General features: G+C 50.4%; 78 protein-coding genes and 2 non-coding genes across 80 annotated transcripts; 32 read left to right on the top strand and 48 right to left on the bottom strand.

The window, feature by feature from the left end:
* Positions 1-2,234: 2,234 nt before the first annotated feature.
* BCR38DRAFT_334322 (uncharacterized protein) lies at positions 2,235-3,352 on the top strand (the record flags this gene model as incomplete). Its single annotated transcript, XM_040855303.1, has 5 exons — positions 2,235-2,403; positions 2,465-2,514; positions 2,571-2,614; positions 2,668-3,045; positions 3,115-3,352. The coding sequence occupies 5 exons, from the start codon at positions 2,235-2,237 to the stop codon at positions 3,350-3,352; spliced, it is 879 nt and encodes a 292-aa protein (XP_040720469.1).
* A 144-nt stretch (positions 3,353-3,496) lies between these two features.
* BCR38DRAFT_333710 (peptidase S8/S53 domain-containing protein) lies at positions 3,497-5,254 on the bottom strand (the record flags this gene model as incomplete). Its single annotated transcript, XM_040855249.1, has 1 exon — positions 3,497-5,254. One exon carries the CDS (start codon positions 5,252-5,254, stop codon positions 3,497-3,499), a length of 1,758 nt encoding a protein of 585 aa, XP_040720468.1.
* A 638-nt stretch (positions 5,255-5,892) lies between these two features.
* On the bottom strand, positions 5,893-7,653 carry BCR38DRAFT_362395 (uncharacterized protein). Its single transcript, XM_040857185.1, has 4 exons — positions 7,130-7,653; positions 6,407-7,075; positions 6,185-6,319; positions 5,893-6,134 (listed from the first exon to the last, which is right to left on the bottom strand). Exons 1-4 carry the CDS (start codon positions 7,212-7,214, stop codon positions 6,004-6,006), a joined length of 1,020 nt encoding a protein of 339 aa, XP_040720467.1. The 5' UTR covers positions 7,215-7,653; the 3' UTR covers positions 5,893-6,003.
* Positions 7,654-7,726: 73 nt separating this feature from the next.
* On the top strand, positions 7,727-9,584 carry BCR38DRAFT_385530 (putative MAK1-like monooxygenase). Its single transcript, XM_040857473.1, has 4 exons — positions 7,727-7,995; positions 8,081-8,505; positions 8,553-8,665; positions 8,750-9,584. The coding sequence occupies exons 1-4, from the start codon at positions 7,920-7,922 to the stop codon at positions 9,432-9,434; spliced, it is 1,299 nt and encodes a 432-aa protein (XP_040720466.1). The 5' UTR covers positions 7,727-7,919; the 3' UTR covers positions 9,435-9,584.
* Positions 9,585-9,593: 9 nt separating this feature from the next.
* Positions 9,594-11,755, bottom strand: BCR38DRAFT_463761 (putative maltose permease). Its single transcript, XM_040862646.1, has 8 exons — positions 11,617-11,755; positions 11,394-11,540; positions 11,046-11,336; positions 10,924-10,987; positions 10,487-10,867; positions 10,061-10,434; positions 9,840-10,004; positions 9,594-9,781 (listed from the first exon to the last, which is right to left on the bottom strand). The coding sequence occupies exons 2-8, from the start codon at positions 11,538-11,540 to the stop codon at positions 9,617-9,619; spliced, it is 1,587 nt and encodes a 528-aa protein (XP_040720465.1). The 5' UTR covers positions 11,617-11,755; the 3' UTR covers positions 9,594-9,616.
* A 2,343-nt stretch (positions 11,756-14,098) lies between these two features.
* Positions 14,099-15,647, top strand: BCR38DRAFT_107872 (short chain dehydrogenase). Its single transcript, XM_040853348.1, has 3 exons — positions 14,099-14,617; positions 14,676-14,863; positions 14,919-15,647. The coding sequence occupies exons 1-3, from the start codon at positions 14,293-14,295 to the stop codon at positions 15,339-15,341; spliced, it is 936 nt and encodes a 311-aa protein (XP_040720464.1). The 5' UTR covers positions 14,099-14,292; the 3' UTR covers positions 15,342-15,647.
* Positions 15,648-15,928: 281 nt separating this feature from the next.
* On the top strand, positions 15,929-18,189 carry BCR38DRAFT_422309 (heterokaryon incompatibility protein; the record flags this gene model as incomplete). Its single annotated transcript, XM_040859508.1, has 1 exon — positions 15,929-18,189. A coding segment is annotated over exon 1 (1,712 nt), but the record flags the coding sequence as incomplete, so codon positions are not given.
* Positions 18,190-19,855: 1,666 nt separating this feature from the next.
* On the top strand, positions 19,856-19,958 carry BCR38DRAFT_t59. Its single transcript has one exon. It is a non-coding gene; the product is annotated as a tRNA-Thr (tRNA).
* Positions 19,959-20,709: 751 nt separating this feature from the next.
* Positions 20,710-21,945, bottom strand: BCR38DRAFT_332484 (taurine dioxygenase family protein; the record flags this gene model as incomplete). Its single annotated transcript, XM_040855151.1, has 3 exons — positions 20,710-20,864; positions 20,928-21,644; positions 21,702-21,945. 3 exons carry the CDS (start codon positions 21,943-21,945, stop codon positions 20,710-20,712), a joined length of 1,116 nt encoding a protein of 371 aa, XP_040720462.1.
* Positions 21,946-23,233: 1,288 nt separating this feature from the next.
* BCR38DRAFT_422298 (glycoside hydrolase) lies at positions 23,234-26,393 on the bottom strand. Its single transcript, XM_040859507.1, has 6 exons — positions 25,918-26,393; positions 25,404-25,856; positions 25,227-25,339; positions 25,129-25,171; positions 23,732-25,082; positions 23,234-23,693 (listed from the first exon to the last, which is right to left on the bottom strand). The coding sequence occupies exons 1-6, from the start codon at positions 26,219-26,221 to the stop codon at positions 23,405-23,407; spliced, it is 2,553 nt and encodes an 850-aa protein (XP_040720461.1). The 5' UTR covers positions 26,222-26,393; the 3' UTR covers positions 23,234-23,404.
* Positions 26,394-31,097: 4,704 nt separating this feature from the next.
* Positions 31,098-32,166, top strand: BCR38DRAFT_406109 (uncharacterized protein; the record flags this gene model as incomplete). The annotated part of the gene is made up of 2 exons (XM_040858015.1): positions 31,098-31,524; positions 31,589-32,166. 2 exons carry the CDS (start codon positions 31,098-31,100, stop codon positions 32,164-32,166), a joined length of 1,005 nt encoding a protein of 334 aa, XP_040720460.1.
* Positions 32,167-32,639: 473 nt separating this feature from the next.
* On the bottom strand, positions 32,640-33,841 carry BCR38DRAFT_333987 (S-adenosyl-L-methionine-dependent methyltransferase; the record flags this gene model as incomplete). Its single annotated transcript, XM_040855275.1, has 3 exons — positions 32,640-33,024; positions 33,175-33,202; positions 33,469-33,841. Coding segments are annotated over 3 exons (786 nt in total), but the record flags the coding sequence as incomplete, so codon positions are not given.
* A 1,068-nt stretch (positions 33,842-34,909) lies between these two features.
* BCR38DRAFT_334417 (caspase domain-containing protein) lies at positions 34,910-36,364 on the bottom strand (the record flags this gene model as incomplete). The annotated part of the gene is made up of 2 exons (XM_040855315.1): positions 34,910-34,935; positions 35,002-36,364. The coding sequence occupies 2 exons, from the start codon at positions 36,362-36,364 to the stop codon at positions 34,910-34,912; spliced, it is 1,389 nt and encodes a 462-aa protein (XP_040720458.1).
* Positions 36,365-37,067: 703 nt separating this feature from the next.
* BCR38DRAFT_107788 (uncharacterized protein) lies at positions 37,068-38,567 on the top strand. The gene is made up of 3 exons (XM_040853347.1): positions 37,068-37,350; positions 37,404-38,105; positions 38,161-38,567. The coding sequence occupies exons 1-3, from the start codon at positions 37,260-37,262 to the stop codon at positions 38,439-38,441; spliced, it is 1,074 nt and encodes a 357-aa protein (XP_040720457.1). The 5' UTR covers positions 37,068-37,259; the 3' UTR covers positions 38,442-38,567.
* Positions 38,568-38,626: 59 nt separating this feature from the next.
* On the top strand, positions 38,627-39,188 carry BCR38DRAFT_422285 (uncharacterized protein). The gene has a single exon (XM_040859506.1). It carries the CDS (start codon positions 38,693-38,695, stop codon positions 39,134-39,136), a length of 444 nt encoding a protein of 147 aa, XP_040720456.1. The 5' UTR covers positions 38,627-38,692; the 3' UTR covers positions 39,137-39,188.
* A 343-nt stretch (positions 39,189-39,531) lies between these two features.
* On the top strand, positions 39,532-39,881 carry BCR38DRAFT_422284 (uncharacterized protein). Its single transcript, XM_040859505.1, has one exon. The coding sequence runs from the start codon at positions 39,660-39,662 to the stop codon at positions 39,873-39,875; it is 216 nt and encodes a 71-aa protein (XP_040720455.1). The 5' UTR covers positions 39,532-39,659; the 3' UTR covers positions 39,876-39,881.
* A 1,502-nt stretch (positions 39,882-41,383) lies between these two features.
* Positions 41,384-41,665, bottom strand: BCR38DRAFT_422282 (uncharacterized protein; the record flags this gene model as incomplete). The annotated part of the gene is made up of 1 exon (XM_040859504.1): positions 41,384-41,665. A coding segment is annotated over one exon (282 nt), but the record flags the coding sequence as incomplete, so codon positions are not given.
* Positions 41,666-47,511: 5,846 nt separating this feature from the next.
* Positions 47,512-48,525, top strand: BCR38DRAFT_333337 (uncharacterized protein; the record flags this gene model as incomplete). The annotated part of the gene is made up of 1 exon (XM_040855218.1): positions 47,512-48,525. The coding sequence occupies one exon, from the start codon at positions 47,512-47,514 to the stop codon at positions 48,523-48,525; it is 1,014 nt and encodes a 337-aa protein (XP_040720453.1).
* Positions 48,526-51,090: 2,565 nt separating this feature from the next.
* On the bottom strand, positions 51,091-52,768 carry BCR38DRAFT_504115 (uncharacterized protein; the record flags this gene model as incomplete). Its single annotated transcript, XM_040864893.1, has 4 exons — positions 52,270-52,768; positions 51,494-52,204; positions 51,339-51,368; positions 51,091-51,309 (listed from the first exon to the last, which is right to left on the bottom strand). The coding sequence occupies exons 1-4, from the start codon at positions 52,615-52,617 to the stop codon at positions 51,091-51,093; spliced, it is 1,308 nt and encodes a 435-aa protein (XP_040720452.1). The 5' UTR covers positions 52,618-52,768.
* Positions 52,769-53,596: 828 nt separating this feature from the next.
* On the bottom strand, positions 53,597-54,590 carry BCR38DRAFT_455239 (uncharacterized protein; the record flags this gene model as incomplete). Its single annotated transcript, XM_040861773.1, has 2 exons — positions 53,597-53,930; positions 53,983-54,590. The coding sequence occupies 2 exons, from the start codon at positions 54,588-54,590 to the stop codon at positions 53,597-53,599; spliced, it is 942 nt and encodes a 313-aa protein (XP_040720451.1).
* Positions 54,591-59,990: 5,400 nt separating this feature from the next.
* Positions 59,991-62,400, bottom strand: BCR38DRAFT_481631 (6-phosphofructokinase; the record flags this gene model as incomplete). Its single annotated transcript, XM_040863398.1, has 2 exons — positions 59,991-61,169; positions 61,219-62,400. The coding sequence occupies 2 exons, from the start codon at positions 62,398-62,400 to the stop codon at positions 59,991-59,993; spliced, it is 2,361 nt and encodes a 786-aa protein (XP_040720450.1).
* Positions 62,401-63,984: 1,584 nt separating this feature from the next.
* BCR38DRAFT_422246 (3-ketoacyl-CoA thiolase) lies at positions 63,985-65,897 on the bottom strand. The gene is made up of 3 exons (XM_040859503.1): positions 65,680-65,897; positions 65,404-65,584; positions 63,985-65,324 (listed from the first exon to the last, which is right to left on the bottom strand). The coding sequence occupies exons 1-3, from the start codon at positions 65,742-65,744 to the stop codon at positions 64,323-64,325; spliced, it is 1,248 nt and encodes a 415-aa protein (XP_040720449.1). The 5' UTR covers positions 65,745-65,897; the 3' UTR covers positions 63,985-64,322.
* A 552-nt stretch (positions 65,898-66,449) lies between these two features.
* Positions 66,450-68,212, bottom strand: BCR38DRAFT_422244 (S-adenosyl-L-methionine-dependent methyltransferase). Its single transcript, XM_040859502.1, has 3 exons — positions 67,752-68,212; positions 67,079-67,657; positions 66,450-67,015 (listed from the first exon to the last, which is right to left on the bottom strand). Exons 1-3 carry the CDS (start codon positions 68,047-68,049, stop codon positions 66,702-66,704), a joined length of 1,191 nt encoding a protein of 396 aa, XP_040720448.1. The 5' UTR covers positions 68,050-68,212; the 3' UTR covers positions 66,450-66,701.
* Positions 68,213-69,976: 1,764 nt separating this feature from the next.
* BCR38DRAFT_422242 (uncharacterized protein) lies at positions 69,977-71,651 on the bottom strand. The gene is made up of 2 exons (XM_040859501.1): positions 70,763-71,651; positions 69,977-70,704 (listed from the first exon to the last, which is right to left on the bottom strand). The coding sequence occupies exons 1-2, from the start codon at positions 71,561-71,563 to the stop codon at positions 70,018-70,020; spliced, it is 1,488 nt and encodes a 495-aa protein (XP_040720447.1). The 5' UTR covers positions 71,564-71,651; the 3' UTR covers positions 69,977-70,017.
* Positions 71,652-71,961: 310 nt separating this feature from the next.
* On the top strand, positions 71,962-74,126 carry BCR38DRAFT_521263 (amidase signature domain-containing protein; the record flags this gene model as incomplete). Its single annotated transcript, XM_040865185.1, has 2 exons — positions 71,962-72,201; positions 72,314-74,126. Coding segments are annotated over 2 exons (1,961 nt in total), but the record flags the coding sequence as incomplete, so codon positions are not given.
* Positions 74,127-74,908: 782 nt separating this feature from the next.
* Positions 74,909-76,278, top strand: BCR38DRAFT_481626 (uncharacterized protein; the record flags this gene model as incomplete). Its single annotated transcript, XM_040863397.1, has 3 exons — positions 74,909-75,171; positions 75,522-75,776; positions 75,852-76,278. 3 exons carry the CDS (start codon positions 74,909-74,911, stop codon positions 76,276-76,278), a joined length of 945 nt encoding a protein of 314 aa, XP_040720445.1.
* Positions 76,279-76,461: 183 nt separating this feature from the next.
* On the bottom strand, positions 76,462-78,205 carry BCR38DRAFT_481625 (uncharacterized protein; the record flags this gene model as incomplete). Its single annotated transcript, XM_040863396.1, has 2 exons — positions 76,462-77,504; positions 77,569-78,205. The coding sequence occupies 2 exons, from the start codon at positions 78,203-78,205 to the stop codon at positions 76,462-76,464; spliced, it is 1,680 nt and encodes a 559-aa protein (XP_040720444.1).
* Positions 78,206-78,814: 609 nt separating this feature from the next.
* Positions 78,815-81,736, bottom strand: BCR38DRAFT_320480 (uncharacterized protein; the record flags this gene model as incomplete). Its single annotated transcript, XM_040854767.1, has 1 exon — positions 78,815-81,736. A coding segment is annotated over one exon (2,922 nt), but the record flags the coding sequence as incomplete, so codon positions are not given.
* Positions 81,737-82,373: 637 nt separating this feature from the next.
* BCR38DRAFT_107520 (uncharacterized protein) lies at positions 82,374-86,873 on the bottom strand. Its single transcript, XM_040853346.1, has 2 exons — positions 82,857-86,873; positions 82,374-82,805 (listed from the first exon to the last, which is right to left on the bottom strand). Exons 1-2 carry the CDS (start codon positions 86,623-86,625, stop codon positions 82,498-82,500), a joined length of 4,077 nt encoding a protein of 1,358 aa, XP_040720442.1. The 5' UTR covers positions 86,626-86,873; the 3' UTR covers positions 82,374-82,497.
* A 2,715-nt stretch (positions 86,874-89,588) lies between these two features.
* On the bottom strand, positions 89,589-90,449 carry BCR38DRAFT_406093 (uncharacterized protein; the record flags this gene model as incomplete). The annotated part of the gene is made up of 1 exon (XM_040858014.1): positions 89,589-90,449. One exon carries the CDS (start codon positions 90,447-90,449, stop codon positions 89,589-89,591), a length of 861 nt encoding a protein of 286 aa, XP_040720441.1.
* A 2,813-nt stretch (positions 90,450-93,262) lies between these two features.
* BCR38DRAFT_406092 (uncharacterized protein) lies at positions 93,263-93,986 on the bottom strand (the record flags this gene model as incomplete). The annotated part of the gene is made up of 2 exons (XM_040858013.1): positions 93,263-93,691; positions 93,870-93,986. 2 exons carry the CDS (start codon positions 93,984-93,986, stop codon positions 93,263-93,265), a joined length of 546 nt encoding a protein of 181 aa, XP_040720440.1.
* Positions 93,987-97,766: 3,780 nt separating this feature from the next.
* BCR38DRAFT_332287 (Alpha/Beta hydrolase protein) lies at positions 97,767-98,783 on the top strand (the record flags this gene model as incomplete). The annotated part of the gene is made up of 1 exon (XM_040855135.1): positions 97,767-98,783. The coding sequence occupies one exon, from the start codon at positions 97,767-97,769 to the stop codon at positions 98,781-98,783; it is 1,017 nt and encodes a 338-aa protein (XP_040720439.1).
* Positions 98,784-102,508: 3,725 nt separating this feature from the next.
* On the top strand, positions 102,509-103,055 carry BCR38DRAFT_406090 (uncharacterized protein; the record flags this gene model as incomplete). Its single annotated transcript, XM_040858012.1, has 2 exons — positions 102,509-102,553; positions 102,756-103,055. 2 exons carry the CDS (start codon positions 102,509-102,511, stop codon positions 103,053-103,055), a joined length of 345 nt encoding a protein of 114 aa, XP_040720438.1.
* A 10,056-nt stretch (positions 103,056-113,111) lies between these two features.
* On the top strand, positions 113,112-115,636 carry BCR38DRAFT_504073 (uncharacterized protein; the record flags this gene model as incomplete). Its single annotated transcript, XM_040864892.1, has 4 exons — positions 113,112-113,247; positions 113,339-113,522; positions 113,620-115,061; positions 115,181-115,636. The coding sequence occupies exons 1-4, from the start codon at positions 113,203-113,205 to the stop codon at positions 115,634-115,636; spliced, it is 2,127 nt and encodes a 708-aa protein (XP_040720437.1). The 5' UTR covers positions 113,112-113,202.
* A 953-nt stretch (positions 115,637-116,589) lies between these two features.
* On the top strand, positions 116,590-117,573 carry BCR38DRAFT_422219 (uncharacterized protein). The gene has a single exon (XM_040859500.1). It carries the CDS (start codon positions 116,971-116,973, stop codon positions 117,544-117,546), a length of 576 nt encoding a protein of 191 aa, XP_040720436.1. The 5' UTR covers positions 116,590-116,970; the 3' UTR covers positions 117,547-117,573.
* Positions 117,574-122,848: 5,275 nt separating this feature from the next.
* On the bottom strand, positions 122,849-123,319 carry BCR38DRAFT_333230 (kinase-like domain-containing protein; the record flags this gene model as incomplete). Its single annotated transcript, XM_040855203.1, has 1 exon — positions 122,849-123,319. A coding segment is annotated over one exon (471 nt), but the record flags the coding sequence as incomplete, so codon positions are not given.
* Positions 123,320-127,259: 3,940 nt separating this feature from the next.
* BCR38DRAFT_362343 (putative siroheme synthase Met8) lies at positions 127,260-128,649 on the bottom strand. The gene is made up of 2 exons (XM_040857184.1): positions 128,344-128,649; positions 127,260-128,271 (listed from the first exon to the last, which is right to left on the bottom strand). The coding sequence occupies exons 1-2, from the start codon at positions 128,437-128,439 to the stop codon at positions 127,558-127,560; spliced, it is 810 nt and encodes a 269-aa protein (XP_040720434.1). The 5' UTR covers positions 128,440-128,649; the 3' UTR covers positions 127,260-127,557.
* A 238-nt stretch (positions 128,650-128,887) lies between these two features.
* Positions 128,888-131,518, top strand: BCR38DRAFT_422216 (FYVE zinc finger-domain-containing protein). Its single transcript, XM_040859499.1, has 2 exons — positions 128,888-129,428; positions 129,513-131,518. The coding sequence occupies exons 1-2, from the start codon at positions 129,120-129,122 to the stop codon at positions 131,250-131,252; spliced, it is 2,049 nt and encodes a 682-aa protein (XP_040720433.1). The 5' UTR covers positions 128,888-129,119; the 3' UTR covers positions 131,253-131,518.
* A 54-nt stretch (positions 131,519-131,572) lies between these two features.
* BCR38DRAFT_422215 (uncharacterized protein) lies at positions 131,573-133,258 on the bottom strand. Its single transcript, XM_040859498.1, has 2 exons — positions 132,853-133,258; positions 131,573-132,766 (listed from the first exon to the last, which is right to left on the bottom strand). Exons 1-2 carry the CDS (start codon positions 132,954-132,956, stop codon positions 131,752-131,754), a joined length of 1,119 nt encoding a protein of 372 aa, XP_040720432.1. The 5' UTR covers positions 132,957-133,258; the 3' UTR covers positions 131,573-131,751.
* A 138-nt stretch (positions 133,259-133,396) lies between these two features.
* On the top strand, positions 133,397-135,291 carry BCR38DRAFT_422212 (kinetochore complex Sim4 subunit Fta1-domain-containing protein). The gene has a single exon (XM_040859497.1). The coding sequence runs from the start codon at positions 133,631-133,633 to the stop codon at positions 134,933-134,935; it is 1,305 nt and encodes a 434-aa protein (XP_040720431.1). The 5' UTR covers positions 133,397-133,630; the 3' UTR covers positions 134,936-135,291.
* Positions 135,292-135,584: 293 nt separating this feature from the next.
* On the bottom strand, positions 135,585-138,111 carry BCR38DRAFT_332229 (uncharacterized protein; the record flags this gene model as incomplete). Its single annotated transcript, XM_040855129.1, has 3 exons — positions 135,585-136,168; positions 136,219-137,899; positions 137,968-138,111. The coding sequence occupies 3 exons, from the start codon at positions 138,109-138,111 to the stop codon at positions 135,585-135,587; spliced, it is 2,409 nt and encodes an 802-aa protein (XP_040720430.1).
* Positions 138,112-139,139: 1,028 nt separating this feature from the next.
* BCR38DRAFT_328267 (uncharacterized protein) lies at positions 139,140-140,273 on the top strand (the record flags this gene model as incomplete). Its single annotated transcript, XM_040854837.1, has 2 exons — positions 139,140-139,548; positions 139,597-140,273. Coding segments are annotated over 2 exons (1,086 nt in total), but the record flags the coding sequence as incomplete, so codon positions are not given.
* A 323-nt stretch (positions 140,274-140,596) lies between these two features.
* BCR38DRAFT_107388 (acetyltransferase) lies at positions 140,597-141,614 on the top strand. Its single transcript, XM_040853345.1, has 2 exons — positions 140,597-140,923; positions 140,982-141,614. Exons 1-2 carry the CDS (start codon positions 140,881-140,883, stop codon positions 141,488-141,490), a joined length of 552 nt encoding a protein of 183 aa, XP_040720428.1. The 5' UTR covers positions 140,597-140,880; the 3' UTR covers positions 141,491-141,614.
* A 124-nt stretch (positions 141,615-141,738) lies between these two features.
* On the bottom strand, positions 141,739-142,681 carry BCR38DRAFT_333712 (uncharacterized protein; the record flags this gene model as incomplete). The annotated part of the gene is made up of 2 exons (XM_040855250.1): positions 141,739-142,508; positions 142,585-142,681. Coding segments are annotated over 2 exons (867 nt in total), but the record flags the coding sequence as incomplete, so codon positions are not given.
* A 3,033-nt stretch (positions 142,682-145,714) lies between these two features.
* On the bottom strand, positions 145,715-147,098 carry BCR38DRAFT_422207 (Alpha/Beta hydrolase protein). Its single transcript, XM_040859496.1, has 3 exons — positions 147,052-147,098; positions 146,772-146,976; positions 145,715-146,718 (listed from the first exon to the last, which is right to left on the bottom strand). Exon 3 carries the CDS (start codon positions 146,702-146,704, stop codon positions 145,919-145,921), a length of 786 nt encoding a protein of 261 aa, XP_040720426.1. The 5' UTR covers positions 146,705-146,718; positions 146,772-146,976; positions 147,052-147,098; the 3' UTR covers positions 145,715-145,918.
* A 492-nt stretch (positions 147,099-147,590) lies between these two features.
* Positions 147,591-148,644, bottom strand: BCR38DRAFT_406078 (uncharacterized protein; the record flags this gene model as incomplete). Its single annotated transcript, XM_040858011.1, has 5 exons — positions 147,591-147,845; positions 147,995-148,038; positions 148,136-148,231; positions 148,284-148,414; positions 148,481-148,644. 5 exons carry the CDS (start codon positions 148,642-148,644, stop codon positions 147,591-147,593), a joined length of 690 nt encoding a protein of 229 aa, XP_040720425.1.
* A 5,109-nt stretch (positions 148,645-153,753) lies between these two features.
* Positions 153,754-155,298, top strand: BCR38DRAFT_422200 (uncharacterized protein). The gene is made up of 2 exons (XM_040859495.1): positions 153,754-154,996; positions 155,055-155,298. The coding sequence occupies exons 1-2, from the start codon at positions 153,833-153,835 to the stop codon at positions 155,079-155,081; spliced, it is 1,191 nt and encodes a 396-aa protein (XP_040720424.1). The 5' UTR covers positions 153,754-153,832; the 3' UTR covers positions 155,082-155,298.
* Positions 155,299-156,558: 1,260 nt separating this feature from the next.
* Positions 156,559-158,735, bottom strand: BCR38DRAFT_422197 (ent-kaurene oxidase). The gene is made up of 7 exons (XM_040859494.1): positions 158,336-158,735; positions 158,189-158,277; positions 158,041-158,134; positions 157,476-157,980; positions 157,234-157,400; positions 157,033-157,160; positions 156,559-156,944 (listed from the first exon to the last, which is right to left on the bottom strand). Exons 1-7 carry the CDS (start codon positions 158,580-158,582, stop codon positions 156,630-156,632), a joined length of 1,545 nt encoding a protein of 514 aa, XP_040720423.1. The 5' UTR covers positions 158,583-158,735; the 3' UTR covers positions 156,559-156,629.
* Positions 158,736-159,127: 392 nt separating this feature from the next.
* BCR38DRAFT_362324 (uncharacterized protein) lies at positions 159,128-161,900 on the bottom strand. The gene is made up of 3 exons (XM_040857183.1): positions 161,542-161,900; positions 160,877-161,478; positions 159,128-160,816 (listed from the first exon to the last, which is right to left on the bottom strand). Exons 2-3 carry the CDS (start codon positions 161,410-161,412, stop codon positions 159,463-159,465), a joined length of 1,890 nt encoding a protein of 629 aa, XP_040720422.1. The 5' UTR covers positions 161,413-161,478; positions 161,542-161,900; the 3' UTR covers positions 159,128-159,462.
* A 2,473-nt stretch (positions 161,901-164,373) lies between these two features.
* On the bottom strand, positions 164,374-165,533 carry BCR38DRAFT_481605 (uncharacterized protein; the record flags this gene model as incomplete). Its single annotated transcript, XM_040863395.1, has 2 exons — positions 164,374-165,172; positions 165,232-165,533. 2 exons carry the CDS (start codon positions 165,531-165,533, stop codon positions 164,374-164,376), a joined length of 1,101 nt encoding a protein of 366 aa, XP_040720421.1.
* A 2,101-nt stretch (positions 165,534-167,634) lies between these two features.
* Positions 167,635-167,945, top strand: BCR38DRAFT_326979 (uncharacterized protein; the record flags this gene model as incomplete). Its single annotated transcript, XM_040854818.1, has 2 exons — positions 167,635-167,765; positions 167,810-167,945. Coding segments are annotated over 2 exons (267 nt in total), but the record flags the coding sequence as incomplete, so codon positions are not given.
* An 816-nt stretch (positions 167,946-168,761) lies between these two features.
* Positions 168,762-169,397, bottom strand: BCR38DRAFT_332448 (uncharacterized protein; the record flags this gene model as incomplete). The annotated part of the gene is made up of 3 exons (XM_040855145.1): positions 168,762-169,001; positions 169,049-169,254; positions 169,316-169,397. Coding segments are annotated over 3 exons (528 nt in total), but the record flags the coding sequence as incomplete, so codon positions are not given.
* A 1,498-nt stretch (positions 169,398-170,895) lies between these two features.
* BCR38DRAFT_107309 (uncharacterized protein) lies at positions 170,896-172,761 on the top strand. The gene is made up of 2 exons (XM_040853344.1): positions 170,896-171,920; positions 172,184-172,761. The coding sequence occupies exons 1-2, from the start codon at positions 171,368-171,370 to the stop codon at positions 172,675-172,677; spliced, it is 1,047 nt and encodes a 348-aa protein (XP_040720418.1). The 5' UTR covers positions 170,896-171,367; the 3' UTR covers positions 172,678-172,761.
* On the bottom strand, positions 170,941-171,043 carry BCR38DRAFT_t58. The gene has a single exon. It is a non-coding gene; the product is annotated as a tRNA-Thr (tRNA).
* On the bottom strand, positions 172,762-173,887 carry BCR38DRAFT_504051 (uncharacterized protein; the record flags this gene model as incomplete). The annotated part of the gene is made up of 3 exons (XM_040864891.1): positions 172,762-173,439; positions 173,503-173,659; positions 173,704-173,887. 3 exons carry the CDS (start codon positions 173,885-173,887, stop codon positions 172,860-172,862), a joined length of 921 nt encoding a protein of 306 aa, XP_040720417.1. The 3' UTR covers positions 172,762-172,859.
* An 868-nt stretch (positions 173,888-174,755) lies between these two features.
* On the top strand, positions 174,756-175,870 carry BCR38DRAFT_385455 (class II aldolase/adducin domain protein). The gene is made up of 2 exons (XM_040857472.1): positions 174,756-175,108; positions 175,157-175,870. Exons 1-2 carry the CDS (start codon positions 174,862-174,864, stop codon positions 175,759-175,761), a joined length of 852 nt encoding a protein of 283 aa, XP_040720416.1. The 5' UTR covers positions 174,756-174,861; the 3' UTR covers positions 175,762-175,870.
* Positions 175,871-176,764: 894 nt separating this feature from the next.
* BCR38DRAFT_422186 (glycoside hydrolase superfamily) lies at positions 176,765-179,341 on the bottom strand. The gene has a single exon (XM_040859493.1). The coding sequence runs from the start codon at positions 179,311-179,313 to the stop codon at positions 176,830-176,832; it is 2,484 nt and encodes an 827-aa protein (XP_040720415.1). The 5' UTR covers positions 179,314-179,341; the 3' UTR covers positions 176,765-176,829.
* A 7,425-nt stretch (positions 179,342-186,766) lies between these two features.
* BCR38DRAFT_504044 (uncharacterized protein) lies at positions 186,767-188,671 on the top strand (the record flags this gene model as incomplete). Its single annotated transcript, XM_040864890.1, has 4 exons — positions 186,767-186,972; positions 187,009-187,721; positions 187,793-188,453; positions 188,642-188,671. The coding sequence occupies exons 1-4, from the start codon at positions 186,820-186,822 to the stop codon at positions 188,669-188,671; spliced, it is 1,557 nt and encodes a 518-aa protein (XP_040720414.1). The 5' UTR covers positions 186,767-186,819.
* Positions 188,672-189,428: 757 nt separating this feature from the next.
* BCR38DRAFT_334235 (GH26 endo-beta-1,4-mannanase) lies at positions 189,429-191,080 on the bottom strand (the record flags this gene model as incomplete). Its single annotated transcript, XM_040855298.1, has 5 exons — positions 189,429-189,488; positions 189,543-189,734; positions 189,806-190,553; positions 190,614-190,872; positions 190,936-191,080. The coding sequence occupies 5 exons, from the start codon at positions 191,078-191,080 to the stop codon at positions 189,429-189,431; spliced, it is 1,404 nt and encodes a 467-aa protein (XP_040720413.1).
* Positions 191,081-192,868: 1,788 nt separating this feature from the next.
* BCR38DRAFT_481598 (uncharacterized protein) lies at positions 192,869-193,954 on the bottom strand (the record flags this gene model as incomplete). Its single annotated transcript, XM_040863394.1, has 2 exons — positions 192,869-193,023; positions 193,087-193,954. 2 exons carry the CDS (start codon positions 193,952-193,954, stop codon positions 192,869-192,871), a joined length of 1,023 nt encoding a protein of 340 aa, XP_040720412.1.
* A 4,577-nt stretch (positions 193,955-198,531) lies between these two features.
* On the bottom strand, positions 198,532-199,600 carry BCR38DRAFT_362308 (carbohydrate esterase family 1 protein; the record flags this gene model as incomplete). Its single annotated transcript, XM_040857182.1, has 2 exons — positions 198,532-199,036; positions 199,142-199,600. 2 exons carry the CDS (start codon positions 199,598-199,600, stop codon positions 198,587-198,589), a joined length of 909 nt encoding a protein of 302 aa, XP_040720411.1. The 3' UTR covers positions 198,532-198,586.
* A 3,007-nt stretch (positions 199,601-202,607) lies between these two features.
* BCR38DRAFT_107247 (uncharacterized protein) lies at positions 202,608-207,901 on the bottom strand. Its single transcript, XM_040853343.1, has 3 exons — positions 207,212-207,901; positions 203,132-207,133; positions 202,608-203,064 (listed from the first exon to the last, which is right to left on the bottom strand). Exons 1-3 carry the CDS (start codon positions 207,653-207,655, stop codon positions 202,909-202,911), a joined length of 4,602 nt encoding a protein of 1,533 aa, XP_040720410.1. The 5' UTR covers positions 207,656-207,901; the 3' UTR covers positions 202,608-202,908.
* Positions 207,902-209,187: 1,286 nt separating this feature from the next.
* BCR38DRAFT_332861 (uncharacterized protein) lies at positions 209,188-210,071 on the bottom strand (the record flags this gene model as incomplete). Its single annotated transcript, XM_040855185.1, has 2 exons — positions 209,188-209,572; positions 209,632-210,071. The coding sequence occupies 2 exons, from the start codon at positions 210,069-210,071 to the stop codon at positions 209,188-209,190; spliced, it is 825 nt and encodes a 274-aa protein (XP_040720409.1).
* A 1,667-nt stretch (positions 210,072-211,738) lies between these two features.
* Positions 211,739-212,647, top strand: BCR38DRAFT_422170 (uncharacterized protein). Its single transcript, XM_040859492.1, has one exon. The coding sequence runs from the start codon at positions 211,882-211,884 to the stop codon at positions 212,266-212,268; it is 387 nt and encodes a 128-aa protein (XP_040720408.1). The 5' UTR covers positions 211,739-211,881; the 3' UTR covers positions 212,269-212,647.
* Positions 212,648-215,408: 2,761 nt separating this feature from the next.
* On the top strand, positions 215,409-216,355 carry BCR38DRAFT_333580 (uncharacterized protein; the record flags this gene model as incomplete). The annotated part of the gene is made up of 2 exons (XM_040855239.1): positions 215,409-215,567; positions 215,657-216,355. The coding sequence occupies 2 exons, from the start codon at positions 215,409-215,411 to the stop codon at positions 216,353-216,355; spliced, it is 858 nt and encodes a 285-aa protein (XP_040720407.1).
* Positions 216,356-216,879: 524 nt separating this feature from the next.
* Positions 216,880-219,151, bottom strand: BCR38DRAFT_107187 (succinyl-CoA:3-ketoacid-coenzyme A transferase 1). The gene is made up of 4 exons (XM_040853342.1): positions 218,744-219,151; positions 218,341-218,613; positions 218,087-218,270; positions 216,880-218,006 (listed from the first exon to the last, which is right to left on the bottom strand). Exons 1-4 carry the CDS (start codon positions 219,012-219,014, stop codon positions 217,121-217,123), a joined length of 1,614 nt encoding a protein of 537 aa, XP_040720406.1. The 5' UTR covers positions 219,015-219,151; the 3' UTR covers positions 216,880-217,120.
* Positions 219,152-221,327: 2,176 nt separating this feature from the next.
* BCR38DRAFT_334125 (putative MFS transporter) lies at positions 221,328-223,461 on the bottom strand (the record flags this gene model as incomplete). Its single annotated transcript, XM_040855288.1, has 10 exons — positions 221,328-221,445; positions 221,534-221,979; positions 222,039-222,165; positions 222,217-222,353; positions 222,422-222,507; positions 222,560-222,653; positions 222,727-222,901; positions 222,981-223,064; positions 223,140-223,211; positions 223,316-223,461. 10 exons carry the CDS (start codon positions 223,459-223,461, stop codon positions 221,328-221,330), a joined length of 1,485 nt encoding a protein of 494 aa, XP_040720405.1.
* An 836-nt stretch (positions 223,462-224,297) lies between these two features.
* BCR38DRAFT_107084 (uncharacterized protein) lies at positions 224,298-227,442 on the bottom strand. The gene is made up of 7 exons (XM_040853341.1): positions 226,886-227,442; positions 226,244-226,831; positions 225,653-226,177; positions 225,463-225,601; positions 225,331-225,410; positions 225,207-225,280; positions 224,298-225,150 (listed from the first exon to the last, which is right to left on the bottom strand). The coding sequence occupies exons 1-7, from the start codon at positions 227,116-227,118 to the stop codon at positions 224,411-224,413; spliced, it is 2,379 nt and encodes a 792-aa protein (XP_040720404.1). The 5' UTR covers positions 227,119-227,442; the 3' UTR covers positions 224,298-224,410.
* Positions 227,443-230,237: 2,795 nt separating this feature from the next.
* BCR38DRAFT_422155 (uncharacterized protein) lies at positions 230,238-230,999 on the top strand. The gene has a single exon (XM_040859491.1). It carries the CDS (start codon positions 230,250-230,252, stop codon positions 230,955-230,957), a length of 708 nt encoding a protein of 235 aa, XP_040720403.1. The 5' UTR covers positions 230,238-230,249; the 3' UTR covers positions 230,958-230,999.
* A 733-nt stretch (positions 231,000-231,732) lies between these two features.
* BCR38DRAFT_333092 (SGNH hydrolase-type esterase domain-containing protein) lies at positions 231,733-232,720 on the top strand (the record flags this gene model as incomplete). The annotated part of the gene is made up of 3 exons (XM_040855193.1): positions 231,733-232,041; positions 232,198-232,302; positions 232,364-232,720. The coding sequence occupies 3 exons, from the start codon at positions 231,733-231,735 to the stop codon at positions 232,718-232,720; spliced, it is 771 nt and encodes a 256-aa protein (XP_040720402.1).
* Positions 232,721-232,779: 59 nt separating this feature from the next.
* BCR38DRAFT_362288 (major facilitator superfamily domain-containing protein) lies at positions 232,780-234,855 on the bottom strand. Its single transcript, XM_040857181.1, has 7 exons — positions 234,578-234,855; positions 234,474-234,518; positions 234,354-234,412; positions 234,023-234,301; positions 233,904-233,963; positions 233,592-233,846; positions 232,780-233,524 (listed from the first exon to the last, which is right to left on the bottom strand). The coding sequence occupies exons 1-7, from the start codon at positions 234,771-234,773 to the stop codon at positions 232,937-232,939; spliced, it is 1,482 nt and encodes a 493-aa protein (XP_040720401.1). The 5' UTR covers positions 234,774-234,855; the 3' UTR covers positions 232,780-232,936.
* A 681-nt stretch (positions 234,856-235,536) lies between these two features.
* Positions 235,537-237,718, bottom strand: BCR38DRAFT_385426 (Cupredoxin). Its single transcript, XM_040857471.1, has 3 exons — positions 236,693-237,718; positions 235,991-236,610; positions 235,537-235,930 (listed from the first exon to the last, which is right to left on the bottom strand). Exons 1-3 carry the CDS (start codon positions 237,582-237,584, stop codon positions 235,751-235,753), a joined length of 1,692 nt encoding a protein of 563 aa, XP_040720400.1. The 5' UTR covers positions 237,585-237,718; the 3' UTR covers positions 235,537-235,750.
* A 1,386-nt stretch (positions 237,719-239,104) lies between these two features.
* On the top strand, positions 239,105-239,793 carry BCR38DRAFT_481584 (uncharacterized protein; the record flags this gene model as incomplete). Its single annotated transcript, XM_040863393.1, has 3 exons — positions 239,105-239,246; positions 239,311-239,370; positions 239,423-239,793. The coding sequence occupies 3 exons, from the start codon at positions 239,105-239,107 to the stop codon at positions 239,791-239,793; spliced, it is 573 nt and encodes a 190-aa protein (XP_040720399.1).
* A 4,460-nt stretch (positions 239,794-244,253) lies between these two features.
* BCR38DRAFT_463724 (putative nucleoside-diphosphate-sugar epimerase) lies at positions 244,254-245,444 on the bottom strand. Its single transcript, XM_040862645.1, has 2 exons — positions 245,012-245,444; positions 244,254-244,953 (listed from the first exon to the last, which is right to left on the bottom strand). The coding sequence occupies exons 1-2, from the start codon at positions 245,269-245,271 to the stop codon at positions 244,446-244,448; spliced, it is 768 nt and encodes a 255-aa protein (XP_040720398.1). The 5' UTR covers positions 245,272-245,444; the 3' UTR covers positions 244,254-244,445.
* Positions 245,445-246,039: 595 nt separating this feature from the next.
* On the top strand, positions 246,040-247,471 carry BCR38DRAFT_422147 (uncharacterized protein). Its single transcript, XM_040859490.1, has one exon. The coding sequence runs from the start codon at positions 246,496-246,498 to the stop codon at positions 247,396-247,398; it is 903 nt and encodes a 300-aa protein (XP_040720397.1). The 5' UTR covers positions 246,040-246,495; the 3' UTR covers positions 247,399-247,471.
* BCR38DRAFT_471739 (uncharacterized protein) lies at positions 247,472-249,681 on the bottom strand. The gene is made up of 4 exons (XM_040862879.1): positions 249,269-249,681; positions 248,073-249,208; positions 247,805-248,016; positions 247,472-247,750 (listed from the first exon to the last, which is right to left on the bottom strand). Exons 1-4 carry the CDS (start codon positions 249,460-249,462, stop codon positions 247,628-247,630), a joined length of 1,665 nt encoding a protein of 554 aa, XP_040720396.1. The 5' UTR covers positions 249,463-249,681; the 3' UTR covers positions 247,472-247,627.
* A 1,020-nt stretch (positions 249,682-250,701) lies between these two features.
* On the bottom strand, positions 250,702-256,047 carry BCR38DRAFT_332065 (surfactin synthetase subunit 3; the record flags this gene model as incomplete). The annotated part of the gene is made up of 1 exon (XM_040855114.1): positions 250,702-256,047. The coding sequence occupies one exon, from the start codon at positions 256,045-256,047 to the stop codon at positions 250,702-250,704; it is 5,346 nt and encodes a 1,781-aa protein (XP_040720395.1).
* A 1,130-nt stretch (positions 256,048-257,177) lies between these two features.
* BCR38DRAFT_422142 (uncharacterized protein) lies at positions 257,178-257,992 on the top strand. Its single transcript, XM_040859489.1, has one exon. The coding sequence runs from the start codon at positions 257,541-257,543 to the stop codon at positions 257,754-257,756; it is 216 nt and encodes a 71-aa protein (XP_040720394.1). The 5' UTR covers positions 257,178-257,540; the 3' UTR covers positions 257,757-257,992.
* Positions 257,993-261,245: 3,253 nt separating this feature from the next.
* On the bottom strand, positions 261,246-262,615 carry BCR38DRAFT_334303 (aspergillopepsin-F; the record flags this gene model as incomplete). Its single annotated transcript, XM_040855302.1, has 2 exons — positions 261,246-261,370; positions 261,436-262,615. 2 exons carry the CDS (start codon positions 262,613-262,615, stop codon positions 261,246-261,248), a joined length of 1,305 nt encoding a protein of 434 aa, XP_040720393.1.
* Positions 262,616-263,278: 663 nt separating this feature from the next.
* Positions 263,279-264,133, bottom strand: BCR38DRAFT_422137 (uncharacterized protein). The gene has a single exon (XM_040859488.1). The coding sequence runs from the start codon at positions 264,103-264,105 to the stop codon at positions 263,878-263,880; it is 228 nt and encodes a 75-aa protein (XP_040720392.1). The 5' UTR covers positions 264,106-264,133; the 3' UTR covers positions 263,279-263,877.
* Positions 264,134-265,424: the final 1,291 nt, after the last annotated feature.

Below are 265,424 nucleotides of genomic sequence, written 5' to 3'. Positions count from 1 at the left end.
TTGAGTTGGGACTACATTGCGCTGGACCTAAGCTTCCCGCCTGAAGACGATACTGGATTAGAAGGTGGGGGTTCTCCCCATACAGCAGCATCTGAAATCCAGTCCAGCCGAAATATCAGGACGGAGAGCAAGGTTCGATTGCCGCTCAGCTTGGCAAAACAGGGATTGAGCCCGTAAGGGACCAGCATGGGTCCGATGATTCCTCAGCCTGTCGACACTGGGATTGAGCCAGTGATGGAAATGAGACCCGAGAGCATGAACCGTATGACAGATCAGCTGGACGATAGGAGGAGACCACCCAGGAAAGCCCCGTTGAATACAAACCGCGCGTGCGCAACTCGTGTTAGACCTGATAGATAAGTAGGTGGGTATTGCACCGATGAATAGGGACTGGGAAGAAAGTAGACAAGAAAAAAACAATCAAATACACTAGTGTGAACTGAATTGCTATGTACAACCTAAGTGACAGGTTCGTACACGTACAGGACATGTAGAGAAATATCCAATTGAAGATTTCGGCATCTCATCTTCATCGTGTGCCAGGAATCGCGGTATGAAGACTTTGTGATAAAGTAGAACACGATAGCGTAACCAATCCAGTACTATGCCTGTCAACTAGAAGTATGTACACATGATGACATCGAGCACCTGGGAACGGATCTTACTTGCATTGGATTAGTACTTACTCTCGTTACCCCTAGAACGGCACTCTATCAGTGGGCCTAGAACCTCCAGAGAAGTACTGAATGGAACTCCTCCTTCCTCATCAGCTGGAAACAAAAACATGGGACGAGTCAACTCCGACCGGATGCTCCTGCAAAGAAACCTTTTAACCGAAGCAGTATATGAAGCCAAGGATTCTGGAGGAAACCTTATTGGTCGATCAATCACTACTACTTTCCATGAACTTTCCAAATCTTCTATATGCAACCAGCTTCGTTGCCCCAATTTATCTAGCCCCTGCCAAGCCCGTACCTGATTTAAGCAGCTCGGTTGAACGCATCAGGAAATCATGGGGCTATTTGAGTTTGATCCCCGACAAGAAACTCCACACAACTAGACGAACTCGGTTGCAAAGACCAGAGGGGACAGTCAGCAGGGGTAACCAATCCACTTATTCCTCACCCCTGTCCCCTGTCAGCTGGGACCTCGCAAAGACCAGGATTGGACTGGGACAAGGGCTTCTGCGTGATAGAACGAAACAAGCAGGTTACAGTTGGCCAGGGTCAGAAAGAGTTGACCAGGGGGTAGAAATTTTGTGGCGCAACAAAGTTGATCAGGGTCAAATGTTCTAACCCTGGCCAAGTTTTTGCCAAGGATAGCTTACCAAATTAGGTATAAAGCACAGTACTAGACTTTTATAGTATTTCATATGCAAAGCATATGTATAGTTACATATGTTTTGCATATACGGTACTATACTATTACGGTTATATATACTATATATAGGATTAATATACTAAATATATCTTAGATAATTAAGATTTAAGTAAGTAAGAATATTAATAGAAGTAGTCGCTATAATATAATATCGTTCAAGTTTCTATAAGTACTGAGCATATGTGCAGCATATGTGTAGCCTATGACTCACCTATGTGACGCGTATACCACGTAGTCTAATCGGAAGCTAACTTAAGCTTAGCATATGCTATAAAATGTAATAGTATCTGGATCTATAGATATACGTAACCGAAGATTACTTTATAGATATTTCCTAAAGCTAAGCTACATATATACGGTACATATGCAAATTATATAGTTTAGCCCTATATATATACTCCTACGCTATATATACGTTATATTTACTCCGTGTATAAGCTTTTCTCTGATACTGTGGTGATGATTTATTTGGTCAGACTATCGTTAGCGTTAGCTTGGCAAGACTTGGCCAGGGTGAGAAAATTTCTGACCCTGATCAACTTTGTTGCGCCACAAAATTTCTACCCCCTGGTCAACTCTTTCTGACCCTGGCCAACTGTAACCTGCCTGAATGTGTGATGATCATATCCTTGAAACTTATCGCGAAAGTCTAATGGTCCCGAATGTCCCGCTCATGACTCTTGCGATGGAGAAGCATCACGGCCGAGTCCGCGTATTTAGGAACAGAACAATGCATATAATCCAGTGTCTGTCCAGCTTCATTTCTGTTGATCCATTCTTTCATCTGGTATTCATTCGGTCATCCGGTATATATCCTTCTTTTGTATCATTGTTTACGTTCTTTTTCTTTCAAGATGGCTTCTCATCGATCGTTCATTCCCTCGTTCCTGTCGCTCGTTACCCTGGTGGTTGCGCAGCAGTGCACGCTTCAGTTCGATGGCCGGGTGCCATCGGACTTTGTAGCAGCCACCTTCGACACCGCTGCCAATACCATGTTCAATCCCGATTTTACTTTCGGAGCCAGTAAGCCCACCGAACCCGCCACCGGATTGGTAGATTCGGGATATACTAAACAAGGTTCCAGACTTGTCCATCAGCGACGTCGTGGAAGTCCCTTGCGTGACGAGCTCACTTGTAAGCAGAACCCGTATTCTGCATGCTATAGGAACATTCAACTGACTATACTTTAGTTTGATGCCAAGAATGCCACAAAGGCAGTTGAGGTCACTATTGAGTTCGTTCTCACCTACCACCAGGCTGTACCACAATAAACTAACCAGCACACAGTGACAAATCCATCTTCACCCCCAGCGCCGACAACGTCCAACTCGGCTTCCGCCGCGCCGAGCTCATGATCACGAGCAACGACGGCACTGACGACTCGACCCTCGGAGTGAAGACAACCCACTTCAGTATCATGAAGGATGCGGCCAGGCCGCTTAACATGTCGCACGAGTATCAGCTCTTCTTCCTTGAGAGCGCCGACTTCAGCACGAACCAGGTTGTTCTCAAGACCGGGTCCATCATCGGTGCCGACACTCCGAATCCCGACACTCTGCAGCTGTTCGGCAACGTCAACTCCAGCCCGCTCCAGACTCTGTTCTCTACCAATTTCACTGAAGGTGTTTTCCACAACTTTGCTGTGACATTGGACTTTGACAAGAAGTAAGTTATTTCTCTCCCTGCTTGTCTCATCTCACAATGAGTACCATTTTGCTGACACCATAATTTTAGCACCACCCAAGTCTTCTACTCCCAAGACAGCAGTGCCTTGGAAGCTCAGACGGAGCCGCTGGCCAACGACGTCAGCGGACAGGGCCAGTACCACTTCGGTGTTCTCAAGAAGGGCATTGGCGGCGATGTCGACATTACCCGTCTCGCTTTCCAGCCCGCTGGCATTGATGAGGGTATCATTTACGGTGGCATCTTCCAAGAAGACAGCGCGGATGGCTGCATCAGTCTGTCGGCTTAATTGTGTACATGTGGGATGGATTTTGTTAGACAACACGGCGAGCACCGGTCGTCTGCTTCATAGTCTCAGCCCTGAAAAGGTGCAATAAACTCATGACACAACTCATATGATTCCATGCCGGTACCACGTCTTCCATCGGCGCAATCAACCCAAGAGCGCCAATAAGCTGTCAAAGTCTCCTATAGTTCCAACCCCAGTCACACAGTCATACCCAGCAAGCGCCTCAAACCCCGTCTCAATCTCAGTCCCAAACATACACCCCTGACTCGTTCCGCCCACCACATCCTCCCACACCTGCCTTACAGGCGACAAATAAATCGCCGGATTCAGCCACCCAGTACTGTTCCTTCCCGCCCTCAACCTTGCTTCATTAATCCTCGCCATCACGGCCGCCACAACCGGCGTACTCGCACTCGTCCCCAAGACCCCCGTCTCTTCTCCCCTCCACTCGATCACAAACCCCGTGCCCACCGCACTTAGATCCGGCACTGCCCGCCCACTATTATTATACAACCCAACATGGTTCCCCGTGAGCGCCTGTATATACCCTTCTATAGCCGTCTTCTGCCACCCGGGCGCCTCAAAGTAATTGCTGAAGCCGCCCGCGCTGAAGCTCATTCCTTGGAACGGCCTCTGTTCCCCTGTGGCCCCCACGGCCGTGACGTAAGGACACGACGCCGGGAACGTAGGTATGAACTCCTCGGTCTTGAGCCCGTCATTGCTATAACATCCATTCTGCCCCGTCCCCATTACCCCGCCGTCCCCCGAGGCAACGAGGACCGTGGTCCCCCGTGCAGTAAGCTGCGCGAAGAGATCACATACCCTGACTGCGTAGGGATAAGGCACCGATTGCTCGTCGTCGGCGTACGAAATACTCAACACCTGCGGTCGTTCCGTATCCGGGAGCGCAAGCAGGTATTCCAAAAATTCAAGATAAGGCTCGTTATCGCTTCTCGCCGCATCAATGGGTTTCCCTTCAGCATCGAGTTTCGCCCCTCGTCCGCCGACAGAGTAGTACGTCACGTGAGAGGGGTACCCGAGCGCCATGGCGTACTGCATGTCGAGGCTGGCTTCGAGGCCGGCTGTGCTGAGGGGGGTTTGCGGATTCGTGCCATTATTCACGAGGATGACGGAGAAGGAGTAGTTTGCGGCGTGGAGGTCAGGGGCGTGTTTGCTGAGGAAAGTAGAGACGTCTTCGGCGTTGATGTATTGGTCTAGGAAGCCGGTTATGCCTAGGTGGACGGGGGAGGGGGAGAAAAGGGGTGGTGGAGGGGGAGTGGTGAGGTTGTAGAGCGTTTTGAGGCAGGAAGGGGTGACGAGGCCCGAGGGGCAGGGTTGAGGGCTTTGGCGGGAGTGGACGGCTGATGGGTCGGGTGGAATGGGGACGTCAATGGGATTGTCCGGCGGAGGCGGAGGCGGCGGGAGAGGAGGAAGAGGATGAGGTTCGAGCCGTAAATATGTTGGTGGCATGAAGTGCGTTAAGGGGTGGATGAAGTCGATGTAGCCAGACAGCGATTCGGGGATGGAGTACGACTCCGCTCGAAGCCGTGTTGCTGAATTGTCAAAGGAGTAGTGGCCCACAGTGGTGTTAAACAGGTCTTCGACGTAAAAAACAGTATCCGTGAAGCTGATAGACGAGTTTGATACTGTCATGTTCTCGAATCCGCTTTTCTCTAGCCATGCATACACGGACTGAACAGCGTCGAGATCTGCTGCTCGGTATGCTTCCAATTGTTCCCTGGAGAAGTGATGTCCATATTCGGGATGAGCCGGGTCGCTGATTTCCTCCAGTCTAGATTTTAAATCGTCCATTCGGGGCTGCTTCAGCAGAATCGTTAAAGATATCGGCTCGCTCAGGGCTGCCTGTTTCTCTAACTTCCATCCCCTTGGCAGTTTGACCATTCGTTGCTGCGCTGGAATTTGACCCACTGCATGGCTCGTAGTTGCCCCAAAGAGAGCGATGTATACTATGAGATTGAACAACCTCATCGTTCAAGTCAGCTTGTAGAAGTAGAACGAGTAGTCTAAAGTCAGTGGAGGATTCTGCCCGCTCTCATGATTACGGAAGCTGGGGTACAGATGACGGAAGATAAGCGGCCATAGTTCCTGCAGAGACCAGGTCTACCTCTCTTCAAACGACGCCTGGGATTAATCGAGCCCCCGGAGCGTCATAGCCGCGACCCAGCTCAGAGGCCATGTGCCGACAGGTTCGCCCCTTTTAGCCGGACCGGTCACTTTTCAGCGCCAATAAGCATGCGATGATACTAAATTCGCGACTATAATTCACATTTTTAGTTACGGCAAAATTACCACACATTAGAGATTGTTCACCTGAGTAATTCACTTCATCACTAGCGGTAGATAGAACTAAAGGAATGTATAATTCGTCGTGGCATTCGAGATCGGCCACGATAAGCAAGTCGACGGAGTGGGAAGAGGAAAAGGGAATGTATATCGCTGGTTTATGAATAATATAATTTCATGTTCTAGTGTGAAGCTTACTAAACATGACCGTTGAATCTCTGCAGTAGTTAAAGTAAACAGCACTTTATTTTGATTGGTTTAATTGTAGTGGTTTCAAGAATAGAACCCACAGACTACAGCAAGAGGACCTTACCTACGACCCCCACAATCCTCCGCAGAAAATTCCTCTAGTCTATCTCGAAGTCATCCCCGATGAGATCCTCACTCAACCTCCATAGCTTCTCAGCTGCAACCGGATCCGTCGCCCAAGGAGCGGCCTCTGCAAATTGACAGTCCAACAAGTAGACACCATCGGCGTCTGAAATATGGTATTAGCAGTGATATCCAAACAAATAATCCATGACTTACCATTGAGAGCTGGATCCAATGCAGCAACCAGTGTGGCCGAAGCACCTTCGTCGATATTCTTCCAATAATTCGATGTCTTCAAAATCTCCTGGTTATACTCGTCCTGCTGCTCTCGTCCCAAATTCGTAGTGACGCCTGAAAATGCTTAGCATCAATATTTCAACCTGTTTCTCCCATATTTTCTGCTGTAGTCTTGCGTCAAGAGCAAATAGATCCACTCACCACCAGGATGCACCGCAAACGCCTCAATCCCCCTCCCCTGCAAATACTTCTGCAAATACACACTAAACAGCACATTGGCTGTCTTGCTCTGCGCATACGCCACCGTCGGCATATACCCATCGTCCAACACCTCGGCAAACACGCGCGGCATGGGCGCGGCCGGCTTTTCCTCGTCGGGAACTTCCTTATTCTCGATATTGTAATCGTGGAACCGAAACGGCGACAGCCAATGTGCCTGGCTCGACAAATTGACAATGCGCGTACTCCCCTTCGGATTCCCCTCCGTCGACGCTGCAGCCTCGAGGAGCGGTAGCAAGAGTTTGGTGAGGAGAAAGTGCCCCACGTGGTTAGCGCCGAATTGGAGCTCGATTCCCTCTTCCGTCTTCTTGCGGACGGCGGGCGCGACGCCGGCGTTGTTGATGAGGAGGTGGAGCTTAGAGACTAGGTTGGCGACTTCGGAGGCGGCTTTGCGGATGGAAGACTGTGAGGCTAAGTCCAGGAGAACTATTTGCACGTTCACGTCGGGATAGTGGGAGTGGATTTCCGAGACGACTTGGTCCATCTTCGATTTGGTTCGGGAGGCGAGGATTAGAGTTGAGGGGTTCTGTGAGGCAAATGCGAGGGCGGTGCCGCTGCCCACCCCGTCAGGGGATACACCGGTAATGAGGACTGCGAGGAAGAGTATGAGTTATCTCTGTTCAAAACGAGGTTATGGTTTCTCACCATTTCGACCCTTGACCTGGTCTGCGAAGACTTTCGCAACTTCCAACCCGGATGTTGTCTCGCCCCAATTTGGATTTGAAGTCATCGTCAATGGTTATCCGCTATGCTTGATTAGCCTCTTGGGCGTTGTAGGATCAGAAAGACTTGCGCAAACGCCTCCGGCTAAGCTGTGTTAATTATCCAATCCAGTTTATTCCCGAGGTGAATGTCGGAAGTGCATCTAAAGCCGTACCAAACTCTAGACTTCAGGTGGTATCTTCCCCGGGCTCCTTCAGGCGAATAGCAGAACTGCCGGTTATATACTTCGAAGTACATGCTCCCATATTGTTTAATCAGACTCCTAACGCAGGGTGCGCAGCCTATAGAAGCTTAGCCTATGTCTAGTTCCGCCAACCAGATGTCATCATCTCGGCATAATAACCCAAGCCTATTGGAATTGACAACCAGAATCCGAGTCCTGGGGTAATGTCAGCCTGTTTCCCAACACGTTGTGCCGAATATAGTGTGATTATGACCCCGCCCCCGCATTCGACATTTTGAGAGAATGTGGCATGATTATTGTGAATGTGGAGTCGTGGGGATATGCTTAGGGTACGTGGCATACCGAGGTACAGGTCAACAGACACGGAATGGAACTGTACTGTGTAATTGTACGTCGCTTGAGGACTGAAACTCGAGGATACCATGTTGAGATTATAGGTAGTGGCACAAATTTTGATTTCAAAGACACCCACATGATACAGGAGTTTTGCTGTGTCTCGTTGCAGTATCCATCGCACATCGACGCCCGATGGCGGCCAACGGCGCCACGAACGGCTCCTCAGAGCGCCCACAGACTGGTATCACAGTCATCGTAGTTGGAGCAGGTAAGCCACGCCAAAGATACCGCCCTTCTATACGCACCACATCTAGGGAACAATTGATTACTTACATTCATCCCCCAAACCACAGGCTTCGGCGGCCTAGGCGCTGCCATCGAATGCCACCGCCACGGCCACAAGGTCTCCATCTACGAAGCGTTCCCGGAGCTCAAAGCGCTAGGGGACATCATCTCGTTCGGCCCAAACGCAGGGCGCATCTTCCACCGGTGGTCCAACGGGTCCGTAGCGCAACGCATGCGCGACTTTAGCATCGACCTGCAGAAGTATGGTTTTAACATCCACAAGTATGACACGGGAGAAGTCGTGTTAAACCAACGGGCGCCCGCAGGGGATCCCGCGGCGCCGAATTTCAATGGACATCGCGGAGAGCTGCACCAGGTCGTGTATGATTACGCGACGCAGGAGTTGGGTATCCCGATTCATTTGGGGAATAATATTAAGACGTATTTCGAGGATGATGAGGGGGCCGGGATTGAGTTGGAGAGCGGGGAGAAGGTAAGGAGTTACCTCTTTTGCATACAGATGGACTTACTGTGAGAAAGGTTGAGGCCGATGTTGTCATTGCCGCAGATGGGGTGAGATCCAAAGCCAGGAAATCCGTCCTGGGATACGAGGACAAACCCAAGAGCAGTGGGTATGCCGTGTGGCGCGCCTGGTGAGTGACGAGTTCAACCATGCCCCCTTCTTCTTTACCCCTATTCACCAACGTACACAGCAGCTAACCAAACCGGGGCACCAGGTTCTCCAACAAAGACATGCTAGCCGACCCCCTGACCGCCCAATTCTGCAACAACGGCGACACTTTCAACGGCTGGATCGGGCCGGACATGCACTTCCTTTTCAGCACCATCAAAAACGGGTCAGACTGCAGCTGGGTGCTCACCCACCCCGACGAGCACAACATCGACGAATCATGGAGCTTCCCGGGCAAGTTATCCGAAGTCCTCGCTTCCATCAAAGACTGGGACCCCATGTGCTCGCGCATCATCAGCAAAACCCCCGAAGACAAGCTCGTCGACTGGAAACTGGTGTACCGCGACCCTTTGCCGACGTGGGCTAGCCCCAAAGGCAGGATTTTGTTGTTGGGCGACTCGGCGCACCCGTTTTTACCTACAAGTGCGCAGGGGGCGGCGCAGGCGATTGAGGATGCGGTGACGATCGCGACGTGTTTGAGACGTGGGGGAAAGGGCAGTGTACCGACAGCGGTTAGAGCGCACGAGAGGATTAGGTATGAGAGGGTGAAGGCGGCGCAGAAGACGGGGGAGAGTACGAGAGATATGTGGCATAAGACGGATTGGGCTAAGGTGAAGGAGAACCCGGAGATTATCAGTTTTCCGAGACTGGATTGGATATTTGGACATGATGCTGAGAAGCATGCGGAGGAGCAGTATGATGTGGTTGTGAAGGAACTTGCGGGTAAATAGATAGATGGTTCGAACGGACATGGAAGGTGAGAGTGGGGGTATCAGATATTGTGTTCTAGCTGTTGCGTATTTCATCATACGTAATTGCATCCTGGCTCTGCGATCGCATCTAATCTTCAATTCTGCTGTTGGTCCCAAACACAAATGAGCTTTCATTACGCCAACCTCTTCCGCATAGCGAGTTATTCTACAGCGTGGTCTTGGTCCACCTTCTCGGTGATCGCAGGAACAGTCGCCTTGCCCTCATCGTGGGAGGCTTCGGGTTTCTCATGCGACTTCTCTAGGACTGTGTGCGTTCCCGTGCAGCGATACCCGCGGAACTTCCTTGCCGGAAGTCGGGCCTCGAACTGTTATACAGTATTAGCAATTGATACTTGCGAAACCCGCAACAAGACTGAAGCTTACCATCTCGTCAATTTCTTCCAATGACCGGTCCTTGACCTCCGGAAGGTAGAAGTAAACCCAGGTCATAGCAATCCAACAAGACGGTGCCCAGATGTACCCGTATCTCGGTCCCCAATTGAGCGAGTCTGGATTGATGAAGTACGGCGCAGTGAAAGTGGTGAGCCACTGTGGAGGATTAGCTGGTGGGTATTCGTCCAGGGGTTGGTTGGCTAAGTACATACCGCTCCAAAGAAGCCAATAGCAGTAGCCATCCCAAACGTGTACGATCTGAGCCTCTGCGAAGACAGCTCTCCTCCTGATACCCAGGCGTAAGATGAAATCATGCCATTGTAGGCGACGATGTATATGACCGAGATCCCAACGACCACTTTACCAGTAGTCGCTGTCCCTGGTTGCACCGTGTACACAATTGCGATAATAAGCTGTGACAAACCGCAAAGCCCTAGGCCATTCATCATCATGACGCGGCGGTAACCAATCCGCGTTACGAGAAAACTGTTGAGAAGCAAGGCGAAGACACCGACGGCGTTGAGGATGACCGAGTTCTGGAACGCGTCGCCGACATTGGCCATTTGGAAGAAGTACGTTCCGTATGCTGTGAAACTTGTCAGCAAACATGTTGAAATGGTTCAGTCAGGGATACCAACAGATGATAAACATGGCACCAGAAGCGGCCTGCGTGGTCAATACGAGAACAGAAACGACTGTCCTCCGACGATCAATGGGGTTCTTGAACAAGTCGAGAAACCCGACGCTCGATTGAATGAGTGCTTCAGCCGCCAGAGCTGTCTCCATCTCAGCCAGTTCCTCGGAAACGGACCACGTCTTGGGACGCAGCCAGAGTAGGGACTTCTCTGCCTCATCCATCTTGCCCAGACTGGCAAGCCAGCGGGGTGACTCGGGAATGAAGAACAAGCCGATGAAGAGGATGCCAGGGACTACATGCACAATTCCGAGCGGGACGATGTAAGCATTACGGCTGGGAATAGAGGCCGTGTAATTGTCGACGATGGTGCCAACAAATGATCCTATGTCTGGAGTTAGAGCACAGAAGTAGAGATGTCGTTTATGTGACGATACCCACCGACCGTGACCCACCAAGAGAAGGCCGAAATCCCTAGACCTCTGTACTTCCCAGGAAGAATCTCCTTTAATCATGTATGAGTATATAGCAGCATGACCGCGGATTAATTAATGAAAGCTCACCTGAATGTACAATTGCGCATGCGTCATCAACATTCCATTCGCCAGTCCGATGATCAGTCTCCCCGCGTAGAGCGCGCCGATGCTCGTAGTTGCTTGCATGATCACCGTCGAAACAAACACTCCAAAACACGCAATCCACAGTGACATCTTTCGTCCAACATATCGAGAGGTGAACCCAGCCGCCATGGAAGCAACGAAGGCTCCCAGGATCATGAGCGAGGCAATGAGTTGTTGTCGGTCATGGGGAATGTTGTACCCGATGGCCGTCGAGGGGTCCTTGACTCCAAACACCTGGCGAATATGGGTCAGACAATGCTGACAATAATTTAGTATTGTATGATGACTTGCCTGTAAGAAAGGAATCATGGCTTGCAAGCCACCGATGATGCCAAAATCGACGCCATACTGGAACGAGGCTAGCGATGCCAAGCTCATCGCGAATAACCCCTTTCGATGGGCCTTCAGCCCCAGCTCCTGTTGGTTGTTGGTCGCCATCTTTGCAATTCGAATTTTAGTAACAGAACACACTGCGAGGAAGCTGTGAAGTCAACATGTAATAGTGGGCTCTGACCGAGAGTTGAGCGAGAAGGGCAGTCCACCTGCAGCACACGACATGGCGAGGACAAGCACTGGGTCCCTTAGCTACATATATTTGTACAAACTTGTACCGAAATATTCTAGTTCCGCGGCAACTGCAAAACTCGTGTGGTAAAGGACGCGGCAATCATATTCGACCTGTTTGAACCTGTCCTGGGCCGAGTCAACTCGTGGCATTTCCCCGCACCCTACCATGGTCGGGACGTGGGAATGACGGGTCAGCAACGGCACTTGCATCTATGTTGTTGCGTGTCATCATTTAAACTCAATTGAAGTGAACCATATGGTCATTCAACATAGATCACTGTCCCATGAGATGCAACACTTACGAAGACGCGCGGATATCCTGCGAAACTCCATTGTGTCATCTGGCATTGTTGCTTCTGCAGAATGTTGACAGAGAAGAATGTGGAGAAATATTAATTAGTTTCAATCAGCCTAACAGGACTTCAGATGCTGTATGAGTAACATAGGGGGGTTATGCAATGGGACTAGCTCGTTTCAGTCATCCTCCTGATACCTCGTAAATGGTAGCTTAGCCTGCTCCCCCAGTGCCTAAAATATGGTCCTTTGGCCCGAAAACTTCAATTCTACCTTGGCGTGACCAGCCGCTCTCCAAGATTGAGATGTCTTGTCACAAATCCATTGAGATTGATAGTAATGGTTCCTACTCGTTCGTACAGAATAGACCATAATCTGCCACGTAGAAGCCCATACGAAGTAGGAGCTCCAGGTACCTGCAGACGTACCCTTTGAGCCATTCGAGCCTCATTGACTTGCTGCACTGCATTTGAAGACGGACCAGCCCTCCAGGATAAAATATGCGAGAACGCCACCAGACATGACTATTTCCAGCTCGGGCAGCTCGTCCAAGTTGGCTGTGGGCACATGATTGGGCACAAGATAATTGACTGACATGGCGATCCACCAACTCAAAAATTGCATATTCAGCTGAGGAGAGCCGGTTGACAAGGCAGCTTTTGGGAATGTTCAGCGATACAGTCTTGCCCATTGGCCCTGCTTTCGGGACACGCTCGAGAAGGATATAGAATGACCATATGACCGATGGAGGACCCTCATTACAAGGCTCCAGATGCTCAGTCAACAAATTTTGAATATTACAGACCTGAGATCAGCCTAATGATGAGAAGCTCACTTCTGTGACATTGGATTATCTAGCACCGCGCCGTGGCCGCTCACCACGCGCATTGCAACCTCAAAAGTTTTGATTGTGCTTGAAAATGAAAAAATAAGTGTCCAAGCCAGTCAATTTTCTTTCTCACGAAAAAGCATGGCATCATTGGAGCGAAGTTCTCGATCTCAGAGGCGCTGCCAGGCAGCGTTGGTAGCAGAGTTAAATTTACAGTTAACCAATAGAATTACGGTTAATACTAGCATTGTGGGATTGAGCGCCATATGTGTGCCTGAGGTGGTGCCTGAGATGCTACCATGAGGGATTCAACCCTCAGATGATGACTCTGTACAGATCCTGTATTGGTTACATAGCACTCCGAGCAGTCAATACACACATCACACTGCGCATCGAGCATGTAACCAATACAGGATCTGTACAGAGTCATCATCTGAGGGTTGAATCCCTCAAGCATTACCTTCTTGAAATCATATATTACTCCGGCAGATGGAATCCAAAACTTGTGTTGCGTCCTCTGCCAGCGCACGAAAAGCCATTGACGGCCGAGGCGCGCTTGGAGACAAGAACGAGTTTGATGATGGCATCAAGAATTCCGGGGTGCATGTCCTGTAGCATTGGCGTTTTTGCTGTTCGTACTGGGCTCATAGCGTTCCGGAACATAATGTTCATGCCAACCTGGTAAATGGACGGAGGGTACAAAGCAAATCGAAGTGCTTGTCGAATTAGCTGAGCATATGTAGCATTACTTTTACGGTATATATGATCGGGGACCGGTAGACCCCGAAGCATATGGAAATACCTGGACTTATATATTTTAATCCCGCGTCCGAGTAGGTCTGCTTGTTTGAATGAATATAGAACTGATTACTTAATCGTACGATGGGCGGGGCCGATGGTCAAATAGACTGCAAAATATAACCTTCAGGGCCCAAATGTGATGGCGAGACCATGTCCCCTACCTAACAGGCCATTCAACGAACGCTAATAACGGCTGATGCCTTCGAGGATGCCTTCAAACCGATTGCGAAGGTTTGGCCACATAACCATAACCTTGACACTACTAGTACCCAGACGGGGGAATAACTATCTAGTGGACCGCGAAACACACATCGCTATGACCATGAGAAGTGATGGAAAATATTCGAGGAAGTTGCGATATCGTATGAAAATAAGATGGAGAGAGGTGATCGTCTTTTCGTATACTCCTACAAATTCCAAGGTCCAATGTGGGGAAGAGTAAGGCTATTAAGCGGATCAAGCACTCCACCCACTGTCTCCGAAATAAGGTTCTGGAGAATGAACATCACGTTATCCGATAATTACGCCTGTAGAGTCGCTATTTGTTGCCAGCTTTCGGGGGGAATCCATACTACCCATTTCGGTGATACATGCTCCGGGGGCGCTCGGGCTTTAGGTGCTTACTACAGCAGGTCTCAACGCACCTCGGCAACTTGAAGCCAAGTGTGCTGTCGACCACTGGCTAGGAAAAAACACAAGATGGCAGTCCTCGACTCTCTGTATCTGGCAGGTGGCATTGTCGCCGCCACAGCCATACCAATTTACATCTTTGCACGCCTAGGAAGAAAGCTACGCGTTCTGAATTCATCAGAGGAACGCGTCCTCATCCTTGGCGCCTCGAGCGGCGTGGGACGCGCCATCGCACAACAGTACGCCCGTCGCGGTGCCCGTGTGTGCATCGTTGCGAGACGTGCGGAGAAGATCTCTGCGCTCGCTGCGGAATGCGGAAAAGGGTGCATTTGGGAGGTTGCGGACTTCACGGCGGCGGAGGATATGGTGCGGGTTAGGGATACGATTTTACGCAGTAAGTTGACACCAGTCAACGAAGACGGGTTTGCGCTTGGTACTGACCACTTGGGCAGAATGGGATGGGTTGGACACCCTGCATGTCTGCGCAGGAGTGTCAGCACTGCAGCCTGTCATGGCTCTCACTGGAGTCCAGTCTGCAGAGCAAGACGCAGGTAATTCGGGTATCGAGAATGCTGCCGATATAGCCAGGCGCGCAAGCCAAGGCAACTTTATTGGTCCATTCGTTGCGGCAGTAACCTTCGTAAGGTGCCATCCCTTCCAAAGCACCGCAGTGAAACTAACTAGTCTCGAAATAGATCCCAATGCTAACCCGCACCTCCACCACGCCATCTATCCTCCTCGTCTCCTCCGTCGCAGCCGTCGTACCCGCACCCACCCGCGCCCTCTACGCAGCCACCAAAGCATCCTCGCTGCTCCTCTTCCAATCTCTCGCTATAGAGCATCCAGGAATCGCTTTTACCTTTGTTCTCCCGGCTACCATCGAAGGAAACTTCCGTGCGTCGGCTGTGGATGCTGGCCCGGTCCTCGAGGCAGATCCGAACAAGTATGGCCTAAAGACCGAGTATGTTGCGAAACGGTGTATTGAGGCCGTGGACGGAAGGGTTACAGGCAATGTGGTGCTTCCTTGGTTCCCGTATGCCCTGGCGCATCATCTTTATTACTTGATTCCATCGTTTATTGAGCGAAGGGCGGCTAAGAAGTACAATTTCCCGTCATAGGGGAAGTTCGATCTGCATAGGCAACCCGAATGATGAACATACCTCGTCATCTTGGGAATGAGATGTTGTTTGGCAATGGGTGTCAGTTGATTGCATTTGAGAATGTCCTGCGTGTTTGACCCTGGCCAATGGGACTGGGAGTGCTTCATATTAAAGCCCCTGATAGCCTTGTGCAAGTGAGGCGATGCAGTGCAACATATCAAGGGGCGAATGTTGTCTTTTGTGCAATTAGATGTCTTACATCCTTCCTAATCAAATTGTTGCCAGCGCTTGTCTCTATACAAGCAGAATCATGGGACTACGCCATATAGGAACTGCGCTAACCGTAATCATCTCGTATTGAGCACGTCAAGTATACATGACGAGTGTGCTTTGTACAAAGCATACCATAGACCATGCCAAGGAATTGGTTTAATTTAGGATTCAACAATGCTACATGACCAGGCTGCCAAGCAACTCCATAACGCAAAAGATCGTGATCGTATACCTTTCGGTCACGGTTGCAGTAACCGGAAGCACGGGCCATCTATGGCCGGTTACTGCGGCTGAGGACCAGGGGAGGTGAAGCTGAGGGATATCTCTCGCCGAGCTGCTGCTGCTGCCTCGAGGTTTTCTCAGTCAGTCATCGCAGCTCCCTATGTCGCTCTAAGGGTTTTCATGCATCATTATCTATAGTATTTGCTATGTTCATATCAGCAAAGCCAACCAGATCAAGAGACCAGTCATCCGACTAGTCAGTCGCCGCCCCCTCTTATGTGCCTTTGCGACGGTCCAATAGCGCCAAGTCAACGCAAATGCGATGGAATTAGCCCACAGATACACGTACTCGCCTCTGCCACCAGGCTGCATCCGAGTCCTCGAACTCCACCCCTGGGCGTCAACTAACGCAGCCCTGAGATGTCGTGTCATCGTACAGCAGATAGACGAAGCTCCCTATGAGGCGCTCTCATACGTATGGGGCGATAAGACACCCTATGCTGACGTCCATTGCCATGATGGTGGTATCGACGATGAGAAGGGAGAGAACGATGGAGTTGCCAGTATCGGCGCCAACTTGGCTAAAGCCCTGATGGCATTCCGTCTCCCTGACGAGTCGCGACGGCTGTGGGTAGATGCCGTGTGTATCAACCAAGAAGACCTATCCGAACGACAATCCCAAGTCCGTCTCATGGGGCAAGTATTCCGCGACGCCTCGCACGTCCTCTGCTGGCTGGGTGGGTTCGAGGACCCAGAGCTGGGTCAGAAGAAAGCTGGTGTCGCTATTGACTTCCTGCGACGGTTCAATGCCGCGCCGCGAGAAGTCCTGAGGGAGGCACAGGATTATTTACACGCGACCAATGCCCACACCCCAACGCACAAGCCAACACTAGAGTCCTGGCTCCTAATCAAGGATTTGTTCGATGTCGAGTACTTCCACCGCGCCTGGATAATCCAAGAAGTCGGGCTCGCGCGCAAAGCGCGACTCTACTGGGGAAATACCGAGACTTGGGTCGACTGGGACGAAGTCGCCGCGTTTGCGCGGTTCATGGACGACAACGGGGCGAGTGTGATAAACTATTTCGAATTGAAATCGTGGGTGTGCAACCACATCAACCTCGTCTGGGAGATGAAGCCCGACGACGGGCTGCCGAAGTTCAATTTCGTCGAGGTGCTACATTGGGCGAGGATCCATCGCTCTACCGATCCGAGAGATTACGTGTATGCCCTTTTGGGACACCCCAGTGCGACGGAGAGTGGGACGAGGGGTTTGATTGTAGAGCCGGATTATAAGATTGGTACACCGGAGGCATATACAAATTTGGCGGTGAGTGATATTAGGAGGAGTGAAGGGTTGCATGTCCTGGCTTTTGTGGACCATGGGGAGAAGCCTGAGTCGAGGCGTAAGGGGTTGCCGACTTGGGTTCCAGATTGGCATGCGTTGAATTTGGTGGCGCCGTTGAGGTCGCCTACGCAGGCTGCACCGAAGACGGATGGGGGGATTGAGGTTCTCACAGCGGACGAAGAAGTCAAGCTGTGTTGCCGTGGGTTTGTTCTTGGTACGGTCATTGGCATGACGGAGATGATTGACCCGAAAGAACTTGTTGTTACGAGTCTTGAGGCAGAGATGAAGAAGGGGGTTCCCTTTCTGGTCGACCATATCTGGGACAGGATCGTCAAACAACCCGAGTCCCCTCTCGAGTCTTCCGAGCAGTTCATTGACGCGCTCAGCTTTGTCCTCACAGGTGGTCATCTTGGCACGGACAAGGCAGATTCGGGGGAGCGCCGATACCAACAGAGAGCAGATTACGCAGCGTTTATCCTCAAGTTCGAACAAATACGACCAAACAACTCAAGTCCTGGCTTCCTTCACAGTCTGATGCCAGAAGACCGGAAAGCGGTCGAAAAGCTGGCATCAAAAGGTTCCGCAGCCCAGTTCGTCCAGGACATGACGTGGACTTCGATGTGCCGGAAGGTGTTTCGCACAAAAAAAGGGCACATTGGCCTTGGTCCACGGATCATGGAAGCGGATGATGTATGTGCAGTGTTTTTAGGAGCGATATACCCTATAATCTTACGGAAGCGTGGTGATGATTTTGAACTTATTGGCCCGGCTTTGATTTATGGGTTTATGAACAGGGAGGCTGTGGGGGCTTGGAGAAGGGGCGAGCTTGGTGAGAGACAATTTCGCCTCGTATGAATTGCGGTGTGTAGAGGAGGGAATCCATGATCGAGAGGCCTGAGAGGGCGATGGATTAAGGCCATATGGTAGCATTTTGAACATGGCAATTAATGTACTATAAGGTATGGTCTGGACTGAACATAGAGACTCATATATATTAGCAAAACCTTCGATCTTGGGCATATGAAGGACTAGGTACATAATCACGTACTATTGGAATATTGGATGTGACAGGCTGTGCCTGAAATGGGATCCGGAGCTGCAAGAACCTTGCGTCCGGATCCAACAAAGGAACCATCGAGGGCATATAAAAACATAGTTTGTGTTCTCGGAAAACTCGCTTATTTTACTTTCCTCCTCAGTTAGATAATTAACAGTATTTGGCCATGTTGAGCTGTATAGTTTCGCAGTGAGCCCGTCACATTGGATTTGCACTAAAGATAAGATCAAGAAGTGTAGTTCCCAATGACCATTCTTCTCGAATAGGCGGATTATATACAATACTGAACAAGTTTTCCAGAAAAAGGCCTGTGCAGCCGTGGCGGATAATCAGTATAGATACGACAGCATCTCATATACAGAGAATAGCATTACTACACTACACGACAATAAGATGCGAACTGCTATATGATTCTAGCGCTCTGCTAGTGCCTATAAGGCCAAGGAAGCTTCTGTCAGGGTACGGCTAGGCCGAAGGCAATAGTACAGAGTGATGGGGAGTAACGGGCGTCCCTCCTACGTAATACCGGGTGGTCACTGGCGGTCTCAGGTAGGGGTGCCCACGGTGATGCATTGATCTCTGCCCTCTCTATCTTCCTCCGTCTCGACTCCTTACTTATAGCCAGCCGAGGTTCTCTCTTGGATTCTGGATGTTTGCTTCCGTATGTCTGTGTTCCTCCGACTTCGGCCAATATCTTGGACAGCGGCTCCTTATCTGCAACCAAGCGATTCCCTATCCGTTGCAAACGGCTTCAACGGCTCTCATTCGCCACAAGCGGCTCTCTAGCCGCCACAAACGGCTTCCTACCTGGTGGAAGCCGGCCCGCCTCGGATGACACTTGTGGCTCTGACAACTCCTTCCCTATCCTACTTCGAGATGGCCCTTATATAGATAGCTAGGCCGCCGCTTGGACCCGGCATAACAGCAGGGTCGGCGATGCCAAGGATCTTGACTCTCGTCATCCCAAAGCTTCACATAGATTGTAATCATGACTCGGGAGTCTTTTGTCCGAAACACCCCTCCGGCGGCCCACCGGTGTCCTGCGTTCAGTGTCCTGACACCCACTGGTGCCTATGGCATTCTGTTCTCTGACAGCTTCTTAAATAGAAGATAAGGCCTAGCGTCTCATTAGTCTCCTCTTTTGTAGGATCATTAGCGAGACGGTGGCGTAGAGTGCTATGCGGCATATAGTTAGTTCTGGATGACTAGCGTCATAACCTGCTATCAAGTACGTTAACTATAGCGTTACATATGGATATTTTAGCTAAGATATACATAGTGGGAGGTAGGGCTAAAGCAGAATAATAATTCATTAAGTTTTCTTATCAATTGGACCCGTACATGTGACGTTATATAGGAAATAGTAGTGGGAATGCATAGGTTCGCGTCGCCTCGTAGAGTCGGCCCTTGAGTGGGGTGGCCGCAGATGAGTACGTTGACTTATGAATAAGGCTCGGGTATAACAATTTGTGTATTCTTCATGATGGAACAGTACTTGTAACTACTATATAGCCGGCGGTCATCGCAATGACTTTATGTGGTGCGCGGTAAACTCAAAAGGTGGTCGATCGTACGGTGAACATATAATCAATGTGGATCACTTTACGCCCGCACCGAGTGCCAATAATATGTCAAGTCGGCTGGTGTAGTTGGTCACTTCGCTGGTAGATAAGTCCCGATTTGAGCCTCGCCCACTTGGGTCGGTGACGAGTCGCGGGTTCGAATCCCGCAGCTGACACACAAGGGGGTTTAGTCAACCCTTACGGCGCGCTGCCCACCTTGTTGACTTCGCCTACCTAGCGATAATAGGGAGATTGGTGCAGTTTAGGATTACGAGCATCCTAGCCAGTCGACCGTCAAGCACTACGTCGGCGGAATATAACTCGACAGCCGGTCCAGAATTCGAATCGTTAATCCGACCCCTTATCGGACCTCGCCTATCCGATAACGCTCGTCGGCGAACCCGTCCCCTCACGATAGAAGGCGCGCAGCACGCCCTCCCGCCGCGATTCATGCGAGCGTCTAGACTACATTACGGTCTATCCACTTGAGCGTATGGTTGCGATGTATACGCTCGACGAGAACCCCAATTAGCAGATACTACGACTTGTCGCGACAAAAAATAGTCGAGCATCTTCTGCACATCAGCAGCATCCCACCCCTGAGGACGAATTTAAGTGCCACATTACCACACTTATCGGTAGTTCAGGCAGGGGTTGTAGCACAGACTTAGGGAGGGACAGGAGGTTTAGTAGTCGTTTGGCTACAAGTTTACCTGTATAACCGCCCGACGCGGCTTAAGGGCCCGCTATATCATCTATAGCCCCTTAAGGGAGTACTTGTAGAGGTACCGAGGGTTAACACCTACGGCGTATTTAATATTTTTTTATAATCAATGCCATCTTACACTGTACATCGCGAGGCTGCCCCTGTACCGTTAACACTGGGATTTCCAGTGCCACAGCCAAGCCTACGATATACACACATTCTTATGCACCCTCTGCTAGTGCTTCGGTCCGCGACTTGCTTGCTGGATCCAAGTATGGCACCTCCCCAATACCAACCGCCCTGTTTCCAAAGCGCTCACCAAGACCCTCATAGTCAAAAGTGGCAGTGTGGAACGCACTTCTGTTATCCCAAATCGCTGTATCCATCCTCGTCAGCTATTCACGTCCAGAATCCCCACCACTTCAAGGGGTTAACTTACCAATATCATTCTCATTGCTCCACTTAAACCTAACCGTCAAATCATGACTCTTGTAAATGACATCCAAAAATTTCTCCAAGAGCTCCTCCGACTCATCGGGCTCCAGCTCATTAATATACTGCGGGAACGGCCCGATGGCAAAAATGCTCTTCCATCCCGTAACCGGATTCGTCCTGACGACGGGGTGCACCGCGCTCAGATCCCTACCGACATTCTTCGGACTCCCACGCGCCTTCTCGTAAATCTTCACCTCCTCCGGATTCGCGGCCGCGGCTTTCATGAACCCCTCCCCCACGAACGTCGCTGTGAGCCCCTCGAAGAATTTCTGGTACGGCTTCGAAAAGCGGTCGTAGATCTCGTACCCGGAAGCCCACAGGGTATCACCCCCAGTTTTGGGAAGCTTCGTCAAGCGCAAGGAAGTGTAGTCTGCGGGCACGGGCTCAAACTGGATATCCGAGTGCCACTGTGCCGAGTCGTAGTGGCGCTTGTTGCGTTGCTGCTCGTGCGAGAAGAGCTTCTTGCGCGCTACCGAGCTGATGGTGCTGATTTCGGCGTCGTCGACGCCGAACTCGGATGTGTTGTTTAAGATCGGGTGGACATGTAGGGTTGAGGTGGAGGGTTTGCCGCTCAAGAGGCCGAGGCGGTGGTTGAGTTGCTTTTGCAGGGCGTTGGTGAGGTTGTCTTGGGCGCGGAAGAAGACCACACCTCGTTGGGAGACTATGCGAAGGTGTTAGTGCTGGATATTATATAGTGAAGGCGGAGAGAATGATTTACTAATGATAGCGAGGTCGCGCAGCAAGGCGTCTGAATCCTCAGCGTTAAGGAGGTCGTCGACGATGTTGACGTTGAGAAACTCGCGGCCGATGACGGGTGTTGTTTCCTCAAATTCGAACTTGTCCATTGCGCCACTCAGCTTCAATGGTTCTCTTACATAAGATGCCCTTTTCTTTGTGCCATCATTGTCATTTTCGGATGGCAGTGAATGGATTGGGACATCTGAGGTGAGTCCAGGTGCCATAACGTCGAATTTTGGTCAGAATTGGATGGACTTCTGATGATTTCCCTGTTAATTAAGAGTGAACCTATGCAATCCGAAATAGTAAAAAGCAATATTTCAGAGTGGGAGACGTCGGTGTATTAATAGCCGCATAGTCGCTGCACTTCGACCCCGCGATAGTCGCTGGGTGAGGGGCTGGCATATCACGCAATCCCGTCGCAGAGACACGCAACCGGATGTCGTCAATGATGTAGCCGAACTAGCAAATCAGCAGTCACATCGACCGACAAGCTGGCGATTGCGTCTTACCTCACTTATGCACGAGGACTTCAAACTACTTGGCGTCTGCTCCCACGGTGCTAGGAAGATTCCGCTTCCAGGGATCTGAGTGTGGCCGTAATCACCAGTATCTCGTGCCAGTGTAACCAATAGGGAAGTCTTCAGTAAACGGTTACATATACTTGTTTGAGCGACTTTAAACCAAAGAGACTTAGTGAGTCCCATGCCCTCAAGTCTCGAAAGTACTAAGTTTATGGACAAAATTGATGGCAACTAAATCGGATGTGCACCTCATCTCAGGTTGACTTGAATTTTGCCACATTTACTTGGAATTATGTGCTCGTTCTGATCGTGCAATACTCGCAACCAATACTCGCATCCTCGTCTCGGCGATTCGGGGGAACAACTGATATTCCCGAAGCCCTACGCCCCGCGTCGCGTCTAGAAGTGTATGTCGTCGCAAGCGGATTTGCTATTCCAGCATACCACAATGCTCTGCATGAACTTACATGCGGCAGGTATCGCACAGGGAAAATATGATTTAAATCAGTAAAGCTACTGTTGTGACAAGGTAGTTTCACATATAAATCTATTTCATTTATTTCTAATCAAGCAACCACATCTGTCAGGCTATATTCGGTTGACGTCTCTTTTTAGTCTTCAACACGAACTTAAAAGGCCGTCACTCCATCAACTCCAAACCTTATTTACAAAATAGGTGTGTAAGTATCGAAGCCATGAATAAAAGTATCGATGTCCTCCTGATCATACACACAATCCAGGTTGGCAGTGCTATCCCAGGCGTCGGCGATCTTGTTTTATGCGGTCTTCACGTCATCGAGGCCGAAACACAGGAATCCATATCAATAACCGTGTATTCTTTCGCCAAAGAAATAATCTTGAAGATATAACCATTCTTGAAAATATATCTGGCAGGGCCAAGCTTTTCTCGCCTTGTCATGGCGAGGGCCGACCATGTTGTGCGGCTCTTTCGCTCGCCTCTACCTCAGCTATAGCCACGTGTCAGACCTTATAACAACCAAAAATACCTCATTCTAGAGCGAGTGGGTCCCTCGTCTTTTGACGGTCAATTTGGTCCAACACCACGTGTGGATCAAAAGACTCGGATTTTGATATTTTGCCGGATTAGCCTAACTTTCGCGACTTATACAGTCACCAAAGATGGATTTGGCGGTTTGGGTTATTCTAATTCATCCAAGTTGATGATTTCTTGGTATGCCGGTTTCCTAGAGTCGAGTCGTTTCTTCAGAACAATACCCGGCACGTGGTTCAGGAAGCTCATCGCTCTTCTCCTAAAATAAATAACCAGACCCAAGATGATGACGGCGACCACTACAAGTAGAGCCGTCCGCGAGCTGCGTAGATATTCACTGTTTTCTGTTGAACCAGTCTCCAGACTCATCAGAAGCAAGAGGCAAGAAGTCCAACCGGTGAATGCCCTGCTCCTCCTCCCTTGTCCACTATGATCACTGTACTGCTCCCAAAAAAAAGCCGGTCTGTTTCCAACTGTTGTGCACAATCTCTATCACGCGATTTCGTAGACTGGATGCAAGGTGTGAGAGCCCTCGCCTGCTCGGGACCAGCTTGTGTGCCTAGCTTCGATAGCTGCAATGTCGCTAATACGTTCAGGTTGATCCAGACCGCACCTCGCCAGTAGTCTTCGTCTTTGCCGTAGTTGGCGTCAGAGGCACTGAGGCTACGGATGCCGAACGGAGACCAGAGCTTGTCGGGATTCGACAGCAAGTCTAACATAGACGGCAGGTGAGAGTGGTTCCCGTCAACAAGGCCAAGCAATAATGGCATCAGTGAAATGTATCCAAGTCGGCAAACTCGTTCGTACTTGCCGTTTTGATCGATCGTAGCATCGCAGTACGCCTTCTCAGCCGGGTCCCAGTGCAAAACATCGAGATTGTGCAGCGTTTCATCGACCTGTTTTCCATACATGATAGCATCCCCTTCCTCTCCAAGGTGCAGCGCCATTTCTTGAAGTGCCTTAGCAGAGGCGGCTACCCATGCGAGTGCATCGATGTGAAGCTCGCCTGGATGAGGTGGGTTGGCTCGCGGGTAGTCATCAAGGCCGCTGGTCAACGTGTGCGTAGGTGTTCGGCCACGCCAGCGGTATCCTTCACCCGTGATGACTCCTTCAGGGCGGGTATACGCACTAAAGTTGCCAGCTTGCGTACGGCGGAACCATGCGTAGTGTCGATGGAGTAAAGGATAAAGACCTGTCAAAAGCTTCGAAGCCTCGTCGGGTGAGGACTGGTACCTAGATGGCTTCCCGGTATAAGGCGACGATCCTGTGATCTTTGAGAGGATAATAGGGAACAGAAGAGAAATGGTTGGCGGATTGGCGTAGTGGGGGTACTGGACTTGAAACTGATCTGGGACCTTGCTCCGGGCTTCGGGGCCCAGGATTTGTTCACGTCCAATCCAGCCATCATCGTCCATCAAGCTAAGCCAGCTTTGAACAGCGGCGATGGCAAGGTCTAAATCCCACTCAATGATAGGAAGGAGGTGGAAACCCTCGTCCCAAAGGAACCCTCTAGGAAAGAACGGCCTGGAGGGGGTGAACGAAAGGAGAGACGAAGGCTTCGTGGTCGCGATGGTGGCTCGCGACATGGCACCCGCAACTCTGTCCCAAAAGTCGAGACTCGTCTCTTCATATTCCTGCGCATACGACGCATCCAACTTGCTGTCGCCATAGAAAAAGCCCAAACCACCTAGTAGATTCGAGAGTAAACTCTCGGTGAATTCTGCATACTGGTGGCTGTCCCATGGTGCAGTCCTTGGAAAGACTACATCTACTCTCCCCGCAAATGCGAGTGGGTCTTCCTTGATTCTCGTGTCCAGGTAATCCGCTTGAATGAGTTAGCAACGTCACACACTGACAGGTATAAGACGCACGTTTGAGAGGCTGGGTAGCGGACAGAGAATACGAGAACTCAATCTGGAGGATGAGGTTAGAATTCTGCGGTAGGAGAAGGGTGAGTCGGAGAAAATACCGTGAAGGCACCCTCGAAGATCGCCTGTAAAAAATGCATGTTCTCTTCACCAGGATTGTCTTGGAACTGAGTCCCGTCGCCCTTGGTGGCCTTAACCTTGCCCAGGAAGACAGCTGCCCAGGATCTCAGCATCAGCAACAACCCATCATCATTGCGGCGATCAGCATCTTCACTCACACTTGGCTTGCCATATATGATCTTCAGCAACCCGGACACTGTTAACAGCCAACCCCTTAACAATCTTATTCTGGTTGTAGTCCAAGGCTTGCAGACGGAAAGCACCCAGCGCAGGGTCGCTACCATTACAGACAGCCACCACTCGATGGCCAGTCCCCAGAACTTGATCGCCATGCTGGCAAGTGAGTGTCTTGGCCCTTTCATCTTCTGTGCCCTCCAAAGCCAGGTGGAAGATGATGGCTGTGTGCAGAGTGCTTGAAGCAACCGCTTTCGGAACCCCGGCGACGCGAACGGCCCAACTGTCACCGTCTTGCAATGACTTGACGAAGTCAGTGGTGATATCGATGCCATTCCCTTCATCATGCAGTATCTGGCGACCCCCTGAACGGGCATCATACTGGGTCCAACCATACCCGCCCATGCCATCATCCTGCTCGCAGGTATCGCGGAGGGCTGCCGGAGGTAACTCGCGTCAGCCAATTCACCAAAAACACAACTCGGGAAGATGGCATACTATGAGTTATGGTGTTCTGATCCTTGGCATTTGCCCACATCAGTCCCATGAGCAGCGTCCTGGGGACTTGCGGCCGGACTCCGAAATACAAGTTCGGCCTGTACGGCCCCCATTTCAAGAAAGACGCCTCGGAAGTCGTGAAGTTAGAGGGTTGCGCGAGGGTCCAGAGGCATGCGAATATGGCCACGCCCGATAGGGGCGGATGGATGTACATTTTGCTGGTGTGGTCAAGGTGTAGACGCGCTTCCTTCGCCGCTGCGCCACGTATTTTGGTCGCAGATCTGAGGCGGGTTGTATGTCTCATCCAAATTCACATGCAGCGCATCGAGTGGACCAATAAGACATTGGATTCAAAATCTCACTACATGCGTGCTCCCAACCGCAGGACACAAGCGTGTTTGAGATTCAAATTGTGACGATCCATGGATATCAGTGGGACATGACTTGAGATCAAGCAAGAGATGTTTGAAATTGCCTGCGACAGCTAGCACCCCGGTGATGAGATTGCAACTGCAGGCGGTAGCTAACGTCCTTGGCGCCTGCTTCATTCAATTGCTCTGTGGGTAGGGCTTGGTTTAATGCAATATTCGTCTAGAAGCATACTATATGCAATATGACAAGAGAGTAGACATAATCCAGTTTTGTATCCTGTTTTAAGCTGTAGCTTTATAAATTGACGACAATGGATATATTCTCGGCCAACGTCGAGGTGAAGTTCCCAACAAGAGCATCAAGTCGCTATGGCTGTCTTGTAAGAAATGCTCCACTTTCCAACTGACGAGAAAGTCGTGGCTACCGCCCAGGCCATCCGCCGCGAGTATCCCGACCTCGGCCGGGCGAAACTCGAGGAGGTTGACCGGGTGGAGTGAGATCCGAGCAGCAAGAAAACAGGGCAATACATTCGGCGATGGGTTTGAGTAGATCGAGATCATCTCCTGGTCTTAACCTATATGGTAGGCTGAAATTTATCCGTAGGGTGGTGTGATGCCTAACGCCGACACGCTGCATCAGAGTACGGGGACAGCGCAATTTCAGTACCTCGTCCCAGGAAGTTCATCTTCCCTTGTGGCAGGAGCATAAGGAGATGCTCTTGGTTGAGATCAAGAAATGATATCGAAGCTCCGCCATTGGCGAAATGGATGAGGTTCAAGAAATGGTGAACCAGGCTTTATACGGGATGCAGACTCGCGCCACCCCGAGTGCTCAAGGCCATGCCACCGAATCAAAATTCGGATCAATCTCGAGGAAGATGAAAGTTGTGCCGAGGCCGTCATGTGTATCCAAGGACAGCGCGATCAACTACAAAGTCAAATGGGATTCCAAGGACCGGGAAGGCAGGTTTGGTCCATAATGAGGATAATAAGCCACTATTGATAAAGTCGATTCGGGCTATCTTCAATTGAAATTCGACGGAAATGTACCAACTTGTCCACTATTACTTCTGGAAATGGGTATGAACTTGCGGCAAGGTCCATCCCCTCTCCCAAATGGTTATTAACGGGTTGCCACATTACGTATCAGAGGAAATGGATGGTAGCGGCACCCCTAAGGTTGGTTTAGCACTGCATGTGTATCGCATTCTTCTCCAAAACACGAAGTCTGGGACGCAATACATGGCAACGACATTGAAGCAATGAGATACATGCTCAGCTACAAGATATTCTGCGCTTCCGATCAAAGTGAATTGAGTTGGACTTTGCTGCACGTACGTTATATTCCCTCTACTATTTTATATGCCAATGTTGAATTATACTTCGCTGGAATAAGATTTGTACATGACTCCACAGCAGGGTGCGCTAACATCGAAACTAACTAGACGGCATGTTACTGCCGCCTCATAGAGATATGCAAGGCCTTGCCACAAAGTAGCGCTGAGATTGATGCAGAAGATTGGTAAGGAATTAGGCCCCGCCTTTTCAGTAAATGACTCTGGATCTCATTCCGTTAGGCTTGGTAACACTCCTGTTAGCATGATGGCGAACCCTACGAAACATCTACGGCCTCCAACCCCAGTTCAACTTCAATTGACTGGACAACAAGCAACGGTTATTGCAAGTTTGATGTACACACAAGTATATTTAATGCGTTATTTTGGAGGACAGATGTTTCCTTTCTTATTTCTTCTTCAAGTTTGACATATTCGTCAGTAGGATACTTAACTGAAACGTATATTAACCACGCCTCTCACAGGTTAGGCTATAGCTCGGGAACCATGATATCAGGGTTATTTTGCAATGTTTATTCGTTTAGGGGGTAAAGACTACTCCAGCGCTAGCTGAACTCAATACTTTAATTGGTAACGCGAAGTTAGCGGCGGGTACAACGCAGGTATACTTCCCCTGTTTCTAGGCGCGCTAGCTACTAGATCGGTATACTCCCGTAACTAGTATCGATACCGCGACTTTAGGGCCGAAAAACAGCCAATGTCAAGCAGCTACAGAGAATCAGTAACTTAGGTAGTAGATATACTAGGGCCACTTGTCCTCAAACCACTGCGGTTTCACCGATTTTCCTTTGAAAATGAAGGCTGGGGTGGCATGGCCGCCGGCAAGGGGAATACACTCAAAGAATCGCAACCAAGCTGGTAGCTATTGGCTTGGCTATCCGTACCTTGCGTGTCTGCAAGTGACTAATGACAGGGCCTCCTTCTTATTCGGCCCCATAAACTCCAGTCTCTTTCATATTATTCTCGTGATTAAGTTAGATACAGTACCGGCGGCGTACGCGGTCGATAAGGGCGGTTGTTAACAGCGTGTAGTCTATCGTGAGCCCATGAGGCACTTCGCACCCAACGTTGGTGCATATAGCCTCGTAGTGCCGGATGAAGCCGCAAACCCTGTGTACGGTCAAGATCCATCCGACCCCCGGCGGACACTAAGTATCTCTTGGGTGAAGGCGGTTTGTGAGCGCTTCGAGAGTGCCCTCCCGCAGGCTTCTTCATATGGTCGTCTCCACGATTAAATCCTCTTGATATTCAGATAATCGTTGATTAACACGCTGGGCCTCTGGCTTCGAAATGCAGACATGGTCGCGTCTCGAGAGCGTTGATAGCGAGATGCCGAATCGTCTCGCCGCTGTTTTGGCATTCAATGTGTTCGCTTTATTAGGGGGTAAATGTGGTTAATCACCTCTTTCACTAATGATCTATTTATATTCTCGCTCATTTTTTATCCTTATTTTCAACGCCCTCTGTACGCCCCGCTACGTGGGCTGTGAAAAGGTAACTGCAAACCTAAAAACTCCCGCTACAAGCGCCCAACACTGAAGACGGTCTACTCTTACTTCATCAACATCCATCGTTCGACTTCGGACCAACGTCCCGCATCACTTCAGCAACAAATGCAGCAGCTTGATTTTTAATTTCGACTTCGAAAGCAGTTCTTCTCGCGTCCCCTGAAAGACCAGCGGCACCGTACAAACCTTTGACCTTCAACAGCTGTCTTTTCCAGGTTTCCGCTACTACATCCAGTTGAGTAATTATGGATGAATCCTGTGCACCAAACCCTTGGCAACAGCCAAGTATTAGAACTTCAGGAGCGAAACCGAAACCTCTGGTATATCAGCAACTGACTTAAGTACGTAGTCAAAAGGCATAATTTTCTGTACCCAAGGCCCTTATGGCTACATTCACTCCTTTGGACTTGGGAAGATCAGAGATTCGCTTAATCCTTTGCTTTGTCATAACTTGCAATAAGTCCGATATGAACCTCTGCTGCAGCGGACTGGTGAACCCCAACAGCATCGTCATTTTCCGTCCATCGGGGCTGAACTTGACGGCACGCCTATTGCTCTCCCACAGCTGGAGCAGGCTCTCCGCTTTCACCTGTCCCCGCCGGATTTCGGCCGTGGTGCTGAGGTGCTGCATAGTATCATCGCTCTTTTATACCAGATCACTTTCTTGTCGAGCCACTTGACCACTTTTTCTGTGTATTTCAGGTGTTGGACCAAATTGACCGTCAAAAGACGAGGGACCCACTCGCTGTAGAATGAGGTATTTTTTGGTAGTTATAAGGTCTGACATCAGGTCGTCCTGTTCTCGGTTCAATCTCGTCTTGGCCAGCTTTTCCTGCAGGTACGCGTCGGTCTCCAACTGCAGCTTGGATGAGTGTTTCTTCAGCTGTTGTATCCCCCTCGAATCCCGTACTATCTTGTCGCTGATGTCGGTTTCCTGCCAGGGCAACCATTCTGTTACAGTTCTTGGGCAGAACATGAATGTCGCTTGGCAGCTGATCCATCCTGGTAGGACAGGGGTGTACGCATTACTATCAGTACCTAGGGATGAAAACGAGTATCAAATTATGGTGCAGTCGTCGAACTGTATTAACTGGTAAGGACGGACCTACTCTTTGCTACTCCTGCATCTCCGCCACCCAGCCGTATCCAGCTTGAAGCAGGGCTAAGCGCACCTTGCAGTCTGATCTTGTTATAACAATATCACCAGGCGGCTGAGCCCTATCAGGCACTTGTTTTGCCATTGGCTGAGACACAGCAAGCTGTTAGATTGCTGCAATTCAATAAATCAGCCAACGTCGGTGGGATTACTTGAGTGTGAATACTACTTATCCCAAACATACGAGGGAAATAGCGTGTCTTTTAGTTAGTGTGAGTGGTATAAGTGGAGCCAATGGAGTCATTAAGTCGACCGAGTCGAAAGGCCATTCAAATTGCTGGGTTTGAAGATCTTTTCCTAATTCTCATCGCCTCGACTAGTGTACTGTAGTGCTTACTGTAGTGCTTACTGACTAGTTGCCAACACTATATTTGGTCGTATGCAAGGGCTAATCAAGTACCTGGTTACTGAATCCTTCGCAAGGGGATCCGGTCGCGAGGCTTAGTGCGATCAGCATCTCGTCGCAGAACCTGCCGCTATCTCCTACCCCTGGTACAATACAAGGCTTGGAGCCAATGATTGGAAGGCATGGGCCGCCGCTACGCCCCCAACAAGCCGCCCAGAACAGCATAATGCGAAAATCACATCACGAAAAACATGAAGGTCCACTTAGAGCATTGTTGTACTAAGTTGCGGCACATGGGATGAGGTCCACGTAACAAATTATTACGTGCCTCGTTCCCGAATTCCGCAAGTTCTCGTCCCCATTTCTCTCTGCCGTTACTTCATCTCTTTGCTGAGTTGTATTTACGCTATAAGGTTGCGAGAAAGCGCAAGACTGCTAGCCACCATGGCGACGTCGTCAAACATGGGCGCGTTGACAACAACGTTTGCCCCACCCAGCAACTGCAATCAACTCTACTACGCCGAAAATGTGGGCGGGTGGTACCAATACGAAGACACGACGACGTGCTTTCCATCGAGCTTCAACCGTAATTACACAGCCTACTACTCACCAGGCGTGTGTTTCTCAGGCTACACCATCGCCGGCATCACAACTGACGCGTCCACCACCGGCGTGTCGGTCGCCACCTGCTGTCCGAGCGGGTATACCACTATCGCCAACCGGCGGGCAAAAGACATCGACGCGTGCCGATCCAAGTTTGCTTCGTCGACGGTCACGGTTGTCGATGTGAGGAGTTACAGCGGGGATTTACTGGCGTCGTCGGGGAACACGGCGACGACTATTCTTGCGGGCGACTGGGTGAATGCTTATGGTAAGTACCTTGGATGAAATTCGACCTTGATTGAGAAATGATTCTCAAGACTAAACCCGCAAAGGACCCATTCTACGGCGAGAGTCAACCGATCCTGAATGGGACACCGCCGTTGTCGATACCTTAACAACCAGTGCTACCAGTACCACCAGTACCGGGACCTCAGTATCGCCCGGGAGCACGGCAGGGACTTCGGGGATCCCGAGTGTCACAGCGGGCTCGAACACATCCTCGTCTTCGGCTTCGGCTTCGACTTTGGGTTTGAGCCCCGGCGCCAAAGCCGGCATCGGAGTCGGCGTCTCAATCGGTGCACTCGTGGTCATCGGCGCCGTAGCCGCGGCTTATTTCCTAGGCAGACGGAGTCGGCGCCAGAAAAGCTTAGCTCCTGAGACTACCGAGCCGCAAGACCACAATCGTCCGCCTCCTACAGAGAACCATCCGCAGGACCCGCAGGATAACACGGCTTACGCACCTGCCTACGAACCTGCCCCGTATGTGCCGTATACGGATGCGCACACGCACACGTACATGCCCACACACGCACAGAATACCTGGCCGCAGGAAGTATCGGCGATGTCACCAGCTGCACACGAGGTGGATTCGGGGCCAATGAAGTTCGAGTTGGCTACTGAGCGCCAATGAGTTTGAGTTTTTAGAGCGTGCGTTGTTTGTTGGTGCATTTGAACTTCCGGTGTACGAATGCATGTGGAGAAATGGCAGCACTTGGATGATCGTACAAGTAATGGTGTAGACTTGATCCTTTCATCGTGGAGATATAAAATTTGTAATGCTGACAACTGCGGAGGAAGGATGCCGGCTGGAAGGATATACCCAATGTACAGAGTCAATTTCCATTTCTTCCAGATGCAGCTTTGCGAGGAGTGACCATGCCGTCCTTTACGACTGTTCTTGTGCTTAAATCAAATCGTTCTCATCCAGATCTGTTCTGTCCCGGGACTCCCAAACACGGGTTATCTATGTCGGCTTGTCCGTTACCAGGTTTCCGGCCGTAGACGATGTAACTGCAAGCCTGTCAGAAAATCTGTAAGCACATTGCAGTTCACTAACTTACTATGTCCAATAAGCATGGATCTCACGATTCGCCAAGTCCATCTTTACCTGAACCACAGGTCCCTCACGGTATCCAGGTCCATGTGCAATCCCTGTTGGAGGACCTTCAGAGAAACCGCCTCCACCAAATGATTTGGACTCGTATGAGTGAATTGGCCAATCCGCTTCTGCTTCCTGTCGACAGGCCAAGGGTTGATTGGGCAACAGAACTGCTTCTCCACGACGTCCACAAAGCCAGCCTCGATCAACCAGTTCTTGCACTTCCTCGCGACACCCCAGTCCCGTCCCACGCCGGTCGCCGCGTCATTGAGAAGCTTACACCACTTCTCTAGCGCGATCCCTCGAGATGAACCATCAATAGACTCGATCTCGAAGACGGTATCATGATACTCGACCCAGCCCCCCGGTCGCAAGTTGTCGAACAGCTTTCTCATCACGGCCTGGTGATCGTTAAATAGTTAGTTCTATTGGGACCCATTGCGGGAGGAGCCACACCCTCGGGCCGTTATTACCCCGAGACGAATTCCCGATCATCTGGGCTCGTCACCCGCGACTTCCCATAACAATATCGTCGACAACGTTGTCGCCTCCAGAGGTACGGAAAAGGCTCCTCCCGCAACAGCTTCCCCTCCCACCACAACCCCGATTATGTATATACTTCTGTAATAGCTTCCCTCTTAATAAAAAGAGTGCCAAGGGACCCATCTGTGGCCCCTACGGCGGTATAGGCCTCTAGGACGCGAACAGAACGCTCCTACTAGCGTAATTGCTAGTCGAGGCCTGCACCGCCCATTAAGCCACAGGTGCCCCGTGCGGGCCAAGCTTTCATCAATTGTGCCTTCCTATTCGAGTATAGCAAAGGGGGAATAGAACACGTGAATACCAGCCGCAAGTGGATGAAATCAAATAATTCATCCAACGTCCACTCATCCTCGACATCCTCTCGTACAAAATGGCAATTCGCAGGGGCAGCTTCTAACGGCTGAATAATCGACAGATCCGTGCCAATTACCTTGGCATGCGGATACTGTTTCGCGAACTCGATGGCCCAGATCCCCGTTCCCGTGCCTACATCCAGGACGGTGAAAGGCTGATCGCGACGGAAGGGCGCGAAGGACAGTTTGCGGTCACACAGTAAATTGAAAGACTCGTGCTGGAGGTCGAGTCGCTCCTGCTCTACGGCGTCGTTGGGAAGGAAGTATTTGTCTTCCCTGTAAGCCTGCCAGGTGCATCCGTTCCGCTGGACGGAGGTGGTATCCGCGATGGTGGCGCCAGTGGGAATGCGGCCTTCAAACTCCGGGGAGTATTCGTCGTCGGGCGCTGCGGGAGCGATTAGGTGGCGTAGGTCGAACTCGTTGTCGAGCTGGAGGACATAATCAAGATCAGAGTCTGCTGCCCATGGCCGATGAACTGAGGGGGGGTTGTTGTCATCGACCGGGTCTTGTACGCCGTGGTGGGGCTGCTCTTTCGTCAGCGGTTATACTTAAGATACGAGAGAAGCGACTGACGTGTGGAATTTGTGACTGGACCCCATTTGGATCTTGCTTGTGAGACAAGTCACTATAGTTGCCCTGGGATCCGTCCATAACTACATATCATGTGAAGCACAAGGTATTAGGATTGGTAAGGAATTTGGGAACACAAATTTGACCCATGCAATCGGTGGTAGGTACCACTGTCTTGTATGCAGGCGCAGGTCGTCTAGTTAGGCATAGGTTGACCCGAAATGGTATTGTCCGTACTTGACTGCATCCTGCTCGCAGCATTTAGATCGAACTAGGTTAGAACATAACAAAATATCTACCAATCCACACAAGAATATATCACAATACTGTAGAAACACTGCTTACCTTGCAAACGATGTTAGGCGATAAGTCTGTTACGAATGGACTAATCCAACGTGAAGCACACGGAAGATAATATTCCAGTAACTTTGCTCCGTTTGGGAGGCATGTACAGAGCCGTTAAACCTGCAGCACTAGACTTCATTCTGATGGCCAGCGTTAGACCATTGATGCAGTAGCATAAATCCACCAAGATGATTCGCAGCAAGTCGGTTAGTCGTATAGTACATGCCCAAGCCGGAAGCCACCCCTACAACGGAAGGCTTTGTTTGATTCATCGGTCCCTATTGGCGTCGCTCCGCATCTTCCGGTGTTAACTTGCGGCCAGGCAGCAAGCCCCTGTGGATCCCAATCAATAGAGGCATTCCCAGCTTGTGGTGAATTACCCATTCATTTTCATTATCCTACTCTTTCCCATTTTCCAATTTTTTTTATTTTACTTATCCCAGCCAAATTACCAACTCCCCAGTTCACATCACGAAAAGCAGGTTCGTGTCTATATAACAGTCAGTATCGAGTTCTCACATCGAAGGGATAACAGTGCATGTTAGGTCAAACTTACCAAGAGGATGGCTACACGATAGTTGTGGTTTCTGCGAGTACTTCGTCTCCAGCACATCTCTTATGCTATTCAACAGCTCAACATAGCTCTGCTTCGGATTCTGCTTGATCGCGGTGATAAAAGCAAAGGACATGGCCCCGGTAGCCTGCTGAGCGATCGTGGCATCGGCACTCGTTTGGTCGTCCTTGCTGCCAGACCACATGATGACATCAGCAGGCGAAGTCTTGGTCTGCTTGGTCTTCTTGTACGCATCATCCCCGCGGTACGCCGTCTTGGCGAAGCCAAAGATGGTGCTCGCGACACCGGCCATATCGCCCTTGGTGTAGGCTGAAAAAGCGGCCAACAGACCTTGACCCGCCTCGGCGGCTAGGTTGGGCTCTTTCAGTACGCCCTTGGTGGAGTACATGTAAGGCAGATCCATGACGGAACCGGAGTGGCATGAATCGAAGATGGCGGTCAGTCTGACACCCGGCCCCAGCGGCTTAACCACAGTGAAGTGGATCTCATCGTCGACGATGTGGCCCGCCCGCTGGTAGTCAACAGGATAGATGACCTCGTCTGTTCCATCCTCCTCGTCGCCATCTAGGTCCTTAGTCTGCCCACCATGACCCGAGTAGTGGAGGAAGAGTGCATCGTCTGCTTGCGCATTGCTAACCAGCCATTTCATCGCCTGTATAATGTTGACCTTTGTCGGATACATCTTCCCATTCGGATCCTGGTCATCCGTCAAGATGACCATGTCCTCGCGCTTGTAATTGTATCGCTCGATGAGGAAGGCGGAGAGGTTCTTGACGTCATTGATGCAGCCGCGCAGCTCGCCCTTTTGGCCAAAATAGTTGATGCCGATCAGCAAGGCCTTGCGCTTTCCAGTACAGTTGGAATACTGGAATGTGTAGCCGGCCGGTGCGCCATGTCCAAACTGCTGTGCGGCGTGTGGGGGAGCTTGCGCGGTGCGGTGATCGCCTCCGTATCCTCCCTGTCCTCCTTGGCCACCCTGTCTGTAGCCGTAAGGATCGAGGCCCGGCGGAGGCGGGCCGGGTGGAGGTTGATAACCGTGCTGGGAATGCTGGGGATACTGGGGCTGCTGGTGATGCTGAGGAGGTCCGCCATATCCTCCTGGATAACTGTTTTGGGGCGGCGGCTGGTGATGCGAAGGCGGGCCGTATTGATTATGGCCATACTGTTGTTGAGGGGGTCCGTGAGGAGGAGGACCGCCGTATTGATTGTACCCTGGCTGCTGCTGCTGCGGCGGCGGCGGCTGCTGCCATTGACCCGGCGGTGGTTGAGGAGGACCGTATCCTCCTCCTCCTCCGCCGCCGTAGCCTCCGTAGCCTTGATTCGGTGGTGGGCCTCCCCAAGACATAGTGAGTTGCTGTTTGCAACGGCAGGTGGAATGAGCGTAGCCGAGAGATTCAAGAGCGAAAGGTGCACGGTCAATCAATGAAGGAGAACCAAAAGAATTTGGAGGTCAGAATCCTCTGAGGATGTAGAAGCCAGGTGTTGTAAGTGCACGAAGATGAAGGTAAGTTGAAGGAAGGGAGTTCGAGACAGGACGAGGCGCAGCATACGCGTCGCAGATGACGGCGGGGGGCGGGGCAGCTGAAGTAACGGCCCATCAAGGCTTAATCTTAGTGGAGACCAGAACGACAAAGTCGCCGGAAACGATGATGCCTGCAGCTCCCAGCAGCCCATTTTAGGGAGTTCAAACGACGGGATGAGCCTATTGGAGTTTCATCTGACCCTTTACTCGGCATCACGGCTGGGGATAGGCACACATCCAACATGCGCACCAAGCGCTACATCGAACAGATCGCAGGCTGGGATGGGAGCAGTGGGAGGACTCCAACGAGGTATTAACACCAACATCGGATGATCCAGGATTGGTGTGATTCTTCCACTGGCGGACTTATTAGAAACGAGGCATTATTGCTCAACTCGTACTGACAATCGATCGACTGCGTCTGTGCTGAGATGTTTGTACTTGTGAGGTTCTCGTCAGAGGGCTCCAATGCTTGGCCAAGCAACCCCCCCTCAATTGTATGCAAGTTGCGGCTTCGCAATTTCTGCACGCAGGTGGGATGCGGGCCATCGGTGGCCACGCCGCAAACATTATATCTAATGCCCTGGGTTGACAGTCGTGACCATGCTGTTTAACACAACAAGAACCAACTCCTAGCCAATTTGAGCCAACTCGCCTCTGAGATTTCCAAACAGCGTTCCATCCCGCCATTCATCTCTGACACCACCTCAAATTCAAAATGTCATCCTTCCTTAAAGGCCTCGCCGAGAAGTTCGACGACCTCAACGTCGGATCCGATCGCCGCAAGGATGACGAGTCCGGCTATTCAGGCACGTTTTCACATCCGTCGTATCCGTCACAGCCAATGCTAACTTGATCGCAGGCCAGCGGGGCTATGATGACCACGCCGGCTACCCGGGCGGCGCTGGGCCTTCGCACTCGGGTCAGTACTCATCACCTCCGCCACCGCCCCAACAATACGGTGGAGGTCAATACCCGCCCCCACAGCAAGGTTATGGTCAATATTCGACTCCACCACCGGGACAGTACTCGTCTCCTCCACCGCCTGGGCAGTACTCGTCTCCGCCGCCACCTGGACCGCGACCAGAGTATGGCAGCAATCAGAGTCTCGGCCCGCCTGCTGTGCCAGCTTACTCACCACCGCCAGGAAAACCACCAATTCCTGCAGGTTGGATCCCACAGTACGACCACCAGTACCAGCGATGGTACTACGTAGAGGAAGCTACGCGCCGCTCGCAGTGGGAAGCCCCAGTGTACGATGCCCATATCGGTGCGCCTGGTGGTGAGAACCGTGGTCATGAATCTGAGACTGGGTATGCATCGCATGGAGGTGGCGAGTATGGCCACGGCAATGGAGGTTATGGTGGCCACAGTGATGGCGGCTACGGAAGCCACGGCGGCGGCGACCATGGTGGCCACTACCAGGGAAACCCGTATGGAGGGGGTCATGGGGAATCCGAACATACAGAGAAGAAAAAGAATAGTAGCAGTGGCATGCTCCTCGGTGCGGCTGGTGGTATCGCTCTCGGCGCCGTCGGGGGTGCACTAATTGCCGATGCGCTAGGTATAAACCCCTTTCTATCCCCCATTACAATATGGGCTTTGCTAATTGAACAAAGATGATTCCGACGATGAGCACCATCCCGCCGCAGTGCCTCTCTATGCAGCTGCACCGTCTGACGTCGCCCCTGTCTATGATACTGGCGTTCCCCAATACGACGTGGAGGGCGACCGGGTGTCCGAAAGCGACCGCGAGTCCGTCGCTTCCGCGCGCGAGGACTACGAGAAAGCTGCGGCCGAGGCCGCGGACTCGGATGCAAGCAGTAGCGACCAGGAGGAGCTTGAAGAAGCTAGAGAGGAATATGAAGAAGAGTACGAGGAGGCCTATTACGACGACTAGGACTGGATTGCCCGCATGCACAACACGGCAAGTCAGCGGAGAAGGTTAGACGTATGAGACAAGTACACAAGATATAACCCGGATCTAGGTTAAGTACAGGAATACTTAGGACAGATGCTGAGGAAAGTTACGAACACGGCGAGATGAAATTCAATTCTCTTGATTGCTTCATAAAATTTTCCATGCCCACTTTACTGCCCCTGAAACATGCCTGCGCAGTATTTCTCTGTCTGCTGGCCAAGCACTGATCCATGTCGCCACCGGGTATCACACCCAGTAACAGGCACGCCCATAGTAAAGCCAGAATTATGTGCTGCCATGCTGCTAACTTACCAATACTGGAAGTTCTCACCGGCCCCATAGTACTCCTCATGGTCCCTCTTAAGTTGCGTCTTGTGAAGTCGTTGCTCCTCTGTCAGATCTTTATCGTCATCACTGTTGCCGCCATTCCCATTATCATTCCCTTCGTCCTCCATATCAACGTCGTCCTCGTCCTCCGAGAACATGACTTCACTCAACTCCAATTCCCACTCTTCAAGATCCACAACCGTCGACTCATCGTACGGATACTCGAGGATTGCATCCGAGGGAAAATTCCCACGAACCAGGTCGCTAGGCTCGCTCGAAACGAACAGCATGCACATGCTCCCCTCTCTGCAGAGTCCCACCAGACCCCGGATCAGCTTTTGGTATAACTCCCGATCCTCGTCGGTGCCAGTAGTGCACGTCATCGAGAGCATGTACAGCACCAGCCATCTTGGCTTCTGCGTTTCTCGACTCCACCGCTGCACCGCTTCGACGAAGGCGTCGACGTCAGGCACAAACCTATGCGGCTCGTTCCATGGCATGCGCGGGGCTTCCGCTTCGCCTAGATAGGGCACATCGAGCTGCATCCCGGCACTGAGCCACCAGATGGCGTGAGCGATGGTTCCGTGGCCCGACATCAGATCCGTCATGTTGCTTTGTGTTGGGGGGATGCAGAGGGCGTTGTAGTGGAGGGACTTGAATCCGGCACCCATGGCGAGTCTCAAGGTGCAGGTGCACAGATGTTGGATAGTCCGATCGTGCTCGTGCGGCTGCTGGACATTGGGGGGATCCAGGGGCTTCACGATCATGCACAGGATGGGGTTGGCGGTGCCTGCTGAAGTGAGCCAGGCGTGTAGTCGGCCGGCGACGGACCGGGCTATATTGTAATGGCGGTCGACACCAGGGAAAATCATGTTCAAACCGGGGTGGACTTCGCCCACCTGCGTCGTGTCCGAAGTATCATTTACAACCATGGTGATGGCTCTGGATATATCGGGGGTTGTTGCTGCTGCTTGGGTATCGATCGAAGAAACGGACAATTTGTCCATGCGGCTGGTCAAGTCCAGCACCGCCGTTTTCATCACTTGTATCTCGCCCACCGTATCAGAGAAGAACATAATCTGGTGATTGGACACTTGCTGCAGCTTCTCCATCATTTCTTTGTTGTATTCAATGTGCGAGTTCCTGCAACCAACGAGTCCGTCAGTATTATTGGTTACAGGACACGATTGGGCTCTTTATCCAGAAGGGAATGGCTGACTTGGCAATCAAATTCATGTATAGACTCATATGCGCCGATAACGTCTGAATTGCCGTGTCTATCTGCTGCAGCTCCTGCTGGCTGAAGCGCTCCTTGATCTTGCTCATCCAGATCCGAAACTTGCCTCTATCTTGAGAGACGCCGAATTCGTCGAGATTCTTCCGCAGCCGGCTCAGCTGGGAGTAACATGCCTCCAAAACGTCGTTGATCTTTGCGGATGGAACATGGTATTGCATTTGCTTCGTTTTGAACGCCTCGATTTCCTCGATGAAGACACCGAGGTTTTCCACCCAGAGGGACGAGTCTTGGACGCGTAAGTGATTGTTTTCCTTCTTCAGGAACGTTTCGCGAAAGGCCCCGCCCACTTGGATGAGCATTTGACCTCCTTGCAATATGGCGATTATGGTCGCCACTGATGAGACGACGTCCATGGTGATGGAGCACACTTGCCTGACTCAATCATTCAAATTGAACCGGGATGAGAGTGTTAGGTTTCCTGAACTTGTAGCCAAACTAGCGTCTTGAAATTATAAAAATCGCGGCTCAATACACTCGGCTACAGCTTGTCTGCAGTGTAAGGCTTTCCAGTCTGCCTCGCTTCCGAATGTGGTGACATGCATGAAGTGGTGGAGTTTTGGCGCTCAATAATAGTAGGGGACATAAAGGATGGAACTCACAAAATTCTTTCAATTGGGCAAGAAAACTATATGGCATATGGGCTTCCTCAGAATGGGACGGTTTACCTACTTACTCCCGCAACAGATTGCAAGTCATCTATGTAGTAGCCTAGGATTATAAGAGTAACTATCATTAATTCCCAGCCACGCCCTAAACAATCCATTGAATTTTAATCACTTGGTGACATGTTATCTGCAATATGATCCGGATAACTGATGCTTTTTCGTGAACTGTAGCTTTACCGTGCTGACGAATATGATTGACATAGATGTTCGTATTTGTATTCAATATCCCTTATGTGCCTCAAGACAAAGTTCTGTTCGTTTTACTGATATTTTCTATTTCTTCAAACAATCAGCTTGAATCCGGATATGTTAATCTACGTTTGTTTCGTTAGTGATTATTGTGGACGTAGGTTGGGTGAAACTGAATATGTTCATATCATCTTGCTGTTAGATGTGGCTCATATCCAGATCCAATACTGAGTTTTCTGACGGATTTTTATACCATTATTTGGAATAACTAATGTAATTAGAAGTACTGTCATTATCTGCCACCATTTTGGCTGCAGCAAGTCTGCAGTGCAGGATCACCAACAAGCCTGGACGAGATACTATCTCAAGGGTACCTAGGCACCGCTACCCCTAAGATGATTAATGTGTTTACGTATCATGGTACGTGGTCCAAGCATATCATGCTAGCAGCTAATAAAAACACCAGCACATAAAACTCTAGATATCAGGGGACTTAGCCCTTCAAATAGCTCCAGCACTAAGGAGAGACTGTGCCGACTCACAGGATATGCCAGTGGCGTGTAATAAATATATGGTCTGATTAAGGTGATGTGGTCACCATCTAAACCGAGCCGGTGTTGAATCTCAACGCCCGAGAAAATGCACGATAAATGTAGGCTATAAGGAAAATTCAAGACCAACAAGTTGAGTAATAACGGGTTAACCAGAACATAAGTAAAGAAAGTCTAACAGCTCATAATTATAGAGCAAAAGGGCATGTATTCTAGATGCTCCAATCTTCTATGATGCTTGAGTCGACAGAGTATTTAGATGCTCTGGCCCTAGGACTCGTTGCTAAGCCTGCACACAGCCCTGCATTAACACTACCATCCCCCACCACCCCACCGGTAACCAAATTAGCAGCACCTACACTATAATTACTTCAACTTCAATTATACGGATCTTAATGGAAATTGAAGCTATTTACAAGCCGATTGCACGAATAAATAGCGAATTGAATAGAGTTTTCAATCTAGCATTTTTAGAAAGGTTACACGATACTCCACATCGGTACTACGGAGTTCCGGCAGCCGTAAAATTCTTGGGATATGCCCCTACGCACAATCACGTACGCGCTTGCGTTTCTACACTTCTGGCTCAACAGGGGGATACCAACGAATTAGGGAAGAATTGTCTCAACCGATTTGTCTGTAGACATCCAGAAATTCGTACCAAGATGGGTAGAAAGCAGGAGACAGCTCGATTTAACTCGTTTACACCAAAAGCCGTACATTGGTACTTTGATATCCGTGAGAGAGAATACGGCTGGATTAAGCCATAAAATACAGTTAATTTCGATTAGGGAGGCATAATGGCTGGCTTTGTTAACTATCTCTTAGTCTCTTAGGCAATTATCTATGCTAATTACTATACTATAGGCCTTGGCGGGCTCGTATTGGGGAGTTCTGACGCCCAACAGAAGGCTATAATTAAGAGCTCACAGGGTCGTAGTTGGACTACCTTTATTGAAGCCACTACAGCCGATGGCCGCCTTCTAGAGCCAGGTATAGTGCTTAAGGGCACAGAGCTCCAAAAACAGTGGTTCATTGACCAATTCCGAGAGATCTGTCCCCACTGGCGCTATATAACGTCACCAAATGGCTGGACAGACAACCATATAGGCCATCAGTGGCTTATTGACGTATACTTGCCTCAGACGCAGCCAGAAGACCCCTCTGATGCTAGGCTAATTATACTAGATGGCCATGGATCCCACGCCTCTGTAAGTCTTCTAGTTATTGCAGTATAACTGTACTAACTGGGCTATATAGGATGAGTGGATGACTACGTGCTTCATGCACAATGTATACTGTTGTTACTTACCGGCACACACTTACCATGGCTTACAGCCAAATGAAAATGGCCCCATTAACGTATTGAAGTCGGCCTATAGGGCAGAAGTTAGTAAATTGGATAGAATGACGGATGCGGTGCCAGTTGATAAAGTCAACTTTATCCGGTGTTATAGTACTGCACGCAAGGCTATAACCGATAAGGTCATTAAATCTGGCTGGAGAACTACTGGAAATTGGCCAATTTAAAGGGCCAAGGCACTACGGCATCCAGAAATGCAGGTATATGTTGATAAAAGGGGCACTCCACCGCCGCCACAAGCCCCTGGACTTGACAGTGATTCTACACCCCGTACGAGCCGTCAAATCCGCAACTTTGCGAACAAATCAAGCCCACATAGCCGCTATAGGCTACAGAAGGTTACCAAGGGGGTTGAAGCCTTAGAGGCAGAGTTGGTAGCCGAACGCACTAAGGCTACGGCATTACAGGAGGAACTAGACCGCTTGAAAAGGGGTAAAAAGCGCAAGTCATTGCCAAATCCGAATCGCCGTTTTATAACAGTATCAGAAGCACTAGCTGCAGGGGAGCCTATAACCCCTAATAACCGTCAAGAACCAGCCAATAATGGGAAAGTTGTGGAAGTTGAGGATGAAGGGGTTGATTCATCAGAATCAGAGGCTACGGCCGATGATTTGCCGGCCGCTGTAGTCACACAAAGTGATCGTAAGGTCGAAAGGTGGCGATATTCTTAAACTCCATAACAATAGCTACATAATGGTATAACTACGGTATAAATAGCTTCCATATGTACGGAATTATGTGTAAGTAAAAATGTAGTGTTTTTGCAGTATTGTGCTCAATTAACGTTACCGGTGGGGTGGTGTTACTGGTGGGGTGGTGGGGGATGGTACAGCATCTGCCTGTCGACCTTGAGCTTTCCAAGTTAAAGCGAGGTTGGCCATGCTCGTAAGTGTAGATGGATGGCCCGCCCCGAGCTTCGTCTTGCGAGTCTCCATCACCTGCAAAAACAGCTCCTCGGCCTCCTCCCACCGGCCCTGGTTCCTGTACGTCGACGCTAGGTTGGCCATGCTCGTAAGTGTAGAGGGATGGTCCGCCCCGAGCTTCGTCTTGCGAGTCTCCATGGCCTGCACCTCCAGCTCCTCGGCCTCCTCCCATCGGCCCTGGTTCCAAAACGTCGACGCTAGGTTGGCCATGCTCGTAAGTATAGAGGGATGGTCCGCCCCGAGATTTGTCTTGCTCGTCTCCATGACCTGCACCTCCAGCTCCTCGGCCTCCTCCCACCGGCCCTGGTTCCTGTACGTCGACGCTAGGTTGGCCATGCTCGTAAGTGTATCGGGATGGTCCGCCCCGAGCTTCGTCTTGCGAGTCTCCATGACCTGCACCTCCAGCTCCTCGGCCTCCTCCCATCGGCCCTGGTTCCTGTACGTCGACGCTAGGTTGGCCATGCTCGTAAGTGTAGAGGGATGGTCCGCCCCGAGCTTCGTCTTGCGAGTCTCCATCACCTGCACCTCCAGCTCCTCGGCCTCCTCCCACCGGCCCTGGTTCCTGTACGTCGACGCTAGGTTGGTCATGCTCGTAAGTGTATCGGGATGGTCCGCCCCGAGCTTCGTCTTGCGAGTCTCCATCACCTGCACCTCCAGCTCCTCGGCCTCCTCCCACCGGCCCTGGTTCCTGTACGTCGACGCTAGGTTGGTCATGCTCGTAAGTGTATCGGGATGGTCCACCCCGAGCTTCGTCTTGCTCGTCTCCATCACCTGCACCTCCAGCTCCTCGGCCTCCTCCCACCGGCCTTCACTATAAAAAACCCTACTCAACGTGCTCCGTATAAAATCATGTTGCCTCTCCGAATCTACACCATAATTACCGCGAATTTCGGAAATATGTGGGAGATGCACTATCAAATGTCGACGGAATTCGGGCTGGCGTTCGTCCTCGCTAAGTTGTTGGCACGCTGCCAGTATAAACACTATATACCACCAACCCCATCTTCGACTTTGTTCGCTTTGTAATGCCCGCCACTGAACCAGCCTGTGCATCATGACGCCACGCCATTCACCGTCCACAAGCTGCAGCAGGCTATAGCGGAGCAGTACGTTGCAGCTCTGCCGGTATAGGAAACTGTCCCATTCACCGCTTTTAGATAAGAAAAGTTTTCGAAGCTCTGTAGGTATTCCTTCGACGAGCTCATCATCGACGAAAGCGCAGCCAAGAGCTGCTAGTCGAAACATCTCCTCCTGAACAATAGTGCCCTTGAAGTGTGCAAGAAATGTTAAAAGCAAATTAGGCTGTAGTATTGGGTTCTCTCTCGTAATTCTTTGGAGTGTCGTGTCCCATACCGTCCACACTGTCTTCTCCGTTGGCAAAAGTCCCCGAAAACTATCCATTTGCAAGAGCTCGTCGCAATGCGTGTCGTAGTCTGCTAGATACTGCGTCAGAGCACCCTCACGATCAGGGTCGTTGCCAATATAGGCGCCTGCAAGGTCAATAGCAAGTGCTAGGTATCCAAGCTTTTGCGCCATCTTATCGCAGCTGTTTTGGATTTCTCCGGGTGCTGAGACTACATCCAGCTTGAGATGTTGGAGAAGAAGTCTCCTTCCTTCTAGCGGCGACATGATATCGACTTTAAGCTGCTCGCACCCCCCGGAAACTAGCTTTTGGCTCAAGGTGTTCTGACTAGTAATAATAATTTTTCCTCTTCCCCCTTTTGGCATTATCTTCTGAATTCCCCAGCGGAGGTCATCGGCATTATCAACGATACACAGCCATTCATCATCCGGCTCCACTCTGTCGCGGAGCCATCGGAGCACCGCCTGGACAGCCTCCGCATCAGCGAGAGCAGAGCCTTGCCTCTTATTCTGCTCTTCCGGGAGACCCAGCTCTGCAGCACATCTTTTGAAGCTCGATCGGACCGCCTCCTCATCTGTCGCATCAATCCACAAAATTGGGTTATAACGATCTCGATAATGTTCCGCGTACTTTAGCGCCAGCTGGGATTTACCAGCACCACCTAGTCCGTGAATGGTAACCCCATACGGAACACTTGCTTTCTCATGTCGTATCTGCAGCTTTTCCTCAAGTTGTTTCCATAACTCGTCTCGCTGGGTAAACGTTGATACGGTCTCGAGCGGGACGGCGTAGTGGTGCTTTACCGACCGAGCTGAAGATGCCGTGATGTTGCGAAGCTTCGATAGGATCATCTTATAGCTTTCGTTTCTCGAACCAAACTTGTTAAGCCCAGAGTGGTCCACGGACAGGCCGATGTTTTCAACATGTGGTCCATCATACGTTGCAGATGACTCACGAACACACTAGATCTCCTGTTAGAATGCTTTCTTCAGCTTAGTAACCTACTTACGAATTGTTGCCATTGGATGAACCATAGTCGAAGAAGTTGCGTCGATCGTTGCTCAAAAAAGTTGAACACCCATAAATCATGTCGAACGATACTGACAAATGTCCTGTGCAAGTCTAGCAATAAAGTCGAATCGTACTCTATTTCGGCTAGGATTGAAGGGTTGGAACCGCGCGGCTGGAGAGCTCGCGCCGCCAGCCGTCCCCATACACTGAAGCTAGACCCACGATGCGGCGTACCTAAGAAGAGGATCGCTTTGATATGTTCGGTAACGTGGCTTGGGCCTCGACGTGCATAGCTTTGAACAAGTGCCTACCATGGTCAGATTTCGCGACTAGAGAAGAGCATTTGCCACTTACCTGCTTGATCACTAGACCCCCATAACTGTATTCCACAAAAATCAGGTCCCGGCTTCGCTCCTGGAGGCCGGGCCGTCAGCAGCAATCCAAAGTCGTATACATTGTCATTACTCACCTGCTCGGACTCCCGGATCTGCTTGATGTGCTGAAGGAGAACATTGGCAAGATGCGAGAGCCGTGTGTGTATTGCATCCCTCTTCCAGTATGAATCATAGTTATAGAAGAACATGCGGATATCTCGGGTCGCTGTATGCAAATCGTTGGGAAGGAAGTCGCTAACCCAGGTCAAATACCGCTCACTATCCGGCAGGGCTTCTTCGGGTACATCAGACCTCGCTCGCCACGTCGTGTCGGGGTTAGATCCAAGGCCATGGACGAAAACGATACTAGGCGTGTCAGAAATGTTCCAATTAACTAGCGAGGAATCACGCCTACTCTATCCCTCCGGCACGGACAGGTGAACTATGCGGCCCTGCCGGGACAAGCCCAAATCTCGATTTTGGGGCTTGACGGGGGTCGACCCGGGTCGGAATCTTCTTCGTGAGTTGGTCATAGAGGAACGCGATCATAAGGAGAAAGACGACAAGGTACGTGATCATGTCATAGAATAATGCCATTGAGAGAAAGAGGATGGAGAAAATCGCAATTGTTTCTTTAGATCCGTCAGCCCCACTTCACTAGAGGGGTCGGTCCGGTCAATTGTTGTAAAGGACCAGGTGGGAACAGAGGAGCAGATACGCATAAAATGTACAGAAACAGTTTGTCGATAATCGTGCGATGCAGTTGCAGTACATTAAAGCAAAGTGTAGTACTGTCACTCATTGTTCTCGATGTCGAGGCTGTACCGGCTGCAGCTGACCTGTTGTAGCCTAAGGCAGCCACATACCCGGCGCCGTCCGAGGTGTTGCCGCTTCGTGCCTTGTCGAACACCAATGGGCTCGAAATACAAGGCACCTGCTGCTCACACCCTTACGTTCGCCAACCTCGCTGTCGTGCCTGACACACGATGGCTATTTCTACAGGCTCTCAGACTCCGTTCCCGCAGTCATGTGCTCCGAACAAAGAACTTTTGAAGCCTTCTGATATCAGCATACCAACCCCTACACATCTACATGAGAACGATGCACATTATATAACACATATACCTGGAGATCCCGCAGTTAATCTTCTACTCGACGAAGTCCGCGACTATTTGTCCAATCAACTGGAAACTCCACTCCTGAACGAACTTTACGATCAACTTTGGCTAGTTGCCAGGAAATCCGGCCAAAACATTGACGCGCTCCATAGGCAAAGAGTCAAGGGCCGAAGCCTTGTCCCTGCGGAAGACCCTAGACTTCATCTCGTCTGGGGCGGCGACAAAATCTACATAAAGCCCATTCCAGTTTTCCTCCTCAACCATGATTTTTGGACTATGTATCTACACCCTAGGATGGGGGAAACTTCTGCGCCGTATTCCCAAGGACTTTCCCAAGCTGCTACTTCAGCCTTCGACCGCTCGGTTGCACTAGGGTTTTTGCGGTCATATGCGTTGCTCGTACCGCATCGCCTCGACTTCATGTTGGTAAAGGAGTCTTATCTGATCCCTGAGGATGTCGACTGGCTCCTGTGGTCAAGTTTCATTCGCCACTTTCGCGACCTCGGAGACGAGAGCGTTGCAAAGCGGTACCACTACGGACAGCTACGTCTCTCGCGACTGGACTGGGCCGTCCGAATATTTCGTCCCCAGCACACCAGCACGATCTGGTTCTACGAAATTCCTCAGTGGTCTCACACCGATTTCGTGGCGAGAGCGACCCTGCCTTTGCTTTTCGTGATTGCCAGTGTTTCCCTCGCTGTTTCGTCGATGCAAGTTGCTCTCTCTGTGCCAGGAGATGAGCTATGGCCTCAAGGACTCAGCGAATCTGGAAAACGAGATATGCAACGGGCGTTTTGGATGTTCTCCGTTGTCGTGGTACTATTGTGGGTAGGCTCGATTTATGGGACAGTGAGAGGTCTGGAAGTCGATGGCTCTGAGTAACCATGTAGCTAGCTATTCGGCGACGGATTAGGAGTATTAGCGTTAAGCTATAACTTGGATTTTATGTTCCCGTTGAAGGAGCAAAAGGAGGGCACATATGCCTAACCTGTATGTATTGTAGCTAACTCTGGTCCTCTCTTCGAGGGTCTATGTATGGAAACAAAAGGGTTCTTATATAGTCAATGAATGGTAGACTTGCTGATTAATTCAGACAAGTTGTAGAAGCATATAGATAAGTAGGGAATGTTCTATCCTTGCCACATTTCTCGTAATAGAGGTATGTGGGGATGGTCGCCGTTCTAGGTGGCGATAGTGGCAAGTATAGGACCCACATGGCCCACAGGGCCCATATTGTCCAACTCTATATTAAAGGTTGAAAATCCCCTTCGTTAGTAATTACTAGAATAGCCTACGTATTTGTAGGTATTGCTTGTTCGTTTAGTCTTCGGCTAAGAGCATCTACTCTTCTGTTTTCGCTACCTTTATAATAACGTGAATGTACACCGAGCTGGCCACTTTCATGCGCCAACGCGACCGGCCAACTTAATCTTTGATTTTCTTAACAAACAATTATGGCAAAGTCATACAACGAAGCAGACTTGATACTGGCCCTTCAAGCTCTCAAAAATGACCAAAAACTTAGTCTCCGATAAGCGGTAAAAACGTACTAAGTCCCCCGAAGTACCCTCCAAATGCGTAAAAACGGCGTACCTTTCCGACGCGATATTTTGCCCAATTCACAAACTATGACAGAATTAGAAGAGGAGGTTATTATTAAGTATATACTGGACTTAGATACACGAGCGTTTCCGCCCCGGATTGCTGATGTGGAAGTAATAGCAAATTCTATCCGCGCGACACGTAACGCAGGGCCGATTGGAACGCGCTGGGCCTCGAGGTTCGTCGCACGCAAATATTTTCTCAGCTGTCGACCAGTTTGCGAAGGGAGCAAAAATGATAATGCACGAGCTCGCCCTCGTACGGGCCGAGTGCGCTGAGCTTCGAGAGGCAAATAAGATGCTAAGCCGGCGCCGGAGGACTAAAAAAATGCAATTACGGGAAGGAGAATCACTTATTTTCCAAGAAGGACAGGACCTACGGGACTCTAGGGAGTTGGCGACGCAGATACAGCAAGAAGAGCGCCGAAATGGTGGTCGCGCAAAGCGTGTTGAAACGCGTCCGAGGCGCTGTGGTATTTGCAACGGGACTGGGCATAATGCGCGAGCTTGTAAGATCGCATTGCCATCTTCTGGAGAGGAAGATTCAGAGTAGTTTCAATTGATTTACGGCGTTGTGGTTTTACTATCGTAAAATTTCTATACGAGGTTATGTAAGGGTAGCCAGCTCGGTGTACATTCACGTTAATTCGCGATTTCAGAACTCATTAGTACTTGGGCAGCCTCCGGCCTTTGTAGAACTAAACGAACACTCACTGCTTGCTTTATCGATTGAATCTGCTTAGAGAACTTGTCGACACAGTAGTCTCAAGACTTCCGGATGCGAAATAAAGAATCGAGATGCAGCTATATTCAATTTTACAAAACAACCTAGATGACTGGTCGTGGTCGTAGTTGAGCAACTGCAAAGATATTGGTGCCACCGGCTTTTGCCAGATGTATCAGTTCAATTTCGTTGTCTATTCCTTTCCATGAACAGCCTGTGCACACATTGCGAATTGCGACTTTTGCAAAGTAACTCAAATTCATGAACTGTATTCTTAGACTGTACTGGCGGGGCTGTTTCCTGCTTGCTAGACACAGGAGTTACATGTCCTCTAGAGTGCCGTGTCTATTTTTTAGTTCCATAATTTCGAAGTCCAGATGAAAATCTGCAAAATAGGTACGCCTGACTATGTGCTGGATGCGATGCGAAGTCTGAGACGTGCTTTCAAAGATGGGCTTTACAAAGAGCCGCAACGTTAATTCCAAAGTCTTGCTCCCATGCCGAGTTTTGAACCTTGCGTTTACAGTCTTCCGGTTTCTTTGATTATGCAGAGTGCATCGATCCAAACATAATGTCTCGGCTGCGGCAAACGGTAACGGATCCTTGCATAATAGGAGCACGGTGGTGGAAGATATTCTCATCACCAGGGAGCCGATATTCCGAATGGTTATTTTAAGCTGTCTTGTAGCTTGGTATGGCGGTCCCCCGGCAATAACTGAGGGCAGCATACATAGCGCTCAGCGCAACCCCCCAAACTCCTTTTCAGGACAAAACGCAGTTTTTATCGGTTGGGCTCTGGAAGTTAAATCAATCGTGTTGGTACACAATCAGGGGAGTCTTAAGTCGACAGATCCTAGCGCAATAATCCAACTGGGATCGTATCAGGTCAATATTTCCCTGGCACCAGACGGCGTCTCTTGGAGAGAAGTATAATTTGAGCCAGGACGCCACTGAAGCTGTTACCGTGCGCTCAAGTACACGACTCGGCGAATTTGACTCTACATTGAGGGGCAAGTTCCATTTACTTCCATCCTCATGCTATACCACTTTCAGGAGACTCAAAGGGGCTAAGGAGTTAACCTTCAGTCGTAATCTACATGTAAGCTACTTCTTTCGAGACGGTCATCTGGAGCTCTTGGACCAGTATCTCATGAAGCCACAACAAGCACATTCACAGTCTTCGGATTGTTTGAGCCATGACTGTTCTGGAATATTGTCTTGAATCTCATATCCACTTGGTATGAATCCACCAAGTCCAAGTCCAAGCCCAGGAAGCACTACTTCCGGAAACCCATTCTTGTTGACCACCCAAGTCCCCCCTACTAAAGTCGAGGCTAATTTCTAATCGTCGAATTGTACGCAACACTTACATGTACTTCGGGACTGTAGAAGAGCCAGGACTTGAGCAGTTTCTTTGCAACGTCGGAAGAAACAATAATTAATACAAGTCGCCGCATAGAAGGTAAATAAATGAGCATTTCTACTGAAACCAAAATCAACTCTCCTCCCTTTCCCGAACTCATACCCGCATCTCGACACTATTTACTCTGCTGCCCTGAGTAAGCTCAACCTCTTCCTCCTCTTGCCGCCCCTCAGCCCCTTGATACTTAGTCCCCTCCCTCATCCCGCTCAATTCGAACCTCAACACAGCCCGACACGCAATACTACTCACCATATACCTCGCCACAATCGTGACCGAGTCCACGACACTAAAGAACAACATGCTCGACAATACCAGCGTCCCAAGAACCATGTGCGTCACGGTTCCCACGCCCAACAACCACGTAATCATCTCAAACAACGCATTCTCTCCCTCCCGCCACTGCAGCTTCTTGGGCGACTGAAACGCCGATGGCACCACCTCCTCTGGCACCCACTCCCCGAACCCCGTGCCGCGCCTCTCGACATATTTCTTGTGCCCCCCCTGCACCCTCACAACACGCACACGCAAATGCAGAGACAAAACGCCGGCGAGATGGATCAGCACAGCAAAGAACGTCCACAGAGGCAGCAAAAACACCGTCTCGGGCGCAAACACCACAATAGCATGCACGCCGAGCTGGTACGCCAGCATGACTACGTTCGCCACGGCGCCTCCGGCGACTAGATATTCTAGCACACTAATCACAGGCCTCCACGCCGGCGGCACAGCTCCGAGACTCCACCTCGGCAGAACAAGATGAATCGTCTCGGCCCCCTCCACAAACCTAGCCACCGTCTCCGTGAACTCGCTCCCCTTCATCATGTCCACTGCAGGACTTCCCGCCGCGAGCAAAAAAGCCAGGCCGGGTCTTCTCAAACCCAGTAACTGGTCTCAGCGGCGGTGCTGCCGAGCCCCATGAGGATGGAAGGGAGTAGACCTAGGATCACGGCGCTGGCGGTTAGTTCGGCCTTGCGGAATTCGGGGAATTGCGAGAGGATGCACTCGATGACGGGGGTGACGAGGGAGGACGATCCGGCGTTGAAGTCGACGTTGCCTGTTCGGTAGGGGGCGTAGGGGGCGGAGCAGTTTTCGCGGAGGAGCTCTTGCAGCATGCTGTCCCAGCCGGGGAAGAATTGGTCAAATTGGTGGGTTGGGGCTGCGACGACCGGGGGCGCAGCTGTGCTGAGAAGCGCGAGGGCCGCAAGGGTGGTGAGGTTGAATTTCATCTTGGGCGTTCAGGATGCGGAAAGGACATTTCTCTGGGTTGAGGAAGTAGGCATGTCACGGTGAAATCCAAACACGCCTATGTTGAAAAAAGAAATAAGTCTATCAGAAACTGCAAGCTCGACGAGAGAAAGACGTAAACAACGAACTTGCGACCCACTGCGGCACGACTCTGGTATTTAAAGCTGCCAACCCGGTTATTCACTATGCCTACTGGCGAGCCTTGACATGCCGTGTTTTGGAACAGTCTGCCCTGCTAACCCATCAGCCGCACTTGTCTTGTAGAAGAAGGAAACATTACCCAAATAGGACGCGCAAGTCGCGAATAGCTGCCGCGAAAAGCGGAAGGATTGGGGTTTCCTGCACGGGATGGGTTGGTAAGTCAAAGACAAAATTTACCGTGGTTGACAGATGACCTGATTGATTTGAATGATCGTCGTCTCGGCCGGGACTCTAACATGTGGTTAGGGCTGACAATATCGTGCTGGTCTGTGATCGAAGTGAGAGGGAACTATCCGCAAAGCTCTAGGAATAGACACGCGCTTGACTCGGAAAATGACGACCATGTCATCGCAGCTATCTACGGAGTTCTCATCATGAGTTCAAGCTCAACTTTCAATCAGTAAGACATCCTGACATATACGACAACATGTATATATAATAGATATCCAAATATAGTTTATGTCGTTCCAGATATACATGATCCTCTGTGCCCGGCTTCAATATCTGCATGCGTCCCAAGTTCCCCTGAACGCCTTTATTCACACTACAATGAGCATGTCTAAGTCTAAAAAAATATCGTGTAAAGCTTAGAATATGTGTTGATACCACAGCATCATTGAGAGGCATCGGGTGCCGAGAGAGCAGTCTCCAGCTCGAATTGAAATCACCGAAGGGATATTTTCGGACTTCGTTGGTCAGTGCCCGCGCAGAGACCTTGTATATGACAGTGACTGGATTGGCCTAGAACCAAGTCGTCGGTTAGATACCCAACAGGATGACAGCAGCTAGAGCGGGAACCACCAGTCCGATGGGTAACTGGATCCGGCCCGCCGCTGACGTGGGCTCGACACCAGTCGCTTTGCCGCCGAGATACCAGGAGCCAATATCGGTCAACTCTCCCGCATTGTTCAGCATGACGGCATTGGGGCCGACGTTGCTAACTTTCGACCGGAAGGAACCGAACAAGCTGTACCGCTCAACGGCATCAACCCGGTCAAAGTACTCTGAGGACATGTTGTAGAAATCCTGCGTGGTACCGAGATCCTGGTTGTCCAAGTTGTACTCGGTGATCCACTGCGTCACATTTGGGAATCTAACGTACATATCAGTATGCCGATGGGATCGTAAGCAGTGGAGCAACTTACGCAGCGGAGTATGACCCCATGTGGCTAGCCAGGCCCTCGAAGTTGCCGTACCAGTGAATATTCACAAAGTCATATGTGCAGTTCTTCTTCTCGTCGCCAGTGCTGATGATTTTCGAGCAATTGCCCAAGAACTGCTGCAACCACGGGATTCCTCCCCATCCACCAGTGCAGGCCGGCAATCCAAGTTTGACTCCTCGGTCTGCTAATGGAGCGATGTTCTTCACCCAAACGTCTGCTGCCACTGAGGGCGCGATATTACTTCCTCCATACTGGCTCGGTCCGTCCGGTTCGTTAAAACCTAGCACATGTGTGATTTCCAAGCCGTCGTCTATTTGTTTTTCAATCGATTCACGAAACGACGTGTCGTCGATTGCACCCCAAAGCATCGGCACGAACTCGAATTGGTCCTGTGAAACATCGTCGAAGGCAACTGATGGCAAGTCCTGGTAGTTGTAGTACCACGTCAGATCGGATCCTGATTGTACCCAAACCTTGTTATCTTGTGGCCATTTCGGGTCCGGTACGAAGACTAAGCCGCGCTTCGAGGACGGGTTTTGCGCCCATGATACCGACGAGAGGGTAAGAACGAGGGTATACGAATGCCGCATGTTGGCGATGAAACGAATGACTGCAAATGAATGTACTTTTGCGGGGTTCTCCTACTATCCTACCCCTGTTACCTGGCTCTGGCGAGAATACAAGCGGTTGTCCAGGGCGGCAGGTCGACCAGCATGGACGTCGTTGGTTCTTAGGGGGCAGAGGCGGGGGACTGTAGTCGCCGCGATAGGTGACTGATCAGGATGCAAACATTTAGGACAATGCCAAACAGAGGGGGGGACTAGAAGAATAAATGAGAATGGGCCAGCCATTTTCATATTGGTGATGGAAGCCATCGCGCATGATATTTTGCGCCATAAGCTGGGCAGCTGAAGAGCCAGTCTGCTTTGGAAGGTGCCTGGCGAACACGATATTTGTTGCAGGACGAGCTAGAGCGATTGCTGCCCAGAATCCCACGCCCACGACGCCACGAATTTCCACTTTCTGGCCCCTGCGCGAGATAAGGTGCTGGGCTAGGCCCATATCCACCTTCCCGAGATCCAGAAGGTTGCATGGCGTTGCTGGGCAGTCGCTGCCTGTCATTGGGCTTCGACTTTTTGGAAATCTTGTTGAGCGAACATTGATAAGCCGGACAATCCGCCGTCGTTTGTATTAGTGTTGGAGTCTTGGGACCAAATTCCCCCTTCTCGGGTACTGCACTTGTATCATTGTGTTATAAATCGGTACCAGCGCCGTCATCGCCGACATTATGTTGGAGGCGCGCAATCGATGGCGTTGTGTCTTAGGTCGTCGCAGCGATTTTGTCGTTTGTTGTCAATTCGTCAATGACAGGGCCGTTACAGGGCAGTTAGCGCTGGCCTGAGGGACTCCGGTCCTTGCCATGATATCGTCATTGGAGTCCAATTGTTCTTCAAGAATTGATCTCATTACGTCCCAATGTTAGGCAACTTCACGAGAGAGCGAGGGACTCCAAAAATAGAAGATCCAATGTCCTGTTGAGACTTTGGTAATCAGTTGCGCAGGCGGGATGTGCTCAAAATTGGAGTTTTGGAGCTGAGTCCCGACTGGTGGGGAAGCGCCAACACTAGCAGCATAAGACTCGGCAGGGCGTGGCTGCCACTTTGCCGCACTATCGATTGCCACGAGCGGTACCTCGCCGCTTTGGCTCCTTTGCAATTGCTGACCGTTCAGTGTCAAGTTGAAAAAACATCTATCATAACGCTTTGTGCATATGCCTTGCGTAGTAAATGATATTTCCAGGATGAGGCACATAAATGAACACTAGCCTATCTACAGCAGAGGAATGATAAAAAGGGGACTGCCATTTACAGATGTTTCTCTGGATGCAAGCATTAAAATGCGAAATCGAGGATCGCAGATGATTCAGTTGAACAGGTGTCCTCACTAGTGGCTGGTTAAAAGGTTCAATGACAATTACTTTATTTGTCGAGCCCATCCAAGTTCGAACCTAGGGTAGATATATCATCTATACAGTCGGCTGGAGATACTTGTCGGGTCTAGTCGAAACCCGTGCTTGCATTCGTCTACAGCTCTCGACGAAGAAGGGTTTCAGTACTCTACCAGCCACAAGCAAGCAGAGCAGCTTCAGAGGTCCGGTCTATCTGTTCATGTAAGTATATATGCCCGCAGACATGATATTCTTAATAAGCTCAGAATCGTTAATAAACGTTGTGTGAATAACCTGAATATACACCGAGCTGGCCACCCTTACATAACCTCGCATAGAAATTTTACGATAGTAAAACCACAACGCCGTAAATCAATTAAAACTACTCTGAATCTTCCTCTCCAGAAGATGGCAATGCGATCTTACAAGTTCGCGCATTATGCCCAGTCCCTTGCAAATACCACAGCGCCTCGGGCGCGTTTCAACACGCTTTGCGCGACCACCATTTCGGCGCTCTTCTTGCTGTATCTGCGTCGCCAACTCCCTAGAGTCCCGTAGGTCCTGTCCTTCTTGGAAAATAAGTGATTCACCTTCCCGTAATTGCATTTTTTTATCCTCCGGCGCCGGCTTAGCATCTTATTTGCCTCTCGAAGCTCAGCGCACTCGGCCCATACGAGGGCGAGCTCGTGCATTATCATTTTTGCTCCCTTCGCAAACTGGTCGACAACTGAGAAAATATTCGTCGGAGAGCTATTCTAATGCTCGGAGATACGCTTTTCCAAAAAAGTAGACTGTGCATGAGCCTCTATCGGGTTCTGTGGCGTCTTTGATACCCACGGTCGGGTTGCGATTTCTGGGGAGCCAACAGGCGTCGGGGTCCGTAATTGTACGTCCAGCTTTGAAATCACACTTTCTGGATTAAATAGAACAAGTCCTGCCCTTCTAAAGCCAGCTTGAACGTTTTTTTCGCCGAAAACTGCAAAGAAGGCGTCTTTGAAGATAGGAAAGAAGTCCTCCTTCGCGATATATATTAGTGACCGGCGTATCAATTTCTCTACCATCTGGCAGTACACCCGCTTTAATGGACCGAAACAGGCCACGTCAAGTGGCTAGAGGATGTGAGATGAGTACGGAGGCATACACAAAGTTACAATTTTATGTTCTTTACAATATAGCTCGAAATCGCCGGAAACGTAGCTCTCGTGACCGTCTAACACTAACAATCGATATATCCCGGACTTTCGATCTTTCGTATAATTATCGAAGTGTTTAATGAATTCCATACAGATCTCGTTAGTCGTCCATCCTTTTGGACTAGGTCTAGTTCTCTAATCTTTCGGAATATTGTCGTCTTCGTACCAAGAAGAGAGGTGGTATCGGCCCGCAACAACGATAAACGGCGGCAGCGCCCAACCGGTAGACTGGACCGCTTGGATTACGGTAACCCATTCCCGGTTACCTTGCTGTATTGATTTCGGCCTGGCACGTCGTTCGGAGCTCGTAACTACTATATTGGTTGAGATCTTGCCCATCATAAACCCAGTCTCGTCGAGGTTGTAGATATCCGACTCTTGGATACCGTATTTCGCGATAACATTCGCAACAAGCCGAAACTAATCTGCAATAAGCTTTGGATCTTCGCATTGGGCCCTCTAGTAATCGTAAGGACGGTTCTAACGAGTTTTCAACTCTTTACGACGTGCGACGAACCTCGAGGCCCAGCGCGTTCCAATCGGCCCTGCGTTACGTGTCGCGCGGATAGAATTTGCTATTACTTCCACATCAGCAATCCGGGGCGGAAACGCTCGTGTATCTAAGTCCAGTATATACTTAATAATAACCTCCTCTTCTAATTCTGTCATAGTTCGTGAATTGGGCAAAATATCGCGTCGGAAAGGTACGCCGTTTTTACGCGTTTGGAGTGTACTTCGGGGGACTTAGTACGTTTTTACCGCTTATCGGAGACTAAGCTTTTGGTCATTTTTGAGAGCTTGAAGGGCTAGTATTAAGTCTGCTTCGTTGTATGACTTTGCCATAATTGTTTGTTAAGAAAATCAAAGATTAAGTTGGCCGGTCGCGTTGGCGCATGAAAGTGGCCAGCTCGGTGTCATGGCCAGCTCGGTGTACATTCACGTTCTATCATTTGATCTTTTACAGTGCCATATATGTATGTCCGAGCTGAACATGTATATAAATTAGTCTACAACATACAGTGATTATCTGAGAAAGATCTAAGATATACTCGAAAGTTCTAGCATCTATAGAAAAGTCCGCACAACAACACCTGGTGAACCTTCCCACAAAGCTCTAAAGTACAGTAGATGAACTTTGGAGATCAGATCTAATCGCACACGGGCCAGCTAGGGTCGAGCTGAGCTATAGCCCTTAGGTAAGGTTTCCGCCAACCACATTATGGGCAACTACCCAAGCTTTAACAGAATCAACTTTGGAGCTCCAACCTATTTAGTCTTTGTCACCACCCTCCAGATAAATAACACATGTCATGTATTATACAATCTCGGGCAATATACCATATTCTCCTAGCCATTGCGAAGCCTGTTATCGGGCTCGACCGTTGATTTCACTGGGGCACTCAGCATGCACCCAACCACCCACTGTGGAACAAAAGCTTCAACTTGCGGACGATAGTCCGGTAATGGAATTCGTTGAGGCCAATGTAAGAGATTGATATCCATTTACGGAAACGAAGAGCGATGATATGGACAAAGACAAATTCAGCGTCGACTGATTGGCAAGATTCTCATATTGCTGCGAACAATACTCACTGCTTTACGCAGAGCAATAAAGAGCCTGAAATACCGCTAACTCTCACGGGCCAATGGAAAACTGTCGAGAACTTCCTGGCTGAAGGCTATACATACTATGGCGGCTCTTCCCATTGGCATAAAGCCAGATATATTCCAGAGGGAATCGGACCCCACCGCTACCACTGAAATAATCATGGTTCTCGACTAAATCAACCACCTGTCACGACTTCATCGGTTCACAAACGAGAGCAATTGCTAGCTTTGTGGAGTCGAGTAGACACTGTAGATATGTGGCATACAGCTTTTTACCAGGGACTAAACCATTCTGGGCTTCTCTCACGGTGAGATATCCTGACTATATATAATCTACTATCGCCAAACCGCGAGTTCAACCAGACGGGCGATCTGACGTTTTCTCCGTCGACCAAACCACAAGTATGGTGTCAGACCTTATAACTACCAAGAATACCTCATTCTACAACGAGTGGGTCCCTCGTCTTTTGATGGTCAATTTGGTCCAATATATGGTCACTCACAGCGGCGTGAACCAGTATCGCACCCTATCGAAGATGCTGGCCATTTTTACCGGCGGACAGGAAGACATTCCGGTCGATACGTTAGAATACACATAGCTGGTTGAGTCCTGTTTTTCGTATGCTTCATGACCCCGACGGAATTCTTACTATGTTCCGCAGTTCACCTAGGCTTACGAGAAGTGAGAGCATAAATACATGTCAAGTCAGGAGGATCGTGGAGTTCTATAGCATGGAATGGAGACCAGTATAGTTCTATCGTAAAAGCGGTTTCATAAATTCCTGCATTTGTCCTGGTTAACAGATATTCTATTCAGAATACGACCTCCCCAGTAAAATTACGTATATATCTATTTCTCAGCCCACTGTGAAATACTGTGTTGATGTCAAGCTTATGGTCATCTCTAAGAGCGCAGTAGAATAAATGATTACCGAAGGCCTGTGTGACAAACCCGTAACGTCGCTATTTGAGAACCGTTGAGTTATGTGCAGACCAATGGTCGCATAATGAGATTTTGTACCTGTGCAAAAATAAACCTAGAGCTACCTAGGGACTGAACCGACGCCTGTGCTGTTATTGGTGACGCTGCTTATTCAGATGTAAGCTAAAACCAAAGCTACTTGCGCCAAATTATACCTCCGCACCCATACCACTGCTTACCCCAAAGCATAAGCCGTTATACCATTTTGTGCCTTCATTATGACATTGCCCTCTCTTTTACCTGACCATCGTTCCATCGTCTATTCTACGATCAGGCCACGCTTCGCGTCCTTAGCCATGATACCAACGAGACTCTTCTCGGGAACGGGATATGAAGGTCTCCCACCAAGCATATCGACAATGTCCTTCATATACATCCAATGGGCCGACTTGGGTCGGCGGTTCTTCCAGTCCGTTTGGATTTCCAAGTCTGTGATAGCCGAGAACACGACCGCGGCTCCCTGAATACCGATGACTGATGCAGTCAGAGGATCTTTCTTGATCTTCTGTATGTCGTGTTGGGCCTTGGGCCCAAACTGCTCGAGGTGCTTGACGCACTTGATAGCAAGACGGACAGCTCGGCATCGATCGATAGGGGAGGGGATATCTCCTTGCTGAGTGTGACCGGGATTACTTTCACGGGCCTGGAATCGACCGTGTCCTTCGTCGTGGATGTAGTCAGCGATAGCTTTGGCGGTGTGGACTTTGCTGGCTGTCTCGTTGATGAGGATTAATCTGCCTGCTCTGGCCTTGCCCTTATCCTGTTGGAAAACATCGCGAAGATGCCTTATGTCGGCGACAATCATATCCATTGACAGGCCCTCTTCAGGAGTATAGACAGCTGTGGCACCACTGGTAAGGCCACCAATCATCGCAAGCCAACCGGATCTGCCACCCTGGGTTTCGCACACAAAGACTCGTCTGCGGGACGCGCTGGCCGACAACTTCAACTTATCGGCAAAAGCGATGAGCTCGTTCAACGAAGTGTCAGAGCCGAGAGAGTATTCCGAGCCGGGAACGTTGTTGGAAATGGTGGCCGGCAAAAGCGTGATGGGGATGCACAAGGAGGGGTACTTGTCTCTCGCCTTCTCGAGTTGCAAAACGGAGTGGAAAGCCTCAAAGCCACCAATGAGGAAGATAGCATCAAACTTGTACTTCGCAATGAGATTGGCGATCAACTCCATGCCAGATTCTTCCGGAAGCTCGCGGTTTGTTCCTATCTCAGAACCACCCCAGGTCGCCCACGTGTCGACTTCCAGCCAGTCGAATGGTCGCACAGAGGAATCTTCATCGGCGTGGTGTCTTGCGAATCCGGCAAATCCGTTATGAATAGCCACAGGTTCGTGCCCACGCGACAGGCAGTAAGCCACAGCTGCACGGAGTGCGGCGTTCACACCGCCCGCCGGAGCTCCAATGGTGATGAAACCAATCTTCATTCTCTGCAAAGTGTCAGTGGGAGTGGATGATGGGGCATGGGGAAGAACGAACCTTTTCAGCCGACAGAGTCATATCCTCGCCGGTGTTCATGTTGCTGGTAATCATGAAGGAGTTGTACATGTCTGCAAATTCGGTATCTCGCAGTTTCACTGCCTTCTCGAAGTCTTGTGCTTTAATAACTTCGGCAACTTCCTTGGTCGCTTGTACTGCAGCCATCAGGGGCTTCCGGACAATCTTGTTTTCGTTGATGGCGATGAAACAGGTCTCGGTCTCGGGGGTTGCCTCCAAGACGGCATGGACGGCCTCGACACCCTGCAGCGTTGCCAACATGCGATCGTGTGCCACAGGCTTGCCACCGCGTTGAGGGTGGCCCACGATGGTAACTCGTGTGTCGAGGTCAAGACCGTGTGGGTCGGATAGGAGATCCTTCACCATATCCGTGGTGATCTTCTTGCCGTAACGATCCTGTGCACCTTCGGCCATGACGACAATGGTCTGGTGCTTGCCCTCGTCTCTGTGCTTCTTCACGATGCTGCACATTTCCTCCTTCCAGTTGTCCTCTCGGGGTTGCTCCGGGATGAAGATGAAGTCTGCCCCCGATGCTACACCAGCCATCAGAGCGAGCCAGCCGCAATGCCTACCCATTACCTCAATGACGAAGGCGCGGGAGTGGGAGTCTGCAGTATCCTGGACCCAGGAAATCACTGTGGAGATGCGGTCAAGGGCGGAATAGCAGCCGATGGTGGCGTCTGTGCCCGAAAGATCGTTGTCGATGGAGCCAACGAGTCCTACGATGTTCAGGTGCTTGTGGGGTACGATCTGCTGCGCCGTGAGCTCGCCCTTGGAAACAAGCTCCTCGAGCAGAGATGGCCATTCGGCTCGGAACCTGTCTGCACCTGTCAAAGACCCGTCGCCTCCGCAGATGATGATGGCGTCAATGCCATTGATCACCATGTTCTTGGCCGCCGTCAATCTTCCGGGACGCTCGTAGAAGGCCTTGCATCGTGCGGTTCGGATCGGAGTGCCACCTCTCGGGAGGTAGCCTCGCACATCGGCCCATTCGGTCTTGCGGATGTACTCTCCACCTTCGATGAGGCCGTTGTAGCCTTGCTGCACGCAGAAGACGTCACAGTTCATGTTGATACCGGTGCGAACGACGGCTCGAATGACTGCTGCCATGCCCTGGGAGTCACCACCCGAGGTCATGACCGCGATCTTCTTTCGAGGCGCCATGATGGAGGTAAAGCTAGGGTGTACGTCGATTTACGAGGTCATGTATAGGGGGAAGTAATTGTTGAAGTTCTTTGGGGATGGGGGTGGTTGAGTCTCCAAGATTCGTTTGGTCGTGGGGCGGAGACTGCTTTTATGTTCACGGTGGGAAAGGACGTCCCTGAGGTTCGCTCAATGGACTTAATCAGGAAGGAACAATCAGTCAGAGAGATGGGAGATGGGAAGAACTTTTCAGCAAAAGGCACAGCAAGAAGAAAGTACAAACGAGGCTAGGTCTTATGACTTCTATGGACGACCCGTAGACTGCACAAACAAATGTGCGTGATTTCCCAAAGGTGAGCTTTCGGCCAGAAGCAGGTGCTGGTGGGCTGATTTGCAATGTGACGCAAAATGCATCGCCTTTCTACTTGGCAGTGTGGTAACCGGACAGACCAGACAGACAATGATGCGCATCCCCCACCAGCCCACCTTGATCTTGACCAAAAACCATCAAAAAAGCTCCTGAGCTGCTCTAGAGCTCCGTCGTTATCCTTATCAGGGAGGGGCGTCGTACTTGCAAGGATTTTCCAACCCCTCACCAGTTCGTTGGGATGCTCGACTTTGAGGCATCCAATAGTACATCTCGGCGCAATTGTGTAGGTGCGGACAGGGCGAGGATTGCGTCGTCCGACATCTCCTGATGCCGTGTTGGTCTAGTTCTCCGGCGGCACGATTTTGGGGGTCACTGCAGTTAATCGCCTCATTTATCCCGCGGCGTGATTTTTTTTCGTCGACTTGGTTCTCTCTCGCTCTCTCGGAACTGAGTCCCCGAGGCCTCGGTTGCAAGCGGACTGCATCCATCAAGCAGGTTAAGGTACGTTCGGCGTCAGCAGCATCGGCACTGGGCCCAGAGACTGGTTTAGAGCCCAGCCCTACGCCAGTAGTTCGATGCAAGTCGGTTGAACAGCGAAACCTTGCGGTTCAACAGTCTACATCGCAGCAGGCGTCCCTGGAATTCAACCTCAATTGTGTCACTTGCCAAATACCAAGCGCTTTGAAATAGAAGAAAACGTAGAGTATCACGCATTGGCCGTCGACGATTCGCGTGCGAGCTCGAATTCTGCTTATTTGTCTGACGATCCAACCATCGGGCCGTCACTGCTTTTCCGCCGTTTCTAGGAGAGGGGCAGTCGCGAAATCCATCACCAAAAGATCTCGATGAGTATTTGCCAAAGGAAGGGAGATTGCTCGGAAGTCGGCATCCTGCTGTAAAGTGGCAGGCTTGGAGGGATATGATCAACATCCGCAAACCAGTAACATCGACTTAGCCACCGAGTAAGGCATATTTACATGTCATTTCGGGGTAAAAATGCGATGCCACTCGTTTTGTTTTAGTACAGATAAGTAACCACGTACCGACGACTACATCCCAAAAACCCGACATTGATGCGGAGCCGAGTCAATTCGCGGAGACCGCCGTGCTATCCTGCGCCATCCTGCGCCGGGACGGGCGGATCTCGAACGTCGTCAGGATCTACATGGCGTAAAATGAAGAGTTGGCAACCCGCCGCTCCATGAACATATTTTTGATTCGAGCAGGAGTGACAAGTAATTTCAGTGTCAAGTGATTAACGATGCTGAAAGCGGTGGTCCCCCTCAGTAGCGCCACCCAGCAAACTTGTGCCGATCATGCCCAGGCACGAGGAGATGCGGCATATTGGCCTGGCGCATAGGAGGCATCGAATTGATGATTGTCGTCCTGGCATTGGGTGTGGTACAGTAGTTCATTGGACCAGCGCTAGTGCCAAAGCACATGTTTCCGAGGCTAGTCATCAAGAATTGACTGGCATGCATGGCCATGTCGGAAGCAGTAAGAACCTGGCATAATGCATCCCAAACAGCAAAATTAGCGCGCTTGGATCATATTATTTACATGATGTACTTAATCATTGCTCATTTACAAACAGACCAGCCATGCCCATACCCGTACCAATGCACATACTAGTAAGCAGGATCTTCTTGCTGGTCCTCCTGCACTCGCTTAGCCCAGTGACAATCTGTCGGGCACCAGTCGCACCGAGAGGGTGACCCAGAGCAATAGCACCTCCACGCGGGTTCATCTTCTTCCAGTCGAGTCCCAGCTTGTCTCTGCAGTAGACAGCCATGGTGCCGAAGGCCTCGTTGATCTCAATGACGTCGCAGTCGTTGATGTTCAAGCTGAACTGCGACAGAAGCTTGGGAATAGCCACCGTGGGGCCAATGCCCATGATACGGGGCGCCAGACCAGCAACCGTCGAGCCAACGTACTTGGCCACAACAGGCACACCAAGCTTGATCGCCGTCGACCGCTTCATCAACACCACCGCCGCCGCTCCATCCGTTACCTGACTAGCATTGCCACCCGTAGTAATCGGGCCCCACTCCGGGAATGCCGTCCGAATTTTCATCAGCCCCTCGGCTGTAGTCCCCGGCCGAATGCCCTCATCTCTCGTGAGCGTAACCTTTTTGACCTCCCCATCGGCTCCCTTAACCTTCGTCGTGATCGGCACAATCTCATCATCAAACAACCCCTTCTTCTGCGCCTCCTCGGCTCTTCGGAAGCTCTCAGCGGCATAGGTGTCGACCTGTTCGCGCGTGAGCCCAAAGTCCTTACCCACATTCTCGCTCGTCCACCCCATGGCCATCATGGCGTCGCGCGCCTCCTGGCTGTGGCTGGTCATGTCCTCGTCGAAGGGCTTATCGAGCGCGTCGCCCCCGATACTCATCGATTCGGCGCCCAAAGCGATGCCCACTTCGATTGAGCCACACGTGATGGAGTGTGCGATATCGGCGGTGGCTTTGAGGCCGGAGCTACAGAACCGGTTCACGGAGGAGGCGCCGGCGGTGTTGGGGAAGCCGGCTGCAAGGGCAGCGGCGCGGACTTTGTAGGCGGCTTTGCCATCGGAGACCTAGTTGTAGAAGGCAAGTTAGTGTTTGTTCGTCGCTGAGCTGACGAACTGGATCGCGCAGGTTGGAATGAATACGTACATTTCCCAGACAGAAGTCCTCAACCAGAGCCGGATCAAATCCCATGCGCTCTTTTACTTGCTGGAGAAGGGCAAAGATCATGTATTCCAGCTCCGTGTCTTTGAATCCACCCTTCTTTGCCTTGCAGAGCGGCGTTCGGACGGCGAGGGTAATCACGATGTCGTCGGCATTTTTGGACGTACTAGGCAGAAGAGTTAGCATTAAACAACTGGAAGGGAGCGGCTGAAATAGTTCCTGATGTCCTCCTCAATCGGTAAGGACTCAAGTACAACATACATTTGAGACAGAGCAGTGCCTGGCGTGAGGTGCTTCAAGATCGACCCAAGGCGTTCGGCAGCCATCTTGATTCAGGAGTTGGTGAGAACACGTGGAAGATGCTAAGGGAAATGGCGAGGCGATGATAGTGTCGAATTGAAACGGCACGAAGAGAAGTAGAGTAGTTCAATTGACGAATTTACCCAAAGCTCGTCCGTGTCAGATGGGATGAAAGGCCTACGCGGTTGTGGGGCACTACTCCATTGCCGAGGCATCGGCCTAGTTCGGCTTTGGCAACGCTACGGCAGATCGTGTTGCTGCGTGCCAGGGGCGTCCCTGTTTGATCTCTTCCAAAACCTGGGGTAAACGACCTCCAGCCAAGACACTACGAATCCGACTTTATATATCTAGTGCGTACTACTCCAGAGACAGAATTGGGAAGCATGTTCAGGCCAGTGCGGAATGAAAGATTTAAGACAAGTTGGTGACGCTCTGCAGCTGCCGATAGCGACGTTATGTTGCATCGGGGCAGTTACACGGATTACTGCCTTGAAGGGTAGAACAACTCATTGCTAAGCCCATTAAGAAGACGTCGATTCCCATTATGCGTAAGCACAGTGTTGGAGGTTCAACCAGAAGGCACCTAAACGTCCTGCTCAAATGCAAATAATTTTCGACTGATCTCCACCATGTATATATCTTGCGATACCCCAACCAGGCAGTTATCTGGGGACATATGAGAAACCATTCCAATGGTATCAGTTGGTTATTTAAGTCTATTTAGGACTATCCTCCTATATTACTCTAAGTTTGACCTAGCTATAGCTACGGTAAAGAGTTAGCTTGATACAGTAATTCTTCATGTTGACGAGTTGGTCGATTGATGTTCAATTTTACGATGTAAATACCTCAGCGAAGGCACAGTATCACAGACGATTCTGTTCCTAACCATTAACTAGCATAATGGGACGAAGTTATCTTAGTACAAATCCAACTTAATTTCTTGACTTTAGAAACAGGTCCACCAGCTGTGTTCTTCACTATTATGCCAGCTCTGCCTCAATCACGCTCTCAGGAGAAGATGGATGGCTCCAGATCTTGATGACCCTTAACCCTTCACCCTCCAGAAGTAGCCTCCATTTTTCTTCGGTTCTCTCCGCGGCGGCCAGGAGATGCATCAGATTGAAGTCCACCGAACACTGAAGCCACGTCGCACCGACAGTGGGAATCAACACTTCGTACACGAGAAGCTTGGAAACACCTGGTTTCATGGCTGAGCGCAGACTATTCAGGATTCGGCGGGCGTCTATATCGTCCCAGTCGTGTAGCACAGCGTGCATGAAATAGACAGGACTACCTGCAAGCAACTTGGGATTAGATCATGGTATGATTGAGAAGGAAGGCAAAAATAGACACGAACCTTGTATAGGCTGAGGTGTGAAAAAGTCATGTTCCTGCACAGTTACCTTCGATTTCAGATCCTGAACTAACGTGCTGATAACCTCAGGAAGGTCCTGTAGGACTAAAGCACTGGCCGGTAAATCCGGATGCCTCGCCAGGAGCTTTTGCAGATCAGGGCCCTGACCAGCTCCCATATCGACCACAAGCGGCCCATCGCCGCTGAAGCCTTCGACCATCTGCTTTGTATCGTAAACCTCAGTCCAGTCCATCTTCAGCTGAGTATACCCCGTCATGGCGACTGTGAAACTCTCCTGATACTCGGGTTTCGATGCGCATCTTTGGAAGAAGGACATATTTTCAGGGGTGAGATCCATGTAATTCGACTTGAGCGGATCCAACGGCTCGGGGTATGACTCCCTGGCAAGGTAGAAAGGGAAGTTCTTGGCTGAGTCGGCGTTGTGGTGATACCAGAAGAAGAGGCACTGCAGCACGGGGGACGACAAGTTGCCTAGTTCCAGAGAGAGGGGAGTTGAGCGGTAGCGTCCTTCTGGTGTTTCGATGACGACGTGCTCAGCTGCTAACAAGCGGAATATTCGACCTATGGAAACAAGATTAGAGAAAGACTGCGTGTTACAGAGCAATATTTGAGGACATTGGGCAGAAACTGGAACCGCTGACGCATCAATACTCACGCAAAAGAACCAAGTCGCAAGGCGGGTTGCACAAATCCACCAGCTCCTGAACGGTCGTCTCCTTCCCTCCAGCCTCAAGCCAGGCTTTCCATAATCCGACATCGTGCACAATTCTGCAACAGGCGATCACATCGTCATGTGACCACGTCCAACGCATCATCCGCTCATATGGCAGTTCGAGGCGAGCAGTCAGTCGATGCGCCGCTGCTAGAATTTGGCCGCGTGCTGTGCTGTCGTTCGCGACATCTTCCAAGTTCAAACCGTCGAGAGCGGCTATAACTTTTTGATGGTCGACCATAGTTTCGGTTGGCTTTCAATATTGTATAACAGCTTAACTAGTTGAAGGTAGAAATTGTAGAGCTTTGAGCAAATATTTCGTTTTTGCGCTGCGGGGCCCCTGTTAGTTTCGCACCGAAAGATGGAAAAACACGCTGGGTTTCTAAACCTAGCATTTTGCCGAGCCAAAAGTCTTGATCGGGATGGTCTTGCAGTCTGTCATATTCTGGATCTCATTGTAACCCCTGCATGTAATGGACATGACACACAACTGCTGAGCCACATAGCCGTAGTGGAGATTTTCTGACCAAGAGTCTGTCACAAATTGAAAACCATCTCACTGCGACAGCAGCTTGAGATCTTTCATTCTAGGTGTATGGCTGATTCAAGTTGCTCGTTCGGCCAATACGGTTATGTAAGTCTACTTCACTTGAACCTCTGCAACAAACCAAAAGAACTACTATACCGACGAACGTTTGCCACAATACCTATTATTTCCCTTCATGACTTGCACAACTCCAAATGTTCCCTTACCCTGCCGTCAAGTCCAACCCAGAACTTGTCTGTTTAAATCAAAGGCCTAGGTAAACTTCTACATCGCTAATCTTATCCTGCTTTCCGGGGACTTCTTGATCCGGAATTCCCTTAGAGACACTGCTACGATATGTGGAATACTACCTCGTGCTCGCTCCTAGTGTGCCTATGCTAGAGGCGTAAGTCCTTCATACATTGCCCCGATTTTTTGATACCTTTGCTTCGTCATAATACGGGCTTGCGTCTGCTTAGTGTCATCGAAGCTCTTGGGCTGCTGTGAAGTATTCTGAGTCTACCAAAGGAGATTGTTGCCAGGGCTACACGTATCGTGATAGCTTCGTTCGACGACCGTACCCGCCAGTGACGCCCGTGGTATTTCAGCCCCACTTGATCTGAATTAAATACTGGCCCATTCTTCGACGATAGCAGGGGTGATCTGCAAGGCCAGTGACCCTCCATTATTCCACGGACTCGATATGGTTTCGCTGTTGGCAGTGTGTGTTAGCCACTTTTTGAAGGTTATGGTCTTTCTTACTGATGTCTTCACTGGAGTTAGGGCGTAGAGCTTGTTCGTATATTTATTTGGTTTCTGCCGCATTTTTATATTAACTGTGAGATTCCAGTCACCAGAAGAGCGCATTCGCGAGGGCTATACTATTGAATTTATTCCAATTCTACAAAGATACTGAAAAGCTTGTGTGGAGTTTAGCCTCCGCGTGTCAGGGCTTAGTAGGACTAGAACAGGGCTCGAATAGCTAGGACAACAAATTTAGCGCCTAATGAAAACAAATAACTGCTAACATTATTATATATAATTGTTCTGTGTATTGGTAATATATTTTAAGTAGGTCTAGCTTAGTAAGCTTTCACATAATGTATCGAAGCTGTACTACCTCAGCTTAAGGGATTTAGCTTTATTTATAACTAAAGTTTGTCCGATTATTACGATATATTCGCCCTATTAAATATATGAGCCCCGATGAATTGACTTGTACTGAACCATCTCGCGGCAGTAAGAAACGATAATTGACAGAGTAGCAGGTAGCTGGCGGGAAGGTTGATATCCACCGTGTTGGCATTTAAAGATCTCAAAATTAACTTGGTTGGGCAGAGGACAGAGGAGCGATGTGGAATACTTTTGATATGAATGGGATGTACAGCAACGCACATGAAAATATGCAGTATACTCAAGGGGATGCTGTGTTGTTCGTTATCATGATGTGATGTGTGATTAATTCCCTTTTGGTACATTTGGCTTGTTCTCAGTTTCTCAAAAATGCAGTACTTATCGTTTTGTCAAGGCAGAATCCGCCTTTGTAAGATGATCGATCGAAAAAAGCGCGTACAGAGGGTTTCCTTGGATGAGAATGATACCATCAGGTAGCAAAAATACGGATAGATTCAAAAACTGGATCATTCTCGGTGCCAGCGGTACTGTATTGGGCTATTTTCTCACTCAATTCTGTTTCTTCCTCAAACTTTGTGCCTCCGGATCAAGTGCAGCTGAACTCCTACGCCAACTCCATTGCTCTTCCGCCTTTCCGCTATCCCGCCACTGGTAATACAGCATAACAACCATGACAATAGCTGTCAAAGGAACTGACACAGCAAAATAAAGCCACCATCGACTACTCGCTGCAAACACGGCGTCACCCCCATTATCACCCGGGGAAGTGGTGAAGAAGCCCATGCCGAACACGCTACTAACCAAGGACCCAGGCAAGAAGATCATTGACAGAATTTGGATAATGCGTAAGGAGCGGTTGTCCTGATTCGAGGCCTGCGCGATTTGGATGTTGAGCTCAGAGTCGCGTTGGTTGATCATGGCGAAGCACTCATCCACGCCGATCTTGCTGCGCTCAAGGTACAGGCTCGTGTACGTCCCGATGAGCTTGACTTCTTTCGTCAGGTTTTCGAAGATGTCGTCCATAGTAGACTGGGCATCTTGTATATGATCCTCTATATCTGCTCGGGCATTGAGAGTCTTTCTGAACCATTCCGTTTGTGCCTTCAGATGCTGGATGCTTGACTGCAAGATGTCGTAGTCAGTAGATATCTGATGGATCTGCCTTGCCAGAGCTAAAAATGCACGGGATCGTGCTGTGTAGTCGTCTGGCGTTTGAAGTTCGGATGCTTTTTTCTCCTATTCTTGGGGTTAGATCGTGCTTCCATCTCCCTAGCATGACATGGCCTATACTAACCCACCGATATAAGGGCCCCGAAAAGTAGGCCAGAAAGTCGTATGTGCGCAGCAGGATCTTGTCCATAATGAATGCATGCACAGCCATAGGATTATCCAAAAGCTTTGTTCCCGTCTCGCCCGTGAAGGTCCGGAAGAATGCCTGCTTGATGGCGTGGGGACAGCGCCAGATCATGTATGTCGCCGCGCTGCAATCGCTCCCATTCCCTTGTCCTTGGGACTGGTAGTCGGACCACATGCAGAACCGCTGCCAATAGGCGAATTGCCTCGAGAGGTCGTTTATCTGATTCTGGTTCTGGTATCGGATCGCGGAACCGTCGCTGCGCAAGACAGCGGTATACCACATCTCGTGACGGATGTTACCGGTCTTGTGACGGTGGACCTCTCGCCCAGGCATATGCTGGCGAGTGAGGATGTCGATGAATCTCGGATTCACCTTGAACGTCTCCAGAATATCACGGAGAACAGACTCAGTGACTGGAAGCATGTCGGGCCAGTCCAAAATGGCGTCAATGAATAGAAGTCGCATCCGCGTCGGCCTTGTCTCCAACTTTAGCCAGTCCCGAATTCCAGCATCATCCATTTGCTCCCTAAGTATGCCGCCATGTTCTGGAGATATTTCGAAGACGTCGACTACTGACGTTTTGGAGAACTGTTCGGTGCCATTTCCGGCTTCGTTGGCAAAAGCCTTTTTCACTGTGTCATGGTACAGAAGTTCATTCAATGTCCTTGGGGGGTGCGCACCCCATTGTGGCGAAGGGGTTCGCGTTGGACTTGGCTCGCTTGAGCGCCGTCGTGACATGGTGTTGGAGGCGCTCCTGTAAGCGTTTCAAGCATTCATATGAAATGTGACTAACTGGAAAGACCATGAGAAGTAGACCACATTTATTTAATGTAAAGCTCTCTCATGTTGCTTTCCCCCCACCCCATCTTCCAGCCCCGCCCGCCCGAGTCGCCCAACTGGCCTTATCACAGCTCGCACTAGGGCTGAATCCAACATCTCCAGGACGAATAGCCGCGATAGGCCATTGTCTAGGATGTCCACATCGATTTGGTGGTCAACACCGCCAAAGTGCTTACCCCCGACATTAGCGTCAACTAGCCGCCTCAGCTGCTGCAGCTAACCCGTAAGGCGGGCCGAAGAAAAAGGATAACACCTCGAAGAACATTGGCCTAACTTCTAGGATGAATCCTTCATCAAAATGGCCAAGATAAGGGAACTGTCGCTGGGTGAGGCGCTGCCATCCACCGTCGTCCACGTCGCCGGTCATCCGTACTTATTACACACGGAATCCGAAGCCACTGTTCACCCTCTGAGTGGTGATGCGCTCGTTCCAGCGACTTTCGTCGACTTTGACGGCCCCGAGGGGTATTTGGATGATGTGATCGCCGGCGCCGATTTTGCCCGTGACGATGTGTGGAATGAGGGATTCCTCAAAGGTGTGTTACGAACCATCACACTGAACTCTATAAACGACTATAGTCACGGGCTGTGTTGCGTGACCTACTAATTAATGAAAATGGCAAATAGCTAATACCATTCGTTGCGTAGCTGTCATTCATAAACATGGTAAGAAAATCACTTCTTCTACCCACATATCGAGTAAGATACTGCATTCGATGCACCAATTACCGGATGGTCATGGCCCTGCCTTGCCTACAGGGCCCTGTGTAATACTCCCATCTGGGAATATCCACAGAGTATACCGGCTATACGCCGATGAAAACAACGCGTTCGTGCGTGGAGTCTTGCCAAACACAGCCTCAACTTTCAGATGGCTCGAGGTCTCCGACATGATACCAGTGCCATCCAGGATATACGCGAGAGAGCCCACGACTGAACGTCCCCTGGCCGGCTTGCGATTCGGGGTCAAAGACGTGATCGATGTGGCTGGGCTGGAAACAGGTAACGGTAGCAAATGCTTCCGCGAACTTTACCCGCCGAAGGTGTCAACAGCCCCTTTTATCAGCCAGTTAATCACCGCTGGTGCAGTCATGGTGGGAAAGATGCGATGTTGCCAGTGGTGTGACGGGCAGGACCCGTTAGAGCGGCTGGAGGAAGTCACGCCAACTAACCCCAGAGGTGACGGGTTTCAGAAACCTTCTGCCTCAAGTTCGGGCTCTGCAGCGGGGTGCGCGAGTTACCCGTGGTTGGACTTCACCATAGGGACTGATACCGGTGGCTCGATTCGGCATCCGGCTGGTGTCAACGGCCTGTATGGAATCCGACCCACGGTTGGCTGTCTCGATAGCGCAGGTTTGTTATGTACCCGTTACATGGATACACCGGGTGTATTTGCTCGCTCAGCTGCCGTGGCCGAAATAGTCACCAAGGCCGCGATGAAAGCACCAAGTCTCCTGTCGCCTCAGGAACTACCAGGTCAATCAAGAGCCGAGTCATCTGATCCAAGCAATAATTTCGAACCCGTCAAGAAGACGAGACGCTTCAAATTGCTCTACGCCGTGGAACCCCCTTCAGAAGAACCCAGCAAGACACCCAAGTTCTTCTCCTCCGCAGGAAACGGCCCAGAAGCCCAGACACCAGCAGGTAAACTCATGCGCAACTTCATCGAAAAGCTCGAGACCCACCTCGGCTGCGCCGGTCAAGAAACCTGCCTCTACGACCTCTGGAAGAAACAACACCCTCCAGGAACCCCCGAAAGCCTTGTGGAAGCCACGGGTACCATTTACCAAAACATCGTGTATCCGACGCTGTATCACCAAACCATCAAGCCCTTTATCCACGATTTCAAGGCTGTTCACGGTGAGAATGCGCGGCCTTTCATCGAGTCGACTACTAAAGCGAGGCTCGATTACGGGGCCCGGGTATCGGGGGAAGAGCAGATGGATGCAATGGCGGCGTTTGAGTCGTATGCTGCTTGGGTTAACGATATCCTCCTAGTCTGTTCCTCAGATGACGATGAGACTCATATTACGGAAGAGAATGAGATCCCGCTATTGATTTACCCCCAGAGCTGGGGTGTGCCACAGTATAGGGACGAGGTTGCCAAGAGTGAGGACGGGAAGCTTTTCTGGAGCGGGTTTTCGGTGTACTCGATTAGTTACTGCTCGGGTTGTCCCGATTTTACCATCCCAGTTGGGGAGGTTGAATTCACTTCCAAGTTCACGGGGCTGAAGGGGTATTTACCAGTTGCGGTTTCGTTGCTTGGGCCGAGGGGGATGGATCTAGAGATGTTGCGGTTGATTAGGGGGCTGGAGGAAAAGGGGGTTTTTAGGGAGCTGCAGTGTGGCAGTAGATTATTCTACGGATGAGATGCTTGTGGGATACCCAAAGAAATTGTGAACAAAAAGTAGTAAGACGAATTAATATGCCACCTACACAATGCTCAGAGTTTTATGTTTAGAGCCTGATTGTATATTGAGACTTGGGCGTGACTATCTTGATGAACCTGGCATGCATGGCCTCTTGAAAGATACCTGAGCTCAACACCAGCAAGTGAGATAGTTAACCATCTCAGCATGCCATATCTTATTTAGCTGCAGACCCAGGCCTCATTGGTAGGGGACAAGTCTTCGATACATAATGAGCTTTAATTGCCTTTGTTCCCAAAAACTGAAGCTCAGTTAGGTCAGTGAAAAGAGCGTAGTCTGTGCATCTTTTCAAAATGGCAATGAACGGAGTTTCGATAATAAGATAACCTACACGTTTGTAAGCGCCACGACATGACCCGGCAAATTATAACTTTTCTAATAATCTTCCCCCTTTGACTCTGTCTGCTTTCTCGGCTTATATTACTGACAGCTCGACCGGTTCCAATTCGGGTCATCTGTACCACCGTTGAAAATGGGAAACAATAGCATATTCAGCTCCTATCCCACCTATGTATACTTACCTTGGATTTGTATTCAGATATTACTCTAACACGGTACTTAGAAATAGCTAGTGAAGTCACCCGGGCGAAACTCGAGCACTTTTTCTGTCAAACGTCTCGACCTTGGAGGTCCAAGACTTACTCAGGTATCTCAGTGCCAATCATGGCACAGCCGTAAGCCATAACGCGTAAGCATCAGCTGATCCTGCAAATCGCAGATCGAACCAAAACCATCCTACATCATTGATACCCCGCACTGAAATATTCAGTATCACCACTTGTTGCTCTTCAGAAGTCATTCCAATAATACCATCATGGAAACACGCACGACGGCTACTCCATCCCCCCAAAACCGCCCCCTCACTCCCCTCCTGGTTTTACTCTTCATCTTCCTCGGCGCCGCCGGAGCCTGGCTACTTCGTATCGATCCCATTCAGCATGATGTCCCGCGAAATTTCCAGTCCGTAGTCGCGTCGGGTAAGCTCGAGGACGGCTCGCAACTCAAACAGCACTTCACGGGGCTCACTGTTATCTACGACACCCTGGCGAACCTCGTAGCTGCTTTTGCGGCTGGACCGTTGGGCTTCAATAAGGGCTGATACGAAAAGGTAGGGGGACCCACCGGTTAGGTGAATCCCATTCAATTAGATACTATAACGTTGCGCACTGCTGCATTATAGCATCCTCCCCCCTAGGTGCACGCGTCAAGGGCGTTACGCTGCAGCAGGTTTACTTTCTGGCTGTGTTCTTTGCTATAGTTTGTGTTTGGACCGTGGAGGCTTTTCGGGTGAGGAATAGGGGGAGTATGGTTAGTTTGTGAGTGGATCCGTGCATTACTATTTTTATTATTAGATTTAGAAATTACTTTAGTTTTTCCCCTGGTGTTTTGGTTTGTTGAGCCTGACCACTGACGATGTCTTTCTGCAGTACGGCAGTGTGGGCGATTTTCTATCAGACTCTGGGCGGGACAGCTATCATCCCGCTCTACTACGCCGCCTATGAGTATACCTCTAGAAACGACGACTACTACCAGTCCGGCCGGGCGTTAGATCTTCTCAGTGCGAAATCCATCCTCCCTGCGACAGTACTGGCCTACCTGATCCCTACTATCGCCATGTACATCCCCTTTCAGGATCCTTCCATCACGCAGAACTTGATTGCGTTCTGGCAAATCACGCCGCTGTTGGTCAATCTAGCAATATACATATTCACTTCCATCTTCAACGCGAAAAGCCTGCAACAGTAATCATCTACAAGTCGGATCGGTGCAGATCGGAAGTATCTCAACCAAATTTACTACGCCGCCTTCGTCGTGACGGCCGTCACACACTTGGTATTGGTGTACATCTGCCTCACCTCCAACGATCCACAGACCAAACTCGGGTATGTATTTCTACCCAGTAAGGAAACATTGAAGGATGGCGTGACCATGGGGCTGCATTACATATTCCAGTGGGACTTTTGGGGAATTGCCGGTTCGTCGTTGCTGTGGTGCTGGTTTGTTGTGTTTGACGTACAAAGACTGCTGGGTAGCTCGAGTGTTTGTGGTGTTGCGCAGGCTGGACTGGTGATCGGGGTGATGGCGGTTGTGCTTGGGCCTGGGGCGGCTATGGCGGCTGTTTGGAAGTGGAAGGAGGATAAGTTGGTTGGAATTGAGGAGAAGGCTTTGAGGAAGAAGAACTGAAATACTAGTTCACTATAAATCGTATTCAGTAGGGGTGTTAGGTGTGTTTATTCTTTGGCTGTCAACTTTGCCAACTCCTTCCCCCGATTCACCCCACTGCCAAAGAAGATGAGGAAAAAGAGCGTAACTATCCACCATCTAACTCCTAAAGTCATAATTCAACCATGTTCTACCTCACATCTCTTAACTCCCATCCCCAACCCACTTTCCCCTGCTCCTCCTCCAGCCCCTCCTCACCCCATCCCGTTCATGCACTAAGTAGGTTCCCAAAAACACCAAAACGGTCAACGGTACTGCCGCGGCCCAATACTGCCAAAACCCCCTACTATCTGCCGCAGCGTTGCCCTGTATACTAAAAATTGAAGCCACGCACGCCGGGGGTGCAAAAATCATAGCCACCAACGTGAGTGATTTCGCCGTGCGAGCCTCCAGGATCCCCAACCGCCCGCCAATAATCCCGTTCAGGGCCGCGAGCGAGCTCGTCATGCGGGCGTACTCGCTGAGGCGAAGACGGAATTCGCGGTGTAGGAAGAGGAAGTCGGAGGTGGGGGAGCGCCAGTCAGTCATTCCTCCCTCCCCTTCCCTTTGTCCTCTTGCTTGCCCCCCCAACTCTTCTTCGACTTGATCGCCTTTAAAAATCGACGAAGAAGAATGATACTTATTATTACGCAATTCTTCATCAGCCGAGATACCAAGAGCATCTAGAACGGTATTCAATGCTTCCAAGTACTCAGGACACTTGAACTGGCTCCACGCTGTCTCGACCTGATTCGAGGCCTCGATCTCCTCTTGTGTGCGGCGCTGGACGGCCCATCCAGATGACCGCATGGAGGCGGTTTGGTGGCTTACAAAGCCGAGAAGTTGGCAGTAGTGGCTTGCTACTAACTTTCGGGGAAAGAGAGCCAGAGAGTGGGGGTCCGAGAGGTTCGGGATAAGGGAGGCGTGGTGGGTGAAGTAGTAGAGGAGGTCGTCGAATGTGCTGTTGTGAGGGGGTGTTTCGGTGGTGGACTGGGTTGAGGATGTATTTGTGAGGGGTTTTTGGTTCTCGCTGCGGGTTGATGAGCTGTCTGTGGTAGTTGCGGTCGAAGTGGAGGCGTGAGCGGCGGAGGCAAGGACGTCATCTGGTATGAAGCCGTGATATCCACCGTAGAATGCTCGTACACTTAGTTCGCTTGTCGTCTCCCCGACTTTGATGCATCCTGGTGCAGGATCACAGAGTATAACCACTAGACACCTCAATGTTAGCAATCATGTCCTCAACTTCTTGACCCAGGACCTTTAAATACTTACCATCCCATTCACCCTCCCCTCTCCCCACATACCAAAACGACACCTTCCTCGGCGCAATCAACAACCAACCCTCGCTCTTCTTCCACTTATGACACTGCAACTGCCTCCCCGTCTCCGCACACGTAATATTCGTACTGCCATGTTTGAATTTCGGTCTCTTCTTCTCCCCATCCCACCACCCCTTAATCTCATCTTCAAACCCGCCGGTGGCCGCCCCAACGTCCCATAACTCGAAATACTCCAGCGAGAAGCGCCTTCCTGACTTGGTTGCCGTGGGTAACCGGGGGCAGTTGATAATCTCGTTGAAGTCAAAGGTAGTCCGCTCCCAGGCATGCGTCTGGAAGAGGTCTTGGGGCACGTTTAGGTGGGACTTAAGGAGGCCTTCGAGGCTGTAGGGGGTGCTGCAAGCTCTGTAGTGGCGAGGGAAGGAGGATTCAATAAGGAAGAGGCGGCATTTAGATGAGTCTAATGATGATGACCAGGTCGGATTGGGATAAGGTAGTGCATCGTGTTGTTCTTCCTCGGTAGGGCTGAAGAAGTGCTGGAGTTGGGATAGGTTGGTGCAGTGGGTGATTACTTCAGATGCAATCCTGCCTTCGGTGGAGGTGAAACCCAAAACTGTGACCCGGAAGTTCATTGTGGATGCATTCTATTTCTCAAGGACGTTGTGATCATGTTGTCCAGATCGAATCCTGGGGAAGTTTGGGGCATGCCGCGGCAGATATGTAAAAATATGCGTTGTTTCAACCTTCAGCTGGGATGCAAGAAAGAAGATACGTAGCCTGCTAAATTGTGGCCAAATATCATAGCCTGCAAGGCGTAGGGCTGTGTAGAATCCTGGCTGTTTGAACCAGACCGAATCCTTTCTCCGTGAGATTTGCATGCTGTGTAGCCATAGTGAATCCTTTCTCTATGAGATTTGCATGCTGTGTAACCATAGTGAATCCTTTCTCTATGAGATTTGCATGCTGTGTAACTATAGTGAAGGCCCTAGGCTGACTCCGACTTATTTTGGGAGATGGCGGGGGAAGCCTCACCGACCGGCGTCATTAATAAGGCCCGAATGTGAGGTGGTTTCATCAATGTCCCTTCTGAGATCCTGAACGCAGATGTTTTGAGTTGCCTGAATAACCACGACCTCAAGCACATCGGAACGAAATCAACTGTAGATACGCCGATTGATCACACCACCCCCTTTTCTGGCCGGGAGGCATCTCATCATCTATTCACCATCATTATCACTCCCTCACAATCTTAAATCTCCCATCAACCCTTCCAAAGTCCCCCACCCCTCACTCCCCTCCCAACTCTCCTTCCCCTTTCCCATCACACTCCTAACCGCACTCCTGGCCTTCCCCCTCCACCTCTCCCCAATCTCCTCAACCTCGAGCCCCCAATTCTCATAAGCAGCGACCAACTCCCCCGTCCTGAGAACCACCGTCTCCCAGCCCTCTCTATTCGTCGACGTCCAACTACCACCTCCTTGCGCACCACCTTGGGCAGTAGCACCCGAAGCCGAAAGCGTACTCCCTGTACTTCCACTAGTAGCGGCTCTCCACCCCTTCTCCGCTGCGTCGACAGCGCCCGCGTAGTCCCGTCTCCATGCCCGCAGGCGCGAGACAAGGGCCCAGACTTCGGACCTGGTGGTTATGAGCGGGACGACCTCGTCTTCGAACATTGCGCAGACTTTCTGCGGGAGTGAGCCGCGGGGTGGGTTGTGCACACTCTCCCCCGCAGGGGCGGGCTCTTTAGCGACCTCTCTCACTAATAAACCCAGGATCTTTTCATCTAGCGCGTCCTCACTCTTGCGGATGCGGATGACGTTGCGAGTTCCGAAGACGACGTCATCCAGGTCGGGTTTGGGTATCAGGCTTGCTGCAAGTGTGATAACGTTGTCCCAGATCCGCCAGTTATCGTTGGCAATGGCGGCGCCTCGTTTGAACGTCGTGAGAGCGTCTTGTAGGAGCTTGTACGATGGCTTTCCGAGCTCGGCCGCGCGTTTGGTGGCGGGCTTGTTTTCGAGATCCTCAATAAATGTATTTTTGGCAGTGCCTTCTGTGTTATCGTCTTCGTCCAGGATCCGTTGGATCTTTTTTGAGTTCTTGTTCTCCTTGACGACTTCGCGGTACCAACTGATCAGAGCGGTGCCGAGATTACTCCATGTCCGCGCATCTTCGCCTCCCTGCTCACCATTGCTCGTGCCGATGGATCGTTGGAATGCCTCGGCAGCGTCGGGAAAATGGCCTAGTCGCAGCTCGATGTCGCCAAGCCTGTTCCACAGCTCGGGGTTTAGCCTGTTGACACCGACAGCGAGCCTGTATGCCTCTGCAGCGCTCTCCCAGTTCTTCTTTTGGAGATGCATCTCACCGAGCGAGTGTTGCGCTCTCGCAAACCTCCGGTTTGAAACCTCCCAAGCCCGTTGGTAGTGAGCCGGGTCGTTCTCCAGATCACCCAGGATACAGTAGAGACGAGGGGCATTAGGAGGCGGAGGGCTGCGTTCCGGGCCGTAAAAGTCTTTATAGCTCAATGCATCTGCATCAACGAATGAATCCAAGTCTTCATCGCTGTCCGTTGCCGACGCACCGGTTCGATGGAAGAGCCTCCACCGCACAATAGCCCTGGCCTTTTCCTCACCTCCACCGCCACGACCATCTTCGTCGGATGAAGCGGCACTACTAGCTAGACATAGCGCCACCTCAGCCCAGAGGCGAAGACGCTTGAAGATTTCGAGTGCTGATATCAAAGACCCAACTGACGCCCAAGCGTACGCCAGTTCGGATTCGAGATGCCATCGTGGTGGCGAAGATAGTGCATTCACGTATTGTAAACGTATTTGAGCAGACGCTGATTCGGTTGCTTTGGGTGCAGGTAAGAAGGATGTTGGTTTAGGGACGTTAGCAATGGCTTGGTTTGATGCGGCGCCATCAACCCCTGAAATCTCAATCGCGGGAACGCCATCGGGTTCATCCTTAACCTCGTTGCTGGTAGACGCCGTTTCCTTCGATGCCTCTGTGCCAACAACAACTTGATCCACGACAGCTTGCATCTGCAGAACTGCGCGCTCAAGGGTCCTGCTTCGGCTCAGTTCTATCCTTGACCGCACCAGCAGAGCGTGTGTGTAAATCTGCCAGTTCACAGGCTTGTCGTCAATGACCCTGACGGCAAAAGGCAGGACCTCCTCGGCGGTGAGCGAATCCGCCGGTGAGAATGTGTCTTTTATTGTTGCTTCGGTAAGAAGAATCATTTGGTCCTGCGCTTTGAGCTGGGGTTGGTTCTCCGGAGTCAGGTCTTCCAGTTGGGTTGGAAGGTTTGATTCTGCTTGCACCGTATCGCCACCTGTATTGAACGATATCCTTTCTAGCAACGTGTCGTTATTCAGAGGCAGTGCGTTCGGCACCACCCTCTCCGATGTTTTGTCGCCGTTGTTAGCTTCTTCGTTGCTCTTTGCAAGCACGACAAGCTGACTGGTACTCGTCTCCTGAAACCTCGTCCTCTTGCCTAACGCCCCTGAGAGAGCAAACACGAAACCACTCAGTTCGGTAGCTTGACGAAGTGCCTCCTTGGCTTTGGCATCGTTCCCAAGCATGATCTGCGCGTTAGCCTTTTCAAGCAGAAACTCAACCTTGCTATTGTGGTCGGCTTGTGATATAGTCGTCTCTGCCTCTTCCAAACTACGCTCCACCAATTCCTGCAGGGTCGTGACGTCCGTCCATCGCCCAACTTTCGTAAAGAGAGATCCTGGACCCAGGGAAGGCTGAGAAACGAGTTTGAAATGCCACAAGTGAACTCGAAAGCGTATCCATGCCAAACTCTTGCCTTCGGCTTCAGCACCACTGGGAAGGTCAACATCATCTGATGTGAAGATCCACCTCGCAAAACAGAACAGCTCGATGTGCGGTATGTACTCGTACACACTTACACCATCCGTATCCAGAATCCGCAAGCAAGCCCTCCTCAGCTTTTGGATGGAGCTCTTTGCGCCCTTGCCAGGATTCTGAACAGCGCCGCTTGCTTCCAGTTTTTCAAAGGCGGCGCCGAAAGTCTTCTCACATGCCCGGGTCCCTTCCAATACCGGACCTGTGACATTGGCCTGAAGAAAGGCATTCAAGGCCGCGGAGCCAAGCCGAATTGCATCATTCTCCTCGGCACCGCTCAGCGCGGGTGACGGCTCTTCGTCCTTCCCCACAGCGCCTGCCTCCTCGGGTGTCGGTCCCGATTTCGAGACAACGTGTCCAACGAATGCGCTGACCAAATTTGACGCCGATTCGTGATCGAACGCAGAGAGGAAGCGTACGTCTTCCACCATGGTCATGTCAGAAAGTATCAGATCCTTCAAATGTGCGACGAACTCCTTCAACTTGATCTGTCCTCGGGTCTGTAGATGGGAGTGTAACGATCTTTGAATTCCAGATTCCAAGTGATCCTTGTTCTGCGATGGAATTCGCTGGGGTATGTATGTCGATATTTATCTTCACTGGCTGCGAGCTTCAATTGTAAGCATGCGCCGCGTCCAGTTGTCTTTTAGTTATGTTCTCGGCCATACTATCCCAAAGTCCGAGATATTGCATCACAAAAAGTTGAGGTTCAAAATTTCCGTGGTGGGGGAAGGAGGGGCAAAATCCCGATATGGTCTGTGCGCTTCGGTAGCCTATCTGTGTGAAGACGCTGTACCAAGTATTCATAATTCTGTCTGGTGGTCAAGCTCCAAGGCAGTCCCAGATGAATGATATACATATAACCAGCCATTCTCGACCTGCATAGAAAACCAGGAACAAGTGGTATATTTTTGCTTGACCCTCAGCTGGTAATACAAATCGCTGATACTCATACTTGATTGCACGCATCGATCGCTCTGTAGCTACTCGTAAATACAGGTCTTGTAGGGAGCGTAATGCGCAACCATGCTCGTTGTCAACGTAGAGACTGGCCCTATTTCTTGCCGCCCTTCTTCTTGTTGACCACCTTGAATCCGGCAGGGAGGGCGGCTTCACCACCGTTATTTTCCTTGTGGGTGCTCTTCTTTGCGACTTCATTCCAGCCCCCAGCCTTGGCGCTCTGGGCCAGAACGTCGGTCGTCCCTTGCTTCTCAACCACTCCCTTCTCGGCCAACTTTCTGCGGCGGATAAATTCGGCAGCGAAATGTCGTCCATCCATGGTCTTGCTGTTGGCATACACGGCGTCTGCGATGATAGACGCCTCGGCAGGCAACTCCATGAGAGTCTGCTGGAAAATATTGACTACGCAACGTTAGAATATTACTAAAATACGCTGGAAACCACAGAACTTACTGTCCGTAACACCCGTGATACCCCGTGTCAGCTGACTCTGGACCCACTTGTTAAATTCGTCCATAGCCTCAGAGCTTGATACGCCCGTGGTCTTAACAGCGGGCTTGGCCACGGGACCAGGTGAAGTGACAGGCTTGACATTCACAGCGCTTGGAGTTCGGGGTTGAGCCGCTGCTGGTCCAGTTGGAATCTTAACCTTGGCCTTGCCGCCGGCGCCAACTGTCGACCAGCCGGGAGGAGGAACCGCCGCCACTGTAGTAGCGGCAGCAGAAGCAGCTGGGACGCCAGCAACCGCCGGAGCTGGCGTAGGGAAACCTGGAGCGTTGGGTTTGCTGGCCAAGTCGGCATATCGCTTGCCCAGACCTGCAGCAGACGGGGTACCAGGTAACTGTGCAGCCATTTGCTTCGCCTTGTCCGCCTTCAATTTTCTTGCTTCCTCCTCGCGCTGAATGTCGGCTAGTGTCTTCTTCTTGTCAGCGGCTGGTACGGGAACTTTCGGCGCTGCGATTCCGGGAGCGGCCGGCTTCGCCCAAGGACTGGCACTACTGCCAACCGGGCTAGCAGTACCCCAGGTGCTAGTTGTGGGCAGCCCGCTCGCAATTGCTGCCGCCTTCTCACGCTCGCGAGCGGCTTCTTGATCGGCCATTGCGCGACGCACAGCAGCAGCCTGCTCCTCGGCCTTGGCAGCCTTCTTGGCCTCTGCTTCCTGGATCTCCTTGAGTGTGGGGCCACGGCGCGACCCTACCGCCTTTTCAGCCCATGGGGCCAGAGGTGGCGGGTGGGTGGCTGATGAGGACGATGGGGTGATTTCGGGAGTCTCGGATCGGGAGCTAGTGGCATACTGCTCCGGCAGATTGGACTTGACCCGCTGCGGTGCAGGCGCCGGTAACGGGGTCGATGACTGGGGTGGCGGGAAGGGCAGGGGCAAACCGCTTATTTTGGCTGCTGCAGCGGCCTGGGCTTGAGCTTGTTGGATCTGTCGGTTCAAAGAGCCTGTGTCGCTCTCCTCCACAGACTCGCTGTCGTCGTCTGTTTGTCTCAACGTTTCCTCGGTGGCAGATTGCTCCCCGGTGTGGTGAGCAGTCGGACTTGACGTGGGTGGAGGACTCTGCTCAGCTGACTTCCCCTGAAGCCCGAATCGTGACTGATCCAACTGGGCATCACGCTGTGCCCGGATCTGTTCGAACTCCTGGAGACGGCCACGAAATCCCTCCGAGTCTTCAACGAGTTCCTCGGTGCCTGGGAGGCGGCTGCGAAAGCTCAGGTCTGACGACGGAGCCCCAATAGGTGCCTGAGAATGACTTGGGGCCGGTGCCCCCGGTCCCAATACGCCGGTCAGTACCTGTCGCTCCTGATCAGACAGACGCGCAAACTCATCCTCTCGGAGCATGTCGAAGCCACTCCCCTGACCGGCTGGCTGGTGGTTGGGGGGGTGCCCACCGAAAAAAGGAGCAGCCCCGCCGATAGGACCGATGGGCGCCTGGGGTGGCATAGTGATGGGCGAAGTCATGCTACCAAAGCTGGGCTGGCTCTGCAGACTGTGGGCACTAGAAGCATGATGCAGGCCGGGATGGCTGATCCTTGCCATTCGCTGGTTGGAGAGTAAATCGCGTTGCTGAGCCATAAGATACTGCTCCTCCTGCTTGCGTCGCTCCAGGTCATTTTGCTCTTGTGCAGTGAGAGTCCGACCAAAGCTCGGGAACGCGCCAACCAAAGGCGGTTGAACAGCCCCGCTGGCATTGGGAGAGAAAGGACCTGTTTGTGCTGGCGGGCCATGAGGAATTCCGATTTGGGGGACAAGGAAGGGTTCGCGCGAATTGCCAATACGCCTTATCAACTGGCCAAGAGGCTCAAACTCCGAGTCTTCGACTTTCTTCACACGGAGATCGGGGCTGAAGAAGTTTGCCTTGTACCAATCGTTCATCTCGAGACCAGTGAAGGGACCTTGCTGCCGACCAACGGGATCCAAGTAAACCCATCTCATTCGATCGGGCATCACCATAGTTCGAGCCTGCGGATCAGAAGACTGGGTTCCATTGAATGGAGTTCCGCTGCTTTGAGGGAAGTCCTGAGCCTGAGAGGTGGTAGTGATGCCGCCATGTGTTGACTCGGAGGTAGCGGGAGGGCGCGATGCAGCGGCGATTAATTCGTCGAACATGCCTCTGCCACCCCTCATGGGGCTGCCAGTATCGCGAGTGTGATCACCAAAAGTGTTTCGTCCTATGGCACCGAGAGGGTTGGTTTGACGGAGATCGTGGCTGGAGTCAGAAAGGCTCTCAGTTTCGTGACCCTGCATCTGGGCCTGCATAGCAGGAGGGAATAGGGAACCGAGTCTGCTACCACGGCCTATAGAACCAGAAGGAGCGAGACCCGTAGTTCCAGGAGGACCAAAGACGCCACCAAAGTGGCTGAGCGAAGGCGAGTGAACATCTCCGCCAAAGAGAGAGCTACCAAAAGCACCGCCGAAAAGGTTACCTGACCGCTCTCGATCAGGGGTGGCCGAGGTGGGCCAGCCCGACAAGTTGCCGTTACCAATAGATGGATACGCCCTGGGCCCAACGCTCGAAGTTTGGCTGCGGTCACTGCCATCAAAGCCACCTGGGCCAAGTGGTCGAGGAAACACACCACCACCGAAGCCAGGCGCATGATCAGTACCACCAAATCCGTGCCCATGCGATCGATCTGCTGCCTCGTCTCCTCCTTCACCTCGCTCGCCTGGGGGACTCGCGTATGGATTCGTTTCAGAGGGGCTCAACGGTTGGTTGTCCTGTTCAGTCGGCTGGTTAAGCAGGTTTAGACCGGCCATGCCGAAATCACCAGCGGACCCCTTCACCGGCGTGTCGAAGGCCTGATTCCGCTGGGATTGGTGAGACATGGAAGGCGGACTGGTGTCTTGAGCACCACCTAAGACGGCACTACCAGACAAACTTTCCTCGCCGCCGAAAGGATCCGTGTCGGTACGAGGACGTCCTGCAGCGCGCCAGGAAGCAGCCGAAGTCTCGTTCGCTCTAGCCGCCATGTTGTCGGAACTGTCCTTTGGTATCAAATGCGCCAAGCGTGATTCGCCTCGAGTGTTACCAGGTCGCTTCTCACCAATGGCAGAAGAGCTGGGGATTGCGAAGTTTCCGAAGCTGCCTATGCCCGCAATGGATGACGTTGCACCGGTAGGCTGGCCCCACAGAGATGCTGTGGCTCCAATCGCCGAGTTACCTGAGGTGGTATTGCTTCGAATCAGACCACCGAAGGGGTTGGCAGTGGTCCTAAGTTGATTTCCCTCGCGCAGATTGGGGTTCTCTTCGGGTTCCTCGAACATGGTTTCCTTGACCTCGGCGTGCTTCCTGCCAAACCATGAAGATGAGGGAGTGGTCGCCGTGGGAGACGTCAATCCGCCACCTCCCGAGTACGGGTTGGTGTCCGTTGTCTCTCGTCGGCGCGTGCCTGGCCTAGAGGCAGACGACGGCGACGCAAGTGAGAAGTTGTTAGGTGCTCCGTGGGACACGGATGTCTTACGTCCGTTCAGTGCTCCAGCCACATGATTCCCATCCTTGTTCTGTAGCGGCGGGGGCTTCACAGGAGAATTGACATCGGATGAGAAGCGATCCTTCTCTTCCGAGGTCAGCTCTCGCAGAATGCTCGCCGTAGATGATCCAGTGGCATCCCAGCAGACATCCGGCTGTTGAGGCAGAGGGGCATGCGAGTCAATACGATTTCCCCAGCCCCGCGTACCACCGCTGTTTCCATTGAGTTGCCCCGGGCTCCATCCTGGCATGAATAGGTGGGATACGTCGATTTCGGGGGCGTTATTGAAAATGTCCAGTAGCTGGTCTCGCGTGTATGTCTGACGTGCAGGCGATGCATCCGTCACGGTTGCCAGCTGCTGGACCGGCTCTGTCGAAGGCGCTTGGTTGAGAGACTGGCTGGAAGGAGTCGTCGACGGCCGGCGGAAGGTTAAGGTGCCATTCGTCGGACGTTGACGCGACCTACACACGAGAAACAGGTTAGCAGGTCTGGGCTTGGGAAGAGCAGAATGATCCACAGCGTAGGTGCGCGGGATCGTCAATAAAAGCAGTGTTCATCGGGCAGATGGCGGGTAAAATGTTTAGAACAAAATAATCAATCACTTGAGACCTGTGAGGTGCCGCAGTGGAGCTTCATTCTACATACCACTCGCCACTAGTACTGCCTCGAACATCACGACTGCTATTCTGGCCCGCGGCGGCAGAGGCGAAACTGGAAGGTAGATTTGTCGACGGCATGTTGACTTTATGTATCGGGGGGTTTTCGGGTCTAGTCGGTCGCGAGTCGAGCGTGCGATGACTGCAGGAGGTTTTGGGCTGTTGGGTATCGAGGGGCTTTTTTTTCGTGTCGCGAATCGATCACGCAAAATTGCTTTCAAGAGGGTCGCGCCGCGTGGGAAGACTTGTGCCGTGGGGTTGACGACAAAAGGATAAAATCGAAGGTGGGAGCTATAGCTCGTGTCGAGTAGGTGTGTCGTGATGGTACAATGGAAGGCTGCAGATGGCTAGGTCGAGAAAATACGTGGACAAGATGGGGTTCGTCCAGAGAGGATGTCGAAATTTCAGACATCGACAAGTCCAAATTGAAAGCTAGTAGTTGAGGCTAATAGGTGGTCACACCAGCCACCCCTCCTCCGCTTGAAAGGGCCGGGGCTTGAGCTCACTAGCCTCAACTGCCTCAGGCGAACAGGCCACCTGCGGTTCTAAAGTTGCACGTGCAAACGAACAGGAGGTAGACATTTGGACAATACGTTGTCAAGAACAAACCGTGAAACATTTGCTTGCTACGAAATATGTCGAGTTATGCAGACCTTTTCTCGCTAGAGGCTCCATGGGATATCAGCGACCTACAACTTCACCAACAGATGGACCCAGATTCAGGCTTACTATAAAAAATTTGGTGACATACCTCGGGATGCAAAACTACAACTTTGGAAGCCCAGCGTTACGAGTCTCAAGACACGATGTGATATCGGACACACATAGGTCATTTACAATTGATAGCAGCTCTCCTAGCGCATCGTGTTCCTGTCGGCTTAATGTGAACTTGTGAAGTCAAGTTGACATCCAAGTCGCCGCAGCTGCGGCCAATATAAGCAACAGTGAGACAGCAGGGTTATGGCCTTCACAGTTTCTTCTTATCAGTCAACTTCCAAGTCTGAGCCTCTCGAGCGATGAAGATACTCCAAGCCGGGCTTGGATTCCCAAAAATAATGACATTTCTGCCCGCAATTCGTGTCCTCCGAGATCTTCTGACTCAGTGATGCAGTTCACGAGTTTTACTCCGAGTCACTTGCCCATTTTACATTCCAAATGTGCCATAGCCTTGGCCCTTTCCAAATTCATGGATCTGTAGGACTTTCACGTCATGTTATTGGGACCATTGTTGAACTTCATCCGCTATCACCTGCCCATGCCCTACTGGTCTGGTATGACAAGCTGCGGGTTCATATCGAAAGACTGCATGTTTAGAAGTTATAAACTTGCAGCAGTGCTTTTGATAATAAGCGGAAGTTTCACGTATGGACCACAACCTTCGCTGATGCTATTGGATTTAATACAAGGCATATATAACTGGTCGCAATACTCAATAGGCAGGAGTTAAACATGACGCGGCAAGGATTTGTCGGACCTCATACATAACAGCTAACATGACCATATTCTGCCAGAGTGGGTCCACTCGCCTTTTGGCGGGGTGGTCCAAGAAGGATCAGCTGCAAATAACACATGTCGGTTTTGTCTGGCTATGGCACAATGTAACAGAACGAACGAAGCCAGCTTCCTGGTAGTGTTTTCATCTCAATACAAATATGGAAAAGGGGGGTTCTTCAAATGCATCAGATCTTCAAGTGTGAACCTAACTATTTACTGTTCAAAAAAATCAGACTATTTCCAAGAAGATTCCGGAAATCTTAGCTTAGTCAAGTCATCACAGCACAGCAGCCCATCATGGTTGGCACTAGTTAAACAACTTATATGTGCCGCCAGCATACACCCTCGGGCGTCCCAAAAGTGCAATCCATACGCTGACATCGACTTCACCTACTGCCGCTTTATTCAATCAATACTATCGATACAAAGTTGAAGAAAGCGAAACCGAGGTGGTTTATGCCCAAGGACTCTTGATCTCCTCGTCCGCCATATTATAGGTCGAGATGGGTTGTAGTCTGTTTATTACTCTGTTAGACCACGCGATTGCAGACTATCATAACATTTAAGTCGCCGCAATGATGGTAAAATCTCCCGATTATTACTCTTGCTACTACAGTGCTTTGAACAAAGAGTATTTCGCTCCTCGCTTCCTAGTATATAGCTCTGAGAAAGGGAGAAATCACTTGACATTTTGAGCAAATATAGGAGGCAAAAGTGAGAAGTCAAGCCAACACTAAATGCATTTCTCTGCATCTTGTGATTCGCAAGTATGGGGATAAATAACGCCTTATAAAATGCTATTCTAACTATATATGCACCATGACCGCCATGCTCCGTCCAACCTATGCCTATTTTTGTGTTTTAACACCATCATGCCGAAAAGCCAAAAGTACATATATATGCAAAAAGAAACCAAAGATGATGCGCTATCTTAGCCACGCCAAACAACAAATAACAAATGATTGACTACCACATCCTAGCCGACAGGATAAACTCGGGGTGGGTGATTGCCCTAGATCCAGATGACAAGAAATATGCCAGTGGCATGCTTATATCTAGCGCTCTAAGCAGCAGTAGCAGTAGGCTTCGCGGGCGGTGTACCAGAGGGAGGAGTACCCGCAGGAGGAGTTCCCGCTGGAGGAGTACCAGAGGGAGGAGTGCCAGAGGGCTTTTCAGAGCCACTAGGGCGCGGGAGAGTAGTGAAAGTAGAGGCAGCTTTAACCTGGACGTTGGTCTGAGCAGGTGGGGTGCCGGAAGGCGGGGTCCCTGAGGGAGGAGTGCCGGAGGGAGCTGCGCCTGAGGGAGCCGGACCAGTGGGCTTGCCGGTGCCGCTTGGGGGTGCCCGAGCAGTAGAGTCGGCTCGGGCCTGAACTCCACTTTGAGCAGGCGGCTTTTCGGAGGGAGGAGTGCCCGAAGGAGGAGTGCCCGAAGGAGGTGTGCCAGTAGGGGATGTACCAGTAGGCTTGCCCGAAGGCTTGCTCTTTGCGCTCGAGGCAGCCCGAGCATTCGCATCAGCCCTAGCTTGGACTTGGCTATGAGGCGCTCCAGTCTGAGCCGGCGGCGTACCAGATGGAGGAGTGCCTGAAGGAGGTGTGCCCGAAGGGGGTGTGCCAGTAGGCTTGCCCGAAGGCTTGCTCTTTGCGCTCGAGGCAGCCCGAGCATTCGCATTAGCCCTAGCTTGGACTTGGCTATGAGGCGCTCCAGTCTGAGCCGGCGGCATACCGGACAGGGGAGTTCCCGAAGGAGGGGTGCCAGATGGAGGAGTGCCCGAGGGCATACCTCCCGAAGCAGGTGTTCCAAAGGGAACTCCCGCTGGAGTGCCAGTGGGAGCCTGAGCATCATTCTTGGTTCCGGCTCGGGGCTCATTGATCGGGATGGCGGCCGCGAGAGCAGCGAGGGCGACCATGGTGTTGAGGAACTTCATTTTGATGACGATGAATGAGTGATGAGGATGTAAAAAGGATGATCGTTATGGAAAGATTTCGTTGATGAATGTGAAAAGCGATGATCGATCTGGCGCTGCCTGACTGTTAAGAAGGGGATTGCAGTCCTGCTGTGGTTGTTGAAATTGAAGATGAAGGTGAAGGTGAAGATGGTAGTGATGGTGGTGATGAGATAGTTTCGAAAGAACGCAGCGCGATCAAATGATTCTTATAATCATATCTGTCTCTAATGCCTCTTCATCACCTCTTGCCAAAATGTCGTTCCGTCCATCCATTACCATGACTTACAACTGCCCACCTATCCACCCTTCCGTCCTCTTAGTCCTCCCCGCCCCCAGATTGCGTATCGTCGAACGTGAAAGAGTCCATTTCCAGCCATGCACATGGCCATGCCGGAGTTGAGTCGTCACGTCGAACGAAGTTCGACTTAACTCGACCCGCTCTGTCGTTATACATAGAACGGCTCCAATTGCTGCGCTACTGCTACTGACCCGATGATTGCAAGCTGAACTGCGCATTTGTGAATACTGATTGGCTGTGGGCTGACGAGGGTCCTAGATCGCATTGATCGATATGGAGCTGCGATGTTTCGAGCCCAGGCCCTTCCGAACAGAGCCACCTCAGAGTCGCCAGCCCACTTATCCGCTTAAAGCAGGCGCCACAAAATAATTACGTGGCTGTCCAAGCCCCTTTTTACTTGCAACTGACTTCCACCAAATATTGCGCAAGAGTATATAAGTAGTGTATATAAGTCGTGGCTATAGGCGGCTACCTCCGTTGGGTCTGTGCATTACTATGTCAGCATGGGTTGAATTGAGCAATAGCGGCCGGCTAACACAAAATCGATGCTAAATTTATTCTGACAGCTTGATTGCGCGCCATTTATAGCATTTCAACTCACTACTCCAGCCAATCCCACGCTCTCATATGATATATGCTTGTTTTGTTTGACGAGCCTTAGCTCTTGTTTCCTGTCTTGTTTACCTTTCTTGTTCCACAACCTTTCTTGTTCCACAAGATTCTCTTTCTTCACGCATACTCGAAGCGAAGTCAATTAGAAATTCAATTCTCTGCACCATTTACCATTTACCAGTGCACGAACTCCCCTACCCGACAAAGCTCACCCGATCTGCCCACTTCTCACTCCCTTCATGCAGAATCCCCATTCTTCCTCCCACAAACTCGTCACAAAATCCACACTCCCATTGTAGTGGGGCAAGGCCGGTCATCAGGGTAAATAGGTGACAGGTGCGGCGAGGGCTTTCTTTTCTTTTCTTCAAGAAGTGCGCAGAGACAGATCAACTCTTTTGATCATCTCCTCTTCCGCTTTATTATGATCTTCTTTTCTTAGTTAAGTACTTAGTTCTGATTTAGTTCCTACATTTCACATACATATGTATTTAGGTATAACGCAGTCCACAAGCGAACGGGTCACCCAACCGAACGGGTCACGCCCATAGCAAAAAATAGAACTAAACTTCCTAACTTTACCACGCAACTAATTCTCGATGGATTCTGCTCAAAAAGAATCTCAATTACTCCTTGCAACTCAGGCTATCAGAAATGACTCAACACTTAGTATCCGACGTGCTGCAACAATCTACAAAGTCTCGAATACTACTCTCCAGGCGCGTCTTCAAAAACGTCAATCACGTCGCAATATCGAAGCCAACGGTCGGAATTTAACAAAACTAGAAGAAAATACGATTATTCAAAGGATAATTGAGCTAGATTTGCAAGCATTTCCTCCCCGGCTAAGTGCTGTTGAAGATATGGCAAACCGACTGCTACGCGACTCGCATATCACAAAGGAGGACTTTCTTCCGGCATTTTGCGACGCGTTCAAGAAGAGCATGACCCAAAGCAATATTCTTGCAGGCTTTCAAGGGGCTGGGCTTGTGCCTTTAAGCCCAGATATTGTTATTGAGAAGCTGGATGTGAAATTACAGACTCCAACGTCCTCCCGGCCCCCTACGCGGGAAACCCTTCCTTAGGCTTCTCGGACGCCAAACAACCCAACCGAGGCTACTTCGCAATCCGAATTTATTAAATCTCGAATTGCTAGGCATCAGAATAGCTCCCCGACGTCAATTTACGATGCTATCGATCAGTTTTCGAAAGGAGCGCGGAGTATTATGCATAAGATGGCTTTACTCCAAGCTGAGGTCGCCGAACTTCGAGAGGCAAATGCTCTAATTAGCAAGCGGCGCAGGGCCAAAAAAACACGAGTACGGCTTGGAGGATCACTTAATTCACAAGACGTACAAGATCTTCAAGATCAAAAGGACGTTGCGCAGCAAGTACAGCAGGAAATGCGTGGAAATAGCGCTGGATCAAATCGTTGTGGTTGCGAAATCGTGTTGAATTCCATGTTTTGCTAGTTGGCGTGACCCGTTCGGTTGGGTGACCCGTTCGCTTGTGGACTACGTTAGCTATTTTAAGAATCTATTCTTTCGTCTTTACCTTAGTCTTAATAACTATAGAAGGCTTTATTTCGCTCTGATCAGACTAACCTAGTGCTAGTAATAGCTTCAATTCGACTCCCAGAAAGTCATAATGCTTGTAGCAACTTCGCTCTTATAACCAGCGCTACGAGCTTCGTCTGATGAGACGTTTAATAGAATTCGATAGTGCTGGAGTCGTCTTGCCAGTGTGCTAGGTGGGGGGTATATCCTACTGATCGCCTGACACCGTTTCACCATCCCTCCCTTTCGGCAACACGTAAATTAGCCCTCTCCCATAATGCAACCTGAGCCTCCTCTCCACATCCACCAGTCCCGCGGACCCGTCCTCCCTACTTCCCAACCCCACTGTCAATCCCGAAATCCGCCTCATAGATCCCCTCTGCCACAAAACTAGTCCTCCGTCTTCCCATCTCTTCTCGCACCATGGCTGATCGTAGTCTTATCCTCGGTATTTCGTAGCGTAGGAGATGGACTAGACTGGTGAGATGATGAGTCGTGTTATCCGATAATGTAGTTCGCAAGGCCAGTGCTATGGAAATCAGTGGCGAGGCGAGGATTTCGGAGATTGACAAGCAGGAGATGGCGCAGGTGATCACATAACCCATGTGCCCCTGCGACAGCGCCGGGGAGAAGCGGGAGCCTGCGTAGACGGCGCCGTAGCAGAAGGAGTGGATGCGGAGGTGATTTTCCAGATGAAGGCGATTAGGATACCGTTTGTGTATGCGTAGGGTGGCGTTGAATTTGGTGAGGTGGAAGAGCTAAGTTCATCAGAGAAAGTAAACTTCAGATCAGCGATGGTAGATGCAGGAATATGGAAATAGCGCCATAGTGCTGGGCCATATAAAGGTGCTTCCGTAGGTGGCAGTTGTCAGACCTGCGATGGAATGCGGAATTGCGCGAGACGGTCTAATGTTGCGCTACTTCTGCTGAACGAACCGGAACCAGTGTTTCTCGATCAGTATTCTCCACCCAAATTTCAGATACGTTCAGTTTTTGGCCTGAGCAGAGCTTGGCGAAGTATCTGATGAATACGGCGTTGGCGTTCCCGTCCATGATGTTGGACTGAGCACATACGGTCAGGAAAATGCCTGCCCGAAGCAGATTGGCCTGCATAAAACTAACTGGCAGGGCGATAACTTTGGGTTCAATGTACGGAACCCGTATCCTAGACTTAGGGCTCGTCCATCGAGCATGGACACGACGCGTCTGCCTTGAGGATTTTTGAATATGCCTGGAGAATAGTTTTGCAGTTCTTCACGCACAAGAATTTGTCGTCTCCTTCGTGCGGTGAATAGGTGACTGCCTTATATGTTCCTAGCAGATCCTGTGTTGATGACTTGGCCAGTAAGCCAGAGAAATATCGACGCTATCTTGCTGGCTGTGGCTCTGGGAATGGCTATAACACGCTCCTCTGCATATTCGTCAACTATGGTGAAGCCGAATGTTAGTGTATGTGTACACTCTGGTGAATTGACCTAGTGGCCTAAGTTCAGGTGGTGTCGACATAATACTAGTAATGTGGATTAACGCCGAGTCGCGCATATCACCGAGTCGTGCACTTTTTACTATACTATGATGTCAAATTCAATTAAATATCTACAACAGATTAAAGTTGATTGGAAATTATTCAGAGCTATACATATCTGATAATTCTAGTTCGATCGACAAGTCTATTAATAATGTACGGTCCTCTTCTACTTACTACAGCGCCATATAGTCGAGGGACTAGCCTTTTCTTTACCCCGCCTTGAAAGCTTGTCCTCCTTTACCTAGGTATCCGCGTCCTTCCGGGCCAAAATATCCAGGGAATCCTCGATAGTAAGTGTACCTCCTAGCGGGACACGCGTTTTTTTCCGCCCTCTGACGCTTGCTTAGTGCCTTATTTACCTTGAAAGGCCAGAGCAGTTAGACTTTAGAAGGGTATTCTTATTGGCTAATTGAGTTATGCTCTTCGTAAAGTAGCTAACAGTATTGAAATTTAGGATCGGAGAGCTTCCATAATATCTAGCGATTCAGCTAGTACTAAAATCAGACTACGAGAGGGCCTCTATCGGGTTATGTAGCGTTTACGAAACCTAAGGGTTAGTATTGACGTGGGGTTAGGGTTTTTGGGTGCTCGTTTTCGTTTTTTGGGATATTCAGACGAATTATGTAAGCGCGATCTTGAAGGGTATTTAAGACCTTATGTACGTAGTCACTTTCTTGAGAAAAAGATAGAAATCAAGCGGCCTTTTCCACAGTAATATGAACCAATTTCTCTTTACTTGGACAGGCATTCAATGTCTGACGTACCTGTTGAGGTACTTTCTGTTCCCCTATATATCTGATTGTGCTTGTTGAGGCCATTGTTCCCATCTTTCACCTGTTGAGGTGGAGGTTCCTTTTCTTCCCCAGCCTGCTGAGACTACAGTTGTTAGTACCTGTTGAGGTACTTGTCGTTCCGATCAAGGCAAGGAGGTCTTGATCTTGTTATTTCTTTCCACCTCCCGGATAGTAAGGTCTTGTTGAGGATCTTGTTATTCGTTGCCATCATCTTCACACCTTAAACCTGCGGGTGGTTTCACTGCCCGTCGTCAGTATGTAGAAGAGGGGGGCTCACGGGTAGGATACAAGCCGGAACTAGTCCTTAACAATCTTGAGGTCTTCGCAGAGAGCCCTCTGGAAGTCATAGAAAACGCGTCTTTAACTCTAGGGACCGCTTTACGAAGCGATGCGCATAGAGCTTGCCGACGCGTCGCGTACCCCGCGTCGCGAGAACAGAATTAGCTATGTCTTTCACACCCTCTGTCCGGGGAGGAAACCCTCTTAAGTCGAGTCAAGTATATGCTAAATAATAGCTACTTCCTCTATATCCGCGAATAGTATGCTATTCGGCCAGGTTTCGGTACGCGGGGTACCACCGTAGATTCTATCGCGGAGGGAGGACTCGGGTGCACCGTATGGCTTCGCTGCCCGTCGTATTTAGTCAATCGGATAGCTTCGATAGCGAGGTTAATTTTAGATTCTTAGGTCTGAACTGACATTATGTTGTTATTAAGGAAATAAGTGTTGAAGTTCAAAGGTTGGACAAGTGCGCGACTCGGTGATAATCCACGTCAGTGGACACGACGATTAATTCTATTTCCTTTTTATTTTGATAACGGAAAAATTATTAACTGAGTCGTGCGAGGAAAGTAAACATTAAGGGGGGCTGTCATATTAACAACATGAGATGGAAGACGACACTTGGGATGGCATGAAGGACTACAGAGCTAACCTACTAGTGGTCGCAATTATCAATCATAGCGGGGTAAGCATAAGTTGGCATCTACCAAAATACATGATCCAGATCTCATCTCTTCAAATCCTCGATCAGTCATTTTTTCAAGCAGATGCATCAGCGTCGCATCGCATTAGCGCGCTATGACATGGGCACGTTTTATGATATACACTCCTATTCCATCGACGTGATTGGTAACATCTAACTGATTTCGAGGAGAAACAGAGGTGAATAGGGCGGTACTTTCCACACATTGTCTTATCCCACCCTCATCCACCAACCCTGGCAGGACATTTCAAGTCTTGCTGGGAGCTTTTGAAGGCTTTGGTTGCGACAGATAGAGGTTAGCTGTAAAAATGTCAGTATTCTCACGATCTGGCAGATAAATCCAAGTTCAAATCATGACGTAAATCAGGCATGATGCAGATCATCTTAATTCTGGGGCAGTATCACTGTTGGGACTCATCTTCAACCCAATTTCCCATTTCACAACCAAGATTTCTAGGCGACCGCAGTGTTTTCAGCCGCGCATGACCCAGGGATGCACTCGACGGCGATTGCTGCATTGTGTCGCTCGAGTATTCTGCACCAGTGGGGGGCTTCCTGGTCAAAGTTGCTATTGTTGCTATCACCAACTAGCCAACCCAACACATGCGCCGGGTATTGTTGTCCTGGCTGAATCACCGACGCGCCTGACGCGCCTGACGAACATCGGGCACTGGACAAGAAGGAGCTTGAGCGGTTTCAGCAGGGTACGCACGGGTGACCGTCCAACAAACACTTTTGGGGAAGTCCTTTGCATTACCAACAGCAAAGCAGGATAACTAGTGGTATTACTTCTTGCTTGTCCAAGATATGTTGGTTGTTGTTATACGAGATGTGGAAATCATATTAGGCTTTCATCGCATCGACACACTTCTCTGTGTCGTAATTTGTGTTTATTTTGAATCGTACCGCATTTACAAAATGGCCAGCATGCCGTGCCCAAACAAAGCTGACCACGTCGGGGGGCTGGTCCTCCTGAGAAATTAGTTTCTTATACCCTTGTTGCAAACATACACATTTTACTGTCCACTCTCCCGATGCACATCCGACAGTGAGCCCTCAATTTTCCACTGGATTACAAGTCAGCCGAAGCCACAACAACCACGATCGGAAGATAATGTCGACGAATTTTTCATTTCGATAACGGTCCGTGGAAACGGCCCTGACACGTATAGCTGGCTGAGCTGCTGGTACCCGTTGCGCTGGCTCGAATGTTTGGCTGTTACTGTTACACGACAGTCCTGTTCGCTTACACAGCTTTGCCCAACCTTTGTGGTTGTCCACGGGCAGCGACGACGCCGACGAAAAACTATTTGTGCCCGAATCACCGAGTGAAATTTGCCCCGAATTACTTTTTCTACTCCATCATACCCATTTTTCCGGCACAGGACTCGAACGTCGTTGCGCAATATCGCTGTGTAATCTACAACCCCGCGCCCAAATCATATATCAGTGTACCCGAATCCAACATAATAGCCTTCTTCTTGCATTTTGCCCAGTTTGAGGGAGATAGAGGCTCAGTCAGGAAGATGGCGGCCAGCTGCGGGGAACCACACCCTGCCTTCAAGGACGCCGTCGAAGAGAGTCTGAGCAAGCGTGACACAGAGCTCGAGACTTACGACCATGTGGAGGAGAGAAGGAAGAGGCAAGAGCTATCGGCCATTTGTGAGCAGAGCCTCAAGGAGAACGCGGAAGTGTCCATCACAGAGCACCAAGTAGAAGCACCCCGACAGGATGACGAAGGACGGAAGATCATAGTTACGGTGGTTCGGCCAGCCGGGGTAGAGGAAATTCCTAGCAATAGGCCGTGTATATTCTTCATCCATGGAGGTGCTATGGTTGGCTCTACTCGATTCGCCGGCCTTGACGTCAATGGACCACTGTGGGTTGAAAAGTTCAACGCTATTACTATCAGCGTGGAGTATGGAAGAGCACCAGAAAATATAGGAGTTCAGCTTGCTACCGACTGCTACTTCGGCTTGCTTTGGGCGTGGCGCGAGCGTGCAAGGCTAGGCATTGACCAAGACCGACTCATGCTGTACGGAGCATCAGCCGGGGGTTGCCTCGCGGCTTCCGTGGCTTTGATGGTTAGGGAGGATCTCGTCAGGCAGAGACCGGTGCCCAAATTATGCGGTCTGTTTCTGGAAGCCCCCATGCTCGACGACAGATGTGAGACGGAGTCGTGCAAAGCCATCACTCATGGGCCTATTTTCAACGGAACGCTGGCAAAGTATGCTTGGGGATGGCTCCTGGGCGAGTCCCAAGCAAAAGGATCAGAGGTCTCGATGCTCGAATCACCGGCTCGGGCGGTCAACCTTGGTGAACTGCCAAAGACCTACATCGAAGCCGGGACGTTTGACCCGCTACATGATGAAGGCCAAAGGTTCGCGGAGCAGATCAACGGGGATGGTGGCGAGGCGATTTTCAGGTCTTTCCCAGGGGTCACTCACGGATTTGTTGCTGCGCGGCCAGACATTGATATCTCCAGCGAAGCTATGGCTGAAAGGGTGAAATGGATTGGGAACATCTTCAATGTTGAGACTTGAAGGGTCTCACATGCCGGGAAAGCAACATTGGATCGAAGTTTGCAGGCTACTGGGACTTCTCTTTAGGTCGGCCTTGATGTCATTGGATATAGGATGGGATTAGACAAGATAGACGCGATTACCTAATCAGGTATCATCAACTTGTGCGTTAAATTGATCTAGGTTATTAGACATGGTAACTTCACGTTCGAGAATGAAGCAGCAAGTCTGTGCTCACGGAATCACAATTGAGATTTTGGAATTAACGTCTCACACCCACATCCGGGACACCCCCACATGTGGGACGCCCTAAAAATGACGCTGTATATTATAACCATTAACTTCAACCTTTTTTATTACTTATTCTGATGCGACTACAATACAGCTTTCACCGTCACTAGGGTTTTCAGACTCGCTAGACTCATCTGTGCTATCTTTAATTTCACTAGCCTCGATTTGAGCCCTCCGAATAGCCTTGATATTAGTAAACTTCGAATTTGGGCTCATCTTGACCTTCCTCCGCTTCCTAGCCCTACTAGCCTCGAGCTCTGCCTCTATTGCCTTAATCTTTCGCTGTGCGACAGCTAACTAGTAGTCCTTCTCATCAAAGCCCTTTTGAACTTTCCGAAAGAGTAACGTACCCCACAAGCAAGTTGGCCACACAAGCAAGTTGGCCACACAAGCAAGTTGGCCACACAAGCAAGTTGGCCACTTTTCTTGGCACCGTACGAACAACCTTTTAATTAACATCTTTACACATACCAAGATGGGATCGAATTGGAAAGAAAGCGACATGATTCTAGCGTGTCAGGCGCTTCAATCGAAACCCGAATTAAGCATCCGACGCCCTGCCCAACTCTACAATGTCCCTCGTACAACTCTAGCTAACCGAAAACGCGGACTACTATCTCGACGCGATACTCGACAATCTAGTCAAGAAATTGAAGACCTAATACGGGCGCATATAACCCATATCTCGAAGGAGGATTTCTTTTCGGCATTCTATAGGGCGTATCGTACGACTATAACTAAATCGAATATCCAGGCAGGTTTCATGGGGACAGGACTTATTCCGTACGACCTGGAATATGTGATTTCACAGCTGGATATTAAGCTACATACGCCTACACCTCCTGGGAGCTCGTCTGGCGCCCCCTTAATCTGGGAATCAAAGACTCCAAATAACCCAACCGAGGCGCAATCCCAGTCTGAATACGTTAAAAACAGAATCGTACAGCATCAGAATAGCTCCCCGACGACAATACTTACGGCTATTGACTAGTTTTCACGTGGTGCGACGGCTGTTATGCATCGGTTAGTTTTATTTAAGGATGAGGTTACTACACTTCGGAAGGCTAATCAAGAGCTAAGCCGTCGTCGAAGGACTAAAAATCGACAGCTACAAGATGGAGGATCTTTTAGTTTACGAGACGCTCAGGACTTACAGTTTCAACGGGATATTGAACAGCAGCTATAGGATGATATACGTGTAAGTCGTCGTCGTACGAGACCGGCCGAACCACGCCGACGGCGCTGTAGGATCTGCGGAGAGCCCGGACATAATGCTCGTACTTGTGAGAATGATAAAGATACGTACGAGGAAGAGGATTCCGATTGGTTTGAATTATTATTTTTTAGTTTAGTTAAGTTATTGAAGTTATTCATACGGTGCCAAGAAAAAGTGGCCAACTTGCTTGTGGGGTACGTTAGCCGCTGGGTATTTGGATCACTATCAAGCTTGCTGAATAAGCTGAGTTGATCTTGGAGCTCATATCTCCTCTTAGGCGTTGACCAGGCTACTGCTGATGTGTCTAACGCCCAGTCCTGACTACCCTTACTATCAGAGTACCCTTTGCAAGTCTGACTAGGCTGTCTGATTGGTGCTGACGTATTCTCAAGGAGCAGGGGGCTCATAAGGGGTCTAGCTATGCTCGAAGGCTAGAGACCAGTATATTTCCATCCACTGATAATGTTCTTGACGGTCAATGCTTCTAGACGTGCCTTTCTATAGTAGAGGAGAAAGTTTCTCTTCCCTACGACAGTAGTAGTATCCTATTAGTCAAGGTAACCAAGCTCCTTCTTATAGGCTGCCTTGAGGGGTCCAAAGACTGACTGATCGAGAGGCTGGAGAACGTGGGATGTGTGTGGCGGTAAGAAAAGCAAGTGTATCTTGTTTATGAAGCAGAGGTACATAAACTCTGTCGTTTCGTGGCTACTATGCCCATCTAGGATAAGTAACCTAGTCTCTTCAGGGTCCTCTGGTTGAGTTAAAGGAATAAAGATCTTTTGTAGCTACTCAATAGCCGTAGAGTCTGAGGTCCACCTATTCTCTGTTGCTGTAAACCTCCAGGCTTCGTATAGAGTCAAGTCTAGAGGAAGAGGAAACCACTGCTGCTGGACAGACTTCCCCTTGTATATCACAAGTGGGGGTAGTACAGTACCAGTCGCAGAGATATGTCACGGTGAGCACAATTGAAGAGTCAAAACACTCTAATGCACTGTATTGACTTAACGATTCTCGACAAGGAAAGAAAGAGAAACTAAAACAGGCTGGCTCACATCTGAGGATCTTCAATCCCGCCTTCAGATGGCCAGTGCTCCTACGGGTCCACAGCTAGTGGGTTTCGTTGCATCGTGACACCGGCCGTCACAAGATACACTCTATAAGAGATGTCCAAGCTCGAGATCCAAGCTGTTTCTTCCGTATAGAACGAGTCTCAGATGATCCTAGAACAAGACCATTTGATCCTCTACCTTCTAGAATACCTGTCTCATCCATATTGTCTTAATAGCTTTGATCTCAGGGATAGCGAGGTATTTGAACCATTGCCTGATCACATTAGCTGAGGCTCCATTAATACGCTGGGAATCGATAGCTCTGCTTCTATGGACCTTGACTGAAGGGTTTCTCTTGATAAAAGCCTGGACCCAGTTCTTTCCAAGTGGTTCGGTGTGTCCGTGGATCTGTAGGATACGCTCGGCGAAGTCTTCGAGCTGTTGATGGGTTGGTGGGAGGCCTAGGGCAGCCTGGATTCGAACCCATTCAGCCAGATGAGATTACTGGGCTGGAGAGAGCCTCTGGTAGTCAGCGAAGGCTATATCTCTTGACTGGGCTCCCTGAATCCGTCGTGAAAGAGTAGACCTTGGGACACCATGCTCATATGCTGCTTTTCGGAGGCTTTGACCGGTAGCTATTGCTTGAAGAGCTCGATAAATATCATCTTCGGTATATTGACTCATATTAGTGTAAAGAAGACGTACGTAAAATATCGTAATGATTGAATCGATATTGGTAAAGAAAAAAGAGGTTGAAGTTAGAGGCTAGCGGTGTTGATGAGGCATTTTTGGGTGTCCCACATGTGGGGGTGTCCCGGATGTGGGTGTGGGACGTTAGCTTACTGGCCCAATGCCGTGTCCAGGCAGCGAACAACAAGGTTTGGAAACTACTCAAGTAGGATAATTGCCGGAAAAATGTATAGGGGCAACCGTTGCTCTTCAACTAGCCCATATATATACCCAATGCCAAACAATTCGATATTACGGCGATCAACGCTTTCATTCTTCAGCAGAATGTGGCAGTAGCGCATACACCACTGCCCAAGCCGCGAGAACGATTAGTGCATTAGCGCAGCCATGATACGTCCATACAGGAGAAATATTTTAGTGGCACGCTACATAATCCCGTGATTCTGTGACTTCTTATCGCTCAGTGACGCCGATCTCATAGTTCTAGTCCCCCGCCCACCATGCGTACTTTTTCTCGTTTTCTCCACCTCGTCCGAGTACATCAAGTATGTCGAGGAACAAGACAGGACGAACAAGGACTACTCCAGGTTCAGAGATAAGGAAGGTGCCAGTGATTCAGGCAAACGATCAACAATGCCTATATACTTTATGTGATATTACGCGCTGTTTGTAATGGGGAGGCTCGGGGTTTATTGGCTAGTGGACTAGCTGCTATATAACCTTCACCTAGATATCACGGGTTGCTAGTGCAAGATTACGATGATCTCGAGGCAGCATGCATATAAGTCTCTCTACAAGGCGACTCTGTGGTGCCCGAGAATCCTGAGGACGAGGTCAATTTTCATCGCGTGTGCTGTCAAGTCCTACAAGAATGGTCGTCTCTACGAGCTGGATAGAGATCGGAAGGGCCCGGTGAATGGAGGATGCCTCGAGCAGATTGAGGACGTTCTTTTGGGAAAGGCACTTGGAAGGATCAGAGAATCCGTTGGGAAGGTCGAATTTGGCATCGGGTTCAGACTGCTTGCGCTTGCACTATTCCAATCATGAGTTTCGTAGGTGTACGCGAGGGTACAGTGACGGATTAGAGAGGATAGTATGCCACAATGGTCTTCAAGTATGATGATGAATGAGTCAAATACAGGGTGGAAGTCCCGGCTCGGGCATGTTGAAGCCAAATGGAAGTATCCCGAGCAATGTAGGACACTCCATGTTGATGATGATGAGGATGGGGTCACGATAGTTGCTGCCCGTAGGACTATTTGATCATTATGAGGTAGCATATGATCAAGCCCCATGCATCGGCATCTAAGGGACAGGGCCAGTTCACTATATCAATCCCGAGCCAGTGGCTACATCTTGGATTTGCTTCATGGAATATGTAGTCGTGTTTATCCGTTCTATTACGATTGGTTAATTGGCTCCAAGTAGCGACAACAAGGTACGGCGCTCGTAGGACCCCCGAACCGTGAAAAACAGCGACTTAATAGTAGGCTCTCAGTGGCCAGTGGCAACCGCCTCCCGTAGACCAGACATCTTCAATAACCTTGCCAAGTTGCAAACCCACAATGAGGTCCTGTCTTCTAGTATTGGAATAGAAAATCTGAAAAGAACGGGATTATTCATGTTGACCTCACATCTAAACCGCATGTCAGTTGCTCAAATCCTCCGATATGGGCCGTCGTCAAATCGCCCAACAGCCAACAGCCAATGACCAAGACCGGGGCAGTGTCCTACGAAGCTCAATTATCCACCACGCTACGACCGAGCCGTGAGTCAAATCCCACGTGGGAGATCCGGCAATTCTAGCTCACCACAAGCTAACTAAGGTCTGAGATGACTCGATTTTAGTGAGATCGAATTCCGCCATGGATTCAGCCAATGAGGACCAACTGTTACAGGCTTCATCTTGTGGGTTGCAGGTTCGTAATCAACAGCACAGGAATCGAATCTCAATAGGATACGATTTACTACTCATCAGAAAGGACGAAACTTGGCTCGACGTGCTACGCAAGCTTACATGCATCTGTAACGAGAAAAGATTGTTGTTGGCACATCGATATTTCATGTAATGTAATGTTGCGAAATCGGTCCGTACCACTTCACTATTGAGATGCAATCGCCTCCTAATCCAGTCCAGTCCGTCCGCCCGCCAAGCTACGTGGCTCCCTCCCCCACAGTCGGGAGGAGGAAGAGCCTTGAAGCTAAGATCGGGAAACCAAGATTACAAGATTGGGCTGATCGGTGTCATCCATAAGCTCGGTACACGACACGCTCTTCGGAGGCTAGCTGACCGGTTGAGCGAAACGCCTCTCGTGTGATTTCCATTCTACCCTCGTTCGATATCCAACGCCCTACTCTACAATTCCGTCTTCTCTGCTGGGGTAGTTGGCTCGCTACTCCTTGGCGAATGGCCCTTCTCGTAGATTAACTAAACGTAAGTGGTGAAATTGCGGCAGAGAGGTATTTTTACGGCCTGAACCAGAAGAAAAAAAAGAGGCGTTGCAGGGATCTGAGGGATAGCACCGAAGCCATAGAAACCCTGTTCACGATCGCCTGCACAGGCGCCTCAAATGACGCCTGTGGAATGCATCTACCAATGACGAGCCGCCCGCAGCGAAAGAAACGCTATTCTATGTACCTTACCTACCTTCCTCTTGTTGCTGGCAATTGCTGGCAACACATCATTGAATCCTGCACCCAACAAGTAGCCCTACCAACTCGTTGCCCTTGTCGTAGTAGTTGTCTGTAGGTACAGCTGGCATACTGATGAGTTATTTGTAACTGCAACCGGACTAGGATTCCTGTGGTAGTGAAGAGGGTATAGGTACTTGAGTTTTATTCGAGAAAATTCGCTGTTACTCCAAATTAGACCACATCTTATGTGGCCACGAACTGTGCTACTGCAACGGGGCGCAAAACAAATCAAAACAAGAAAACACGCTGCGAGGTGTGTACTGAGCAGTCTGGCGGAGCCCTTGCGCGGGTTGGTGGTGTTCAACGGGACACTGTCAGCGTAGAAACTCACCAAGGACAAGCTCGTTAGTTTGGATCCCATCCGTCCTTCCGTCACCCGAGATCAAGCAGACCTTGACCCAGATCCAGCGATCCCTTGTCAACAGACAAGAAAGAGGTCTTGGTAGGACAGGGGATAGGGGAGGTCGCCAAACGCCGTGTGCTTATATTTTTTTTAGAAATCGCAACGCGCCGTCAAAAAGATTCTAAAAAGAAAATACAAGGACTACTATCTACTCGTGTTTCCCAGATGTAATGAATTCTGTTGTACCTGGGGTTTTCAAACTAATGAAGTTCTTTTGGCCGGCGGCCCTAAAGTGGCGCACCTTTTCACATAATGATTGTTCCCTTGTCGTTCTCTTATTTGAATGGACCCTCATCACGGACTGTTTTGAGACTGGTTCGTGTATGATTAAAAACAAGAGTTCAGCCTCCCAGATGGTAGTCAGCAAAACTCCCACGTGCGGGTTTGACGGAACGATGAGACATTGACCCAGGGAAGGCCCCATATCTAAAAGGCGCGAGGACCAGGATGGACTCGATATGACCAAGCTCCGAACCATTACCAGCGCAAAATTTCCAAGCTGTGCTCGGTGCGCCGTTATGCAGCTAGGTAAGTGCTAGTATATGAGAACCCGCATTCAAGCAAATAGGATTAGGCGATTGATGGCGTCCCATAGTTGTGATACGCACTAGACAGCTGCAATATGCAGTAACGAGGACAAATACCGCCTCGGACGGGATTATGTCAAGCCAGCCCTGGTCAGGTGATGAAAGCCTGCGACGCTGGCCAGTTCGGCGGCTTTCATCCCGAGGAGGGATTTCTGATTAGTCGTGCCATGGAAGTTTCAACAAAGATGATTTGAGCGTTTGTAAGGAGGCAGCAGAACCGGCTTCTCATTACCGCCCGCCAAAATGCGCCCATTGTCGGTAGGCATCGGCGGGTAGCCGCATGTGTTGGGAAGCGGGAGCGTAGTAAGGCCGTTTCCCATCGGCTCGGTACCAATATTAGAACCAATGGCACCGTCACGTCAACAGATTCGATCTCAACATCCCTGTTTCGATGGCCGCATCCCTGTTTCCGCATGCCCATGTATCTGTAGTCATGGACTCTTTGATGACGCCGAATCGCAACCTTGGCAGCAGAGTCTAGCATAATTTGATATGCTGTGACATTCAAGACATGAAGACCTTTCATATCGACTGGCTCGGTGTTAGAAAGACGATAATAGGCCGCACGACGCCGGTCGATAGCAGCATCGCATGGCGACCTGCTGCTCGCAAGCGATTTGATTGAACCAATCCTCTAAGTAGTTCGTGACGAGTTTCTCGCTGTCGTCTCGTAGCCCAATGGGGCTATAAGCGCGGCTTTCGTGGGCGGTTCGATGCGACACTCACACAGTATTCGCAAATTGTCTGCAGAGGCTTTCGCGTAGAGCCAGCAGCCCATTGGTCACTTATAGATAGACCGCCTTAAGTTGGTATTAGAATCAGTAGAAATAGATCAGAAGCCCTCGCGTCCGCAGATAGCCGACTCCTTGCATGGAACAAAATGGAATTCGAGACATCCGTTCTTGAAACAGCATCAATATTTTCTTCCAGCACCTATGTGTCCCACGCAGTCATACAAGGCCCCTAAAGAGCCCAGCATAGTAGCACTCAAGCCCATCATCACAATAAGAGTCGTAAGCTTGTATGGGGTTGCACAGCAGACATGCATGTCTGTTACGGACGTAAACAACTTGGGAACGAGTCCGGATTGGAGCACAGACACACGCCTTGCTGCAGGATCGAGGAACATACCGAGATGAGGTGGGAAAAGCGGATGACTGCGTTTCTAGGCATGGATGGTGTTGCACAATCCTTGAAGCCGGCGTAGATGGGCGTCGAGTTTGTAGCGGCCCTGTTCGGGACCTATTCTAGAACGCCGTTTAGAAAATTGTCATCCTTGGGTCTCTTGTCCGAACAGGAAAATAGTTGAGCCTCGATCGGTAACGACGGCCTATACGACGAGCTCGGAGGAGGTGGTGTAATCTCTGATTCTAGGGTCATTGTACAACCACTTGAAGCCAGCCACAGTGGTACAGACAAAGGGCCAAGCGGAATAATTCGTATAAAGGCAGAGAACCTTCTTATGTGAGGCTTTTAAGGGTTCCATGGCTGTTTTCGATTGCCTTGTTGACGTACAACTTGGCTTCCATTGGTCAAATCATGTCCATATATTGCTACACATACGGATAAGAGGAGGTCTAAGGACCTTCCATGGTGTAAGTCGGCAAGAATTTCACCCTCTTCTTATCGGGTCGAATATAGTCATCCACCACTCCGAATATCTGATAGAATCAAGCCACCGTGAAAATTTTGACAAAAGTAAAAAAAAAGGATGAGACGAGAAACCTAGATATACTCTCATCAGCATGACCGTGATTACGATTTGAACTCAACACACACAAGAAAGCCACCGGTGTAGTCCATGTTTAAACGTGCTTCAGGAAGCCACAGCACATGGACGAAGTGTCTTTGCCGATCTCTCATCCTAGCAGGAATCTGATATTGTAACCTGGTCATCGTGGGGCCCTTCAGAAAACCATTGCGGTTCCCTCATCCGCACGTATGCTGCAACGATAAGCAATCCCAACTATGTTCCCTGCATCGGACGTCAGTCATGTGCCCCAAGTATTCCAAATGCATCTGCCAATATCAGGCCTTGGCCCATAATGGTGCGGTTAAGCGAACTCGATGTGCATGGGTCTTCGACAGTGGCCCGAAGATGCAGGGAATTGTCGAATCTGGGTACATAGCAATATTGCGGTAGCGGTATGGCGGGGAATTAACGAGACCGCATGAGGTTTGAGTTGCACAGTCACGGTTCGAACTCCGGATGGTTGGAGCCGGACGTTAAACTGGCAGATCCGAGCCGGATGATTGGGAAGCGATACATGCAATGCACACTGATGCGGCAGGCTGATTAATCGGTGGCCTCCTGAATTCTGCGTCAAAAGGAAGGGGTTCCTCGTCTATTCATGGCTGCTGTCGTACGCGTTGCACAGCATAAGGGGATGATGCAGCATTTTCCCAAGTCCCGGGATCGGTCTCAAGGGAAAGCGCAAGATCTGAGGAAATTGATATCTCTGTGCATGATCTCTACGCACCTAAGCGCGTTTGTCGTTTCCCGTTACCGTTCTCGGCCAAGTCGTGGTCCAAGAAATAAATGAAACTCGGTGCTTGCAGGCCGAACAGTCGCAATTTACTCCTTGACAAAGTAAGTGGAGTGCGCACAAGGAAATGCTGGATGCAACGCTGCCAGGTAGGTCCCGAGGAGATGTTTCTGACAGTGGCAACGACGACATACATGCTGGCAGGACGTGCCGGGGCCGTGTCCATCCGCAACTCTCCCGCTCGCAAGGAAAGCCCTTGCAGCTAATCACCTCACGTTCTGGGGAGCATTGATTGTTGACACCGAAGCCACGATCTTCAAATTGCCCGTCGATGCGTTTTCTCCAATGTGATGACGGGGGGTTTTCGACGCTGCCGGGATAGCTCAATAGACCTACGAGACCTACACAGATGGCGGCACTGATCGCCTAATAACCTAAACCACAACAAGAATGTGTTAGAGGCGCGTATATTTTGAAACTCATTTGTGCTAGTGCTTCTAGAATAGTGATGGGGATGATGAGCTAGAATCAGATAGATGGAGGGTGGTATAGTTCCTCTTTTTCGAGAAGCGGGTAACTGTACGTACTTTCGTGATCAATTGGGAACGACCTGGGGCCCCTGGTTTTCAGGGATTCTGGTGGACGAGATGTGCCACAGGGATTCACCGCGAATCTGCGACACCCCGCAGCGCAGTGAGGGCAAGGTGCGCTAGCTGGCTTGGTACCTACTGAGTTGGCCAGGTACAGTTCGCTGGGATATCGAAATCGAAAATTTGAAAATTCGAAAGGCTTGGAATGGCATATAGATGATTGGGATCGATAAAGTTTCTGCACTCGTCCGCATCCAGAGGTCTCCAATGGAGCGGGCAAGACAGTACGGGACCCAACGAGCATTTCTGCACGATCATGTGCGACTCCGTGAGCACTAGATGATCTAGATATTATATCCCAAACGCAGCGTTGAACAATATGCATGTGTGACGAGAATGGTGAGTGACGTTCCGAGATACCTGCTCGGCCTGGCGGTTGGGATGCTGGCCTCCTCGAAATTTGCTATTTTCGGCGGACGCCGACCAGACGAATGCATCTCGCTGTTGCACAGGCCAAATGTAGACCGCGAAGAGGCAGAGCAGAAGCCTGATAATCCATTGTGCTGGGAGATTTTGCATTTGCGTCATTCCAAGGCCTCTTTTCCATCTCCTATTGTGCGCCATGTACGGCCGTAGACAGGCTTCGGCTGTACAACTTGGACAAGGAGCATTGCAGCATCTACGACTCGAGGTCGTGCGAGGGCAGACGGGTCAGTCACTGTCACAACACCAAGTGGGGTCCACGGCCCATGAAAGGATTTAATTGAGTGACACCTGTGCCAATGCACACCTTTAGACAGAAGCGAGTAGTGATAGTGATCAATGGGGAAATTTGCAATACTTTGGCGCAAGTCGAAAGAAGTTCTCATGAGGTTCCTGTTCGTTCTACCCATGCAGCGCAGATATCGAGTAGAGTTTGGTTTGGAAGCCGCGAGTGTTAAAAAAAGAAAAAAAAGTACAAAGTGGTGGGGCTCTGGGATAATGGCAGGTACAGCAGGGGTTGACAGCGCTTTACAGGGCTACTCCCCACTAAGTACCCTGGGTCGCTGGGATGCTTTCTTCACTGCAGCTGACAAACCCAGTCGCATCGTCATTTGAGCTTTTGCAACTGCACTTGACCGATGCTGTCTTTGACGACATTGCATCGACAACTTCTTTCGGGGCCGGATCGTGACCGGCAGTTTCAATAATCAATCGAGTCCCAGTGATTTGACCCTGGATTGCCGTCCCACGCAGGAAGACGAGACACGAACCAGAAGATGCCACGGCAAGATGCCGCCCTCTCTGCGCATCGCTACTGCTGTCCGTTAATCCGCAGTCAACTATGGCCCCAGCCAAGTGGCTTGCTTCATGCCCAATATCTTCGATGCGATATTGCGCATCCAAGTACAACGGGCAGGTCTGGGGCCTGACTGAGTCCTCAGCTTCCGTGATCGCGTGTCTAAATATTAACATGGCCCCACGACTCCAACGTATGTATATATACCGTTCGGGGCGGCTTTTAAACCCGTCTCAAGCATCTTTGGGAGGTAATTCTGCTTCAGTTATCTATTGACAATCCAGACGACGCGCTCGGATTCTGTCACCAGCACGAAGACTCTTCATTGAATCTCATTTCTCCCAGCATAGACAAAGGTTCCCACCAAAATTACACGCATTATCAAAACGGCGCATGTCCTACTTCGGTCGCCGCCAGCAGCCACTGCAAAATAAAAAGAATCGGTACTAGGTGATCATTTCAAGAGCTCTGGTGAATGGGTCATCTGTCAGTTGGAATTCTGTTTCCGTCTAGTTACCCTCTTTCTCCCATCCTCCGCCCCCCACCATCGTTGAACGTCTTGACGTGCGCCATGTTTACCCCTTGGCTCCCAGCTCCATCAGCTCTCCTCTCGAGGTAAATGCCTTTGCATTCCAAGTCAGGATGCGGCGACATAGAGGCGTCAAGTGACGAGCTTCTTTGGCGTTGCGAGTTACCGCAGCTTGTCGCGAGGTAACCATCAGGCAGCATGCGCCGTGTACAGAGTACTCATGCACTATACGCGGCCGTGAGCCAGATGAATGGTAGTCACCAGCAACCAGGATACAATCATGTCTGCTGCCAGTTCACGTCAGATTACTTTCCCCTGACGGATGAAGCCGCTGTCGTTTCTCTTCACGGCGCCCGCTCTGGGATCAAGTAAGATGGCTGGTGACACCTGGGACCTTGAGTGCATGTATCGTGCCAGATGATCGGACGTATGCGGGTGCGACGGTACATGTGGTACTTTGGTCGTGCCACCCCTTCCCAGGCCGCATCCAGTGGGCTTCGCAGATCGCGCAATAGCTGTACCAGCTAGTTTGAGCTGACCAATAAGACATCCAGTTCCTCCCATTTTGAAAAGCCCACACCATCGACTTTAACGCCAATCCAGCTTGGGAGGCCAACCTGCCAGAACATCCCGTATATCATCAGTTTGATTTGTATTGCCCGCTACCCAGGTGATATCCACCGTCTGGGAACTTCCAACCATCGCAATCCTGCTGATTCGATCCGCTGAGCTCTCCCGACATCCGCCTTCTTTTCCGTAGGCCGCGCATGGCGACGAGTCGTGAGAAACAAACAGAGCAGTTTCCGACTTACACGGATATAGACAAGCACCTGGTTCGCCAAGACAAAAGTACCAGTTTCAACCCGTGACCACCAAGTACTTCCTTCCTCTGGCTACCTCACAATCCAAACGTCTGTGCACTATACTCACACCACCGACCGGTGCCCACCCACTAGTCGGCCGTTAACCAGCACGATCTGGCACTTTCCCCAAGATCCAGGCTCTGTAAGTCCAACCAATCATCATTGCCCTGTCATTCCTGCGCGTTCTTCGGGCCTGGCGTCATTCTTCTTTACTTTTCCTGCCCTTGAGCACCTCCTAGTTACCACCGACCTCCCAATGCCCTGCCCCGGCATCTCCCTTTGAGCCCACTGCGTCCCGTCAAATGTGGGGATCCTTGCTAGCTGTGTCGATCTGCTTTCCCTGTCCGAAGACTATTATTCCCAATTCCCTTTAGCCTCCAGATCAGGACTTCCAGCCTTCCCAGTACATTTCAACGGTTAGCAAGTCAACCCTGCCGTTTCTCTCCCCCCTGCTACCATTCTCAACGCGATATTGAAAGCACCTTTCCAAATCTTGCGCACGGTTTCCCGACAAAAGTACCAGAAGTAGCCGAGGCTTGATAGCTTGTGTTCACTTATGGACTTTTTTGGTCCCCGGGGTGAACAAGGCGAGAAAGGTACATCGATAGTAGGGCTTGCTTGTGTAGCATACAAGGTGTCGACCATCCACAGGATTCTTGACAACACTCTACTTCACTGTGCTCACCACCACCACCTACACCACCATCATTTCGAGAAATGTGTTTCGTCCCTCTTTCACCCTCTTTATTACCTTTCCTTTCCCGCCTGTCCCAGCCTGAAGAACAACGTCTCACTTTCCTGCTCCGAATTTTCGTTTGCTGACCACTGTCCCAAGAATTGTAGTTTACTGGTTCGTCATCCCGATTGTTGGTTTTGCCCTGCCCTCTCTGCGTCTCTGGTCCCGTCATTTACGACACGAACCACGCGGGCCACGCGAACCACTCGGCTACCCGCTGTTTTTCTGATTGCGGCTCTCCTAAATTCATCTTCATGCGAACAGGTTCAGGATAGCTGCATTGCGAACGAACTACAACCCCACCGTTCGTCGAAATCAATTGCCCGATTTGGCCAGTGCTCAGCATCAAGCTTGGGGCGTTTCTTTGTTGGCCCGAACCGCAGGTGAGATATCACATTTCGGCCTCGCCATGAGAGGATGCTTCAGTGTTATGACGCCAATGCCCTCTAGCCCACAGCTCCTGACACAGGAACGTCAAAGCGAGAGCGTGCCTGACTGACCACTTTTTGTATAGGTGTCCCACGCCCTACGATCAGGTCTTGCGAGAGTGGCGAACAGCACCCGAGACTCGGGTTACCAGGGTCAATAAGAGACGTACCTCTACGAACCGCACTGTCCAAAGTTCCAAACTTGGTGGGAGAAAGAGAAGCTCTCCTATTAATTTCGCCTGGGAGTCTCTGATCTTCTGCTGGAATCAAGCATTTTCATCTCTCGGCTCAATTTTTGTTTCTGCTTCACCACCCTTAGGGACGCCATCGGTCCATCTGAGTCGATTGTTTCACCCCCAGAAGCAAATCTTGGATCACCACCCATTTATTCGGCCAAAAAGCAACCCCTCCGAGTGAGACTGCCTTGAGCTTTGGGCGAAGTTTTTCCCCGTCTGCCAAAAGTCGTCTTTCTGCACTTTCACTCGCAGCGTTCCTTCGTTGCCTGTAGTACTGCTCCCGAAACTGGTGTTTCCTGTTGGCCGTTGGTTCAGAAACCCTTCCAACATCTCATATTCTCTCGACAGAGAGAGGTAGCTTGAATGTCTGCTGTCAAGTTCGCCTATCAACCTTACAAGCTGTTCGAGGTGGGTAAATGTCCGCTGCCATGAGTAGCACACGACTGCCACACCTACGGGGTCGGTTTCGGAAAGACGTGCTTACTGACATGCATCACAGCCTCCGTTCCACCCCGAGAGGCCAATCATCGTCGACGCTGACTCGATTGACTCGCCGGAGACAGTGACCCTCCGGTACGAGGAGGAGGCCGCAGCAAGAGCGAACGGTGGATGCCTTCGGGGGGACTCCCCGCCTGGTTTCCTGCCCAAGTCATATTTGAAGCCGCAACCGCCCCAAATGCATGGTAAGTAGTAAAAGTGCCCATTTTCTCGCAGTGCAGAAGAAATTTGCTGCAACTTACTCGGCCGACGACGAGTTCTGACAAACCACTCATTTCCTAGCCTTCGAATCTTCGAGATCATACCAGGATCCTCAGTACCAGTATTCCGCACCGTCATTTCCCGCACACCAGCCTGAAAATGGTGCTGCCCAGCTCAACCAGATGGCCTTTGCGGCCAACAGTTCGGCCAGCCAGTACATGGCGCCAGCAAGTGTCGAGCCAACTTTGATCTCGTATCAGCCATCTGCAACAAGAGTCACCATAAAGATTACAGCTCCATATGACTTGATTGGGGTTACCAGCCACTTCTTCCTCGCCTTCGGACAACAGAGATGCCCAGCGCACGCCATTAGGGACACACATGATACGACTGGCTATGGCTATGTAGTCAGCGGAGACGTGCCATCATTCGAGGACACCAGGAGCCCCAGTACCAACGTGCCTTTATCATTGCTCGTCGAAACCCATGATGCACAGCCTTTCGCGACGATTGCAGTGGGCACGTTTACATATCATGACACTCAAGTTGGGTCAGTAGGGACCCCAAGCGAAGATGTCACGCGCAAAATATCGCAGTCACCTGAGCAGAGACAGAGCCCTCCCAAACAGGAAGAGCACCAACATCCACCGGACCACTTGTCAGAGACAGCTACAAATACTTATGGCTACCATCCCGAGGGCCAGCAAGAAACATCCTCTACGTATGATGCTGCTTACCCGAACAACAACAACAACAACAATAACATGATTGGAACTTACCATCGCACCTATTCGTCCGATTACCGACACATCCCGCCACCACCGAAAGCTACTCATTCGTCCACATGGAGTCAAAGCCCATACGGCCCGTCCACCAGCTCATTGCGCAGCCCAGCCCTGAGCCACTCTCATGCCTCGATCACCCGCCCAACCATCACATCGCTGCCGGCACCCATGCATAATTCAACATTACTGGTGCGGACCAGCACACTCCAGTCACAATCGCCAAACTCAGGCCAGTACAACCCATACCAGCTGTTTCCCCAAAAGGCGCAGTTGAAGATCAATGGAGATCTGGAATCGATGGCAAACGGGTGGAGTAAAGAAGAGTGGGAGAACCGGCGGCGCATCGTGCTGTTCACAAAGAAATTGCAGGGGAGTGTGGTGACTACCAGCTTCCGGCCGGTTAGCGTCAACGAGCGACCATCCCACAGTATTTGCATCAGCTGCATCTGGTGGGCCGAGAAGGGGGAATGCTACGTGACGAGCGTCGACACAATCCACCTACTGGAGCAGTTGGTCGCAGCGCCCTCCCGGTTCACGGTCGAGGAGAAGAACCGCATACGACGAAACCTCGAAGGATTCCGACCCCTTACAGTAAGCAAAGCCAAGGCCGACAGTGAAGAATTCTTCAAGATCATCATGGCTTTTCCCAACCCGAAGCCGAGGAACATTGAGAAAGATGTGAAGGTGTTCCCATGGAAGATTCTGGCACAGGCTCTGAAAAAGATTATCTCTAAATACGTGAGTGGTTTGGCTTTTGCTTTTCTCTTTTTTTCCTCCTTTTGTTTCCCTCTTGTCTCTTATTATTTTACGTGTTCACTCTTGATATACATGGTTTCCTAAGCTAACTTGATGATTAGTCGGCGTCACCATCAACACATCCCGTCGGGCCCGCATTACTCACCCCAATCAGCAGCACAAGCCCCGGGCTTTACCCGCCACCACACACGCCAAATGTGCCTGACAACTACTCTCACCATGATGCTCACAGCATCGCTTCACCACGCTCTCTGTCAGGGGCTTCGTCCACCTGGGCCACAGGCGGGTACTCAGGTCGATCCTTGTGCCCAGACCTGAAATCAACGTCACCCACCGTAGGGACAATTCGCATGCCAAGTCTGTCGTCGTATGGAGCTTTGGACACAAGAAACTCTGCACATTACGGGTTACCGCCGCAGCCGCAAGGACGATGGGACACGGCAGCAGTCACAAGTGGATATATCGACGCGGCTGGCGTGCCCGCATACACAAATCACCAGCACCAGAGTCAGGTGTACGGCACGGGCGCATATGGCGATGCTGGACAGCGAGCATGATGATGTTGGAGGGGGGGAAAAAGCAAGGCAGGAAGTCGAGGTTGGAGCTGTTGTGGGTCTGGACTCTGGCGTACAATAGCGTGTGTGTCAAGATTCAACGGCGCGCATGGCTTGGAAGGTCGAACTCAACTCAACGGCTCCTTAGGGCATGGTGGCGTCTTCCTACGAGCGCGCTATGCCTGAGGTTCCATGGTTTGACTCGGCGTTCAACGCAGCCCTACTAGACGACACGACCGTTTTCGGTGAAAGTGTGTATTCGTGATGGAGTTATCTCGACGAGATCCACTCACAAGGTTCCATGTGAAGATAGGATCGGATGGTAGTGGCTCGTGATAGGTCAGGTGTTGGGCTGCAGACCAATCAAGGATCGAGGCCCAACTCCATCAGTCCATCCCACCATGCGACTAGTCCTCAGTACTATCTCGCACCCCTGCGAGACCCTCACCCCCATCGAAGTTCAACCTATATCATTCCTCGACGACCCAGCCGCCAGAAAACCTCCTGACCTCGAATCATCATGCAACTACCCGGGCAACATCTTTTTTTTTTCTTTATCTGTTTTGCGCGGGCGCGGGCCGGGGCTTGTTTGGTTCTGGCGCAGCATTCGTTCACCCACCTGCACCTGCAACCATGGTCTCACACATATGTTGTGGGGTGTACCAAGATGCAATACTACCCTGTTTCTTAGCCGCCTTCTCTTATGCCGGATCCTCGATGCTGATCGCGCCACGGGGGCTTCACCATTGGTGGCGTCAGCTTCTAGTATGCACAACTGGCTCGGTCGGACGCGCGCCGCAGTTTGCATGACGCATGTCATCTGCGTCACCCGTCCCAACCCTTGTCCGGTCATTCTCAGCTTGGTTTTTTATTTCTACCTCCGAGGAGGTAGTGCGGGCTGCAGCAGCACACTGGACTTGAATATGACTGCCGCTTCCCGACCTGTCGACCGCAATGTCCACTCCTAGTACAACGTTTCGACATGTTTGTTTATTCCTCGCGGCTCCACACACCTATCCCACCTGGTCGGCTCATGAGGATTAGGAGTCATCTGCTGATACGAAAAAGGCATGTCACGTCAGCCGACCTCTAACTCCAACCCCCTCGGAATTTCACTCTATGTCTGGGGGGTGCCGTGTGCACGGCACAGGAATGTCCAAGTGGTTGCCTCGTATCTTTATCGATACGACGAGGTCATCTGCTCGTACATCACCCGCACCGCATCGTGTCCGCGGCAAATCTGGAGTCCATTTCTCTGAGTCTCGTGCTACATTACGCGTCGGGTCTTTCATGTTTGCATCATCTCTCTTTGGGTTTCTTTGCTTTTCTTTTCTGATATGATTTGGTTGCATCTGGGCACTGCAACTGCTTCTACATGGTTGTTGCATATGTTTGTCTACTTCGATGGACTGGAAGTTGTACTCTGTGTGGGCGTAAGAGTATGTGGGTGTGTGGGCCCTGGTGATTGGCGGTTTGTGACGGCGAATGGTGTTGCGAGGACCCCGAATCTTGTACTGGAGGAAGAAGAACGTTACATGGGTGTGGCGAATCGGAGGACTTCGGGGAGCCGCTGTTTGTTTGTTTGTCTATTTGAAGGTGAAACGGACATGGATGAACGATTGGTTGGTTGGTTTGGTACTGGTAAACAGGAAAGGTTAGCATTATACCCCCCTCTTGCCTTTGCGCCCTCTTGCGAACAAGTTGTCGTCTTGGCTTGGCTGTTGCGATGCATACGGAATGGAATTATACACTACATTACACTACACGGCTGGGCTTTAGGTTGGGATAGAGAGGGGATAACTGGACTGGACCGGTTGAGTCTTGGGGGTTTGATCGCATGGGATGGAAGACTAGAAACAGATACAGATAGAGCTGTCGGTTTGGGGCGTTGGGATCAGACACATGTACCTTAGATAATTATAATACCCTTTTCATGGTCGGGCGATTTTGTGAACGCAAGTGAACTTCATTTGACAATCCTGATTTGCGTTGTGGGGGGAAAAGAGGAAAAGGGATATATTGGTCTGTATTGTACGAATGTTTACTCCCTTCTCTTCCCTTCATTTTACGTACCAAACTAGCCACGATAACCCTGTCAGGACAGATTGTCGTCGAAATAAGCTCAACACTTTCAAGGGTGAACCGAGCTGTGACATGACTGCGTAAATAGCAAAGTTTACGTGAGCGCCACTTAACTCCGCATTCGCCTTTCCGCGCTCCACACATATCGCAAACTCTGGACAGATACTCCCGTCTGCTCTCATCGACCTGCTCACCGCAACTCGTCATTGTCTTGAACCAACTTTGAAAAGCAACCCAAGTTCGACCCAATACGCCCGCGTAACTACTCCACCGACCTATCAACTAACTCTCCTTTAACGAATCATACTCTATCAGGAACTTCATCATTCCTCTACCATGAAAATGGCAGGACAAACCAATCCTACCAAGCCTAAAGCTATCGACATCGGCTGCTTCGATCGAGACCAATGGCGGTGGTACGCTGTCTTTTTCGTGTTGGGAGCCTCTATGATGTGGATGGCGTTTGTGATTCAGGAGAATTTGAGATGGAGGCGGAAGTTGAAGGAGGGTGATGAGTCTCGGGGTAGCATTTCAGCATGATTGGAGATGATATGCGATGGAATGATGATGAGTCTATTGGGAGTTGGTGCAAGGGGCAGTACAATGTCCACAGCTTTCAAGCCTACATATGTTCCATCTATCTACTCAAGCCAGCAGAAATCCTGATAGAACTGACTTTGAAAATTTGATAAGATCGGGTTAAACTTGCCATTAATATGCCGCGAGTTGGATATTCTAGGTATAATAGAGGAGTTGTGTTGCAGATTCCATGCAAGACTCGGTCAATTTATGAGATGTGGCTCCTCAGTTGTGCCGTTTGAATGGGTATAAAATCAAGACTTAGTAAAGAATCGGCTACGAACCAGGATAGAGATGATAACGTTGGAAACAAACAGCCCATATGCCAGATAAACACCTAATAAACAAGGGTCTCGTATCTTTTCCTTTCTTCGTGCCTTCCGACTTTCCATTTTCCCTTGTTATTGATTCCGATACGTCTCACTCCCCACCCAACAACACGACTCCCTCAAAGTATGTCACATTCCCAGTAACCGTCTTGGTCCGGTAAAACGCGAACTCATGCGCCGCAGGGTCTGCTGGGCTGTACGCTGGCGCAGCCAAGCCGCCGCTAAACAGGGAGATAAGCCATAGGATTAACCAGATGATCGTGGCCGCGATGCCTCCAAGCAGGAGGAAGAAAGGCGCACTGGGAGGGATCTTCCCTTGGCATATATTGTGCAGGTGCTCTTTCCAGGTGAGCTTCTTCATTTCGTCTTCGTCTCCGTCTGGATCCTCTGTTAGGTCCTCGACTTTATCCTCAGTTGAACCTCGAGAGGATGGAGAAGATTGACGTCTCTGCCTTGGGAGAAGATCCTCGACTTTGATTTTGGTATCAGCTAGTGGCGCTAGCTCTTGGTGTTCTAGGTCCCGAGTCGAATCGTCAGTTGAATTGTGTGCGAAGGGGAAAGACAACTCCGGGCGACGTTCCTCTTCAACGCTAGTATAGGAATCGGCAATTGAATTTAGGTCAGTGTGTGCTGAGTTCCGAGTTGAGTCTGTCGCCTCTGAGCCAGCGCCGTCCAAGTAGAGACCTTCTGAGGCAGCTTCTGAGGCAATGTTTGCCGAGGAAATATGTTCCGAGACAAGGTTTTCTCCCGAGAAAAGATCTACCCTGAGCTTTGCATCACGCTCCATGTCCGATGGTGATAAAGGTCGGCTGTTTTTGTTTTCCGTTTCGACATGGGCCGTTTCCGGTTCTTCCAGTTCCGAGCTTTCATTGTCTTTGTTATCTTCACTGAAAATATCTGTCTTTGTGATCTCTTCGTCAGCTTCCGAATCCGTACTCTCATTATCTAGCATTTCGTCATCGTCCATTTCCGACTCTTCGCTCTCTTCGTTCAGTATTTCGTCGTCATCATCGACTTCTGACTCCTCAATTTCTTCATTTTGTGATTCGTCATCGGCCAAATCCGGCTGCTCAATCTCTTGTTCGTCCTGTGCCCCTATTGTGGCCATTTCCGGTTGAGTTTCGTCTTCATTGTTAACTTCGACCTTGGCCATTTCTGTCACTGAGTTCTCCTCAGTCGGAATTTCGAGATTGTTAGTTGTGAGGTCAGGACTCGCTTCAGCGGGGGGTTCGAAATTGATCGGTTTTGATTTAGGACTAAGTTTCCTTGCTATCTTCGTAAAGAAAGTCGATTTAGGGGTCTCTTTGGCCGAAATTCCGTCATATTCCGTCGGTTTGTAATCCTCTTTAGTTGTACCTTCGATAGTTGCCGTAGGCTGGGGGCTTTCGTTAGTCGGACCTTCATTATTATCCATGATTTTGGTTTCATCTCCAGCTGTAACCTCGATGTTGGTCACCGATTTGGGGCTCTCGTGGGACTTAGTTTTCAAACCAGACGTGCTGCGTTGAATCTCCTGAGTGGCACTTTCTTCAGTCGGTGTTGCGATATAGGACATCATCTTGAAGCTCTCCTCAGGGATGATTTTGATATTGGCCGTTTGTTTCGGACTCTCTTCGTCATAACTGGTTTTCACCTGCGACTCCGGTTTGTGGCTCCCATTGGCTAGAGTGCCGACGTTGGCCTTTCCACGTTGAGGTTCATGTTTGGGGCTCGTATCAATTAAACCTTCCATTTTGGCCTTCTCAAGTCGAGATTCTGGTTTGGGCCTCTCCTTAGTCTGAACTTGAATATCGTCTGTTTTTGATGCAAAATGAAGTTTTAAACTCGAAATCTCAATACTGTCCATGGAAGGTCGAGGTCCGAAGTGAAAGCTCTCTCTGGTCGAAGCCTTGCCATCATCTACTCTTGGTTTGTGACACTCTTTGGCTTTCATCTTGAGCTTGCCCCTTGTTGTATACCCTGTCTCGTCATTCGCATTAACTGGCTCTCGTCTCTGGGTCTCAGGAATCGCCTTGCCCTGTTCCTGTCTTTTACCGTCTCTGGCCTTACTATGCTGAGGAGTTGGAGGTAGCTCTAGAGGTTTTCTACTCCGTTGAATGGGATCCTGCACGTTACTTTTCTTGGGTTCTGATTCTTGGTGCCCACCGAGGTTGTCTGCCGGTCTTCTGTTGTCCACGATCGACCTTTGTCCAGATGTCTCACTTGGTAAAGGAGGCTGATGCGTTCTGTTGCTTGCGATTGAGCCTGTACTCTCCCCGTCCTGAATCTGGGTACTTGTCTTCTTCGTCGGCGCTGAAAATTGAGGTAGCGAATTCCTTCTTAATGGAGATTCCCTGGCTGATGTGGTCAATGGTGTCTGGGGTTGGCTATCGGGGTGAATCCTTCTTTGTGCTAAGAGTAAAGGTGGCACTTGATGTCTGAGTGGCGATTCCGTTATCTCTCCGTCCTGGTTAACGGTATGCCCGCCTCTCATCGCGTCTGCTCCACTTTGCACTTGAAGTGACGGTAGATAATGTTTTGCCGGTTCTCGCACCCCCGGGCCATGAACTGTTGGGGCATCAGGCCTTCTTGATGGTCGAGGTGGAGGCGCCAACATTGTTGATTCCGCCCTTACTAGTACTGGGCCCTCAGTTTTATCGTTACCTAAATCCGATTTGATATTCATACCGTAGCCGGCACGATAGTATTCTCCAACCAAAGTTTGGAGCCCGATCCTTCCAGGTAGTTTTGAGCTGTCAGTCTGACTATCCTTCATATCCGCTTGCATCCCCGGATTAAAGCCAGGTCGAAGGCTGCCTCTGAGCGGATCATGGCCTTCAACCCTCCTTCGTTCTCCGCTATTAGACAGACTTTGTGGGTTTGGCAAATCGAAATAATCACGAATATCGACGTCGGTCCTATTCGAGTCCGGGCTATGAAGCTCATGATCGCGAGTCGCAGACTCGGCGTTCAAGTTAGAGTTGCCTTCAGTAACATTTCGGGCCAGATTTCTGGGATCCATCTCTATATGCTCAGGAATCTTGGGGCTATGGCAGCGTTCGTCCGAATCCCTGTTCGTTCGAAGATCGGCATCAGTAGTATATCTTGCCGCACGATGGCGATGATCGATCCTCTCTTCTCCTAGGGTCTGAGGCTCATCACGGCGAGTCTCCTGACCCATACACGAACTAGGACTGGCTTGATCAGTGTCCCTGGTCGACAGATTTCCCACTCGTCTAAGGCACCTTGGGGATCGTCCGTGGCACGTTGGTGAGTGGATGCCTTGGGTGGCTTGGCTAGTGGTTATGCTCGGAAGATTGGGATCCACCCTTCCTGGTCTTCGAGTCGGAGGCTCAATCTCGCCTACTACCGCTTCAGCTGTCAAATTTGATACCCTTATTTCCTGCTTGCGCGTGCTTGATTTGCGTCGTGACCCAGATCTTCCCGCAAACCACGCATGTTGCGCGACTTTGTGTGAAGGAATTCTTGCTGCCTCTTTGTATCTGAGCATATTTGTGAAGAAGTCGACAAGTAAGTTGACCTCCTCTTTTGCATCCTTACCAACACCCTCCAATTTAAGTGTCTGGTCCACCTGCATATACATCACACTGAAGCCCGGGCCGAAAGAGCATTCTCTCGCAATTTGTTCAACTTTCCGATCGATCTCGTTTTGTTCCAGCTTCAGGGGATAGTGAGAGATATCATGTGTTGTGACGAGGGCGGCGTGGAGGAACTCCCGACCCTCAGCGGTTTTGGTCGTCCGCTTTCCATCTTTGAATACGAATTTGGTTTTGCTATACATTTTCGGCAGGGGTTCTTGCAGGAGTTCCTGGAGGCGAGAGATAAACCCAAAGTGGGTTCTATCGAGTAGCGGATGCGTGAGCATAAGGCTGCCGACCATACAGGCAAACGACCAAAAGTCTGCCCGCGAACCCGCACGGCACAGGAAGTAACACTCGGGCGATGCGTATCCAACGGGGGGCATTCGTTCCTGGTAGGCCTTTCCTGTGTCTTTATCGAGGAAACAAACGTTGCTGAAGTCGGTGATGGCAACTTTATCCTTGATTGCGAACCGTGAGAGATCGATACCTTGAAGCAGATAACGGGGCTTTCGGCCTTGTCGGTCTGGCTCGCCAACATCACGATTCTTTTCCGGCGTTCCGATCCTTTCTCTCATTCGCTCTTCGCTCAAGGTGTCAATATCTTCGTCCAATTGCATCAGTATGCTAGCCTCTCTAATATCATTGTGGCAGATATGGCAACTGCGAAGAAACGCAATTCCCTTGGCCACCTGAAAAAGTAATTCCTTGGCAAGGGGCAAATTATTCGTCTTTTCAATAGCATAGCGTATCGAAGGTCCCAAAAGGGGCATTGTCAAGCACAAATGCCTACCGTTGGGGCCTTCGATCCAGAAGTGGTTGGTTGGAGTGACGACGTGGGTTTTTCGGGTGTCCATGTCTTTGAGCTCTATGAGGGCGCGTAGCTCCGGTGGATATTGCTTTTTCGCTATGCCCCTCAACTTCCTCAACCTGGAGTCGCGCGCGCTTACGACTTTCACGGCGCACCACACATTATCTAGGGCGTTGCGGCATAACCACACAGTGCTCGTGGTTCCATGCCCGATTTTGTCAAAGACGAGGAGTTCTGGGTCCGTGGGTTGCTCTCCGCGAAGCGTGTCTCCGATGTGCAGTGGGTGGAAGCCCCTATCTCTGTACATGTCTATACTTTCGGTGTCTCCGAATCTGAAATATTCAGGGGCCCTGGAACCAGCGCGTCCTGGCTTCTGGACACTGTAACGTGACATATTGGTGACCTGTAACCGGAGGTTTGCCTTGACTACCCGTGCAACTCGTCCGGGTCTTGGTCGAGCGGTAAGGGCTTGGTTGAGAGATAAGTTCAATATTCTGCTCGCAAAGGCGGTTCAATCTTTTCATGCTGAGTAGATAAAAACGGTCTGGTGCCAGCAAGAGGCCTTTGTCTCATAATGACGAAACTTGCCTATTTTAATCGACCCTACTGCAGCACAATGGAAACGGCAACTAATACGACTGAAAACGGTATTTTGTGTAGGATTCCGATTTGCTGGCATTTTCAGTACATCATTGTTTGGGTTGTACAAGTATAAAAACGGCCTACGGGGACCCCAGTAAATACATACGTGTCGGACTTCCGGCTCTTCAACCTTAATACTGGCATAGCCGCTAGCATGCTGAAACGTCATTAGGGTTGGACCTTCATTAACATCTCTTGAGTCAGTATCTCTCGAATAGGGACCGCTTATCGCTACTATTTTAATTAGATGCCTCTCTTTTGGTATAGCTGGGGTCCAACAACACACGTGCCTGCCCCAACACCTGAGGCCACTAAGTTTCCGCGGTTTGCCATTATTTTTTGTTATTTTAATGTCGGCATGGTTGTTTTGAGTCGCTAAAATTGTCTAACGTGTCCAGTACGGGGACGATTGTTAGTGTACTGCAAAATCAAATGACCACTGTTGCTCAACATGAACATATACTTATCACAACAATGCCACGTAGTATGAGAACTCATGTCCATGCTAAGCGGATTGGGAGTTGTAATCTGCTGAGTAATGGAAATAGTATCATGCGTTATTAGGTTACCGGCCAGTGATGATTTACCTCATGTCAAATTAGTTCCAATAGTCCATGGCGAGACTAAGCAAATACTGTTGTGGCGTGCCCTAGTCACACCGACTGTTGTGCATGGTACAACAGCCATTGGACCAACTGCCCATAGGTATGCATAGCTGCAGATTTCTACTGTTAGTCCCATAATCATCACCAATACAGCTCTCATGCCAAGATTATAAGTTGTCATGTGCGTGCAAAACTTCAACACCAGAAAACACTCACCTAGCTACATAGTATAGATTATGGACGACGCCTCACGCGGTAGTTCCGTACTCAAAACAGATTATGTACAGAGTCATCTTCATCAAGATTGGACACCTTATCATGTGGCGCGTGTGTAGCCACAGCTAAGCTAGAGGTGGTGCTAGACTTAGCACTAGATTAGATTAGTTTTACTCAACACAACTCTACATCTCACTGTGCGCCCCAACATATCTTATGTTGCCCTCGTGCTCAGGGGTAACAACTCGCTCAAACTCGAACAAGAGAAATGGTATCAGGTTCAAAAAAAGTCGTAATCCCGGGTTCCAGCAATGATAATTACTGAACTTGATTTATACCAGTAGGAAATGGCATCTATTTGAAGCTGTCTCTATACACCTCTGTATCACACGTAGAATGAAGGTGGCCATCAGGGCTTTAAGTACAGAACCATTGGCGGTCCAACCCTATTAAGGTTTTTCAAACCCGCCACGGAAGTCCGACAAAAATCAAGCGCCCTCATGTGACGTTCAAATATTGTCGTGGTGTATGAAGTGCGGTACAATCTTGGTCAGGCGCACGGGAAGTGCCAATGAAGCCATGTCGCAGTACCAGAATCAGTAGACAAAAAATGAGTTTCATGCACCATCGCCCCGACAGATGTTCTAACTGCTCTCGCCATCACTTGCCAAACATGGCTGGGAAGGGCCAGTGCCCTCCAACGCATCTAAAATACTGGCTGCTGCTGAAGAGTTTGGTCTGGTCTATATGATTTCTTCATCGTTCTCTCCATGGTGCGCCAAGCTCAAATCTCAACGCCGTGCCAGATTTTCCTCACGAGTCCCAGGCCGTCGCCTTGATCACAGGAATCAGTCTGATCAAGATCCTAGTCCATTTGGTGCTGGGAAAGCAGTATAAACGTTCTTTCAAGTTCATCATATGTGCTAGATAACCCCAAGTGTAACCTATTTATTCCTAGTTTGCTTCTGAATCTCGAAATGCCGGCTTCATCGTCGTCTTCACCATTATCAGGGGAGGACCCCTGATCTTGGAATGCGATTAATTTCCTAGATTTAGGTGTGGAGAAAACATACAAACCCAATTATATTTCGCGAAATGTTTCCAAAACTACAGGGGTACTAAATGGGTGTAAGTTTTCCAAATACTTACATGGGATCGGCTTCTGACGATTAGCAGCCATCAACATTCTTACCGATCTCATTTTCGTTTTACTGCTAATTACCCTTGGACTTGTACTCAAGCATGAAATGCATACTTGTCTGTATTCTTAGTCTTGGTGAACTGTAAGCATTTAGGGAACCTCTGCGACCAAGTCGTTCTCATCCAACAGTGCTGCCGCCACTGGAATCGTCCGAGAGATTAAGGGGCACAAGTACCTGGCGGGAGAATTCACGTGGTGAATGTCTATCCATCACGTTTCATTATGGGGATCTGCTGATACTTAACTAGCCTGTCGGAACAGGGGATACGAATTCTACCTCTGGAACACCTGGATTCCTTCATCTTCCTCAGACCCTAGAGAAGACGCCTAACTAACGGCGAACACATAGAGCCTAGCGCCATTCCAAAATGTTCGCCGCATCACTCCTATCCTTACGGCCGTTGTTTCGCAAAATTCGCAACAGCTCCGGTCCACCATTCGACATTGCCGCAAGGCGAGGCCCGCGGCTCTCAATACGGAGTCAAGAACGAAGGCACACACAGTACAGGACGCAGAGTGGCTATCGCAGATAGCAGGAAATCGAATTGGAAGACCGGTAGACCACTGGAACGAAGACGTAATCTGCTGTAGACGAGGAGCGGCAGGAGGAAATGGTTCGTTGAACGAACATCCCGGGGCTTCGAAAACAAGTGATACACCCTGCTTCACAGGAGAGATTAGTTCGATTGAGGAAGTTTGACCAGGAGAATTATAACGTAAATCTAAAGTTAGGATATTGGTTAGTAAAGCAGAAATAAAACATCATATTTTGGGATAAGAAACTCAATGCAATGACTGAACATAACGATATTTACAGAGACGGGCTGCCTCCATTATCCCAGCAGTAGAGTTAAACCTTTTACTTGATGATACACCATCAGTGGATAAGTTCATAATTCGAAACCTGTTCTACCGAGACCAAAATTCGAGTGACTTCAGCTTGATCATCAATTAATCTGATCCCTGGCCCCAACACCTCAAGCTCAAAGACATCCTCCCATCTAAACACTTACCCTCTCGATATTTACTCACCTGAAATTTAACTAACCAATACGACAGCAACGGCAGGCCTTTCCTCGAGGTAGTCTCGCTCGAGGTGCTCGGCACAAATCCCAGTGAGCCCCAGAAGTAGTCCCATAGCGCCCACACCGACGACAGAGATCGCGAGCTGCTGGCCACGACTCTCGTTGACGTCGTTGACTCTTTGAAGAGTAGCTACTTGCGTAAGATGGGGAGTTTGACACTAGTCCATATTCACGACTGTCAAGCATGCCATCTTCCTTGCTCCTTCATATGGCATTGCGGTTTTACTTCATCCCAGTGTTGATCCTGTGTGATTACATCACCAACACGTCTGGTCTGAACATCCTGGAAGTGGGACATTCTTACAGGATGTTGGTGATTAGGAGCGCGCGTGCTTGGACCCAAGGAAGCTCGTGCTTGTGGCTGCATCTTCTAAGCATGAGATCGGACTGGAATTGAACTAGGGATACCAATGATCTGGTACGGCATGGGATTGATTTTCTAGGGCAGTTGCCCCATATGCGAGGATATGCGGAAGACATGGATGCATAGCACGAGCTGGGAAATTATATAGTCATTGGAACAATAAACCAACAACTATTATAGTGGAGCAAGTATTTCCAACTAAGTAGCCTTAGTCGCTAAATTCTACTTAGAATTCAAGTTCCACCTGGATATCGTCGCACGAGTTGAACCTCCAGGTCATTCTCGGAGTGGTGAACACAGAGAAAATACGCCCTGATTGACAACCGGACTACTGAAAACAGTTTTGAGAATCGCTAGAAAACGCAGACAGATAAACATCACCTCCAAACTATCAAGACCAAACGCCAGCAGCTGTGTAATCCAAAAATGCACTCAACACCCGACACAGAACCCAAAAGCCCCATCAAACACGTCAATAGCCTCCGAATCCACGCCCCCACGCATAGCTTTCAGCGTGCCAATCGTGGGCACCTTATTGTCGGCATAAAACGTGAGCAAGTTGATCATGTCCTCCTCGCTCAGCCCACACATATCATCCCAGCTATAGCTGTCACTAACCCTACTCATCCACTTCATCCTCTTGGGCCCCTGTTCAATCTCAGGCGCTTGCTCCCTCAACTTGGCCCTCAGAATCCCAATCCGCTCAATTGCGTTGCCCACGCCCTTGGGCAACTGCCCTGCAATGAATTTGCGTATCGCTGCCGCGAGACGGGGCCCCTTCCCGTTGGTCGACACCATGATCTGCAGGGGTCCATCGCGGTGCACGCTGCCGAAGTAGAAATCGCACTCCGGGGGCACGTCGGCGATGTTGGCGGGGATGCGCAGCTTCTTGCATAGCTTCCAGATCTGACTTGACGCGGCCGGGTCGTCGATGGCGACCAGCACCATGTCCGGGGCGCCGGTGGTGAGGGGGACCGTGGGGAGATTGATGAGTTCGAGATCCGTGGGCTCGAAGACACGGTCGACGTGGGCTACTTGCTTTTGTGTGACACGGTGCCGGACTTCGGGGTTGAGGCCGGAGGAAGGGCAGATTACGGTTACGAGGGCATCGGCGTTGAGGAGGTTGAGGATGCGGCCGGCTGCTACCTGAATAGGGCTATGTTAGACTATTTCTCATTGCCATACAAAGTGATCGGTCCTGTGGAACGAAAGACTTACCTCGCCGCCTCCAACCACAAGCACATGCCTTCCCTTGACCTGCCAGGCGAGGATCAAGCTGCCGCCACCCTGGACTTCGGGGAACTTTCCGGCCATTTCGCCCAATTCGGATCTCTTTCTCGAAGATATATCAACCAGCCCCAAGAGACACTGAAGACGTTAAGAATGGAAGCTCACTAAGAAGAATGGCGCGAATGTCCATGGTGTGTGTTTCTTCTAAAGAGCCACATGGCCGGCATGTCAGAGATCCAATGACAGCATCAATCCTTTTTTTTAATTGGAAATACCCTTCTCTCAACGGCGAATCCTGGTCCTCGATAGGGCGTTTCCGTAGTGGGGAGCGAGCCGATAGGGCGGGCACCCTGACACTGCGGGGCCCGTCAACCCACTAAGACTGGATGATAGTGCAGAACTTTGGGGGCGGTCGCCAGGCTAGCAAAGATGACAACCACACCGCATCCATTGGAAGTCGAGCGCTAACGACCAACTATTGAACCCGACGTCCGGGCTCGACCTGAATCAACTGCATGTACAGTGCAGCCTGTCAGCCTCATAGCCCACCCAGCTCGCCACACAACGCACCCCTCGTTGCCTCATCACCCGCAGCATCCAAATCAAGCTGTGCTGCATGAACATTCAACGTGTTCTCCTCCTTCTTGCCTCTATGTATCTGGCCAATCCTGTCTTGACTCTTCTGGTAGATTGACCGCTAGACTATGGCTCTCCTCGCCTTCCTTACTCCCACCGGCTCGAACTTCTAGGAGAGAACGCTAGCCATGTCTGGCCGCAAGCTCGGCGGCGGCCGGGTCCTAGGCAGCGGAAAGGGCCTCGTTCCACCGCAGACCGCGGCATCTGCGCACGCTGTGCAGAGAGCGATGAGTTCGTATGCGCCCTCGGATAGCACCCTCTCCCTCGGCGGAGTGTCCGGGACGTCAGCATCGCCGCAGCCGTCGAGTCCGGTGTTGATGGGAGGGCTGGTGCAGGATCAGGATCTCGCTTCGAATGTTAGTTTGGGTAGAGGAGGGCCGAGTAAGGGAGGTGCGGGGGATGCGAAGCTGGTTTGTCCGATTTGCGAGGAGGAGATGGTACGTCTAGTTCTCTCCTCTTACTTCGGCGACCATATATATACATGGGCAAGATGAGGAGGAAACTGACAATCGTTTGAATAGTTGACATTGCTCCAACTCAATCGTCACATCGACGACAACCATCAAGAGTTGCCTGATTTCCAACAAGACGAAGTCAAGACCTGGTTCGACAAGCAAGTCCTCAAAGCGAAACGCTTCCAGCCCCTTTCGCTTATCAACCAGAAACTAAAAGGCCTCGAGGTGTTCGAATCCAACGAGACACCGCTCCCGCCTGTACCCGTTAATACAGCCTCGAAAGCTACCGCTTTCCCCGATTTACCAGTCGATCCCGATGACTTGATCACACATTCACATTGGCAGCGCCAGGGGCCAAACGACCGGTGTACAGAGCCTGCATGCGGCCGCGGGCTTGGGGTCGTCAATGGGAGCATAAACTGCAGGAAATGCGGGAGGTTATTCTGCGAGGAACACACAATGTACCAGATGAAGCTATCTCGGTCAGCAGCCCACGAACCGGTGAGGGGGTACTGGGTTCGGGTGTGCGAGACGTGCTATAAAAGCAGGGAAGGATACAATGACCACAATGGACACGAACGGGACCACACAGCCGCATTCACGGCGATGAGAAGGAAGAGGGTCGAAAGGCAGACATTAGAAATTTCGAGGCTGGAGAAGAGATTAACAAAGCTTACGCAACTATTGGCAGATCCGCCGCCTGATGTGGTCGTCAATGGCAGCGGCGGAGGAGCAGGGAGCCTGTTGTCACTGGCAGGACAGAACTTCAAGAATCAGCGCAAGGCTATCGAGCAAAGCGTAGTGACATGGGAGGATGATGCCGCCGTGGCTAAATGCCCATTCTGTCACCAAGACTTCGGCTCGTGGACGTTCAGGAGACACCATTGCCGGATATGCGGACGGGTGGTTTGTGCCGATCCACAGACTGGATGCTCATCTGAAGTTGGGCTCAATATTGCGAATCCCACGGCGGCAACAGCAATACCCTCATCAGAGAAGCCGGGCGATGTAAGCAGGGATTCCATCAGCGTCGACATTCGAATGTGTCGAGATTGCAAATTCACCATTTTCGCCAAACGTGACTTTATGGAGAGCATAGTGCACAAACCGCCGGATCAGAGGGCCTACGAAACATTGCGTCAATTCCAGCGCGGCATCACACAACTATTACCCAGTTTCCAACGGGCTTTACTGCCATTGCAGGACGAGGACGCACCGCCCAGCCATGCGCAAATTCAAGAGGCATCCAAGCTGCGGAAGAGACTGACGGACAGTTTCACGAAATACGACATTGCTGCCAAACGCATACGCGACATGAAAACCACAAACCCAGCACAGCAGAAACTGCAAAAGGCTATCTACCAAGCCGCCAGCTCTTTCCTGCACATGCACATGCTTCCGCTGAAGAACCTACCGCATATGCTCAAAAAGCACCCCTCAAGCTCCTCCGCATCCGGCTCCCGGCGGTTGTTCCTCCCTAACGGCCACCCTGGTGCCAGCCCCTTGCGGCAAAATAGCGACTTGGAAACAATGAGCACAGCCAGCGAGACAAGCACGGTTGTGTCGGCGCTCGAGACGGAGGAGAAGGATTTGAGAGAAAGGTTAGTTGTGCTCGAGGAGCAGAAACACATGGTCCAGGCTATGATTGCCTCCTCACAGGGGCAGAAGAGGTTTGAGGAGGTGGGCGCGTTGACGAGGAATGTGGAGGAGTTGAATGGGGAGATTGAAAGGATTAGGAGGGAGGTTGTGGGAGTTGAGGAGAGGTGGGAAGGGCTGTATGCTAATGGAGGGGCGGGGGTTTTGTGAGTTGTGAGTTGGAAGGAGAAAATAAATAAAGAACATTGAAATGAAGGACGGGAAACAGATTCCAAGAGATTGAAGATTGGTGAAGCAGTTGCATTGCCAGGCGTTAGGGATAGGGGGCGTTCAATGTTAGTGTCTACCGGCGTCATGCTATGTTAAGACGGAAGGCCTGCGTACAGGTGACGACTATGGAGTACCGCAATTACATGTAGAGCTCGACAGAGATGAGAATTATAGCTCGATTATTTGATTCGAAGCATGAAAGCCTGCTTAATTGAGTCTCTTTTCTCAACATAAGTTCGTGGCGTGGCTGCTCGATCATTCTCTCCTTCCTTGGTTTGCTACCCCGGAGCCCCAGGCAATGTCGAATGCTATGTATAATCTTACATATGACCTCACCTTCTCCCATTGTATGATGTGGTCAAATGCACCTTGGCCGTTTGAGCCCCCCGACTCACAGCCCAAAACGGTAAGATTCGATCGAACCCCCTCTTTCAGTAGTTTACAGGGGCCTCTTAGGCGACTTCAACAGCGCCGACTCTAAATAGCGTCTCCGCATATCCGTCTTCTCGGGCCTTAGCTTGACGAGCTGATTCGTAAAGGTGAAAAGACCCGAGTGCGCCGGCATGTAGAGATCGCCCCATCGGTCCTCCCAGCAAATTGGCTGCCCCTTGTCCTTCTCCGCAATTTTCTCTACGCTTTCTCCTTTTGCGTCTGCGTATGCGTTACCGTCGCAAAGCCCAGTATCGCTCTGATCCTGGTTCTGGGTTTTGGTTTTGTTCGTCGTAGCAACAACACCATGAGGGGCCGATCGGGTACCAGACCCAGAACCAGAAGTAGAAGAAGAAACTCCGTCCATCATCGGCGCCCTAGAATCAACCATCGTATCCCGCTCACACATAAAGAGGACCACAGTCTTATCGACCGGGACCTGACACCGCACCGTCGCCTCGTTGATCAACATCAACCGCACGCCGTCCACCGAAAGGATTTCATGGGTAGCCCTCGCCACGCAAAGACAGAACCGGTCCTCACGGATGCCAAACTGCACGGCCGGCTCATGGAATTCCGGGTCGTAAGACCACCCCTGGTTGACCTCGGCTTCGTCGTCGTCACCCCTGCCGCCGCCCGAGGATTCCTCAAAAGGTAGATTGAAGCTGCAATTCTCGAGCGCGAAGACAATCATGTCGTCGGTGGAGAGCAGATTGATTGAACGGGTGATGCGGTGGGTGTAGACTCCTGGTTTGACGTCACGGTTCGAGAACGGGGTTAACGAGCGCAGTTGGCCGTCGCCTGCGCGGATGCAGAGGTTCAAGTCCTGGTTAGGATCAGGGAGGACCAAGGGCAGAGTGAGGACCTTGTCTGGGGGGATTACGCAGATTTGCCGAGCCTCACGACACGTTTGCCGCAACGCGAGCCGGGTTTGCCAGGCGGAAGGGTCGTAGGTTGAGACTTCGGCGTCCGAGTCGGAGGGGTCTAGACGGCGCGAGTCGAGGTAGAGGTGGGGCGGGGAGACGCTGCGGTTGCAGCCTACGTGGGAGTTGGGGAAGGCATGGACGTTGAAGAAGTTGATGTTGGGTGAATAAAAGGCTAGGAGGAAGACTTGGTGTCGCAGTTCGGGGGCAGAGCGGAGAATTGGGGGAACGGGGGAGAGGGGGGGTCGGGGGTTGCTGAGTGAGAGGAAGAAGGGGTTGAGATTAGTGGCATGGTGTTGGTAGGAAAGGTGCAGGAGTTGTTATTGCATAGAATCGACGATCAGTTCGTCAAAGTTGCTATTCTCGAAGGAGTTGGGCGATGGTCACCATGTGAAGTATATGATATAATGACAACCTCTGAGAAAAGATCGTGAATGCGATCGGGACAAGGAGATATCAAAATTGATCCTGGGAAGTTTGCAGAAAGGCGAGCTACTCGATTGAGAATCATGGAAAAAATTCGATCTCATCAAGTGGCCTCGATAGCCATGAGATCTTGAGACCCGTATCACTGGCTTCTTGGTTGGCCCGTTGTTGTGGAGGTTGAAGTACCCTGCATTCCCGTGAATGGCGGGGATGGAGCTTATTGATTGCGGGAGCTGCACACCTTGCAGTCGCGGGGCAGCTGCAGCAACAAGTCTTGGCAATATCAAGGTACATTGCTCTGGAAGACCATAATAAAAGAACCATCACAAGAAGCCCGGCAGTAAAGCTATGAATCTGAGCGCCGCGCAACACCTGGCATCTAGTTACGTGCCGCAACCCATTGCCGATCCGGGAATCTGAGCATTCCAGCGATTGGACCGTACGATTGCCCAAAACGACGCGTCGCATCGATCGCCTCCATTATCTCATCCGCCAAAGCTCTCATCTCACTTCAAATCTCAACAAGCACCGTCGCGCACAATGTCCAAACGCAAACGCACCCAACCCACCCCTGAAGCAGAGCCTGTGGACCTCTCTGAATCGCCCCAGTCACCAGGTCCCTCAATCTTCAACACAACATTCTCCATCTACCGCGTCTCACCCCTCTACATCGGCGCCAGTCCCCTGGACGCCTCTCGCCTGAAGATCCTCAGCAAGCGTCTGCGCGAAACACTCGTCGGCGACGTGGTTCGCGGTGTTCACATCGGACTCTCGGAGGAAAATCTGAATTCCCATGTAGGCGCGCTGAAGGACGTCGTGTGGCGATGGGTTGGCGCGAGAGGCTTGATGAAGAGGCGGGGTGGACATGCTGGGAGGGAGGGGAGCGCGGAGTTGGGTGCTTCTGACGGCGATTCGGATCGAGATTCAGATGAAGAGGGCGAGGACGATGGTGTCAAGAAGGAAGCGCTTGTCATTGAATTGCGGTACGAAACAACGACGTGCACGGCTATTCTACTTCCGAGGCTGGCGCCGACTGAGACGACGGGGCAGGGTCAGAATCAGAATCAGCAGTGGACTTCATTTCCCACAACAGGAATACGGCAAACTACAGCAAATTTCCAGGCGAATCCGGACTCATTCACGCATCTACCGCTCCTTCTACTCCGCATGCCCGCGCCCCTCAAGTCCATCATCGCCGACTTCATAAGCCGCACCTTCGACTGCCGCATCAGCAGCCTGCGGCTGGGCACCCGGACGTTAGTTGCGTGTCTGGAGGACTACCTCAAACGGCTTTCACAAGCCTCGCAGTCTAAGAGCGGGAAAGATGTCAACCTCACACTAGGGTTCGATATTGAGAAGACCAGCCGTTCCTCGCAAGCGGACGGAAAGAGGAATGAAGAGGGCGGAGGAGCAGCAGCGACGGAGCCAGCGCTACAACCTGGGCTACGGACGATGGACGTCTACATCCCCGCCCCCGAAATCCTCCGCTTCATCCGGGCTCACTCTTCCAACTCCCGTTCCAAACCAGCGCGTCCTCCCCAAACCCAAACCTCCCACCCTCCACGCTCAATTCCAGCAACCGAAGAAGGCTGGCACTGGCGCAACTCACCAGAAACCAGCACCAAGGACGCCCCGTTCACCGAGGCAGTAGCGCAGTACCTAGACCACCACCTGGCGCTGGACTTGTTCCACCCTTCGGTGCGCATACTCCGCGTGGCGTGTGATGGGTTTGTGGCCGGTGGGGGTAGGGTGAAGGTCTTTGAGCAGATGGGAAATGAAGTGGATGCGGTTCGTGGGTTGCTTGGCAGGTTGGTGGATAGGGCGAGTGGCGGGGGATTTGCTTGAGGAGAAGCAGGAGTGTGAGGAACGAGGTGAGAGGGAGACGATGTTTGCATGGAGTTGCAGGGGAATGGACTTGGTTGGCTTTTTGTGCCGTTCATAGGGATGAATTTCGTCGAGCTGGTTAGGATACAATTCCGTCTCTCTCAACGTTTTGGCTTGGGCTTATCCGGAGTTGGAGGGGTTGTGAATATTCGAGGTGGACATGGGTGAGATAAATATCTAGGCGTATGTGAGGCGACATGCGCATGATGGAATATAACTACGGGCGAAGAGTTACTCCCAACTGGAATAGTACTCATTTCGAAAGCTATCACATTCAAAATCAAGGGCGAGCAATGAATAGAGCAATGATATATACCGCAAGGCCCTCCCGGCAAAATTCGGCCCCAATATAAACAGTCGACGACACAATCTTATCGTGTCCTCTTTCGGGCTAATCCATATACCATGCCATGCCAAAAAAGCACATCAATATGGGCGTTGGCAGCCATGCCCTCCGTCTAAACTAAACACCGGGACTGCCGAGGTTGATCCCAAAACGGCAAGGTCAAGCCAAACACGATCCAAGTCGTCCATCCGACTTCATCGCTTGCAAGCACTCAAACACCAGTGACGCCAATGCTACAGCAGTATCGCAGTATCGTCATCGCGATCAGACCTCTACGCCACCTAGAAACCTGCGTACTCTGCCGAGTTCCAGGTCGTTGCCTTCGCTTTCTACTGCCCTTAACAAGCCTTCGAGTAGGCCATCTACCTCTTTCTCGGGAACGCCTGTGCATAATGCTACGACGCGGCGGTACTTGAGTTCGTCCTCTTTGCTCCTACCCTGCAATGCGCCGACGGCCCTTCGGGCCATCACGGTCTGGGACCTGAGGGCCTGTTTCCGTGATCGCAAAAGAATTTTCGTTTCTGACGAAACAGGGGTATTGGGGTTGTTGAGAAGCTCTGATTCCCATGAGGTATTGGTGTTAGGATCGAATTTGTGTGCGTTGGATTGTTGAGCCACTCGCAGACGATTTTGCTCCTCGTCACGCCCGCGGCTCAGATTCCATATCTTCTGGCGTGCCAGCAGCTGCGTCTTGACGACAGTCTGTAGGGAATCCAGTGTCCTCTTGGCATCACCCAGTTGGGTCGATGTCGTGCGTAAAGATGCGTGCAGCGAGTCGAGGTCGGTTTGCTTCTTCTTGAGCTCACCCTGGAAATTCGAGCTGGTTTCGGAAAGAAGGTGAGTTATTGCTGCGGAGTATTAGTGCCTTGCCCGCCCGAATCTGCTGCGCGTGACTTACACGTAATGATATCGTCGCTGCTCTGACGGCTCTGTTGGCTGTTGCCAGCGAGGCCATTCCTGTCGGCCATGGCCAAATCTCCACTGGTCCCATCTTCACCAACATCGCCGCCGACACCAAAGTCCACAGGTCGTAACCCAGCTTTGTTGGCAATACTGGGGTCCGCGCCGACTTCCAGCAGCTGAGATATGATGCTTCTGTTTCCTATCCTTGCAGCAATGTTCAGCGCCGTGTCACCCGACTTATCCTGAGCATTGACAATCTCGCTCATGAACCTGCCAAGATTAATCTTGAGCCCTGCTGCGCCGGTGTGATGACCATTCGCCGTGTTCTCGCTAGTTGGTGCACTTCCCTGTCTCACCACCCATTCAAGCAAACTCTCGAGGTAATATCTACTCGAGTGGCTACGGCCTTTTACTGCGCTTGTGACGGCAATGTGATGCAGAACTGTGCGACCTCGGTTGTCTCTGACCTCAATTGTGTTGCCAAGCACATCTAGTAGCTCGGGGAATGAAACCTGATCCGAATTGTTCGTGACAGCAGATGCGCGCATGAGCGCCGTCTCGCCGGACGCATTGACGCGGTATGGGTTTGCACCAGCTGAGATCAGTGATCGCAGGAGAGGCATGCGCGCCAGCGTCGCCGCCCAGTGAAGAGCTGTGTGACTTGATGAGTCGATCGGGCTATCCAGATCCAAGGCGGTGAGCGTTTGTAAAGCTTCTTGTTTCGAGGCATCATTGACGTTAGCATCCAAGAATAGACTCATAAGCAAGTTTCGTTTTTGCTCCGCTTCAGGAGAAGCCTCGAATGGCAATGGTTGCAGAGGCATACCATCATCGGTCGGGTGCATGTTGATACCTGCTTGAGAGTAGATGAAGGATTCATTGGGTTCTGTGGGTGAGCCAGGAAAGTTGGCAGCGTAGACATCCATAGACTGGGATGCATACCCCCCAAAACTATCAGCTGGAGTGACTACTCTTTGACGCTTCCGGGAGGGTTCGTCACCATTGAAAATGTGGGTGTTCTGTGTTGAATATGCGGAATCGGCATTCTGGCCATAGTCCGAAGTGAAGCTCTGCTGAGAGTTGCCGGGGAAGTCATCTGCGTTCTGCATTGATGACTGACGACTAAAGCTGGGCGGTCTTGTAGGACCATGGCGACCTCTCGGACCTGGCGAATCGAAACGAGCCTTGCTAATAGCAGCGACCGCGTTGGATGCGGTGCTCGAGATGTTCTTGAAGAACGTGCCAGACATACCATTGGTGCGATTGTCGTTATTGTTGTTGTTGTTGTTAACATTGTTGTACATGCGCTTCCTTTGCGCCGCCATTGCTTGTTCCTTGGTCGGTGTGTTGAAGTCTCCTTGGCCGGCGATCCCACCGTCTTGGCCCATGTCGTACGTCAAGAGAGGTCGCAGGATCTCTTCAACCCCATACTGCCGGCACACCTCGACTCCGCGCTCGAACTTGATCCATGTGCCCTGGTATTTGCCATATCCGCCCTGGACCTTCTCGTGCTCCCCGGTTTGGATTTCCTTCTCGAGAATCTTGGTGCGCTTTCCTTTGTCGACCCCGGCCACCTTTAGGATCTGTGTCGCATTCAGACAGCTGTCATTGCGACGGCGCATGACGGCGACGCCATTGACCTCCATTTCGTATACGTCTACGCCGGAATACACAGCCTGGAGAGGGGGGACGTTAATGCGACTGCTTGCTTAGTTATTTCTTTGGGGCCATTGGATAGACTAACTGAGTAGATTTGTGGGGCATTCTGGCTTCCTTGACCGTGAGGATGCGCGATCCTGGACTGCGAATCGGAGAATTGGCGATAGGTTTGTGAGGAGGGCTGGCTCATGGAAAAGGATTGCTGCGATGACGGCTGTGGCTGTGACATTTTGATGTCACCGCCAGCATCCAGGCTGCTGCTGGAAGCTGTCGCAAGTGACTGAGGTACCGATGAAGACAGTGAAGCACGATGCGAATGCGAATGTGTGGTTTGGTTGCGAGGGTGGTCGCGAGGTTGTGCTGATGTCAAGGTGGGAAGAGTCGCTGTCGAGGCCATGAGCCTTCAGTTAAATTGTTAGACACTTAGGGAGCCAATTCTGAGGTGATACAAGTAGATTTCCTGGCAATCAAGGCGACAAGAACAACGGCGCAGTAGCTCTACCCAGCAATGCCGTCAATGTGCTGCTATCGTGGCTCGAATCCGTGGGTTTGGAGACGATGGTTCAGCGTTGCGCGGCTAGAGAGGAAATTGGCCGGGTTGAAGTTCGGTCGGTTGCGGTCTTAGAAGACTCGGCGGCCCATAGTAAAATCAAAAGGGATTGTGTTGGCGGCGGTAGATGGTCGAGTTCCAACTTCAACCACTCTTTCTCATTGGAAACGTCGTATAGAGCTTGTGCGATATAGCAATTGAGAATAGCCACACAAGAGAGTGATGCGATTACCTGCTAGCTCCCTCCTGTATCCGAATGGAGGAAATCAATTAAAGGCGTGGGAGCTTGACGTGTCAGTTTCGTGTAGACCTGGAAATGAAGGGCGCAACCTACGCGAAAACTGGCGAGGGACCGGCGGGATTGCGAATTCGACGCGAAGCAGGTGCACACGCGCACGGCCCTCTTCTTAACAGATGAAGCGGGGTTATTGATGGGGTACTTCCGGTCAGGTGGAGCACTAGATGAACTTCACCGAACTTCGGGCCGTTCCAGAACTTCGACTTTGGGGACCTCCAATCCTTTGGACCTCCCAATGCTGATAGTCAACAACCGAAGCTTTAACCCAGCAAGACAAAACTGACTCGTTTGGCGTCTTTGGTTGTCCAATGACCATTCCAAAATGCCGAATTGATGAAATCATAGTTGTCTAATCGTTTGCTTCCCAACATGTTCCTAGCCTTCCTGCTCCTATGCTCTGAAAAAGATGCCTCTTCGAATTCCCCATCCCGATGCGCCTCTGCACCTCTACCGACACCTTCTCCGTGAAGCAACATATGTATCTCCCATCTGCCGGCCTTGGACTACTGATCGCATCAAGGCCCGTTTCCGCAATCCCAGGAGTCGCTTCGTCAAGGAGCCAAAGGGCGACATCAAGAAAGCACACAAGGCCCTCCGCTTCCTACGCGCGGCCAATGCTGGCCATGTCGAGCGCATGGTAATGCTGTGTTATCTCGCAACGGGGCGACATGGCAAACGCAGACGTGAACTATCGGCTTCTTACCTGGCAAAGGAACCCCCTGTGGATTCAAGCTCATTAGAGGAACTCACAACTAGCCGCAATGTCACCTCAGACAAGCAATCCCGGAGGTTGAAAGGAACAGAGAAGCGGTTTTCGCGTAACGACAATATCACCGTCGACATAGCAGAATCTCCCGACCGTTCAGACCCGGACTGGCTCGACAACTGGTCTACCGACAAAATGAAAGCGCTAGCCGAATCGCAATACGCGAACCAGCAGAACGACTGGCCGCACCAGATGCGCCGCCTCTTTGACCCTCGGAAACACCTACCGACCGAAAACTGCTGGGGCCAGCCGTTTAACCCCAAGTTGGCAAGACGAAAGTTGGCCAAACACTATGTTCAATTGCTTAAGAGTTTGATCCCACCCCTACCACAAGGCGAGTGGGATCAACTGAAGCAGCTGACACTTGGCGAGGCCGAGGCGTCCATGTTCGATATCCCCTCGAGACGACCCGTTGCAACGCCGATGTCGAGCCCGAACGGATCATCAAAACCTGACGATGGTAAGAACACGCTGTTAGACAGGCACTGGGACTGGGCGAGATACGCCACTAGGTCAATCAGGCACATAGAAGTTGGCAACTCGCGCAATAAGAGGGTCCTTTCTGGCGGAGTTGATGAGAACCCTCGCGGTCAGGGCCACCCTATCGGCGTTCGCGCCTTCAAGCCGCGGTCACTGCGCCGCAACATCTACGGCAAGGTGTGGCTAGCAAGTCCAACCATGAAGAAGCGACCAAATGGAACATGGAATATCACTTGGGGCAATGTTTCTCCAAAATTCACACAGCCGAGCAAGAATGACTTGAGTTTTTTCAAAGGGGTGACCGGTGTTGGTGCTGTGGGCAGCCAGTGTCGATGACTGGGTGATTTATACGTACGTTTCCAAACCCACCGTGATTCATCCCTAGCGGTCAATGATGCTGGGAAATACCAAGCTGTGAGCTAGCCGAGGGCCGGCATCATCCAATACTCGAGTCATTTGGAACCTTTCTCCTTTGGAATTCATCGAACCGCCTATTCGATGCTTACCAATGTTCTTGAGCTTGACCCACCAAGTACATGGAAAGTTGCTCAGAATGGCATAACCACAAACCCAAGGTTATTGGAGCACTTCCAACTTGATTGTGGGTGCAGAGCTACCCCGAAAGCGGCAGGTTGAGGGGCAGGTTGAGGGGCGGGTTGGGGAGCGGGTTGGAGAGCGAGCGGGCCTGCATGACACTATCACGATAGTGCATTTCTGCCAGGAGTAACCCCGCCAACCCACACCAAGTCATGAGAATTGCGTTTGACTTGCTTACGCATAAAATGGTTCCGATCTGGCACAAGACTTCGGCGGCATTCTTCCGACAACCCCAGAAAGGCTTGAGGTCAATGAGAGGACACAAACCCGCTGCTCCAGTATACCGCTTCTTTATACCGACGACGCAATGGCACCGGCTGCGTGCACTGTTCGACACGCACGTCAAGAAGGTGCATCTCCGTCCAGCATATACCCCCCTGACTTACACCATCTAATGCCTACCATCAGATGTACCAACCATGCTCGCTCTTATTCGCGAGCTAGCAGACTACGAGCATGAGATCGACTCAGTTGAGACGACAGAAGTCCATCTTCTCGCCACGGTGGCTTTCGCTCCCGCAGGCGTCGAGTCTACCTCCACAAGCCCCAACACGGAACCTACATCGCCCACTAAGCCTGCCCGATGCCTCTTACTCTTTAACGAAAGCAAAGAACCAGCGGGTATGGCGTTGTACTTCTACAACTATAGCACGTGGCGGGCAAAGGCAGGCATCTACTTGGAAGATTTGTACGTCAAGTTGAGCCAGCGGAAGAAGGGTTACGGCAAGAGACTGCTCGTTGAGCTCGCAAAGGAGGTCGTGGCTATGGATGGTGGTCGATTAGAGTGGAGTGTGCTCAAGTGGAACAAGCCCTCGATTGATTTTTACGAGTCGATAGGTGCCCAGACCATGAGTGAGTGGGTGGGCATGCGAGTAGATCGTGATGGGCTAACCAAATTGGCTGGTTTGTTGGACTGAGTATGGTAATCCGGGGATCTGAGTAACTGTGAGAAAAGCCAAGATTTCAAACCATATATGCTCCCAGACCACATTGTGAATCACCTGAGAGTTTGCACTGTCTACCTCGTGTAGTCTCAATATACCCGTGGCTCATGACTTCATGCGCTTTCTAATAATATCTGCGCGGGACTGGGCGATCGTGAAGTGGGACCAAATTCCAACGCACGTTACCACGACTCCTCTCGTACATGATGTCAATCCCGACCTCACGGAATCGCTCCAAGAATCCCACTGTCCTCTCCATGCAACATCCTAAACAGCGGCTCCCAAACTTGCACACTCCGTTCACTCGCCCTCCCATTGCGCAACTTCGGCTCCTCCAACTGCAATACCTTGTCCACCGTCGCCTCGACCGCCACCCCGCTTCTCTCATCTTTCTCGTCCAGAAACTCATCGTAAGCCCTCACCACCGTGGAAACAGGAGTAACAAACTCCGGAGAAACGGCCGCGATCATCTCTGGCGGGACGATAGCCGTGGCCACCACACCCGGGCACACGGCATTTATTAGTATCCCTTCTTTCAGCTTCAACACCGGCGCCACGCCCCGTACGAAGTTGAGTACTCCCGCTTTGGCGCCGTTGTACTCGGGGTACGTGAAGTGGGGGCTCACAGCCACCACGCTGCAGGTGACGACGACTTTGCCCCGAATCCATGCGTGTCCCTCATCCCCTTCTATCTTGTCTGTCGCAGAGCTGGGGTTATGCCGCATAAAATGCACAGCCAACTGGACCCCGTACAAAACACCCTTGTAGTCGATGTCGGTACAGCTCGTATCGGGCGCGGGCGGGATATCATCGACTGCATTGGAGCGAAATGGCAAAATGTACACGGATGAGCGGTCGCCGACGCCGGCATTGGCGAGGAGGGCATCGATGCGGTGCCATTTGCGGAAGACGGTCAGGAATGATGTAGATTGGGACGTGTACGAGGAGACGTCGGTTTGGAGGAAGATAGTGTTGGGGCCGAGGGTGCGAACTGGTTGGTGTGAGCTGGGTTTGGATTTGTTCGAGGGAACAGTAGTGGGTGGGGGATGAAGGAGTGGGGTAGGTACCTAGTTCCTGGCCTGCTTCGGCGTTAACATCTAGGAGGGCTACGAGCCAGTTCTTGGAGACGAGATTTTTGGCGAGGGCGGTGCCGATGCCAGACTGGTGTTGTTAGTTATAGTTGCGTGGTGGAGAGCAGCGAACCTACGGCGGCGCCGGTTACGATGGCCACTTTCTGAGCTGTGGGCGAGTCCATCTTAAACGTATAAGTTCATGAAGGGAGATATTATTTGATTAACGAGGATCTCTGGTTGATATGGACTATTGAGGAAAGGAATACTCAGTGTGTTCAGTATGTCACACTCATGTGCTTTGGGGTAAAGCAGCCTTTTGTAACTGAGACCTCACCCGTATTTGAGGGAATATTTGTGCATTGTCTGCACTGGAACAATACTCGGGAAATATATCCGAAGTATTGAATCTAGGAGTCAGACCTGAGGCTTGGGTATGCAGGGATGCATTCAGGACGTCACCATACATAGCTGCGAAGGGCCACAAAGTTGCTGGGCGGTGCAAACATGTCGTATCAAGATATTGTTATTTCGTCCTTCTAAATCACATAAGATAAGGTATAAATAAGTGCCTTCAACCTGGAAGTTTACAAGGGACGCTGCTATAAGTTGGGAGGGGGGATTTGTATAAGCCCAGACTTTGTCTAACGCCTTTCTGAGGTAAAGGTTTGATTTTTACCGAGGTTGGCCAGAGTCTAAGTCTCTTATACTAGCTGCGGCATTATTGGCCTATGCTGCATTCGAACGAGCCTAGCCTCTCTTGTCATACAGAGCCTCTCTTGTCACACAGAGCCCCTCTTGTCACGCAGAGCCCCTCTTGTGTAGCTGAACATCGAACGATTGCAAGTCAGATGTCAGGCAGGGTTTGTGATCAACATTGACAAAGAAATCTCCAAAGTTAGTGGGAGATTTATTCAGAAAAGAAAATCCCCCTGTCCCTTCACGTCATTCAACACTAAAGTGGGTAAGGGGGATTTCCGTAAGCAGCACAAAAGCTCGGGGTTCGCAAACATGGGTTTACTATCGGAGATTGCCACGAAAGTATTGGTCCGTGAGATGGCCGAGCTTCATGCGCACATTCCCAAGCTCGGCGGTTTGGCCGGTGGCGGCAGGCTGTTTTTTGGTTTCTGGCTTCTGGTTTCTGGCTTCGGACTGTAGTAATTGAGATCGCGGAGAAACTTCCCCCCCTGGCAAGTATTGGCTGGGTGCTTGGGCCAAAGCTATTGATAAATTCCTACGGGCGGAAAAATAAGCCACACATTATAGGGAATGACGAGGCAGCGGCAGCGCATCGAGAATGAGAATATATGACTACAACTCAAAGAATTTTCGCAAGAATTCAACCTTATCCAACTCTGACGAGGGATACCTTCATGGCCCCCTACGGCCGGTCCTTCAGACATGCAGTTGAACAGAGCTTTTGCTTTCAAGGGGTCACGCTCTGTTTTTGTTCCTTGTTTTAGGACTCATCATGCATCCTTGAGCCGCAGTTGTATCTCAAGCAGGTGTTTATACTTTATTTGCCACGACATCATCCTGCTTACAGGGCTCCTGATCTCTCGGAAGAAGGAGATGATGAATGGGATTGGTTGTCTGGTGGATAACTTGTGCTGGAAGTCTTAAGTGCAGTGCAGTATGACCGTCATCACCATCATATCAAGGCAAATCTTGCTTTATTCACCCTCATCTATATTTCTGTGTAGGAGACTTGGTGGTAGTGGACTGGTTAGAATTCCAACTAGCTGTGTTCGAATTTGGGCCGACTTCGAAGGTGTTTTCTCTGGGCTGGCTCTTTAATACCGTTATGTGTCGACATCAGCCTCAATTAACTTCAACTGAGCTGGACCCGCAAAATTGGGCTACCTTTAACATTTTCAATCCGCCTTGCCTGTATATGGGCAACTTGCTTCTTATCTTATTGTACTGGTCTAGAATTGCTGTTTTTCCCAGTGGGCAACGCAGCCACATGATTTGATGCTCAATGAAGGTGAGCTGTAGAGCACAGCGGAGAAGACAACGATACACTCAATCAATGAGCTCTTATATTTTTGTCTTGAAATAAGACGAGATTTATGTGGCAAATGACTCGCTAGGGTCGCGGGTATGTCCAGGACACCGGTCAATGAGAAGCCAAGTAAGTGGTACAAACCTGAGTTCACTGCATCCCATTTCATCACTGGCCCGAGCGAGGACAAGGGCGAAGAAACAGTCCATGAAGACAACAACAAAAACAACTAAACCGAAGACCTTGTATCAGGTGCAGTGATGAGGTCAAGTTGGTGACTCTGGGAATGACGCTGTCCAATAAAAGCCAACCGCGCCGCATGATCCAGAATAGGACGTCCGCCACCAAGGCTGTGGTAGGCCATTGTTGCGTTCGTGTCGTGTATTTGAAAAAAGGGATAAAGGGCTTTTAATAAAATCGTGATTATGCAGCGAAATGAGTAATGCGGTGCGCAGTGTAAGATGGCCTTCGGGTAATGACGTTTGAAAAATACAGTATAGCAGCGATTCTCCGAGAGACTTAGGTTCATCGCAATAGACTTGGTTGGGTGTGGTTAAATACACTTTGGTGCTTACTTGGAGATATATCTCCTGCAAATTGTTCGTTGTGAAACTGCTTGATGTGAGTCATATTCATTGAACTGGTTGTTATTCTCGATCCATCTTCTTGGCATTGGCCTTATTACAGCTACACTTATGACGATTTATTCCCACGTCCCCAAACAGCATCCATTCCAGCCATGAACCCGCAGCCCTTATAAATCGACAAAGTGCACTGCATTGCAACAAATCGGTCAAACCACAATGTAATATGAGACGATACATCGCCTACCTACCCCAACCACGTCTTGCTTCCCATCTTCATTCCCATCATCCTTCTCACCAGTCACGGCGGCCACCGAGCGCGAGTCAACATGTATTCCTAGCCGTAAACAGAAAATGGCGGAATAACAAGCACGTAGAGAAGAAGAGGCACGAGGGCGAGACTATGGTACAGACACGACTGGACCAAACCAGCTTCTTGGTGACCTTACCACACCCCCTCTCTGATGCAGCTCAATACCCTAAGTCCATAGAACAGAGTTGGTTCAGTGCCGACAAAGCATATCAAAAACAAGTTTATGGACACTCTGGTGTACCGTTTAAAGTCCTACGTATATAATTCTAATTCGATTACAGCATATTGTTCTACTTCAAAGCATGGCAATGGTTTCTGCAAAAGCTTTTGACAGCTGGATACCACCGCCCCAGATGCTGTTATGAGCACCCTGCAACGTAATAACCTTTGACTTCCTCTGAAGTTCAGATATGGCACTTATAGTTGCGTTCATCTTCTCCACTTGATCCCAGGGCACAAGTCCATCATCGTGACTATGCGCCAAAGCCACTGCAAAGCCACTGCTTTCAGATCCAACTTCTCATACAATTCCCCGGGATATACAGCTGGGCTAGCTGAGCCCAAGTTCGTCTCGTTTATCGCATTCAAGGTGAGATTAGTATATTCCGGGTTAGTGCGAAGAATCTGCGGGAAGTCGTATATCCCGCTCACTCCCAGTACTGCAACCGGCTTTGGAATAGTCGTGTCGTTGAGAGTCCTTAGTGCAGCCAGAAACGCCATCTGCGCACCGACTGAATGTCCAGAAATCACATATTGACCATCGATGGGGTAGTGACTGTTTAGATCTCGGAGCGCAGCCAAAACATCGTTGAGGTGGTCGGGCCATCTTGCGGTCTGGAGTTTGTTCTCTGGAGTCGTGGAGGGATCTTGCACCCCTGGCAAAGCCGAGAGCCGGTAGTTCAGGGATGCCACACCGGCCACCTTCTCAATTGTGTTGTTGAAGTCTGTGATATTGCGGCTCTCAAGAACTTCGATGCTGGGCTGGACTGAGGTGGAGTTTACGGAAAAGTCGCGGTAGTAGCCTCCATGTATATATACGAGCCAATACGTCTCGCACGAAGGGTTTTCGTCTTGTTTTCCTTGAGGAATGTACACATCGTATGTTTGGAGTACATTAGGCCCATAAGAGAAGCTAGACATCCTATTCGTTATGTCTGCCATGGTCCAAGGGACGAGAGATGTGAGCAGAAATAGTCGGGAGATGCGGATGCGCATGTGTTTGGTTTTAACTGAGCTTGCGTAAGTGACGAATTGTTGCGGCACGTGAAGTAGGTTCTCTGACCGTTGCTCCGCTTTTAAGTAGACGTCGTAGTCGCCCTCAGACGGTGCAGGTTATATGCGCTCATTCTCTTGGTGGAAAATAGCTGCCTGAAATCTACAGGCCTGATAATCTGGTCCTCATCAATCTATTGGATAGACAAGGTTCGGATCCGAGTAAATGTGTCTGAGTGAGGGATTGACTTCAAGTTCATGCATTGCAACATCGGCTTCGGGGTGGCCATTAATATCGGACTTATTATAAGCCATAACAAAGCATAGACTTGCTGTGGCTCTGTACTCACCTAATAGAAAGAGTGAAGTGGCCATAAATGCATTAAATACAGAAAATGGGCCTCTTGCATATTTTGAGAGTGTTAATCACGTCTGCGCATGACAGTGGCTGATACACCAGGGAATTTGGGGCATAGGGCCCAAGGTCCTGTGAACCGGCTGTTCTAGCCAGAAGCGGAAAGAACAGCCCTTTCGGGTCAAAGGCTGGTACAGCCTGACAATTCATTCCTCCAAAATTGCGCAATCGGAGCATATACCAAAACCACAAGGCAAGTCCGTTCCTATATTTACCAATTGATGTCACCTTCTTTGCAGTCTAGAGTAAACCAAGGCTAGCCAATCTAGCTCTATATACGAATCAATCCGTAGCTATATCGATATGACCTCTTAGCTCACTATGATAAAAGCGGGAAAGGAGGCACCATGTCCCCCCAAAACAGTGTCATTCGATCAAACATGTCACGGTGAATTCCGTTGTCTTTACAATGCCCTTCAACCTCCCTTGTGCAGTGTATTCGCTTTCACTGCGCTTACTCTTGCCCACATGCTTTTAAAATGACGAGGTGGAAAATTTGGTCTTCAATCCCTTGTTGCTGTTGGTTTGTCTTAGGGCAAGTCTATTGTGAGGCTCAAACTCGTTCCTAGCAACAGCATCATTAATAATCATTGCCCTCGTGTCCGTCAGCTTCGGTAGTTTTCGGTGTTCATCACTATACTTATTCGTTGTGGAAAGGTGGGTACCCGAACGACGAATGACTTCATGGCTGGAGCGCAGGCAGCGATCATACCCACTTGGACTTGAAGACTACAGGTAGACAAGCATGATTACCTGTGTTTTCATTTGAATTTTGACTTGGATTGCTTGCAATCCTCCGAACGGTACATTCTGCCTACCATTGGTGTCGAAGTGAGCATTCATTCTTCACCATGGAGCACAGAAGTTTGAGGGCTTACAATGTCTTGTCCTTTTCTAAAGACAAGCTGGGATATTGCCTTAACTATGCCAAAACAGACAGCCCCTCAAGAAAAGACATACTCTTCAGTCATGTAGCGAATGCAAGTAGGATGTACATTGCATTCCCAAGCTCAGAATACCTATAACAGACAGCCGTGTGCGGCGACTCATCTGGAGTCGCCAGGTTACCGGCACAGGATGGATTTCCAGCAGAACTTCTGCGAAGATGGCGAGCGCTAGAATTTCTTTCAGCCAACACACGCGAGACAACTGTGGATTCGAACGTACCGGTCCTGACTAGCCCACTGACTACCAAACTGGCCATAGAAGCACACTTGGCATCTGACCTTTTGTCCCAATGGGATTCCAAAGAATGATGAAAGTGAAATTGCCAGATATACAACTTCCAATATTTATGACTGGGTACATAAGTGCAAGCCGTGAGAGGGCAGTCTGAGACTTGTTACGTATGAATTATCGCCCACCATGGCCACTTGTACCACTGGTAAGAGGCCAATTTCAATAAGATGAGACGGATATACAGCTTCAGAAACAACAGTGCCCAAGCGGCCGTCACAATGGAATACCAGAAGCCAGCCCGGGAGAACATGCGGTAGTCAGCGTCACTGATGGTGGCGGTCAAGTCCATGATGGGACTGGATGATGAAGACTTCATATCCAGCTATTTTAGTTTGTTCCTTGGTTTTGTCTGACAACTCGGGTTTTATGCTTCACCATGAAGACATCATTTCAACCTACAGGCGACCCGGAACTTAATATATGCAAATTCCGCGAAGCAAACATTGGTGACTTTCCTGTTGGCCTAATACTACAGCATCATTGAACTTGCATCTTGGGACGGTAAGAAAATCTTCTCATGGTCACATCATACTTTTTAAGACGTGCAAGCTATAATTGGTTCTGTTGCAAATTAATTCACTGTACTTGCGCCTCATAATCAAGCTCCGCGTCTTGGACTGCCTGGGTTTGTTGGATCATGTCAGGTGTTGAACCAAATCACCGTCAAAAGACGAGGGACCGACTCGTATTAGAGTGAGGTATTTTTGGTAGTTATAAGATGTGATATCAGGCCCTTTTGATAACATCCCCATCACCGGGCCTTTCCTGCAAGGAACTTTTGATCGGCAAATCGGGTCCTTGGCCATATTGATTTCCACACTCTGCTGACTACTTTTACTCTCAAAGAAACAACATAGGCCTTGGAATTTTCACTCGCTAGCTTTGGAGCCTCTTAGATCCACAAAACCTCATGTCAAGGTCATAATAGAATGCTACAGCCCCTCTGAGGAAGAACCACTTAAAACACGCCTCGATCTCATGGATAAATTTAATGCTAGAACTCGCATATTGGCCTAACTTTACCTTGCATTACAGCTGACCCCGGCGCTATGAACCGTTCTGTATTGACCACTCTAAATGTTAGCGCTATCATATACAGGATGCAGACTTCCTGTGCTCTTGGTTCTTACGAATCTCTGGGGTTGCTTGCCAGCAAACCCATGTATATATTCGTATAACCTCTGCCAGAACAGGAAACGGCTTTGTGACAATAGCTGAAAACCTTTGCAGATGTTTTGGTGGGTGTATTATTATACAACACATGACCTCCAGCAGGGACCTGGGATTGGTTCCTTCACGTATTCTCACCCATCGAGACACCGTCGCTGGGGGGGGGGGGGGGGGGGAGGGTAATCACAGGTACTTAAGTTGTGTCCATCTTGCACCCCAAAGTAAAGTCCCGTCCTGCAAATCACAGCTGAAGACGTCATCTCCACGGCTCCTGTGTCAAAATTAGCATGGTACATCCGCTAGATCACCAACCGCGTCACACAAGAAAACCTCCACATAGCACTCTCCGCCATTGCCCCTGTCCGGGACAAGGCCTCGCTTTTTCTACGACCGGAAATTTTCGGGCCTATGTCCAACTTCGAGGCGGAGTGGCCGTATTACGCGGCCCTGCGACGCGAACTTTGGATTTGCGAGGCCGCATGCATTTCGGTAACCGTTTTATATTGTGACCGTAGGTTTGACGATCGCGTATCCTGTTAGCGCGAATGGCGCTCCTGCGGGGGAGGACGAGTATCGGGTTTTAGAAGGAGCTTGCACGGGGGTGGATTGAGGATCCGGAGTGGGATCGGTACTTTGAGTTCAGGGGGATGGATGCGGAGGAGAAGGGGAATTTTATGGGGCATGGCTGAGTTGTGTTATATACGCATGCTGGTATACTGCCACATAAGTTTCTCTGTTTATTTAAGTATCAAAGGGGCCATATTCTTTAAACAAAGAATTCAACACAATTGCCCTGATTACAGATCTGGTTTTTTTATTACATGGTGAAACTAGACTTCACAAAGCAATCTGGAAACGGAACATAAAGAAGACACCTCCCTTGACAAGCTCCTGGCTTTAAGTCAGGCTTATGAGTATTTTCTTAACTAAAACCACATCGAATACAGAACCTGGTCACCAGAAGTACGTCTCATAATCAAAATGTCTAGTCCCCTTCTCTCCCACCTAACCCACGACCCCCTAGGCAATCTCCTTATCACGCATCCCTCAACAGGCTGCACCATGAAGATCCTCAATCCCAATAGCAACCCACTACCGAAGTCCTTGCCTCGATTTATCCATAGAGATCCTCACTACTGCCGCTGCCCGTCCGCATTCAAGTCCGGAGGCAGAAAAGTCGACAAGCTTAGACTTCTGTACGATATCCCGAGCACGGAAGTTGCTGTTCGCGGGCATGAGGGCTGGAGGAAGAATTATCTTGTTGTTTCAGATATATTGCTGAGGGATTTGAAAACGGTCGAGGTCAGGGCGATGGATTCCGTCCTGAGGGCTGTGTATTATGTTTTAGGATTTCAGGTAGCGGTAGGGATGTGGAATCCTGATGGGTATTGATGGTGGCATTGGTGGGGATATATCAAAGGAGCATTAGACCTTATAAATACACTGCATTGACGCTCCAACGCATAAGGAGTTGCAAATGAACATAGGCATGCTGCTTTGTGACACTGGGGACTAGGAAAAGATGGGATAGGGGTAAAATATAGAAAATCTGAGGTTAGCATCTACATCAAACCCGGTGCTTCCGAGCCATGAGACAATCCAACCACTTCAACCTGGTTGCCGAGGGTTGACGTAAACCAGCCAACCTTACCCACCAATTCTCCAGATTTTGGTTGCCAAGTGCATTTCTAAGCTAAAGGCTCACTATATTTTACTAATTTGCACGTGCTAGAGTCCCCTATCAGCCCTATAGAAACGTTCGCTGCATCTCGGCGGTTCTCTAGCGTTTAGAAATACGATGAATCGGCTGAAGGTGGTCATCGGACTGCTGAAAGTCTAGAAGAGGCATACCAGCCATGAAATCAGCGCTCAGGTGCTGTCAGAGCCACAAGTGTCATCCGAGGCGGGCCGGCTTCCACCAGGAAGGAAGTCGTTTGTGGCGAATGAGGAGCCGGGAGGCCGTTTGTGGCGGCTAGAGAGCCGCTTGTGGCGAATGAGAGCTGTTGAAGCCGTTTGCAGCGGATAGGGAATCGCTTGGTTGCAGATAAGGAGCCGCTATCCAAGATATTGGCCGAAGTCGGAGGAACACAGACATGCGGAAGCAAACATCCAGAATCCAACAGAGAACCTCGGCTGGCTATAAGTAAGGAGTCGAGACGGAGGAAGATAGAGAGGGCAGAGATCAATGAACTACTGTGGACACCCCTACCTGCCATCATCAAGTGACCACCAGGGGAACACGCCTATTTCTCCCCTTCACTCTGTACTATCGCCTTCGGTCCAGGCCGTAACCTGACAGGTGCTTGAAGTCATCGAATTCTACGGAATCCAGGGCAAAATTAGCTACTTCACGCTCGACAATGCGGAAAATAACGATACAGCGGTCGAATAGCTCGGCCGACAGCTCGGTTTCGACGGACAGCGCCGGCACGGTAGCTGCTTCGGCTGCACTGTTAACTTATCGGCTAAGGCACTATTATTCGGTAATCGCTCCCGTTATTCGTGTAGGTTTCACTAAGGGCTGATCGACTTCCTGCCCTACTGCAGGCCCCTACTATAGAGTCGACGGCGATGAATACGCTATTTAGTGTACTAGTGACCATAAGCAAGGCCTAGACCACCTTAACCCTATTAGCTACTAGCATCTGTCGAATATCACGTGTGTCCAATCGATTAGGTAGTCAGAAGTGCGTAAGATTGTATATGAATGAGGTGTATTGTTCTCTGTGCTCTGGAACCCCCGTTGCTCTGTCTTTTATAGATTCTTTAGAACATGTCGTAGGTACATTGTTCAGGTGTCTGAACCCTAAGTGGACAGTAACTTTGGTGTTACTTTTGGGAAAGGGGTTCCTTTCGCCTTATGAACTTTAAGTGACACTAGTCTTCTCTAGTGCCATATTATTTCTGAACCTAGGAACCAGGTGCCCTATCTGACAGCATCGCCGCCGTTTCAACTACCCACGGCTCTCGTTAATAGCATTTGACTTCCTTAAAATACAGGCTATATTTGCCGAATGCGAGCGATTATTTCAATTTACCTATGGGATAATTACTTCAAAGCGGTCTAGCATTAACGCCAACCTCGTAGGTATATGCTAGACACTGCGAAGTTAGCATAGGGCCGGCTTAGCAAGCCTAGGGGACCCTCTGTTAGGGGCTATAGCGGCTAAAACGGCCATACAAACATACTGGCTAAGTGACCCAGATGAGCCTACAGAGGAGGCCGCTACGGAAGCCGCTGGCATACTAGTAGAGTACAGCGCCGGCGAGGTTAACGATAACCTCATTTCCGGCTAGTTATCGCAACCACCTTAGCAACAGTCAACCTAGCCGATAGCCGGTTACTTAACCTAATGTTCATTGGCTTACGAATTTGATCGTCAACCTAACGGAAGGTGATGGTGAGGTTGGTTGGGTTCACTCGAGGGTTAGGTGCTTGAGATGGGGCTTTATCGTGTTATAGACACGTGCAGTACGGCTTAGGTTAAACAAGTAATATTAGCAAATCATTGCTCCGGTTTGATGAGTCCGTATCATACAGGCCGGTCTCGGTGCTCCTTGAAATTGTGCATGCCCTAGGCACACTGGCTGTATGCTGGGTGCAGCGCTTGGACCAACTGCCCATAGATAGCCCTTCCGTATCTGCAGCCTCTGGAAGTTAGTCCCACCATTATCACCAACACAACCCTTTTGCCTATATTGCCAGCAGGAACGTACTTGATACCTTGTATAAGATAGCTTATCGTAACTGAGAAGTCAAGGCACCTATACTCATTTAGGGAATTTAATGAGCCCTTGTGTCCTACAATCAACCCCATCAACAGGATCCTTCCTCTATACCAGCATGTTACTCCATCTAAAACCAGATAGATGGCCTGTCATAATGCCGCCTTCATTTCAAAGTCGACCATAGCATTATAGGCAAACCCTGACGATTGAATTCTCATCCACAACCTCCATAGTGTATGTCACCCAAAGGTTCTCAGCAGTCCACGGGCCCAGATCGTTACAACCACCCAGATAAGGGCTGCTGCATTTTGTCGCCCAGTTGTATTAAACTGAGCGAGGCGGCTTTGCTCACCTAGAAGACGTATCCGGTTCATCTCCGGTCTGTAAGTGCTATACTGAGGACCGTGCGCAGCGCTAGAACTTTTATGTGGTCCGTGCGAACTGCTCAACGGCTTTCAACTGACCAAAGAGCAACTTGAATTGGTTGAGTTGAGCGATACCAAGAACGTAACGCCAAGAACGTAACCTTCTTTCATCGCCTTCAACTTACCTTCCCAACTTGCGAGATCTGACAGAAGATGGAACCAGTGACCTGCAAGTATTGCAGGAAGCGGTTCAAAGATGGGTCTGTCGGTCACAGGGAGCGCATCGTCCATGAGCGAGCATGTGACATCGGCGTCGTATGTTTGATTGGCGTAAATGGTCGCTGTGAGCGCAACTATGTGGTCCCCGACCGTGCACAGTTGCCGATTCGCACGCGTAATAAGACCATGCATGGCCACTGGAAGAAATATCATTTTGATGATGAAAATCTGTGCTGCCCCTGGCCTGGTTGTGACGGTCATGAAAAGTTCTCGTCGGTACAGACTCTGATCCGTCACCTCAGCACCCAACATCATCAGCCAGAGAAGCAGAAACGCTTTGGCGAGCAACCAGAAGCTCCCCACCAGACGCAGTTGGACTTGCAACCAGCAACCCTGAACCAACAAACACCTAGCCAGCACACACAGCCGCAGCTTCCCACCCCACTCGGACCTTTCCAGCACGCAATGCAGCGCTCGGAGACAGATTATTTTCCCCGTTATGCCAGCATCCTAAATCAACAATCGGCAAGTCATACAGGATATGAAGAGCACCCAGCTATGAATCAGGCACAAGTAAGAGGACAGCTGGCTACCCCATGCAGCGAACAAACGCCATTCCAGCAGTCAGAGGGGCAAGGTCTCTCGCCTCCAAAGCCAGCAATTCAGTTCTCGACGATGCGTGATCTTCTCCATCGTATCGACAGAAAAAATCAAGAAGCAGCTAGGCACGCGGAATTGGAGCAACAATTCTCAATCCAGCAGCCACGAGTGGCCGGACGACTAGCCAAGAAACCACAGCAGCAAGATATGGCCACTCCCGAGATATCAATACAAAATCATATCTCAGATGCTTTGACTCGCACTCTCGACGCCTACAACAGCATCTCCCTATGCATGCAGCAGGTGGCACGCTATCAACCGCAACTGACCCAAGAAGAAAGCTTCATGGTCCAAGATGTCCAGGCCGCTTTGAACTATGCCGCTAATGGTATCAGGCACCTTCCTGTTCTGCCGGGACTTTCGAAGATGCACGATCACGGCGACAACGACTATGGCAACCATTTCGATGGTATTCCTCGCCTTCCTGTGCCTTCGGGAATTCCCAACATGCACAGTAACAATAATAACGACTACGAAAACGCCCCCAGTGACACCGAGGTAAGCGATTCACTGTTCACTATTGGAGACTCAGTCGGATAGCTAACTTGTATAACAGATGACGGAAGACTATGCCGATTACTAAAGGAATGACATGGAGAAAGACGTATAATAGAGTGACTAATTCAGAGGTACTTGCGTTAGAGCAAATTGACGCTATTTGTTATGTGCAGTGGTCAAGTTACGAAAGGCACGGGCCTAGAGTAAGAAAGTGGATTGGGTGGAGCGGATATTGGTGTATGGAATAACCTGTTGAGTAAACTATCACGCTAGTCTAGTTCATCGTAATAAACATCTGTGACAACTTCATGACAGCTTTATCACATATATCGCATTCGTTTGGAATAACCTGTACTTGAGAAATCGTGTTTCCTCTGTCATTACGCCATCCTACCTTAGCTGCACTGGAAGAATGTCTCGGTCTAGCATACCTCTGCTGCGAACGGGACATCCTTTCTATTACGGTTACTCGCTTAAAGTCATATGTTCTGCGCACCCATCATGCTCAATCAATGAAAATACCGCCACGCCTCTGTGGGCCTACGTCATCTCACCCTCACACCTCCAAGCTCTCAATTCCACAAAATCAAACCAGTACTACATCATCTCCAAGATGAATTCTTCGCTCATGGTCTCCATTGTCGCGCCCCCATTTACTACCATTGTTGCTCTTATGGAACTGGTTACTTGGACCTGCATGGTTGCATCTCCTGGTACCAGCAAGGCCATGAGACGAGTCAAGCTAGATGGCTTTGGAGCGGCTGGGGCCGTGGCCTGTTGAATTAAGACGTGCGAGAAGTATCATTACACGAAAGACTTCAGGACGGAAATGGAGCCCTAGATGATGGAGATGTTGAGCTCAAGGATGGACCACGCGAGGCTGGTTGCTTTGTTGACTGATTGGTTTTAGCTGCGAGTTCCGAGATGGGGGAGGAGAATGGAAATACCAGTAAGATCCAAATCCGATAGTAATGTGTACAGCGACTGTAGCCAAATAATGCTAACACACACGCGAAACCCCCTATAGTCAACACAACTCTGACCCTAATCTTCTATCTCTATTTAATATGCTACAACGGAAACATCGGCAATGGGAAAACTAGTTCACTTTACCTACTTGAGTTTGGTCAGCATCGGCTGGCAACCCATTACTTCCGTATGACTCCCAAATCTGAGTTATCCAGCCCGATGCTCTTGGAATTGATACGGAGTCCAAGTGTACTTATCTGCCCTGGGCTGAGGTGGTCGAGTGGATCAGAAGCGAGTACGACGATGCAATTATGGCTTGGGTGCAGAACACTACTGCAGCCATCAACGGGCTACCCCGGCTGCGGGTATTTGCGATGAGTTCAACCACATGGGCGATGCCGATGGATTCCAGGAGATCTACTTTGAGTACGGGGCTGAGAATAGGACGAATTTACTTAGCATCTCGCGGAAGTACGATCCGGAGAGAGTTTTTCAGACGCTGCTCCCGAATGGATTCAATATTGGATTATCATATCTCACAAGGATCGTGATGGTATAACGATGCTTAATGATAAACAACAAGTAATTTCTCATGATTGAATTGTCACAGCCCCTGGATTTCAGTTGTATGACCATGGTAAACACGACCAAATATCTGAACGCTCTATCTCTTCACTGTCCGCATCATTATCTCCTTCGTCCCATCAACCCCATTCACCGCCCCAAAATGAAAATTCTCATACGGTCCCTCTACGCCGTCAGGCATCCGCACATCGTACTCGAGCAGCATCCGCGCAAGGATCAGCTTGATCTCGTTGGCTGCGAAGAACCTACCCGGACACGCGTGTCGTCCAAAGCCGAAACTCATGTTTTCTTTCGTCACGCTGACGAATTGATACTGCTCCCTGTTCTTGTATCCGATGGGGTCGGGCGTCGTGGGATTGGTGCGGAGACTGAGGAAGCGGGTGGGGAGGAATTTCTGAGAGGGCGGTGTTAACAAGATGAAACGCGAGTATGAATTGGGCAAGGGAGGGGATGTGTGGAGTTTTCAGGGGTATTTCGCGTACGTCTGGATCTGGATAAAAGGCCGCGTCGCGCAGCACAGGTCCGTTGGCAGCTTCTATGAAGCAATTGGCTGGTATGCACGTCCCGTCTTTCAGCATGATGCGCTTAAATGTGTACCGGCGGAATCCATCTTCATATCTGTTAGAATGAAGTGTGTCCATCCAATTTTTTCATTTAAACATGAGTACACAGATTTGGCGAACCTGAGAATGCTGGATTCAGTCGCTGCGACTCACGCATAACGCTGTCCATGAGCTTCAGATCAAACAGCGCCTTTGTCGTCATGACGCCGTCGTTCTGATCTAGCACGGTTCGGATCTCGTGTCGTAGGTCCTTGACTGTCTCGGGATGTGCAGCTAGATCGTATAGACTAGACATGGGGAATTAGTTGGTCGAGGACTCAGCAGACGTAAAATTCCATGTCCAACACACAAGTCCAACTTACATCCGCGCGGCAGTAAACGTCGTCGTATGAATAGCTGCCATAGTCAGTAACAACTGCATATTAGTCAAATGCGTTAAATCCCTCATTCCCTTGGCCTCGGTTTTGACCAACATCCACGAAAGCATGTCATCAGATAACTGTTCCCCGTTCCGGATCTTTGTCCTTCTTTCCTCAATAAGCGGCTTGAGGAAAAGCTTCATATCCCGCCGCAGCTGGCGCAGCCTCCTGAATTCAGGTCGAATGAGGAAAATGATGCCTCTCATCCAGCTTGGCCACGATTTTAGTAGGTTGGCCGCTGTGGCGATGTACACGGTATAGTCGACGGCGGAGCGGAGATAGTCAGGACTGCGGCATAGTTCCGGGCCGAGAAATATGTGACCTGATACAATGGCGACGATTTGCATTAGGGCGTTGCTCACGTTGACGCCGGTCCAATCGTCGCACGGCGGGAGTTCTTCTCGGACGGTTCTCTCGACTTCTGTTGAGAGGCGGGGGTTGATTCGGGCTGAGGTCATTGTTAGAAGGGTTTAAATCATAGCTAAGTACTTGGTAGTTGGAATGGTACCCAAAGAACGAGTGAGTTCCGCCTTGACGACCTGGTTGACAAGCTCGGTGTTAGACCTAGTGGGGAACACGCCGGTGTACTGGTTTTCGAAGATCTGCAAATTGTCAGAATTGAGCTATTGATTCAAGAGTATTTGATCATATTCTACTCTATTAAAGGGGTGTTGGGAGTCGATTTCAGAATCAGGACGTTGCCGTAACTCGTCCAGGTATTTATTCGGTACGATGACATGGTCTCCTATACGTAACCGTAAGTATATCCCCTATCCCAATGAAACCGAAGTCGAGCATCATACCGTCGATTGTGGTCATGCGATGGAACTTGTCCTCGTATTCTCGACGACCCTCCTCGTAAGCAGAGTATGCTGACAAAATGTATGTCTTGACTCTTTCCGCGCGGCTGCGTTCCTTTCCGACGAGGGGATACCTCCGCAGTTTGATTTCGTCGACGAGATGCGGCCATGTGAGCATACCGGCGAATAGTAGGGAGACGAAGATGCATGAAGAGAGATTTTCGTAGACTATCATGCGTAGTACCTCCATGGTGAACGAGAAAACATTCCTAAACTAACCTAATTATGTGCTACGTGACGAAAGATAACAGAAGATTCTGCTTAATTCGCAATGCTCAGGGAATGTTATTGTCTCGCACGAAATTTAATGTCCGACACCCCGCATCCATAGAATTAGGAGAATTAGCCACCGGTCTGAGGATGGAGATTCAATTGGACTCTCTCTCGCTACAGAATCTAGCATTTGCCGGCCAGTGTGGTTGATCTGCATTGATTGCAGAACATGTGGTACTACCTGTTGATTGGTCATATAAGTAGCATTTGTAATTAGCCAAAGTATTATGCGTTGTACATACGGCATATGCAGGAACTCCCAAAAGTGTCAGCCATCCAGACTGGTCGATTTTACAAGCTTCAAGTGGTGTATGTGGGGTTTTTATGTGGGTATAGGTTTTGGCAGCGAGCTTCATGCCACTGAACGGCAGGTGGTGCTAGTAGGGATTGACTTGGATAGGGTACAAATAGGACCTGCGGGGACAGATGAGTTAAATTAAGGCTACTGAATTGTCTTGAATTCCAGGAAAACAATACTAGATCTCCAGACCTTAGCTACATTTTACTTTGAAACCTTGTACAAGTATCTGTTGTTTTCAAAGTCATCCAATTAAAATATTTATTTATAACTTAGAACACCATTAAGCATTGAAAAAGGATAAGTGACCTCGATATTATCAATTAGATATACGAGTCCAATTTGAAACTAGGGATACCCGCCGACAGTACATATTCTATTAATAGTATAAACAAGCAGCTTGTCTGAAGCCTAAGAAAATTCGATATTGTTGCCCATATATGTATTATATCTCATTCTTCCGTAAGAAAAATGAAAAATACTAGTTGCCTCCAAACCTTCAAGCCCGACACAGCCTCCCATCCTCAGAAAACGGAAACCCATCTTTCGTCTTCAAAACCCACCTATCACTGCCCACCGTGGTTGGTGCCCAAAACACCCCCCACGGATCCCTACTCAACTTAATGTCCAAAAGCCTCGGATAATTGTACCCAAAAAAGCTCCCCTGCCAGTCTGGCTCCGCCGGATCTGCTTCATTCATATACGCCCCCGAGCCAGGCGTCAACTCTCTGAGCAATTCTATATGCGCATTCATATCGACCTGGCTGGCAGCTGCTTCAGCGGCCGTCTGCACCCCGATAAAATCCTTGTAGAACAGCATGGCGTGCATGCTTGCGTTGCGCCAGGCCGGGTTGACCGCGCTTTCTTCACCCGGGTAACCTGCCGCGGAGTAGGTAGGCGCGTGTATGGTGCCGTGGAAGATATACCCGTCAGTAACGGAAGTGCGGATCGCAGACATGACTTGGGAAAATAATTTAGCGTCATCCCAGTGTGTAGATGGGATTAGCCGGGAGCTATATCGCCGGTTGTTGGGGCTGCTGCCGCCGCCGTTGCTGGTGGTCCCGTAGGGGGAGGAGAAAAGGGGTTTGGTATTTGGGACATTGACCCCAGCGGCGTGGAGGTCGTCGTAGAGTGGTTGCATGAAAGTGAAAAATTCGTCCGGGCTCTTGTTCACCAAGGTGTTGGTTGCGATTAGGGAGAGGCTGTTATTGGGTAGTGGGTAGATGTAAGTAAACCCCAGTCCTCCGGCTTTGGTGATGTTCCGTGCGAAAGTGTAGTATGCGTTTGCAGCTGCCCAGAAGGTCTCGACGTCTTTTACGTAGTAGTTGGACTGAAACGTGCTGTTGGAGGTGGCGTTCGTGGGCGGGATAAGCGGGTCGTAAGACAGGTTTAGTGATGTTCCTGTGGTGTTCACTCGAGGGTGAGCTTTGGCTATCACAGACACAACTACGCCATATGTGGCGCCGCCGCCTCCGCGTAGAGCAAAGAAGAGATCCTCGTTTCTTGTTTGGTCGACCGTCACGAGACGTCCATTAGCTGTGACAACTTGCAATGAGAGCACTTGGTCGGATCCGAGTCCAAAGGTAGACGTTACAGTCGTGTGGCCGCCTGCGGCTAGCCATCCGCCTCCTGCTCCGACTGTGTTGACGGCTGGAGCGAGAAGAGTGACGTTATATTGTACCATGGCGTTATTAAGCTCCCACGATTGTATCCCAGCGCCGTAGTGAATCGCCGGTCCAGTGTAATTTGCGATGCTGTATTTGGGGATGAATTCGAGACCCTTTAGGTAATGGGTCCATATGCTAAGTGATGACGCACCGGTCGATCGGCCGCCGAAATCATGGCCTGTGTTTCTGATTGACCAGAGTCAGGCTTCCTGATTCATGACGACATCAATACGATTATGCACTTACTTGATGACGAGTCTGATATTCTGATTCCTCGCAAAGTTAACTGCCGCCTGAACATGTTTGACACTGGTGGCATTGACCACATACGTCGGCAATCCCCCCTGAGTGCAATTCCCCTGGGGATTCAACGTCGGAAGACAAGTGCTGCCCGTCGGCCACCGGGTCAACACATCTACTGGATCATCCAGCCAGAAACTCGTGAATGTGGCGTTGAATTGAAGAAAAGCGCATAAGTCTGCGCTATAATACGGACCCTCGTAGCAGAATGCCCCTGCCGGAGGCGGCTTCAGCAGGACGCCACCGAGCGTCTCGTTGAAGGCATCCCAGACCTGTTCGCTTGGCCACTTATCGCTGCCGGGAACCTCTCTACATCCTGGTCTGTCATCGACCCCAGCGACATAGGGTTCTGCAAATACAATAGGAGGAAATCCCGCGACATCTATGTTGGTGAGTTCGGTCGTATCAATTGGTCCGCAGGCCACCTCGAGGGCTCGGGAGAGGATGAATCCAACCGATATGAGCAGGATTCTAACCATCATGTAAATATATCGACAGAATTTTCAGTACATAAATTTACATGATTCTCAATAAGTAGACTGTAAGTGCTGTTTTATATGAGTTACTAGATTCGTACAGCTCGTGGCAGGTTTGCGCAAATGCCGACTCACCTACATGCGATATAGACAATAGCTGAGTAGCTATATTAAGTTCGCATCATGCATATACACTTCTGCAGGTTCAAATATTTTCTTTGTTGGATGTGCAGCAGTTCCTTTCGTGAAAAGAGTCGTTAGATTACCTATCGCGTCGATGTATCTGCAAGATGACGGTATGGCTCTTGACGTTCCGATTCTAATCAGGTTACTACCTACTTCTAGATGAATTGATTTATTATTTCCATCCGAAGTGTGCAGATAGAAAATAGGCTCACTCACATGGAGGGTAATAGATCCCCGTCTGCCTAACCCTCCCGTCCGTCACTAGCTTGGCTAAATGAGTTTCAACATGCAAGTGAGGGACTCTAGACCTACGCCGACTCCGCTAGTTCCTGCTCGTGCATAATGATCCATGCGCTGCTTTTATCTCTTGTGCCTTTCGGAAATACGGAAATACGGAAACACCCAGGGCTGTACAACTCTCAGGCTGGCTCCATCTGGCAATAATCAGCACGTGAGGCAGGAACCAAATCCCAGCATCTTAAATAAATTACCTTGTCGCGGAATGTTTACAGCTTACTGGATAACCCCCCTATTCCGGCTATCCGGCAACCATGGCAAGCTTCTTTGTAATTATACCATGCTATAAGATTTCAAGTACACCAAGGATGAACACTATATTTTGCCAATCGAAGGCATAATATTGGCCTTAACACGGGTAACGTGTCCGTTTTTTACAATCTCTAATTAGGAGTCGAGAATGGTAGTATAGCTTCCAGTTTGAATCACGCGTTAGATATTCTAAAAGCACGCTATTCATTACAATTTAGGGAATTCGCAGCAAATGGTTAATATATTAGGCTATTATACACGTAATATTGGCGTAACTATGTTACAGATGGAAATCGTCTTTACTTAAACAGCGGACCATCTTGACTAAAAAGTCAAGTTAAAACCACAGTGATAAAAGTACTTCGGCTACTTCTTCTCGTTATACTTCTTATATCTGTAACTTGACGAAGTTTTCCGCTTAGCCTCTCTAATAATGTTAGTATATGAATCAAAATTGCAAAGTCTGTCTTTTTTCAGTCGAAAGGTTTGCAGTAAGAACCCGCGTTTTTGGCCACATGAGGAGTGAAACGGTGCCTTTCCCATTCCTCTGAAGTTGCGACAACGCGTTCAACCCCATTTCGAGATAATATCAGAGCAAAGAGTCCATGACGCTCTTTCCTCGTGTGCCTTTATCGAGATCTTCGGTTGCTCGGCCTTTTACGAGATATCGAATGTCGCGTGGTCATCTCTTCTCTGGGTTCGTTGCAGAATTGGTGGATTGATTCTTTGCTTCCTTCTGTTGAGTTTGGTAGCGTTCCAACACGAATTCTGCCACATAAAACTATTCAGGACTGATGCCGGCTGCTACGAACACATTCCCCGGGGGATGGCGACAGTACCCATACCAAATACCGCTTCAATCTCTCTCGTAGTCATGGGCTTTCTGTGCATTTCGGATTGCTGAAAATTATTTCAAATAAGCCTCGGTAAGTTTGCGTTGGATATGATCAGTTCTCATCATTTGCGGTGGAGGATTGGTTTTTATGTGATGCGGATTCCATCAGTTCTGCGTTACTACGACCATGACTGACTTATGCTTTATCTGTTTTCCTTTTCGCAATGATATTTCTCTGGTTAACGCAGTCCACAAGCGAACGGGTCACCCAACCGAACGGGTCACGCCCATAGCAAAAAATAGAACTAAACTTCCTAACTTTACCACGCAACTAATTCTCGATGGATTCTGCTCAAAAAGAATCTCAATTACTCCTTGCAACTAAGGCTATCAGAAATGACTCAACACTTAGTATCCGACGTGCTGCAACAATCTACAAAGTCTCGAATACTACTCTCCAGGCGCGTCTTCAAAAACGTCAATCACGTCGCAATATCGAAGCCAACGGTCGGAATTTAACAAAACTAGAAGAAAATACGATTATTCAAAGGATAATTGAGCTAGATTTGCAAGCATTTCCTCCCCGGCTAAGTGCTGTTGAAGATATGGCAAACCGACTGCTACGCGACTCGCATATCACAAAGGAGGACTTTCTTCCGGCATTTTGCGACGCGTTCAAGAAGAGCATGACCCAAAGCAATATTCTTGCAGGCTTTCAAGGGGCTGGGCTTGTGCCTTTAAGCCCAGATATTGTTATTGAGAAGCTGGATGTGAAATTACAGACTCCAACGTCCTCCCGGCCCCCTACGCGGGAAACCCTTCCTTAGGCTTCTCGGACGCCAAACAACCCAACCGAGGCTACTTCGCAATCCGAATTTATTAAATCTCGAATTGCTAGGCATCAGAATAGCTCCCCGACGTCAATTTACGATGCTATCGATCAGTTTTCGAAAGGAGCGCGGAGTATTATGCATAAGATGGCTTTACTCCAAGCTGAGGTCGCCGAACTTCGAGAGGCAAATGCTCTAATTAGCAAGCGGCGCAGGGCCAAAAAAACACGAGTACGGCTTGGAGGATCACTTAATTCACAAGACGTACAAGATCTTCAAGATCAAAAGGACGTTGCGCAGCAAGTACAGCAGGAAATGCGTGGAAATAGCGCTGGATCAAATCGTTGTGGTTGCGAAATCGTGTTGAATTCCATGTTTTGCTAGTTGGCGTGACCCGTTCGGTTGGGTGACCCGTTCGCTTGTGGACTACGTTAACTGTTTTTGGCTCAATTCTTTTGGCTTCAATTCGTGTATCATCATCGTCTGTCTGTCATAGAGCAGGCAAGTGTGTCTGTTAATCGGACATTTTTGTACAAAACAAACTCAAATCTCTGAGTACCTGTTCAATTATCTCTCCTTCGTGCTTTCATCTGCAGCAATACCGGATAAAACCTTCTCGTCGCGTTGCTGTAGCAGTCGTACCATGGCACCTCCTGGCCCACCAATAGCACTCCACCGCAGTATATTTCCACCTAGACGTGCATAATCCTTCCATTTCGTAAGTGATGTCCTGTGTGCCGAGATGTAAAGCGTTGAGCTCCAGATGATAGCAGCCACCGAGCCACAATATTGATCATATAATAAGAAGCTGTGCATTTCAGCTGCCATTGATATCATGGGCTGCATGGAGAAAAAGGGGCCAGGCTTGAAGACATTGCGGAAACTGAGATTCCGAAATATATGAGGAAGCACGCTCGGGGAGATTTTCGCGAGACCAATTACAGCAAGAGTGAATAGTTGAGTAGCAGCCCCGACATTGAAGGCAAAGTTGTAAGCCTGCGACAGTGCCTCGATACAATGACGCTCATGTCGATTTTTTGGTTTGCGGATTCTGGGAGACGATGTCAACGCTGCCAGGAGATATTGGGTGCCAACAACATAAGTTGGGAATCCCTGCCAGATTGCGCAGAACCACTGGCGCGTATTGCCAGATTCGAACGGATATGCGAACAGAAACGTGAGCAATCCATAGCCCAAGCCAAACGCTGGAATGATGGCTTTCGAGTACAACGGTGCCAAGTAGAGCGGCCTGACAGCTTGCGGGTTGTTTAAAGCAACTGGCGATGATAACAGATGGAGCCCGCAGTACAGGGGCATCACAGTGGCGTAGCCGAATATTTGCATCGCATACCCCCAGAGAATGGTACTGGTGTCACCTGTCAGCCCAGAAAATAGATTAAGTAGGATTTGCCTCGGCGAACGTACTAATAAAAGCAGTTATGCCTATTCCCAACCCGTAGTCCTTCGATCATCATCACGGCGAAGACAGGAACAAGCTGGCCACCAAACTGATAGGCGTACAGAGAGAGCTGTGGTCTGAATCCGTCGACAACATTGGCGAAAATGATAGCCGCAAGACCCATAAGTTTGTCCAGGGGAGTCCATCCAGTATAATTCAATACAATGGGAGTATTCGAATGAGGGAGAACTGCGACCTCCGGATCCGAAGAAGTAAGAATTTCGACGGCAGCATCGACCCAGCCACTGCGATAGACTTGACCAAACATGCTGTTAAGCCCAAATATTGAAGTGACAACCAATAGTGCAATCGCTTCACGGCGGGTTGAATTTTCGAACGCTTGGGTTTCCATATCTGTTCACACGCTCTTTTGTCTTCGGCGTAGTGACTGGGATGTGATTCTAACCTATATATCGACAGCGGTCAAATCCGGTGACACAATCTGACTCCCGCATGAAATAGCGATCATTGCTGTCGGTCGAAGTTCATAGTTGGACGAATAGTAAGGTATGCCGAAGGCAGGAAAGCCAGAAAACAATTGAGGTCATTATCTCTATTTGTTGTCCTTTGGCGAATGCTCCAATTTATGTACGGATCAATGTTCACCGGACGAAGTCTCTCCCTTGGGAAACGGAGAAGAAAATTACTTCAATCTGGCACCGAGCGCCACATACATGTTTATCACGGCAAAATTACCCGTTCAATCATGCATCAAACTACATTAAACAGCGTATGGAGGTATCGCCCGGGTGTATTGCCATGTTTGGCTAGCCAATCAGTCTTGACTCAGCCGAAGCATGAATGCAGCACAAGCTATCCAACATCCACCCCTTTTACCTGCTGCAGCACCCGCGGGATTGTAACTTCCCACGAACTAAGTGAAATCTATCTAGGTGGGTTTGCACAAACAACGGGCACCGTTGGGGACGATCCGCAATTCATGGAACATGGTACATGAGGTACTGCGATGAGGCATATCTAAGCGCAGCCTTCCTCTTTACTCCTTCTTATAAATGGCTTGTGATACCTTTTAGCGTTCTACTAGCAGGGGACTCTGTGGTATCATGACATACTCTCCTCACAATATGCCATAAATAAGGTTAAACTAGTAGCTGCGTGTCAGTGGTAAGCGCATACATATCTCGCGATCGCGCAATGTGGGGTCTTGACTTCGTAAGGATCCCGCTCTGCTCTATTAACAATGCTGGTTGCAGGATCCCAGCATTTCCTCTTAACTTTTACTCAAATCGACTAATTTGCATCGATCGGTATTGCATGCACGAGCCAGTGATTTGGTAGGACTGTGCGGTTTGTACTACCAAAGCCCAGTCCTCTGACAATTGACGGGATCTTTGGGGTTCGGAAATATTGGCCAGGCTGGTGTGAAATGTAAGAATTTGAAACATCAGATGGCGGCGCATCAGTGTCACGGTAGCAGGATTGTAACTAAACCACGTTGTATGCTAACCACAAAGTTCAATATTCGTGTAACTTGTTGTGCATGTGCGTGGGATAATCCTATTACACGATGTCACAATTGAACCACGGCCTTATGTTGTGGAGTTTTGGTGTTTTCTTGGCGGATGTACCGGCAATGGTTTCGCTAGCTGTATCATAACACTGAGCTCGCCCTTTTAGATACTTGATGGCATTGTGTGGTGTTCTGGGGCCCAGGACAGTTGCAACTGAGTTTTACTGGTTACCATGGCCGAGTCATGAGCTATCTAAACGATTGACACGATCGCTAACAACAGACCAACACTGCAGAAGATAACCAAACGACCGTGTTTAGAAGAGAAGTTGCCACACCCAACCACTTCCTTCTAATCCTTCTTCCAATCTTTCACACCTCTCCTTCTCCTACCATCGCCAGTAGCCACCGCCCATCTTCAAGAAGTCTTAAACCCACCCCTTTAGCCGCCGTGGGACATGTTCTCTGCACAGAGACGGATATCAGTTCAGTGTTCTCCAAGCCCTAAGTCTGGTGCCAAGGCATCGCCTTAGGTGGCTTCATGTATGTGGTGGATTCACTTGGCAATCGTGAATATTGACTTCTTTGGTCCGTCCAGATGCTTCGCGATCTCTGCTGATGATATATCGTTGGAACCTCGGCGTATCACAAGTTGGTGCGGAGCGAACCGCACCTCGCCACCGGAAACCTATGCGTCATGCCTTCGGTCGACCAGCCATAATCGCAATTGTGTTCCTTACCTCCGTAGTCCTGAACTTCTTCCTAATGGGTCGAGTCTTGCTCTCCAGTACTGCACGAGACCGAATCCTAACTTACTGTGAGTATGGAAGCATCTCAACACACGTCTCCTGCTTCGGGCGGAGCTAATGATAGCTCAAATTCTGAGCACAAAACAATAGCCCCAGCACTACCTGCTGTTCGCTATGAGCGGGTTGTATTTTCAAGCGGGTTTGGTATTGAACGATTTCCGCTTCAAGGGCATCCTACAGAGGAAAATAACAAGCTCTGGGCCGATCTTTATGACTGTAAGTCACACCAGAACAATTCTTCATACAAGATTCTGGTCTGACTAGGGTCTCAGTCGGAATCACTAGGATTAGCACAGATGAAGCGCGTCCAATGGATAACAAAACTCTCCCTGTCCCAGGACCGGAGGGTGGGTATGTTGTACAGCTGACAGTCTTCCATCAACCTCACTGCTTGATATGATTGCTTCGCCGGATCCTTGTACGACGTATTTAGGACTGACCAAAAGGAAAACTGTTAGAAATTAATCCGGAAAGGCATATATGGTGCTGTCGACATGACCAACAAGGTCGATTTGCTGTCTATAGAACACCTGGACCACTGTCTCGATATGCTCAGACAAAGTGTAATGGTATGCCACGATTCGTTCTCTTTTATACTACACCATATTATTTCACGATCTATACTAACGATTATCCTCAATACCTGCAGTGCAACAGTGACATAACACCTACAACATTTGCGCGTACTTCTCCTCACGCTTCCATAAAGGGAGGTCGCGCACACTTGTCGGAATTTTGCGGATATCCAGCAATGGGCTTGGAATAGACGACTGACTTCGGAGTTAGAAAAGGACACGTTGGTTACAGATGATCCACTAGATTGGGGAACTTACACATACGTTCCTTGAGTTGGGGTGGCTGTGGGCTTATACTGTGGTAGCATGGTAATAGCTCTATCCTAGGTCTTTCAATTTGCTCAGAAGTTCATTCGTAGTAGTCTGTAGAGTTTTTTGACCCTTTCATCCAGCTTCTGGAGTCAGATATTCATTACTGAATAATAGTGCTACATACGTGAGACATGGAAAATTGCCGAGTGTCTGCTGTTTTGGTTGCTCGCTCCCAACTAGGCTCCTGCCCCTGGGGAGATGTCTACCTTCCACTAATATATATAACGAATTTGCATTTCCCCCACAACACCGTGGCTAACCGCCCCTTGCTTCAACATTATCAGTCATCCCTGTTATTTCAAGAGACTTCTTTCGTCTGGCCTAATGCCCTACCACGGTCCAAAAAAGCCACAAAGCGATGATGGTGTTTCTGCATATACACCAAGCTCCGAATCATGCTTCCACACCCACCCTGATATTTGTGAAAACTTCTTACACATGTGGCTTGTCGAGACGCGAGATTCAGGTTGTTGACTGCCAATATCAGTGTAAATTAACAAGCCAGTAGCACTATTACACATAAGCACCTGTCGTAGTAGGTCTACACAGTAATCTGTTGTACTGTTTGTCTCAATAATGGTTCTACCAGTTGCGGTGATCAATTCAACTTATGAACGTGCTTCCACACGACTTCGGGAGGATCTTGGAAAGTGTCGACGTGTTGGTAGCGGTCTCGCCAGATAAATTTCCGAGTTATATCTAGGCAGTGAAGATGCTGGAAAACTTCAACTGTTGCGTAATAATGATGGTCGATTCCTTTGGTAGGTTTTGTCGTAGCATCAAATGCCTGCAGCGTCTGATAATCAGCTAAGATCATTGGATCTATACTCTGTGTCAGTAATTCAATAAGCACCGACAGGCATTCAAGCTGCGTGGGACATACGATCGACTAGTTTCTCCCAAGCTTCAAGTTCTTTGCGTGACTGTCCTTTGTACACAGACGTGGAAAAAAGCTCGGCATTGAACTTACCCAGACTCTTTGTCGTTAGCCATTCCAGGGGATCTATATCCACGCTATTAGCATATTGGACACGAGCTATGGAAACTTAAGAAACGGATATCTGATAGCTATTGAGGGCATTTTTCTGATGCCCACTATCCCAGGTTATTGATGCATCGGGTGAGCTCATGCGCATTCGATAGAGCCCCAACAAATTCAAGAAAATAGCGGAACAAAACAGAACGGTATGAACACACACGATACCCCTCTTTGTTCGACTAAACGAGCGTGCCCCCGTGCTGAGTTCTTCTGTAGTGTGCGCGTCCATTCCGATCAATTGCTAAATTTGGGTCTTTATTTCTGGATGCAAGTGACTGATTTCACTAGGTGCGTTCTTTCTGGGTGAAGTAGAGCTGTGCTTCTTGTTTCACATCCACGAGAAACTCCGCTCGCAATGTATGGTACTTGGTAGTACCAGGTACCAAGTACCGATGGTGCCATTTGCACAGTGCGTAGGAGAAGCCCGGGCGATATAGCTCTCTGCCGCCCGAGGTGCCTGAGCTACCCGAGCTCTACACTTGTTGCCTAACGAACCAGTCAGCTGGCTGCAGGGCAAACATACACAAATTTATTACAGCTAGGGCAATAACAGACAGATGAAGTCCCAAGGAAGCCTATAGGCATTTCATCGCTAGACCTTTATTTCACACTTCCACGCTACTGAACTCCTTGAGTCAAGGTTCAGGACAAGTACTCAATGACCAGCATGGCGGCCGTTTCCCATAACCACACCAACTTCCAGTCGCGTATCGACTACATCCAGTTACTACTTCTAAAACATCTGGGTCTCTCTATCAACGTAGGTAAATGGCAAGCAAGTTGCAATCACGACCTAGGGAGGAGCTAAGGTTGAAATAAATAATAATATTAAATACGCCGTAGGTGTTAACCCTCGGTACCTCTACAAGTACTCCCTTAAGGGGCTATAGATGATATAGCGGGCCCTTAAGCCGCGTCGGGCGGTTATACAGGTAAACTTGTAGCCAAATGACTACTAAACCTCCTGTCCCTCCCTAAGTCTGTGCTACAACCCCTGCCTGAACTACCGATAAGTGTGGTAATGTGGCACTTAAATTCGTCCTCAGGGGTGGGATGCTGCTGATGTGCAGAAGATGCTCGACTATTTTTTTGTCGCGACAAGTCGTAGTATCTGCTAATTGGGGTTCTCGTCGAGCGTATACATCTCAACCATACGCTCAAGTGGATAGACCGTAACGTGGTCAGACGCTCGCAAGAATCGCGGCGAGAGGGCGTGCTGCGCGCCTTCTATCGTGAGGGGACGGGTTCGCCGACGAGCGTTATCGGAAAGGCGAGGTCCGATAAGGGGTCGGATTAACGATTCGAATTCTGGACCGGCTGTCGAGTTATATTCCGCCGACGTAGTGCTTGACGGTCGACTGGCTAGGATGCTCGTAATCCTAAACTGCACCAATCTCCCTATTATCGCTAGGTAGGCGAAGTCAACAAGGTGGGCAGCGCGCCGTAAGGGTTGACTAAACCCCCTTGTGTGTCAGCTGCGGGATTCGAACCCGCGACTCGTCACCGACCCAAGTGGGCGAGGCTCAAATCGGGACTTATCTACCAGCGAAGTGACCAACTACACCAGCCGACGGTTGAAATATACACCGCGCTAGATTCGCTACGCATCATATCCCTTCCCGCCCTGAGCTTCTCCACTTTACTTTCTATCATCTGTACGCAAGTAACGATCGAACGCAGGACGTAGCGCAGACTGAGATCACGCCGATCCAATACGAACCAGATTTCCCTTTCAAATACAACAACTTCGTCTATCGCCTCTCGCTTCCCACCGACGTCTCAGGTGTTCTTGGAGATGCCGGCCACGACCACAAGCTCAAGCAGCCAGGCTGCGTCCCCATTCCAGCAGGGACCAAGGAGCTCATTCTACGTTTGAGCAACCCGGACGCTGAGGGTATGCACCAAAAATCGAGAGTACAGAACGAGGTTGGCATCCTCACCCTCGCCTCGGCTGCCTTCCACCATATCAAGCCCACCGTGGTCCCTCGCGTTTTCGGCTGGGGTGGCACTAGCGCTGCCCCTGAGCATATGGGTTGGATCCTAGAGGAATCGATGCCCGGCGTACCACTTGTCGAGGCGTTTCGTTCTATGTCTCTTGAACAGAAGAAGGGGATCCTAGCGCAGATGGTCGCATTACTCAAGGGGCTGCAGAGTTACGAGCTTCCTGAAAGTATCCGAGGCTGGGGAGGCGTAACATTTGATGACAATGGCGCCATCGTCAGCGCAGCTATGACTACTGTCGGTGCTGGACCGTGGTCTTCTTTCGAAGACTCCTTCAGAGCTCGCTTGAAAATAGCACTTGCCAAAGCCGACAAGAGTCCGCATCTACAGGGATGGCGTCCCAACGGCGTCCGAAAACGCGTTGATGCTTTCATCGAGCAAGGCCTAGCGGCGCAATTCGACGGCTTCACGTCAAAGCATGACAGGGCTATTATACATGCCGATTTCAGTAGGTGTCTGCCTTTTCTATTTTAAAACACGTGGTATTCCTCATCGTTCCCAATCAAAGCTGCCAGGTGGTTTAGTCGTAAGGACTCCTAGCCCCTACTGTATTCCCGATAGCTAGCTTCCGCTTGATTACTGGGAGAGGCGAAAATTATTAGTCATTGAGCCCTACTTGTACCTTTCACCCACGCTATACCAAGCTACTTGCGATGTTTCTATCACTCTATACAGACTTATCATGACAATATCACTAACATTGAGCCAAAGCTACCGATAACCTGCTCTATGACCCCGTAACGGGCCATATTACGGCACTTCTCGACTATGACTTCGCCAGTATCATGCATCCTGCTTACGAATTCTTCCGCTCTTTTTCTGGCAACGGCGGCCAGCTTACTGGCTGGTTAGGTGACACGACTATACAAGAAAAAGAGTCGGCAGCTATTCGAAATGCCAAACTTTCCGGCCAGTTTCCTTCGCCTCTCCCAGCTCCGGTGCCGTCTGAAAATGGCCCAGGTCTTGATTGGGAACTTGCTCAAGCTTGGGAAGACGAGCTGCAAAAGCTAGACGCAAAACGACCCAGCACAATGCAAGGGGTTGACAGAGTTGCGAACGTCGACGAGATCTTGGGTGCTCTAGTACCTTGGAGATTGGCCAATGAGGACTTTTTGAGGATGAATGCAGATGAAGATACGATAATGGCGCTGAGACGCATAGGTGAGAGGCAGCTTGTGAGCTTGCTAGATCATGTGGGGTTCTGAACTAGAGTATTTCTAAGAAGAAATGAAGGCGCAAAGATAGAATTTCGACGGGAATAGAACGTGGATGAACGATGGTAATGGTATGAGGTGACACTCTCAGTTGAGGATGGATATTCCATCAATTGATAGGTCTATACTTCCAGAGTATTGAGATATCTCGTCTTATAAATGTTTGTCGCCTATCATACAGAATCATCTGGATGGAATACCAACGCTCTAATCTCGATACTTTCCCTTTCTGGCTTATCCTCGTGCTCTTCATTCACAAACGCTGTGTGCGGAACCCTCCGTGCTCTGCCGTCTGTCTTCGAATCAAAACACTTGATTAGCAGCACCTCCTCAGGCGTCTGCTTATATAAATAATACCATCTATGATTCAGACTCGCTCTCACAGAAAAGGTCTCTCCCTCCTCATCTGGGTTATGCTGCGGGGTCTTCCCCAAAGAGCTCGTCTCGCCCTCCTTATCCTGATAAATCAATTTGATCGAAACAAGGCCCGAATCCTCAACTGATCCGGCTTCCGCAACACCGAGAGGGTCTTTCAGGATGGTCTTGATTGGTCGCCAGACATTGATTATCTGATAACGCCCTTTAAAGAGAGCAGGAGCTTCATCGGGGAGATGATGAGAGACGCGCTTGGGACCTGCGGTGTAGGATTGGTCGATATGAACTCGGTAAATGGGACCGCGGAACGCGAGGGGCTTGCATCCAATATGAGAGTCGACAGTTCCGCGACGGACAGTATGGTTAAAGATGAAGACTCTAGATCCTCCATTATTATATATGTCAATATATGATAAGGTTGGTGGGGTTTTCCATGCTTACACGGTCCCCAACAGCTCTTCGATTTCGGGGTAGCAAATGCGTTTGATCTGCTCATCGTTGATGAAATCCCTTTCCTTGCTCGCATGCTTAACAATCTGGAACCCGTTCGTGTCTAAGGCGTATAGAAACTCGTTGCCACGGATATCATGGCTATAGTCTTTCGTGAATCGGATGGTCTGGCATCTGCCTTGCCGACATAACCCGGAACATGGGGATGATCATCTTCATTCACCTTGAAATAATTCAAGTCAGTAGTGACATCGCAGGGCCTAGACTCTACATCTTGATTAATAGAACCTGGCTGTTTAGTAAGACAATCAGAATGATCGTCTTGAGTCTTAGAAGGTTCTTGAACACGAGATCGGTTTGTTGCGGCTGATGCCATTTGAAGTGGATGCTCCCGTACGAAAAGCAACTTGAAGAGAGAGAGAGACGCACGAAATGTACCAAGTCAAGTAAGGAACAAGGGGTATGACGGGGATTTATCCGAAGTAGATATGCACATTTCGCAACCGCGGGGCTGAGAGGGCTATCGCCGAAGTTGGGCACGATTTAGGTGCCGGGACCAAGCAATCTGGGAATCGCACTGTGGCAACCCCGCTGCTGCAACGGGCGGCACACTCTCCAATTGTCCTGTGCTGAGAACTGAGGCTTCAGTACGGTACTCCGTACTCCTATTAAAAGATCTCAGTGCCTCCCAACTGAACAGACACTGTAACCATAATATATCTGACAAAATGGACCTGCCAGAGGGCATAGCCCGGAGGTCTAGCCACAGCCTCGAAGCCTTTCGCATCCGGCCCGGCGACATGCTCCACACTGCCTATACTGCCTCAGTTTTCAATAAAGTTCGATTTACTGCAACGTCTTTTTTAGTACTTACCCAAGGATCTTTAACGTCCGCCTCTCCTAGCTTATCAACTATCTGCTGAAACAGCACTGAAGGCGGGGTAAACTCTACTCATGTATATAGTCATTATGTAGAGAATTAACCTCTCTTTGCCACCTGAAATTCTGCACTACTTAGTCGTATAGCGTATTACTAATTGTGTTATTAAGACCTTTGGTAAATTATAAACTTGCATACATAATCCTCGGAGTGGTTAGACTTTCCTTTTTAGTGTAGCAGTGAGAATGTAACTTAACTATAGCTTATGGAACGTAAGGTTCTCTAACCCTGGCGGGAGACTTTCGGATATAATGCCGGGTCGCCCCATGGTGTAGATGGTGTGCTCTCCCCACTTCAACACTCTGTGATGACAATCCCCGTTTCCACTCTGATGCACTTTGGATGATTTTTTATCTCAAACCCACTGGAACCTCACACATCTGTTCTAAATACCATTAGATCGGACATCCATGTCTCCTTCAGCAACCATTGAAACACCGGCGTCGAAGCCATCACAAGTGCAGTCCATGGGTCAAACCAAAGACGGGCGGAACTTGAAGATCAGAAGCTATCCCAAGTTCAAAACTTTGGAAGAAGAGCGTATTTACCGCAAACAGCACCTAGCAGCCGCCTTCCGCGTCTTCGCCGACCGCGGCTTCGATGAAGGTATCGCCGGGCACATTTCGGTGCGCGATCCCATTCTGACGGACCACTTCTGTAAGCATCGTTACCCCGACTAGGAATATTGCTGATTCTCTGATCCAGGGCTCAACCCACTATCAATGCACTTCTCCCTCATCAAAGTACCCGACCTCATCCTGGTCGACGAAGAGGGCCTAGTAGTCGAAGGCGACGAACCCATCAACACCGCCGCCTTCACCATCCACTCAGCCATCCACCGGTCTCGACCCGACGCCAACGCCGCCTGTCACGCGCACAGCGTGCACGGTAAGGCGTTCTCAGTCTTTGGGCGGGAACTTGAGATGATCACGCAGGATTCCTTGCGATTCTACAAAGCGCACTCCGTGTACAGAAATTTCGGGGGCGTGGTCGTGGATCGCGAGGAAGGTGAACGGATTGCTCAGGCGCTGGGTAGTAGCAAGGCGGTTATTTTGCAGAATCATGGGTTATTGACTGTGGGAGAGTCAGTTGATGAGGCGGCGTTTTGGTTCATTAGTTTGGATAAGACTTGTCATGCGCAGTTGCTTGCGGATGCGGCTTCTGCGGCGGGATATAAGAAGCAGTTGATTTCGGATGAAGAGGCGGAGTGCGGTGTTCAAGAGGTGGGAGGCCCCGCGAAGGGGTGGTTGGCATTTCAGCCGTATTATGATGAGCAGGTGGCCAAGACGGGAGGGGCATTCTTGAAGTGATATGTACTTGTTTGCGGGCTTGTAGCTGCCAAATACTATTGGGCCCTGACTAATTTGTTATCAAGCAAGCTTAGCGTAGTATTTGGGAATATAATTCTTCACTATCTGGAATCCAATTATTTACTAGTTCTCTGTAGTAAGTGTCCTCGAAGTTATATAATATGGCAAGTATTTCGGCCTGAATCGTCTGGAGGCGTCTACCCTGTGCCAGATCAGGACCGGAAAAATAGGATTGGCGGCCTTCTTGTTCAAGAAAAGGGCGTTCAGCGTGTGCTCGCCGCTATGCCGCTGTGGTGACGCCCCTGAAATGGCAGACATCACAGATAGGCCACGATGGGGGGTTTATCCTATTGTGCAGAGCGGATTGTATTCGTTGACCAGATTCAGTTTTGGGGTCAATGAGAACCCAAGCAAGTTTGACTTCTCCGGTACTCTATCACTCAAATTTCTTTGAGAAATATGAAGGCATCGACGAGCTACGGCTTATGAATGGTATATAGAAGTCACCTACAGTTATTATCTTCCAGGCACATGATGACCGACACGATGGCACACAGATAGGGGCTTATTTCATGGCACGCAACGCGATGCACTGTGCCCATTGCCATCAAAGGACGTCGGGACTTTTGGAGTGTCGCGATCGTTTTCCACACAAGCTCGCGAAGCATTGCAAAGCAAAACCTGCCGCCAACGAGGTACAGCCAGCTTATCATTTCTGGTCACAAATCTCGTGCATTGCCATTTAACAATTAATTGTAACTTGGACCCATCCAAACAACCCACCAAGCCCAACGTTGCTTTTCGTTGGCAAAATGCACCAGCCACCACGACGTTCGGTTCGCCGCAGAAGACCGGAAGCCAACTTCGATGGCGACACTGACTTTGCGAAGATTGTCCACGTTTCGAGGCAACACTCCAGGAGCAGAATCAACACGATCAAGTCTCACCAGAAGTTATGGACATGATCCCCGTTTGGCCCATCTGCAGAACGTGTCACTTCCTAGGAATTTACCCGTCATCTCACCGTGATGAAGGGTGAAGATCTACAATTTTATTATCAGGATACCCCTACCTTCTAGCCTCGACAACAATAGCCAAAAGTGCCACAACCCCAGCCAGAACAGCCACTAAACCTGCAAGAACCTGATTCAAAGTGAGTCCTTCCAACCAAACCTCCACGCCAATAGGAATCACCCCTCCTGGAAACGCCTCTCTTCTATCTTCCACTCTTCTTCTCAAATGCTTTCCCACATCCCGAATCTCAACCACAAGACTATGCCTCGCAACCTCCGTACCGTGCACACGGTGTCTCACATACAATGTCTGCCTCTCCCAGTCCACCTCCCACTCCCCATCACTAACCTCGACCTTCAACTCATGTCCCTCGTAATGGTACTTAGGCAGGAACAGCTCCGTCAACCTCGCCTTATCCCCTTTTCCAATATCTACCTTCTCCGATTTGCTTTCCCAGTCAAACTCAAACCTCAGCGTTCTCGGATCCCAGTCCGACCTCAGCGGCTCGCCAGCGATCTTAATCGCATATGGCCTAATAACCACGTCCAGGACTCTTCCGCCACGGTACAATTCGTCCCCCTCATGCGATTTGTTGCGGTAATCGGGCCTCACATCCCCGTGCTCCACAATCTCATCCCCATTCGTAACGGAGAAATCCTCCTTGTTCCACCCATCGCCCCACTCAACACAATTATGCGGGTTATAATTCCATAGCGTGAATCCGAGCAGATTATCCTCCATAGCTGCGATCAGGGCATTCATGAGCTGGCGCTGTATATCGTAGTCCCCTGTTGCAAAAGCGGTCTTGTCGTTGATGTCGAATGGGATGCCGACCTCGCCGATGATGACGGGCACGTGGCTGAGGGAGGCGCGGCCGTAGTGGAGTATGTTGCGCAGTTGAGCGCGATAGTTCTTGCGTAGGCCTTGGACGCCGAAGTACAAACCGCGCAGGATGAACATCCCTCGTGATAGACCTTGCACGTTGACGCTCATCCAGTTGTGGGCTTTGCTGAAGAGGACGTTGAGGTCGTAGAAGTGGGGTGTGTAGACGAAGTTACGAGGGCGCTCGGTGGTGATTAGTGTCCTGGTCGCGTAGGTCTGCTGGCGGTGCGCAGTGGTGAGCTCGCTTTCGTTGGGCTGCCATGGTGGCATGAATTCGTTGGGGATGGGCTCAACAAAGCAAAGGTGTGAAGAACGCTGGCGTGACGTACGCTCCGTGAATCGTCGGATGAAAGGGGCGTAACAGTCGCGATACCATTCGATCCGTTCACCTTCGTGGCCCGACCTGTGGTCGTACTCGAAGTAGTCTTTCTGCAGTACGACGGGGGCTTGCTTCTTCTCGTCCCATTTCCATACGCCATGTGCACGCCATACACATCTCCCCATTCCTTGGGGTCGGTCTGCCACAGCCACTTTGTGGCTCTCCAGTGGCAGCCAGGCGGAGCGGCCTCTGGGATCAACCCGCGTTCGGTGAGAGATCCGGGTTGGAAAGGGCCAGGACTTGACATAGTATGGCACCTGTTGAGCATAGCCGCTACCAAGTGCCAGTGCCTCAGCAAACGACGGGTAATACCCGATATGTAGTTCGGTATCGTAGTTCCAACTATGGAAGTCGTGCAAATGGATGAGGCCGCGATGCGGCTCATTCATCGGCTCGAAGCCCAGACATGCCTCGAGCGGCCCCACTTCATCAGCCAGCCGTCCAAACGCTTCAATCAAAGAATCCTGGAGGAATGACTGTACCGAGACATCCTCCGGGGTTCCATTACCATGGAGCGGGGAGCGGCGACATTTGAGCTCAGGAGCGAGGGAATCACCCGCCCAGAATAAGGTTGCCATTGTGGAAGCTGCGAGCTTCTGGTATCCAGATGGCCACACAAAAGGCCCGCTGGGCTCTCGCTCATTGACGGGCGCAACCGCACGCCTCGCATCATCCTGCCCATGCACGTATGCAGCACCCGTGTCGGTAAAGGCCTCGATATCAAGGCCGGCAGCTTCGAAGGTCCAGCCGGGCGCCCCGCTTCCTCCACTAAAGCGACTCCAGACATCCTGATGGGCGCAGACGAAGCACTTTATGTCGTACTTAGGCATCAGCTCAATGATCTGTCGCAGGTAGGCGATATACTCCAGGTCGAGATCAGTGTTTGGGTTTGGACCAGCGTGGCCGATGGACTCCCAAGTCACCAGCAGCCGGATGAGCGGCAACCCCCATGCCTGCAATCGGCGGAAATGAAGATGCGCTTCCTCAATAGGGAACGGCCTCCCCACGAAAGTGACGGTGCGATGCTCAAAGAAACCCTCAGTGAGGTGGGACAGGCCATTGGGTTCAGTGGGCAGCTTGCTTGAACCGGACACGTTGAGGCCACGCAGTGAAAGGGTGCGGCCGTACCCATCTGTGAAGTGGCCATCTTGTATGCGTATCGAGCCTCCTAGCGCTGCGTCAGAAAGATCATGCGCTGCATGCTCTGCGTGAGATGCACGTACATCGCCAGCCGGCTGGCGGTCGTTGCACGAGAGAGGTGCCGACATGAAGTTCATTTGGTGGTGGTTACGAAGATGATTTCCGCCAAGATGTTTGATAATTGGCTAAGCTTCAACGTCCCCACCCCATTCCCAGAAATGAATGCGTGAAATTTCCCAACTTTTCATAACTTTACAGTGCACAACTCATCAAGCTCTAACGGCCCTCACATTGCATCTTGACGAACGAAGGAGTTTCGTCGGAATACCAGTGATATTTTGCACAATCTTGGCCATATATCCATCTGCATCGCTCGCCAATGGTCCCCAATTGCACCCACTGGCTGCCAAACGAGACTACGTCGTAAGGGGCAATCCGCTCTTGCATAATTGTGGCGTCCTTGGTTCAACAAAGGCCAAATCTAGGGGGCTTTGCAGATAGATGCAATTTACTACCACCAGAAGTTGGTCACATTATGCCTTACCGCTTGGGGGCAACTCGTTGTACAAGCCTTTCCATTTTTTCCGTCAATCGCGACATTCGGCGTAAGGAATGGATTGATTCGCCAATCCAGAGCCGCTGGCCAACCAGAGACATCATCCAAGTCGTCGGTAAGACCCCAGTTTAGAGGCGCGCCGGGACAAAGGTTTTAGAATATAAATCCGGCAAACTGCTACATTCGAAATATTACAGTACAATGATCAATCACTGTTATCACTATTGACAAACTGCCACAATTCTCCAAATATGTCTTCCTTGATCGAATCACTCCCTCGCGTGATGGAGGACCCTAGCAAATTCCATGGATCCAACCAATATTTCTTAACGGCGTCTGTAGCGGTTGCGACGTGGTTCTTTCTCCTTGTTCAGTTCTGTGGATCGGTTGCCAAAAGCCATTATCCCCTCGTGGGTAGTGAGCTGCGCATATATATCTACGGCTCTTCAAAAGCTTCGGAGAAGTATAATAAGTACATTGCGACTCCTCGTCTCAGTGGTCACTTCTTGAATTCACAACCATGGCAGCAGAAGGGCTGAGAAAGGCTCTGCCGCCGACACAACGAGGTGACCGTGGTTGTGCTTTCGAAATGAGGGGGGCAGGCAGTGACAAAAGATATTCCGTGGAGGCATATACCAGACTACTTGAGAAAGACAACGAACAACTTAGACTGCGAGATAAACAACGGCAGCAACAAATAAGAGCCCTGGAAGGGAGAATGCAAATAGAGAAGCAGAACCAGAGATTATCCACAGATAAGTTGCGGAGCCAAAGAGCCAAAAAGCCAATCTCAACAAGCGAGATGCGCTCGTGTCTCATATCGCGACTACGATTGTACAGGAATTCAAGCGTTATCAGGAAGCACTTGTAACGACCAAAGACGAAGGCACGATAGCAACCAGCTATTTCGACCACGGATCCCCCGTTTGGACGTGAGAACAACGCGCCTACATGTATATATAGCAACTGAGACTGCCGCGCGCCTATGCTGTGTATTGAGATAGAATTTCATAACGAGATTTGCAGATTATAAGGTATTTAAGATATCATGAAACTGATCTGTCCGTTCAAAAACTACTTATTCAACATCTACTATCCTCGAAACACCGTCATCCAAATACCCTTTCTATATTCATCACGACTATCATCTGTGAGATAACTCAGACAATCGATGGACGCAGCGAGCCTGTATCTGAAATATCCGTCTTACTCAAATGCGATGATTTCTTGCAGCAATTCGAGGGTTTCTCAGATGCACGCGGGGAGGTAACAGCGTGGTTCTCGACCGGGAGCAATGCGTGCATAAAGGTGGGTGGATTGGTACAATACAGGTCGAACTCAGGGGGGCTTGCGGCCGGCAATGGGAGCCACTAAACCAGTCAAAACGGTTTTGGAACTGGACAGGACGGCAATGCACGTTTCTGATCGTATGGGCCGTTTTTTGAGGGCGCTTACTGAGTGCTGAACAGCCAGCGTATTCCATCAGAGCCAATTATTAGCACACGTGTAGGTGATGGCCCCCTGTCCATGTAGACGCTAAGGCATCGGTACCAGACGGAACAGCTGGACTTTTGTGAGTTGGATGGATTTATAATTAGTTATATAAAATATTATCGATCTAGAAACCTAGTTATGTCACCATAAGGTGTTACAAATGGAAGTAAAAGAGTGACTTGTTGTCATCATTTTTCTTTAGGAGGAAAAGACTGGGCTTATGTAGATTTTAAAAATGATGTTGAAAGCTGACTGTTGGCGCTTCTGATATATCGGTTAACTTACTTGTTGGTCTTCAGGAATGAAGTCACAAGTGCGTCATATCCCAGAAGAATCAGACACGATCAAGATTCAATCCAGCTTCAAGCTTGGGACCAATTTCTAATTTTGCTGTTGATCATATTGTTTGCCGTCGTTTCTTTTACGGCGCTTAGAGTCTTTTAGTGATTGGATCGAGACGACCACATCTTGGAGGCCTGGTACTAGTGGAACAAGGCTGGTATTTCCCCTAGGCGTCAAACATGGCTGAACAAATCATCTTCTCGTTCTGAAGGCCTATCGCATCCGATATTTGCTCAATTCCACATTCTGGACCAAAATCCAATACCAAAATCCAATACCAAAACCGGGCAAGGCATTCATCTGCTCTCCAGAGTCGCCCTGGTTGTGATAGCACCTGATAAATGTAAGCGAAAAGCAATCAACGATATTTTAAAATAAGAACGGTCTATAGCTCATCTTTACTATTGTTGAATTATTTTAAATGAACAAAGTTTGGATTGAACTTCTTCGCAAAAGAGTAAAACTTCCACCCTCATATTCACAAGGTGCAAGACACCCAAATCACAAACCACTCATTCAACTGCTTCTCGGAAAGGAGTTTGTGCCACATGGTCGGCTCTCGAGGAAGATTGATACCCCCCATAGCCTCGATGAAGGCATCTACTTCTTCTTGAGTGGCTGTCGTCCCAGCGCTGTCAGGCATCCATTAGTTACTTCTACAACCGTATGTTGTGGTGACGAGGCCTTTACAAATAACATTAGCCAAGTTATAAAGATCCTGTTCGCCTTCTGCGTATGCTATTCTTTTGAAAGGCTTGATAAGGCTGGGAGAGAGTAGACAAAACCCTAGAGTTCCGCCAGCAGCTTACGCTTTCCGGTGAAATTCCTTGGCCCATATCATTTCGTTTAGGAGTTATTGCTCAGCTAAGAGTGGTTGGTATATTGCATCTATGGTGAGAGTGAGATGACGGATACACAAAAGACATCAGGGGGCGGCCTCAACATTATTAATATACACTAACACGGCACGTTGAGAAGCATTTTCCAAGCCCAACCACTGCCACCTGTGTACGCGGCGCATTAATTCAGAATGGAGCAAGGGGGTCGGACTCGCACAGGCCGCACACGATACGCGGGCTGATAGAGCATCTCTATATCGAACCTAAGGGTTGGCCGCATCATTTTTATAAGTGTCGGCCACGTCTCACAGGATAAAATGCAGTGCATTTACGAATTAGTGGCTGCCTTATTTATCTAATCCATTCCTTCGTCTTTTTAAAGTGCAAAACTCGCGGGTGTATACCCAGTGAACGATTCCGTTGGTCTCAATTATGACCTCCTCTTCCACATCCGCCTCAGCCTTGCATTTATCTTTTCCTTCCACAGTTTCAGGTGTGAGAACTTGAGATAATTTGTAGGAAAACGGAAACCTCCTCTGGTTTGGTGGCCTGGCAAACCTTTTGGAGGATACTCAACACGTGTGGAACTACTGGTCATTTGATCCTCCAAGGAATGTGTGTGTGGTGCTCTTGTCGGTGAATGGTAAGAACTGTCTGAGCCTGGCGACGGCAACTCAGAAGAATTATCGTCTGTTCGTTGTTGGAGCCGCAGGCCGGAAGCCATCGAGCTTGTCGACACAGAATAGGTACACTTTCTGCCCACCATCTTTTCAGCACCATGCCACACTGGTCTGCCGATAAATCTAAAATACTGCCCGAGAGAGGTCTCTTCAAAGCGGCTGAGCCTGTCAATTCCATACAGGAGGGGGACGCATTTGATCGGCAATTGCATGGCGCGTCTGAGGAACAATTGTTCCCAAGCAAGGATAACACTTGTAACGCATGACTTCGATCTTCCAAATGGCTTACCTCTGTCCTCTCCATACTCATAATGTACTCACACTCCTTTATCCATGTCACTTTCCTCTTGCAACACTTCTCATCGTATTACTCGCTTCACCTGAGCACTTGGCCATGGACATGAAGACCATCGAACGGCAACTGCATTCCAATTGCGCCGAGAAACCGAAGGATCTCTCCAAAAATCTCTACGCTTTTTGCAAAGCAAGGAGATTCGAGATTGAAAGCTTGCAACTGCGAAACGATATATACATAATACGCTTGAGACGGCTTGTGACATAGCGAAAGGCAATAGTTTAAGGTATGGGAGCAAAGCCAATTGATTGTTCTCAAACTGACAAGGAGGTTTGCAGGATGGTCATCAAGCTCACTCACTCATCTGGTGATATCCCAATGGCCCATTGTCTAAACTCATCCTAGGGACATGACATTCTTAGATGGATAGTTCTACTTCATGATGTAAGGGGTGGAAGTGCGCGAACGAGAAAGGCAATGGTCATCAGGCAGGATATATTTACTACAGTGCATAGATCGGTAAAATCGGTAAAACAACCAAGGATTTGTGGACGGGGCTAGAGCCTTCTCGTGCATGACATTATCTTGTATTGAAAGCATTGTGAGAATAGTCTGACACATCTGTCAGACCTTATAACTACCAAAAATACCTCATTCTACAACGAGTTGGTCCCTCGTCTTTTGACGGTCAATTTGGTCCAACAACATCCGATCAATAAAACCTTGCGAATATAACTTCGAGTGCGTCACTCCATGCTGAGTTTCCGGTTTTCAAGAAGTCTGGGGCTGTGTAAAATGGCTCGGTGAACTAGATGCAGCCCAACCTACACATCTATCTAATATTATGAGATGGGATTGGTCTGCTGGCGCTGCAAATGAGGTTACACCAGTCACAGCCTCTTACCAGTGTGAAAGATCAGCGCCTATTTGATCTACCTACATAATTCCATTCGAAAGCGCGGCCTGGCCATTGGTGGAGATAACTGTCGAAGCCCGGCAGCCTTGTCTGAATCCATTGAGTCACTCCACTACTCGTCAGATCTCAACACGACCTCTGACTTGTAAGACGGTGCCCCGTTGAGACCTGACGAGTCCAATATTATTTAAGCCGCTCACTTGCCCCGTTCAATACATCTTGGCATTTTTGCAACTGTAATGCCTGTCATCACTTTCTGGCCCATATACTGTACCTTATAACCTATGCTCCTATCATCAACTAGAATTTGGATAATCCTGAATCATTAGGGATTCCGATTTCACCCATTAAGTTAACCAGCCATGCAGAACCAGCCCAGACAGACTCTTGACTGTGTCTTGTCCCATCGCCTGATTGACAAGAGTTGCAAACCAAACATTGAAGTTCCCCCCTATAACAACCCTCAATTTTTGACGTCAACCAAAGTTCGCGAATTTCTTCAGGAAGATATCATTAGAGCAACACTTCAAGACTGCCTGAGGAACTTCCTGCAGGGATATTGACAGGTATGTCAGGTATGTGCAGAATGGGGCAGAGTAGATTTTCCTTACGCTTGTCTTCACGGGGCTAGTCAAGAAAATACCAGCACTATGCGAACATCATTTTGCAGATAATAGTCTACCCATTGGTCGCAACGAGGAATGGAAAATGTTTTCGCTATTACCCCCGAATGAAGACGGTACGCTGCCTTTGGACGAACAAAGACCACGGCAGTTTTTGAACGAATGGGAAACGTTTGATGCCTGTCGACTGATCCAACATCAATGGATATTCCTTGCCCCATCATTCTTACATCATCAATTTGAGTACACTTTCTACGATAAACAACCACTCCCATTTGTGGCCTGCCAAGGTGCAAGTCAGAACTCGGGCTACTTTGGCATGGTTCAAAAGGTTAAGATTCCCATTGGCCATCAAACCTTTGCCTAAGAGGTAACTGGTCTCACAATGAATTTGCTTGAAATCTACTGAAACATTTTTGCAGACCAACACCAACGAACACATAGTCGCAGTGAAATACTTGACCGGTCAGAGTAATGATGACGAGGCAAAGAAATTCTTCGCCAAGGAGAAAACCACGCTGTGAATAATGAGGAGATTGAATCATCTTCATCTCATACAAGCCTATGCAGCATATCAAAGGGGAAAGAACAGACGCTTCGTGTTTCCATGGGCTGATGGTGGTAACCTGCTAGATTTATGGAAGAAGGATAGACTCAGCTTGACCGAAGACCTACTTTCTTGGGCTTTGTCGCAAGTACAGGGTCTTTTAGACGGACTCAAAAGACTTCATAACGAAGGTACCCGCCATGGAGATCTCAAGCCAGGAAATATTCTCGTCTTCCAAAACTCCGCAGGTGGAAAGGAGACTTTGGTCATCGCAGACGTCGGACTTGCAAAATTCCACGCTCTCTATACCCGTCAACGGTTTGATCCTACAAAAAAACATGGAAGCAGAAGATACGAGCCACCAGAGGTAGACGAAGCCAACCCTACTTCTCGGAAATATGATATGTGGTCGTTCGGTTGCATACTAATGGAATTTCTTATCTGGCTTCTATATGGCTACGAAAGTCTAGAACAGTTCTTCAAAGATTCCAGAGAGAGGAATGGAGAAGCTCGTTTCTGGGAAACAGACTCAAATCCACGATTACGCCCAGTCATTAAGACATGGTTGACAAAACTATCGACTTCCCTCGACGACAACCTACCACAGAACCTCGCATTGAAGGACCTCTTAGACCTAATTCGAGCGCAGTTGCTTCGAATAAACCTTGTATATCGTGCAAGTTCCAAGAAAGCATTGGAGACGATGAAAGAGATCCAGAATAAAGTTTCATCAAATCCTTCATATGCATTCAATCCTGCACTCCAGGAACTGACTACGGCGAAGTCTGTTTCCTCCATAATAGAGGGCGAAAGAACCCTGGCACTTTCTAAATCAGTAAGTACCACCGAATTTAAGCAAGGCGTTGAGACAAGTTATAACAAAATCTGCAGTACGTAAGTCATTGACGCATCATGATCTTTTCAAAACGCTGACAGCGACCTTTTGGGAACTGGAGAATGTGAGTAAAAGCGCCTCCCTTTGGTTGGTGGATGAATGCTAAAGAGAATCAGCCGGTAGATTCAGTGACACATGCTTAGGAGGAGAGTTGCTGACTTGAGCAGAGATCAAGTAAGGTTCACGATGCATGGACGGTTATAATGAACAACAAGCTGGCACATGAAATTTACTCGCGGCTTCGCTGGTCTCTTCCTCCTATAGAGACGACTCCTTCAACGATGTGCCAAGCTTGTAAGGATCTGGACCTAAGACAGCCTGAAATAGACTTTGGTCGCAATTTTGAGGAGATCCGTGATCAGCCTGTCGAATGTCATTTATGCCGGCTATTGGACCAGTGTCTCCGAAAGACGAGCATCGCGTCCAACAAACCTCTTCAGCTCTTTCGACGCAACCATGCCCTCAGCCTTTCCAGAGATGGACCACCTATTCTTTCCATATACTTTGACCCAGGTTCATCGTGCCGCTGATCGCGCTTTGGTTGCTGTAGATGGTTATTTACATGATCCATTAGCAAGTTCCCATCTCGGCGATTTACAATTTGCTCAGGTAGGACGGCCGTGGTTACCCAAGGCTGGCAGTTAGCAACAATTCGAGTTGTTGCGAGATTGGATACGTCTCTGTGATGGTAATCATGAATGTTACCGCATTCAAGAAAGCCCAACTTCTGCCCTGAAGATATCCACGAGGGTGATAGATGTTGGCACCAAAGACGACCCACGTTTACGCCTGATTGAGCCTGCTGACAACTTGAGGGATAAGTTTATTGCACTAAGTCATTGTTGGGGGAAGGTCACGAAGGATCTCCGCATCTGCACAGAAGAGGGCAATATCAAACAATTTAGGAACAACATCAACTTAAGCAGACTCCCCAGAACATTCCAAGATGCTGTCATTGTTACCCGAGCCTCAGAATCCGGTATCTCTGGATCGATTCCCTTTGCATCATACAGAACGATGAAAGCGACTGAGAATCTGAAGCTCAGAAAATGGAAGACTACTTATAGTTCCGCATACGTCACCATCGCAGCAACCTCTGCAAAATCATCAGGGGAGGGCTTCCTAATCGGTAGACCCAGCAGATATTATGCTACGGTTTCAACTCCATCTGGCCCTCTCCATCTGGCAGAGGCTATAGACAACTTCCAAGCTGACGTCGAAAGGGGCATACTGAACACAAGGGCCTGGGTTTTACAGGAGAGAGCATTGTCCCGCCGTACGATTCACTTCACTGCGACTCAGGTCTACTGGGAACGCCGCAGGGGCGTCCATTGCGAAACTCTGGCACAACTATGCAAGTAAGTACAACCATTCTCGGAGTACAGTCTGCGGTAAAGATTGTTCAATAGCTAAACCTTCGTATCTATAGCCCGCAATCCCAGTTCCTCGGAGACCACGAATTTCCACGGATATGGCTGATTTATTTCAAAAATGAGCGAATCAAACTCATACAGCATCTACACACAGTCTATAGTGCACTGAAACTGACGAAAGAGGTCGACCGCTCGGTCGCCATCGCGGGATTGCAAAAGCGAATCGCCACCGCATTCCAAACTAGGTTCGACCACGGTATTTTCTGGAAATACTTTGAAAGATCGATATTGTGGTGCGCCCTTGAGAGGGAAAGCCTGTCCCGGATCAAATACGCGAGGGACCATTCAGTGCCATCTTGGTCTTGGATGGCATATTCGGGGACGATTAAGTACCTTGAAATTCCCTTTGGCGAAATTGTTTGGACAGGGGATCTTGAGAATCCGTTTGCTGATGGGTCAAGGGAAAAAATCTCCGAGCAAGGTCTTGTCGCTCGTGCGAGCGCATTCACCGTTCAAGGGCCCAACCAGCTGATCATACTGGACATGGATACTCAATCCGACCCGAATAGAAATCTCCGGAGGTGTATCACTGTCGGAAAACAGGAAAAAGAAAATCAACTGGGTGAACTGTTACATTACGTCCTGCTGATACGACCAATACTTCTTGATGATTTTGACTCGGTTTTTCATTATGAAAGAGTTGGGTTGGGATCCTTGGTGCTTCTCACATTTTTGTTGACACTGAGAAAAATTTACTTAAGTAATGCAGTATCATTTTTCTCTACATCAACAAGTTCAAACTGCAATAACTTCTTATCAACACAGAGTTCATTCATAGTATTAGAATATGACAATCGAAGTTGGTAGTTGCTTTCAGGTGAATAAACTGTTAACTAAACTCGCAGGTGTTTGTGGAACTCATGGCCATCTCATAAGAATATTTTACATAATTTCAAAATCCATAGTTAATAATATGATAATAAATAATATGATTTAATCATTCAATCGATTGATTTTGCCGTTTTCTAGTTCACACGAGGCCAGGTTTCTTGCGAAGTCCAACCTCTCCGAAACCAATGGTAATCGGTAATGATCCCCAAATACTGGAACATGCCAATGCATTCTTCTCATATTTGTAAAAACGTAAGTATCCGTGATATGGATCGAAGAGTAGCATGCGACGGCCAAATCTCTTTGGCGTGATCATACAGGCCGTCCAACAGGCCATTTAACGAACCCCAATAAATGCTAAAGGTTTCAGGCCAATTGCGCAGGTTTAGCCCTATAACCATATACTTGACAGTTCGTGGTTTGACTTTTGGTCTATCGTGAGATGGACCACATATACACTCGACTATGACGCATTCGTTTCTTGAAGATCGCGAAGTAAACTATGAGCTCATTGTGGGCTTGACTACAGGCCGGCGTAATTACGATTCAATACCAATGCTTCGCAGCGGATTCTCGAACTTCGAACCTCTTAAAGACAGTTTGGCCGCAGAGGAGCACGTGCATACCCAGCGGGGCCAACCAGGTAGCAACTACGAGTAGTTAACTACTCGGCCATATATAACCCCACGGATACATGTGTCTTCGACTAGAACGCATATCGCAGGGCTTTAGGACTGTTTTTGTAGGCAAAATATTCCCTAATTGCTAACCGGACAATCGACATTTCAAATTCACATCCAACTATTGTGTTTCCCACCCCTGAATCTCATCTAAAGTCAAGACATACTCGTGGTTGTAAATCTAGCAGTAATTAGCAAACCTGCGGAATGCCGAGATAAACGAACAGACACTTACCTCTTTCAAGACATCCACCGTATTCCACTCGGCATTGTTAATGAACGAATCGCCCCAGACGGCAAAGTACAGCCAGTCCGCTTCATACACCTCCAATAAGTCCGGCAACGGTGCCGAACCGACCTCGGCCGCAGCGATCATCTTCTTGTCGGCACCAAGGTCGATGAGCTGATTATACTGCGTAGACATGGGCTGTATTTCAGTGTGTCAGCCGTCACCTGCCTCCGACTCGTCTCGATTGAAGAATTGGTTGTCAAACTTACCCCATGCCCCTGCGCATACACATCCGCACTCAACACGTCTACCACGTCGCTCCCAGGATACCATTCCTGTGCAATGGAATTCCACATCCAAATCAGATTGCCAATCCCATGATACTCCGTCAACCGGTCATATAACAACGCATATAACTTCTTCGCTGGCTCCGCCCCCTGAGCCCCCCACCAGAACCACCCTCCTTCCGCCTCATGCAACGGCCGGAACAGCACCGGCACACCCGCGTCCTCAAGTCTTTTCAGTTGCACCGCAATCGCGTCAATATCTCGAAGAATCAGCGTGTAATTTGCATTCGTAGTATCTGCCAGCGCAGCCGCGACATCGAAATCAGTCGCCTCGGTGTAGAAGCCGCTCCACCACGGCTCGGCATCCGTATTGTACAATCCGGCAGGTGCGTTCCAGTGCCAGAGGACAGACACAATACCCCCGCGTTCGTGGTGCGTGATGGCGTCCTCGACGGCCGTGGAGACGTTGCCCTGGAACTCGACGCGCGAGGGACTGTAGTCGATGAAGTCAACTGACACTAGGGCGGGGGTCTTGCCGACCTGGGCTGTGATCCAGTCGGCCCAGGAGAGGTCCTGTTGGCCTGAGAGGATTTTTTTGCCGTAGATGGATTGGAGGTAAGTGTAGAGCGCGTAGGCGTTGTCGTTGGCGTTGGGGTTGACTAGGGTTGAGGTTATGTCGTGGGGTGCGCGGGGGGCGGAGGGGGTGATGGTGATGTAGTCGATTAGGTACCTGGATCCTTCTCTCAGGAAATGGGTTCATGAGATAGGATATCACATGAAAGGAACTCACCATCCCCAGTTGGTTACGAAATCAATTGTGTTGTCGCCTTCTTCGAGTAACACTTGTCCGCCAGACACCGTGGCGAAGACATCAGTGGCCGGAAAGAGAACCTCGCTCGTGCTGCCGTTGTTGAGGACCACGGATGTCCGCTTCTCGCCATAAATGCCAGCATAGCGAATGCTGAGGTCGTACAAAGCTTGACCAGAACTCTCCACGTGAAATGTGAGCTTGTCTGTTGCTTCATCGAAGCCAGTCACGTATCCGGTGCCTAATTTGTGATTAGCCAATGTCACTGCTCAGACACAATATTTCAGTTAATTTTTCAACATACCAGAGAAGCCTGGTGTCGCAGTATCGACCTCTGTCCCAGAGAGAACCGCATCTTCAGCTTCGAACTTTTGCGTCGTGTTCTGACATGAGACAATCGAAATGCTTGCTGCAGAGGCCAGCGCGGCCACCAGATAGGAACCCAACATCGTGTGCAAGATCTGGAATTAGCAGTTTCGCCTTAGCTACCGGCCTGGGTTAGCAATATACCCGGTGGTTTTATAAACTCATTTCTCTTTCTGCAATTTCCGTCCGGGACCTCTTGGCTTCGGAAGGTTCACTTCACTTTCCGGATTCCGAGCAAAACGGAGCCTCACCCTCCGGCACGGCGCTTGGCGATGACTAAAACAATATTATCTCGGCTGGCCATGGCCCGTTTTTGCTAACTTGGTGCTCGGAATAAATCCGGACTGGTGGGATTCTCACTCGAATCCAAACACACCATAAGATATACTCCGAACCCATTTCTAATTTTCCCCGACCACAAACTGACGTGGCACGCCCATGTTGAGCGTGTTGAAACAAAAATGGCAACTCAAAAGCTAGCCCTGACAAAGCTAGTTAATATGTCGTGGGGCTGCGATCTTATACGGGCGAGGCTGTTATATACGGTGGTTATCCGTAGCGCGATCGCCTTCGGGGCGACTGCGTGGCATACTATAAGTGAGGAACCGGCAGGGCCAGCTAAGAGCCTGATGGGGATACAGAACGAGTGCCTCCGGGTAGTCTGTGGCGCCCACAAAGCGACGCCGGTCCGCCACTAGACCTCTATCTTAGTGCCCGGGCTGCTAAGTTTGAAGAACAGCTACGGCTTAGCGGGAAGAGAAATCTGCTTCGCAGCGCGAGCGCTAAAGCGTCACATATACTCCGGCAGGATAGGCCGGCGAAGAGGAAGCAGGCGTCGCAGCTACTCCGACCGGCAGGGTACACTATGGATAAGGAGGCCCGGGGCTCCGAGTGGATGAGTGAGGAAAAGGAGGTCCCGGCTGCCCTCCTCGGCCACTGGAGGAAGAGATGGCTCACTGGAGCAGAGCATCACGATCGCCAGCGACGCGCTATCACTGAGGAACCGGAGGGCCCTTCGATGCAGATACCGAAAGGGGGCAAGTATTTCGGCCTGAACCGACTGGAGGCGTCTACGCTGTGCCAGATCAGGACGGAAAAAATAGGACTAGCAGCCTTCTTATTCAAGACAGGGGATTTTGGCGTGTACTCGCCGCTATGCCGCTGTGGCGACGCCCCTGAGACGGCAGAGCACGTAATTCTCTTTTGCGGGCTGTTGGAAGGACCGAGGGAACGATTACGGGCCGCTATCGCACCACGGCCACTACTCTCGCAGAGACCTCGCAACGGCAACAGGAGAACCAGTAGTTAGTGGGACTATTGTAAGGTGGCTGCTAGGGACGGGTCGGACAGCTTCAAGGCCCAGATAGCATCGATCTTCTCAGGGGGGACTTTGTTGGTAGGTTGAGAACCAACGTAGTATGGTGGTGAACGCAACGCAGTCACCAATAGGGCGAACCGACGACGCAGCGTATGTATTTAGTCCAGCCATTAGGGCACGGTTGACATACGGGAGTACTAGTAGAGGTACCGGGGGCTTCGAGCCTACGGCGTATTTAATAATAAAATAATAATTTTCCCCAAGACCGCTGTCTACGCAGTGGCAAGGGTATCACTTATATCTCTGAGGAGTGCGACGTGCGTTAATTTGATCAGTTTATCCCATCTTGATTATGCTCGTATGTCGTAGCTTCATTCGGTAAGCTATTCCCAGAAATGAATTCTTGCCTACTCTGCTCGTAAACGGAGAGCTATTAGCCGTAATCCAACCCGTCGATGTGCTGTCCGCTTGCCCTCAAATTCAAATCAATGTCGCATCGCAAAGAGGATGACGAAGCACAATGCAATTCCTCCACAATGTCCCATTTACAAACTCAATGAACGATCCCTTCGTGCTGTGCGCTGTATGCACTTCGTCGTATCCGAGGACCAAGTCTCAGCAGTTTGATGTCTCCAAGCTGAGCTTGCCACTTGCATCGCGCGACGATTGTAAGGAAGGGAATTTCTGATAGACCTCCGAAATTGCCTCCTAGATTTGCGATTCATCAGTTCCATTGGATGGGACAATACAATAGCAAAAGAGGCTGCTCACTGGTCCTGCGATGCGTACTAAACAGCTCCCTTGAGAGACTAGTGACTCTATGATCGATTCTCTTGTACATGGGAGCGGCGGTATAAAAGGTAAGCACACGTCTAATGGTAATACGAAAGGCTCGGTTCCCTGGGCCATGAGGGGTTCGAAGGTATCGGAGGGCCGTGATATGAAAGAGCATGTCGAATAGGTGCATATGCATCTGGAAGTTGAAGTGACCAACGATTTCAAAATGCAGCTCGAGACTTCGACGGTAGTATTTCCGCATTTCGCGATACGTCAGGTGCAGAACCTCGTCCCAGGGTGTGGTGATGGCAAGGTCATGGAACATAGCAATACGAATAGCGGCGCGCAACCTGAGCTTCTCAGGTAGGCTCCCCTTACAGCTCTTATTCATGTACTCCTTGACGAAGTTTTCTATGATCTGCAGATACTCGGCTTCATCTCGAGCGGTTGATTTGAAAAGCAACCACGGCGCTATCTCGAGCGCATGATGCGCAATGGCGCCCTTTAGAAGTCGTTCCTCGCAATGATTGATGACAAGTGCATGAGTGATGGTAGTTTCATATCGAGTGATGATTGAATTGAAACGCTTGCTAGTGAGAGCTAGGCTTAGAGCATCGCTCGGGGTTAGGTACAAGATGATAGCGAGTGAAAGCTCAGTTGGGAGCTTTGTGATCTTGCTGGTGCCTTCCGCCTTGGAGTGGCTCTTTTCACTGGTACTCAGGCCGGTCTTGATGCTGTCGTGACTGGTGGTTGAAGTCGACGTGAGTGACATTGATGCCGAGAAGTTCTTGATAGGATTGGTTGTGCTGGAGAGAGCATCAGGCTCGTTCGCCTCGGCTCTGTCCCCGAAGACGGGCGCCATCTTTGGGAAGATCTGAAGGCGATCTTGATCTTGATCTAGAATTGAGAGGGGTTCAAGGAATGAAGACCGAGGGTTGGCCCAGGAAATAATAACTGGCAGGTAATACAGCCAGGAAGTGGTGCTGGATTTTTAATCTGGGCTTTTGTCGGACCGCACCAGCCCTTTGCTGGGCCTGCTGATGGCCAACGGCTATATTAGAGTTTTCTTGGCTATAGCAGCTAATTGGCTGTACCTTCCGGTATCTCCAGCCCAGTCGATTACCCCGTATTATCTGCTCCGATAAAGCACTTACTCTGGGATCGTTGTATGTCTTTGTGTGCATGTAGGCCCTGCCCCAAACGTAACTAGCTGATTGTCCTTTTTCTTCTCTGTATCACTTTTCAACTACTTGTATTCAGCATCGCAATGCGATGTTGTTAGTAACAATTCACACAGCCCTGGCCTCGCTATCAAGACTTCCAATCTGTGGGAAATTCATGGGGATTCCCTGGTTATACCTCACGCATCCCTGCATTATTGTTGTGAATAATCCGGGTTTAATTGACCTGGTGGAACCACATCTACGGCTACTAGTACAGCACTACAACCAACATCCGCTACCGTCGGTTCACGATGACAGTAAGGGGCGAGAAGACGCCAAGTTGATTATGTATTGTGATGCTTTAGCATGTACGAATCTTAGGTCGGGCTGGTATGACAGGACATATTGCGTTGGACCTTATACTAAACAGCTAATATGCCGCCATTCTGCTAGAGTGGGTCTACTCGCCTTTTAGCGGGGTTCGATATATTGCCATCTCTAAATCACTTATTCCGAGGTTTCAGGTCGTTTATCTCTTCCTCATCATTTCCTTCAATGCCAGAAGAGAAATTATCACCTTCGTCCAGAAGTCCTACTCTTCCATCTGATCCCCGTTCTTGGAGACAAATTTGACACTAAACGGCGCCGTAACAGTAATAGAACTCGGCTCCAGCGCCGGGCCATTCGAGACCATTCCCTGTGCCATCTGCTGTTGCATTTGCATCTGCCCATATTGACCCCGCCTCTCCTGTTAGATATTCACGTATCTTGCAGTATGACCGTGATATGACGGTTATATGAAAAGAATAATTTGGTGGTTATGGTTAGGTCCCCTTTTTTCCATCCTCGATTCCCTCTATCTGTTCTGTTGGCTGTGTGCATTGCCTTTAAGTAATCTGAAGGGTCCAGCCTTACTAGGCTACCTCTATCCCGCCTTTATCCTGAAGCACAAAGCGCTTTTATTCTAAGCATAAAGCGCCTTTCAACCTTAGGAATCACTATGGTGCTCAATCCCACATTTAATATCAAACAACAGTCTAGACAAAGCTAGAACTAACGATATGGTGCTTCTATGCTCCAATACCATGTGACCCGTCGTTTTTGACATCTCCCCATGGCCATGTATGAACAAGGCCTGTCCTTAGTTAATATCGCAAGCCAAAATCTCCCGTCTCACAACCCTAGCATGGTCCTCTTCCTTCTCCACCGCATCTTGCATACATAGCCTTAAACCTAGGCTCCGCACGCGTCAGATCAGTAAGTCCCCACTCCATCCGATGAATCAACACGTGTGGCATGTTCGACAGGTCATTCGCCGTCTGCACCAGAACATGTCGTGGTTGTCGTCTTTTTCCTTCTCGTGCCCAGCGAATGACAAGGTGCGCAAGGCTATGGTAACGAAGGTGATTGTTCCTACGCATGATCGGGACGGCTGCCTTCGGTCTTGATGGCATGGGTTATGAATATGCCTGTTAAAGTCGACATGGCTTGCTGGATGTCAGTGGAGGCTTGGGTTTGGACCCTAGTGCAGGAGGCGACGCGGATGTGTAGGACGCCACGCTCGGCGGTACAGAAGACGGAGTCTTTGCCGTCGGCATGGATTTTGCGTTGGGGTGTCATATTGGGTATATGTTGGCTTGAGAATATGACTTGTAATAGTAGAAAAGGGGAATTATTAGTGTCAGGTTCGTAAACTGACTTTGGCAGGGAGGGGAGAAGTCAAGGTTTCGCGGGGATCGGTGTCAAATGGTGCTATATATTTGATGAGTTGCATGAACCAATATCGAGAAAATGAGCGAGTCTTGATTTATACAGTCACTGTGGAACCACACTGGTACTGGCATTCCGGCTACATACGAGGATGAAGAAGCGAAGTACAGGTCGGGGGTTCCAAGCCGCAAAAAGGCCCTGAAGTATCTTAGGTGTGCCTCAACATGACCTCAGGCCACCAAATTCCACAGTCACGATGTGAAAAAGGGCCGTTTACGAAGTTGCCTAAAACAAGGCGAAGGAACGGTCCTGAAATGTGCATTTTTGTCACATTGGACCTTGGACCGCAAGCGACCCAACAACATGCAAAATGCGGTTCCATATGCAGTAAATCTGCTAAACGCCTCACTTCACCCGCGTCAACTCGAGCTGAACTGAAAAAGTACTCCCCTATCTTTTGCGCTCATTCTGAAAACACGATCATGAACCAGCATGTCCACACGAAAATTGTCCCAGGACTCCTACATCCTGCAACTTTGACCAGCCAGTTGAAATACCAAACCATCTCTCTCAGCTCGACCTACCGTAAAATAAACTTCTATGCACTCCGATATCCTCTGCCCTCGAATCTCGCACGCCCGCGTGCAAGGTACCGGTAGGGCGGGCCGAAAAAGTGACAGCGCGATCGCCGAGAGGGTTGACTTGGGTAATGTGACAAGGATTCAGACTTCGGCCAAAACATGCGGTTTCTTACAGTCTGACCAAAGGAACTCTGCCGTCAGGGATTGGTCGCGATCTTCTCAGATCCTAGCGCTGTCTTTGTTATGACCGACCGGAGCACGACGTACTATAGGAATATATTTGACAATGCTACTGGAGAACGACAGGCTCTTCTTCTGGACCACTACTTCAGTTGGGAGGCGAGTTCGTATTGCTTGGCCAATAGTCGATTTCTAAATTCCCTAACTGAACAACTTAGTTGATTTTACCACAAGTAGTATGGGAAGAGCGCATAGAATCAATTCGGCAGTACTTGACGAGAGTACGTGGCAGGCGTTCGGTCCGACGCAGCGATTAGTCGCGTTTCTTGAGTAATCTATCCAAGTTGATCATCCTCCACAAACTGATTTGAGTAGAAACTCCTCGCGGAAACTACTTTATTTCGCCGATGTTTTGTTGATATTAGACATTAACCTATAACAAACACACCTGGTGGAGTACGGTTTAGTCCCTTCTTAGTGGTTAGTAGTCGGAATTTCTGTTCTAAATTTGGGCCGGCTTCTTTGTTTTGTGGTAAAGGTACACTATTCACATAGTCATTGACTCATGCTAAGATCAAATATGTCATAATGACGTACTATGCCAGTCATGCATGTCATCATGATCAGTCAGTTTCTAATGATACTTATGGATTGTGTTATGGTTATAAACCCGACTCTATATCCTGATGAATGGTAGAATTTTGATTGCTTACGAACACATTTCCGAATCCAGACCCTAAAATCACTCATAATTCATCACCGTCAGAAGTCAAACACATAATCAGACACGATGCCAACAGGTTCCGAGGCAGCGCAACAAAAGTTCTCCGAAGGTGTTACTCAGACACGACAGTCTGCAGATGGTAAGTATCTCATTATAACGTCAAAAATATATAACTGATCCAATAAGCAGACGCAAGTTCGAAGGCTTCTAGCGCGCCGGGTGTAAGCCAGGTCACAGGCGGCGACAACCCAAAGGCGGGTGGGTCCAGCATGTCAAATATTGCCGAAGGGGGTACAGAGTCGTCGAGTTACGACCCCAAAAAGGGGCCATCCAACTGAAGCATTGTAGTTGTTATCGATCAAGGAAGAACAATCTCGTGGTCAAGACACAGATGAAGTGGTTATGATAGCAATTTGTCTTTGGATTTTCACACCATCTTTCATTTTTAACCGAAATGTGCTCCATGTTCGGTACTGAAGATTTTAAATCCAAAACTCTACAAGTTTTCCACCACAACATTGGAAACGGCGGAGACTAGTTCTTCAAACTCTCTGACACCTGACAAAAGTTTGTTCCAACCTTTCGCGGAAGTACGATTTATGACCAAACTTACAATATACAAATCTGGCTCAAGTATTTCTCTCGAATTCATGTCTCATCAAGGGAAGCCATCCTGCGCGAACGTATTAGATAACTAAGGTAAAGTTTAATAAACATAAAGATGGATATGATGAGATTTGATTTTTCCAGGATCTTAAGCAGGTATAGTTTCGGTTGTTATAACTGAACTTTAGTAGGGAGGAAATACGAATTTCACTTGGTGCTCTATTTCTTGCGAACTTGATTTCTCTCACCTAACAAGTTGAGATTATCCATCTTACATAACAAGCATGTACCTATCAACGCATCATTGGATAAGAAAAGCAGAAGTCATTTTTCAATATCATCAGGCATATCTTAATATCCACAAGAAGCTTCGGAATGTACGTGCGTATCCTCATATATACAACCCATGCCAAAAGACGGAACCGGGGAACTTACTCAATTTTCAGTTCCCCTTTCCCCACCCCTTCTGCCCACCCTCAAAGATATTCTTATCTTCTCCCCTTCAGTATTCCTCCAAGCCAACAAACCCCCTACAATCCAAAGAACTTCATATCATCCGCCCCCCGAATCGGCACCGTATGCCCGACGCCCTGGGCATAAATCCCTACCAAATGATCTCCATACGTATACGTGGTATACCCATTCTGTGGGCTATTCGCCTGAGTCGTAACGGGTGCGTTCTCATCATACCCAAAGACGCCGACCCACTGCTTGATAGTTTCGTTGTAGTTGCGCGGGGCGAGCGTCGTGTCGGCGCTGCCGTGGTAGATCTGCATCTTGGGTCGGGTTCCGTTGTAGCCAGGGTACATGTCGGTGACGACCGAGGCCCATTTGGCTGCTGTCGCGGTGGATTGCCCGGTAGCGCACGAGTTGTTCCACCCGTCCACGGCGTTGGAGGCCGACATGAAGCACCCGGCTGCCACGCCCGAGTAGGCAATGCCGGCGGCGAACATTTCGGGATAGGTGGCCGCCATGACGTTCTATTTCATCAGTCAGCGTCAAATTATTCTGCTCCTTGGAAACTCCGTATTCTCGGAGTGAAATTTTCTCCAAGGGTGACGGATAAATGAGAGAAGTGCACATACGGTCATCATAGCCCCCGACGAACTCCCCGTAACAAACACCTTAGTCGCATCACCCTGATACTTATCCAACGCATACGTAACCATGTTCGCAATAGAGTTGCTATCTCCACCGCCATCATGGCTCAGCGCGCTCTTGCTCGACACGTCCCAGCACGTCCCACTGTAGGGCGACTCGGGGTAAATCACAATAAACCCCTTCTGGTCTGCGAGCTGCGCGTAGGGACTGCCACTGTAGTACCCGTTGGCCGTGCCCGTGCAGTAGTGAATCGCCACGATAATGGGTGGCGATGCGGCGAGTGTGGCTGGCACGTAGATGTACATCTTGGTGTTGGATGGGTTGGTCCCAAACCCGGTGACTTGCTGTAGGGCTTGCGTGGCGCGCTTGAGGGGCGGTTCGGGGTCCAGGGGAGAGGCGGCTGCGAGACCGAGGAGGGCCGAGATGGTGGTTAGGAACTTCATCTTTGGCTATCTGTGTCCTTGCGAAAAGCTCCACGTGCTGCGATGACGAAACTTCTGGGATCTTGGCACGGTGGGACGTTTGCATATTGTGTGCGATCGCTCTACTTATACCAAGAAAGCCTTCCAGGTTGGAACGTACCGAGTCAACGGACCGGTACACCCCGCTAGTACATTGATCGCCACATCTTCTTTTGCCCTGTCCCATCAATCGTGCCTTAATATCAGACATGGATATCCGGGCACCCCCCACTGAATATACACGACAGGGGTTCTAGCCCCCTTGGGGCAATTTACCCGGGGCATCATGCCAGTGCATTGATGCTCGCGCCCACATTGGGCTCAAGGGTGAAGCTGAGTACACAGTTCCCTTCGGCACTTGAAAAGTTGCTGAAGGTCAGAAATAGTTCAGCATCATTTTTGACGATGCCGATCTACATCCCAAGGACGCGTAACTTGGTAGCCAATCTGGTCATGGCTAAATGACGACACTGCCTATGCCGGTAAGCGGCAGCCGGCATACTTTATGTGGCAGATCAATGTGGGGTATAGATAGATACCTGAACCGAACGGGAAATGAAGGGTCTTCCACTCGTACAAAGTAAAAGCATCACTAGTTTCCTCTTTTGGGCATTCGGAGCATTTTGGAGCTTTACCCTCTCAGTCCCGGGTGATATGGGTAAAGTGACGAGTGACTAGGTAATTGGAGACGACCTTCAGCTATAGAGCTGATGAACTCTCTGCATCTATTTTGCACATCCTTACGAGCGAGTTTCTATTTTCGAATCTTCACGCACCTTCATCAACGTAGGATTTGGGTATTCAAAGGCTTCATCCGAGGGAGGAAGTCAGTCGGTAGCCCAGGCGAGCTGGTAGGCATCCATCGGGGCAAGGCCCGTCTAATGGTATCATTGAGACCAAACCAGGCAGCTTCTCTTCCACTCAGGACCAGCCTTTAGGCACATTACCTTTGAGGCCTTGTTCCATCAAGCGTGCCACGCTTATCACTAAAACCCCCCTTCAAAACAGATCGAGGGATACCGTTATGTCATTCAACAATCACTCAATCTCGTTATGAACTATACACGGACTAAGTAGTGGTAATCACAACCCCTCCGCCCACCTGACCGACTTCTTCCTCCTATGCCCGACCAACCCACCCAGTATCCCTCTGCCTCCCTTCACATTCCTCAACGCACTTTTGATACCAGGCGTCCTCATTCCCAAGCCCAAAGTCATCGTACTCGATCCTCCACCGACCGACACCCCAGATAATCTGGACCTGCTGTTGCGCATTTCCCTCAAGTCCTCCAACCTCCACTCCCACCTATGTTTCTCCACGGTATTTCTCGCTCTTCTTAAGCGCTGTCGCCAGCCTTCGACGAAAAAATAAGCTTCGCGGAAGTCGCCTTGGGGTTCTTGTGATTTCTTGCAATTGTCTTTGTGTTTGCGTTCTCTGTTTTCATTACAATCATCGCTATCGTAATCATCGTGATGCCCGTCTTCGAACCCCGCGTCCGTACCCTTACCCCCAGCCCCAGCCCCAGCCCGTAGACTCTGCTGTCCCAATACCCCATTATTAACATATCTGCCTGCTCCAGACCTAGACCCAGCCGTATTATCCCTCTGCCGGACAGAACTAGAAGTGTTCACGCCGGCTCTTCCCGAGCGTGGTCAATTGCCGTCCACGCCACTAAGCAACGCGCTCTTCTCATCAATCTCATCCTCATGTTCATTCAAGAAACCGCTCCGTCTCGGAGAGTTCGCCTCCTCCCCATCTACAGCATCAGGAGTGATTGATTTCCGCAGCGAAGAGCTCCGATCCCGCCCCACAGGCTGGAAGATACTCGACAAGGGTCGCGAGCGCGTAGGATTCGGTTCGGCATTCCCGGTATTGCCGGGGACTTCGAACATATTCCGCAGTTTCTGGAAAATCGGGGAGCCGGAGAGGGGTGACCTGCTTTCTTGATTTTGACTTTGAGTCTGGTTCTGGAAGGACATTGGCCCAGAGGCTAGATCCCGCCGGCTTGGTGAACTAACACCCATACCCGATGTGATGAAAGGCGATTTACCTAATTCATGCTTGAACGGGTCGAAGTCATCGCCTCCGCCGCTGCTGCTTCCGCCCGTGAGCTGCGAGTCGTTCCGCGGCCTCGTCATCATCCTACCACCGCCATCCAGAGAAACGGGCCACGAGTCCCGGATGACCGGTTCATGCCTGTCGATTGTCAGAGATGAGTGGATGGGCGATGAGTGGCTTGACGAGAGGGTGCTCTGGCTGTATAGGGATTGCGGGATGGAGTCGTTACGAGCATGCCAAGGGATGTTGGTCACGTCACGGGGCATGTAGGTTTCCGGTTCGACTTCTAACTCTTCTTCTGGCTCTGAGACTGAGTTGGCAAGGCGTCGATCTGGTGGGGTTTGTAGACGCGTAGGTGAATAGCGGGTGGGAGTTTGGGGGCTATCTAGTACTCTGGGGGCGTGGATGCTGTCGCGCAGGCCTCCTCGAGTGGGGGTGTTGGGGCTGTCGAGAAAGACGCTGGCTCGCGGGGTTCGGCTATCCATATTAGGCTCGAGTGTGTGCGGCTGGATACCTTCTTCACTTTCTGGGTCGCCGTACGCGAAATACAGTGCAGCTGGTCTTTCGTGTTGTGGTTCAAAGCTATGCTGTTGCGGTGCTTGGTTGGAATCTTGCCACATATTTTGCATGCAGGGTTCATCCTGATGATGATTAGTGTCATTTATGCCTGAATGGTCATATGAATCACTCTCATCCTTCTCTTCATAGTGGTGGGTGTTCAGTACGTTGGGGTCTTGGGATGGCGTAACAGCTGCTCTTGGTATGTCGACATCATTCTCGGGTCTGTGTTCGAGTGTTTGTTTGTCGAATTGCGTATCGGCTTCTTTATCCAGAGTAAAGTCTCCGTACTGGTGGTATTCGCCATCCGAGTCGTCGCCACCGTAGTCGGACACGTCGGTAGTGTCGGTTGCGAACAGATCATCTTGACCACTAACAGTGTCATTCTCTACCGGCAAAGGTGAGTGATAACCTTTCCTGGCGGAGGCTGGTATAGAGAGATAATCGTCGGCGGGTTGTTGTGGATCAACAGCCTGTGGCAGGCTCGCTACGTCTGGGGGCAAAGAGGAGTCTTGTGACGTCGTGTGTATGGTGAGATTTGTAGGAGAGTGGAGTTGTGCATCATTGTTGCCATGATGAGATAAAACGAATTGACCCGGTACTGTGTCGTGTTCTTCATTACCGGGCGAGAATGTGTGGGCATTGTGAGGAACGGAGACATCCTCGTCTCGATCTAGCGACCCTTGCCGTCCATGTTCAGGTGCATCTGGGTTCTCGGAGAAGTCAAATCCATCGTAGTGCTTGACTTTCGACCATGATTGTTGCTGTTCAGGTGAAGGCGAACGGGCCGCCTGGGGCTCGACGTTTCTCTCCTGTCGTCTGTCGTGATCTTCTGGATCTCGGTTAGGGTCGCCCTCCTTATTTAGCACGCTATAATTCTCAATGAAACTACCAACTTGATCGTCTGGATGGCTTTGGAGGGCATATTCTCCTCCCTGTACATCACCATCGTCACTGAATGACCTCTGCGACTGGCTGTCACTCGCTGCCTGATCGGGTTTGTGCTCGCCCGTGGCATCGGGAGAGTGCGAAGGCAGATATCTCAGATATCCGTCGCTTGCCTTTAGGTCGTTAATCATTCCTCCTGCAAGTGAGTCCTGCTCCTCCACTGAGTGAGAATACGCTTGTTGCGCCTCATCATGCATCTCCATGCGGTTGTCATCATGGCTCGGCAGCGCCGCATTGTCTCTCAGAAGCTCTGGCAAATGATGGTCCTCGGTCTCCAAGTCACGACTCCTCGTGATAGGCAACAACGGCTGCTCACCCTCGCCAGGCTTCTCCATGTCATTGCCTTCACTTCGATGGTCATTGTGGATGTTTTCTATTTCGTCAACACCACGGATTCCCGTGGCCCCAACTTGTGGACTGGCGGCATTCACATCCTCTGAAGAATGAACATTCGACGTGACACTCTCCTCATCCGATAATTCGTCCCAATGGCGTTTGGACACGTCCAAGCGCGGTGTGCTGAGCTCCAGCTCATCATCGCCAAATTCGTTAAGAGGTTCATTGCGATCCTCATCATCATAACCCTCAGAGTCGCTGCCCGTCTCGTTTTTTTCGTGTATATCAACAGAAACGGGCTTCCCGTCGTGATCCTCGAGTGGCGGGCTGTTCATTCCACTTTCATGGACAGGTGAGAGCTTATCGTTAACATTGTCAGCTTGCTGAAGTCTCGCCTTATCGTCCTCAAGTGTCGACATATCGGGGGCTTCGTGATCTGCATCCAATTTTTCGGACGTCTCTATTCCGCCCTCGTGGCCGCTGGTGACGTGGCTGAGGCCTTCGTCTTGAATTTGATCACGAAAAGATGGCGCCCCATCAATACTAACAGGTTTTGTAAGACTGTGTCGAACCTGGCCGTCACCACGAGCTTCGCCCGGCTCGCCTAAACTCTGCAGGTCATCGTCGGTCGGCTGTTGCTTCTGATCGCGATTTCGATCAGCAGGCTCTTGGGCATGTACATCCTCATAGTCTAGCCCAGGTGATCTAGGTCGGCTACCAGGCGCAGAACCTGGTGATACTGCGGTAACCTGATTATCGTCCTGAACATGCTGTAACGCTGGGGTATCCCTGGGGTATCCATCAAGATCTTGTGAACCAAGTTCTGTAATTTCATCGTGGTGCTCTTGCAGTCCAGAACTTCGCATATCACCAGTAATTTTCTTTTCGTCAAGCTGATGGTTGTCATCCCAAGACTGAAGTGACGGCTCCTGGTCGTGACCCTTCAAGTCTGAAGGATCATCATCCTCATGCTCCGAGCCGGCGCTTTCGGTTTCACCGACGATGTCATACGCAGTTTCATCTGATATCTTCAGGTTGTCAGCTTCGGGTTCCGGCACGTCATCAGAATCAGTGTGTTCGACTGCTACAGTCTCGCGCACAGCAGAAACCTGATCGCGATCCTGTAAATTCTCAGCTGAGAGAATCTCTTGCGTCGCAGTATTCACGTGCCCAGACACGTCCTCATCGCCAAGCTGTCTAATCAACCCGGGAGCAGCCTGATGTTCTGCCGAGTCATCGTCATTTCGAGTCAAATCTCCAAAAACCTCTTGGCTATTTGGCAACCCTTTTATTGTTTGACTCTCCTCAATTTCATCCGGAGACGACGGACGTGAAACGGCTTGAGCTGACCGAGTTGGGCTGTCTGGAACTCTGGCTTGACTGTCGTGAGCGCCCTCAACTACACCACTTTTCGACGCAACGTCGTCGACATCGTTCTGCGTCTCTGTTGCGTCATTTTTCCACTCGGATCCCAGTCTCTGCGAGATGCCTGAACTGGGTCGCCCAGTCTCATCGACGTCGTCAATCGAGACATGATCTTCGGAGCTGCCATCGTTATGGCGACTCTCAATTGAATGTTCACGATCATGAGCAGATGAGTCCAATACAGGAGACTTGGACGTTATCTGTCCCACTTCATCAGCCTCACCCCGCTCGCTAGCATCATCACGACTCAAAACATTATCGTGATCCCGAGACTCGTTCCCAGAACGCGAGACGGGCCTTGAAACCTTCTCTGCTCCCTCGACTGGCGGGTCGAGGTCGGCTTCCAAGTTTCCCGTCTGAGACTCGAGGTGTGTTGCCACATCTGGGTTTCCCTTACCCTGAGTGTCCACTTCATCTTTCCTCATTGACAGTTGGTCTACATCCCGCTCCTCTGACTGTTCCAACGCGACATCAGAGGAGTAGGCTTTTAAAGACGGGTTGTCGTGGTGTTCGATTTGGGTATCACCTGTTGGGTTGTGAGAACCTTCTGCTTTCGGGAAGTCTATGGATTCGTGTATTGATTTGGGTGTATCCTTAGTTTGATCTGCGGGAGGATTTTGGTCCAAGCCTTGTTGAGCGGGATGCTTCGATTGGTCGTCCAAAAAGTCATAGTTCAAGTGCTCCAGGCCACGCCCAGCTCCAATACTGGGAGCCAGAGCACGGTCGTCTCCTCGGTCGTAGTCGTTCAGTGAATACTCAGGATCGGCCTCAATGGAGTCATCAATGTACAGCTGCTCCGGTTCATCTTCCACGGAATGGTCGTTTGGCAGCTTCTGCGACCCATCTTCCAATGAGTTATCATCCCGAGGAGCCTCACCCGGGAGATTTTGGTTAAGAAGTCGCATGGCCTTGTGCACGTCTCCGTTATGTAGCTCGTTGCTTAGCTCAGCTTCCCCAGATCCGTCCTTCTCCGACTCGTCTTCCACTAGATCATCATTCCGAGGAGCTTCAATTCTTGGAGAAGGGGCATCACCTTGACCGTGCAGACGTTCATCAAGGAGTCGCGTTGCCCTGTGCATATCTTCATCATCGAGGTCTTGACTTGCCTCCTCCTGTTTTGGGGCCGAATTCTCATGAGTGTCCTCATGCGAGGGTTGCTCATTACCCTTGAGACTTTGATCGAGGGGTCGCATGGCCCTATGAATATAATCGTTATCCATCTCGTCACTCGTATCCTCTTGCCGCAGAGTCGTTTCGTCGGAGTCCTGGTGCGAAGGTTGGTCTTCACCCTCAAGATTTTGATTGAGTCGCATGTCCTTGTGCACATCGTTATCATCTAGCTCGTGACCGGTGCCCTCTTGATCTGGAACAGAAGTCTCATCAGCGTCCTCGTGCGAGGGTTGACCGTAGTTCTGGCCTTGGTCGAGGTCCTGAGGAGTAAAGCCCTCGGGGTATACACTGCGATCACCCGAGGTTGGAGCCTGCGCATCTTGGGTCTCTAGGCCTGTTCTGCTGTGCGAATTGTCGGATGCAGTGACGTTTGTGTCCCGTAGCAACTCGATACTCTCGTCGTGGGCCGGTGGACTTTCGTCGTCGCTGGCAGATTCATGGGATTCCGGTAGGTCTTGGCCCAGCGGCCGGTCCTTTTGTACGTCCCCTACAGCAGGCAGGTCGTTATGTAGTGTATCTTCCGCTTGCTCATCATTCTTGCCGTGGTTGGAATAGGTGTCCAAGTCTCGAGCCTGGGGCAGGTCTTCTGTGTTCTCAGGAACAATATTTTTACCATTACCCATCAATTCTCCCCTGTCCGAAGTTGCAGCGATCTCTTGCGCCGGCAACTTCTCGTTCTGCGGAAGCGACGTCACATCGGCCTCGTGAGAGGGGCTCGCATCCACCCCATGAGACGACGCCTCGTTCCCCTCAGTTGGCGCAGTGTCAACCTCACGCTGCTCCTGATCTATATCTTGCTCTGTATGTTCCTCAGGCGCCTTCTCATTATTACCCAAAGAACGTTCTTGATCCGGCGCAGATAGTGGGGCGAGTGTTCTGTGACTGTTCGCTTCGGGAGGCGCAACATTGGCCAATGCACCACCACTAGTGCCCCTAGAGGCCGTATTCCGTCTCCTCTTGCGCGCCGGTGGAGTCGGCAGCGGCATCTTGAGCTGTTCATCGATTAGGCAGTTGATTTCCTGCGCAGCGCGTATAACCCGTCAGCAATCTCTCCGCAGTGCCAACTCACGCAAGTAATTCGCGGTTAGGTAACTTACCAGCCTCCTCTCTTGCAACTCCCTCAACCTCCTCTCTCCTTCCCCAATGACCTTCCTAGCCTCTTCCTCCACCTCATCCATAAGCGGCTCTATCTCCTCGTCTACTTCCTCCCTCTCGCCCTCAAACTTGCTCTTCCTCTGCTCATCCTCGTCTCTGGCTCTCTTCCTCAAATCCTCATCCTCTCTCCTCCGCCTCGCGTCGCGCTCCGCGTCTTCTTTGCGCCTCTGCTCGGAAATAGCCTCCGTCTCGGCCCGTCGCTTGGATTCGAGTTCTTCGTGTTCACGTTCATAATTGGTCTGCAGCTGGGCGAGAATGGAGTCCCGCTTCTGTTCTAGTTCGTCGAGCCGCGCGTTATGAGAGTCGGTATTCAGGCCAGCAACAGTCTGGTGAATTTGCGACAGGTTGTCGTGCATTTGCTGCACGAGAGTGGCGACGTCCATCATGGCGGATGGGGGAGGGGAAGCTTCGGCCCCGTAGTATGGCAATATCTGTTCGTTGGTCCAATTAGGAGAGATGTGTAATAAGGAATATATAGGTGGCTATAGATAAATATAGTTTGGAAATGATAATCAAGAAGCTATGAGCTCAACGTCATGTGTTGGAAGCTATCACGACCACGCTTGTGGTATCCGGCAAGCTCCAACAGCAATGTAAGTTCTGTCCGTAGATCAGACAGAATGGCCCAGAGTGTGAAACAGCAAAGATGGGTTCTCTCGCTCGCATTAAAAATAGCAGAATGAAACCTAGACAAGGGGGGCGGGGTTGTCAGGAAAGAACCCGGAATACTATTGGGGCGAATATGTCATGAGTTGGCTCGTTGTTATTCATGCATTATCTGCGCGAAAAGAACACCAAGCTTCCGTCATCAACAGAAAAACAGTAGCCAAATAATATATATCAGATTCCAATTGGATCTCTCGGGAGGGCGAAGCGCGGTTACTGAAACTTCGGATGGGCATTGGTCTGCTCGACAGTCTGCCTGCAGCAGCCACCTCGTCGACGACGCCACCAGGCATCGTCGCAGGATGATGAAGGCAGGCCTGCCCAACGTCATGACCGTCAGCCTTCACCCATGACTAGCAAACTAAATAGATTGAAATACATTGAAATACATTCTACCGACAGATTAGGAACTCCTACAATTCTCGTGCCTTCCGGTCAGTTGCCCGCCTTGCGAGCAGCAACGATCATATCGATCCTCGACATGATTCCAGAAATTATTTTGGCCTGGCGCGCTTTGTGGCCGAGACGATCGAACCGATGAAAAGTGGCGTAGGGCATCCCCCATCATCATGCATCGCATCGCAGATGTCGTGGAGTAAACTCGTTTCTGGTTGGACTACTATTTTGAACTTCGGAATGTTGAGATGAGTTTGAAAGTGGAGGGACATGGAGGGACGTCATCGTCATTCCCTCATGCAGTAGAATGGCCCGTGCCGAGCCTGATAGCGGACAGTTAGTGTTTCGCTGTGGGTTGAACTCTAGCTGCTATCGCGGCACAAACAGTTGCCGTTAGTATCGCATGAAAGTCGATAGGGATTCTGATACATAGTTTCAGGAATGCTCGCACCAATGAAGAACCGGAATATGGGACGCATGACGTTGCCAAGTCTCAAACAATGCCGCGCAGTCCGTGGATGCCTATATTTGACCGAGGGACATGAGTAAGTACTGACGTACAATTGGGTTTTAGGTTCAACGAAGTAACTACCGCTACCCACAAGCAGGCATAAAACAGCACTGTGGGTTGTTTTGAAGATATCTTGATGAGGGTGGTCTATATGGTGTATGGATTAAACAAAACGGACGAAATCGTCCTCAGTATATTCATAGGCGCTGGCTAGAAGGAAAGACGTGTGGAACCAGCTAGACAAAACCAGCCCTCCCAAAACAACGGTCCGAAACGAATCCGTGGCATCCCCACCGTGACGCGCAGACGGTATCTCAGGAAGCCAATGCTAGCCATTAAAAGTAGTTAAATTCTCGCCGACGCGGCGGGCTTAGTAATCCTCATCTGCCTCCGACGGTAGGACTCGCGGTAGCCTATTCGCTGGAAGGTGCCGTATCCGTAAGCAGCGACGCCAATGAACGTCCATGTAGCCGTCATCACCAAACCAACGGGGAAAATGAGGATGTTTACTCCCGGCAGAATAAATGCGACAGTTCCGTTTGCCAATGCTGTCGTGATGTCGTTGACAGCCACCTGGGCGAGGGCGAGATCCGACAAAACGACGTCCTGGGAGAAGACACCATTTACAAAGGCAGCTTCATTGGAGGAGACATTCGTGCTGACTGCGGTTCCGGCGCCATTGACGGCGTTAAGGGTCACAACGGGCATAACTAGCGCTTCAACAACACCCCTGCAATTGAATTAGCAACAGCACATTTCAACATCCCTCTTCCACTAGCTGGCACTTACATAGTCATGGGCTGGCTGAGCTGTGCCTGGTCGATCTGACCAACGAACATGTACACCTGGAGCTGCGTAGGGGTGGTGGCGCGCGTCTCGAGGTCGCGGGAGGAGACTGAGCTTTGGCTGACAGGCGAAACGGATGCTCCATGATACTGCAGTCCAACCTGAATGTTTTGCGGCGGGATGCCCGTAAAGTCCCCATACGGAGTTGACACCTGGAATAATCTCAGATCCGCCATGAACGCACCCGTGCTGGTATCGAGGCTTTGCAGGTTGTAGCAGACGGCCGTGCCCGAAGGATTCGAAGCCGTGGTGAGTGGTGCGAGCGCAGCCATGCACGCCGCCGCCGTCTCCGTATTCCATGCCGTCGAGTTCAGCGACGAGCTATCATCTGTCAAGTTGACTGAGCTCTGGCGTTTTGGAAGTATTGAAACCTCGCCGTCCATCCTCACTTCCATCGGCTTGGTATCCCTGGGCGCTTCCATTGCGTACATTGCTCCGACCCCCGCATGTGCCCCCGTGGCCAGCAGCGACGCTGCGATCGCAGAACCAAAAAGCATATTGGCGATATGCTTCAGAACAAGTATAAATTAGAGAAGCGAAAGGCCAGTCGACGAAAGTAGTAGTAAATTCGAACAAAGATGAACCGCCCGGCGGTTAATAAGAAGCGGAACGGAAGAAAGAGAAAAAAGGAGTGTGTCGGTTCGAATTGTTGTCCTTGACAATGCAGTGTAATTGACTTGTTTCTCGATCGAAAGGCGACAAACAGAAGAGGGAAAAACTAGATAGTGTGGCTGGCTGGCAGGCGGGTGGTGTCTGTCTATGTTTGGTTTCGAATCTACCCGTGAGGCGCAGGTGGATGATTGCCAATGTTTGGAGTGCTTGATGATCGACGTGATGCTGGACAATCTTCGCACACAATGGAGCCAAGGAAGGTGGAAATATGCTCGACGACAAGTTACCCTAGCATGTAGGAGGAATAGACGACGCGACGTTCAGTGAACGGTGGCGTGAGAGTGGGTCGGTTGTTGACGGTTAGACGAATAGCAGAAGCTCAGAAGTCTGAGAAGTGGGGATTCGATGGAGGGTTAAGACATGCATCCCTATAGAGGGGGTGTCAGAAGCCGTCTTGTACGTACTTGCTTGTCACAAGAGGGTAACAGACGATGAGGCTCAAGGCATGACACGTTGATGGAACGAGAAACAGGCGAATGGCTTCATCACGATGGAGGCGGCGAGGGCCAAGCTTCGTATCCGTGGTGGACCAGTCTGGGAGTCAACGCTTGCCAGGTTCAAGACCTAAAACCTTAACAGCCCTTGCGCGCAAAGAATGAGGCTGGAGCAGGAACAGAGGCGTCTCGATTGGTCTCGGTAACGGTGAGGCAACAGGAAAATTGGGTATCATAAGGGCGAAGACTGCCACGCAGGACAATTGGCGTTGTCGGATCGACTGGCGATGGAACAGATTGGGTCGGAGAAGTTCGAATGAAGTTAGAAGAATCTCCTCGGCTGAGACTGCTTTGGGTTTGAAGCACAGAGCGTGGCACTATTGGCCAATCGGGCATCCACTGGGGGACTTTCTGACCCGCTCTGCAACCCCTGATTTGAATAAAACCTGGCCTAAAAATAAGGTACTTGATTGCTTCGACAGCTGCCCAACCATGTCCCCTGATGCGAATTTTACCCCTGGAAAGCCAAGATTTGACTTTATCGAGTCGTTCCTCCCGCATTCGCTTCAAGTTCATTTACACGACACCACTCGATGCTGTAGATCTCTGGACACAAAAACAGGCTGCATAGCATAAAAAGGCAGCTACTACCTGCCGTTTGTACATTTAGCTGCAATACTTGTGATTTGGCGCTGGACATTTCTACCCGCTTACTTGACCTGAGGAGGGTCGAAACTGTGACTACTGCGGCGGGACCACGGAGTTCGTCGTTGACGCTTGCGCCCTACCCAAACCGAGGCGAAACCCTTGCCCACCGTTTCATCTGCCAAAATAGCGTCGTTTACGAGATGAAATCAGCAAAGCCACAGATGCGCCGCTGCAGGTGTCACGGCAGATGCCGAACTTTCGGGTGAGCTCCAACAATTGGAGCTCATGACAAACTCCCAGACTAGGGCACTTTGGCAGGAGGCACTTTGGCAGGTCGCACTTTACTCGACTTGGTACTGCGCCAACTGATTCCACGTCGTGCTGCTCACAGGTGAGTAATTGTTCCCACTAGGAATTCCGAGTGGATGACTATGGACAAATGAGGCAAGTTCGTACCCTACAAAAAACCATGCTTCGTGAAGCGTCGGGTTTTGACGTACTATTTGTTTTCATTGAATTCGCCTGGGTATCAACGACCAGTATTGAAGATGAGGTCCAGTTGGTGACGCGACGCAAGGCGGCTCTCTTTCACCCAACTCACTGGGGACCACTCCGTAGCATGCCGAAAGTCGAGCAGAACATCGCGCTGTTACTTGTAAAAGCCAGGCAACGCAGTGAAGACCTGAAGGATGACGCAAGCGCTAACGAGAAATCATATACAACCTGCCACATCCCACTCAGCGCCACGATTCGGGTAGACGGGGGTCCGCAACCCGCCGTCTCATCACAAGATTCCGCCGCACTGCGGGATGCGGAAATCGTCTAGGTCAAGAACTTTATCTTGGGACTCGTCGTAACGGGTTAGAGGCATCTTCCCGATCTAACAACGTTAGGTAACTGAGTATCTGTGGTCTCACTACGGATTACTACGTAGGCACGACGACACAGTTGGCCAACCACTTGAAGATTGTCGACGTTGTGGAGGGAGCCGAGAAGGGTGAAATCGTACCGGTGAGGGATGCGCATCCGCCCCCCCTCGCCCCCCCCCGAGTCTGATAAGGGGTTTGATAAGGTTTGCTGAGGTTAGGAAGATGGAGAGGGTGGCTAGTGGCGTGTTTAGGAGCTGAAGGGCCTTGATGCTGTTCATCATGCTTCACTGATACGTCCTACTTAGTACACCCACCCCTCCATACACAGAATCCCAGCCGTGCCTCATTGTCTCGAATTTAAAGATATTGGATTGGTCACCTGTGTCGTAACGTGATCAGTAGAAAGCAGAGCCGTCGGGTTTCTATTCACGTCACATCTGCGGCCGAATGGCGGCCCCCACGCGCCCTAAATCCCTTAAATTTTACGAACCTGCAGTAGAGTGCGGGAGGAAGCGCTACGTCCCCAGATTCAATAACCGCCGCTCGACGAAGACCAATTAAAGCTCGTGTATGAGAGGATTGATGAAATCTATGTGGAACACATTGTGGCACGTGGTGCTATGTCAGTCCACCCCATGCTCACGAGATCGTGCGATGCGGGATATTGGCCTTACGACCGTGGATGCCGTAAAGAGCATTCGCAATGTGCTGTAATATCTTCTTGTTTATATCAAACATATATCATTGATAATGATGCCTCATACTGTGAGGATATCAGCTCCTTCATACCGCTTCCTGGCGCCTCTATTTACTCGTCATTGCCGTAATCACTGATAATGGCCACGGAGCCGCCCAAATCTGAACGAGATATGCCTACTTGATGAAGACCAGATACACACTAACACCAGCCCAGAAGCTCAAAATGATGAATTCCTAGATGAGCTTGATGTTCACGATCCAATGTACCATGAAGAACCGTAACACAGAAGTTGTGTGATGTGGGTTATAAAATAATCCTCCAGTGCTTATACTCACAGAAGTCGCGAGTTGCCGATTCGCCTACTCGAGTTTGCGCTGCTCGATCGTGTCGATCATCTTCCAGGAAACTTTATTATCGATCTTCTCCCATGTCGCCTCGCAAGCCTGCTCTCGTGCCGCTTGATCAAACTCCTGCCGAAGAATTTCATCTGTGCCCAAACCGAGGACCATCTTGACGAACCCAGCTAGGTCATCCGGGGGAACAGGGTATCCCAATGTGTTAAAGAGATACCCCTGCACCTTCGTGGACGTCCAGCTAGCGATGGAACCCAGTCGACGGGGAAACAGGATTTCGCAGTAGCCGGCTAGATCGGTCTGGAAATTGCAGATTATCGCAGACTACTGAAACCTGAGCCTCATAAAGCTGCTGTCTAAAATCCAAGATGCCCTCTTGGTATGCTGCATGCGACTTTGTGCGCTCCAATAACCTGCTACGGCTGCACATTGCATTAGCGCGCTAATCGATAAGCTCGATGTTCACCGGGTCTCCCCGCTAGTGCAGATCTATCTAAAGGAGATCAAGGGGGAGGGGCAAGTCCCACCTTTGCGAATAAGCATCACTGTCTAGACCCTGTGTGCGTCGCTCGCCAGTCAACATTGGCTTGGGAGAATCTGTCACTCTCTTGACCAAGATAGGCTGGACTAAAATTCTGCGAAAATATCGAGGGCAGAACATGATTATAACGCTAAGTGTTCACAGTCAAGCGACGAGAGCAATGGCTTGAGGTCCTTCATCAGCAACAGTGACTTACATGACTTCACAACGAGATTCTCGAGGCCATATATGGTGGGAATATTAATACTGAGAACTTCACAATAGGAATTCTGGTATCGTGACTCGCTGCTGCAGGTTGCCGATATCGTCTGTACACCTTGTTTCAGGGTCTATGCAGCTAAACTTTGGGAAAACCTTTGAAGGAAGGTCCGCACAGCATGCGTGCTGCTAGGGAAGTTGAGATATACAACCGTCCATTACCATCACCAACAGGCACATGCTGGTGATGATTATTCTGGGTTTCAACGCCCGCCATTGCACAAATTCTTCCTCGCCAGTCCCTGCTTCAACTTTCTTTCTTGCCGACGACCCGCTACGGCGATACAACCCAGCACAATGTGCCGATGACTACCCCGACTGTCATCTCATGGCCAAGGACAGTTATTCGAATTCTGTTAACTCAGATGAGTACGAGACGAAGGAGAGGCTGGATTGAAACAAGATCACGTACCGTATGAGCAAGCCGAAATAGGTGTTTGACGGAAAGGGCGTATTGATGCGAGAGAGATGCAGAAGCTGGTTGTGAGGGTGGACAGTTTAGGTCGTCAGGGGCTGGGTTTGTGTGATTGAGTTGACTCCTGTGGTTATGGATTGGGTATCTGCATTTGATGGTGTTACTTGGCAGTGGCAGTAGCTAGGTCGATTGCAGTTGTGTGAGTTGGATGGCATGATAGATATACCGGCTCGGGGAACAAGGTTATTTCGAGAACACTTTTGGGGTTTCCGCAACAAATAGCTAAGTTGTTTCTTTCTTACTGCTATCTTCTAGGGAATCATCTCTTACTAGCTACTTTAGTCCATCGTATGTCGCGCTTGGATTACTCATAATAAGCTTCTAAATGGGGAAGAAACCTGGAAGTTGTATTGAAACTGAAGTTATTAGCAGAGATATGATATTGGCAGTGGTCAGACAAAACCAGACAGACCATAGACTTTTATTATTCGCTGTGGGGATCCTGAACGTGAGGGTTGGTTCGTTTATTGGAGAGGAGGGTGAAAAGGTCGCGACGTGCGAATAAATCTACTTCCGAACTGGTTCTCCATCTAGTGCACGTCATCCCGTTGCTCACCACACATTTCTAGCGCTAACTAAGACCCGATCTTCCGTTTCTCCCCCACTAACCCCTGGTCGGCCCTGGTCGGCCATTGTAGAAGCCCCGACCTCGGTCGCAATTCGGGACCGTCATGTCGTTCAACCATGGCCCTCATAAGTTTCCAATGGCTGCATCTAAACATCAATCTACATCTGACGCCAGTACGGACAATAGCACCTATACTACGGACATGTCGAAACTTTCTACAACCGTCAAGGCGCTCATCAACGCCGGCCACGCCAGGCCGGGCTACACGCGCGCATCGGCGCAGGTCCAGCCCGCGTTGGCCGAGTTTGCTCGGGATGCGAAAGAGAAGAAGGTCGGGTTGCCAGCTTGGGTGACGATGTCGGTCAGTCTCTCTCATATACGCAGCCAATCAATCGATAATTAAGACAGTCACAATATAATGAACAACTCATGCTAACGAATTGCCTCCAGACGGCAGTTAGCGCAACCCTCAACTGCCCCGAAGCCATGACGTCCATCTTTCAGCTCGCAAACCTCACCGCGCCCTCAACCCGCAACCCCGTCCAAAACGCCGAACTCGTCCGCGAAGTCGGCCTAAAATGCATTTCCTTCAACGGCATCCCGCGTTCCATCAACTGCCTCAACGCCTTCTATTCCAGTCTTCCCCCGGACGTCGCATCCTCCCTCTCTACTCAACCCACGCGCGAATACACCCTCCAAAACCTCGAGGCGAGGAAGAAAACCGGCTTGGCGCTTTGGGATTCTGTGTACTTGGGCTTTGAAAGGAAATTATTGGATAAACTGGCGCAGAGCCACCCAGATTTACCTGTGCATATCCTGAATGGACACTACGGGAGCTTGCTTTCTGATCCTGAGGATAAGAAGACAGGGGCTAAGGTGGGGCGAGTATTGACTAGTTTGGTAGCGATTGCGTGTTTGAGGGCGCAGACGGGGGTTGGACCGCAGGTGGTGAGTCATATTTTTGGATTAAGGAAGGCGTATGAGAATGGGGATGCGAGGGCGGCTGGGGAAGAAGAGGTTGAGGGTGGAGAGTGGTTGGCGGGCGAAGAGGGGAATGTGTGGATGTTGGAGCGTGTGGATGAATTGGTTAGGATCATTGGAGGCGGGGAGGGGACGAGTTTTGCGCCAGGGGTGAGGGCGAAGTTGTAGGTAATGGAGGTATGCGTTATAGTTCTAATTAATGTAGTATGGATCGACTTCATGTAATCTAAGCTGAGATTTCCAGAAGCATTGGATTTGAGACTATCCACTGACCATCCACTGACCAGTGGATAGTCTAGGAACGGACTCTATCATGAAATAATTCAGTTGACAGAACAAGGTAGCCGAACAGACAACTCGGGCAGATAAGGCCGTTATCGTTCAAACAACAGAAGGAACAAAAACATAATCGAGAAACCCTCCCTATCTGGGGGTTTCGGTTATTAAACCACACTTAAGTCTCACATGGATGATAAGAACCAGCATATTAAAGAATGGAAAGAAACTTCCCCCCCGATTCTATGCACCTATTCATAGTGAGCTCTACTGTTGCTAGTGTCCTGGTGTACAAATTAACCGTCCCTAGAATTGATTTCAATGAAAGCTTCTGCATATCTTAAATCTATGTTACAACAGCATAAAAGAGGTAAAATGAAGGTAAAAGGAAACGAATTATCCGGTCCAGGATCCGAACCTGAGACTCGCACACAACCCTGTATCACTTAGCGTGTTGGGCGTATGGCCGACTACCGATTACTCTACCAATGAATGAACCATACTATCTTATTTCTCAAAAATGGACGTCTTTAGAATACCTTACGTCTGACGTCGCCCTGTACAGACACCTTCTCCAAGGTTTGCTACAACCAGGATCAACAGTAGGTGTAGCTTCTTGGTGCTTCCCATATATACAATGACCAAACCAGCCCCGCCCTAAAACGTCCCCAAATCCTCCGCCACGTCAAAGTTCGCGTCTGTCTTCTCCCTCACCGTCTCAACATCCACTCCCTCCGCCACCTCCGTCAACGTCAATCGGCTATTGACTCGATCCACCTGGAATACAGCCAAGTCCGTAATAATCGTACTCACGACCCCCTTCCCCGTAAGCGGCAGCTTGCAGTCCTGCACAATCTTGCTCCGGCCTTGCTTATCCACATGTTCCGTCGCAACAACGATCTTGGTCTGTTCCGGGTTCGACACTAAATCCATGGCGCCGCCCATCCCCTTAAATACTTTGCCAGGGATCATGTAATTGGCCAGGTCGCCAGAGGCGGAAACTTGGAATGCGCCTAGGATTGATACATCGACGTGCCCGCCGCGGATCATGCCGAAGGATTCGGCGCTGTCGAAGGTCGACGCGCCTGGGAGGAGAGTTACGGTTTCTTTGCCCGCGTTGATGAGGTCTGCGTCAATGTCTTTTTCTGAAGCGGGGTAGGGGCCCATGCCGAGGATTCCGTTCTCGGATTGGAGCCAGACTTTGGTGTTAGGGGGGAGGTAAGAGGCGGAGAGGGTGGGGATGCCGACTCCCAAATTTACATAAAACCCATCCTTCAACTCGAGGGCGGCACGTTTGGCGATGCGGTTCCGGGCATTGGGTTGGCTTGTGCTGGTGATGTTGGAGGGATCTTCTTTGGGAGGGGCGAGTTTGAGGTTTTCAATGTGCTTGGGTGCTGTGGCGGGGACAATACGGTCGATGAAGATTCCGGGGAGGTCGACTTCGTCAGGGTGGATAGCGCCGAGGGGCACGATGTTCTCGGCTTCGACGATGGAGAGTTTGGCGGCTTTGGCCATAAGGCCGGCGTAGGTTTTTGTCGTGTATCTGTTGGGTTTGGGGTTTGGTTAATAACATAGATATACGAGAAAAGAGAGAACCTGTGCGAATGAGATAAAGCAACCTACTTGAAAACACAGTTCCCCGCCTCGTCGACCTTCCACGCCCTTAGAATAGCCACATCGCCCTGGAGCGCAGTCTCCATGAGATAGGACTTTCCATTGAATATCCTCGTCTCCTTGGGCTTTCCTTTTTCTAAGATGCCCTCGGGTGTGAACCGCGCGGGGATCTCCCCCGTTTCGATAAATGTGTCTGGTTCAATTATTAGTTCAAATTCATACACCATTCGTGTTACCGCATGCTCCATTCTGATAATACTCACTGCCACCAGTCGATGTATAAAAAGCTGGGATCCCAGCCCCAGCGGCCCGCAATTTCTCGGCCAGTGTGCCTTGAGGACATAACTCGACGGCGATCTGGCCTGTGAGGTACTGTTTCTCCAGCTCTTTATTGCTGCCCAGATACGACAGGATGATGCGACTCAGTCGCCCGCTCTTGGTAAGCAAAGCTAATCCGCCATCTCCAGCGCCAGCGTTATTCGACACCGCGGTCAGGTCCTGGAGTCCTTTCTTGTGGATGGCTTGGATGAGCGTGTCTGTTCAACATTCCACATTAGCTCATGCCTTTTCCTCCTCTCATCTTATCGCATCTCATCTCATACGCAAGACAAGCAAGCAAGACAAGCAAACATATTCGAGACGATTTGAAGAAGGACCGCAACTAACCAGCCACACCACAAAGCCCAAATCCAGCGCTCAAAAGTGTCATCCCATCCTGCAAATCCGCAATCGCCTCATCAGCCGATTTGAATACCTTACTCCCACTACGCTGCCTTGCCGGTGCTGCAGCAGCAGCAGGCCGATCGGTTGAGTAATAGTACTTCCGCGTTAGAGGCGACGACAAGATCCTGGCATACTGGCACTTCGCGCCGGGCGTGGCCCATCGGTACGAGAACTGGAGCGACGCGCGCAGGAAGACGCTTCTTGGACGTGCCATTCTCTTTCTTGTTAGGGCGGAATTAGGGATTAAGCGTAATTTGTCACACAGTCACGGTAATAGAGATGAGAGATGGGGGGGACATCATTGATTTTATCATGACGTTATTGCCGATCCGTATGTATGCGTCTCAGCCGTTAGAGGTCGCTGCGGGGGTTTATTAAGGCCCGATTGATGGTGCGGGCATTGCGAGAGCTCAGACCGAAGAGCAACCCCCCTGTACCCGTGCCACACCCCACTTATTTCGGATTCGCTTGAGCTCACCAACTTGGCCAGTTTTTCGACAGATTTCAACCTTCAATTAGAATCTACGTAATAACCGCCAACCAAGGCCTGTCTCGAAGACATCTGTAGGCTGTAATTGGCCTGTCAATCGACGTCTTCTAGCTTCTTTTGCGGCATCAGAAAAGCTCTTTTTGGCTACTCTACGTAGTCCTTCATGATACTTGGCGAGAACTCTCTGTGCTTTAGCTACCTCATCTTCAACCTTCCTCTTCACCATCTCTCTACCTTCTGCAACGGATAAAACTCCACCAGATTGAAGATGATAGTTCTTCGTAGCGCGCCGTTGTTTTTATATACGTTCGGCGTACTTTGTACGGTTAAGATCGCGCTTAGTCTGTATAAGCTCGGTCGCATTAACGAGGGACCCTTTAACAAAGCGACTAAGTCGATAGGCTAGATCTGGACTAATACCCAGCTCTGGATCAGTAAGACAGTTCGTAATCTTGCTAGCTACTTTATTAATTTGTCGAAAAGTAGTAGGTGTGCCTTCATATGACGAAGATGAAGGGGCTGGTGGTGGTGATGGCGTCTTTGGTATACGTTCTTCAATCTCTTGTAGTATTGGATGAGGGTAAAATGGATATATACCGGTTTTCTTGAAGGCTGACTGGATAGTACTCGCTTTGAAGGTCTTTTTGCGTACATTTTCGATAATTGAGAGGAACTCTAGCTTGGTTATATTGGTACATCCATCCCAAATGAAGGTCTTGCGCGTACCACTGAGCCGAGTGGATAGTCCCCGTGAGTATGAGGAAAGCTGGTATTACGTCGCCAGCAGCAGAGATAGCTTCAATAGCTGTCGCTGTCTCTCTATTTTCTGGTAGGCCGAAGTAATGGGCCCTCTTGCGCTTAGTGATGATAAGTTGATCCTTACCAACACCAATCCGGAAGCCAATCTCGTCCATATTTCAGAGATCAGAGGGATCGATTCCTTCTTCCCAGAGGACTCTCTCAAGCCGTATAAAATACTCTCGTATAGTGTCGAGGTTTTCAGCAGTCTGGCGGTTTGAATGGAGCTTCCGCTGGGAAGCGTGGAAGTAGCTATGGCGCTTGAGGAAACGTGTAGTCCAGTTTGATCCGACTATTGGTGGTGGCTGATTTGGTAGAACCTTGACTCTCTCACGTAATATCGTATTTGCAGCGTCGGTAACGAATTCTACGCGAACCGCAAGATTGTTGAGTCCTCCGTGGTTCTTAGTCTTTCCAGCTTGCTTGACGTGGTATCGGAGGGTCTCGCGTTTTACGCCGCTTTCTCGCGCAATCTTGGCAATTTTGGCTTGAGGATGCTCTTGCATGTAGAGGACGGCTTCCTGTAGCTGTGAGTCCATTGCGATTGGAAAAAGCTAATGAATTGATGAAGATAGGATAGGTTGAAGTTGAAAGTATCGAAAAACTGGCCAAGTTGGTGGTGAGCACCAACTTAGGTTGGTGCGCTCAAGCGAATCCGAAATAAGTGGGGTGTGGCACGGGTAGGTTGGGTTTCGCCTGTCTGAAATGGCCGACCGGTTTCAACTCTTTTCTATTTTAACCTTCTTTTTTCCTCCCTCAGTCTGCTGCCGTTGACGAGTATAAAATGACCTCAAACAGTACAGCCACTAACTACTTCACCTCGAGACATAGCATGACATAGTGGGCATGAACGACGTAAATGGGGTCTGCGGTTGTTGGAAAACAGCAGATATCTATCAATTTGATACCAGATTCAGGTATCAGGGTATCGTGTTATCCTCATCAACCCGCAGCTGTCTTCAAGCTTGAACGGCGTGATCATGGCTTGCAAGACCCCTCTGCCAATACCAGTGGCCAAATTCTAATCAAAGTGTTGATAATGTCAGCGATCTTGCGCCACCAGATTCTATGACCTGGTTAAACTGGAAGCCCACCTCACTTCACCTCAAAACAAATCCGATGGGGCAATCTACCTGCACTCTAGAAGCTATCCGTTATTCCTTGCCTGGGAGTGAACCTTGGAGTGAACCCAAGGAAGTGCAAAAGGTCATAGAATCCGAGTCAAACCGCAGCACCCGCTCACAGAACCATCTTGAAAGACGGATCGCGGTCATCGCCCGAGCCAATCCACTTGTCGTACTTGCCATTAGCCTTGTCGCGGTTAATCTTCCAGCAGTAGAGAACATTGGCCAGAGTCCTATTCGACCACCAGTTAGTAAATGCCCACAGCAACCGAGACCCTGCTCTCCTGGACAGAACAAGTAGAAGGGGAAAAGAAGACTCACAAAAACCACGCAGCAACTAACAAACTCAAAATAATCGTATGGCCCTCATGAAACTGCGGCTTCTGCCTATTTGGATAAACAAAAACCGTCACGAACCCGCCACAATTCGCAATAGCCAGCTGCAGCGCACTAGTGGTAGCCCTTTTATAATGCGCCGCAGAATTGTTGCTCAACCATCCCAGCACAGGCGGCACGGAACTATACAGCCCCGTAGCCATGAGGAAGGTCATGCCATACTTGACGCGGGGGGACGTCACGTTGGCGATGCCCGCGTACCCGATGATGGCGATGGGGAGCGTGCACAGCATGACGATGCCCCGGGAGCGGGTGCGGTCGGATATCAAGGCGATGAAGACGGTTATTACTGCCGCGGCGGCATAGGGGATTACGGACCAGAGTTGGGACTCGTTGGCCGTGTAGCCTAGGGCGGCTATGATGGTGGGGAGCTGGAGGTATGTCAGCCGGGGAATGATTCGCTGTATGCTGTGACTGGAAGGAGACTTACAAAGAGACCGAAGGAATATAGGCCAGAGAGAATAGCGAAGTAGGCACTGGCTGTCAGCCAGACTTGCAGGTTGGCCACACCGCGGATGACTTCGGACCAAGTGAATTTCTCGGCTTGCTCCCTGTAACTGCATCAGTTTCTGGTTCAAAATATCTTCTCGTGCCTAGAGTAAACGTACTTGCTATGCGTGCCATCTCCGTGTGCAACACCGTGGATCCGCGAAATGGCGAATGAACGCTCCTCTGGTGTAAGGAACCGAGCCGAGGCAAGTCCGTTGGGGAGGATGAAGTAGGTTATGAGGCCGACAATGGCAGTCTAGGGGACCGTGTTAGTGAGTGTTCACTTTCATATCAGGGGTGGCTGAGATTGAGCCAGCAACGTACCAGCAAGCCTTCAATCACGAAAATCCACCGCCAGCTAGATAACCCGCCCCGAGTCCCAATCTCAGCAATTCCGCGGGCGAGGAGACCTTGTCGATGTCAGCAGTTACTTAGTCAATTGTAAGACTGGTTTTGGCAAACCTCCAAAAGCACCAGAGAGCGATGCAGCAGTGTAGAACAGTCCGATTCTCAGTGCGAGTTCGCCTCGCTTGTAGATGCCGGATAAGTAGAGGATCTGGCAAGTCCCGTATGGTCAGCTGTCGCCTTGCTCTTGAGTGGCTTAAAGGTGTTGGTAAGGAGTTATATACCATTCCAGGTAACAGCCCACCCTCCGTCATACCCAAGATAGCCCTCACCCCGACAAAGCCGCCGAAGTTCTGGACGAAGCCCAGGCTCATTGCCACGATGCCCCAGCAGAAGGTCAAGAAAGGGAGCCAGATCTGTGGGCTGATCTTTTTGAGGACGAGATTGCTGGGGATTTCGCTGTATGATGAATATCATTGTCAGTTCCATGATGCGACCAGAAGTGAGGTTCCTGGGTATTCGAATGGATGGGTCTGACCTGCAAATATAAGTCGCGTAAAACACGGCCAGACCAATATCATATTGATGATCCGTCATGCCTAGGTCGTCTTCGAGTCCGTATCTGTGATTCATTTGGTATCAGCATACTGAACTTTTTTCTTGGGTAAGGATAGGATAGAACAAGGAGAGTACTAACAATCTTGCATTTCCCACATTCGTCCGATCGAGAAATGAGCAGAGAAACAGCACTGCCAGCACGGGGAGGATTCTGTGATACACCTCAGACAGTCAGCCATAATCATCATTCATTTCACCGCTTTTCCTCAAGCTTTCGACTTTTAAAGTGATCATGACTCTCAGAAATGCTAGTACCTAGTATCCAACTTCCACAAAATCCTCCTCGTCAAATGCGCATCATCCGCCGCAAACTGCCCGGCCTCCAAATCATTTTTCTCGAGCTCCTCGGCGACGGCTTTGCCATCGCCACTGTTCTGACGGCGGCTGTGTTGGGTAGCCATGGTCGCGACGTTCACGTTTCGGCAATTCTGAACAATCAAATCAAATCAACTCGAATTGAATTGAGTGTCCAAGGATAATCCAAGATATGTGGTTTCCAGAGAATTGGTTCGATGGACGTAACGGTCTGACGGACGCAACAGAAAAGCTCGGCGCAGGTCTTGGTGATGCTTGTTTTGTGGGCTTTTGGGGCTTGTGGAACTGTGTTAGATTGGATAGAGCAAGATAAATGGGCAAGATAGATGAAACTTCGAATAAATCGGGGGAGCTAGAGGTGGGTAATGAGGGAAGGGGGGAGGATGCGGGGGGAAATGAGACCTCGAAAGCTTGGGCTGCGTTTGATCAGGGAGTAGCACCCTTGATATGTCTTTGACTGGTAACGCGGGGAAATAGCTGACAAGTATGAACCATTGGCTGGGTTGGAGTATGGCTGGCTTGGCCGGTGGTGTTTTTCAAGGATCGGGACAAGAAAAATGACCAAGTTGATTGGGGGCTCTTAAAAGTCTGGTTGAGAGAAGTGATAGGCGGCAGGATTGACTGGATAAAGAAGGACATAACCAAGTGGCATTTCTAACTGGATAGAGAAGGAAGTAATCGGTTGTTGGGCGGGGGAAGATAGACGCCCGTTGTTGCAGGTTGCATGGTGCATGTTGAATGTTGAAGAAACGTCCCGTACCAAGGCTGTTGAATGGTGAATAGTGGATAGTGTCAATGTTGGGTGACATTTTCGCTATCTTGCCTTAGAAAAAGGGGAGACAAAGTATTTGCATTGCCTCCCATTTGAAATCAGCACGCATAATCTGGCGCGTCGGTTTTGTCATTGAACAGGTAGACGCGAAGATTCTCAGATCATAATTGTATCACAATGCAGAACAAGGTTACTCCAACAAAAAAAGCATACCTAGATAAGGGTGACGATGCGTTCTTTCCCACCCAGAACGCCGATATACTCTATGCAAATGTGGACCAGTCCATCCAATCCAAATCCGTTCCATTCTGGAATTGAAAATCCTCCCATAGGGCCTCGAGACCCACGTCTGTGTTATTGATGGCCTCATCGAGCTGGTCGTTCGACATGGTCGAGAACAGCAGGTAATCTGGCGGCACGCTTGATTGTGGCATATCTACCGCCACCGGGTTCTGTGCAACATGACTATGCGCATGCATGTGCGCCGGGTATCCCGCCACTCTCCCATGAACCTGCCCCTGGGCCTGATTATGGTCATGAACATGCGGATGAGGATAAGCATGCGGGTCCCTACTTGCCGGCTGCTCCATTTGTCCACGAGTAGCGAGCTTGAGTATCTCCCTCAGCTGCCGGGCGAACAAGCACGATAAGCCTTTCCTCTGGACCGGGGTCTCGCCAATACGGTCGAGCACGTCAGTCGTCTCGAGAATGAGGGTGCGGATACTCGGGGCAAGACTGGATCCCCGGCCATCAGCGACAGTGCTGACCCTCAGCGCGAAGCAGGCTGCGAATGAGATCATGATGGCCGTATTGTTGGGCATGGTCTTCAGCTGGCCCTCGCCTTGAACGGCGACGCGGAGCACGTTGAGGGCTGAAGAGAGGCCTGCTGCGCGGAAGAAGTGACGCGCTGACATGGGCGCCGTGGTGTGGTTTACGACGCTACTGTACATGGACAGGCGGGTATGGGAGGCGAGGATCTCGACGTAAGGAGGTAAGGAGAGTTCTGGGTTAGTGTTAGTGGATAGTCGGAGCTGCAACAGTTGGGGCGAGGACGCTTACGCTCTCGATCTCCTATTTGGAGTGGCCAGGTCTGGTACCATCTGTCAAAGAAATGTGTGATCTCCCCCTTTAACCTATGCAAACAATTAGTTCAGTGCTTTCAACATAGATAATTGAAGCTCACCTGTCCACGATAATCGAGTCGCCGTCCTTGGTGTCTACGTATGCGTCACATATTGCTCGTACTCTGGCAATGAGGTTGGCCTGTCATGCCCTTGTTAGTCGCACGTTGGCTTCACGACGATGGGGCACTCACCAGATCTCTCCGTAAAACAACGACCGACACAATGGATCCATCCCACCGGTCTGCTAAATCCGACAAGTGCCACTGATCACAGGTCGTAATAAGTGGCGACATTGGGAGAACATTGTCTCTTCCACGCGCTAAGCAGATGCTGCACCAGGATTAGAGAATAAGCATTGGAGTATTGCATATAATCACTCACCCCCTTTCGAGAACAAATAGTGACAACCATGTCCGTTCCCTCCTCCTCACAAACCTTTTGCCCGCCAAGGAGTTGGGATCAACATGCCCCAAACCATCAATGCCGAGGGCCTTGGTAGCGGATATGCAGTCGGAACTCGCCACGCTATCCCTCGGTGTCCGGGCATCTGGATATAACGGCAGAATGATCTTGTTTAGGGATAGGTCCAATGCGATGGTCAAAGCCATGGAGATGTATGTCGACGTCTCATCGTCGGCCCAATGCTCTCCCGCTGAGATCCAAGGGATATTTACCATGAAAGCGAGGATAATCTCAACCGACTTATACCGGTTCGCCATGACCAGGCTGGCCAGTTTCTGCCGATGAATGGAGAGCCGCTTGTGAAGAGACTCCATAGAGGGCGAGAATAATGCCGACGCGGCTGCTATGGATGTAAGCAGGAACGCGGACCGACCCCGTACGAATCCAACGGTGTGTATCACGGGGTCTATCCCCCAGCGCGTGTGCGCAAGTTTATCGTAAAAACTAAAGTCGGTCAGCCAGATCAGTGAGTGGAATGTAGAATTCCACGAATCAGAAAGGACGTCGTACTATGAGAACAACGACTCGGCCTCGGCAAGAGACATAAGACCAAGTTCAATGGGATCCAACTCCGCTCCAATATCCAATCGTGGTTGGAATCGGCCAAAGAAGCTCTGGATGTCGTGATCATGCTCACCCGAAAGACCAAAGCCCCTGACAGCCGCGGTGGGCTTCGAGGCAAACCTGCTAGCCCCAGGTCCAGAGGCTTGCCGTGATATTGACGACAGCAGCTCAGACGTGCGCGCCAGTAACTGTAGTGGATTCTCCGCATCATCTAGATTCAGCTGGTCGCTTTCGATCTTGTGCGCCGGGGAGTCCTCAATATGGGGGCCGCCAGACTGTGATCGAGGAGTGTGCAGCGACGTCTCGGTCCGATGTGGTGAGGACCTCTGGTCCTTTTCGCCATTGCTCGACGCCGAGTACTCGCCCGAAATGCCCTGGTTCGCACCAGAAGAGCTTCCTAGCAGCTCTCGACTCCTTTCCAGTAAAAACCGCAGCTCCGAGGCTTGCTCCAGATTCTGGACCTGATCGGGACCCGGCCCCCGCTTCAGCGCCTGTTCGATCTGGTACACAGCCTTTTCGAGTCCAGAGTGTTTACTATGCACTTTTATAAGTTACTTGGAGGAGGAAACACTGGAGCTGCATACTCACTTTTTCACCCCTTTGTGCCGCCCCACGTGATATGCAGGAGCAGCACAGTCGATCCGCCTCTGCCGACAACGATTGCAAGTGGCCGACCCATTCGTCCTCACGCACTTCAACTTCGACCTTTTGCACGAAAAGCAAGCGGCTAAACGTTCATCGTCGCGTTCCCTTTCTCGGTCCCTATCCCGCTTGATGTCGGAGCCGGAGCCGGAACCGGGGTTTGTCACAAGTTCTGCCATAGATGGAGCACTTGCAGCCGCGCGAGTCCTTGGCCATGGGGCAATCAAATGACCATCAAATTTGCGTCACATGGATGCGGACAATTGGTTCATTAGACGCAGGACATGGTGAGGCGATTCCAACCCAGATTGCTTCTTCACCGACACATTACACGCGTCCGTCATCTAGCATCTACGTAAGGCCTCTGGCTCTTCCCCGCTCGCAAAGTTTCTGAAACTACAGGCTCAAATATGCCCCGGCTACTTCCGGCCCACCTGCCTCCGAGACTGAGTGTCACGATATTGTCACGTGATCTTGTGACAGAACGTCGCGACCAGGCGCCCAGTGTGGTCTGAGTGTTTACCTCTTCTACAATAAATAATCAATCAATAAAATGAGCTGTCAATGTTGCAGTTCTATCGCGCAAACGAACTTCTGTGGAGGTTTGTATACAGCTCTTTATCTTCACCTAGTCCTTGAGCTGTAAGCTGCGACATGCGAAACTAGAATTCGATAAAAGCAGACCTCCAAACATTATGAGCCAAACAGAGAGGCACCGGACAACATTTCACGAAGACTTCACGATCTGGGTTCGCGCCAATCCCCTCAGATTTCCCAGTTCACCTCATGCGATGTGACGGTGGGTCCATCCCAAGTCTGGACTCATTGCTTGGTCGCAAGCGGCCTATTTCGCACTATCGAGCTCTGGAGTCTGCAAGAGTCTGGGGCACCAAAGTTGGGGTGGAAATTGGGGTGGTCATCAGTCGCTCTACAGTTTGTTGGGGTATAGGGGAAGAAGTTTCTCTTAACGTCACCATCCGAAATACCTGGAGCCCGCCAATCGCTATGCCTTCAACGGCTCGACCAGTTGCAACGTCAACCGATCATCTGTTCTCGGAGTTATTGTAGGCGCTACTCCGTACCAAGGCCGAGTTGGCATTGCGCTAATGAATCATGCACACAAATTATATAGTAGGTTGATCTTGCTTGACCAGGACCTGGGGTTGACACGACGTCGTGCTCGATAGTGAACACAATCTTATCTTAATGTCATTATTTTTACTACCAACTTGATCAGAATCATTGCGGGACACGTCAGTACTGGAGACTCTGCTCTTGAAACGTCGATTCGCAACTAGATTCAGCATGACAACTATCAACTATCAACTTGAACCACGATCGTAAGACGAGATACGAAAGGTTGAACCATCATGTTTCGCGTTCGTCGGAGCTGTCCCCGTTCGGCGATTTGAGCCGCAAGTGCACATGCGTTGCACAGCTTGTGTAATGCCTCAAAAGCATGGAGCAAGTTTTGCTAGCTCTCTTCTAGCGCCTCTTTCAGTCCTATCTCACACACCCTGCCACGAAACCTCGCGTCTCATTGGACACCTCCACATCAATATATTCGTACTCCTCAATCTGGGGACCCCGCGGGTGAGGCGCTAGCCGATATCAAATCGCCCTCAAGGAACTCCGCGAACTGGCCGCTCCCTGGGCCGTTTCTGCCCCTGGACGGACTTGGCTAGGTAACGGTGAATGGCTCAGCGCCAGCATCCTAATGTCTTCTACCTGCAGATCTACCCTTCGCATCGGAGTCTTCTCGACCACCTTGCCCTGTCCATCTTCAAGACTGACATCCAATGCGATGTCAACTTAAATCCCGGAACGCTACTAAACCCAGCAACGGTACTCCGTCATTGGTCTGATGTGGGGACAAGGGAATCTGCGCCAGCAGCCAAATGCCATGGTTCATACCGTCAAGGCGGTATCAGGCCAAAGTTTTCACCCCCTTGACAAGTAACAGTGGACCACTGTCAAGGTAACGCTATACTGATTCTTGCCTAGCCTACTCATGGTAACGAAAAGGTACTTCCACCTCTGATTCCAACTTGCTGTTAACGCGTCCTAATTATCGCGTATTCAGCAACTACAATGGGGACTAAACACCTTACAGAAGCGGATCGCCAACGAATTCGAACCCTATATTTCGACGGTGGTAAATCGAAAGCCGAAATTCACACTACTACAACGTTTTCTCTTAACCATATTCAGACAGCTATGAAGGTCCCTTCAAGCCAGGTAGCGAAGAGTTGGCGCGTGCCTAAGTGGGGCACGGTACAAACACGCAATAGAAAACTTACCCATGATACCATAGTACTTGAGATCACAATGGTGGACAACGCCCTTCATTGGCAGGGTGCACCGTGGAGAAGGGAATTAGTTCGTTGACAAGGTGCAATACCAACGTGGAGATTCCCAGGTCAGCTGGATGCGACGCCCCATACTCTGCAATGACCAAGAAGAGGGGTATAAGGTGCACTCGCTCCCCGTGGATTGAAGCCTCTTTTTGATATTCACATAATTCAAGCCGTCAATTCAAGCTGTGATTCACTTGCCAACGGATCCATCCTTGGATCACCTTACCTTGTCCTTCCCCCTCATCCTACTTCCCCTTTTGGCAATGGCTGGAGGCGTCCCCATTGCAGCCGGCCCCGTAGCAGGTGGCTTTCTGACCGGCCGAGCCCTCATATTCCCCCTGTCCTTGGTCATCTCCCTGTTCTTCCTCTGGGGCTTCAGTTACGGTCTCCTCGATGTCCTCAACAAGCACTTTCAAACAGTGCTCGGCATCAGCAAGCTCGAATCCACCGGCCTACAAGTCGTCTACTTCGGCGGCGGTTACCTCCTCTTCTCGCCCATCGCAGCCGAGGTCATGAAACGCAAGGGCTACAAATTCACCATCCTCATGGGCTTGACGCTCTACTCCCTCGGGGCCATCATGTTCTGGCCCACCGCCCACTTCACCACCTTCGAGAACCGCCGCGCGGCCTTCGGCGGCTTCTGCGCCTGCACCCTCGTCATCGCCTGCGGACTCGCCACCCTTGAGACAGCCGCAAACTCGTACGCCGTCGTCATCGGCGACCCGGCCACGGCGTCCGCCCGTCTGCAGTTCTGCCAGAGTTGGAACGGTGTCGCATCCTTCATCGGTCCTCTTATCGCCGCCGAGTTCTTCTTCAAGGGCGAGAACGCAAACAGTCTCAATAGCGTACAGTTCGTCTACTTGGCCGTGGCGTGCGCGGGTGCCGCCGTCGCGGTGCTCTTCTTCTTTGCCAAGCTGCCCGAGGTCTCAGAGGAGGTCCTCAGTGGCCAAACCATGGCCGATAACCCGGCTCTGGACCAGTTCGGCGAGGAGATCGGCGCGGGGCCACTGTACAAGCAGTATAACATGATCTTTGCGTTCATCGCGCAATTCAACTATGTCGGGGCGCAAGTCACCATCGCCGCGTTCTTCATTAACTACGCCACAGAGAACGGCGGGTTTACGTCTACCCAAGGATCCAACATGCTCTCGTACGCCCTGATTTGTTTCACCGTCGGCCGCTTCGTCGGCACTGCCCTCGCGACTGTCTTCCAGGCCGATTTCATCATGATTATCTACACCGCCATCTGCATCGCCCTCAATGCGTACGTGTGCACCGGCAGAGGAACCCCCGCCGTCGCTGTTTTAATCACCATCTTCTTCTTCGAGGCGCCTATGTACTCGACTCTCTTCACGATGGGTACGGCCAATCTAGGGAAACACACCCGTCGCGGCGCTGGTATTTTGGTTATGGGCGTTTCAGGAGGGGCGGTGTTCACGCCTATCCAAGGTGCAGTGGCGGACCATGCGGGGACGAGAATTTCGTACATGGTGCCGCTCATTGGATTCACCCATGTGATGGGTTATGTAGTGTTTCACTGGATCAGGCACGGACGCCATATTATGAGGGTGAAGGAGGTGACGGCTGTTACAGCGGCGGGGCTGGGATCTGATGGGGATGAGGAGAAGAAGGAGGAGGTTGTTATGTCGGAGCGGGTATGATTGCATAGGGGATAAATAAAAGATAATAAAGCTAGCTTTGGGCTACCCTTCTGGTCTATTATGAATATGCTTCTCTCAATCACTGTTCTAGCGGAACGCAACTGTCCTCGCAGTAAGGAAGAGACTTCACAATCGGATGGCCCAGAACACACCATGCGGCCATTGTGGAGAGAATAGGAGCTCTTTGTTGGTTTCATAACATGAAAATACAAAATTCTCATGGTTTAAGGTCTATATTCATCTGCCCGTTCTCCCAATTCTTTTTTCTTATTTAATTTCTTTTCCTTTTTGGTTCGTAGGAAGTGTGGGCGAGGCATGTATCTCCTTTTCCTTTCCCTCTTTGAGAAGATATATTCTCGGCCTTTCTACCTGAGCAACTTTGGAAGAACACAACATCGAATACTCAATTACTCCCTTCTAGACTAACGTTCAGAAGCCCCTGCCGAATCCGAAGCTCGTGTATAGGGTTACACCCGAGTTGCGGGGAAGCTGGGTCAAAATACCCATTGAACCGGATCTGTCACACTAGCAAATACAGCCAAGGCGTGCTCGGGTGATTATACCACGAGAACTTTGCTATTCTCAGTATCTGCACATCATTTCGCAGTGTACCTGATTTGAAACGGAGGGTCTAAGTATACTGCTCTTCGCTACCTATAAAAGCATGGGATATGGCTAGACAGAGCGAAGTGAGATCTATTGACACATTCCAGATCTTGACACTTTCCACCTCGGACTTTTCAAACACCTGATACACGATTTTCTCCAAGTCATTATGTATCTCTATCATCTTCTCACTTTAACCCTCTCTACCCTGAGTGCCGTCACAGCCATACCAACTGCCCAAAGCGCAGCAGCAGCAGCCAAACCTCCAGCCTTCTTCCTCGCGGGCGACTCCACCACTGCCATCAATGGCGGCTGGGGCAATGGATTCCTAACAACCTTGAAGAGCCCAGCCTGGGGCGTCAATATCGGCAAGAGTGGCGCGACTACCAATTCTTTCGTCGCCGGTGGGTACTGGAAGAACGTCATGACGCATGTCAAGGATAATGTGGATGAGTTTGACTGTTATGTGACTATTAGTGTGAGTCTTCTATTTATATTGATAAGTACAACTATTAGCTGGGTGGTTCATGTGGTGTCTGACAACTGCGGACAATTTGGGGTATATAAGATCTAACTTGTAAGCACACTCAAAATTTGGAATGTCGGCTGATAATGTTCCATTATTCATGATTAGTTCGGCCACAATGACCAAAAAGAAGCCAGCGGAATCTCCCTCGCCCAATTCCAACAGAACCTCGTCAACTTTGCCAACGAGGTCAAAGGGCTGGGTGCGAAACCTGTACGTTCACCCTCGATCTCAGATAACATTGCATCATTTCCATACTCACCCTGAACCCCAGCTCCTGGTCTCTTCCCTCACCCGGCGCGTCTTCCCTAGCGGCCAAGACCACAACGCCACAGACTCTCTACATGACCAGCGGCTCGCGGCCATCGCCGCGGCCGAACAGACCGGCTCCACTATCGTCGACCTCAATGCCGCCAGTCTCAAATACGTCAATGCCATTGGCAATACAGCGGCACAGGTATATAATTATGGCGATGATAGGAAGGACCAGACGCATCTAAACCCGTGGGGGGAGGTTGTGTTTGGAAGGATGGTGGCGGACTTGGTGGTCGAGGCTGTGCCGGCAGTAGGGGATTCGATCGTAAGGAATGAGACGATGACTGCGTTGATCAATGATGGGAAGCCGGTTTGATGCGAATGAATACTAGCTAGATTATTGATAGCGAGTTTTAGGTAAATACTAGGTATATTCCTCGATGTCATAAAGTGGAGCTTGGACAGGTGATAGTCTATCTACTACCCGTTCCGCACACGAATCGCCAGTTAATTAGGTAGGATCCCCTCATAATTAAGTTACGCAAAGAAGCGTCTCTTCCTCGCCGTGACGCACCAATTCAGTAACAACTGCTTAGTACTCAAACCGCCACCTGACATCCGAATCCCCCTTCCAGTCCACAACTTGCCCTACATCCTTAATCTCCTCAGAAACCTCATCCCTTCTCCTATTCTCCGCCCGCAACCTCAAACCCAACACTGTAACCACAACAACATTCGCCAACAAATATGCCAATGCCATCGCATGGCCGACAACAAACCTCGGCCCGTCCGTAGCGCGATAGAGCTGTGTCCCCAACACCGCCCCCAAATTGCCTGTACTGATCTGCATTGCATTTGCAATAGCCCTCTTCGTCTGTCCGGAGACATTGATAGCGGGCCACGAGAGCACGAGCGCGGTCGCGGGGTATATCCCGCCGGCGGCGAAGAAGGTCCCGAGATAAGAAACGCCGGGGCGCGCGACGGGGTTGGTGTTGCCGAGGAGGATGGCGTAGCCGATGGATGCGAAGAGCGCGGAGATTCCGATGAAGAGGCCGCGTTGGCCGGTACGTTCTGAGAGAATGGCGATGCTGAGGGTGGTGACGAAGGCGAAGGCGTAGGGGGGGATGGTGAGGAGTTGGGCTTTGGCAGCCGTGTAGCCTAGGTTGGTTATGATGGTTGGCTGGGTGGATATTAGCAATGGCTTTCGGGGCTTTCGGGGGATGGGGTTGAGGGGATCTTTCACGTACCAGGAATAGCGACAGAGTATACAGTGGCAAACTCATGGTGTGGAAGCCCAGCCCGTACAGCCAGCAAGCGGGATCTTGGAGAGCCTCTCTGACGGCGCCCCAGTTGAAGTGCTCTTCGTTGGTGGCATCGCTGTCTGCTGCGAGTCTCTCTTGGATGAACTGCCGCTCTTCATCGCTGAGGAACTTGGCTGTTTTGGGGTAGTTATGGATGAACCAGTATGCCGCGATGGCCACAAGTACTGTCAGAATACCCTCCTATAGATACGAGGATCAGTCTTTAATCACAAGTTCATGTCAATCGGACTGGCTGACCAGAATGAAGATCCATCGCCATCCATTCTCCCACACCACGCCCTTCATATTTCCAATCCCCTAAGTCGCAAAGTCAGCTTGTCGTCTTGAAGTTTCCCAAGTTGTTCAGGGACGCCTACATAAGCCAGGATTCCACCAAAGACACCAGCCAAGGAAGCAGCGCTAAAGAAGAGCGAAACCCGATACTGGCGCTCTTTTCTCTTGTACCACATGCTAAAGTAGTACACTACTCCCGGAAACAAGCCAGACTCCGTCACGCCCAGGCAGAATCTGGCGACGAAGAAACCCGTCATGTTCTGCACCACGCCCAGAAGAGTCGCCACAATTCCCCAGGCGATGGTCAAGGTGGGGAGCCAGATGCGTGGGCTGGTTCTTTTCAGAATAATGTTGCATGGTATCTGCGCGGGTGTCAGGTGTGGTCATTAGGGACCAGGTTGAGAGACGACTCACTTCGAACAGCACATAACCGATGAAATATAGCTTCAAGCCGGTCAGATACTGGTTTCCAGCTAGAAGCTGGGTGATTGGCGAAATGAAAAAATAGTTGTCCTGGTTTAAGAGTTCACTTACTCATGTGCAAATCGTTCAGCATTCCCTCGATACGAGCATTCCCAACTGATGAAACTCAATGTCAGTCCATATCTTACACAATTCAACCTAAGCGGTAACCATACCATTGCTTCGATCCAAAAATGACAGAAGATACAGAACTCCGACCGCAGGTAACAGTCGCGCATCGAGTTTCCTCAGCAGGGCTTTCTCGTTAAACTTCCCACCGGCACCACTACCAGCCGCCGCCTCGTTGTCAGACAAGACGGGGCTGTCAGTCGGATCGTCATTGATGATCTCTATCTTCCCCGAGTCCGCCATCGTCGAAAAGAGTCCCTATCTCAATCGCGCAACGAATCGTACACTGAGAAATGCAGTGGAACACTACGCAAACACATTACAGCTAAGCACGAGATAGAGTAGGACTTAGACTTTACGCAAACTGGCACTACCGACAACTTTAATCGATCCCCCAGATCGAGTATTAACCCACTTGCATGATGACATTGATCGACTATGGACCAGGATGCGGCTTCAATCCACGCACTGTGATTGGACCGAAGCCAAGCACGTCTTGGGAGGCGGCCATCACGACATGTACCCCACGGCGCGGGAGACGGAAAGTTGGTGACCAAATAAATAAACGGCGCAACGGAGTGTGACAGTGGTACAATAACATGGGATAGCGCGGCGTGGCCTGGTTTTTCCGTCTAGGGGGCTCAATGTGCCGTTTATTTCATTGACTGTTTTTCGGGGTTATCCAGCCGATGTTTCAGCCCCGGTGTCTCTGTTTCCTATTTGGGATGCGAACAAGAGGGATTATGTGCGTTGGCTTCTCCGTGATCTGGGGGTTTGATGGAGATAGGTTATCAGTCCTTGGCAGGTCTATTTCTTCTGGTGTAGGTGGTGTAGGTTCCATTCCAGTAAATAAAAGCATTAAAGAGAACTTCAAAATATAGGTGGCCGGGTTAGAAGCCTTAAATAGAGTTACCAAGAGTGCTATAAAGGTCACGTGTCCCAAGCAGATACTTCGTCTTTAATAACTTCACAATATGTCGGTCCATGTAAGAGTTTGTTTGGTAATGAAAATCTTGAAATGTCTATTCCAAATCAAAGTCGCTATGCCCTATCCCGTTTCCAACCCTCCATAAACTCAAGGAAATCATCCATCCCGCCATGCCAGCCATGACCAATGGAGCGCCCATCGTGTATACATGTCTATACCATTGTCATCGAGGTTGTCGTCACTGTGGTATCATCGACTCAAAGAGAAAAAACAGTAATGCTCGAGCACACGTTTATACGCCAGAGTCCTCCTGCTCAATTTCGGCGGACTCAGCAAACGTTTCCCAGGCATCACAGTTGTCGGTCAATCGAGTCTCATCAACCGTAGAGACAATCTCGTCGTATCGCTCGACAAACTGCAGAGCAAAGCCCTCAGATGTGTGCCAGCCGATGTGGCAGTGCATAAGCCAGACCTAAGCGCGAGAATTAGCATAAATGTCACAAAAGGAAAGTCTGAATGAGTGTCAACTTACACCTGGGTTGTCGGTCTCAAAGGCCATGACGAGATATCCGCTGGAAGGGAGCATGGCAGTGTCACGACGAGGCGGGTTGTCCTTGTTAAGAGTGACGGAGCTGCTGTAGGTTCCAGTGCCCTGGGCCAGGATCCAGAAGTCGTGACCGTGGAGATGGATCGGGTGGGGCACACCGAGGGTGGTCTCGATAACGAGGTACATCCACACGTTGGCTTCGGGGAGCGTGAGCACGGCGTCCGAGGTGTCGTACGTGGTGTTGCCGGCGACGACCTGTTCCAGAGTCGGGTCCTCCCAGGAGACCAGCATGGTGGTGCTGTTGAGGGTCCACCTGAAGAGACCCTCTTCATTGCTGGAGACGGCGGCGGTCTCAGAGGTGCTGTTGAAGAAGTCACCGACCGTCTTGGCGATGTAGGGCGAGATGTTGGCGGTTTCGTCATCGCACGAGTCGGTGTAGTCGTAGGCGCTGGTCTCAGGCGTGCCGATGGTGTCGTAGTAGATGATGCCGCGGATGTCGTCCGAGTTGTCATTCTCAGAGCAGGATGACTGGGGGATGGCGCGCATCCAGAAGTTGGAGGCTACGTCGGCTTGGTCGGCCGTAATGATGATGTCGTAACGTTGGCCTGGCACGGTGTTAGTTGGTGTGATCATGACAAGTGGGCCGCAGCGTAAACTGGACCACGGGATACTCGAGGGGGGGCTTACCCATTCCAATGTCCAGAACGGTGGTGTTGTAGGGAGTAATGGGAACCAAGTCCGAGGCGATGACTTGCATGGTGTGGTTGTCAATGGAGAACTTGAAGTGCGTGTCGACGGCGGCGTTGACGAGTCTCATGCGGTACGAGGTGCCGGAAACGAATGAGGTGTTGAAGCGGTAGCCGCCGGTGTCCCCGATATTGGTGCCGTTGATAAGACCAGTGTCGAGGGTCGGGGGGCCGCTCGCCTCGGCCTCGGCATAGAGCTCGTCGACGGTAGAGTAATCCCAGTCGTTGAGGAACAGCATGCCCTTGTCCTCGTCGTAGTTGGCCGTAGCGGGACCGTTGATGATGATTCCACCGAAGATGCCCTGCCACGCCTGCAGAGCAAAGTGGGAGTGGTACCAGGTGGAACCGTACTGCATGGCCTTCCAGGTGTAAGTCAGGGTGGAGCCGGGAGCGGTCGGGCACTGAGTGATGGAGACAACACCATCTTGGTCGGAAGTATAGTTCTGGCGAATGCCGTGGAAGTGGATGCTGGTACCATTCTGGGAAGTCGTCAAGGAGTTGATGACATGGACGACGACGGTGTCACCCCAGTCAGCGAACAGAGTGGGGCCGGGAATGGACCCGTTGACGGCCATGGCAGACCGGGAGACGCCATCGGGAGCCACCGTGACATCAGTGAGTTCGAGCCAGTATTCCCTTGTTACGCCAGTGTCGGGCACTACGGTCATGTAGTCGGTATCAATGGAGTAATCGCACCATTCTGATCTAGTAGAGGCTGTGTTGCCGTCGCAGGCAGCGCGGGGGTATAAGTCCGCAAAGAAGGGAGAGGCTAATACAGAAGGGAGTAAGGTTGCGGAAAGCAAAGCGAGTGATTTGGGGTTAAAGGACAACATCTTGAAGAAAGATGGTTGCTGGTAAAAAAGGAATGTGTGATGGGCGAAGCTAAAACGAGTGTAGCTGATACGACCAAGTCAAACCCCAAGTTAAATCACCTGGTCAGGAAAGAGTGAATTGATGACTGTGTTTGGGATGTGATGAGGAAAAAAAAAGTTGCGATAACACGGCAAGTGACGATGTTTTTATAAAACTTCGTCAACACCAGGACGATGCCGGTAGCCGTAGAGGGCTCGTCGAATCCATGTCCCAACACGACTCAGCCTTTCGGCGTCCGAACTAGAATCGGACGAAACAAATGCTTAGCCCTTTCTCCTCCACAGGCAACCCTGTTCCTGTTTGCGTGGTCCGCGGGCTATAGAAAGCTTCGGTATTGGTGACAAAACCACCTGATACACGTAGTCTAGACCTGTGGTCGGCCGGGGTGGATATGATCTATGGCCACGAGTCATGATGCGGCTCTTCCTGAGCCCCAGAGCCTGCCACAGACCATATTTAGAAACGGTCTTTTCGATGGAAACACGCATGCTTAGTTGGCTTAGCCTCGTTTGTAGGCCAAAGATGGCAAGGTAGTCAACCCCCAGGTTGCACATTCAAGTGGGGCAATTAGGTAGTATCAGTTTCAATGCCTATAACTCAATCGGTTGAGATTATCTGCTACCGTTTTATACATGTGTGTCAAACTAAAGTAGAATGGGTATTCTGTTGTCTTGCTCGATTATCTACATTGGAACGTCGCGGCAGCCCGTATTATTCACACGATGTATCGTGCATCTTGTCATCGGCTATGCCTTTCATCTATTGGCATTCGCCCGAGCTATCAGATCATCCAATCTTGCGTGAACTTGCGTGCACAGATTACGCATCAATAAAGGATGCAGGAGTCTATACGTAGATGCTCTCTACAAGGATAATCCGTCCGAAACGCGTGGATGCTTCCGTGGCCACCACTGCGCCCCCTATAATAGGGAGAGTATACCCATCCACATTGGTAATATCAAGGGGTTGTTGTGGGGCACGAACGGCTTTAAGTACCCACTTTATATGGGTTCCCCACTGTATCTATGTGGCTGAGGCCAAGCAAAACCCGTTGCTTGTCAACCTGTGAAGCTCAGACGACATCCAGCAGTCTGGGAGGGAGCAACCAATAATAGCCCGGAGTAGTATTCTGTCTTATTGGAAACACCGGCGAAATGCACACGTCTCCCACAATCGTCAGCCTGACTCAAGTCGCGGATATGTGGAACCCGGCACTGCCTGCAAGTGTTGAGGCTATGGAAAAGAATATTCTTCTTGGGATCCGGGTTCCGACTGCCAGGAGGGACTCCTGCTGGGAGGGGCTCCAGCAAGTAGTATTAAGCCTTGATGTCGCCCGCTTCTAGAAACAGGTACCACCCTCTTGGACATCCAGCATCACTGTCGATCTTTCTCTCAACAGCCCACTCTCGTTTTCGTACACACGTTATACACACCACATTCTTTACCAATTTACTGAGACCACCAGCTCTATCCTTTCAAGATGCTCGCCCTATTCTACATTGTTCTGCCTTTGGTCGCTGCGGCCTCGCCCAGACTGACTACTCGTGCCATCCCGGACGAAGCCTTCACTCTCTACGGCTACGGCGAGGGCCTTGGAGGACTTCCCGTCTACTACGACAACGGTACGTTTCATTTCTTCCTCCCGCCCCCTTGACATTGAAAATCCGAGTCTAACACGTGGTACAGGAATCGCCTACATCGGTGAAGTCTCATTCGTGAACAGCTCCCAGGCCGCACAGGTCGCATGTAAGTCACCATCCCCAACTTCGTCGCCTCTCATCTACTAACCCTCTCCTAGTCACCGAAGGAACCACCTCCACCACCCTGGTAGCAAACCCCAACAACACCGCCGCAGGCACCAACGCCACCTGGTCCAACTTGACCTACTTCCTGCCCGGAACCACCAACACCGACCATCAAACCGGCTTCGCCAGCAACGTGTCTGCCTCAGATGTTACCACGGGCTTCACCTTCTACGGCAAGACGCTTCTGAACAAGGATACTAGTGGCTCGCTCCAGTCGCTCTGGTACGCTGTCCAGAACACCGATGATATCAACTACCAGCTCAAGTGGAACTCGACGGGCGCTGATGAGGATGGAGCCATTTCCATCGTCTTGCGCTCTGTTGAGCCTACGAAGCCCACCAGTAGCGCACCTGATCGCACTTAGAGTCGAACTGTACACGGTGATGGCATTGGGCAAGGGTATCGGGGTTGGGCCTTGAATGAATGAATATTACGGAATTCCTTGTTGTTTGGGAGAGGACGGGAGAGTCACGGCTTTGGCATGGGTATCATTTAGGTTACTGGTGTTTTCAGGATAGACAGGGTGATACATTCGTTATTCTCCAATCATGCATCCAGCAGTATGCTGTCCAAGTGAATATCGCTGTCTTGTGGATTATTAATTCTGTAAATGGCGCCAGTTTCCGAGTCGACAACTTCCTTATAACTCCCCAGGAAGGATTTTAGGGTGCTAAGGGCTCTGCTTCGTAGCTTGAAGGCCTATCAGGTCACTTTCATAACCCGTAGGGTTGCAGGGAACAGTATCATCACCAGCAATTTAAAAAAAATTTATTTAAAAAAAGAAGACGAGAAAAAAAAACCATACTTGGCGCGACCGTTCAGCATACTTTGACGCCGATCAATGGCGGGTCGCAAGATGCCTGGGTCCGAGATCGAAAATCTCTAGCGTCGATCGCTTGTACGTTGGGCATATGCGTCGGGCCGTCGTGTGCGTATCTTGGCTGTGCCAATTTCCAGTTACAGGAACGAGCTGTGTTCAGCTGGACAGGCTCTGTTATCATCAGTACTATGGGTTAGTAAAACGAGTGGATCAAATCTCTTATCATGGGCCAAGGCGCGATATACTATTAGGGAATAGCCTATCCTCAGGTACAACCTACTATGTACCAAAATAATCTGCCAATTGTTCAGTGGGTGCAAAACGAGGGGACAGTCAGGGAACCCTTACCATGTTATACCCAATTTAGTATGGTGTATCCACTGGGGCTGCCAATGAAGTGCGGCTCTATAATACCATGTCACATGGCGGGGTTAGGTGTTTACGTCAACCAGCTAATGCACGTTGTTAGGATCTTGTTTATGGCTTGCGTAATTGCACGGCACTGCCACACACTATTCCCTGCAACCACAGCACAGCAACAACACCGACCAGAGCATTGCATCACGAGAGTGCTGCCACGCGGACATCTATAGCTGAGCCAACCAGATCATATTTGCGAAATGCATAAAATTAGTATGCACGACAACCTGTTTTGGTCGATTGCGATTGCATACCATCATGTACGTGGCTGAGGCCGCCAGACTGCTACGGGCGAATATACCTTTGTCAACTTTCCAGGTCTGAAGCTCAAGCGCGTAAATGTTGCAGGTCTACGTTTAATTGTCGCTGTGTGCTCATAGTTGTAAGAATCTAGGTTAGATGCAAAAGAAGTAGAAGGAGAATGGAAAGACCAGAAAACGCGACGAGAGAAAGATTTTCCACTTAAACCGTATTGCTTGGATCTTTGTCTTTGTGCCTTCTTGCCTCCTTGTACGGTCAGATTCACAACTCGTACTGCACCTTCACAGCACCCAATCTCACCTTATGGCCTCCTTATGTAACAATCACTCGCCATTACCCCATAGCTCCCACGGGTTATGAATAATAGTTGTTATTTGTACGAGTTTGCCTTGTAGTACGAAACATTGCTCCTGCTTCACGCACTGACTCAGATTTGCTGTGGCCTATAAAGAACAATATTTCGTATTACCCAGATAACAGAATAAGCATTTGAAAGGTTTGCTTTGTCAGACAATAGAAATTTTCTTCCGAGAACAGAAGAAAGCACATTATCATAGAGAGAGGAATAGAGGAATAAACAATCTGACAAAAACTCAAAGAATTTCGAAGATGAAGAAAGAATAATGAATTCAGCCTTAATGTCATGGTTTACTAACAAAGTAGGCTCTCAGTGCTAGTAACGAATGTATTGGAATTGCTACGATAGAGAAGAGAAGGAAAGTCTATCTAGATCGTGGAAAGGGGTGCCGCACTATAAGTTGCGGCACCCGCAGTTAAGAACCGCTGGATTGAATGTGGCCCGAGCGCCACATTAGCCCAAAGTGGGCTAGCCCCGTGACACTTAATAAAGAAAGGGTAAAAGATTTAAATACCCTGCACAACCCCTGTAAAGGTCTATTTACCCTGCAATTTTTCTGCCGCTTTTCTCTCCACATTTCCGCCATGCTTTCTGACTTCATGCCTCTGGAATTAGCATACGACTACTATTCCTCAGCTCAACATGACGTCGCTACCCCTATTATCTATTCCTATTGATGGACAAGAGTTCCTTGACCTTGATACTCTATCGCTTGCCCTCGACAACTGGGCTGTAAAGGAGAAATTCTCTTATCGGGTTGAGCGGCGAGATAAGACCCGTGGCTCCTGGGTGTGTGCCTCTGCGTTAAGCGGCTGTTTATGGCGCTGCCGAGCAACCTATTCCCCTAGTGAGGATATCTGGCAGATTCATATTCTAGCTACAGGGGCGTGGTGCTGTCATCATATTAAGGAGAATTTCACGGGAAAGTTCGGGAGAGGGCTTGCCTCTTTATTTTGGACTATCGCCCGAGCACCAACTCTAGCCCAATACGAGGCAGCTTTAGAGAAGCTTCGACAACAAAAGCCCGAAGCTGCGGCATATCTAGAGGCAGCAAACCCTTCGCTTTGGGCCGAGGCGCTATTCTCTGGGCGTCGATATGGCCACGATATAAGTAATATCGTCGAGTCGCAAAACGGAGTATTAAAGCTTGATCGGGAACTTCCAATTATTGCTCTCCTCGACTCTCAATATGGCACCGGGTTATAGAGAAGAGGGCAGCTCGGCTTCAATCTGCTTTACGGTTGATAAAGGCAGGGAAGACAGCTACCCCATTCGTTGAAGGGAAATTACGAGAAGGGAGGCAATGGGCGTCTAGTAATCGTGCTCAGTTTTCGTCACCAACGGAAGCAAGAGTAGTACAGCCTGACGGCCTTATTTGCATTGTAAATTTGACAGCAGGGACATGTTCATGCCGTCGGTATCAAAGGAATGGAATCCCTTGCGGGCATGCCATTACCGTAATACTAGCAGGAGGGGACGGTATAACCCCTTGTCTACCAGAATCTCTCTCTCCGACAGTTTGGGCTGCCACGTATAGTAGCCCGATGCCAGCTGTGAAGGTCAACCCTCGCAGACTCACTACAACCAGGTGACTTACAGCTGGAACACCTGCCATGGCAGTGTCAGATGGGAAGCCAATTATAACCCTTGTAGGAGCCCCGCCAAGCGTGGATGACTTAGTCGCGCTCCCTCAAACCTAAGTTGTGATCTTCTTTCCTTCGCTCCTTAGAGTAGAATCTTCGTCGATAGCACCTAATCGAAGTCTCTACCAATGCGATGCAACCCAGGTCGTGACACCAGCTATCAACGTCTCTGAGCTCAAGCTCAAGCCAGAGAACCCTTGTAACCCTCCAATTACTAGAGTACCTCGAGGACGCACTGTCAAAGAGAGGGTTCGAAAGGGTGATTCTCGCCGCCCTCCACAGAGCTCACAATCGCGATGCTCTAGTTGTGGTGAGACTGGACATAATATGAGAAGATGCCGACGCCCCCATGGATAGCTTGATAGGCCCGATCGGTGGGTCTGATGGATTGGGAAGGCGGTGGGAGGTCTGGGAAATTGCAGGTCAAATAGATCTTTACAGGGGTTGTGCAGGGTATTAAATCTTTTGCCCATAAAGAAATCTAGCCAACAAATAAATTATACCTACAAGCAGAAGCCTATTTTGTCCCTAAACAGACTTGGATAATATATCTTTACGAAGACTGGAAAACACCTACGCATACAATTTTACAACACATCATAGTAATAACTTGTTATACTCTATTACTCGTTTACTTCACGGAGCTCCAGGGTAGCTACCCTGGAGCTGCTACACATATCCGCTGGATACTCTTAACCTTCCAACATGCTTCACGTGCTTGCATCAAATATTGTTCCAGGGAGCTTCATAGGCTCAACTGTTGTATTAATTTGTTTCTTTGTTGGTTCTGTCGGTTCAATCGGTCAGGTGCGCGTCATTTGTATGCCGTCTGACAGTCCTTCCCAGCTAGTCCATCTCACACAAAGTGACTGCCCACGGTCATTCTCACCAGGTGCCTCATGATACACCTCACCTTGACGCGTCTGATCTTAGGGATTGTATATGCAGGATCAATGTTGAGTTTCGGCAACAGCTCTGGGGCTTCCTGGAGCTGCTCGGGGATATATCTTATGTCAGGGCAAAATTTGCTTGCATGGTTACCGCAGCACCTGATTATCTTGCCGAACGGCGAGGATTTCTCCACACCTAGTTCAATGAACCAGTTCAGATTAACCTTCTTCTTATCCCTACGCGAAAACTTGAAATTAGTTGAGCCGACAGTAGACCCCCTTTGATGCGTGCACCTAGGGGGGAGGATGCTATAATGCAGCAGTGCGCAACGTTATAGTATCTAATTGAATGGGATTCACCTAACCAGTGGGTCCCCTACCTTTTCGTATCACCTTTCAAGCATGATGTATTTCTCTTACGAGGCAAACAACTCTTTTTGTTTCGTTTGCTCACGTGCGTGCACGGGGCTGTAGGTCTCTCCTTACCTATCCACCTAGTCAAGCACACTTACAGTAGGAAAGCACTCCGAGGAGCAATAAGGAAAGTATGGTTAAAAGAGGAAAATGGCATCATCTCAAACCCCGACATTACAATCATACATCTCTGACAATCCCAACCATCTATCACCTATCCAGCCCCGCCAGTCTCCGAAACGCCGTATTCTCCAAAATCGGAAACTCACCAATTTTCTGGATATCGTTCCCGGCAGTCAAACTACCCTGATGCCTTCCCATCGCCATCTCCACCAAAAACCTCCCAAGTGGCTCCGTCGGGCTCCACAAACTCACCATCCCACGCCTAATGCCGACCCCGACAAACGGTAGAAAGAACTTGTACGCAAGCGGTTTGGCGGGCACGTACGGCTTAATGGCCTCATGAGCCCACTCGTCGATAAACGCGGGCCGCACAGAACTGGCGTGCAGCTGCGGGTTGGCGCGCCGCATTTCGGCCAGTGCTGCTTCCGTCTCGCCCTTTGTGCGGGCGGAGATCATGGAGAACCAGCCCGGTTCGGTTGTGGCGCCTGAGCCGGAAATGTAGACGAAGTTGAAGGGATCTCTGGGGGACGGGGGGAGGGTTTGGAAGGCTTTGGCAGCTTCCAGGGCGTAGGTTTTGGTGATTTTGATGTATTCGCTGAGAAGGATGTTAGACTGGTTTGTCTGTCTGTAGTGGGAGGGATGAGAGGACGTACTCCTTTCCTACTTGAGTTTGGCTGATGCCCAGGGCCCAGACGCAGCCGGTTGCTCCTCGCAATTCGGATAATACTTTGGGGTCGTACTTCTCAAAGTCCTTGTGGATAATGACATGGACGCGCGGGTCTTTGACGTCCTCGAGCATCTTTACTGGCCTGCGACTGAGGATGGAGATCTTGGTGATTTCGGGCATCTTGAGCATGGCATCCAAGACACCTGAGCCTGCCAGCCCTGTCACTCCTGTGAGAATGAGATGCATCTTAGTGGCCTAGTTCAGCGCAGTCGTGATAAGTCTAGATGTCACTCGTGGTGTTATTACGATTGCGGGTTGTGGAGTGACAAAGCTGCTGGCTGCCTATCCATATTTAAACGTCTCCGACCTGCACTTTATGCCCACCTAAACACCGAAGGCTGGTACGCCGGCATAAGAGCGGACCGCATGCTGACACCACCATCCTGTTTTCTCGCTTGATATAATTACCTTAGGTCGGATAAACGATTGGCCCGCTTTCCGGAGACTCTGAATTTTCTACTAATCGCGAGAAGACGCGGTCGAATATCATTCTCTGTCCGCGTCTCTATATAAGCCGCTGCGTTCCCGCACGTAACACTTCACACTCCAAACGCCCTGATGAGCCACACATGGCAAAACTGATTGTCGTCTCCCAGGAGGTCTTTCAGTAGGCACCACGTGTATGTTCACAGTTTTTCTGCCTTTTTGACTTTACCCCTCCCGAGATGTGCATTTTCTGGGTTTGTCTTAGCTGCTACTGTGGAGGCCGCCCTCGCATTAACTCCTTAACTCCGCCTGTAACTCCACGATTAACCCGACCATACCTCCTTTCAGAGGTGGTTCGTGTGTATCCACCACTACTGCTTGGTACCAGCCCACCAGCACTAGCCTGACTTACCTAAATACATCTCACTTCTGTCTCTGTGCGGGCCCCCAACACCTCCGGCTTCTATAATAAGTATTCCTGGCGAGCGGTAATCCTCTAGAATATTTGAACCCGTAATCGCATTGCTTGTCAGTCTTGCCGATATATTTGCGTAAATATGTGAAGCAACATGGGTCTTATACGCTATCGTTGAGCTCATAGAATTGCCCGTGATGTCCGCTTATGCTGTGGAAGACTAAATTCACAAGTGAGCGGGGATCATTGAGAATGGTGCAACCGGGACATGCTCACGGGCATTACCTTCTCCCGAAAGTCAATCCCCTGACAAAGGTCTTTTTGCTCTGAACTTTTCTCCATCGGCAACGGAGTATATCTATTGTTATTTTTGTTGACTTCGTGATGTTATCACTATGACAAAAGCAGTGTTTGAACCCGGCACTACGTCATCGACATTGAATCGCACAAACAGCCGTAGACGACTTGTAATTGAAACCTTTAGAAAGTCTCACACCAAAACTCATTCAAACCAGCATCTTCAAACCAACATCCCCGGAGTATAATCTCCGTTCCCTGCTGTGCTGAAAATGAAGCACTACACCGCCGAACGCTTCCTTCCCTCCCACTCAAGCCTAGGCGAGTCTCCCCTCTACCGCGCCTCCGACAACACCCTCTTCTTCGTGGACATCGCCGGGCAACGCGTCCACACTGTTCCCCTCTCATCCTCCTCGTCTTCCCCCTGGGATACTAAACACACCATCGCCCTCTCCACCCCCGTGACCCGCCTACACGTCGTCTCCAACCGTGTCGACGTCCTCGCCGCACAAACCAAACTTGGTTTCGCCCTCTTGAACCCCCAAACCGGGGATTTGGAGAGAATTGCTGATGTGCACCATTCTGACGATGGGGGGTTGGATGACGAAGTCCGGATGAATGATGGTGGGATCGATGCCAAGGGCAGGTGGTGGGCCGGCACGATGGCGTTGGATGAGGAGAGTAAGGTGGGGAGGCTGTGGTGTTTGAGTGAGGGAGTGGTGAGGGATATGTCTACTTCCGTCTCCGACCATGAGTCAACGGTGCCGAATGGACCGGTCTGGTCGCCGGACGACAAGACGATGTACGCTTGGGAGACACCGCAAGGGAAGGTGTACCGGTATGATTATGACGTGGAAACAGGGAAAGTGACGAGCAGGCAATTGTTCGTGCAGCTCGAGGGAGGGGGTATGCCGGACGGAATGGCGGTCGATGTAGAAGGGCATGTGTGGGTCGCTGCCAATTCGCAGGGGAAGATTGTTCGGTTCTCGCCCAAGGGGGAGCAGACGGCGGTTGTTGAGGTTCCCGGGGCGAAGATGTGCTCATGTCCTGCGTTTGGGGGTGAGGATATGAAGACATTGTTCATTACGTCGATCAAGGCGGAGGGCTCGACGGGGGATGTGTATCAGGTTAGGGTGGATGTGAAAGGGGTTAGGAGGCACGCTTATCGGGTGTGAATCGATGATTCGTCTGGGATCACAACCCGAGTTTCTCTTCGTGGAGGAGCATATGTGGTCTGCAAAACAGATTCTGAACGGCTACTGACGCCCGTTGAATATTTCTATATTTCTACACTATGCATAAAACTCTATGATATTCGTCTAGAAGCGCCCGCAAGATACATCAAATCATCACTCAAAACCCTCGGGTCATGTCGAACAAGGCGATATCGTCGTCGCACCCCGATCATGACGTAGCCACATCCTCCGTCGACCGCTCAGTATTACCAGATTCCTCGATCTCCACAGAGCTATTCTTGGGCGGTAACCTCGAGAAGAGCAAAATGGCAATGGCGATCAGCGCAACACCCTATGAAGTATTAGATTGCAAAGTCCAAGTTTCACACGCGGACATTAGACTTACCGCATTGCAGTAAAACGTCAAGTATGCCTTCCCCATGTCGGAAAAAATGGAAAACACGAAGCCAAATACCCCAAGCGTGACCAAGACGCCCACGTACTCCACAAACGTCATGGCTTGCAAGGCATCGGGACGCTGCGACGCGGGACACATCTCGGCGAGAACTCCTTTACTCGCTGGTGCCGATCCGGAGGCAAAGGGGAGAAGGAACCCGGCTGTTTTGGGGGTTAGATACGGTGAGGGATTCTACCACGTCGTGAAGTTCACATACCTAGGTAAAGTTGCCAACTCTCGGTGCAAAAGGCAATGCACGCCGTGATGATGGCATCGAACAACAAACTCCAGCGCAAGAAGAACAGGTCAAATGCGGCCCCGGAATCCTCCGAAACGGGAGCAGGCGCCCTGGTCGGCTCGAGTTCTGACTGAACCCCGGTAATCGGATCCAGGTCCTCGGCGTGCGTAGGCATGCCTGCCTCCACCGTGGCTTCTGCTTGTGGTGCGTCCTTGGAAGAAAACCACTTTCGACCATACGTGATGACGTGAGGGAAGATGAACATCAAGAAGGCGCCTCGGATAAGGGAGTTGGCGGCCACGAGGGTGCTAGTGTCCTTGGGGGTGAAGTGCAGCGCAGTCATGGCGTACATCTGGATCAACACCGGCGCATAGCCGGTGGCTAGGACGGACGTGAAGATGCCCACGGCCAGGAGCAGCATGCCGTAATACTTGACGACCTTCCCATTTTCGAGCCGCAGTCTCTGCGGCGCGAAGACGGCGAGGAAGAACTTGGATTTCTCGGCCGAACCCGCTGATTTCTTGTCCGACCCGCCGAGCGTTTTGGGGTCGATGTAGGGGACGATGAAGGCGGCGTAGAGACAAGAAAGCGTCAGACTCACGGCGGCGAGCTCGAAGGGTCGGCGGATGATGGATATCTCGCCGATAATGCCACCGATTTGGTATCCCAGGGACACACCAAACATGACAACGCCTTGGAGCTTTCCGAAAGCCCCCGTCCGCGCAGCAGGCTCCACCACCTCGGCGATGGCCGTGTTGAGGATGAGGATGTAGCCCGCGGGCCCACCGGCGATGCTCAGCGCCTGCGACGACTGCATGATGACGACCCCGGTGAGGCCACCGACGCCGATGCCGATTATCTGCATAGAAACGCGGAGGATGGGGAAGAAAGTGCTCAGCACCAAGGCACGACGAGGGCCCCAGCGCTTAATATAGCTTCCGGTCAAAATCAGGTTCAGGACGCCGCAGCACACCGTCGACATGCCCATGATGGTCATCTGCAGTGCGGTGGCCGAGTCGATGTCGTTGCGACTGCAGCGGTCGCCAGCGCCCTCATAGGCCGGCACATGGGTGTAGAAGTCGTCGCAAACCATCTGGCGGAATGCGTACATGATCCTGCATTTTCGGGTGAGTGGGATACTTCAAGTAGGAGTGACGATGGTTCTGAGCTCTTACGGGACCTGGGTGTAGCTGAAGGACATGGAAATGAGAATTCCAGAGGCCAGAAGCCTCAGCTCTGGCGTCGCGAACCACCATGGCTTCGTCGCTTTGTTGTCGATATGGACGGTACCATTGCCATTGGGGGCCGAACTCTCGTGCTGCCTCGCATGGCCGTTGTTCAACAGCGGCGTATTCTCATCAGTCGCCATCTTGAGATGTCGCAAGTCAAAAACCACTGCGGTCAACGAGATGAAAATCTGAGGTGATTTTCATTTGCGACAGAGGAATCGATCGGACTTTATCGATTGCGACCCACAGAAAACCTGACAGGCTAAGAAATTATCAATTCCCATTATCTCTGCCAAATCCACCCGACAAGGGTGCAATGTGTACGCGGTTCCGACTAGGCGACGCAGGCTGCACTGTGCTGCGGCTCGGGTGTCGGCTGCTGGAAGCACTAGCTGCCCTATGCCCGTTTATCGGATTAAGCGCATTCTGTAGTGGAATCTGGTTGACGGACGAAGATCCAGGCACGATAAGGAGTATTCGGTGGCTCGAGCGTTTCTAGCCCGCCACCTCTTAATAGAGGTTGGGGACACAGTTCGAGGCTGAGGCGCTTGTATAATTTGCGAATATGCGCGTTTTATCGCCCAAACACCACGTTTCTAAATGCCTTCAAGACCTCTAGTTTTTCTACCGCGATACCAATAACCCAGCTTGTTTGCAGACAGGCGATCCACGCCTCCTAACTTAATACCGCCGGAATACATTTGATTCGCGCGCAGCGAGGAGCGAGTCAGCGTACTGCGTAGTACTACTGCTCTACTATTACTATACTACTACTATACTACTACTATACTAGTTCGCTGTCCCGCACGCGCCCTCGCCGCTAGCCAAAGATATAGTCGATGACAAGCCACATTTCACGCCTGCCATGGCCCCGCATGCACGAGGCATCGAAAGTTTGCACTATGTCGGCATTCAGGTTGCGACATCCGCGACGAGAACTATTTAGACGGAAAGCCCGTCGTCTCCAGCCAATCCAACACGGTACCGTGGGCCCTCTGGACGACATCGATCGCGGGACCATCTGCCTGGCCATGGACTTTGGACAGTTTTGATCGTATGCTCGGCAAGTCGACTGAGGACGCCGAAGTCATACCATTGAGGTGGATATTCAAGTTGTAAAAGAAAAGCTATGTTCGTTAAACTCGTAACCACATACTCGTTGCAGTATGTACAAAAAGGGCCATTTAAGTGCTGATTTTAAGATCCTAGGAAAATGCCGCACCGTCGCTCAACATACTCCTCCCCTCCTCTCTCGTATTATGCTCGCCCCCATCCAATCACACGCAGTGCAATCCGATCCGCACAGAAGACTCACGATGGCACAACCTGGCGCCACGGTGAACTATGGTAACTAGACCCGCTCACTGTCTTCTCGCCTCTCACTCCTTAAAAACCTTCTCCCCCGTCTTGCCCACCAACTCACCCATAATCCCCTCCAACTCATCCAACAACTCCTTCGCAACACTAATCCACTCCCCAAAAGTAACAATCTCAAACATCAGCTCCCCCTTCTCCAGATCCACAAATGCCTGGCACTTCCACTCCCTGAGCGGTTCATAGTGGGGATATACGGTCTCCATCCTCGCCTTCGCACCCGCCATTTTCAATTCTTCAACATGATACACGTCCTGGTGCACCACGCTGTCGAACCAGTCTGTTTCCTTGGGCCAGTCGGTGCAGATGGGCACCATTTCCGAGAGGGACATACCTTGATGTTGAGCGGAGGCGATGTGTTGGTATTGGATGTGTTCGAGGAGGTCTAAGTTGGTCCAGTCTGGCTCGAATTGTACCCGCACGGGGACGTATTGCCACGTGGGTCCCATGACGGCGTCCGCGTTGGGGAGGTCCGTGTTTCGACCGCTGACGACCTCGCCAAAAACGACATCACGAGAGCCGAGGCGGCGGGCGAGGCACAGGGCCCATGCGGCGGTCGGCAGCGTGGCGACGGTAATGTCGCTGGGGCGGGCGGCGATGCTGACTGTTCGTGTCACCGCGTCTGGTACTCTGGACTGGAGCGGGATGTCCGGCTTGAGCACCGAAAGTTGCGACCCTTTGAGCAGGTCCCGCCAGTAGGGGATGCTTTGCGGGATCCCCTTGTTGACGGTGTGGTACACAAACGACGAGAACGGTACGCCGTCGCGGGTGGGCGTGCCGTCGTAGAGGGCGCCGAGCTGGCGGAGGAGGCCAACGAGACAAATCTCGTCGTATTGCGCGTGCGAGATGCGCGTCAGGAGACAGCTCTTGTTGTTCTCTCCCTGGACAAAAAGGAACTTGACGAAGGGGCTGCCGAGCGGCATGCGGGTCTGCACGTCGACGTTGCAGAGCTTGTGCGTGAAGGAGTCGAGGTCGCCTTCGATGTCGTACTCCTCGATAGCGGCTACGAGGGATTGCAGGACGACGCCGAGACACCTGCCTTCGTGCTCGACGAAGACAGTGCGGAGGATCTCGTTCCGGGCTACGAGTTCTTGACAGCATTGGAAGAGGCGGGCCCGGTCGACGACGCCGTCGAGGTGGAATAGCTCGTATCGGGACGAGTAGCGCGGCATTTTGTAGGTGCCGTTGACGGCGACCTCTTGGAGGGGCCGGGCTGGGTAGATGTCCTGGACGACCCAGTCGGACCTTGCAAGTGCAGGCTGGATGGTTTTGGCGACGAATGCTTCTGCGTCGCCCACATCCAGAAGAGAGAATGGCTTGGGTAGCTGTTCTGCGACGTTGGTCCTCTGGACTTGGACTTCCTTGAGGACGTCGGCCATGTCGTACAGAGTACGGTGTTTGAATATTTGCGCCACCGTCAACGCGAAGCCTTCGACTCTCGTCTCGGAAACGAGCTTCATGGCCCCGATGGAATCACCGCCGAGCTGGAAGAAACTGTCGTTGAGTCCAATCTCCTCTTCGGAGATTCCCAGGATGCGGCTCCATGCGTGTCGCAGTTTGATTTGCTTCGTCGAGGTGACCTGGACCCGTGCAGGTCGGTTCTCAACTGGCTTGGTCTTGATTTCCTTGATGGCCTTTTCCACCAGCACGACTGACCCCTCTTCGTTGTACTTGGCCAGACGACCAGTTCGATATACCTTCTCGACCAGCGTACCAGCCAGCCATGTGGGAGAAGGAATCGGCTCGATCTGAGGGTCGCCGAGACAGTGCACCAGCAACTCTCCAGTAGCACCGACAGGGAGCAACCGGTTCGGGTTCTTGGGATCGACGATCCAAGCATCAGTCACCTCCACACCAGCAGGGACCACGAAAGAGCAGACATTGCAGCCCCCGGTAAACCGACTCAGTCGTGCGAGATCGGGAATCTCCTGGTCACACACCACTTGCAGGTCTCCAAGTCGCTTCTCAGGAGACGCGTAGAACTGCTGTGTCAGTCGCCCAAGTTGAGCCAGCATTCTTTGCAGCTGCGAGCTGGTGACCGTCTTTTGATCGAAACTGGCCATGATGAGGAAGCCCTTGGGATCCAGCGAGCAGACCAGCATGAGGGCGTACGTGTTGAATTTGAGCGCCTCTTGCGCCGCCTCGTCGTCACTGGCGGGCACGAAGCCGTTGGCAGGTTGGTCGTCGCTGATCTTGACCACGGCGTCGTCGGTCGTGGGGTGCATGACCAGGCCGGTGCGAAGTTCACACGCTTCTCGAGCATCGGGGCTAAGACGTCGGATGTGTTGCAGGCCAAAGTGCTCGTGCGGAATGCCGAGAACGGATTGCTGGTGAATTTCTTGGAGGTACTCGCCGACGGTAGAGTCCGGGTTGATGCCCACGCGGACGGGGACGGTGGCAATCATCGGTCCTTCAATCTCTTCGACTCCAAAGATGGGAGCATTGCGTCCGGTCAGCGTCTCTCCAAAGACAACGTCATTGGACGCGGTGTACAATCCCACCAGAAGGGCCCAGGCACCGCGAATAGCAGTGGCTAGTGTGGTCACACCGGCACGGCTGTCGACCTCAACGTAGTGCTCCAGAAGTGAGTCGGCCTTCTGCTGGTACCCGGTGTAAGGCAGGGCCGGGAATTGCTCGCCGCCAGCGCCATTCAGTCGTTCTCTCCAGTAACCCTCCGAGACTTTGCGGTCCATGTCCTCGAGGTACTTGATGAAATTCTTGACTCCGGCTGGCCGTTCGGTGGTCAGGTCGTTGAATGCCCTGTTCACGCGCTCAACCACCAACGGCATAGACCACCCATCGTAGAGCGCGTGGTGCATGGTAAGTACGAAGTGCGTCTTGCCCGTATTTTTCTCATTGGCGACAATCGCGTACCGCACCAGCGGCTTGCCGAGGTCGACGGCGTCATTTCGATCAGTAGCCAGGTAATCAGCGAGACTCTGGCCGTAAAACAAGGGACAGGAGAAGGTGTCCTTGACGATGACTTGCATCAGCCCCTGACCGGCCACTTGCACAATTCTGGTACGCAGGATGGGGCAATCCTGAGACGCCACCTCGAATGCTTTGGCGAGCTTCCTGGCCGCGGCGACATCGGGCATCTCGACCACGCGTTGGGCGACGTAGGCCTCGGTGACTTTGGCGGACAGTGCCATCAGACCTTCTTGCAGAGGTGTGCAGGGGTAGACATCCTCGATCATTTCTGGACCGAGTTCGCAGAATGACGCGGTTTCCGCCATCGCAGCTTCAGGGGTCCAGCTCGAGCCGAGCAGGGAGAAAGGGGCTACAGTAAGATCCGCCTGAGCAGCCGCTGGCTTGATAGCAAGAGCCATGTCGGCGAGCGTGGGATTGCTGAAAATGTCGGCGACTGACAACGCCAACCCCTGGGCTCGTGCCGCAGCGACTAGCTTCATGGCCCTTAACGAGTCCCCACCCACCGCGAAGAAGTTGTCGTTCGCGCTGACGTCGGAATCGGGACCAAGCACGATAGCCCACAAGGATGCTAGTTGTTTCTCTTCGTCGGTTGACGGCTCCCTACGCTGGACGACCGCCGCGGCGTATCCGGCAAGTTCTCTCCGGGTCAGCGTTGATCCAATCTCGCGAAGCTGTTTGCGGTCGGTCTTGGCAGACACAAGCAGTGGCATGGTGTGCAGGGGTATGTATGCTGCCGGAACCATGTAAATAGGCAGGTATTCCGACAGACTTCGGTTCATATCTTTCAGAGCACCCTTGATGGCAGGCGAGAATGTGGCCAAAAGACTGTCCGCTGCTGAGACCAGTCCCGCCTTCTCCGATATGAAGGCCACAAGGGTCGGTTCACCTGAAGCACCGCCCGGCCTGATGACCTCGGCCGCGACTCGCGTCTCAGCTGGCAGCTTGTCGCGCATGTGGTGCTCGATCTCGGCCAATTCGATACGTTGACCACGCAGTTTGACTTGTTGATCTCCTCGGCCAATGAAAATGATGGACCCGTCCACGTCGTATTTAACAAGATCGCCCGTTCTGTACAGCCTGCCTTTCCGTCCAGGGTAGTCCTTGCACCCCGCAACAAGGAAGTCAGGGTCATTAATGAATACAGTATCCGTCTTCTCGGCGTCGCCAAGGTATCCCGGACCAACGATCGGGCCCTCGATCAGCAGCTCGCCCACAGCACCAGGTGATACGAGAAGGTTGTGGTCTGTAGGGTCCACGATCCAGGTTGAACCTCCCACTCCCTTGCCAATGGTGACTTGCTTCGTACCGTTGCGACCGACTTGGTTGTTGATGGTGCAGCCTACGGTACACTCGGATGGTCCGTAGGCGTTGACAACTTTGGTGGTCGAACCCCATTTGGCAGCATCGCCGTTCGATACCGCCTCGCCTCCCAATCCCAGAACATCGAGCGAAGGAATGATGTCGGAATCGAGCACGCGGGCTACCGAAGGGGTCATGTGTGCCATGTTGACGTTCATCCGGCGGATGGCGCCGCTGAGGTCGTTGATGCGGTCTGCGTCAGAAGCGATGCACAGGCAGCCCCCGCAGGATAGCGTGCACAGCATGCAGTCGATGCAGACATCGAAAGCGTAAGAAGCGAAGTCGAGAACCCGCGAGTGCTGCCGGTATCCGACGAGGTCCGCCCGCGGCACGGCACCGCTCGTATAGTTCTCGTGGGTGACCAGCACGCCTTTCGGCTTGCCGGTGCTGCCACTGGTGAATTGTATGTAAAGATTGGTGCTCGGGTCAACGACGGGTAGACTGGATCCAGCGTCGTATGTGTCGAAATGAGCCTCCGAGACGACAACAGCGGTGGCATGTGGGGCTATCCTGCGCCCCAGAGCCTCTTGTATCTGCGATGTAATAATATGGGACGCGCCCGTCTGCTCAACAATGGTCCGCAGTCTTCCCTCAGGTTGGCTCGGGTCCATAAGCGCAAAAGTGCCGCCGGCCTTCATGACGGCCAAGACGGCCACCACCGTCCACCTCGACTTCTCGAAGCATACCGGTACGTTAATACCAGAGCCAACGCCGATGGATAGGAGGTGCGAGGCCAGCCGACTTGACTTGTCGTCCACTTGGCTGTACGTAAGTTGGCCGTCCCACGAGTCCACTGCCGATTTGTTTGGCTCCTTTGCCGCTTGCTGTGCTATGAGATCGTGCATACACGTCCGCAATGCCGGGGGCACGGGAGTGTTCCACGCCCATATCTGTTCGAGGCTCTTGGGACTGAGACATTCTTCGTCTAGTTCGGTGGGAGGGCTGTGGGACTGGTTGGTGCCGGCGTCTTCTTCGGATGTGTGGAGGGACTCGTTATCGACGTCGCCAACAGTGGAAGGGAGGTGGGATTCAATGGCATTTGAAGGCGCCTCTTCTTCCATCGGCGCAGGATTGCGTGTTTGAGACATGAAGTGATTTTGGTCCAACGCACTCATGGTACTCCACCGAACACGTACTTATGTCGATTATGTGTGGGTAGAAAGGGAGTTTTTGGGCACGCTGGAACGCGACAACAGGATGCACGATGCTGCACGAGTGCAGATCCAGTTCCCATATATCAGTCCTCACTCGTGAATATCGCGGGTACTAGAAAAGGGCCAGCAACCAACAACGAACCACTCATGCAGCAAAGGATTTTCCGCCGATGCCGACAGCGGCAGCGCCTCGCAAAAAAGGGATCGACAAGGCCCATGACGAAGGAGGTGGTTCCGGTGTGTCACCAGCCGGCCCACGTCGTATAATAGAATATAATGGAATATAATGTGGTTCGGCAATGCCACGCTAGCCTGGTTGTACTGGGTTGTTGTGCAAGCCACAAGCCTACCCGAGTTTGATCTGATAACTTTAAACGGAGTGTCGAAGACGAGGGTGGCCGGCAGACAGGGTCTATGCCTCGGTCGAGCCATCCTGGGACCTTAGACAGTCGTCGCTCCGTCACTAAACGTGGCACGACTATTACTTAATAGGTAGGTTGCCCGGCGTTGCGGGCGTTGGGGCGCACAAAGTGCCATTGCTGACTAGCAACGGCCAGCTCGGAATGAAATCGAGCAGGCGGTTGGCCCTGGACTGGCCATGAAGTGTCATGCTGGTGGCATCAGCATGCCTTGGCGAGATGCGAACTGCGCTTGAGGGTGTCATATCAAATGACTTGAGAAACGCCTCAGACTTATGGCGCAAATGCCTTGCCATGCTGGTAGGTGGGGTATTCGCATACTTTTCTTCAGTGGCGCTTGAGGTCTATGATGTGGCATGTCGAGTCTCTTGGACCTACTACGTCGGGCTACTCTCGGCAGTGGGTGTGGCTCATCGGCAAGCGGTCTATAGCATCCATCAGTCACGTTCCCTGCAGACTCGTCGCATGGAAATGGGGTCAGCAAGGAAAATTTTCATCATGCGCGAGCGGCCTTCGGGCCCAAAGTCGACATTCGGTAGGTGGGCAGTGGTTCAAGTGGCACTCATTTTATCAGATGGAGGGATTATCGATCTCCTTGCTTTCAGCCCTTGCAAGATTGTGGAAAATGCGGAGATCTCGCGCGATTTCCCGGATCTGATAAGATATGATTTGTCCGACCCCGATCCACACCGGCATCATTGTGGTCGCGCCAAAACATGGCCTCCTTGGGTCCGGGTGGCACGCCCCTTAGTCAATTCACCAGGGAAATTGGAAATTCCGATCTCGGCCGCAACTTGGATGCGCGAGATTTATTTTCGTGCTCTTTAATTCGTGGTTCTTTCCCAAATAGGCGACAGTGGAGTTTCAGCAGCTGTCTAGAAAACCTGCACCAAAATCATTTCAACATGTGATTCTTATAAGGAGGGGATCTCGCGTAGCGAACTGCAGGAACTTTCTCACCCTCTCTCTATATCCATAGAAATGCCGTACAATTCCCGGCACCTCTGCGTCGTGTCGATGCATCTTCTACCAGTGCCTGCCACCGAGTCCGTCCAGACTACGATCATGTCCGACGCCAGGGGCCTACAATCGTGCCATTTGCCGTCTTCATCGAGCCCCTGTACCGATCTGTTACAGTATTGGGCATACCCGCCGTCTTATTCGGAGGTCCAGGGCACGGTTGACATTGCGGACTGATAAACCCTGTCCAGCTCGGAGCTTTGGATCTTTGTCAATTCCTTGGCCTCTTTCTCCTCATCTCCATTCCTCCGAACTGAATGTGGCGCTCATAATTCCTTGTATATAGGCTATATTTTTTGTAGTATTACTTTGTGCCACTCGTGTAGTAGACTCAATAGCTTGATGATACAGAACGAATACGAGACTCGTTTCTGGAGATCCTCCTAGAGTCCACATAGGCGCTAATAAATGGGTGTAACGGCGAGTCCCCCAGCCCACTGTCGCCATGCTCACTGCCCCTTGGATGAACATGCGGCAAATGTGGAACTTACCAACCAATCACGCCATTCTAGTGACATGTGTAATGGCCTTGTGAGCCTTTCATAGTGAGATCCACTGCTCTCATAAGTGCAAGCCTTGAGTCCTGAGTTCAGAGAGTAGCGCTTAGCTCTACAAGTGACATACCTTCTTGAGGGCAAATAGCCGGTTCGTGTATTACTATACCTCGTGTTTAATAGTGTCGTGTGTACTTGAAGATGGCACCCGGAGTATGTGAGAACACTCATTATGATTTTCAAAGATTTACGCTAGGGCTTGGTGGTTAGGTAATGCCTTGTCAGGTTGTCTCATCAAGAATTCACATAATATCAGAACCCCACATATCGTAGCGCGAGTTGATGCCATTAAATCCACTTCGGGGACATATAAGATATTAAACCCCTTCGAAACCCCTGGTTTGAGCCAAAACCTCGATATGCTCTGCGGAAACACTAGACTCCATGTTGCACATTGCCCCGATTTGGAACCGAGACTACCGATCATGTAACACCGAATGCAACCCCAAAGACGATGCTGGCTCCACGTGCCGAATAAGGCCTCCATATCGCAGCCAAATGTACCAATCCCCAGCACGCAGTGACGCCACTACAGACGACCTGCCCGTTCGAGCCGTAGGCCGCCTTGGTTTTCTGGACCCCGTAGACTCCTCCCACCAGGACCTAAACAGCATCATGCAGCTCTACGAGTCACTCGTACCACAAGAAGTACGCCACTGTCTCGTCATGACCCGAGAGGGAGGACAGTCGGTCGTAAATTGCCCAAGCCACCAACCACCACGACGTTCTGGTGCCGGCATTGCTTACCTTTGCTTGGCTAGTCAGGCAAGTGTGTCTGCGTAATTGACCGCCAATGAGGAACCTGGCGTATGATCCCGCATTTCCGGGTGAGTGGGATACTTCAAGTAGGAGTGACGATGGTTCTGAGCTCTTACGGGACCTGGGTGTAGCTGAAGGACATGGAAATGAGAATTCCAGAGGCCAGAAGCCTCAGCTCTGGCGTCGCGAACCACCATGGCTTCGTCGCTTTGTTGTCGATATGGACGGTACCATTGCCATTGGGGGCCGAACTCTCGTGCTGCACACCATCTGACGTTCTGCACTTTTCCTGCGGAGATAGTGGTCACGTGGGCTTCGCAAATGTGTTGTTGCGTGGCTAAGTCTGAAATGTGCGGAGGAGGGGAAAGCCGAGTGCATCTACTACCTCTGCTACGCCATAGCAGAAGGGGTTTTTGTTCAATATTGAAGTCCTCTATCGATTGAGAACAGAAATCTCCAACTTACTGTGAAAACTGGCGTTTAAGTGGCATGCAGATTCTGGGGTGAAGAATTTACAGTTAGTCCGTACGATTCGAGAGCCTTCGCTCCAAGGCGTCAAGGGGAGGGGAGAAGAAGTGATCAAATGAGTGCCTGAGATTTCAAACAAATCCATATGGCTGTAAATCGCTTCTAGACAACAGGCATGAGACCATTCAGGGAGCTATCGAACAAATATTGATAGGTCGAGTAAAAGATATAGTAAGATCTGGGTACTTGACGAGAAGAAGGTAGGTAGCATGGGTTTTACTATGTGGGCAGGATTAATGAAATGAAGCGAAATATAATGAAGGTAAAACCAAAGCATCCCCCCAGCCGAAAAGACCTTTCCACTCCATCGATCAACTTAATTACGACTAAACCTGTCACCTTACTTCTCGCTAGACGAGCATATTGGGAGATTTATCCCGCTTTATCCAACGTTCCATCAGAGAGCATATAGTAGTTTCGATATAGTCTCTATAGTGGCTTTAGCTCCAGTACTGTGTGGTTCATCTTTTTATGTCCAATTTCACTCAAGCGTTACTGGAAAGCATAAATCCTCAGATTACAGTTAATCAGCGAGTCACACCAGGATAAAGGTTTTCACAGCCAAGACCCAAGTGTATGTAGAAAGTCAGGGCTGACATAACAGCGATGCGACCAAGGACCGCATAGTGTTCTTCGCGACTGTGTAGAAGAGTTGCAGCACTTTGAGAACTCCCGATATGCTTAGGTAATATCCATGTACTGACCACACCCTTGAGCATCCACATTATTATTACACAGTGAACTCTGTCAACAGCCTAGACCTGTGTTTAATTCCATAGAACATACTACTACATGTAGAAATCCATATCGTCTGATATGGATTAACCTTGGCTGGGGTTGGGTAGTTTAATGCCCTTGAACAGAATCAGTAATTCTGTACAATCATCAACTTTGACCAGCTTCGAATCAGGACTTCAGACGATCCAAACTCAATGTCTTGAGAGACTTCTGTATACCCGAGTCATCTAGCATGTCTAACCTAGCATCAAGGACCGACGGCCCGGTGATAATCACTTTCACTATGCAACCATCAGTAATAACCCTTAAACCTTCAACCAACCTACACACACACCTCGACAGATTGCCTTACATATATCAGATTACTAAGATACACCGAATATCCGTCTAATTGCAAACTATAAGTAAAGCTTAAAGCGACTGCTGACTCAAGATCTTCATCCTAATATTACTCACCTTCTTCGAAATCAACCACGTGTTGTTACCCAACAAACATCCCATCTTTCAACTCGCATAGACCAATAGACTCTGACTCTGCATATTGCAGTTCAACTTGTTCCCAAGTGCCTACATTAGAAATTAGGGTATCCATGTCACAGATCCCGACAACCCATCCATACAGCCCATCCCAGCGAAACGTGTCAGTCGATCGTTTCAGAATCTTATGCCGAACACTGCACTTCAACGTATCGCATGCTCTCGGGACATAGGTGTCCTGATTCGGCCTCTCGGACTTAACCATTACAGTTATCTGGCAGGCTATTTTTCGGATGCTTAGTGTACTAGTGGTGTACCCAGAGAGCCAGAACAACTAGTGGGGATTACGATAGGAAATTGATGACGATCAGTAAAGGTTGAAAAGTTGGTCTTTGAGATCAGATTATACACCGAAGTATGCCAAATAATGCGCATCACGCATCCCGGCCGCGCTGCTCTTTTGTGATTGATGACCCAAACAACCCGTTTAAACCCAATGCTATAGTTGAGCAAGCCTTTTTACAATATATAACACCCGTGGCTCACGCGGGACATTTTCGTTGTTTCAGAAGTTTTGAAACCAGATGCGCAATGTAAAAAGAAACAAGATCTAAGCATGCGGGGCAAATCCGAGGGAGCTATTGCCACCGTTGAAGGCGACAAAGTTGCTCTTGAAGAAGATGTCTCCGTAGATCTGGAGGTTGGCGGGGGTTGCTTGCATGCCACCGAAGCAGTCTAAGAAATAGTTAGCAAAGTTGTCGTCCAACCAAACAAGATGGGTGGTAACGTGTAAAACTTACTTTGAGCATCAACTTGCGCGAAGTTAATATCGGATCCGCTAACCTTGGCCATCGTACCGCCAATATCAAGCATAAGATCTGGCAGATTGCTGTTGCAAGGGAAGACAAACCCACCAGCCTGGGCATCATTGACAGCGTTGGGGACTTGGGCGTAGTATGCTCGGGCGACAGCGGGCTCAGCCAGGATGAGCGTAGTTCCCGTGTCGGCAATAGCCTGAGAGCCAGCGACAGACGTCTGAACCGCGCCAGTTCCGACGGCGAACTTCTCGCTGGTGAATTGCCAGAAGCCCTGAGTGGTGTTGACGGGGACGAAGGTCATGGCCCCGGTGAACTTGGCGGCGTCGACGCGGCCGAATTCGTAGGATCCAACAGCAGCCTTCTTCAGGTCGGCGGTAAAGACAGGCTCGGCAAGCGAGGGCATAACATTATCGAAGAAGGTCTTCTGCTGTGCGGGCTTGACGGTGTTCAGCTTGGAAAAGGCGAGACCGAGCAGACCGTTGTTGTTGGTATCCTCCACGAATGACTGGGACACGGCCGTGGCTAACTCGACGGCTTGCTTGGTGACAGTGGCACCACCAAGATTGACAGTGTCAGTGCCGACGTTACCGGCAGCACCAGAGCCATCACCGTATGAGATAGAGAAAGTAGCACCCTGAATGAGCGCGAAGCTCTGAGACTTGTTAGGGTCGTACACAGTGTGGCCAGTGGTCGCCGCAGTGGAAAGCTGACTGCTGAAGACCCACAGGTCTGAGGAGCCAGAGTCGAAATCGAGGTTCAAAGTTTGACCACCAATGTCAACGGGGGACAAGTACTCGACGTCATTCTGCTCAGGCGTAGCAGTGACGAGACCAACTCCAGTGGCGGCAGCACCTGCAGTGGTGTTTCCAGCGGCAGCAAGGGCGGCGGCGCCAGTCGTGTTGGTAGCTTGTCTCCTGACCCTCGACGATCCGATTTGTCTCCGGGAAATCATCTCGATATCAGCTTTCGCGACAGCGTCCATGAGACCATCGGGGATGGGCATGCGGTATTTGCGGAGAGTCTTGAGTAATGCTCGGGGGCCATTGCGGCCAGTGTAGTTTGGGTTCGGTACACGCTCAACCTTGTATACGCCTCGCTTGTGAATGGGCGCCGGGGACGCAGCAACCAAGGCGATGAAGCCAAGGAAACACAGGACCTTCATGAGGGACTGCATGATGGCGAAAAGTCGGAAGGAACCACACCAGGTGGCCGAGAGAGAATGAATGTAGGTTGAGGGATACTAGCTCCTCTCGAAAAGAATTATCACAAAAAAAGGTCCCTTCCAGACGACTAATTAAATGTACAAAGAACGGAACTGGTGCCGGCCGGATAAGAACGAAGAGAAGTGAATGGGCAAAAAGGGAATAAAACTGAGAGAAACAAGAAAGTTATAGGTTGTTGCCGGCCCCATCAACTATTTTAAAGACAACAGTTCGTGACAAGCACAACAACTAGAATAGAAGCAAGGCCCACTTGGACCAGGGGCGTTTGGGACGAAGAACAGAAACAGAAGACGGGCATGCAAGTAGGAACTCATCCCTGTCTTGAAGGTACCGACAAAGTGTACTGCCGTAATGAAGCCAAATTCTGGTCAAGGCGCGCCAAGACAGTAGAAGGCGATGTACATAGTAGCCAGGCTGGCGCATGAAAGTGCCGTCTTCCGTCATGTCCTCTGCCAGAAAGAGGGATCTCCCTCGCCCTTGAAGATCCACTTGCAGGCAAAGCCAAGACAGACAATGCGGCAAGATGGTGGGGCGACTTGGGTACCCCAGAAGCTTGTCAACACGTCGCGCGACGAGACATCATTGCGGTGGTGTGATACTGGGGAACGAATGTGAGAAACGAGACAGCACGGCCGAGCCTGGTCAGGGGGTAACTGCAGCTAAGCGGTCCAAAAGGATGTTAGGTTTGGTCACGCAGCACCAGGGGGTCCCAGTAAAGACCCGGCCGTGGAAACGGCCTGCGAATCGCATGTCAGAATGTCGAACCGGGAGTATGATTTCTTAGCACTGCCCGTTAGAGCCTCAGCTCCGCTCAATGTCCAGCCACCCGGAACAGTGACCGCTGGCGGAGTCCGTTATTTAGGCCCAGCAATAACCACAGGCTCTCGAATGGTGCCAATTTCGGAGCCATGCAAACGGTGCAAGAAACCGCTTCCCGTAGCATCCATTCGGTAGCTGTACAGTTATTGCCAGTGGCTTCTGCGTTAGGTGCCACTCGAGCCTCTCAGTCGTTGAAGCGGTATTGTGCTTTTTCAGGCATAAACGGCAGTTCAATCCGCGTAGCAGAGCTAGGTTAGCAGTCTCTTCACAACTTTAGAGGCATGTGCTATTGTGACAAATGGTGCTAACGGTGTTATTGAGCCATCCTGGCGCGTGGCTTGGCGTTTTGATGTTACGGCTGCTGGAGATGTTCGCAGTTGTTTCATGAGCGACGCAGGGACAGAAGCGCCAGTAGAGATCTTCGCGAGTCAAAAGCTCGCCAGCTCTCCAAGTAGGTCTTCGGCAGGTGGCCTTTGCTGCTTATCGCCGGAGGCCAAAGTACCGACAGGATGAGGAATTCAGACCAAATTAAATGAGAAACCCAAAGTCGATGTTCCGGACCCATTGTCTTCAACTTGCTCGTTACCACAATAGGCCTGTACTTCATCATCCAGATATTTGTCAGGTCGAATGGAATCGGCTCCAGTCCACACGATCTGGATGCCAGCCATATTTGCTAGCTGGTGGACTGACATGCACACTCTCGTTAGTTGTCCACCCAGGGAATCCAAACTAACAAGATGCTAAGCTTTCTTTAACTCCGGCCGGGTTGCCGTTGGAAAGATGTTTGGTGGAATCTGGCGGCAACAGATCGGGACATGAGCCGCAGACCGACTGGGCGCGGGGAACTTCTGTGGGACCCCTGCCCCAGGGGCGCTGAAACGACAACGAGCTCCAGTCTGCTCATATCTTCAGATCTGAAACAGCCTCAGACTCTCTATCCACCAATACATCTAACCGTGACTTCATGGATACGAATTCAGCCATAGTTGTAAAACAGGCCTTGCCTTGCATCGCCGACCCGGCGGGCGTCAATAGCCGAGCTTGGAATACAATCTTCCACAATCGCCCGCGGGTTTCAAGTAGATCGACAAGTGATTTTCATTCACATCCGGAGTCGCAGGTGTGGGAAACGTCAGGATCCTTGGCCCAGCACAGATTTCCTTGGGCGTCCACAAATTCATGTGGGAGCTGGCACTAGGGATAAGCTTGATGAAATCAAGACTTTTGTGATGTGGAATCATCCACATTTCCAATGCAGGAGAGCAGTACCTAATCTCATGTTGCCTGTCAATCAACCGTTGGCCAATTTTGAGTTGACGCCGCAAAGCCACCAAGTCAACTCATCAGACAATCAGTTGGGACGTGTTTCATTATCCGTGTAATCCATCTTCATCTTGACGGCTTTGTTCTGCGTCTGAAGTCCCGAACTCAAGCACGCCTTGTCATCAGTGTAATGACAGCCAGCATCATGAACCAAGCTACATGAAAAAGCAAAGCTCGATTACGCCGAACACCCGAGAGCGGATAGGGCTTGGTTCGTACTGATATTCGCGATTTGCGGAGTTTCTTGACGTCGGCCGTCGCGAAGTCGAGTTGGAATTTGGAATCGTGATAATCCCTAAGCTTCAGTATGATGTCCTACGTGGTCGGGAGTCAGACCGCAACGCCCTGGAAACATACGAAATGTGCGTGGTGCTCGCTGCTCTCGCATGCTACTGAACACGTCATTGCGAATATAGAGTTGAGTGCCTAATGCTCCTGTCATTTCGTCGAGATGCCAGCGACTCGACCGAAGCATAAGACGCGCGTTCGCCCATCCAGCTGGTAGGTGGATCAAACAACCTCTGGTGGGCTCTGGGTCCTGACCACTGCAGGGTGCATGTGTCAGTCTTTTAGGCGTTGTCGACAGTCAACATCTACATTCGG

Source organism: Pseudomassariella vexata (genome assembly GCF_002105095.1).
Source record: "Pseudomassariella vexata strain CBS 129021 chromosome Unknown BCR38scaffold_2, whole genome shotgun sequence".
NCBI lineage: Eukaryota > Fungi > Ascomycota > Sordariomycetes > Amphisphaeriales > Pseudomassariaceae > Pseudomassariella > Pseudomassariella vexata.
The sequence above is the reverse complement of the archived record's forward strand: the minus strand, read 5'-3'. Positions and strand labels throughout refer to the sequence as shown.

Coding starts and splice junctions, on each gene's coding strand:
- BCR38DRAFT_362395 (XM_040857185.1), bottom strand. CDS start 7,214: ATGACTTCAAATCCAAATTGGGGCGAGACAACATCCGGGTTGGAAGTT. Junction 7,076..7,129: donor CCAGGTCAAGGGTCGAAATG/GTGAGAAACCAT, acceptor TCTTCCTCGCAG/TCCTCATTACCGGTGTATCC. Junction 6,320..6,406: donor GTTTGCGGTGCATCCTGGTG/GTGAGTGGATCT, acceptor AAGCATTTTCAG/GCGTCACTACGAATTTGGGA.
- BCR38DRAFT_385530 (XM_040857473.1), top strand. CDS start 7,920: ATGGCGGCCAACGGCGCCACGAACGGCTCCTCAGAGCGCCCACAGACT. Junction 7,996..8,080: donor AGTCATCGTAGTTGGAGCAG/GTAAGCCACGCC, acceptor CCCAAACCACAG/GCTTCGGCGGCCTAGGCGCT. Junction 8,506..8,552: donor AGTTGGAGAGCGGGGAGAAG/GTAAGGAGTTAC, acceptor ACTGTGAGAAAG/GTTGAGGCCGATGTTGTCAT.
- BCR38DRAFT_463761 (XM_040862646.1), bottom strand. CDS start 11,540: ATGGCGACCAACAACCAACAGGAGCTGGGGCTGAAGGCCCATCGAAAG. Junction 10,868..10,923: donor CTCTTGGTGGGTCACGGTCG/GTGGGTATCGTC, acceptor CTCCAGACATAG/GATCATTTGTTGGCACCATC. Junction 10,005..10,060: donor CTATTGGCTTCTTTGGAGCG/GTATGTACTTAG, acceptor AATCCTCCACAG/TGGCTCACCACTTTCACTGC.
- BCR38DRAFT_107872 (XM_040853348.1), top strand. CDS start 14,293: ATGGCAGTCCTCGACTCTCTGTATCTGGCAGGTGGCATTGTCGCCGCC. Junction 14,618..14,675: donor TAGGGATACGATTTTACGCA/GTAAGTTGACAC, acceptor CCACTTGGGCAG/AATGGGATGGGTTGGACACC. Junction 14,864..14,918: donor TCGTTGCGGCAGTAACCTTC/GTAAGGTGCCAT, acceptor GTCTCGAAATAG/ATCCCAATGCTAACCCGCAC.
- BCR38DRAFT_422298 (XM_040859507.1), bottom strand. CDS start 26,221: ATGAGACATACAACCCGCCTCAGATCTGCGACCAAAATACGTGGCGCA. Junction 25,340..25,403: donor TCATATATGGCAAGCCAAGT/GTGAGTGAAGAT, acceptor GATCCTGGGCAG/CTGTCTTCCTGGGCAAGGTT. Junction 25,172..25,226: donor TCTTCGAGGGTGCCTTCACG/GTATTTTCTCCG, acceptor CTCATCCTCCAG/ATTGAGTTCTCGTATTCTCT.
- BCR38DRAFT_107788 (XM_040853347.1), top strand. CDS start 37,260: ATGTCATCCTTCCTTAAAGGCCTCGCCGAGAAGTTCGACGACCTCAAC. Junction 37,351..37,403: donor TGACGAGTCCGGCTATTCAG/GCACGTTTTCAC, acceptor ACTTGATCGCAG/GCCAGCGGGGCTATGATGAC. Junction 38,106..38,160: donor ACTAATTGCCGATGCGCTAG/GTATAAACCCCT, acceptor AATTGAACAAAG/ATGATTCCGACGATGAGCAC.
- BCR38DRAFT_422285 (XM_040859506.1), top strand. CDS start 38,693: ATGTCGCCACCGGGTATCACACCCAGTAACAGGCACGCCCATAGTAAA.
- BCR38DRAFT_422284 (XM_040859505.1), top strand. CDS start 39,660: ATGTTCAAACCGGGGTGGACTTCGCCCACCTGCGTCGTGTCCGAAGTA.
- BCR38DRAFT_422246 (XM_040859503.1), bottom strand. CDS start 65,744: ATGGCTGCCGAACGCCTTGGGTCGATCTTGAAGCACCTCACGCCAGGC. Junction 65,585..65,679: donor GGCACTGCTCTGTCTCAAAT/GTATGTTGTACT, acceptor TCTTCTGCCTAG/TACGTCCAAAAATGCCGACG. Junction 65,325..65,403: donor AGGACTTCTGTCTGGGAAAT/GTACGTATTCAT, acceptor TTCTACAACTAG/GTCTCCGATGGCAAAGCCGC.
- BCR38DRAFT_422244 (XM_040859502.1), bottom strand. CDS start 68,049: ATGGTCGACCATCAAAAAGTTATAGCCGCTCTCGACGGTTTGAACTTG. Junction 67,658..67,751: donor TTGCGACTTGGTTCTTTTGC/GTGAGTATTGAT, acceptor TTGTTTCCATAG/GTCGAATATTCCGCTTGTTA. Junction 67,016..67,078: donor CACACCTCAGCCTATACAAG/GTTCGTGTCTAT, acceptor AGTTGCTTGCAG/GTAGTCCTGTCTATTTCATG.
- BCR38DRAFT_422242 (XM_040859501.1), bottom strand. CDS start 71,563: ATGTCACGACGGCGCTCAAGCGAGCCAAGTCCAACGCGAACCCCTTCG. Junction 70,705..70,762: donor CGGGGCCCTTATATCGGTGG/GTTAGTATAGGC, acceptor CCCCAAGAATAG/GAGAAAAAAGCATCCGAACT.
- BCR38DRAFT_107520 (XM_040853346.1), bottom strand. CDS start 86,625: ATGCCAGGATGGAGCCCGGGGCAACTCAATGGAAACAGCGGTGGTACG. Junction 82,806..82,856: donor TATCACGGGTGTTACGGACA/GTAAGTTCTGTG, acceptor AACGTTGCGTAG/TCAATATTTTCCAGCAGACT.
- BCR38DRAFT_422219 (XM_040859500.1), top strand. CDS start 116,971: ATGATTTGGTTGCATCTGGGCACTGCAACTGCTTCTACATGGTTGTTG.
- BCR38DRAFT_362343 (XM_040857184.1), bottom strand. CDS start 128,439: ATGGCCGGAAAGTTCCCCGAAGTCCAGGGTGGCGGCAGCTTGATCCTC. Junction 128,272..128,343: donor TTGTGGTTGGAGGCGGCGAG/GTAAGTCTTTCG, acceptor AGCCCTATTCAG/GTAGCAGCCGGCCGCATCCT.
- BCR38DRAFT_422216 (XM_040859499.1), top strand. CDS start 129,120: ATGTCTGGCCGCAAGCTCGGCGGCGGCCGGGTCCTAGGCAGCGGAAAG. Junction 129,429..129,512: donor CGATTTGCGAGGAGGAGATG/GTACGTCTAGTT, acceptor TCGTTTGAATAG/TTGACATTGCTCCAACTCAA.
- BCR38DRAFT_422215 (XM_040859498.1), bottom strand. CDS start 132,956: ATGCCACTAATCTCAACCCCTTCTTCCTCTCACTCAGCAACCCCCGAC. Junction 132,767..132,852: donor CCCCCGAACTGCGACACCAA/GTCTTCCTCCTA, acceptor CTGCAACCGCAG/CGTCTCCCCGCCCCACCTCT.
- BCR38DRAFT_422212 (XM_040859497.1), top strand. CDS start 133,631: ATGTCCAAACGCAAACGCACCCAACCCACCCCTGAAGCAGAGCCTGTG.
- BCR38DRAFT_107388 (XM_040853345.1), top strand. CDS start 140,881: ATGGCACCGGCTGCGTGCACTGTTCGACACGCACGTCAAGAAG. Junction 140,924..140,981: donor TCGACACGCACGTCAAGAAG/GTGCATCTCCGT, acceptor GCCTACCATCAG/ATGTACCAACCATGCTCGCT.
- BCR38DRAFT_422207 (XM_040859496.1), bottom strand. CDS start 146,704: ATGCGCATCCGCATCTCCCGACTATTTCTGCTCACATCTCTCGTCCCT.
- BCR38DRAFT_422200 (XM_040859495.1), top strand. CDS start 153,833: ATGGAACCAGTGACCTGCAAGTATTGCAGGAAGCGGTTCAAAGATGGG. Junction 154,997..155,054: donor ACGCCCCCAGTGACACCGAG/GTAAGCGATTCA, acceptor CTTGTATAACAG/ATGACGGAAGACTATGCCGA.
- BCR38DRAFT_422197 (XM_040859494.1), bottom strand. CDS start 158,582: ATGGAGGTACTACGCATGATAGTCTACGAAAATCTCTCTTCATGCATC. Junction 158,278..158,335: donor TCGCATGACCACAATCGACG/GTATGATGCTCG, acceptor GGTTACGTATAG/GAGACCATGTCATCGTACCG. Junction 157,401..157,475: donor ACGTTTACTGCCGCGCGGAT/GTAAGTTGGACT, acceptor CCCCATGTCTAG/TCTATACGATCTAGCTGCAC.
- BCR38DRAFT_362324 (XM_040857183.1), bottom strand. CDS start 161,412: ATGATGGTTAGAATCCTGCTCATATCGGTTGGATTCATCCTCTCCCGA. Junction 160,817..160,876: donor AATATCAGACTCGTCATCAA/GTAAGTGCATAA, acceptor CTGGTCAATCAG/AAACACAGGCCATGATTTCG.
- BCR38DRAFT_107309 (XM_040853344.1), top strand. CDS start 171,368: ATGCACCAAAAATCGAGAGTACAGAACGAGGTTGGCATCCTCACCCTC. Junction 171,921..172,183: donor TATTATACATGCCGATTTCA/GTAGGTGTCTGC, acceptor ATTGAGCCAAAG/CTACCGATAACCTGCTCTAT.
- BCR38DRAFT_385455 (XM_040857472.1), top strand. CDS start 174,862: ATGTCTCCTTCAGCAACCATTGAAACACCGGCGTCGAAGCCATCACAA. Junction 175,109..175,156: donor CATTCTGACGGACCACTTCT/GTAAGCATCGTT, acceptor TCTCTGATCCAG/GGCTCAACCCACTATCAATG.
- BCR38DRAFT_422186 (XM_040859493.1), bottom strand. CDS start 179,313: ATGAACTTCATGTCGGCACCTCTCTCGTGCAACGACCGCCAGCCGGCT.
- BCR38DRAFT_107247 (XM_040853343.1), bottom strand. CDS start 207,655: ATGATGGACGTCGCCACTCTCGTGCAGCAAATGCACGACAACCTGTCG. Junction 207,134..207,211: donor AGTTGCAAGAGAGGAGGCTG/GTAAGTTACCTA, acceptor CGCGCTGCGCAG/GAAATCAACTGCCTAATCGA. Junction 203,065..203,131: donor AAAGCCATCCAGACGATCAA/GTTGGTAGTTTC, acceptor GAGATCCAGAAG/ATCACGACAGACGACAGGAG.
- BCR38DRAFT_422170 (XM_040859492.1), top strand. CDS start 211,882: ATGAGGCAAGTTCGTACCCTACAAAAAACCATGCTTCGTGAAGCGTCG.
- BCR38DRAFT_107187 (XM_040853342.1), bottom strand. CDS start 219,014: ATGGCACGTCCAAGAAGCGTCTTCCTGCGCGCGTCGCTCCAGTTCTCG. Junction 218,271..218,340: donor TTATACATCGACTGGTGGCA/GTGAGTATTATC, acceptor TAATTGAACCAG/ACACATTTATCGAAACGGGG. Junction 218,007..218,086: donor GCGGGGAACTGTGTTTTCAA/GTAGGTTGCTTT, acceptor CAAACCCAACAG/ATACACGACAAAAACCTACG.
- BCR38DRAFT_107084 (XM_040853341.1), bottom strand. CDS start 227,118: ATGGCAGAACTTGTGACAAACCCCGGTTCCGGCTCCGGCTCCGACATC. Junction 226,832..226,885: donor CGGCACAAAGGGGTGAAAAA/GTGAGTATGCAG, acceptor AAAAGTGCATAG/TAAACACTCTGGACTCGAAA. Junction 226,178..226,243: donor GCCGAGTCGTTGTTCTCATA/GTACGACGTCCT, acceptor GACCGACTTTAG/TTTTTACGATAAACTTGCGC.
- BCR38DRAFT_422155 (XM_040859491.1), top strand. CDS start 230,250: ATGGCCGATAACCCGGCTCTGGACCAGTTCGGCGAGGAGATCGGCGCG.
- BCR38DRAFT_362288 (XM_040857181.1), bottom strand. CDS start 234,773: ATGGCGGACTCGGGGAAGATAGAGATCATCAATGACGATCCGACTGAC. Junction 234,413..234,473: donor GCTGAACGATTTGCACATGA/GTAAGTGAACTC, acceptor CCCAGCTTCTAG/CTGGAAACCAGTATCTGACC. Junction 233,847..233,903: donor GGCGATGGATCTTCATTCTG/GTCAGCCAGTCC, acceptor TCGTATCTATAG/GAGGGTATTCTGACAGTACT.
- BCR38DRAFT_385426 (XM_040857471.1), bottom strand. CDS start 237,584: ATGTTGTCCTTTAACCCCAAATCACTCGCTTTGCTTTCCGCAACCTTA. Junction 236,611..236,692: donor CGTTCTGGACATTGGAATGG/GTAAGCCCCCCC, acceptor ACACCGTGCCAG/GCCAACGTTACGACATCATC. Junction 235,931..235,990: donor TTGAGACCGACAACCCAGGT/GTAAGTTGACAC, acceptor TCTCGCGCTTAG/GTCTGGCTTATGCACTGCCA.
- BCR38DRAFT_463724 (XM_040862645.1), bottom strand. CDS start 245,271: ATGCATCTCATTCTCACAGGAGTGACAGGGCTGGCAGGCTCAGGTGTC. Junction 244,954..245,011: donor CAAACTCAAGTAGGAAAGGA/GTACGTCCTCTC, acceptor CATCCTTCTCAG/CGAATACATCAAAATCACCA.
- BCR38DRAFT_422147 (XM_040859490.1), top strand. CDS start 246,496: ATGAAGCACTACACCGCCGAACGCTTCCTTCCCTCCCACTCAAGCCTA.
- BCR38DRAFT_471739 (XM_040862879.1), bottom strand. CDS start 249,462: ATGGCGACTGATGAGAATACGCCGCTGTTGAACAACGGCCATGCGAGG. Junction 248,017..248,072: donor GAGTTGGCAACTTTACCTAG/GTATGTGAACTT, acceptor CCCCCAAAACAG/CCGGGTTCCTTCTCCCCTTT. Junction 247,751..247,804: donor TGACGTTTTACTGCAATGCG/GTAAGTCTAATG, acceptor AATACTTCATAG/GGTGTTGCGCTGATCGCCAT.
- BCR38DRAFT_422142 (XM_040859489.1), top strand. CDS start 257,541: ATGCCGTACAATTCCCGGCACCTCTGCGTCGTGTCGATGCATCTTCTA.
- BCR38DRAFT_422137 (XM_040859488.1), bottom strand. CDS start 264,105: ATGATGAAGTACAGGCCTATTGTGGTAACGAGCAAGTTGAAGACAATG.